Below are 211,161 nucleotides of genomic sequence, written 5' to 3'. Positions count from 1 at the left end.
TCTTGTTGAAACTTACTATATAGATCAGTCTTTGAAAAATTGGGATTTCTTTTTTTCATGACAAGTTGGGGGATGTCATCTTCAGATGACTTGTTTCTCACATTGTCCCCATTGGTAGTCAAAAGAGGCGACTAAATTATGAACGCCTGGGAATTGGTCTCCAGGAACCGATGCTGGTTGAAGCTGCAACTTAATGAGGTGGTCAGGCTCAGGCGACTTGGTGTCGTACTGAGAAACGGCGTGGATCAATGCTCATGATGTCAATCACTGATAGTCGGTTCCAGACTCGATTATTTACAGGCCGCCATCATATAGCTGGAATATTGCTGAGCGCGACGTTAAACAACAAACACACAAAAAATTTATTAAACTCATTTAATTGTGTACATTTACATTAAGGACATGACCCATATGTTTCAGGAAAGGTACAAGATTTTGACCTAATTTACATCTGGGCCAGTAGTATCATTTCTTATTACTTAGTATTCATAAACAGAAATACTTCACATACTGCCATGAAATACATGTCAACATGAAATTAGTGCAAACAAGGCAAGTGCTCCGTTGTCATATTGGAATTTGTCACATCCGGTCAACTGGAAACAATGACATGTATTACATAAAACAAGCTGCTAATGGTCTACTGTAATTTAGCAGAAGACAGTGTTGTTTGATGGAAATCATGTCACGTCTGGTCTCCGTCTAATCAGGATGTTCAAGCCTGCAGTCACCAATTGTGTATGACCATGTCTTTGTTCTTGGAATTCTTGTCAAATCTAGCCAGTCATAGCCAAACACTGCTCATCTATTTTGTGAATATTTCCTTGTCAAATCTAGCCAGTCATAGTAAAACACTGCTCATCTATTTTGTGAATATGTCCTGAACAGCAACAATACAAACATGGAGAATACCAAACAAATTTCAAAGATTGTGGTAGCACTTACAATTTTGGTGATGACTTGTTAGGAATTTAAGTCACATGTCAGTGGGAAAATTTTGAGAGAAATGAAGAAAATATTCTGTCAAACTGCCAATATCCCATACTATATCTTGGTATCCAAGTCTTGTTCTTGTCAATTGATAAAAAAGATACCGTTTCAAAAGAGCTACTCATCAATTTAATGATGCATTTTAGGTCATAACTTAACAACAGTCCCTTGAATTTTGTGATGCATTAATTCTATGATACAGTATAAGGATTATGTCTTAGAAGAAAAAGAGTAGATGATTTCACTCTTGTAATGCCTCCGAGAAGGCAATTCCTAACTGCTACTCCGGTGAAGTGATACATCTGTCAAAACAGACGGACATCTGGATCCTTTACACCAGATGTAAAAACAACAGTAATTGTTTTTGTTTATTTGAGCATTTTATTCTTGGGTTTTGTTTTATTTTCGCCTAAAATGATGTACATCTCATCACAGACTGAACTGCAAGTTACCTCTGATGCAATGAAGATGGAACAATTTCATGGTAAAATTGATCCAGATTTTAAATATTCACAGACTTAAAATACATTCCACCTTCATGCACCAAACTTCGCTGTGACAAAACATACTTTATAAGACTCATTCACAACAGACAGAAATATACAAAATTAAACCAGCTCTTCCAGCTGTCCTCTAAAAGATGACCAAATTATAGGAATGAAGTTAAATCATCATCTCCATTCACAGCCATGTGATACTTGAGAAGGATTCTTCAGGAACTGGTTAAGGAACCACCAATAGTGGACAGTGGTCATGAGAAAAGCCATGGCTTCCTTGTCCTAGATATTCATTCCTTGTTAGCTTCACATATTGCTAGGTGGTATTATGGAAAGAGTGATTCTCGAAGAAAATGATAAGGAACAATAGCACTTCTAGCATACAAAATGTTTGCTATGAACATCCTGTTCACTTCTCAATTACATCTCCTCTTTGCCATTGCATGAAATCATTATATCACTAGTTTTTTGCTGCATTTTGTGAAAGATAAAATAAAAAGTCAGTAACAACGTGATAGGTGCCCCCATGTGGGCACTGGTGAGAGTGGTCGGTCCGTGAGAGTGTGACGAGGGTCCCTGCCATGGTCACAAACTCCCAGTCTGACGGCACGCGACCTCGAGGTTGGATCAGCAACAGACGAGCAGATGGCACAACGATATGACCGCTGGAGGATCATGCAAGATGATGATGACGACCAGGTGGGGAAAGGCGTCATCAGTTGTGGATCTTGATCGCCTTTTCCAGGTAGTTGTAGCGTGATCTCTTTGGCGTCTTGTTCACATGATCCAGTCCAAGCCATGGTCGGGCTTGCACACCACCTCCTGCAAAACAAACAGGACAGCTACATCTTGGGCTCTACAGGAAAACATTTATTATGCCTAACTGGCTAGTCCTACAACTAAGTCTAAACTAAGAATAAGAAGTGCTCATTGTCCCACAGCTCAATGTTACTTTTTGTTTCAGCGACTGACACACAAAAAAGAATATTTCAGCATCTGTGTTCATATGCTGTCCAATTTTGTAGAATTTTCCTATTCGGAATATTCTATAAGTAATACGTTACCACTGTTATACCGAGGCTGTTGTCTCCCACAACTGCTGCTATAGCGAAATCTACCACAGAGATCTCAATTACCTTATGCAGCACGTGCGTAGCCACCTAGCTGCCATGTGACACCCTTCACTCTAGTCTCCTGCGAGAGCAAGTGCTCGGGGGACGGACGGGCGGGCAGCAGCCCAGTGGTAACGTATTACTTATAGAATATTCCGAATAGGAAAATTCTACAAATTACATTAAGTAATACGTTACCACTGTTATACCGAGGCTGACTACCACAGTAGGCGGTGGGGAGCACCTACAACCCGAATCCTGACTGCTAGCGTTCCTTCCGACCAGCGGAAGTAAACACCAAGGCGTTACCCTATAGGAATACCAAAGCACTGTCAAGCGCATACCGTAAGGCTCAATCGTCATTGCCAAAACGATTGGTGACTCCAAACGGCCCCACTGGATAGGTATTTCATCGCCGCAGCGGATGAGAACACTGTATCCGCGTGAGCTTAATCTTAGATCAGGTTAAACAGTCGAAAAGAGGGAAATTAATTTCCTTCAGACCGTATATCCCAGAGCAAGCCTACTTAAAGTATGCATTAGGCGCGTGACCTAATTCCAGTATTTGTAAGCATGCATCACAAGGTTGGGATACACGACAGACAATTAAAGACATAATTGTCAAAATACAAATAAGGACAAAGCACACAAAAAGCCGCCCTCACCTGTGGTGTGAGTGCGCTGGTTTGCGGGACCCCAACTCCTGTACCCATGGCAGTGGGAACATTGGAGTCGACCCAGATTGACCACCGTGCAAGGTCAGACGCCTGAGGAGTTCGGAATTGCGCTGGGCACACCCCTTAGGTGCCCGCTTGCGCCGCGATTCGCGGGTCAAGACGGTGCACACTCTCCACGACGGCATCAGCGACCTGTTTGAGGTAATGATTGGCAAAAACCGAGTCAGAACGCCAGTAACAACCTCGTAATATTCTGCGAACAGAGATATTCGAGTGTAGGACAAATGTTGCCGCTAGCGCCCTGACCTCGTGCGGGTTTGACCCCGCTACCGGTAACCCCCGAAACCGGTACGCCAGATTGATGACAGAACGAAGCCACAACGCAATCGAGTTGCGAGTTATGTCAACCGTGTGATTAGGGTTACACGATATGAACAGACGGTCACGCCCTTGTCTACGTTCATTCGAAGCCTTAAGATAATACTTAAGGGCCCTAACCGGACACAGCGCTCTGTCCTCAGTATCAGCAGGATGTAAGATTTCTTTGAGTTATCTTACAGTGAATTCTCTCTCCGTATGCCCGACTCTCTGATTCTTGGCGACGAAGCCCATGAGCAGGCCCAGGCGGACCGCTCCTTCGTCACCCCTATCGAATCGTACCTTGGCGACATCGAGTGCATGAATTTCACTGGAGTGCATGAATTTCGGATACACGTGCCGCCGTGGCAAAGGAGAGGAGAAATGCTGTTTTCCATGTCACATGCCGGAACGAAGCACTATGCAAGGGTTCATACGGAGCTTCCGTAAGTGATTGCAACACTAGGGAAAGATCCCAGGCCGGTGCCCGAAGGCGGCCCTTCTTAAGATCATGCTGTTTGAAACCCTTGATAATACCCCGTATCACCGGCTCTTTGGAGAGACTGGTACCCATAGCAACGCCCCGTACCGTAGCAACGGACGAGACATAGTTGGCAATGGAACCCCCGGAGAGTTTCCGGGTCTCTCGCAAGTGAGACATGAAACGAGCAATATCCTGCACAGATACCTTATCTGGCGAATGAATGTGATGTTTACAACACCACTTCGTGAAAATAACCCAACGTGCATTATACACCTGGGTAGAATCACGATGCATACTAACGTATGCCCGAGACGCCCGGCGAGAAAAAACTTTACTCCTCAGACGCTCGGTGACAACATCCACGCGTGCAGATTGAACTGCCCTGCGTTTGGATGAAGCTGACGGGTGTGAGGGTGGATCAAGAGATCCGGTCTCACAGGCAGTGGAAGTGGCGACTGCGTGACCTGGGTCAGCAAGTCGGGGTACCACGATCTGTTCGGCCACATGGGCGCGATCAGTAACATTCGACAGCGAACTCCTCGGAGCCGGCTTAGAATGTGTGGTATCAACGCTGTCGGCGGGTAAGCATAAGCGACCAAGCCCGTCCAGTCTAACGCGAGAGCATCGTGATCGATGGCCCTCGGGTCCGGGACTGGTGATACAAACAACGGGAGTTGATTGTTGAACCGCGTTGCGAACAGGTCGACCATCGGACGACCCAAACGTTCGCACAGCCACTGAAACACTACTGGGTTCAGCATCCACTCTGTGGGGCTCGGATCCTGAGGCCTCGATAGAGCATCGGCCAGTACGTTCCGCACACCTGGGATGTGACGGGCGCGTATCTGGCACGGGACACTGTCCACCAGAGCGTAAAACTCGAACGTGAGATCGAGTAGCGAGTGACTGTGGGTTCCCCCCAGTTTGTACACATAGGACACTACCGTTGTGTTGTCGGTCGCCAGCATGAGCCGGGCGTCGACGAGACGATGCTTCCAGTGATTGACTGCGTTGATCACTGCCTTGAACTCGAGACAAGTGATGTGAAGACCTAGTTCGTCTACGCACCACAGCCCCGAGCTCACCTCCCCCTTTAGATGGGCGCCCCAGCCCACTAGAGAGGCGTCTGTATACAGGGTCAACGTGGCCCGGTAGGGCCGCATAGAGACTCCTGATAAGACAATGTAAGGGACCGTCCACCACTCCAGATGCGGTCGGAGCCGATCCGGGAGGGCGACGGTCGCACTGTTCACCTCCGTTGCTAACAACTGGATTAAAAACCGTTGCAGCGGGCGGAGTTGGAGACGACCCCGTGCGGTGCAGTCCTGGGCTGATACAAGTAGCCCTAACAGCTGTTCCCAAAAGTGAACAGTCTGTTGCACCGCTAAGACTTTGGCAATCATCGCCTGAATTTTGTGCCACCGGTCTGGGGGGACAAAGAGGCGATGGGACACCGTGTTGAACCGACCTCCGATGAACAGCAAGTTCTGAGAAGGGGTTAACTCGCTCTTGGGGAGATTGATAATCCACCCAAATTGCTCCAAGAGCCGACGTGCGAAATCGAGATGGCGTGACAGGGTGTCCGTCATTCGATTTGCTACTAGCGAGTCGTCCAGGTACGCGAAGTACTGGACACCCCTCCTGTGGAGGAACCCCACTATGGGGGTGGTTAACCGGGTGAACAGCCAGGGAGCGGACGTTTGAATCATTCTGAGTTCGGCACTGTCCTACTTGGGAACGAGAAATATCCTGGAGTAAAACCCCGGTGTTATTTCTGGTAGAGCTAACCCCCGTACTGCCCCTTCTCCACCAACCTGCCGATGGCATCGGCGAGGATGGGAAGATCGGTTTCCGAATCGAAACCTGCCAACGGGGCAACGGTGAGCGGCGGATTCGCTTTGAGATCTAGCCGATAGCCGTACCGAATCGTGTTGACCACCCACGGGTCGTCGAACACTTGTTCCCAATTCTCCCAGTAAGTCTGGAGTCTGGCTCCCACTGGGGAAGGAGAGGGGGCCCTGACAGGTTGCGGCAGGCGCAACTGTCCAGGGCCAAGTGACTCGGGTTCGCCTAAGGGCCAACCGAAGTTGGCGCTGTCGGCATACGAACCCCTCCAATGAGAGTCACCTGGAGGGGCCCTTGCCGTCCGTCGACGACTTGGGCTTCCCCCAGTTCCCCGTCTTCCCGCGAAAGGGCAGCTGATTGCCCATACCGGAGCCCTCAGGGCGGGGCTACTTCCCAGAGGAAGAAGAACCCGACCCCTTAGACCTACAGGCCGCAGCAGCCTGGGGCGCGCTCCGGTTAGGAGCGGCACCCAGGCGCCTATGCAGGGACCCAACAAGAGCAAGTGTGTGCCGAAAGTCCTCGGCAACGTACTCCAGGGAAGCATTTAAACTGAGCAGGCAGTTGTAAATGCGCTGGTCACGGTCCGTGGGAGAACCTTCGACCAGACGGGCCGCTGCAGCCAAGTAAGTGTCTCCGTGAGACATGGAGTGCCGAGCGAGGGCGTCCAGCTGGTGCAAGGTAGCTTGCGTTACCGTAGCAGCCGGTGGGGCACGGACACCCAACCGCTCAACATGGGCCTCCGCGGTAGGACCAGCCTCGGGAAAGGCAAGGGCATGTACCGGGAATAAACCCTTTCTCCACGACGTCGGAGGCAACGGGAGACCCCGACCGGAGGCCGCCGCGAAGGCGTTCTCCAAGGAAGGCTTGAAACCGCGCAGCAAGGTTGATGCGGGGAAAGCCGTGTCGGAAGACTCATCGTATACCTCGGAGGAACCCACAGTCGTGGGCATGTCCTCAAAGAGGTCATAAACCATGGCCACGCGGTCCTAAACCGATAGCGGGAGCAACGGTTCGGGGGAAGGACCGGTGACCACGGGAGCCGCCGCCGTACCGGTGGACCTCGCGTCCGACCCCGCGGCCACCGAAGTGGCCGGGGACGGAACAGCCAGCGGCCTATCCTGAGATAAGGCCGCCAGCTTGGAGTCCACAAGTTATGCAAGTAATGCAGCGACGGAATCCCCGGACAGCACACGGGCCGCCAAGAGATCCGCCGCTTTACCGGTGGACCCCGCGTCCGACCCCGCGGCCACCGAAGAGGCCGGGGACGGAACAGCCAGCGGCCTATCTTGCGATAAGGCCGCCAGCTTGGAGTCCACAAGTTTCGACAACAATGCGGCGACGGAATCCCCAGACAGCCCGAGGGCCGCAAGGGGATCCGCCGCAGCCGAGGAGGTGGTACCCGCACGGGGACCCTGTCCGGACGAACCGGCCACCACAGGGGTGGAGACGGACTGTACGTACAGCCGGTACCGCTCAAACTCCGCAGGCCCCAGACCTTCGCACAGGATGCACCGGGTGTCCCCGCAAGGAACCCTGCACCGCGGGCAACGATCGTGGGGATCCCGGGACGACAAAAACTTTCTGCACACCCCACAACTCCGAGGAGCAGGGGTAGAGGGGATGGAGACTGGGGACATATCCATGTCAGACATTGATTGTTTGCTATAAACAAAGAACAAAACATGGTTACAACGCACGCACCACAATGATTCACAAACGAACATTTTCACAAGAAAATAAACGAGCAATGTGAACATATAACATACACATATAACTTTTATTAAAGAAATAAGTGATGTTAACCCCCAAAACATACAAGAACAGGGGAAACGTAAAACACAACGTGCATACGCGAACCCCGCAAGTATATAGAAAAAAGGGCGGGAAAATTATAACCAAGTGTAGCTACCGCAACGCCCCATAAAAGCACAGTTTATTAGAGAATAAACTACAATAAATATCACCAAATCTTCAAGGAACGCTTCAGCAGGAGAAAACACGTCTTGCTAAGCAGACGAAGGAGACAAGAGTGAAGGGTGTCACATGGCAGCTAGGTGGCTACGCACGTGCTGCATAAGGTAATTGAGATCTCTGTGGTAGATTTCGCTATAGCAGCAGTTGTGGGAGACAACAGCCTCGGTATAACAGTGGTAACGTATTACTTAATGTAATTGGCTTCAAAAGAGACAACAAATAACCCTTATGCTCTACCTCGGCTAAAATTGGGACATAACAGGAAAATCACTTTTGGTGTCAAGTTGTTTATAACAATTGTGAAACAGTACTTACAACAGAATGAAGCTTATCATTGCTTATTTGGCCATTAAGTTTGGCATAGCTGTGCATCATTCAATTGTTTCAGCCTTATTGTCGATGACCCAGCCCTATTTCTATTCACGCTGTTGTACACAGACTTCTCCTTACCTGGGAGAGAGTGCGGTATGAACTGTGACAAGTTCACTTTCTCCTCGTCTTCTGAGATGTACTCCTGTCGGCCCATCACAACTACTGCAAACTTGTACTGCAAGGACATCACATACCAGTGTCATTTACATACATCCATTCATTCAGAATATAGAATAAGATAGATTAAAATGAATCAAGAAAACACTGCTTTTTTTTTGTTCATTCATACAGTAGTGAATATAGTGATATGCAAGTTAATGTTACCTAGAAAAAATAACAGTCCAATAAAGACTTAAGAAGAGAAAGGCACTAGGGTTGCTTTAGGTGTGAAAATAACACACACAAAGGGCCCCTTCTCTGGAAAAATTATTAATGGCGCCAAATCTTGAGGAGTATCATTTAGATTAGCCTGCAAAGTTTCATTCATGTAACTTTAGCAGTTTCTGAGAAAACTTGTCCCCATGGCAGACACTATGCACTAAGCAAAATAACATTGATCAAGTGCTGTAACTGTAAAAAGAATAATTTACGGCACCAATTTTCGAACTCAGTCTTGACAAGTATCTCTTAGGTAAGCAAGCAAACTTTTATCCATGTAACTTTAGTAGTTTCTTGTCCATATTTCATGCAGTAAGTGGAAAAGCATGGAGAAAGGACCACAACTCCATACAAAATCATATTAAGAGTGAGTGAATGAGTGAGTGAGTTGGGTTTAACGAGCACGGGTATGGTGCTGACAAACCTAGAAACATAATCGGGGTCAATCAGGATTCGAACCCACAATCATAGGTTTCTGGTGTGCCCAAGGGGCGCAACACTGCACAGCGAATCGGGGCTCCTTAGGTGACTAGGCCACCCGTGCCCCCATCATATTAAGAACATATTTCATTTCTCTAACTAAAATAGTTTCGTAGAAATTGTGTCCAACATTGAAAGGCGGACGGAAGGACAGACAAAGTCCGTTTCTATATCCCCATAACATATAACATATTGTTTGTTGACAAGGCACAAAGCCATATTCATATATTCAGTCTTAAAATGTATGAACTTGAAGTAGACTCAGTAAATCTTTGCATGTGTGTGCATGATGCAATAAAGTATAAATCTTAAGTCTTTTAAAGGCATTTAGAAGTGATACACATGAGGAAGAGAATTTATGGATGTCAACTTCTTTATTATGAGAAACATAAACTTTCGGAGTATATGCTTACTCCTACCTGATGAAGGAGTAAGCATATACTCCGAAACCTTGTGTTCCTCATAATAAAGAAGTTGACATCCATAAATTCTCTTCCTTAAGTATACATTTTGTCCACATAATAGTATTTACCTTCTCAAATTCTTTCTCCGAGATGTCAAGTTTCTTCCGTATCCTTTCTTTCACTGAGGAGAAAGCTTCATTCTGGATAGAAGAATTAATTATCATGAATAACTGTACTTTCTGAAAGTTATCAGCACAAAGTGCCTTGCTGTTAATACTAATTAGATGCAATAGTCACATAAATATACTGCAATCAGCAATATTCAAGTCCTATAACGGCAGCCTGTTAGCAATCAAGTTTTAGCCAGACAAACCAGAGGTCGATATTATGAGCAACATTTCATGTCGTTATTGAGGACATACGAAGAACCAGGTGCCTGATCACCGAATCCAATTTGGTCTTCTCTTACTGTTCAACAAGCAATGATGAGTGATGGGGACTTATTGTAGCCCGGGTCTTAACAGGGTTTCATACATGTATGTATCACAACAAAATTTCTTAAATGTCAAGTTCTTGTTGTCCATGATTGGCTCTTCATGCAAAAAACAGCAACCACATTATTGCAATTCATCAAATGTTAACAGTGAAATCCTCGTATCGACTCTGTCAAAGCAAAGGTTTATTTATTTCAAACATTTGTCCTATCTAAACAAATCCATTCAGTTAAAAGTTCAGTTATACTGATGGGGAAATTCCTACTGCTATTATTTCATTATTAGATTTGCATCAAACCATTTACAAAAGTGCTGCAGGAGGTATCATATCATCTAGATGTCCTTGCAGAAGGAAAGTAACTTGCATGGTACACAAAGAGATGCATGATGAATGGCAAGCATAAAGCAAGGCAGGCAAGCTGGCAAGCTGAAAACCCCATACATATTGCCTAGTATACTTTCAGAGCAGACAATTAGTGGTACAGGCCACAAAGTTAAAAAAAATTCAAAGGAGCCACTTGGCTCCTAAATTATTTTTTCAAGGAGCCAAATAGAATTTCAAGGAGCCAAGACAAAATGTAAGGAGCCAAAAGTAATGACTTGTAATTTAACTGCATAACAAAAAAAAAAAAATCCATTAGTTTGAATAATCAGTTTTAAATCATGAACAACAACTGTTGACGTGTTGTTGAAGCTTTTGAGTTTTTCAGACAAACAAGCTTTAGAACATTGTGTCAGTAACATCATCTGACAGTTTACCGGTGCCAGTTGCAGGTTTTGGTTCATCGAACGTGTCGATAGACGACGAAACTTCCGTGTCAGCTTCGCCATTCAAAGCATTCCGTATTATCTTGAGTATACTGCGCATTTATTTCCAAAAAAACACAGCTGTGTAGAAGGGGGTGCGCATTATACACGAAATAATGAGTTTTGATGTTTTTCCCCCATGGAAAGACATTACCGTGAGAACGTAACACCGGAAATACCATGTCAACAAATCCATACTGAAGTACGCAAACAAATCATGTAATTACACTGTCTGACTATAAAAAGTGTTCTTTGTATATCTGGACTTATGTTAGTAACTTATTTCATTAATTTTATTCAAAATTACTTTTAATATTGTTTTAATTTATTTCGGCGAAATCGTGTGTGAAGCGATCGGAAGATCTAACAAACGGTTATTAAGAGAAACCACGGTCAGATTACCGCTATTGATGCCTTGAAACGAACTTTCGTTGACAGAGAATGGATACATTTGTCATAAATGCCATACTTTGACTCGTTAAAGGTCATATTTGTTTTTGTTGGACGATTCTATGTCAACACGTAATTCACGCGATCACGTGCACGGGAGCCTTGACGGTGACTGGTCAGACTGTGTGTTCCATGTAAAACCATGTAATACCCGGTAATATATAGCAATCAGCTGCTTCGCTTACGCTTAGGGTTATTATTATTTCAAATATGTTTGGTAAAAGCTGCATCTAAATTAACAAGATATTGGAATATATTATTCCTGATAAAAAGAAGAAGTTTCAGATACATTTTTTGCCGATCCTTGCATTAAAACCCTGTAAAGTTATATCATTGGGTGTGACTTGACTGAATCACCGGTAAATTCCAAGAAATTGTGTGTACAGCTGATTGCTGTGTCCGGCTTAGTTTACGAGAAGATACACATGGTAATCTTAATCCCTGGATATAAAACAATGCCTAGCAGAACAAAAAAATACAATTTAAACGGTAAATCAACATGTCTGGTGATTTTTTATCTATGTGTTTATCCCTTTCAACACCGTAGGCCGGTTTTCCGGCCAAGCCGTAGTCACGTCAAAATAGTATATATTTGTATGGACCTACCTATAATATCATTCATTTATTAAATCTATCACATTTCACAATGTCTGAAATACGTATTCCATATCAATTTATCATTTTTTTATCAATAAATAAAAAAATTATTCACTATTTCCCGCGATGTTATTGAAAATATAATTCTCGGACACACATTTCAACAACGGGTCCACATCGAACATGTCAAAGAGCAAAATAAAGACGTTTTAAGCAAATCTTTGATATATTATACAAAGTAATAAATAAATTCAACAAAAATATATCTAAAAGTAATCAAACTTACATCTAAGTTATTATTTCCATCTTTTCGTGCGATCGCATGTAATGTAAGTCAAATGACATCTCAGCTTTCGTCGCCTTAAATTCTCGGCTCGGACACGATGTTTAATGCAAAAATATATGCATGAAAAATCTGTCACAGCTCGTAACCTAGCACGATAGATTCACGAAGTTCTTAGTAAAATCTAAATATTTTTTACATTTGTATACTTATCCTGCATTACTCCTTAATGCATTCACTGCTTACTTACGACAACTAGAAGGACAGCGCTGCGAAGGTCCTGGGTGAAGAAATAAAGTTGTTGTTCTCAAGTCCCAATCAGTGGCCTTCCGTCGCTGTCCTGTGACCTTGATGACACCTAAGGTCATCTTCACATCACTGCCTGTCGCCCAAGCTCTTAGAAAAACATACTTTTGAGGTTTCTGAAGCCAAAGTGGGGAGGCAAGTCTAACGACGGGTGGGCCTTAAGCGTAGTAATGCAGGATAAGTATACAAATGTAAAAAATATTTAGATTTTACTAAATTTTTTACTTATCCTGCATTACTCCTTAATGCATCTGTATCGGACGGTTTGGAGGTGGGTCAACCTTCAGAATACAGAAACCTCAATAATTCACACCCTGCAATACGACCCCATTTGGTCGATAAACCGTGAAGCGGAAAAGTTCAGACAAAAACGCCATTACGGTAGGGTTGTTCAAAAATCAAAAACATTGAACATAGGAATTAAAGAGAAATTCCCTATACACGCTTAGTAATAAAGAAAATAATAGCTATTCAGCTAATTCTTTACTTACTGCGTCATAGAGCCGTCGCTGACAAACAAGATTGTCTAATATTCTTCCACTGGTGGCGACTGAGTGACTGCACATGGAAGTTGACTGGCTCTGTATAGGGCGAGTTCATTATTTGCGTCAGTGGTTGGCAATCTGCAGGATAACAACCAGAGGGCCAAACTTCGAACGTCTTTGACATCCTCGAGAGTCACAACGCGAAGGTTATGACTAACGAAAATATGTGTCGAATCTCCAGAAATATCCTTCCGTGATTGTTCCAAAACCACAATTGCCGTGTTGAGCCCTGGTAAGGCTGACACCTTGAGATCTTGAGGGTAATTCGCTCTCGGCGAGTTCCGTTTGATGATCTCGTAGGCCTGAAGGATTACTGCGCGTAACCATATAGATATGGTGTTTGCGATTATGCGACTAACTTCTGTCGTGGACGAACCACGCCTTGTCTTGGAGCGTCGAATGAAAACTCGAACTGCTCGCACCGAGCCCAGGAGAACTTCACCATGTACGATTCCCACAATAGTCGATATCGGTGGGATGGTGAAGAACGGTCGGGTTGGCCTGGTAGTAGATTTTAGCAATAAAATCCCAGCATAACCCTAGATGTCCTGTTCCGTGCGTCCCATGCTCAAAACGGATCCGGGTTGAGTCGACCACATGTAGTTCGCTCACCCGTACCGCCATTGCTAATGCCAAGAGAAAACCATTGTTTCCTTGGTGAGGTCCAAGCTCCTCACAGCGATAGCCCGTTCGCGGAGCTCTCTATACTATACCGAGAGTGTAACGAAGGTGTCACGCGCTGGGAAGGAGCTTGAAAATGAGGATGCAATGAGGGGCTCGAAGGGGGCCCTCGCAAACCTCGAAGTACCACGTTCAAGTCCCAATCAGGTGGCTGGAACTTGGCCTTCTGATCCTCAAACCTGAATGAGCATAATATGGCCTGTAGTTCCGTGACCTTAATCACACTGTGATTTTCCGGAAACGGCCAACACTAAGATAATTGCAGCCAATTACGTAGTAATGGTGCTACCTTCCAAGTGTTTTTGGGTACGCAATGTAGGAGGTATTCCTCTAGGAATTGTGACGCAATCGTAGGGTCTTGATTCTTTTCTTCCCTGTAAAAAGTCTCAAGTGATCCCCACTTGTCATCGTCGTCTCTGGGAGAGTAACGATGAACTAAAGCTATAGCTTTGCTGCCCGTGTCGAAATAACCCTTCGCACTTAAACGCCTTTTAAAGACGAACCATGCGTGCAGACGTTGGGTTCAGGCAATTTTCTGTTGAGGGTGGATGAGTAGGTTGGACCACTGTGAGAGGGGAAGTGAATCGTTTTAGATTTTTCCGAGCTTGACGAACTACCCTCTCGCCGGTTACCATGGTGCGACCAAAGGAGAGATCGAGATACCTTGTCTCCTTGATCCCCTGTAGCACCTTGGAAGTAAAAGTGGTGGCAGAAGAGTTTTAGTTCTTTGCCCTTCCCAAGTGATACTGAACTCGTCCACCGCCCAAGTCTGCGGATCCGGCAACGGGGAGATATACGTCATGAGTTGGTGGCCTAGGCAAGTAATAAACAAGTCAATGTTTGGTTGCCTGAATTCCTGAAGCAGTAACTGGAATGCTTCTGTGAGAAATTTCCACTCAGTGGGAGCCACCCTGTCTGGACGTGATAAAGTATCGGCCAGTATGTTTCTACATCCGGGGATGTGCTGAACTATGAACCTTAGTCACAGCCGATCCACTAGATGGAAGAAATCTGAATGTCCTTAGAAGTGGAGAGTGGGAGTGTGTTGTTCCCCGATTGCACAGGCACCACACCGCAGTGCTGTTGTCTGTGGATATAGCGAGTCGGGCTAACTGTAGTTGATTCTGCCAATGTGATATAGCCAGAATTAAAGCTTCCAACTCCAAGTTGTTTATGTGCCACTTCCATTGTGCGCCGGGCCATAGCCCTGAGCTTATCTGGTCTTGTAAGTGAAGACTCCACCCCTGAAAAGGGACGTCCACAAACAGGTGTGTATTCGGGGAAAATCCGAATAAACAGACTCCGCAGACATTCAGCGCCACAAATTGAGGCTCTAGCTTAGTTGGTAGAGTGATGGCCTTGAGTGGATCCTGACTCCTGATGTAAGGGTTCAGGAAAAAAATTGAATTGGTCGCTGTTGTAAGCGGCCCATGCTAGTTAACTCCTGTGCCGAGGTGATTAACCCTAGCAACACTTGCCACTGGCGAAGTGTGTGTGGTTGGTGTAGAGTAGATGACAAAAGAAGTAGAAACTTGTGCCATCTGTCCCTCGGTACAGATAGGATATCCTGGTCTGTCTTAAACAGGTCTCCTATGAACTGAAGTCAATAGGAAGGAGAATACTCCCGACTTCGCCTCGTTGATTGTCTATCCCAGTTATTGACATGTGTTGATGATACAGTAGATCGCCCTCCATCTACGACTCGAACCAAGTGTTCGTCACGTGTAGATAGTTATTGGCTTCATTACTCCTGTAAATAGCCATAAGTGTCACTGACATGTCAAATGGGAAATACTACCATTGGTAGTGAACCCCAATGAACTGGACCTGAAAAGTCTACGGTTGGGATGGATAGTCGAGACTGATGAAGAATCAAACGTTCGTTGAACACAGAGATTGTGGATCATTCTCATCTTGTCTGGGTCCTTCATGAGTACCAGGTAGGTGTGAGGATAAAACCCCGGAGTAAAGACTGGGTTGTGAACCCACTCTACAGCTCTTCTTACCAACAGTATGTCTATGTTGGATTTTCCCAATCAAACTGTGGTCAACGGTGGGGTTAACTCTACCCTTATACGGACACCATGATATAGTGCGATAAGTACGAAATCGTCCTTGAGACTTGTCTCTGCCACTCCCTTTCTCAGTAAGGGAATGCTGGTCTTCCCTGAGAAACGCGCGTCTAGGCTTATAATTCCCTGACTTGGACTTTCCAAGCTTTTTGGGAACTTGACGTGCGTGTCTGCGATCTGTTCGTTGAACAGGGGAGTAGATGATCAAGGTTGACGTAATAGACTGCCCTTGAAACCAGCATCTCAGTTGGAAACGCTATAAAGTCTTGGGTGTAACGGTAATCACCGTCAGAACGGTCTCAAGATGAATTTTCCTGTGGTCAAACTGACGCTGTAGGAAAAACACCATAGTTTGGAAGTGATCTAATCAGATAGGGTTATCCTCTAATAGATTCTGATCCACTGCAAACATTGACGATATTGGTCGCTTAAATCACGGAGCAAATGTGAGTTTTGGAGAAGGCTTCCTCCAATGACCTCGTGGTGTCCCTCTTATTTACCCTGTTATCAGGGGAAGGCGTTACTGACACGAGATGGTCTGCTTCCCAATCGGGTACATGTGCTAAGCTGATCATGTGCCGGTTACGTAACCGGTACACTGTAAGCCTTGGGCTAACGTCATTGTAGAGACCTTGATTGATACGCAGACGCTGCGCTCAGCGCAGGTCTGGAATGTTGGAACAGCGCTAAGCTGATCGTGCGTCACTGGCGTGATAGGAGCGCTTGGGTATCAGTCAGACGCTGCGCTCGGCGCAGGTCTATGCTGGATATGTTGGAACAGCGCTAAGCTGATCGTGCGTCACTGGCGTGATAGGGGCGCTTGGGTATCAGTCAGACGCTGCGCTCGGCGCAGGTCTATGCTGGATATGTTGGAACAGCGCTAAGCTGATCGTGCGCCGATTGCGTAATAGAAGTGCTTTGGTTGTAGTCAAGTGCTGCGCTCGGCGCAGATAAATCAGACACAAAGCTCAAAAGTATTGACTGGATCAAGGCTTGTGTCTAATCTACCCCCATCATAGCATCTCGATACGCTGGTGCTGTCGCCGACGTCACAGATTATCATACATGTATCTGGAAGTGTCCGGCGGCTGAAAAAATAGGAGCAGTTACGATACTCACAAAATCCTCCGGTATTGCAAAATATGATTGTGAGTAATCTGCTTTTATATAGTAAACTCGTTGGATTAGAGATTTACATAAAAATTACATTTTGAATTTTGGCGAGCACATCTACGTGCATGCCTATGACCGTGGATAAAGAGCTTTGGGCGATTATTCCACGACAATATGTACACCGAGCAAACATAATTATGTTACGCAATTAAACCATTGAAGAAATGGTACTGGAAGAATGCCGTAGAATTGAACAGTAATCTATCGGCAAAAATACGAATTGCAAGGGTATACAATATTTTTATATACGCAATTCAATGTAAACCAAGGCTATTTACATTTAGAGATTGGAGAGCACATCCGCGCGCAAACCAACCAATCGTGGATGATAATCTTGTAAGGTTTTTTCCACGACAATTAGTAAAATGCTCAAAGGTATGTTACGCAATGAAACCCTTATTGATGAGATAATACTGGAAGAGTGCCGAAGAATTTGAACACTAATCTATCGGCAAATTTATGAGTTGCAAGGATATACAATATTTTTGTATGCGCAACCCAATGTAAACCAAGGGTATTTATATTTTCATTTAGGGTTTGGAGAGCACATCTGCGCGCAAACCAAACAACGTGGATGATAATCTTTGTAAGATTTTTCCCACGACAATTAATACCACGCTCAATCATAAGTTACACAATTACATATATATATGTATATTCAATGTCTGTACATATAGAGTAGGGAAAGGGCCACCTAAGTTGGATAACTTTTGCCCAATCCCGTTGACCATATATGTCAATAAAATATGTTTAAATTAAACACAATTACGCCATTGTTGATGAGGCGGTACTGGAAGAATGCCATAGAATTGAACAATAATCTATCGGCAAAAACTACGAGTTGCAAGAGTATACAATAGTTCATATACGCAACTCAATGTAAAACCAAAAATACCAACAAAAAACTATTTAATCGCATAAACATAGGTACGCAATAAAAGAATTGTTGATGAAGCGGGACTGGAAGAAAGCCGTAGATTTGATATTAATCTATCGGCAACCATATTTTTAACGAGTTGAAAAAGTATACAATAATTTTAGTATACGCAACTCACTGTTACGCCAAAGCTAGTAATATTTAAGAACATAAGAATATGTTATACATACGTAGCTGAGAATTGTAAACAATATGACTACCTTGGCAGGCAAACGATTGTAACACAATTCAAAATGGCGGCGAACAACAATATTTTGGCGGGAAAAAAGACAAGCGTCTTTTCACGCCTAATTAATTCACATAAAACTACACAACATGGTGAAAGTAATATGAAAAGAATACATCACCCATCGCAGATCAATTTTTAAGATTGTAGACAAACTGAAGGTCTAAAATTAATCCAAAAGGAGAGCTCCGCTTGGACACGTCCTAGCTGTGCTGCGACAAGCAGTGATGTGAAGATGACCTTAGGTGTCATCAAGGTCACAGGACAGCGACGGAAGGCCACTGATTGGGACTTGAGAACAACAACTTTATTTCTTCACCCAGGACCTTCGCAGCGCTGTCCTTCTAGTTGTCGTAAGTAAGCAGTGAATGCATTAAGGAGTAATGCAGGATAAGTAAAAAATCATATTTTTAATATATATATATCGTGATTTCCTGCCTTTTAGTTCAGAATAACATGATTTAACAAAAATCTTTCGCCAACTTCTGAAATTTATCAAACACGAGCTTGGTATAACCGTTGAAATTTGATTGGCTGCCTGCCTTACAAGTAGTTAGAAATGTAGACAGTGATAGTAATTTCCAATATTACTTGCCTCCGGACAAGTTAAAGTAAGTGATTTTGTTGCCCAACCTCGTATTTCTACTTTCCCCGAGAGTCGGGAAATGGCAAATTTCCACCCCTGTTTCCCCCCCCCCCAAAAAAAAAAAATGAATACTGAATCTGCTAGAGAGGGGTGCGCACTATACTAAAGAAAATACGGTATTCATCATTTGCCGATTGACAACGATTTGTTGTTGTTTTGACTTGCGCAAATATAGAAAAATACTTCGTGTTTTTGAACGGCGAAACGACCGCCTTAGCTGTCACCTGGGCGGATGTCGTACAGCGCATGCGTGGGTACTAAACTCTTAACATCGTTAGTGCATTACTTAATAACGGAAAGTGCTTTCTTCATTCCAGGTATGGAGCTTCATATCGAAAGCGAAAACAAAACACATGGCCAACAGTGATCTTGTCGATGTTATTATGTTCTGATATCGATTTTTTTCACCGAAGTTACGCACTTATATTAAAAACGATCTTTTTTAATATCTTATGACAAGAGATATTTAGTCGCCAAACTTAATTAAAGACAAGGAGCCAGTTGGCGACTGACATGAAAATACCAGTCGCAAAATACAAAACTAGATCGCCATGGCGACCAATTTAGTCGCAACTTTGTGGCCTGTGGTACCATTTCTATGCATACTCACATGCTTTATCTTCAATAAAAATGGTACACCAAATGTGGAGAATACTTCCTGTAAACAGATAAAAGCACAGGATTAGAATTCAGGTAATTTCATCATGGCTCAATATATTTTAGTGATATGAGATGGGTGTAGTGCTGCTTTTCAGCATTTTAGTTATGTCACAGTATTCCAGTTAACTGGGGGAGGAAAGCCTGATGCAGGTCTTGGTTTACCGCTTCGGGGAAACCCCGATCACAAGGATGGTGCCGACAAACCAAGAAATATAACCCATGATCATAGGTATGGGATTGTGTGAACTGGGACAAGTCAACTGTGTTAACTCTGCCTTGATCAGCATCTCAGACACATCACAGTATTTTAACCTTATATGGAAGGTTCAGACCTTTTCCACTTTCACTTTAGTGCTGACAGACCAAGGATCATTCTTTCAGCACATTTTGGAAACAGTGTATCCTGTAATTAACCAAGAGGAAACAACTCTGCACAGCAATCTGCAGCGTGGCTGACTCTGGCCCCCAAAGTGATCTTTAACACAATAAGGCGTTGAGCTTCACCTTGTGGAAGTGAGCAACAGGAAGGAGCAGCTCGTCCTCCGAGATGACAGCCTCCTCCTTGGGAACCTCCTCCACCCGGTACGTCTTGGTCCCTGTAGCATTGAGGCAGTCCAGGGAAATGTCCTCCTTCTGTACAGCGAAGATCTTGTAGCTGATGATCTCAAGGAGGCTGAAGATTGAAATACAGAAATTGTGGTATTCTTGATGGACGGGCGACAGTCTGCTTTGAAAATGAACATCAGATCCTGTGAATATCGAACAATAGTTTCTTTTCATTATATTACTAATATTGGTGTCTTATTGTGATTCAAATGTAAGAGAAAGCAAAGAACATTTTATGATGCAGTAGCATATTCAATTGTCAATAAATAATTACAGTTTGTAAAAGCCAATAAAAATGTCATTTACGTGACCTGGTTAAACATCTAAGCTTTCCAACTCATTTCAAGCAAATTCAAGCATTGTTTCAGAGTGCATAGAGTGATGTCCACTTTTTAGTGTACTGAAGTCAGCTTATAGGACGTACTCACCGCAGTCTACCCGATGACTGGTCAGATATTTCCACCTGTTTCCGAGCCTCCTCCAGCAGGTTACTGACCTTGCCACTCTTGTTGGGATACAGAACTAGCTCCCTCTGTAGTAAACAGACATACATGAAACCATACCCAGCTGCTCACCACTTTCACACGAGTAGGAACGAACTAACTTAAACCCAAGCCCATTTCAGTCTGGATCAAATCTCTCGGAAATTTTAACAAAACAAGAAACTTGCTACACATATATAAAATACTTTGATCCATCTCTTGATCTGCCTGTTTGTCTGTGTACTCACCTCCTCCTTGAGATCACTGCTGACCCAGATACATTTGAAGGGGCGTTTGTTCTCCAGTTCATTGATCTTGATACTCAGCTGTAGCAGAACATAACAGAACACATTTAGCCACATGACGTCATAATATAGCTTCATATTGTGAAGATGATGATGATGATGATGACAACAACAACAAAATCAATGTGTATACTTATATTGTGCTAAACCCCTTACATAAGGTGCATGCCCAAAGCGCTAGCATTACTACCCCAGTCAGTGGATCAGTGTGCACTTGATTTATTCAATATAGGCACCCTGGGAAGTATCCAACAACACAAGCCGAGGGTTAACAGCCACATTGCCATCTCATCCTACCGGGTACCCATTCACTGCTGGGTAATTTCAAAGTCACTTGCCTAAGGGACACCACATGTGTTTACATGTGCTTCAGTGTGGGGCAGGACAGAAACCCTAGATACTCTCAGGAGTCAAGCTGCCAAAGCTATCTCCCATCCAACTATTCTCTGCAACCGACGTTGCTTAACTTGCGACATGTGTGCTGTGCACTGGGTCACGTGCCCCCACATCTAATAGTTAATAAGGCAATTGTTTGTCGTTTATATTGTGAGGTTGGCCATTTCCTAAGGCATGTCATTTAGGTAGGGATTTCAAGGGCCGAGTTAGGGGGTTGGCCCACATCCAGTGTCAGACAATACCTGGAAATATATGGCAGTTGAAAAGATATAGGGAATTCAATACCTGCTGATAGTAGAGTTTCTTGGGCTGCCTGGGTTTGGCATAAATAAGCAGGTCCTTCAAGGATCCCTCATATGTACAGCGCACTGGGTTTCCTGGACCATCTCGATACCTGCAAAATACACAGGACATGGCAACTTATTAATTTCTAAGAAACACAATATCGATTGTATATCACACTCCAAGTCTGAAGTTTACATCATCAAGGAATGATAAAATGTGCTGAACCTACCCTTGGCTCTTGAAGAACTGCAACAAGTAAGGATCTGTCCCGAGGTGCTGTGAAACTGTGTGGGCCATCTGCTCATAGTTCATCCTCAGAGACAATTCCAGGGAGAAGCCAGGGTCATTGGGGATTGATTTATCACAGAAAACGACTTCCACCCGGTAATACAGATCTCTGCAAATACATCAATATCAGTCGTTTCATTCTAATTTAACAGCAATACATGTATCTAGTTCCCTGTGAAGATCAATTGGTCTTCAGCAACCCATTCTTGTTGTAAGAGGTGACAGACTCTTTATCATTTACAAATTATCTTTCCCATATTAATTCCCCTTTGTTTCTGTTGTCTACAATTATATTCAAGACAGGACTTGAACCCTTACCTGAAGTACTCCTTAACAGTGGGCAGTTCATAGTGGTCGAGGTCAGGCTCATCACGTTGAAAGACAAGAATGTCACCATCCATCAACTCTTCAAGGAGTTTATCAATTGGCTGGTTCAAGTTTTCAAGCCGCTCAAGGAGGTTTGGCTTAACTTCCTGCAAGGATGAAGCACATGGTCAGGGGAGATAACTAGGACTGGCATCTAGCATATAGTGTAATGTGTACTACTCAACATTTGCCGAGGACCAAAACTGTCATCTTCAGTCAAGATGTGGTCCTTAGCAAGTCTTGAGTACACCCTTATAGATCTATGAAGAATAGTTCAATTTCTTTAACAAATTAGTGTTAAAGATGAATGGGGTTATCTGAACCGTCTTGTATGTATGTATTCATCTCAGTGGAAGGACGTAGAGACTGTTGTCACACACTGCAGTCAGCTGTATTCCAGCTATATCACTGAAGCTTGTGAACAACCGATGGTTGATAGCATGACCACTAATGCATGTGAATGGGACGCATTAATGGCATCATAGAAGCTATGGTATCGATGAGTTGACTTGCAGATTTCAACGTCCTTATTTTTTCAATGTGACACTTAGGTACAGATGCTTGTACCTTTTATCAAGCAAGTCACTTTCAGCACAGATGCTAGTGCCTTTATCAAGCAAGTCACTTTCAGCACAGATGCTAGTGCCTTTATCAAGCAAGTCACTTTCAGCACAGATGCTAGTGCCTTTATCAAGCAAGTCACTTTCAGCACAGATGCTAGTGCCTTTATCAAGCAAGTCACTCGCTTGGATGGATGGTAATCATACTGTTTATGAGTAAGGTAATGCTGTTAGTGACATTGTGCGGAAATTCTCTGGGGTAGATGTTGCCTAAACAACAACCCTAACAACTAAGGCATTTGTAACAAGTACTCACCTCAAAGATGATCAGTGCTGTTGTTGGTAGAAACCCTGCCTTTCGGTTTAATTCTGGCACTAACTCAACTGTAGATGAATAATAAAGCAGGCATTAGAATTCTCTTCTCATTGAAATCCCCCAAACTCTTCATGTATTATTGCATTATTATCATTATCTGTGTTTTACCCCCAACCTTATACACGACATACCTCCTTTGGCTGATATTGGCACGTAGATATGACCACAGTAAGATATGGATTTGGTTCTGGGGTCATACAGCTTCAGAAACAGCAACACATCACCTGAAACAAGAATGTCAATTCAGCATTTTTTTAGATGACCTAAATCTTATCAATTTGAACTTATTGAACATGTCAAATAAATTTCTTATGTGTACTCTGAGGGGATTCCAGTTCAGGACAAATTCTCAGTGAACCATTCTTGTCTTTAGAGTCAGGCTTACAGGATCTGTTGGTTACAAAGTGTGATCTGGCTGACTGTTTCTCCTCAATCACTGGTTTACCTGGCCGGGATTCATAACACAACGCTCTGATGTAATTGTAACAGTGATGACTACCGTACAAGACAACATTCACTCTCAAGCAAGGAGACCCGCGAAGATCCAGGTTAGTATAGGTCTTCAGCAACCCATGCTTGCCGTAAACAGTGACTATGCTTGTCGTAAGAGGTGACTAACGGGATTGGGTGGTCAGGCTCTCTGACTTGGTTGATGCATGTCATCGTAATCATCCCAATTGCGTGGATCGATGCTCATGATGTCAATCACTGGATTGTCTGGTCCAGAATCGATTATTTACAGACCGCCATCATATAACTGGACTATTGCTGAGTGCAATCAAACTCAAGCAAGAATAAGAATGTTAGCTCACTGGAATATAAAAGCACAATCAAATCTGCAGTCATCACAGCCACTACATTCCCATGATATTGAGTTATGACAATCATAGGGTACTGTTGAATCCCCATGAGACAGTCATATCTGGTATTTGTAGGGTCAGCTTTCATATTGATGATAATTTGACTTGAGTACTTACTGTCCTTATCAAAGGGAGGCAACTCCTTGAGGCCACTCTCTGGGCTAAGTGTCTCAACAAACACATACCACGGATTCTCATTATCCGCAATATCATGAATCTGAAACACAAGCAGACAGTATGCCAAAATCAGTATTTTACAAATAGTTAATAGTTTAAGTTAACTAAAAGGTGCTCTTCTTTCACAGTGATATATAAGAGATAAGATTCCACACACAGATTGTTAAGAGGTAAGGTAATGGAGTCTAAAATCTGAGAATTGGAACATGCGATTTTTCAAATATTTCATACATACTGATTTGTGGATTTCTGTGTCAATGTCTAGAATGGTTGGTCTGAATGTCTGATTCTGGCGTGAATGGAATGGCCAAGGCCGTAGCTGTTTCACAGGATATTTCTGAAAACAAAATAATACAAACAAGTTTTAGTAAAATCTTAATATGTTTTACATTTGGATACTTAGCCTTCATTACTTCCTTAATGCTTCTACAGCTGCATTACTACCTTAATGCATCTTTATCAGACGGAACAGAGGAGGGGGGGGGGGCATACCTTTTCAGATGGAATTTAGAATAAACTCTCCACCAGCCTGGGTAACTAGATAGCATCCTGAGCAGAAAAAGCGGAAACCACAGAGGCACACGATGATAAAGAGTAGGGGTTGTGACATCCAGTCATGGAAAAACAGGAAAATTAGAAGGGGCGTCGGCCAAGTTCTCAATTCAGATTCCTACAGCTGGAATAAGCGGGAAACTGAAACCCCCAAGTCTGGGGTAATTACTACCAAAGAGGTTGTGGGGTCTGTTCCGAGGTGTAAGAATCAAGATCGACTGGGGTTGGTGATTTGTTGCGCTACCACCAGTGGACCAGAACTTGAACACCTTGTACATCTTCAAGAGCCACATCTCAGAGATTCAAATACGGTGCAGGGAACGAGCCGAAACCGGGAGGCATGAAAGGCGGAAGTACTGGGCGTGCCAGCAGACCCAGCACCAATGACAAAGACTTTAAGAGGTGATCATAGCTGCAAACACGCAGGCGTGCATGCAATAGATGATGGTGGTTGTGCGAGGCACTCTATAAGTGATAATTGCAGCAAAGTTGGAAAAAAAAAGCACCTCAGCGTCGACATGATCGGCTATCTCCGAAGACGGAGAAGTGTGCCTGTGGTCGGCCATCTTGGAATGCCCGCGGGCACATTGGGTGTGTCGTTTTACAAAACCCTGATATATACAGTGAAGTCACTGGGGAAGAGATCGTGGCAAAACTCACACCGCGACGCCAAGGTACAGGGGAGCATACAATCGGTGCAACAGGGGTGATGACCTTTAGCTGATTAATTGCCCTGTCACTGTGAGCAACGTGACATATAAATTCAAAGATTTAGACAAGCAAAAGGGAGGAAGGAAGCCACACTACTACTGGGGACAACAACTTCTGTAGCCAGACCCCTCACAGCTCCCATCTCCTAGGTAAAAAAAACAGCAGTAGAAGCATTAAGGAAGTAATGCAGGATAAGATTAAAAAAAACCACTTCTATTTCAAGAAGTCTTCTGCACAAGCTGCAGTCCCAGTGTTACCGAAACATCAGCACAGAAAACGGTATAATTACTTACACCGATCAAGCAGCCACAGTGAGTGACCTTGTGTCACGAACAGTATGGTAGAAATGATGTGACCCAACTTACCAGGTTGTCTCCTAATATTTCCAGGAACTCTTCTAAGGTTGCATTTTTCTTCACCTTGAAGTTCCTACGGAAAAATATGTTCAATGATTACATCACTATATGACATCAAAATGGAAAAAAATGCTGTTGATTTCATGACTTTAAGCAAAGCCGGAGAGTGAAGTTACCACCATAATTAACTGATTTCTCTACATAGTAACATCTCACTCACCGAACATTGACTTTCTCAATGTCAAAGAGATCATTTCCTTGATGTCCACAGAAGCTGTCTTCCAACAACACTTGGACGTTCATGTACAGGTGGGCCTCGGTCCGCTCCTTTCTCTTCTGAGCATCTAACCTCCTGCAACATGCCGCCTCTAACCATATACACACACTCAAGACTATATAACAAACACATACACAAGACTATCAACAAATATATATTCACATATACTGAGACACATTGAAAATTCAAATCTGATTTTGCACTGGAATAACAAAGAAGAAGAAAAAGTTAAATGTGAAAAGAATGACTGATCATCAGACAAGAACATTTCACGAATGACAGTCACAATGAGATTGGATGACAATTTGAGACCACAAAAATGACCCACCCCAAAAGAAACAGTGTCTTGCAACCACCACTGGCCTGTGTAGATGCACATAGAAAAAGAAAATATATCCACAGACGTCTCACAACCACTGTGGAAATGTTCCTCACTCTGCTGGCAAAGTTCATAATATCAATCCCTGCTAGCTGGAAAAAGTCATTCTGGAACAACAGCTGTTGACGACAAAGATTTCTTGATGGATCGTTGGGCCGTCATAGCTCCATGAACAATGAGGAGATCGATCCTGAAGTTGGCATTGATTATTGCCCAAACCATGATTCCTCTCCATCGCGCATGCAAGAGTATACTGTTCATTACGGGTTCTCCTGTATACTCGAGCTCTTCCATCAGAGAATGACACAAAAACGGGACTCGTCAGAGAAAACAATCCTCCACAAACCAGCTGGTTGAAATTATTGCTGTTTTATAAGACGCATGGCAGCTAGCTGACACTGTGTCATGATGTTCTCATTGTATTGTGTCAACACCTCAGTCGTGCTGCTCGTAGCCTTTGGTGCGCACAGCAAACTTGACGGTCCTATTGAGCTGCTGCTGGCCAGGTGTCCTGGCTTTCTATGCATCCAGATACTGGATGTACATGCACATTGTTCAGTTGTTTTCACCATGCATGCTCCGAGTTGCACACAAAAAGATGTCTTTGCGCCATTGGTATAGTCCCATGAACAGTAATGGAATTTGAAACCTAACTTTTGGTAAAGATAAAGTGTCTACCTCAACATGACATTTTCATCCAAATTTCAAACTATGAATCCTCCCCTAAAAAATCTAAAGACTTCTGTTTTGCAGTTTTAAAGTGTCTCAGCATACATGATATAACAACACATACACATGGGGACTAACCTTTCACTAGTAAGTTCAGAAACATAGCACTTGTAGTGTTGAGCAATCTCATTAAAATCAGATCTTAGTTCTCGCTACCGCTAAACAAAGATCTGAGGACATCCTATTAGGGGTCACATCAGAACGACCTTTCATCCCACCAATCATAGCGCCACTTACCAGATCATGTAAGTGACAGTCGGAATGTGATTTCTAATCATGCAACCTCTAAAACTTTAACATGGGGTTGATTTACGATAGTTATGGGCTTAACGACTGAATCCATACAATCTAGACCATCTATTAGCCATTCCAGAATGTTCTTTTGTTCAGGTTTGAATTTTTTTATCAAGAATTTGTCAAAATATGTTTCGAAACGTAGTCGCCAATTTGAAATTAGTGCCGTAAGCACGAGTAAGACGACTTCTGATTGGCTAATGTCGGCTTCTTGTCAGTCATTTCATTGGTTGGTCAAAGTTTGCACAAGGTCAGTCTGAAGTGAATAATAATGGGATGTCCTCAGATCTTTGTTTAGCAGCAGCGAGAACTAAGATCTGATTTTAATGAGATTGAGTGTTGAGTGAACACTTTTGAACCTTCAGCAGCATTTTCTGCATGAATAAATATATAAAGTAGGGATGTCGCGAAACGACTATCTCCCAATATGATACGTATCGCAATACTTTGTTGACAATACTTAATTCACAGCAAATAATATCTTTCAGCATGTCGGTCAATGTGAAGTGCCTGAGTCAACAATGGCCATTATGGGTGGTTGTGTCAATAAAAACGTCCAATACTTTATTAACTTGTGGAAATTACTTTTTGAGGTACACAAATTTCTTGAAGTTGTGATATTTAAGAAGCTGAGCATATCACACATAATTTTAATGATAAGCAAGCCCTACTTGGTAAACACTTATTGCTAGTTTCAGTTGGGGGGTGTTCGACTGTCACACACACTATTCAGCCAGTGACACAATCTATCAAATGGTTAAACAATAGCAAGGAGATCTTTAAGAACTATCGCAGGTGAATATTTGACCTCCATACCTTTCCTCTGCTAATCTGTTCTTGAGGGTTTCTGGGATGTCTACTTCAATAACTGGCTGTAATATCTCACCTGCAGAGAACAAAATATCATCAAATACTATCCCATGGGAAAACGTTGAAACTGTTTTCAGACAATGAGAAGATGAATACTTATTTTACAACCATAACGTATTCACGAAGAAAAAGAACAAATAATTTGTTTGCATCCTCTATGAAAAACCATGAAGCAGTAAAAGAATAATGCCAAGAAGTGTTACAGTGTGAGTTGAGATACAAACAAGCAGCACTTACTCATACAACTTTCTCGTATATACACCAACATATATGCATTTGTACAGTGTTTGACAGTCATGTCATCGTCCAGACCACCGAAGTTGTGATCTATGGCTTCTTGCTTTGTACACCGAGATACTACGTCATCATCAAACTTGCACCACTGAAACAAGCAGGATAAAGAAGTGCCAGAAATTTACATCAAACTTTACAAAATATCCAGATGATATACTGTGACCAATACTTTCATGAAAATATTTAACTATTTGTGTAAACATTATTTTATTGTGATCATTAGTCTGTTGATATTTGTTAATATGCCTTGATGGAATTCATTAATGATCTTGTGCATGCAGAATTCAGCCCAAACACAGCACTGAAACCCAGAACAGCCATTTCAAATGTAAATACACCATGTTTCTTTTAAAACGACATCATTATCTCCATTCGTTCTTTAAAAATCCCACAATATTGCATCCCTGTTTATCGTAATCCTGGAAATCTTTACACTGCATTCAGGCTCAACCCTGCGAAGGAGAAAGTCAAAAGTATGCTTACGATACTCACTTTGCCGTCTCCCTTTGAATTGATATATACAACATAATGCCCCCCATGGTTATCCCCGCTATGTACAAGTACTGCATGTAAGATGTAGTTGGCCGGAGTCTTCTCCTTCTTCTGTAGGTACTCATCCAGGTTCAACCGTTCCGGGAACTCAAACCTGAAACATCAACACATTCCCAAATACAACCCAGTTGACATGTCGAATAACTCCGTATGGAACCTTTCTTGAATCTATGACTTGAATTACATACAGCTCAAGAGGTCAAGTCTTGGTCATGGTGAGCTGCAAGCTAGTGGTTGTCAACTTGGTGTGGCCATTTGGGGCATTTCAGTAACCATTTAATGCCTCAGTCGGCAATATTTCAGTGATGTCACTGCAGTTTGTAATGAGTGAGTGAGTATGGTTTAACGTCGCTTTTAGCAATATTTCAGCAATATCACAGCGGGTGACACCAGAAATGGGCATCACACATTGTACCCATGTCGGGAATCGAACCCGGGTCTTCGGCGTGACGAGAGAACGCTTTTACCACTAGGCTATCCCCCCCTCCTCCCAGTTTGTAAATAATTTAGTGATCAAAAGCATTGGCAACTATCCACTTGACCAGGGTACCATCAGAAGCAATCAGTCAGGTCACTGAGCCCCACAACCTGATACCCATCCTAGTCAACCCCGACATGCATCTAGTAAAGTATCCTGCTCCACAGGCTTGGGGTGCTTTAACTACTGAAATAGCTGCAATAGTTTTAATTTTATTTTATGAAATTGATAGAAACTACTTATAATCCACATGATCAATGTCAACTGTTGATATTTGAACTCATTGGTGTATTACCATCAGGTCATGTACAGTTGTGATGCATGGAAAGAAATGCATACATAGTACAGACAGGGGAAAACTCACCTGTCATTGATTTTGATGTTGGCATCTGTGATGGGGTCATACATGAATCTCATTAGGTGTAGGTGTAGCACAGGAGGATACTGTAAGAACACAACTCCCTTCTCTGATTCCTGAAACAGTCACATCCGATTGATGTACATCCTGCATGCCGATTAGTACTTTAACACACTGGTCTTTGCGACACATGACCAAATAAATAACATGCACTAATATAAATAAATATTAAACTCAGGAATGTGAGCCAGTGAAAACTTCAACTAGCAATGTATCTAAACTGGATTGCCTCTTTTGTAGACTAGACCCACAATTCCTCTACATCAAAGTTACCCGTCAATAATCAAAACTGAAAAACAGAAAAATAAAGCAGAACCAACAATCAATGCCAAAGTCTGAAAGCTTGACCAGTCAATTCTTTTTATTTGTCTATAAGGACAACTATTCCTCCCCAGAATCACCACAGTTAGACAAGCTGCAGAGACTGGGGACCTATTTTCCCCAGAATCACCACAAGCACCAGACACTGGGGACCTATTCTACACAGGAGTCACCACAGGGAGACAAGCTGTAGACACTGGGGACCTATTCTCCACAGGAGTCACCACAGGGAGACAAGCTGTAGACACTGGGGACCTATTCTCCACAGGAGTCACCATAGGGAGACAAGCTGTAGACACTGGGGACCTTTTCTCCACAGTAGTCACCACAGGGAGACAAGCTGTAGACACTGGGGACCTATTCTCCACAGGAGTCACCACAGGGAGACAAGCTGTAGACACTGGGGACCTATTCTCCGCAGGAGTCACCACAGGAAGACAAGCTGTAGACACTGGGGACCTATTCTCCGCAGGAGTCACCACAGGAAGACAAGCTGTAGACACTGGGGACCTATTCTCCGCAGGAGTCACCACAGGAAGACAAGCTGTAGACATTGGGGACCTATTCTCCACAGGAGTCACCACAGGGAGACAAGCTGTAGACACTGGGGACCTATTCTCTGCAGGAGTCACCACAGGGAGACAAGCTGTAGACACTGGGGACCTATTCTCCGCAGGAGTCACCACAGGGAGACAAGCTGTAGACATTGGGGACCTATTCTCCACAGGAGTCACCACAGGGAGACAAGCTGTAGACACTGGGGACCTATTCTCCACAGGAGTCACCACAGGGAGACAAGCTGTAGACACTGGGGACCTATTCTCCGCAGGAGTCACCACAGGAAGACAAGCTGTAGACACTGGGGACCTATTCTACACAGGAGTCACCACAGGGAGACAAGCTGTAGACACTGGGGACCTATTCTCCGCAGGAGTCACCACAGGGAGACAAGCTGTAGACACTGGGGACCTATTCTCCACAGGAGTCACCACAGGGAGACAAGCTGTAGACACTGGGGACCTATTCTCCACAGGAGTCACCATAGGGAGACAAGCTGTAGACACTGGGGACCTATTCTCCACAGTAGTCACCACAGGGAGACAAGCTGTAGACACTGGGGACCTATTCTCCACAGGAGTCACCACAGGGAGACAAGCTGTAGACACTGGGGACCTATTCTCTGCAGGAGTCACCACAGGGAGACAAGCTGTAGACACTGGGGACCTATTCTCTGCAGGAGTCACCACAGGGAGACAAGCTGTAGACACTGGGGACCTATTCTCTGCAGGAGTCACCACAGGGAGACAAGCTGTAGACACTGGGGACCTATTCTCCACAGGAGTCACCATAGGGAGACAAGCTGTAGACACTGGGGACCTATTCTCCACAGGAGTCACCACAGGGAGACAAGCTGTAGACACTGGGGACCTATTCTCCACAGGAGTCACCACAGGGAGACAAGCTGTAGACACTGGGGACCTATTCTCTGCAGGAGTCACCACAGGGAGACAAGCTGTAGACACTGGGGACCTATTCTCTGCAGGAGTCACCACAGGGAGACAAGCTGTAGACACTGGGGACCTATTCTCCACAGGAGTCACCATAGGGAGACAAGCTGTAGACACTGGGGACCTATTCTCCACAGGAGTCACCACAGGGAGACAAGCTGTAGACACTGGGGACCTATTCTCTGCAGGAGTCACCACAGGGAGACAAGCTGTAGACACTGGGGACCTATTCTCTGCAGGAGTCACCACAGGGAGACAAGCTGTAGACATTGGGGACCTATTCTCCACAGGAGTCACCATAGGGAGACAAGCTGTAGACACTGGGGACCTATTCTCCGCAGGAGTCACCACAGGGGGACGGCTGTAGACACTGGGGACCTATTCTCCACAGGAGTCACCACACGGAGACAAGCTGTAGACACTGGGGACCTATTCTCCACAGGAGTCACCACAGGGAGACAAGCTGTAGACACTGGGGACCTATTCTCCGCAGGAGTCACCACAGGGAGACAAGCTGTAGACACTGGGGACCTATTCTCCACAGGAGTCACCACAGGGAGACAAGCTGTAGACACTGGGGACCTATTCTCCACAGGAGTCACCATAGGGAGACAAGCTGTAGACACTGGGGACCTATTCTCCACAGGAGTCACCACAGGGAGACAAGCTGTAGACACTGGGGACCTATTCTCCACAGGAGTCACCACAGGGAGACAAGCTGTAGACACTGGGGACCTATTCTCTGCAGGAGTCACCACAGGGAGACAAGCTGTAGACACTGGGGACCTATTCTCTGCAGGAGTCACCACAGGGAGACAAGCTGTAGACACTGGGGACCTATTCTCTGCAGGAGTCACCACAGGGAGACAAGCTGTAGACACTGGGGACCTATTCTCCACAGGAGTCACCATAGGGAGACAAGCTGTAGACACTGGGGACCTATTCTCCACAGGAGTCACCACAGGGAGACAAGCTGTAGACACTGGGGACCTATTCTCTGCAGGAGTCACCACAGGGAGACAAGCTGTAGACACTGGGGACCTATTCTCCACAGGAGTCACCATAGGGAGACAAGCTGTAGACACTGGGGACCTATTCTCCACAGGAGTCACCACAGGGAGACAAGCTGTAGACACTGGGGACCTATTCTCCACAGGAGTCACCACAGGGAGACAAGCTGTAGACACTGGGGACCTATTCTCCACAGGAGTCACCATAGGGAGACAAGCTGTAGACACTGGGGACCTATTCTCTGCAGGAGTCACCACAGGGAGACAAGCTGTAGACACTGGGGACCTATTCTCCACAGGAGTCACCACAGGGAGACAAGCTGTAGACACTGGGGACCTATTCTCTGCAGGAGTCACCACAGGGAGACAAGCTGTAGACATTGGGGACCTATTCTCCACAGGAGTCACCATAGGGAGACAAGCTGTAGACACTGGGGACCTATTCTCCGCAGGAGTCACCACAGGGGGACAAGCTGTAGACACTGGGGACCTATTCTCTGCAGGAGTCACCACAGGGAGACAAGCACCGGACACTGGGGACCTATTCTCCACAGGAGTCACCACAGGGAGACAAGCTGTAGACACTGGGGACCTATTCTACATAGGAGTCACCACAGGGAGACAAGCTGTAGACACTGGGGACCTATTCTCCACAGGAGTCACCACAGGGAGACAAGCACCGGACATTGGGGACCTATTCTCCACAGGAGTCACCACAGGGAGACAAGCACCGGACATTGGGGACCTGTTTTCCCCTTAATCTCCACAGGGAGACAAGCTGTAGACATTGGGGACCTATTTTTACCAGAATCTCAACAGGGTGGAAGGTAACAAAGTGAGGCGAGGTGAAATTAGGTTTAACGTCGCGTCCAAGATTAATGCACTTATATAGCGACGTGCATGCACACGTGTGTGTGTGTGTGTGTGTGTGTGTGTGTGTGTGTGCTTGTGCGTGCTTGTGCTAGTCTGGACTGATGCCGATTTATAGTGCTAGCCCACTGAGATACCATGCTGCAGTTTAACATGAATACCCCACTCAGACACAGTATACGGACTCCGAGCCGTCCTTGTTTTAGCCCCTTAATGCCGAGCGCCAGACAGGGTAACAACAAGTACCATCTTTTAACGTCTTTTGGTATGACACGGCCGGGGATCGAACCCCGGACCTTCCGCTCTCCGGGCGGACGCTCTACCACTAGACCATGGAGGCGGTGGTAACAAAGTGAAGGATGTGTACTTACCTGCAGACCATACTCCCCAGCATCATACTTGTTGTCTCCATCCAAAGTCTCCACTGTGATGTACTCCTTGAACGACTCGTGAACTGAAATATGATGTGCAATTATCAGTTTACACCAACCCAACGTAGGGAGCCAACAATATCTGCAAGTTCTCTTGGGACTTGACACATAACAATTTAAACAATCAAACTCTTTAATAAAATACTTTGTCTCACTTACCATTCTTCTTGCCCTTGACATTGAGTTGAATATCAAAGAAAGTCTCCGTCTTCTGAGAACCATACTCCACATGTTTACACTTGATGTAAGACTGAAAGACAGTGTGGGATATCACATGAAATCAAATGTCTCAGGCACTATGATAAATAAGTAGGTTGACATACAAAGTCGATTTCAATACTTCAAAAGGAAAATATCAAGAGAAGGATCATTGTCGTAAATGTGCATAGGTCATACTAATTTTCCAGGGGATAATGGCCATCCAATACATTAAGGCTATAGTGCCAATATCAGACCATTGTAAAATTATTATACCACATTGCCGATATCAGACCATAACTTCGATATCGACTCTAGTGATGATATTCAACCCTAGTGATGATATTCAACCCTAGTGATGATATTAGACCCTATTGATGATATTCAACCCTAGTGATGATATTAGACCCTATTGATGTTATTCAACCTTAGTGATGATATTAGACCCTAGTGATGATATCAGACCACAGGGCTGATATAGCAAAGTTCCAATATCAGACAATAGTGATAATGCTAGACCGAAGTGCCATTATCAGGATATTGTGACCAATATCAGATTCTGATGGCATCAAGTTACTTTGTCCTGAGTTTGAATTAAGGAGTGAGTGAGAGTGGTTTAACACTGCACTGGACAGTATTCCAGTCTTATCACCATGTAGGAATTAAGGAGTGAGTGAGAGGGGTTTAACGCTGACAGTATTCCAGTCTTTTCACCATGTAGGAATTAAGAAGTGAGTGAGAGTGGTTTAACGCTGCACTGGACAGTATTCCAGTCTTTTCACTATGTAGGAATTAAGGAGTGAGTGAGAGGGGTTTAACGCTGCACTGGACAGTATTCCAGTCTTATCACCATGTAGGAATTAAGGAGTGAGTGAGTGAGATTTAACGCTGCACTGGACAGTATTCCAGTCTTATCACTATGTAGGAATTAAGGAGTGAGTGAGAGGGGTTTAACGCTGCACTGGACAGTATTCCAGTCTTATCACTATGTAGGAATTAAGGAGTGAGTGAGTGAGATAGGGTTTAATGCTGCACTGGACCGTATTTCAGTCTTATCACCATGTAGGAATTAAGGAGTGAGTGAGTGAGAGGGGTTTAATGCTGCACTGGACTGTATTCCAGTCTTATCACCATGTAGGAATTAAGGAGTGAGTGAGTGAGATTTAACACTGCACTGGACAGTATTCCAGTCTTATCACTATGTAGGAATTAAGGAGTGAGTGAGTGAGAGTGGTTTAACGCTGCACTGGACAGTATTCCAGTCTTATCACTATGTAGGAACAAGTATTTGTCACAGAGTGACGAAATATCCCCCGCCATATACACCATAGTACCAAATATGAAGACAATCCAGCGATTAGTTCTTGAGATATTGTGGCAACACCGTTTTCCAACTCCAAAAACAGATTTGCCTGCTGTGACCTTGAAAATGGGGTCAAGGTCACCAAAACCGACTGGTGTCTGCGGTGTCTGTATATACACCATAGATCCAAATATGAAGACAATCGAGAGGTTTAGTTCTTGAGATATTGTGGCAACACCGTTTTCCAACTCTAAAAGCAGATTTGCCTGCTGTGACCTTGAAAATGGGATCAAGGTCACCAAAACCGACTGGTGTCTGCGGAGTCTGTATATACACTATAGTTCCAAATATGAAGACAATCCAGTGTTTAGTTCTTGAGATATCGCGGCAACACCGTTTTCCAACTCCAAAAGCAGATTTGCCTGCTGTGACCTTGAAAATGGGGTCAAGGTCACCAAAACCGACTGGTGTCTGCGGTGTCTGTATATACACCATAGTTCCAAATATGAAGACAATCCAGAGTTTAGTTCTTGAGATATCGCGGCAACACCGTTTTCCAACTCTAAAAGCAGATTTGTCTGCTGTGACCTTGAAAATGGGATCAAGGTCACCAAAACCGACTGGTGTCTGCGGAGTCTGTATATACACCATAGTTCCAAATATGAAGACAATCCAGTGTTTAGTTCTTGAGATATCGTGGCAACAAACAGGTGGGACGTACGGACGTACGGACAGACGGACGGACGGACGTACGGACGGTCGTGAATACTATATCCCCCGCTTCGCGCTTTCGCGCGGCGGGGGATAATTAAGGAGTGAGTGAGAGTGGTTTAACGCTGCACTGGACAGTATTCCAGTCTTATCACCATGTAGGAATTAAGGAGTGAGTGAGTGAGAGTGGTTTAACGCTGCACTGGACAGTATTCCAGTCTTCTCACTATGTAGGAATTAAGGAGTGAGTGAGTGGGAGTGGTTTAACACTGCACTGGACAGTATTCCAGTCTTATCACCATGTAGGACTTAAGGAGTGAGTGAGTGAGTGAGAGGGGATTAACGCTGCACTGGACAGTATTCCAGTCTTATCACTATGTAGGAATTAAGGAGTGAGTGAGTGAGAGGGGTTTAACGCTGCACTGGAGCGTATTCCAGTCTTATCACTATGTAGGAAATTAAGGAGTGAGTGAGTGAGGGTGGTTTAACGCTGCACTGGACAGTATTCCAGTCTTATCACTATGTAGGAATTAAGGACATTTCGCAGTATTTACTATTTTCTTGGGCTGAACCAGCAGATGAACTCACCAACATTTTCCCCTCAAACAGTTTTGGGATTGTTGCTTCTACACATGTACCCTTCATCTTGCTCTCCATATTGTCCAGCAGCTGAAACACGATGCACCATTCAATACCAGTCGGTGTCAAACACTAGCAATCAATTATCAATTTCTACAGACAACTGTTTACATAAAAAAACAACCAGTACACCAAAGTTAAATGTATCAGGTTACAGGACTCAACAATATACCATTTCAATGGACATAGTTTTATTACTGATCTGTTTAAACTGAACTGATTACAACAGGCTCTTCAGCAACCCATGCTTGCCGTAAAAGGCGACTAACAGGATTGGGTGGTCAGGCTCGCTGACTTGGTTGATGCATGTCATCGACTGTGTGGATCAATGCTCATGATGTCGATCACTGGATAGTCTGGTCCAGATTCGATTATTTACAGACCGCCGTCTTATACCTGGAATATTGCTGAGTGCGGCGAAAAACAACAAACAAACAAACAGAAACAAAGATTACAACAGAGAAGCAAATGCCCATGCCATCAGTCATGCATGGCTCATATTCTCCACATTTGCCTACATTTTGTTAACATATTATGTCACAGTAAATACAAACACAAAATAACAATTAGAGATACCACCAAAGATTCAAGGATTCAAATGGTTAAAAAAATGTAGATATGTAGATATTCAAATCCAAAAGTTTATTTTTGCATACAAGGACACAGACCAAATACATGAAATGGATACTACATAGTATAGGATCATTTTACAAATAAATGCATGTTTCATTTAAACACATTTCTGCTTTGAAAGGCATACTTGAAATATACCAGGACATATTTTTAATCTTAATAACATGTGGTTGCCATGAGGTGGTTAAATTGTTGGACTGAAATTAGCAGAGAGACCTTGGATGGGTGACTGTGTTTTGGCAGTTAGTCTCATGAGAGTTTCTAGGGCTTCGGTACTGCCCCAGTGTGAAGCACATGTAACAGAAGTGGTGTCTCCTTGAGCATGAGTACCGGGTAGGATGAGATTGTAATGTGTTTGTGAACCTTCTAGCGCCTAACAGGCAGCTTCAGTTGTATACTCCCCAGGGAGCTGAGAATGATTGTTGAGTGCACACTGATCCAGTAATGGGGAAAAGACAGCACTTTGAGCATGCCCGTGTGGTGTGGAAATATGGGCAATACAAAATGGCCTATTGTTATGAGTACAAACATCATACAATTCTAAGCCTCACAAAAGAAATTCTATTTGGAGCAGTGAAAGACGTCATTGTTTCCTCCCTGAGCTGATTATGTAAATGGCCATGACACTTCTAGTGAAATGAATAGATAATGTGCTTATTCAATGTTTGTTTTCAAGACTCACCACTCGACACAGCTCCTGAACATCATGTTGCATAAAGGAGTCTAATGTTTCCCATCTGAAAACCATGATTAATAATTAATGATTCAAACACAAACAGGATATGAATATGTTAAACTCAAACTTACTGGAGATATTGTCTAATTCAGATTCTTATTTGCTGTCGTTAATAATCAACTTAATATATTATAATGGCATTTACATTATACTTCTCTTCTTTCCAATTTAAAGTGGTGCTAATACAAAACTGCTAGATTTCAACTTGAATTTTCAAAAAGTTTAAATTACCAGACAAAAGAAGTCCATAGAAGTTGGGTATGTTAATTATTAAGAGAGACATTATGCTAAGAAGACAAATGAAACTGCAACACTCACCCAAATGATTTTGTAAGTTTCTTTGTTCCTACTGGTTTATCACTGAACTGCAGCTCATAAAAGACCCTCTGGAGAGCGAGGGGGACACTTTTCGAACCATCATCACTCTCAGTAGGCATCATGTACACAGCCTGGGGTAAAAGTAAGTATTGCAAGTCTCAAGTTATCAAGTTATCAAGTTAGTAAGCAGGGGTTTGAATCAATGGTAGCAGGTATCTGAACCGTATCTTTGAAGACTGCCAAGTGTGATCTCAATTCTTAAGTATTTTTTAGGAAAATATTTCATAGTCATAAAACACAATAGTTTTGCTTCAAAGACCAAGAGTTGAGATGTAGCAAGGCAGGTGCAGTTGTAGTTATGCATAATGTAATCTGCATTCTTTCCTAAATTTCTATGTGAGTATTTTTTGTTGCACAAATGACTTGTATAAATCAGAGCTACAGATAATCAGCGTATATGTGTAAAATATCCCCCAAATATTCAAAACCTAATTTCTTTCAATTAACATGCGTAAAGAAATGCATGAATAAAATGAAAAACTCAAATGTGTAAAAAAGCATCCAATACCCAATGAAGCTTTTTCAGCATGCGTACAAAGGAGCTTATTTCCGAAACACAGTTACGAGCTAATTTACTTTCCAAGTCAAGCCTATATATTTGGAACAGTTACATACATCTAGAGTGATGAACAGATGAGTGAAAAAAAATTACTTTCGGGACATTCAGGAATATGAAAACAAAGCATTGAGACTGACTGTGGATGTTCCACTTTGAAACATGAATTGGAATCTAACAAAGTCTCTCAATGGTTACGTTGATAACTTCCTTTTCTTCACTGATTTTAATGGTGGATATTTATGTATCAGAGATACATTCAAGAGACTGCATTCAATGACCCTTCATCACACATAACTGAAAATGTGAGATTCCTGGTACTTGCAGTCTATGCCATCAAGCTTTCAGTCTACAAGCCCAAACCTGGCTATAAGCATCACTTCCTGTAGATTATGATTTTATTATTGACTATTACTAGTGGAGTCTACTAGACCAAACAGAAGCTTACTAAATCAGGCTTTGGATTAGTGGCTGAAGTCGCAGACTGTTCTGGGCAAATAATTCCCCTACAACTATAATTCTGCAGGAATGTGCAATGATACTGCTTGAATCCAGCATCTTAGGTTTATCTCTGAGTATGATATACCGGAGACTTGTTACGCCCTTGAATTTCCAGAGATGATAAACATAAAAGCATCATTACATAAGCACACATAACTATGGTTCAGGGAGAAAACAAGGACACTTACTTTCCTGAGTTTGTTGGTAAAGAAGAGAGTTTGAAGCAGAGAGTTCATGTAGCATGTGGCCCCCTGGTTCTTTAAACCCACAAAGCCAGTGTGCTTCTTCGAGTCCCAGCTACAAGACAGAAAGCATAGAAACATACAGTCACTGAAAGAATGGGGAAATAAACGGAACATCTTAAACAGAGGAATGGGTGAAATCATTTTGACATGTGCCTCACTAACACTGAACCAGGACTTTATGAAAAAGCATAAATGTGCATCTGGTTTGGATGCATTCATTTTACAAGATGTTTATTAATTAAATTATTTTAGACCCTTGGGTCCTTTGGAAACAGAGTTTAACAGACACAGGTAAACCCTGTATTGATCAACACTGTTATAACAGCTAGTGTTATAACATGGCAAAGACTGACCTGACTCCGTGTGGGGCATCAGCTATGACATGAACTTCCAGATTGATCTTATCATCCTTCACAAAACCTTTGTCAGGGTCCAGCAGCTCCTGCAGGCACAATAAGATAATCTGTAATTCCTCGGAGCTCATTGGTTAGTTTCTAATTAGCATGCAGGAACAATATCACGCCCTTGCCAGAAGCACTCTGCCCATGTGACAGGTATCAAGGTGAAATGTCTTATATTTTTTACCGTTTGTTTTCATGTTATTATTTAGAGAAGTGCTGAAAATAGACCAAGTTATATGCCCTGAATATATAAACATTTTGACTTACCGCCCATGATATAAAATGGCTAAAGCCCCAGTCATTCTCTTTGCAATAGAATAAATGTTGAATTTCTGAAAGGCAAATTGCATTGATTATTAACTCAAATATTTCTACAGCATAAAAAGACAATAATAGAGCCTCAGGGAAGTTTCTAGGTCAAAGCTAAAGGATGAAACATATTACTGGAGCAAATGGTACTGATCAATAATATTTTACCATTAAGTATCTTAAAATGTCTAACATCAAAGTCATTATGAAGACATCAACTAAGTTAAAATCAGCCTTATTGTGTCTGATGTTTCAATTCTATCATGAAAAATGCCTGGGACCCAGTTCAGTGACATGACACTAAAAATAGGCATTCAGACAAATCATATCTCAAACAGCATTACTGTAATCTAATCTAATTCTTTATTCAGTACTTGTTTAAGCCTACGGCTTATTGTACAATTGAGGGTCGACAGAAGACAGTATGGCTAACCGGCGATTCACTGTGTGATGTACAAAGTACAAACATGGCTGTATTTCTAATTAAAGATTTTTCTCGGTTTGACATTAGAATGTTACACTAATGGGACCAGGATATCCTGAACACTTATAAACATTTAAAAAATATGTCCATCACAGCCAGCCGATTTATCCAATTTTAGACCATTAATGGAACTGATTATCTCTTGTTGAAGGATAGGAACATCAAGAATAGGGGATAGGAGCATCAATAATACTTGTCAATTATGCTATCTGAATACTCAGGAACAGATCTATTGCTGCTAAAAGTTCATTCATAAATCTTCTGATTCAATAAAATATACATAGGGAACATTCATAATCATATTGGGCAACAATTTCGAATGTATATATATACTGAACTATGAGAAGAGTCATTTTGATTTGGCTGTTGAGCTTAAACTCATGAGTGAGAGAAATTCTATGTAAGTTAGTGAGAATGAGCCGTAATTTTACATCACATCTGCATTATTTCAGCGATATAGACAGTGATGAGAGATGGAGATGGAGATGGAGACGTCACTTCCGAAATGAAGCTTAGATAACTAATGGGTCCAAGATATTTATCTAAACAGATTGGAAATGAAAAACACTTTGGATAATCAAGGATGCTAACTATATAACTTACTTCTGGTGAAAGGCTCCCCATCAGGCTTCTGTGAGAGGATCCTCAGCTCAGCCATAGCATGACATGACCAGGATCTAAGGGAAAGGAACATCATGGCTACAAGGGCTACACAAATCACTTACTTCCAGCAAATGCTTAACGCCTACCGTTAAGAGGGAAGAGGTTTGCATAACATGCAATAATGGAGGCAGTGACATGGCCCAGACCATGTAAGTGCCAACAATTGGTGATATCAAGCCCCCACTATACATGTACCATGAGCCAACTCAACTTCAGCAAATTAGGTGGCAGCCAAATTCACAAGTGCTAGACAAGTCTGTTTAAAAGTTAAAGCTTTACTGGTACACCTGAAATCCAGCTTTTCATGCAGATAGCATGTCAATTCTGGTTTTGGAAATGCATTCAAGGAAGTCCAATGCATCTGGCTAAAAACCAATAAGAGATATTTGCACTGCCAACTTTTAGAAAACATGTGCCTTTTGCAGTAGGACTTGTCAAACCAGAATGTCAAATGTCCCTTTTGCTGAAATAATGTTTTTGCTAGTGTCATCAATAGGTTTGAACTAAATACAGGACAAAGACTGAATTTCAAAGCAGTTAATCTTAACAGGAAGGCTATGATTGCCATACAAATATGTTGGATACAATTTGTTGAAGGGCAAACCAAACATGTTTCCTGAAGTAACCTAATCATGTGCTATTACTTTTCACAAATGTGAAACCCATTTCCATCCCCACCACTAAGTCTGTTCAGAATGTTCAATAAGGAAGAAAATAGAATAGTAATACTTTAGTATCTATATCAATCTCATTAAAATCAGATCTTAGTTCTCTCTACCGCTAAACAAAGATCTGAGGACATCCCATTAAGGGTCATGTCAGAATGACCTTTCATCCCACCAATCAGTGTACCGCTTACCAGATCATGAAAGGGAGTTGGAATGTGATTTCTAATCATGCAACCTCTAAAACTTTAACATGGGGTATTACCAACAATAGTTAAAGACCGAATCCATACAATCTAGGCCATATATTAGCCATTCCAGAATGTTCTTTTGTTCAGGTTTCAAATTTTTAATCGAGAATGTCAAAATGTTTCGAAAATAGTCGCCAATTTGAAATTAGTGCCGTTAGTGCATGAGAAAACTGCCTTCTGATTGGCTAATGTCGACTCCTTGTCAGTCAGTCCATTGGTCGGTCAAAGTTCGTGCAAGGTCGGTCTGACGTGACCCATAATGGGGTGTTCTCAGATCATTGTTTAGTGGTAGTGAGAACTTAGATTTGATATTAATGGGATTGGTATCTAAATGTGTGAAATTGTTGAGATTGTTCACTTCTTACAAAAACATATATTGGCAAACATGTAATTCCAATCTGAGAAATCACTTACATTTAATGCAGACTTGGTACTGAACAACATCCTTTGAGCATGTCTACATAAATCCCTGCTTATGAAAGTTATGTTTGCAGTAAATAAATGAATCTCAAATTCAGCCGATTCCGTGCTAATTGGCTTAAGTTGAAAGCAGAGATGCTAGCTTGTAAAAACATGTCATGTGAACACTGCTTGTACTGTACACAAAGAAGCAGAACAACCACATAAATGACCTATTCAAGTGACCTTGAACTTTGACAAAGGTACCTCTACACCTTACAATATGAGCCAAATTTCATCAAACAACAGCAAAACACTTCTTGGGCTAACGTGAACATAATACATAAGTTTGACCTAAGAGTGATCTTAAACTTTAATATTAGTTGCAAGTATTCAGGAATGTTCCCAAGGGCTATCTAAGCATATGAACCAAGTATGGTGTCCCCAGATGGAATACACCGTAACAACGAGAAAATAGCATATGATTGTCATCACTTGTCATACAAATGTTTCAAATCACGTAACCACTACATGCATATGACCTAAAAAACATCTGCAGGATAAGGCAGTTCACTGAAATGGCAATTGTTTTTACAAAACTTCACTGTGACCTTGACCTTCTATGTAAGTCACTCACAGCAATTTTAGATTGTAGACTGATGTACCAAGTTTCACTAACCTACAGTAAACGCTATTAATGTAAGTTATTGCTACAACATACTTTTTACCAGGCTATGAACTTGAGGATGACCTTGACCCTTGACATAACTGCTCAATATGTTAAAAAGATTTCTGAGTGCTATAAAGTAGATACATATGATAGTATAACCCTGAGATATCAAAGCACTACATGATTTCAAAAATATGTTATAAACTGAACTATACTTACGAAGATTCTGTGTCCCCATTGCACTGTAGAAAGAAACCAAGGCTTTTCTGGCGCTCTGCATTTGTGTTATTGCGAGGCATTGCCATGATCTTCCTGTTAAAAGCCAAGACAAAAATGTCATCAGATGTATTTCTTCTTGTTGTTATTAGCTTAGAAATGTTTACATATGGTATACATCACACGTTTCAGAAAAGGTATAATATATAACAACACTTAAACAGAAAACATCCATACTTTGTCCATAACCTATATCATTGATGTCTATTGAACAGATCCTTACAATCAATTAATTGATCATGGTTTCTTCCCGTTAACTATACAAGTTAGGACAAAGGTTCTCTACACTGCTGTGTTCTTTATCACAATATTTTCTGTCATCCTAGATAATAACAAGACAACAAGACTCTGATAGAATATTAGTTAATCATTGGTCAATTTGCCTCACAGTGATGAACGATCATGACTTCTCCACTGATTCCCAACACTTTAATATTAGAGACAAAACCCTCATGCACACGCACCAGCGCATACGCTGTGTACTTTCAAAGAAACGTAACCTCAAGTAAACTCCACATGGTCCAAATGTTAACACCAAAATCTGCTGAAAGATATGCCAAATGATAAGTTTGGGCAAGTAGTACTAGACTCAGAAGTGCTTTGCACAGATTGTACTTACCATGGTAAGTTTCTAACCATGCATGAAGGACTGAGGGCAGTGTCTTTCAGCTTACTGATGCTTTCAACTGTGTATCTGAATGTAGTCTCTGCTCGACTTTCATCTGAAACAAACAATGATAAATAAATTTTCATTTTGTTCATTCTAATTCCTGCATTCTGATTAGCTGAATTGGTCAAGTGTTATTGCATTAATTTCCCAATGAATGTAAAAAAAATAAGCCACGCCCATCGGAACGGACTACTTTCGCCAATACGGATTGTCAGGGAATCCAAATTACAGTTGAGGGAATTCCTTTTCTGCTCACCTGTATTGTCATGCATAGGACTTTTTAGTGAAATTAATGCATATTAATCGTCCAAACAAGCTAGCCTGTTGTATTATTTCGCTCGCCTTGTTTTCACAAATTTCATGTCTCATTTCTAACTCGCAATTTCCAACTGTGTCTTCCCGTTCCCAGAGAACTAATGTTTGAATCTGGCGGTTACTGACCATGCCATGAGAAACAGCCGCCTTTTCCCAGACATATTTGTTCCAGTTCGCTACAGTCTGAATGTTCTTCTCCCCACATGCCTTAATTGTCAGTTCCAGTGAACTTTGTTTCATGCTAGCCTCTGTTGATTAGCTGTTGACTTTGTGTGTCAAGTCATGTGCATAAACTTAACAATCACCTGATTCATGTCATGCTACAGTAGGTATTCCTATGTCTCAAATCTTTATCAATCTCGTCATTTTTGTCTGCTATGAATTATACAACTGTTTTTTTTTATTAATCTGTTGTAGATAAAACATGTTTTCGTTGTCGAGTTTAATTATAATTTAAGGATTGACCAAAAAATTGGTTCATGGAGGAATATACCGAAAAACTATTGTGCAAACTTTTGTAAGAATCCACGACGTGGATAAATACTGTATTACACTTTGCACATCGGTTTTGTGACTCATATCTCAATGAACTGCAAAAAATACCGCCAATCCTTAAATGATTGTGTATGTTTTAGCAGTGTTCATTCAAGCTGACAAATACATAGGGCCCTGTGGGCTCACTTATAACAAAAAGGTGGTGTCACTTTCAAAATGGAAAACAGAACATCAAAACACTGATGCCACCACACTCGAAATACTGATACCAGTGTTTAAAATTAGCAGGGTCCTGGGGACCTTGACATTAGCTACTTCAGTATTTGAATCTGGTGACCTAAAAAAACAACAACACAGCTTTCAACTGCATTTATTTTAAGGTTTTATGAATATTGGCATGACTTTCTGCTTTGTTAAACTAAACACAGATAATTTGATTGTTGACCTGACAGACTTATGTCACTCTAGTACAACATGAATGTTATTCTATCAAATCCTCTAAGAAATGTAACATTTCAACCTCAAATGTGTCTCAAGAGTTCAAGAAAATCTTCCGGCCGCTGCTGGCCCCTATTCCAAGTACATGGGTTGTTTACAGTATAATTTGTGTTATTATTGACAAGGCATTGCTGACTGCATTAATTTCATCAACATGTGCTTCTTTACAATGTAATAGGAACTAATTGTTTCTAAAAGTTCATAACTATTTATGCTATTGGCTATCCATACTCAACTTTATGTTGAATGCGAAACTCGTCCACAGACAGTCAAGTCCCGTTAATCTGACATGGTTCATTGCATATGATTATGTTGGATTAGCGACTATGTCGGATAAACAAAATTAAGTAGTATCAACGATTGTCATAACCATACAAACACGTAATGAAAATAAGAAATATTGTTATTGTTATTGTTATTGTTATGTAAAGCTTAACACAAAACTGCAGTCACAGGCTGTATGACTGAATAAAAATACATGTTTAAAAGCATAGTCTGGAATGGAAGTGGCCAGTTTCAAACTAGCGCAGTGGAGCTCAAGAAGGCTGCTTTCTTAGTGGCTTCTTTTGACTTTTTGTTTGTCATTTCATTGCTCGGTCAAAGTTCTCGAAAGGTCGTTCTGAAGTGACCTGTAATGGGATGTCCACAGCAGTAGCAAGATCATTTATCTGATTATAAAGAGATTGAGGTAATCTAAGCATGTGATTACAGATAAATCTGTATTGTTTACTAAAAGCATGATTTGTTTACCGGTATTGTTAAGCAAGTTTTGTAATATTCAGCTACCAGTTTACTCGTCTCGCATCAAAACATGGGTCTGTGTACTATGGGCTGATGACAATGGAGTATACTGATCACTGTATCGCATTTACAAGATTGACTAATGAGTGATTTTGGTCTTTGGGGGCTCTCGGTTGTTTACAACCTCGTTTGGGCGTCACAAGCCACTCCATACTCAGAGCATGGAAGGCTTGTGGCCCCGAAGAGCTTTACGCTAGCTACCGGCCGGTCAGCACGACCCGGGACCAGCTTATCCCTGGGGATTGTCCGGGTCACCACGACCATAGGGTGTCAAACCAGGTCACCTCGACCCCAGGGTTAAGCATAGGCAACCAAGCAGCCCCCACACAAATGCCAAATATTTGTATGTAATAAAAGTTCTTTTCATGTACTACATTTTATGTTGTTTGTGGCACAAAAGCATTATTTGTTTATTGTTAAGCAAGTTTTGTAACATGCACCTACCAGTTGACTCGTCTCGCATCAAAACAAGGGTTTGTGTACTCATGGGCAGATAACCATGGAGTACACAGATCACTGCATCGGATTTACAAGATTGCCTAATGAGTGATTTTAGTCATTCGTTGCAAATACGGTGTGTCGGAGTCGGAGTAAAAGACTGTCAGATAAGCAGGTCTGATAAATAGAACCGTTTCCCATCTTAAGTGTTGGATAAAGCTGATTGTCAGATTGACGAGACTGGACTGTATTTCAAATCTGACTTCCTGTCAAAAGAGTTTTGTATTCTAGTGCCTTAGAAGATCATAACTGACTCCTGAAAAAGAAAGCTGACTTTCACTGAAAGGCCTGAAGACTAAGAGCAAGACCAAAAATGGCATCTGAAGCATGCATACATGTAGAACACTGAGAAATTTTATTGATTTTGGTGATCTGGAGAACACTGAAGCTATGGCATCTGTAGAACACATTCTCTAATATCAAGTAAACAGAAATACAGTACAAATATATTAATGGTGAAGTTTTGTGAAGAATATCCATTAATATTCATGACTTTACAGGTGCTGAAGACATGTTTTTCAAATACCTATCAATGACTTGATTACAGGTGGCTTATCAAAATATCCTGCACAGAAACCTGGCTGCATTTTTGCACATCATCGTATATTTAGACTCATCAAGAAATGATGATCAAACTTATTCTTTACACTTGCATCCATTTCTTGTCTGCACGTTCCATAGCAGATACTGGTCGGATACAAATAACCTTAGGGCATGGTCGTCCTTGTTACCAGTACATTAATTATCGGACACTCAAGAAAAAATGTCACTCATAAACAATGGACAACGTCTGACAAAATGTCAGGTGGTCGGAAATGTTATTGGGAGCACATTATTGCCACTATTATATGAGACATGCATAACAGTAAAAGACAGCATACCAGTCCCCTATATGCCGTCGTATTCATGTTGGCAGAATAATCAATACACTCACCACAGGCTTTAATGTGCCATACAGCAATTTGTCCCTTATCATGCAAGCAAACAGCAAGGATGCAAACTCCATAGATTTTGGTTCAAAATACTCTGGAATCCATCATATTTTACAGTATTTGTCTAGCTTACATGGATCAATTTCAGACATTTTCTCTGTACTAAATGTCCAGGCAATTTATCTGAAGATACGACACCTATGTTAATTGGGCCTGGCAAGATGGTCAACAATGCCTTCTTCCTTTGTACTTTAAGCCACTATACCAATCAACATTAGACCTTATGCATCCCTCTTCAATACTAATTATTTTAACTTAAACATTGTGTGAAATGCACTTCATCATACCATGTATAGAACAATGGTTAATTAAATAAATTACAAGTACTGCTGAAATGTAACCATTCAGTCTTACTGTAGGATATGCCCCATATTTAACACTGTTTACATATGAGAATTCCTAGCCTACAACTTTATGTTACTGAAAATTTAGCATTATAAACACTAAACACATTTTATTATTTAATACCTGAGAGCAATCAATGACCACTTTGCACTGAATGTTAATATCATCTGCCAAATCCATCCACAAAGGCTGCAGACATGAGCAATTAACATTGCCATGGCCACATCATATCCTAGCAGTGCTCCAATAATGTAAGGCATTGTTACAACATTAAGATTAAGGTTATTGTCACAAAACTCTATAGGTATGTGATAAAACTGAATCGACGTTATTTGTGGCTCGAGTAGGGACATTGTATGGCATGTATCGCCATTGCCGTGACAACAGTTGCTGTCTCAAACAGATACACTGATAAAAGCTAGTATTGATTTTTGTATGGCTCATCGGTTGGTTAAATCAGCTCTGTCAAATGATGACTGTCACAACAAATTTCTGACTAAGTCTAATTATAGATCTAGTCATGTCCTTTCATATCTTCAAATTAATCTGATATTCCATGTTTGAAGAATGGTGTCAAAACAAGCTACAAATATTCTTGCCTGGTATGACTCGTGTGTGCCAGCAGCAAAAATCAAAATGGCTGAAAGGATTGTCTTGCATTAATTTACAGATACTAAGAATGAATTCAATCACAGGTCCGTTTCCATTTCACCTTAGCATATTTGAGCTAAACATTGTAGATGCCTGAATGCAGTCTGCAGCTTTAGCCAAAGTGTAAAAGACCCATTTGGGTAATATTGCTTTAGTCTAGCAAGCTCAGCTAACAATATTAACACTAAAGTAAAATTCAAAAAAACTGACCAAACAATTGGCACAGAGTGAGGGGGTTAAGATTTTACTATTACTATACACATTGGCATTCAAGGTTCATACAGGTGAAGTCAGGTGAAATTGGGTTTAATGTCGTGTTCAAGATTATTGCACTTATACAGTGATGTGCATGCATGTGTGTGTGTCTGTCTGTGTGTGTCTGCTTGTACTAGTCCGGACTGATGCCGATATTATAGTGCTAGCACATTGAGGTACCATGCCGCAGTTTAACATGAATACCACACTCAGACACAGTATACTGATTCTGAGCCGATCAGTCCTTGTTTTAGTCCCTTAATGACGAGGCGCCAGACAGGGTATCAGCAAGTACCATCTTTTAACATCTTTTGGTATGACACGTCTGGGGGATCGAACCTTGAACCTTCCGCTCTCCAGGCAGACGCTCTACCACTAGACCACGGAGGTTCAAGGTTCATACAGATATGGAACACTAAAAAGCATTTTCAAGGCTGCCAACATTCATTCTCAAGGCTTATATTTGATTAAATCCAGCATACTAGATATCAGTCGTATGACCCAAAAAGCAGTATGCAGAGATTATCCTAGAATTTTTTACCTATGAGAGAAAAGCAACCCTGGTCCAAAAGCAATGAGATTTTTTGGCGTGTGATGAGATTTTGCTAATTTTCAGAGATATTTTGTTTTCACTCAGGGGAAACCGTATCTAATTTTCGATACTTGTGACTCGAATAATGTTGCAAATAATGTTATAAGATTATATATGAATATATCCTCGGATATCCTATTTTTGAAAATAAATTATTCAACTGCGCATATTTAAAAATATTAGTATTTACGAAACATTACATTAGTACTTATACTTCTGTTGTTTGTCTACTTTAAGGGGAATTATTTGTGAGGACAATTATAGATCGTTTAGGAGGCATGTTTACCACCATCAGCTGTTCATTTCGTTGGCATGCAGGAGACAACAATCTGCAGTTATTAAATTTTGACAATGTGTGTTTAGATCACAGGAACTCGTTATTTGTCAGTAAATAAAAATATATACCACCTACTTACATAAATAGGGTATATATTTTTATCTACTGTCCAATAACGAGTTCCTGTGGTCTAGATCATAACTTCATATATTCAAAATGATGAAATGAAATAGCGACAGTTTGTTGGTAAAAAATACATTACTTACATTCCAGTGCTTTCGTCAATTTCGCCGTCTTATTTCTGCTGTCTTGTGTCTCTGACCGTATCAAATTAAATCTTTTCAATGTGGACTTTTCAATTAATTAGAAGTGACAGTTCAGTATACGACGACTATTGCTCCAGGTTCGCCCTTTTGTTTAATTAGCAACAATTAAGTCCTTTATTTCCCGCAGAAGGCAGCCTGTTTGCCAAATGCAGCAGCCAGAAATGTCACCGGAAGTTGAAAAGACTGTTGACATTCACAATGTTTATGAATTACTTTTGAAAGATTAAGTCACAGTTTTCAAGTTTTATGGACAACTCTGGAAGTAAACGTATTGTAGTATATTCTAAAAAATCTAAATCCAACTTGCTGTTTGGCCACTAGAAATAGTTCAAAATTTGTAATTCACGCTCAGTGACCATGTTTGCACGAGGGTATGTTCATGAAAACTTGAGTGCCATCTTATCTAAAGACTAGGTGAATCTCATCTGAAATACGATCGTTTGTATATCATTATGGAGAAAGAGCTGTAGGTATATTCATTTAGTTTTTGTTTTGTGGTAATTCCAAAATCGAAATTTGCTTGTGTTTTAAAACTTTACCCTTGATTGCCTTACCTGTACGTCTTTAATTTCGGCTAGGTTTTAAGTTTTTTTAAATAATTTTAATGACTTGGTGTTGTAGATCATGGAATAGGATTTTCAGGTGCTACCAAAGTGTATTTATTATAAAAACAAACACTCATTTTGCCAATCAGGGAGAAAAAAATGTTGCGCGCTCCACCATTGTCAGCTGATGCAAAGCTCCATGCACATGATGCAGTGATATAGGAATCGGTTCTGCACTGTAAGACAGAGCTCCAGATAAGCTGCGTATCTGCGTGAAATACGCATCAGAAATGCAGAAATACGCAGTAAAATATAATCCAAGCGTATCAAATACGCAACGAACATTACAGATACGCTACAAAAATAAAATTTGTGCGTATCATCAAAATATTGTGAAGTAACCCTGTGTATTCGATTAGCAAATCAGCAACTTATTTTGAAATTATAAACGGGCATTCCGTCAACCTTGCCAAACTCCACGATGACAGTTACATCATGATCATTTGTCATCACACTTTCGTGTGGAAGTATCGTGGTATTTTTGAGTCCTATAAAGCTCTCAAACCCACACGACACCAGTTTGCAGGGACTAGACGAATAGTGTTTTTAAATATTTAACTTAAATACCCACATGTGTAAAAACTAGTGGGTAACAGAAATTTGAATATGCAGATAGAATTACTGATACCCAATGATTTTAAAATGCATGGGTAAAATACCCACAACACCAAAAGCTTATCTGGAGCTCTGGTAAGAGATAGCATGCAGTGTTGCGATTATGCAAATCGCTGATAGACAACTTTTGACAACTGAATAAACTACTGTGTAAGTTTTTTCTTGACATTTTTAGGTACGGTAGATAAAATTCTTCAATACAACATTTCCGATTTTGGTAGGTGAAAATGAGAGTGTCAATGTAGTTAAAACTATTGAAAGATGTATGTGATTTTCAAGCGCGCTCATTGAATGTTGATGCAATATCTACGACAACTGTGGGAGAATATCACAGAATCATGGCCTAAGCCAATCCCTATATGACATCACACATTTTCAGACAAGATTTATTTTCCACCCAACAAAAAAATAAATTAAGTCTGTCATGAATTCTTCAGGGTCTTTGGCACACAAATCACAAATGTCACTTAAACATCTTTGGGACATATTTTTGTGTGTTTCAATAGTGTGATTAAGAAGTATATGTCAATTTGTACAAATTCTTTTCAAGCTAATTTGGTGATTTTCAAGGCTTTTCAAAGTTCACACTAAAAAATCAAGGATTTTCAAGCCTGTGAAACCTTGGGCATTAGATAATGGATTGAAAATCAAATATTGCATCCCACCTGTATTGACAGCATAAACTGGTATGTCAAATTGGAGATATGTATCATCATACAGAAAGTCAATATTTCATGGCGGAGATTCTCAACTATACCTATCATGATTATCAATTTATCTCAAAACTCAATTACTGCAATGTGTGTCATTATCAATACACTGAATCAGTTGTTATACGTCATTGAAGGTTACTGGTTTACACATGTATTAAAATAACTGGCAAAAAAGACGTTGGTTTTACTCTAAAGATAAGTAATATTTTTATCAAACCACTAAAAAATGTCATACTTTGCATTTTGCTCGATACTGCTATGATGACATGACTCTCAATGCATTCATAATAGACATCTTATATACAGGAAACGGCTGCAAACATAATTTCTTTTTTCCAACAGGAAGATGTTATACATGATTTTAAAAAAATGCAATAAGGCGAGACCAATTTCATTGCTAGGATTACGGATCCGCCGACACCATTTTTCGCCAAATCGGAAAATAATAATGAAATTCTATCATTTAAAAAAAAATATTCTACCCGACATCGATCGATAAGCCTTGTTGTGAATACATGTTAGGGGAAGTAACTCTAGTTTTAAACTAAAATTCCTTACGCAAATGTGTCTGCAAATTCCATTGGTCGTTCCACGCAAACATAGCCAATCAATGCGTACTCTCAATTACAAGTGTTTCCAGCATGCGCACAGCGTGTATTGATTATGCAGGGACCATGTGTAGGACATGGGGTGTCAGTTTGGGTGTTTTAATCTGGTGTCTTTCGACAATGTCAGCAAAGTATTTCAGCGTAAGCGTTCTGAAGGGTAGTGTGTGCTTATCAAAGCGAATCATGGATAGTCCACTGGATGACACAGTTGGTGATTTGGCGACGAAAAGCCGTATCGTCAATCGCCGATGGAGATGGACTTCAAGAGGTGCATGCAACAGAATCTAAGGCTGGTTCCTACGGGAATATTGTCGAACTTACAACACCTATGCAAGTTTTAGCAGACTTTGGACTAAATTATGTGACAGTGGTGGCAAAATTGAGAATAAAGAAGGGCTATTTAATTTAAGTGCATTCCACATGTTAGCATAACACTTCAGCAATGAGTGTTACATGATCATTTAACACGATAAAGTTATACTGGACAGAGTATTTCAAGTACTTGTATGTGCCAAATGTATATTTGTTTTGAAGCCAAGTGCTGTTTAAATTTCAGTGTATTTCACATTGTTTTTATATTTTTAAAATACAATAAAACTTTAATAAGTTAAAAGCTTGTTGTCGAAGCCTACCTGCTTGTGGGAAACTACCAAAAGATACCTGTAAACCCTGGTCATCAGTAAGGAGTGTCATTAGATAAAGGGACTATAGTGCATTGCTTGCAACATGCGTGGTGGGTAATACTGAAATACTTTTGTAGCTTCTGTGGCAAAATGAGGGATTTTAAAAAAAATAAATTATTTCCTCCTATCAGCATTCCTGCCTCTTAAAATCTGTAATACCTGCGAAAAAATTTTCTCTCAAGTACTTTTTTTTTTTTTTACATTCCCTCCTCCATTCAGCCACTTTACCCGAAAAAATCTGTAATCCTAGCAATTAAATTGGTCTGGCCTAAACTGGTATTTTTCAAATGTATTGTGGTATGTTAACAGGGGTTGATTTAACCACAAGTTTGCTCTTTTGAAAAGTTACTGGCCCTTCTCCAAACCAACTGGCCCCAAACTAAATGTTGGGAGGCTATGACAGAGTTACCCATGGGGCTCTGAAATCTTTACAACTCTTCACCCCTAAAACAATATTTCCTGCACTCTTGAGATTAAATCTTGGCTTCCATTTGCCTCATGGTGATATAATGGGCAAAAAAGGACCTTCTTCTTGTACAGAACATTACAAAATGGCCACCAGTTGTGTCATTCTACCTATATTATCTTTTAGTTAACTATTCACACGATCTCATCACCCCTAAATATTTTCTCATCAAAATTACATGATTCATGAGCAGTGTTCAATTAAAGAAAATGAAACATACAGGGGTGAAAGTTGTGAAATTTTGACAAGTCAGACAGGCAGGCCATTAACTTTGTTTCAGCAAGCTTATCGTAATTTTGACTGCCCATGGGCCAGCTGTTAAATCGACCCCTGATTGGTATTTCATATTGTGGTATACAGGTATACATACCATCACTACCTTGCACCTCTAACAAGCAGTCCTGTCAAAACTCTTTGTCTGAATTTACGAGATCACCCTCTACAAAACTGTATATTTTGGGTAAAAACTGTGCATTATACACAAGAAAGTATAGTAAAGATAACTTGTCATGATGCGATCAATATATACACAACAAAAACATGTAGTTCCTACCTTCTTCCATCTCTTCTTCTTGGTTCGTGGCCCCCATTTCCTGCACGTCGCCATTGACCACCCCACCATTGCTGTCTGTCCCACCATGCTGACTGTCGTCTGAAAACATAAACATAAGTCAAATATAAGACAAATAATATGTCACAACAATCTGACAAAATCTCTACTGATACAAGGGTAACTCTCAGCCTCATGTGTGCTTGCTGTGTGACTGCAGGCTGTAAATAATCAAGTCTGGACCAGACAATCCAGTGATTCATATTTGGAACAATGATCCACGTTGTCGGAATAGGATGATAAGCTATGAACCAAGTCACTGAGTCTGACTACCTTGTCCATTTGGTCGCCTCTCATGACCAGCATAGGTTGCTGAGTACCTATTCTAACATGGAATCTCTACAGGGTCATTCGTATGTAGTCTTAGTCGAACAAGGTTTTCTCAGCCACTGGTGGGTAGTCTGAGATCTCTGAACATTCAGGAATGTCAGGAAAGACATAGTCAGAGCTACAGATAAGCAGCATATTTGCATGAAATATGGATACAACACCACTTTGAGAGGTATTTCAATTATACCAAGGCATGTAAGTTAATGTCTGAGGAAAGTGTGAAGAGGCAGGTCTGAGACATTCACAACTTTGGTGAAAACCATCAGCACGGTTATTATACTGTCAAACCATCCGAGGAACATAATCAGAGCAAATCTGGAATTCAAACCCATTATCATAGGATCCTGGCATGCCTAAGGGATGTAACTCTGCACAGAGAATTGTGGCATCTTAGACAAGAAAGGTCACATGTGCTATCCAATCAGGTATTAAGAAAATATTGTGACGGAACTAATAATAAACCTGTAGTATGCAAGCATGGACAGGCAAAGTTGGATTCAAATGAAAGCCTCCTGAAATAGGCCTGATCGTGTTGGGACTATTAAAGTGTACTTAGCATGGTTAAGTTGTACATGAACCTTCAACAACAATACATTGTAGCAGGCAACACATTTTTGTCTGTGTTAGGTGTATCAATGCTTTTAAACATTTTTTTACCTGTACTTGTACTCATAATCTGTTGAGTACAGCTTTTAATTTGGCATGTCATGCCAAATTAGTAAGTTTAAAATATGAACAATATATAATGCAGTTTTTCTAATATCTCTGACATACACTTGTAATGGGAAAAATTTGCAAGTTTGAAAAATAGCACCTCATTGGGTTCATAAGGACATTGTTGGTTTGTTGCTTAACACTGCATTCTGCAATATTCCAGCTATATGACAGCGGTCTGTAAATAATCGAGTCCTAACCAGACAATCGTGAGCATCAATCCACGCAATTGGGGCACGATGATATTAGCGATTCACACAATGTTTCGATATGGCTTTTCTCTCAAATGCCATGTTATGAACTGCAGCAACAACATCCCATTTCATACACAATTAAGTCTCAACAACATGAGATTGGCATGTTTCTCAAAGGTACTCATTCTAGAAATTAGAATGTGGCTTTGTCATAGAATCATATTTCAGAGGATTTATCAAAAGTTGACATGTCATAGCATTTGTTTCTGAAATATGCTGCAACCATGTGTAGTGGCAAAGCCAGGTTCGTTGAAAAGCTCTCAACCTGTCCTGGTCTTCACTTTCCTGTCACTGTCAGGTGCAACATGTGAAACATTCTGTTAATTGCTAAAACGTAACTTGTGGTCAGTGATTCTGCATCAGTAACCTGTGTTTCGTGGTCATTCGAAGCAGAAACATTGTTGTCATTATCAGAAGACGACTTCGGCAGTTTTGACGATGAATAGAAATCTAAAACTGATCTATCACAGAACCTCTTCCAGCCATCTGCTCTCGGAATGTCCTGTTCGGTTATGGTTTTTTAGTTGCATAAAAAAACAATGAAAATCGTTCATATGACTGCTATTAGGTCTGTGTATGGGCACAAAAAAAAAATCAAAATGCTTCCCTTCAAAATTGATTGACAAAACGTTTTCAAAACTAAGGGGGAAACACTGAGAGATGATATAAAACGTCACACTATGCATGGGGTATTGTTAGGCTCCTTAGCGATACACACAATGTTTCGTAAGGCTTTTCTCTCAAACGTCATATTATGAACTGCAGCAACAATATGTTGTATTGTTTGATAAAGTGTATAATGGTATACAGGTAGTATTACTATTAGCAGTCCTAACATCTAAAGTTGCAAAAATGTGTAACCTAGATTCTGATTGGACCATCTTGGACTTTCAGCCAATCAAAAGTGTCGATATTTAAGTAAGACGCACCATAAAAAGGAAATTTACATTTAAAAAATCCAAACAGCTCTGCAAGTGATCATGGTGATGCAAAATATGTTTGAAACGGACCTGATGACCAACTGATAGTAAGTTTTATGTGTCAATCAATATATCATTGCTGGAATGCCACAAGCCTGCTGTCTCAACAGAACACTGCACAGCATAGAACTATTGGAAGTAAAGAGGAACAAGAAGTCATCCATATGCCCATATCCTTACGATTGTAAATTTAATAGTTTTGATTTCAGTAAAAATGAAGGGCATGACCAAACCATGCTATCCATGTGCAAAGCTTCATTGAGAAATAATAACCTGACCCTAATTTGAATTAGTTGCCTTATAAATGCAAAAGATAACAATTCCAGAGCACTAAAAAGGCACCAATTCAACACTTGCTGTGTATGTAAACAAATTTTTACAATGACATTTGAAACGGTTCATAAAATATGCTCTTGAAACAAACCCTACCTTCATTTGAGGAAATGAAAAAAATAAATTTTTTATGGTGCTTTTCAAACTTGACGACATATTTGATCACTAAATGATATATTAATAAAAATGTCATCTACAGTGGTTTCTGAGAAATTGGAAATACTCTGTGCCATTGTGCCATGTTCAAAAGACGAAATAAACGCCATAACTCGTTGATGGTTCTCAAACTCAAGATATTTATCCCATAATACAGTGCTTGTAAAAATTTGTCAGTGGTCCAATGGACTAGCTCCGAGAAATATTTTCTGGTCCTGTTGGATCTCTAATAGACACAATGGTGCTGACCCAGAAGGATTTTACATGGTATTACTCATTCTTATACTAAAACCTCAATGTTTACACAATGGCAGTAATATAAGACAAGTTAATGCTGGTTAACTTCAGAGGTTTAATTGTTTGCCACAGGTCAAGTCTTCACCTTCCCCAGATAAAGCAATACCTCAGACTGACTAGCTCCTTCCTGTGTTCCCAGATACTTTATCATGATCATACAAGTGAGCGTGCGTCATTAGAATGAGACACCAATCAAGAAGGTTACCACTATACCACGCAGGGTTGTTTAGGCTGCTGGTTTTGCTTGGAGTTTAGAGTCAATCTGTGGCTGATTTTAAGTCTTACTAACTTAAGTTACTTTGTTCATCCCCAAATAACAATAGACCAACAGACCACTATTTATATACTCTAACTGGCCCTTAAGAAAATACATTAGATTTGGATCAGTGGACCAGTGACAGTGTCAAACACTGACAATGATGTATCCTGTATGCAAAATGTCATTTTTGTATATATAGCGGTTTCATGGTAAATCTGGACGTGGGGGTACAGTGTACCATGTCACAATATCACGATCACATTATGCAAGAGCCATAACTCTTTCAAATAGAAATTTGCTATAATGGGTTTGGAACTCGATCAACATATGTATTCCATAATGATCTATGCAAAATGTCATCCTTGTATCCACGGCTGTTTCACAAACACTTATCCCCATTGACGTTGGACAGAGCCCAAACTGCTATCCCCCTCTCCACTTCATGTGGGGGATAAAAACAGGACTAGTCGAATAAGTGAGTGAACATTGAAATGTAAACAATAAGCCTGCATCACACAAATCTGTGACAGAAATCATGAGCAATGATCCACACCATCGGGGTATGATGATAGACAATCAGCTAAATAACAGCGTCTTCATAAGCTCCTACAAGACTAGTTGACATGGGATCTACCAACCTATTGGAATCAAATAACAAGAAGACATAAAATTATCTTCATCTTTATAAGAAGCATCATACTCTCCATATGTCCTAATGCCAGTGTGTTCTGGCTTAATCTTGCAGATCTGCTTTAGTTTCTTTAGATACAAGGTAGGACATGTCGGTACTTAATATGATAGGACCACCACACGGACTTTCTTTTTGTCAAGACTTGCAACATAGGGAACTAAAGTTGTTTTTAGCTTTCTAGAAACGACAGCATGATTTCTTTTGAATGCTAAATCATTCTTAATGAGGAGATAAACACTATTTTCAAATTTGTACATGTTTTCCAGGTGGAAAGAGAAGTAACATATATCAAAATTCAAACTAATCCAATGTATAATTGACTAGTGAACAAAACAATTTTCTTAACTCCTGTGATCCTTCAGCATGTTCAGATTACCATGACAATATGTACGTCAGTGATTGGTCCTCCAGCACATTGCATCCAATCGTCCCACAGGTCTCTAATGATGTGTCAGTATGTAATGGGACCATGCGTTATAACTTGACAGATCTTTTTGACAGCTTCCATTTGCTTTCAGTGGGTAAAAGTAATAGAATCAAACAACATTGATTGTTCTTGGGACGCTGACTGAATTAGACACCCTTGGGTTTCATGGGGAAAAGCAACTCATGTACTGCAAGTCAGAAAATGTCCTTTTGAGTGTAAAGCAGAAGCAGTGGCAATCAGTGAATAACTCACGACAATGTTTAATATTAATTTAAAAGCATTGAAGTCATTTAAGAAAAGATACATTTGAGATGCTAACTTCGGAAATTAGAAATATCTAGGACAATTGAGGTTTGACAAACCAAATATCCAATATCTTCTTGCTTGCAAACAAAAATATGCCCCAAGAGAATAACAACACAGTGTGTTATTACCCAATGTAGCTTTTTCATCTTGCATACCTGTATTTCTTTACAGATCTTTGTTTACTGGTCATATGCAGGCATCACATATAAACATGAACTCTGTTACAGCGAATCATGGGGAATAACACCCATAAAAACATTATGTATTGCTTATTATAACTGAAAACATGCATATCGCTGGTGAGAACTTATGCGACATGCGGCAGCTCATGATAATTACAAAAAAAACAAATTAGAATTAACATGGAACATTTCAAGCAGATTACATTTGAAAAAAACAACAATCTATGATATGAAACAAGTGGTATAAACAGTCTACATTTGTCTTTGTCTCTGTTTACACACATGCAATCTACAGTTATTTAGAATTTCAAAAACTATTAAATATGGTAGCACAATATTGTCTCTAGGGTCTCATTTGTATCACCAATTACAAAATGCAGTATATTTTCAGCCAATGACTAAACAAAACAGACTGGAAAAGGTTTGTTTGGTCCAGATATACAAAATTAAAACATTGTTCTTGTGCCTGAAGTGATTGTAAATTTACATTATTTGCTACTCCTCACACTTCCTCGTGCATTTCTCTTGACGGCTCGAAGACCTGAAGCTTTATGGACGATAACTTTTCTCGTTTCTCAATAAAATGCTACTTCTTGCATTAAGACTTCAATAAAGTATATAGGTTTAATTCAGTGTTTGACACACCTTACCGATGCAAGGGTGTTAACTGACTTTAAAATTAAGTCCAGTTTCAACCCTTGCCGAACTAGGCTGGAGTTACATTTTGGCTGGACTAACGAGTCTATACACAGTCCAATCAAAATTGTGTAACGACCTAGACATCCGGTTTGTAATCACCAGGGATTTCAACGTGCAGATTTCGGCTGACTGCAGGATTTGCAAAGCATGTGTACCGCCAAATGTGTGTCAACAGATATTTTTCAAGGTGCTCAAGTGATTTGATGTGCTTCGCGGGGTAAGACCCTTTTTTATCATAATATGAATCTTGATTATTGATCAGATCGTCTTGACTGGCTGCCGCCATTTTGTTTGGAGCAAATGCAAGTGATATGCGAGATGGAATCTGATTGGTCAATAGAAGGGACTTAGAATTGACAACTCGTAATAGCCACTGGTGACGCTACCACCCAGTCTTCAAAATTCCAGCCCAGTTCGGAAAGGATGGAAACTGGACTTTTATAGTCAGTTAATGCCCTTGCATTGTGAAGATGTGTTTTGCACTGTCCAAAATTTGTGAGTGGTCCACAAGACCAGCACATAGAAAAACCTACTGCTCCTGTTGGATCTATACTAGACACAATGGTGCTGACCAAAAAATATTCTGTCATGTTCATGCAAGCGAGCGTGTGTAACTAGAATGAGAAAACAGTCAAGAAGGTAACCACCATACTATGCAGGGTGTTTAGGTCACTGGTTCAGCTTACAGTTAATTCAATCTTATCACTGATTTCAATTGTGCCGTACAAACTTAGATTACTGTGTTCATCCCCGAAATAACACTACAACCACTGAACCAGCAGTAATTAATTTTTACTGGTCCTTAAGGAAATATACTAGACTCAGACCAGCTGACGAGTGTGAGTGTCGAATATTGAAATAGGTAAACATAAAAATGTGTGCAATGAGTCCAAAATACAAACAGGTGTGCATTTTTGACACTCACTTGGGAACTGGTGTTAATTCAAGAGTAAATATAGGTTATTTCTTAACAACTACATTTTTTTATCTGAATTGTTATGAATATATTTAGGCACACAGAAATCAAAGACTTGGGTTACACACTGCCACAAGTCTATAAGTCCCAAGACTAGTGAACAAGTGAAAATACAGCTGGGCAAGTTGTTTTCTCACAAAATCTAGATATTTTACATAAACCACTAGTCCAAAATGAGCAATCAAGTAGTTGATCATGTGAAAATGTGTTTATCTCTGTGTGCTGATAAAATTGAGTTGATTTTGGTCATACAAGTGGGAATGAAAACAGTGGAAATTTTACCAATGTACCAGCTACTGTCATGGCCTAAACAGCATGTGTCAGGTGCAGCCTCTTCATGTCTCTGGCATCACATTTACCGTATACAACGTTATAAGCGCCCCACTCTAATAAGCAACCACGGCGACATTTGCTAGATATTGGCTGGTGAAAAATCCCAAATAGCACGCTTTCCGACTGACCAATGTACACAAGACTTATTTATTCCTGTATAATACGCACCCGTGTGTTATATGCACCATGGATTATGGGCAATTAAATTCAGAAAAAATATATCTGTCGTACATAAAAATTTAGGCTGTCAGCATAAACCACAAAATATATCTTTCGACTCTCTTTTTTTCCACCAAAATAATATTCTAATAAGAGCCCCCTATTTCTTATTTTGAGAGCGCTCTGGGCGCTAATTACTTCAAATACGGTATTTTTAATTTATCTTATTTACTAAGAATCCTCTTTATTGGTCCTGTGACCAGTGAAATACAAGTTATCTCTACAATGCCATGGATATTAACTTGAATTGGAAGGTTATGAGTACACATTTGGGAATTTTTACTGCTTTTTGCTGCAGTCTTGTGTCCGAATATCGGCCTCCAAGCAGCCCTAGATAAACCTGTGTTAGCAAAAATTAACTCCATATCAAGAAAAAATTCATTCTGGAATAACAACATAATAGTGTTATGAATCATAACCTAGGCCTTGAATCTACAACTGGGACAACTGTTACAATTTATGCTCAATTGTTTATCACACGACAGCTTTATTGCTCTTGTCAAGTAGTGGTAGACCATAAATATTAAGAATATTAGCAATATTTGTATATGTCAGCAATTCTGTGGGATTTTATTTCAAAACATCACTTATGTTTCTCACTGTAAACAAAAACAGACAGTTCATGTGTCACTTTTCATTCTGGTTGCTAATTTATGCAGTTGTTGTGGGGCAGTTGCTCACTGAACCACAATATCCTACTCAGGAAAGAATCTACTTGTCTTCTCTAATGATAGTAATATTCAAAACCAATCAACAACAATTAATATAAATAAACATGTGACAATTCACTTGTAAAACCGGTCGGCATCATTTGCCGCCAGGAAAATGCATGTTGGAGTAAACATTTGGCTTCATGGGTCACGTTGTCAGCTCATGTTTCAGACATAGTCTGCCACTCGCGTTTACAGTAACATCTTTTACATATATAAAATAACCATTATCAAAAACCGACCCTCCTTTTGGTCTGTGTCCATTTCCTCATGATCGACTTGATTCTCCTCCTTGTCATTTACATGGTTCATTGTGCTGTTGTTCATATCATTAGGAGAAGTGACCGTACGTTGGCGATCTCGCCCTGTGATCGGAGGACTTCTTTGTGAGACGGTCACTTTCACGTGTTTGCTTGCGATTCGCCCAATGTCTGCAGATTTTACCCCTTCGGCGGGGAAAACTGCTATACTCCAAAAACAGTGAAAATTTTGATTAAAATCCACAGTGATGCACCCGGCTCCTAACAAAAATAAACAAGATGGCCGCCTCGTGCGGGAAGTCTGGGATCGCAGATATTTAAACGACTTGGAGCAAAATTAACTTACCGTCGGCTGGTGTTACTTTTGCAGTCATGATACAGAACAACCTCTAAACCAGCCTTAATATGCACTGTTAAGACTTATTCAAGGGCCAAGGAAGAGATTTTTGGTTCCGTGCTACTTCGGCTATTTTCGTCAAATTTGCAGTGTCACTGCGCGTGCGCGGAAATTAGTTCCGGTGTTACGAGAAGGCTGATTGTCTAGGCGGACTCGACATTTCAATCAAGTTTTGTTGAGCTTTATTTTGTCGTATTCATATTTCCATGACAAAGATCAGGTTAGGGACTTAGTTAAGTTTATAATGAATCCAGAGGAACACCAGGATTCGGAACAACCAGCCGAAAATTGGCTAAGTAACTTTGAGGACCAGTGTCTGGACGATCTTGAATCGGAACCAAACATGGAGGATAGGCTACAGGCTGAGAAAGAATACGCAGTTAAAAAATTATGGTTGACATTTCAAAATTCTGCTACTGCTATTGCTCAACTGTATAAAGGTAATTATGAAGACATATGACCCAAAAAATGAAACTCGATTCATGTCAGTTCTCCAAAAAGACCAAATAATGGGAGCTGGCCTGAAATCTCCTTATCATATTGGGTTGATTAATTTGTGCTCTTTGCAAGGCTCTAGTTGTTGGTCTCTCTAAACGTGCAGCAGTGGGTGTTCAGTGTATGATGTGGTAAAGTTTATTCCTATTAATGTACTTGTAACATGTATTAATTTTATTGTGATCTTTTTCTTGAACCAACCGGTGAACTTGAGGGATGGGCTAAATATTAACATGATTAAACATGTGTTTTGAACAAATCAGAAATAAACAAGATTTCATTAAGCATGTTAAGTTGGTGATGAGTGTTGGAGAATTAATCAACATACTTTCACAACTTTATGCATGACTAACTTGTGCCTGAATTGTTAAAACTATAACATGTCACTGGATTAAAGTGTGATACCATGCAATCTGCATGGTCTGTTAGAAAGTTGAGCTTGGGGTTTATGCCATTGCAATTGGTATTGTATTTATAATATATGCGATGTATGGACCTAAAAAATGTTGAACTTAAGATCCGCAAAGTACAATTCAATTCAGATTTTTAGGTAACTCACATATATAATTCTACCAGTTATGTCATTTGCCCCTCAGTTGGTTAACATTATTAATACTTTTGAACTGTGGTTGCAAGGCACATAGTCCATCGTTGCTAATACTTAATAGTCAATGGATTTTAAACAAATGGACATAAGTTGTTAAAACCACTAATAAACTTGACTTGACAGAATATTGAACACAATCAATACCAAATGGGACGTTAGACATGTTTATAGCTGGAGAGCTTGAAATGTGGATCAATTGACTCTTAGTATTAGGATAAACTACCAAACCAGTGCAAAAAATGCTATATTTTAGCACATACCGATAGTCATTGATTTAAAAATACCCATGAGAGTAAAAATATATATTGATAATTTAACAAAATTGAAATACCCATTGAGATCGATTACATAGTAAATACTCAATGGATCAAAAAGTTATCTGAAACAGTGAGTGAAACATGACAGTTCTGCTTTTTTATGTGACAAATATAACAAAGTGTAATGCACAGCAGGGATAAAAGACAGTCTGTACTATGTGAATTAAGTGAAAAGTTGTTTTAGAGTAAACTGTACAACACACTTTTGCCATTGGTCATTTTATGCCCGGGAATTTTTACATTTGAAACCTAGGGCTGACATTGTTGGTTCCAAATGAAATTTCAGGGAATTGAATGGTTGATAACAGATATTGTTTTCCTTCTAATTGTACTATTGTAGGCCACCAAGCCTTTTGAAGACCACAGTATGAAATCTCACTCACTAGATCATATTAATAGAAATAACTGTTTTGGGGCCGTCAATACCAATTGTATGTTTTATTGTATATGTATACCAACAAAATAAAATTGAATTGTTTGTGATTCAGTTCCATAGAAATATTGTAATGATATCATTATCACAATGACTTTTGATTTGGGTTCAAATAGAATTTCTGTTGCCATGCTATCAGTTTCATAGATTGTTATCTTTATCAGGGTAGGAACTATTCTCAAAATCTTCAGTAGCCCGAGTCAAGATAAAATATCCTTGTAATGTTAAAACAATGGGGAAATTTGTACTAGCCTGCAGAAATGGGCTTGTGTTAAATTCTAACCCAGTTTATTCTTTTAAATTTCTTTGTTTCAGATCGTCAACAAGGGCTTTCAATGTGGGTACCATTTCAGAATGCTGCAATATCTGTAACTAGTTTATATAAAGGTAAGTTCAACACTTTTGTCCTGTGGTGCTAGGTGTAGTCAATGAATTGATGAATGGTTCAAAGAAGAGCTCCAGGGTACCTTCCAGACTATTTAATCGTGCTGATGACAACTAAAAAAACTAATGTTCTATCAATATGAACCAGTTCTCAATGCTTCAATATTGCTACAAATTGGGACTGAATAAAACCGACACAAAATGTTTACATTTTGTCTCTTTTGAGCAGGACTAGCTGCAAACTCAAAGGACCAGGGAAATAAGGTTTACACAAGTCTGAAAATAAACAACCAATTTCTAAGAATGGTATCATTTGAAAATGAGTTGGTGCTTATGTGTGATCTTCTTGATTCCCAAGAACAAAGGTCATTGTTCATGCTCTCAACCACAGGTTTGCTTGTCCAGGATGGACTATTTAGTAATTTTACAGACAGTCATATGACAAGAGTTTTGCTGACTCAGGCACAAAACAGCAGATTCACTCACTTAGAACCTTCAATTTTTTCTGCTTATTTTCTCTTTATTCCTAATCCTAACATATTCTGACTACACATCATTATCATTTTGGTTGTTTATGTGGCTTGGGGATGGGGTTTGTACACACAAGACAACCCACACTGTTCCAGACATCCCATGACCCATACTACTAGAGCTCAAGATAAGCTGGGTATTTGTGTAAAATATGCATTATATCAACTGAAATACACAGACAAATCAGTTCATAATGTTTCAAATATGCAACAAAAACTATAAATACGCTATTGAAATGAAATTAATGCATATGTTATGGATGAAACATTTGGTATATTACAACTGTTAGATACAATGATTGTGTATCAGCCGATTGCCAAATACACTTACCCACAGTTACATTCGGAAAAGCTTCTGCGACAAACATACTGATGGATGCCAATTGAAAAACACATTGTGCCGAGTCAGTGTACATGTTGTATCTTAATTAGTCACTGATTGGTAATTAAAACAATAGAAGTCAAGAAACAGTTGGGTAAAAACATTTGAATACCCTCTAAAACTTGTGTGTATACCCAATCAAAATCAAACCCCTGGGTAAAATACCCAAATAGATAAAATATTATCTATAGCTCTGTGACATGTATGTATACATGTGACATTATTAAGTGTATCCATTATCTTTTTGTCTTCTCATAATTTGTGTGGACTAAATATTTGTTGTTTATCTCAAATGTCATACTTAATTTTGTCTTGATGTGTTTGCTGCCAAACATGCCAAACACATGTTTTATTTCATTTTGCAGCGAGCTATTATACCTCTTAAATATGGAATGTATACTACTCAAAAGAAGTTAAGGGTCACCTGATTCTTTCATATTACTATAGGTAATCTCTCATGTCATGACAGATTAACTTTACCATTATGAAAGAATCGGGTGATTCTTAACTTCTTTTGAGTAGTATATGTTGGGTGATACCATATTTTCTTGTGTATGGTGGGCACTTGAATATATATTTCTTGCTATTTGAGCATTGTGCAGTCAAAGACTCCATCGTCTGGCTTCAGGTGAATGAACGTGCAGGAGGTAACACTTGGTCACAGTAAATGAGAAATTTGCAATAAAATATATCGCTAGACATGATGATTTACAATTTTAATTGTATTTCTTGTTATGCTAGACATTGTTCTATATATGCAGAGATTAAGATCACTGTGTGTATTTGTCTTGATAACTAAGCCAGGAAATAGCAAATCAATCATCTGTACACACATTTTCTCCCAATCTACCGGTGATTCAGTTGATAAATACCCAATAATATAATTTGTAAGAATTTTGATGCAGTGATCGTAAGAGATAGTATCAAGGAATAATATGTTCAAGCGTCTTGTTAGTTTAGTTGGAGCATTAATTATGTGTATTTAAACTAATAATAACTATAAGCATAGCACCAACCCTTTGGGACAGCTGATAGCTGTTGCCGCTTATTTCGTTTACATATGGAACAATTTGACCAGTCATGGTTCAGGCTTCCTTCCCTTTGCTGTTTCGATTGTGAAAATGTTATGTTGACACATAATAGTATACCTACAGCAAATATAACTTTAGTGAGTCAAAGTGTGTCATTTTTAATACTGTATGTATTCGTTCTGTCAACCTAAGTTGGTTTCAAGATGTCGATAGCAGTAATCTGATTGTTGTTGCTGTAAATAATGGTGAGTTTGTACAATCTGGCCCAATCAGTTCACGAGTTCATTGAAATTTATGTAAACATGCAATATTTAATGATAATTTGAATAAAATTAATAAAATAGATTACAAACATAATTTCTGATATACAATGAACACTTATTATTTCTAGATGGTGTAACAACAGGATTAATTTGCATAATTCAGTATGGCTGTTGGTATGCTATTTCTGTTGACATGCAGATGTGTGTTTGTGGAGAAAAATATGTAGATTTATGGGAACCATTGAGTACACCTTTGTTTACGTTAATCCACGATATCATAAAGGACATCGCAAGGCATGACTACACAGTAATATTTGTTAATGAAAATTTGTTATTGTTTGAAATTCAAGATGAAAGGATAAAATGTTTTACTCAACTGCAATCCTTTCTAAGTTATGTTGAATTTATGGTCGCTTGCAGTTATCAATGGCCCATACAATTTGTAAACATGGGACTGTAGGCACATGAAGAAAATTTCCTTCTCAATAAACTGATTTTTCTCCCAATTTATTATGTTACTCTATTTTTATTGGTATTGCCTCCAATAACGGTAATATGAATTATAAAGATAATGTTTATGCTGTTGTAAAATGAAGGTCGTTTTGGCTTTTCCGATATAATGAATTCCTGTTCATTATGTCATAGAAATTGTTCATCACTTTCAAATATATGATGCTATTCTTATGATTATGCAAATATCATGTTCCCAGTCAGTCCTTTTTGTTGATAGATAATGATAAATAACACTCCCCATGAGATAAGACTTCTGTCGACTATCTACAGTGGAGCTGTGCCACCTAAAGCTCCTTCAGTTTATGAAAGCCCCCTGTGCGGTCTTCTCTGAATATCTTCTCTATCTAGCTTCATGAGTTCAAAATTGATATCCACATGGTGTCCTTATCTGCTTGTAGGTTCCTGTGCTTATAAACAACAAATATATTTTCCTACAGTACTATGCTAGACAGTGTTCATAATTATGGGGTCCTGGGATCCTTGAGGCTTGCTCCGGCCATAGTATTTATATGTAGGGACCCCACCAACCTCATTACTTTTAACATTTTCAATTATCCTTTATTGCATCGAGATAGTTCCATCCTGTCTGTACTTTTTACTGCCTCTATCTAGAAACAAGTAAACATAACATGGTAATAGTAACACACTTTGGGTTTTGTAATGGAATGTAGTATAGACAATGATATAAATATCAAAATTACTGACACTTATTCCTTAATCCTTCAAATTACTGTTCTGAAACAATGAAAATGCATAATCAACTGACTCGAAGTCTACCTCAATCATTGTGCTCCACATGTAGTATTTTATTTTTTTGTATCTGACACTTAAGGAAAGACAAATGTGTACTTGCTCAGCGTGAATTGTATGAACTTGCTCTCTGATTCCAGATAGTGTTGATACTGTGAGGAACTGTATAGATATGGGCGTCCAGTGTGGCCGCCAACATAAAACCAGAGATATTATTGCTTGGGCAAAGAAAAAACGCCGGCACATTAGAAGAGAAGAACTGTTGGCCTTCCTCTGTGGCAAGAACCCTCCCCCTCGTAATAGACTAGGTGCTTCCCAGAGTCGCCCCCCTTCTCGTGTTGGCCTTGACCTTGCTGCTCCTTGTCTGCCAGCAGATGAAAAGGCCATTGATAATGACTTAGAGGCTTTCAGGGAGGCTATTGCTTTGCAAGGTAAAGTATTTACAATTGTTTGATTGGAATGTGTGTTTGAATTTGTTTGATCGAGAATTTTGAATGTCAATTTTATTAATGAGAAGACCATATTGACCTCCTAACCAACAATTCTACTGTGCATTATATTATGATTGCATAATGGTGCTGGTCTGTGAGTACAGCCTTAATAATTCCGCCAGCTTGATACCACTAAGATGTGCTGAAGACAGCTGAACATCCAGTGATGGTAGCAGTCCTCACTGACTAGCAGCATTTGAGTGCTATAATTCTGAACCAATTCTCAATGATTCAGTTTTGCTACAAAATGAAACTGAATAAACTAACAGAAAATGTAAACACAGTAGACATTTTTATCTTGTTCAAGTTGGACATTCTGAGGACTAGTGAAATAAGGTTTGCACTAATCCCCTGGACAAGTCTGAATAAATTAAAAAATTATATGGAATCATATACCTTACTTTCCAATATCTCTACTCTGATACCATACCTGTCTGTGTGAAGATCCATAGCTCGCATCAGGTAAATTTCTAATCAACCAATCAAAGTTTGGTTTCTACTTACTTAGTGAGCAAAGCATTCAGACAAGCATATCAGATTTCTGTATTGAAAAAAGAATATAATTGGGCAGATCCTATTGCAAATAATATTGCCACACTATGATGTTGTTGTGGATATTCTATACATCCTGTCATTTCTGAGCGCCATTGCATCAACAGCCAGAAGGGTATACAATGGAGGGTATTTTTTGTGTTCTGCGTTAGTTTTCGTGTGCAGAGATCAAAACCTTCCCATCAAGGTGCTAAAGAAATGAAGCCAAATTGTTTTAGAAAGCTGCCATCTGATTTGATTTTAGAACCAACACATCAGTGTTGTTCCGTGACTCTGGCTTTACGGGATTCCCGCAATATTTCTGTGCATGACGCAATTAAAATACAACAACGCGTCCGGCTGGGCACACCAAGCTTTTCACCTTCACTTACCTCAATGTAATTTTAATCCGAAAGGTCGTGTATTATAAGTAAACATTGCAGTCAAACAGCACCATGTTTTTTAAACCAAATGTGTCCGCCATATTTGAGAATACTATAGTGATATCTTTTACCAATTGTACGCAAGCTTACAATTAACAACAGCAGGACTGCACTGAATGTTATTTTCCGACCAAGGACCCTTGGTTGATGGAGGCTAGAACAACACTGCACATCCTTCATTTTGATTGGCGGTCAAAGTTTGCTGAGGGTCACCCAGATGCGACCTTCTATGGAGGTGTCCAGAGGGATTGTATCGGAGTAAAATGAATAGATCTGATTTTAACAAGGTTGCCTTCTTTCTTGTATAAGAGTAAATAAATATGTGTTATTGTTTCATGATGTATGATATATATATTTTTTATTTCTATAGGTCTGAATGGAGCTATGTCAAACATTAGTGTTGGATACAACCTACCCCACAATGCAGGGGCACAAGCTATGAATTCACTGCCTAGAAATAACATTGAAGAACTTAACCGATTTATTCATGATGAATTCTCGAGGAACAGAAAGAGGACGTCTTCACCTGATGTAATAATGGACTCGCCGTCAAGAAAACGCTCTCGTCTGATTTGATGTGCATGATCAGTTAACTAACAAAATGAAAAACGCTTTTCTTTCCTGTGCTGCAGAAGTTGCCAAAAGATTCAAGTGCACATTTGTAAAAAGCAGCTTTCATGTTGAAAGTGTACCTTGTTCCTGTGGCACCACAATGTCACACCCTCAGCCAGTGGCACTACCGTGACTCCAATATGAACTCATGAAAAGCATTGTGTTTGGAGTGCTTCTCCTTGTTGTTTTCTTCTTCTTCTGTCCCCAGTTGCCTGCCTTGTATCTGTATGTGATGAGGAAGGACTCAGCTGTCTGTCTATATATACACCATGAATTGTGTATGATTGTGTCTAGCATTCCTGGGATGATCCAGATCCAAGGGGGATAACTACAGCTAACTAAATGGGTCTGGGTGTGGGCAGGGATAGTATTCTCTGTCTGTAAATTCCATGTCTTCTTCCTTTGTTTCATCCTAGGTTTTTATGAACAATGAAATAATGTTTGGATAATATGATTATTTTGGATTTAATCATTTTGTATGTACATTGTTGGTTGTCTTAATGTCGCTTATAACAGTGTCAAAAGGGGCTCTATGAGCTCGCCTTGAATGAACAGTGCTAAACGCTAAAGTGATAAGATCACATATTGTATGAAATTTAACACTTATTTATGTTACTTTAATTACTATATTTAATTTTGAAGTATTTCTATTTTATGACAATTTAGAAGTCACTTTATATGAAGTTTAAATCATTTGGGAAAATGTAGTTCTAGTATTTTGGTTAGTTTCCTGTTCAAGATATTGACTAAACTGTCAACAAAAACCATTTGTACAGTGTTTATTATTTACTCATTTTAAATGTTTTAATCTGTTATGTATGTTAATTATAGCCTTGTAGAATCATATAAACCATTTTATTGTTGCAATCTAGATCTTATCACTTAAAGCTTATTCATGCTCATCATGGAATATAGAAACTTTGTATGATGATGTGGTTGCATTCATGACCTAGAATATATTTATTTGTAGTGTATTGATGATTGATTCCTACATCAGTATATCAAGAGTTACACAGAATTATAGGAGGTGTCATCTGCAAGTCCAGGCTCGGTTGGTGTGTCAGTGCAGTGATCATGCACAGGTCTCATGTGAAAGTCTTATGCTTACACAAGTAATTTAAGGTAGTCGTTTAGGCACAAAAAAATACATGAGTATTTTGTTGAGTTAACTAGTATGGTTAAAGGCAGAATATAAAATCAGTTATTATGAATAAACAGCAACTATATTTTATGTTGTTTTGTGTTCTTTTGTGAAATTTGCACATTGGTGAAGACGGGACTGTGATTTGAGTTTGTGATACAGAGTTTTGATGAAAAACCTCAGGGTGTGAAATAAGAAGGATGCTTAACTGTCCTTTGACAAGTGAACTGGTGCTGAAGACTACAGATGCTTGTCTTGAATAGTATCAACACAATGTTTCAGTTAGTGTATTGCGATTTGGATTCAATCAACCAACTGCTTTACTTGTCGTCTCAAATTGTTTAAATGAAATTGCCCTCCATGAATATGAGTGATAAGTATAACCATGCATTATCCACTTCAAGAGCAGCTATCTTATAACACAGGCCAAACACTGTACTACAGTTAGATGAACAATGAGATATTCTGTCTGAATACAGGCTAAACACTGTACTACAGTTAGATGAAGGAAGGACGAGGTATTCTGTCTAAATACAGACTAAACACTGTACTACAGCTAGATGAAGGAAGGACGAGGTATTCTGTCTAAATACAGACTTAACACTACTACACTTAGATGAAGGAAGGGCGATGTATTCTGTCTAAATACAGGCTAAACACTGTACTACAGTTAGATGAAGGAATGACGAGGTATTCTGTCTGAATACAGGCTAAACACTGTACTACAGCTAGATGAAGGAAGGACGAGGTATTCTGTCTAAATACAGACTTAACACTACTACACTTAGATGAAGGAAGGACGAGGTATTCTGTCTAAATACAGACTAAACACTGTACTACACTTAGACGAAGGAAGGACGATGTATTCTGTCTAAATACAGGCTAAACACTGTACTACAGTTAGATGAAGGAAGGACGAGGTATTCTGTCTAAATACAGGCTAAACACTGTACTACAGTTAGATGAAGGAAGGACGAGGTATTCTGTCTAAATACAGGCTAAACACTGTACTACAGTTAGATGAAGGAAGGACGAGGTATTCTGTCTAAATACAGACTTAACACTACTACACTTCGATGAAGGAAGGACGAGGTATTCTGTCTAAATACAGACTAAACACTACTACACTTAGATGAAGGAAGGACGAGGTATTCTGTCTAAATACAGACTTAACACTACTACACTTAGATGAAGGAAGGACGATGTATTCTGTCTAAATACAGACTAAACACTGTACTACAGCTAGATGAAGGAAGGACAAGGTATTCTGTCTAAATACAGGCTAAATACTGTACTACAGTTAGATGACGGAAGGACGAGGTATTCTGTCTAAATACAGGCTAAACACTGTACTACACTTAGATGAAGGAAGGACGATGTATTCAGTCTAAATACAGACTTAACACTGTACTACAGTTAGATGAAGGATGAGGTATTCTGTCTAAATACAGACTAAACACTGTACTACACTTAGATGAAGGAAGGACGAGGTATTCTGTCTAAATACATACTTAACACTGTACTACAGTTAGATGAAGGAAGGACGAGGTATTCTGTCTAAATACAGACTTAACACTACTACAGTTAGACGAAGGAAGGATGAGGTATTCTGTCTAAATACAGACTTAACACTGTACTACAGTTAGATGAAGGAAGGACGAGGTATTCTGTCTAAATACAGACTTAACACTACTACAGTTAGACGAAGGAAGGATGAGGTATTCTGTCTAAATACAGACTTAACACTGTACTACAGTTAGATGAAGGAAGGACGAGGTATTCTGTCTAAATACAGACTAAACACTGTACTACAGTTAGATGAAGGAAGGACGAGGTATTCTGTCTAAATGCAGAATTAACACTGTACTACAGTTAGACGAAGGAAGGATGAGGTATTCTGTCTAAATACAGGCTAAATACTGTACTACAGTTAGGTAAAGGACGAGGTATTCTGTCTAAATACAGGCTAAACACTGTACTACACTTAGATGAAGGAAGGACGAGTTATTCTGTCTAAATACAGGCTAAACACTGTACTACACTTAGATGAAGGAAGGACGAGGTATTCTGTCTAAATACAGGCTAAACACTGTACTACACTTAGATGAAGGAAGGACGAGGTATTCTGTCTAAATACAGACTTAACACTGTACTACAGTTAGATGAAGGAAGGACGAGGTATTCTGTCAAAATACAGGCTAAATACTGTACTACAGTTAGATGAAGGAAGGACGAGGTATTCTGTCTAAATACAGGCTAAACACTGTACTACACTTAGATGAAGGAAGGACGAGGTATTCTGTCTAAATACAGGCTAAATACTGTACTACAGTTAGATGAAGGAATGACGAGGTATTCTGTCTAAATACAGGCTAAACACTGTACTACAGTTAGATGAAGGAAGGATGAGGTATTCTGTCTAAATACAGGCTAAACACTGTACTACAGTTAGATGAAGGAATGACGAGGTATTCTGTCTAAGTACAGGCAAAACACTGTACTACACTTAGATGAAGGAAGGACGAGGTATTCTGTCTAAATACAGGCTAAATAATGTACTACAGTTAGATGAAGGACGAGGTATTCTGTCTGAATACAGGCTAAACACTGTACTGCACTTAGATGAAGGAAGGACGAGGTATTCTGTCTAAATACAGGCTAAACACTGTACTACACTTAGATGAAGGAAGAACGAGGTATTCTGTCTAAATACAGACTAAACACTACTACACTTAGATGAAGGAAGGACGAGGTATTCTGTCTAAATACAGACTAAACACTGTACTACAGTTAGATGAAGGAATGACGAGGTATTCTGTCTAAATACAGACTTAACACTGTACTACAGCTAGATGAAGGAAGGACGAGGTATTCTGTCTAAGTACAGGCAAAACACTGTACGACACTTAGATGAAGGAAGGACGATGTATTCTGTCTAAATACAGACTAAACACTGTACTACAGCTAGATGAAGGAAGGACAAGGTATTCTGTCTAAATACAGGCAAAACACTGTACTACACTTAGATGAAGGAAGGACGAGGTATTCTGTCTAAATACAGGCTAAACACTGTACTACAGTTAGATGAAGGAATGACGAGGTATTCTGTCTGAATACAGGCTAAACACTGTACTACAGTTAGATGAAGGAAGGACGAGGTATTCTGTCTAAATACAGGCTAAATACTGTACTACAGTTAGATGAAGGACGAGGTATTCTGTCTGAATACAGGCTAAACACTGTACTGCACTTAGATGAAGGAAGGACGAGGTATTCTGTCTAAATACAGGCTAAACACTGTACTACACTTAGATGAAGGAAGGACGAGGTATTCTGTCTAAATACAGGCTAAATACTGTACTACACTTAGATGAAGGACGAGGTATTCTGTCTGAATACAGGCTAAACACTGTACTGCACTTAGATGAAGGAAGGACGAGGTATTCTGTCTAAATACAGGCTAAACACTGTACTTCACTTAGATGAAGGAAGGACGAGGTATTCTGTCTAAATACAGACTAAACACTACTACACTTAGATGAAGGAAGGACGAGGTATTCTGTCTAAATACAGGCAAAACACTGTACTACACTTAGATGAAGGAAGGACGATGTATTCTGTCTAAATACAGGCTAAACACTGTACTACAGTTAGATGAAGGAATGACGATGTATTCTGTCTGAATACAGGCTAAACACTGTACTACAGTTAGATGAAGGAAGGACGAGGTATTCTGTCTAAATACAGGCTAAACAATGTATTACACTTAGATGAAGGTTTCTGTCTAAATGCCAATGTATCTATTTACACTCAAGAGAATTTCAACTAAAATCCTGAAGTCAGTTTCTTGAACAGCCTCACATACTGGGTTAGGCCAGGTTCACACGCTACGACACGAAAAGTGAAAAAGTCGGATTACTATCCTCAGTGATCTGGAATGTCCTATCATTGTCTGAACGCAGTCGTATACGTTCGTCACAGAGTCCTACTGATCGGGAAAGGTCCAGACAGGTCGGCCAAGCACTCCCGACAGTATATATGGTGCGTCCCGTAACATTCGGGAAACTCATTTTGTCGGATTACAATTGTGACTATGTCGTGACAGATTCTGCTGTATCGGATCAAAATCGTAACAATGTCCTGTGTTGTCTGGACGGTGTCCTGTGGATCGGGACGTTGTCGTGATGAACGGGCATGAATTGTTCATTGCCGTTTCTTGTCGATTGAGTCGATATTCCCTCCAGATCTTGCTGAATGCGAACCGTCTTTGTCGGTTCACTGTCCCGTCACTGTCTGATCTCTGTCGGATCGCATTCGGGAGAATCGGGACGCTATCGGGACAGATTCGGTCGTTTTTTACCATGCGGGAGATACAAATCGGATAAGATTCGGATTGAGAACAGGAGAATCGGGACGAATTCGGCTACTTAACAATATCTGATTGTTTGTGAATCACAGGATCTTGATCAGACGTTTGACAAATTTTAATCGGGAATGGTCCTATCAAGGACGGAAGTAAAAAACCCGAATGTGTGAGTGATCCCTAAGAAAGCTATTTCTGAACCTCTGTGTGGTATAAATAAGTACATGTTTTGTATTAAACATAGAAAGTCTGGTAAAGTTCCTATAGTCCTGTTTAAAAGGGCGGCTATAACGCACATCAATAATAAAGATTGATGAATTGGTTCTGATTCTGTTCTGATCAAGATTCTGTTTCATTGTAATCAGTAAAGGCAGATAATTCAGTTGAAATGAATCTTTTGTGACTACACAGTTTAATCTTTCTAAAGGAAGCTTTACACTCATGATCCTCAGTCAATTAGAATTCGTCTGACATCCAGACAAGGCCAAGGTCGTTACATATCACAGTGTAGGACAAGGCTTACCTCAGGAAGACTTTGTTTTTTATTCACTTTTCAATGTTTGGTAATACATTACCTGCATTATGAAGTGAGGTGAGATTGGGTTACGTCGCGTCCAAGATTAGTGCACTTGTATGGCGATATGCATGTGCGTGTGCGCACGCGCCTGTGTGTGTGTTGACTGATGCCGATTTATAGCGTTAGCCCATGCCGCAAATTTGGCACGAATAACCCATTAGACACAGTATACTGACTCCGAGACGACCAATCCTTGTTTTAGCACCTAAATGCAGGATAACAACAATAATTATGCCTCAAAGTGAGATTGACCAATCAGAGAGCAGAACTACAGACCCCATATGAGCCCGTATACCGTCAGTAAAAATCCAAGATGGTTGTTACTGACCTAATATGAGAGCGAAAATACCGTCAGTAACAGCCACTTTGGATTTTCCAACACCAATCTCCCATATGTCAAGTGGAAATTCTGGTACAGAAATTCGTTATTCGACACTGTTTTGTGTTTTAATATCATTAATTGTGAAGAGCAAAGACATTATTTATTAAAGAAACCACGTTCGTGACTTTATTTATAACAATTATAGAGAAAAAAACTTACAACGGAGGTCACTGAATTACAAATAGCAACGTCATAGAACATACTATAGGATGACGTCACAAACAAGAAACGTGACGCCAATGACGTCACATAGCAATAGAATAGATAGCAGCCCGTCGTTAGGGGAAAGCGGACTGCTATCAAGTTACAGTGGCCCGCAGATTTCTGTTAACATGCGGGCATCTTTATGATAATTCTATCCATTTCAGCTATAAAACTTTAGACGTTCACATTAAGTGCATTATATATTCCATTGTTAACGTTTATGTTGACATTAAAGCGTTGTATCGGAAACATATGTACTGGCCCTGTCGTTTATACCGGTTGTAAGTGTCAAGTTTTCATTTTGAAAAGATACAAAGACAAAGATACCAAACAGTGTAAACTTTTCGGCAAAATAAATTGCCGTATATTTTTCTTCTTACCTAATATGACACCGTATACGGCAACTTAGACACCATAACTAATAATATGACGTCACGATAATGACGTGCGGTGCTGAACGAAACCTTTTACAAGACTCGCTTGATTTAGTCATGGTAGAAAACATTGAAAACACGTTATGTTCATCTCCATTCTACTTTGACTAAATAAACCACGAACTCACCCACCAACCCTCGCGATCTCAAATTACCCGCCCTTGATTTTCATTAACATTTTACCGACCAATCGAAGGCCGAGGTAAGGAAAAGGGAAATGGGTAAGGGGGTACTTGCTATCGCTAGCATTACGGACATGAAGACATCCTTTCCATCAAAAATAAGTTTGAGGGCTTTCTTAAGCGCGTCAAGTTTTTCAATATTGAATTTCTCGGAAACTCTGTCGTAATCAATGGGACTGGTCGCCATGTTGTTGATATTGCCAACCCAACACACTCTCCTACCCAGAGTTCCTTGCGGCCGGCAGCCAGCTAGCATAGTACCTCTGCCACAGGCCAGCGCCATGTGACGATTCGTCACATCTTTCACAGTCCATTCAAGATATTGCATATGCTTTTCATCCGTTTCATGTTTGACAAGTCTACACATTTTCATAAACAAATGTCAAAGAATGGTTAACTTTTTATTGAGAAATTATGCAAATACGTAAAAATCTACTTGTTTTTGCGTAGTTATCCTATGTTTACATTGGTTGTACGGCTCCACGTGCTGTCATCGAAGCCCAACGGAGAGCTAGCGACACGGTCACTTTGATGCATAAATATATATTGTCATGCAACTCACTGTCGCAGTTGTAGTGGCATATCTATATAGTTATGCAAAACAATATGTAAAGCGCCCCCAAATACTTGCATTAGTCCGTTCTATACTGATTTCTGAAAAAGCGCGTTTGTTTACAAACAAGAGAAAAGTCCGGTCACGTGATATGCAAATTAGCCTGTGGCAGTGGTGTTATGCTGAGTCACCACTGCGACGGAGTGTGGTACTATGCTAGCTGGCTGCCGGCCGCATGGAACTCTGGGTAGGAGAGTGAGTGGGTCAGTGACATTTGTGTTGATTGCAGTAAATGTTTCACCATATAAGCAGATATTGTTGTTTCTTTTTTAATTTGATACAAAATTCCATCCATTTTAGCTATAATAACGGTAACGCTATTTTTCAGGGCATTATCATTTGCAGAAGCCCTCGGTCTTTTCAACACATCCTTTGAATATTGTAGTTTCCAACTTTGGATTTTGTTATCTATAATTGGACATATATAACTATTGAAATATGCCTACCGACAATGACCGTAAAACAAGAGTTTTTTGTGATTTTGATACCTCTGATCGAGTATTTTCCAAATTCATGGTAGAAGGCGAGCCCTGGAGATACGGAGGATGGCACCTACAATACCTGCCATGTTTCAAGGTCACGTACACACTGAACTACTTGTGGTATGATCAGACTATGTTCTGTATACAGTTTGCTATAACCCGTTTGGATTCAGACTTGGTCCAGGGTACTCTCAGGGCTTGAAGGGTCTTGCACTTTAGATTTTGTCTTGAATAGGCCTTAAATGGGCAATTGCCTGAAACGGCCTTGAACATATACACTCTTCAAAAAAAACACCGCATAGGTGTTTTGAGAATTCCAATTAGTTTTTCTCCCCAAGCAATCGTCATAAAGACAATTCTTATGTTTGATTCCCGTTAATCATGTCATGTTTGTTGTGCATTGCGCGCAAACACATCTCAAAATGTTTTTTTGTAAACGTTTATCAGCAAAAATGCAAAGGATGCACGGAAATTGCTTTCAGAAAAAGTTTTCAGCACAATGCGCGTGCAAAATGTTGGAAACAAGAGTAGAGACTATAAAAGACCATACAACATTCATCAGTTCATCACGAATTTTCTGACGTGAACGGAGATCGATCAATGTCAATATTAACTGCAGCTGACCGAAATATCGCCATTGGACGTTTGGAAACAGGTGAGTCCCAGTCTGCCGTTGCAAGACACTTCAACGTTCACCAAAGCACCATATCTCGACTATGGGATCGATATACCGCACTAATTCGACTCAAGATCATCCCAAAAGTGGAAGACCAAGAGTGACCACCCCTGCCCAGGATCGGTACATCCGGTTGCATCACCTTCGGACTCGATTTGCTACAGCAACGACACTGCAGGACAAGTGCCTGGTATGCGAAGAATGTCCGACCAAACCATCAGAAATCGTCTGAGGGAAGTGGGAATTCGAGCGAGACGACCAAAAGTTGGACCTTTCTTGCGACGTCTACACCGTCAACGACGTGTCCGGTGGTGCAACACAGTACAGGCATGGGATCTCAGGAACTGGCGACGCGTTTGGTTCAGCGATGAGTCACGTTTTCTTCTTCAACGACGGGATGGAAGACAACGTGTATACCGACGTCGACATGAACGTTTTGCGCCGAACTGCGTTCGACAGGTGGACCGATTTGGTGGAGAGAGTGTCATGGTATGAGGAGCCATATCCTACACGGGTAGATCACAGTTAGTGGTTGTCCAGGGCAATCTTACAGCAACCGATACATAGACGAAATTCTGCGCCCTCACCTTCTCCAAACTTTGGACCGCCAGAGGGAGCTGTTCCAACATGACAACGCTCGGCCCCACACAGCACGTGCAACAGTTAATTTCCTTGTTAATGAGAACATCAATGTCCTTCCACGGCCGTCCAAATCGCCTGACCTCAACGCGATTGAACATTTGTGGGACGAACTTGATCGACGCGTCCGTCAACGTCACCAGCGTCCCCCCACACTGGCACAACTCTCCAACGCCTTACAGGGGGAATGGCGAAGAATTCCCCACGAAAAAATCCGACGACTTGTGCAATCTGTGCCAAGGAGGTGTCGAGCAGTGACGGCTGCAAGAGGTGGTGTGACCAGGTACTGACCATGACGCCCCCTTGTGGCTACACATGTGCAATGACTGAACTGAATTAATGGTGACAATGACGAAAATGCTTTTGTCGATCACTGTGTCTAATTTCATTTGATTGTGTTCACGCATATTCTGTGTAGATACTTTTACATCCGCTTAATAAATATCCTTATTTTTTAACTATGCGTTTCTTTTTTTGAAGAGTGTACAACACGCCTTGAAAAGACCTTGATTACACCCTAACTACACATCATTTTTTTTCTTCATTTAAAAATGTGCGTGTGAATGTCCTAGGAACGTATGCAGTAATGTTGCATGATAACGAGAAATTTAAACTTAGTAGCTGACTATGCATACCTCATTTGCATGATAATTGTTTGGTTTACGAGTGTTCTACCAAATAAATGTCAAAGCAATCTGGATGATATATGCTTTGAATTTGACTACACGCACATTGAAGAAGCCTTGAATTTGTTGAGGACAAATCTGTACCAATCCTGTCCTCCAGACTGGGTTTATAGTGTCAGTATACTCTCATGATGAGGATCTTTGCTCACAATACAAACCACTGGTTTGTCTGGTCCGGCACTATTATTTACCTTCATCATAAAGCCTGGCTATTGCTGAGTGTGGCATTAAACAACAAATAGTGTGCCGTAGAGACGATGGACACTGCCTCCATTTTCGCAAGCGCTATAAACACCTTTGTTTGTTGTTTAACGCAACATTCAACAATATTCTAGATGTGTGATGGTGGTCTGCAAGTAATATTCACCAGACAAACCAGTGGTTGATAATATGAGCAATGCCCCATGCCATTGGGGAACAATCATCCAAGTCACCCAATCGCCAGACCACCCAATACATTGAGTCGCCTCTTACGGCCGGCGCAGGTTACTGGGGAACTGTAACGAACATTGGGATGAATATTGAAGTGAAAGCACAACAACATTACCCCAATACACTTTAGAAAGAAAAAAACCCCAAACATTCTGGCAAACACCCAAGTCACATTAGATCAAGACTTTGACGTCACATTATATGTTTTATAATGGAAAGTAACGTGCAGACGACGTGACCTATATTTTAGGATTGATCTATCTGAAGTTAATATTCAGTTAGAAGCGGTAAGTTCGTCTTGACATATTTTTGTGTTTCTCATCTCCAAGGTTTTCCCAAAGGGAGGCGGTCGATCGGGAAAATTGTTCCTTATTGCTGAATACCTGTTCAAGGACTTGACGATCTGTACTAAATATTTGACAATTTAAACATCATGTCTTTTCGACTATTGAGAGCATGCTGGACCCGAAGACCGAAATTTAAACACATTGTAGAAAAAGATATATAAAAGAGGAAAGCACATGTAGATGAAACAGAAACCATCACTATAAAGTCGTATTGTAATTAAAACACTCTTACCATTGACCTATTTCAAGCCACAGGTTAGCATAAATTCTGAAATCCCTTTAATTTTAAAACAAATATGAATCTTCTGAAATGGAACCAGTTACTATATTGTAAATTTATGAACCTGGTGGACCTGATCCTTTATTGATCTGATCCAGGTCTACTATCTGCGATGCTACAAAGTTTTTGTCATGGACAAAGGGAGACAATTCCATCGATTTTATTCCATGCGATAAAGTTTGCCAAGCTCCTTCCCGGCGCGTTACACTCTACTATGGGCAGCGTCTAGAACGGATATCGCCGTGAGGAGATTTGATAGTTTGTTAATTAGACTGTACTCCTATCTTGCATTTCTACGTTTGGTTCACTAGGATGGGTCGTAGCGAGGATATTCGTGGGCGATCATGCAGTCAAACTCTCTGACGTTTCTCAGTGTATGGTAAAACGCTGAATTCAAGATGAAAGGGTTTAAATGATCAGAAAAAAAATGTTTTTCTATGTACGCGTGCAAGGGAATCCCCAGGGGTTTCCCCAAGAATGTGGAAGTAGTCCGTCAGTGTTTACGTCATTTCAAGAATACAGTCTCGTGAAAAACGTATGAACGTCAAACTGTGTCGTTCATCACCGTTTCGCGGTCATGTGTAAACTTCAAGTTAATATAAGGGTAATGCTATTTTTCAGGGCATTATCATTTGCAGAAGCCCGATGTCTTCCATTAACAGCCCGACGAAGGAGGCAAATGATAATGCCCTCAAAAATAGCATTACCGTTATTATTGCTAAAATGGATTGAATTTGTTATCAAATAAAAAGAAACAACAATATCGGTTTTGAAACATTTACTGCAATCAACACGAATGCCACTGACCCACTTTTACAAATATGAAATATCATAGAACAAACCAGATGACGTCACCATTGAACGTCCTATCCTATGACGTCACCTAACATGATAATGGCCCGTCGTCAAGAAATATGAGGGCATTATCAAGTTACAGTGGCCCGCTCATTTTTGATAACATGCGGGCGGTTTAATGATAATTCTATCAATTTTAGCTATAAAAAATATATATTTATTGCCTTCATTTCTCATCCAAAACTGGCTTCCACAGGAGATATCGCTTGGATTAGATCAAGCGATATCTACACTGTAGACACATGAGGATTTGGTGGTTACATTGTGTAAAATATTGTTTATCATGGTCGCGGGGGCTATTTTAAACTTAGTGGATCAATGCTTTCTTTTCCCGGTTGCGAATTTATTCGATTCCTAGTTTTCTGCATTTTAGATTTTCGACATTTTTGTCTTCAATAACATTTATCTTTCCCTTCCTGCGTGTACGCTGTACGTGTACAAGACTGTTACAGATTGGTTGTTTCCAAGTTCATGTAATGGTGATTAAAAATACTCACTCTTATTCCAGTATCTCTGGTTGTCCTCTTTCATGTGTTGTTTGGGGGGACGGGTGGCCCAGTCGTCTAATATAAGGGTAACGCTATTTTTCAGGGCATTATCATTTGCAGAAGCCCGAGGTCTTCCATTAACTGCCCGACGAAGGAGGGCAGTTGAAAAGACCGGGGGCTTCTGCAAATGATAATGCCCTGAAAAATAGCGTTACCGTTATTATAGCTAAAAAGGATGGAATTTGTTATCAAATAAAAAGAAACAACAATGTCGATTTTGAAACATTTACTGCAATCAACACGAATGTCACTGACCCACTTTTACAAATATGGAAACGTCATAGAACAAACCAGATGACGTCACTATTGAACGTTACGTCACCTATCCCTATCCTATGACGTCACCTAACAACGGGCGTGATAATGGCCCGTCGTCAAGTAATATGAGGGCATTATCAAGTTACAGTGGCCCGCTCATTTCTGATAACATGCGGGCGTTTTTATGATAATTCTATCCATTTTAGCTATAATGCACCGCAATTCATCCTGATGTTTCTAGGTTTGTCAGCACCATACCCGTGTTCTTGGGTTTAACTAAGAGCTTCGGGCTTTCACCCCACATTAAAGTGACACGGCGTTATAACAACGTTATAACAGCGTTAAACCCAACTCGCTCACTCATTCATTTGTGGTTTTGTGGTTTCCATGTTCACGAAAAAGTGGTTAAAAGGCACACAAAAGTAGCCTGGTCACCTTGCCATTTTTAAGATCTAGAATTGAGAAATATATTTTCCTTCATGCACAAAAGTAGACAACTGCGGTGGTCTTAAGATACACTTCACTTTTAATCTTACTATCGCGTATGTCATCGCCATCTTGAGAATGCGAGATTTTGTGAAGGGGACATAACTCCTACCGCCTTATTTGTGAGGGTAACCTTAAAAACCAAACATTAACGTCTGAATAGAGATTGATGGAACATGAAGCTCTTTTGTGAACAGTCCGACAAAAGGTCTCATTTATTCTCTGTTAAAATGATGATTATGTTTTATTGTTTTCCCTGATAATTCACTACTTTGGGAACTCGACAGGAATGGCGTTGACGTATTGAGTGAAAGAGTGTGGTTTTCACAACGTATCAGTAGCACTATTGTGGTTAGACGATACATGAAGGTCAAAGGTCAGTATGTTGATGAACGAAGTATTGTTTGTGTACATCAACGTATGTGGTACGTTATTATAAGTTTTAATTACACCTAGAAGATTGATCAGTCGTATGCTGTATTTTATATTTCAGAAACATCCGAGTTTATGGAGCTAAAATTATGTTGATTTATAGGTTATCCTACTTACAAGGTACATCTTCCTGCTGTAACCACTGATATAGACTGTCTCACAGTCCCTAAACCATATTATGTTCCTTTCTGCCCAGCCTTTATACAGTGTATTGCCATTGCTCTGAATGAAGCAAATCTAGATTTTCCACTGGTTCAGGTTCCGAATCACCCATCTCACTGGGGTTCCTTTTCAGTTTAAATATAGTTGATGGTTTCTATCAATAGTATATATTTTCAGAGACATAGGGTTAGTCTCCCACTGGTGTAAAGTGGGAAGTTATGTGACGTTATAATCACCATCCAGGGTATGTAACCTCTATGTCTACTGGTCTATCCAGGCCCGACTGGTGTGGGTCTACAAGTGTATATAAGTGCCCTTGCTGCTACACGGGACGCAAGGAGAGCAGCTGACTACGTGATGAGGTAATAAGATTCTTGGGGCAACTACAGAGTCAACGGGGAAAGAGCATCCGGTCACAAGGATTATCTCCCTTTGGACATTAGCTCGGACAAGAAGCTGAAGCCAGCTTCAGCGTGTGACATCATTTCTGCTACATTCTTCCTCGTGATTTGTTTGTTTGTTGTTTAACGCCGCACTCAGCAATATTCCAGCTAATCGAGTTTGGTCCAGACAATCCAGTGATTGACATTATGAGCATCGATCCACGCAATTAGGATACGATGACATGTATCAACCAAGTCAGCGAGCATGACCACCCGATCCCTCTAGTCGCCTTTTACGACAAGCATGGGTTACCACTATAAAACCGGTATTAGTCTGGACTAGTACAAGCAGCCACACACGCAGGCACGCACGTCGTATATATACTTTACACATGTACCTTCTGCATTTGATGCAGCTGCCACTCCAATGTTATCAAACCACCTGTTGCTCAGCCAGTGAATTTTTTCTTGTATCTTGTTTATGTTGATTAAACGCATGATAAGCCAAGTGATGGTAATGGCTTCCCGCTGTGTCATAGCTGACATATGCTAGGCCACAACAAACTGTTTCTTAAACACAGTCTCCTCTCTTTCAACAAATCAAAATACATTAAGGGCTAACAGACTTGTTTAACAGATTTTCTTACACAACATACCCATTCGGTGGCCACAGCACTGTAGCTCACCTGGACGTGTATTCAACATTTTATAATGTCAATAAGACAGCCAGTTAACCAAAGTTATTATCAGCATTGATAACTAAAATTAAAAATAAAGAGGGACGTTTGACGTCGACTTACTTCCGTATAAAAGGGCCTTGTGTGCGGAGTACAAAGATATTTTATTTTCTCTTGTTAGTTCGTGATTTAATACAAACATTATTTCAAAACATTTCACCATACGTGTATACTTTCACTTAATCAGACATTATATCTAAAACTTGCAATTATTACATAAACAGTTATAGGTCAGAAAATTGGACTAGTGTTCCTAGTGTTCCTAAGATGATGTAGTTTTGAAATATAATGAAAAGTCAAAATGTGATTTTTCACCCATATCTTATGGTGGGTCAGAAATTATGTCTGCATAACTAAAGACGACTAACTGATTAGTGAGTGAGTGAGTTAAGTTTTAACGCCGCTTTTATCAGTATTCCAGTTCTATCACGGCGTGTAAGCTTAATGTGGGAGGAAAGCCAGAAGTGATGCAGGTCTCAGACGTTTACCACCTCGGTGAAACTCACGAGCACGGGTATGATGCTGACAAACCTAGAAACATAATCGGGGCGAACCGGGATTCAAGGTCAAATCAACGTCAAATTTTCGCGTATTTCCCCCATCCCCGTCCTCATGGAACATGTGTATCCTCACTACTAACTATAAATTACCTGATTTCATTACATATCGAAAACAAAACTGTAACGCTTTTTTAGACGTATATTTTATATATCAGAGATGGTAATCGATTGTTCGAAATTGGCACACATCATTGTCAATGACCCAGGTTCCATATTGCACATATGGAACAGTAGATTTTCAAGGTGAAGGTCATCTCTTCTCAATACCTTGTATGGCCACCAATAGTTTCCCAAACTGACTGGCATCGTCGTCCCAGGGAAGCTATCAGATCCCAAATAGTGGCCTGGGGTATGTTTACCCATTCTGCCTGCAGTGCTCGTGCCAGCTGTAGGAGGTTCTGTGGATGTTGCTGACGTACTTGCAGTCGTTGATCAAGTGCATCCTATAAATGTTCGATTGGGTTTTAATCTGGAGACCTGGAGGACCATGGCATGACCTGGATGTTATGATTCCTTTAAAAGGCTGTCAGCCTTGCCGTGTGAGGTCCGGCGTTGTCGTGTTTGAAAATGACGTTCGCTTGTTGCATAATTGGCAGGACGTATGGCCAAAGAATCTCATCCATGTGACGTTGTGTAGTTAAATTCCCCAGAACTTGCACCAAGTCTGTTCTGTCAGTGTAGAAGATGACTGCCCACATCATAACACTACCACCACCAATCTGTGCACTTCCCGTGTGAAGTTTGGCGCATAACGTTCCCCACGACGCCTGTAAACACGACGTCTACCATCCACACGGCGAAGCATAAAACGTGACTCGTCACTGAACCAAACTCGTCTCCATCGCAGTTGTGGTCATACTCCGTGACCTTGACACCATCGACGTCGCAGCCGTTGATGCAGTTCCGTCACAATGACGTCACAGTCACCTCGAACTGGTCGTCTAGCACAAATACCATCACCGCGGTAAACGGTTCCTCACTGTCTGGGCTGATATCCTACGCAATCCTGGTATTGCTGTAGTTGTAGGGGTGACCGTGGCAGTTCTTTCACGTAAGTGACCTTGCCCCGTGGCTCCTGTGCTCTAGTAGTGCTACGTGGTCGACCAGATCTGGGAACGTCCCGTGTTGTCCCGTGTGTCTTATACACAGTCTTGTAATGGTGCTTGGTGCAACGTGGAAAATCGTGGCTACACCTGAAGATGATTCTCCTGTTTGCAATCTGCCGATGGCGTTGTTACGTTAGGCTTCCGTCAGTCGTGGCATGTTTTCGCTGTTCACTAAGATGGTAAGATAGTGATGGCATGCAAAATAAAATCAAAAGTTTTTATAGCCCAACAAGTGATGTTGCACGTGCATGTCATATTGGTGTGTGTCGGCGCGAGGCTCTTAAGTGGTTGTGTTTTTTCGATTTTTCAATCTTTTCACCAAATTTCTGCAGTACCCCATTCTTTCTACACAAGTAATAGTAAAACTACTAAGAACCCACATTGTACAAGTCTTTTCTTATGATTAGTTGTATTGGGTCCCAATATACTGCAAAACGTTTACAAAATCAGTTTTAATTTAAGGCAAATAAAAGGTCATTTTACCTGGGTCCAGTGAACATTTCCTGAAGTCAATGTTAGTTGTATTGTGGACTAAAATGATGGCTGCCTATTCCTGATGCTGTCTTAGTGCTAAGAATGATGTAAAGGCGTCGCAGCGAAAAATGATCTTAGCCAAATCTATTATTAAGCTGCCTTAGTGCTAAAGTTATCCTAAGTTTACCACAAAAATTAGACAGAGTCGGACCTGTCTGAGATGTCCATCATGACAAAGACAGATTTGTGACTAGGCCCCTGAACAATGGCAGAACCAATCATAGGCCAGGGTGAGGGGAGACTAACCGGACGGTGCTGGTGGTAGTGGAGGCTGCGCCTTTGTATTGTCTATAACATTTATTATTGATGTCATAAATAAATAAAATAATACTGTAACAAGGTCAATTATTATGAGTAAAAACAACAGTTTACATCCAGCTACATTTGTGGTCTTATGGAGTCTCCATGGTTTTTAGGAGTCTTTAGAGTGGTACAGACATTCCTCTCAAACACCCAAAGACGACCTTGAATCCCGGTTCGCCCCGATTATGTTTCTAGGTTTGTCAGCATCATACCCGTGCTCGTGTTTTGCACCGAAGTGGTAAACGTCTGAGACCTGCATCACTTCTGGCTTTTCTCCCACATTAAGCTGACACGCCGTGATATAACTGGAATACTGATAAAAGCGGCGTTAAACTTAACTCACTCACTCACTAATCAGTTAGTCGTCTTTAGTTATGCAAACATAATTTGTGACCCACCATAAGATAAGGGACCTCATGGGTGAAAAATCACATTTTGACTTTTCATTATATTTCAAAACTACATCATCTTAGGAACACTATGGAACACTAGTCCAATTTTCAGACGTATAACTGTTTATGTAATAATTGCAAGTTTTAGATATAATGTCTGATTAAGTGAAAGTATACACGTATGGTGAAATGTTTTGAAATAATGTTTGTATTAAATCACGAGCTAACAAGAGAAAATACAATATCTTTGTACGCCGCACACAAGGCCCTTTTTATATGGAAGTAAGTCGACGTCAAACGTCCCTCTTTATTTTTAATTTTAGTTATCAATGCTGATAATAACTTTGGTTAACTGGCTGTCTTATTGACATTATAAAATGTTGAATACACGTCCAGGTGAGCTACAGTGCTGTGGCCACCGAATGGGTATGTTGTGTAAGAAAATCTGTTAAACAAGTCTGTTAGCCCTTAATGTATTTTGATTCGTTGAAAGAGAGGAGACTATGTTTGGGAAACAGTTTGTTGTGGCCTAGCATATGTCAGCTATGTCACAGCGGGAAGCCATTACCATCACTTGGCTTATCATACGTTTAGGGGCGGTCGGGTAGCCTAGTGGTTAAAGCGTTCGCTCGTTCGCCGAAGACCCGGGTTCGATTCCCGACATGGGTACAATGTGTGAAGCCCATTTCTGGTGTCCCCCGCCGTGATATTGCTGGAATATTGCTAAAAGCGGCGTAAAACCATACTCACTCACTCACTATCATACGTTTAATCAACATAAACAAGATGCAAGAAAAAATGGGTGATCAGAGGAGCATCACACAAACACCTGAACTTTCTCCAGGGTGCATCTGCGTTGTTGAAAGAGTGAGTGTGTGTGTTTGGTGATATGAAAGGTAAGATTATTATATACGATAAACACAAGATATGATGAGACCTGCTTTGTGGCCAAGGTGAATATGAGTCCCAATTATTGCAGGAGTTAAGGATACTACAGATTGACAGATGGCAGATGGTGAAATATGCACCAGGACAAGCCGGTCAGAACCAAATGTATCTCACATGACTTAGATTGACAGATGACAGATGGTGAAATATGCACCAGGACAAGCCCGTCAGAACCAAATGTATCTCACATGACTTAGATTGACAGATGAGATGGTGAAATATGCACCAGGACAAGCCCTTTTAGAACAAAATGTATCTCACAAGACTTAGACTGAAGGACAACAGATGGGGAATGACGCAAGTCATGACCTCACAGTCAGGTGAGCTCAAAAATAGAACAAGCATTTCGGATTCTTTGAAAAGTAATCTTATGTGCAGAGTCAGTTAAGCTTGCCTATTATTGTAACCAACCGTCTTGCACCTCTACCCATTGTACCGACTAGTATATCATAACATTTTGTTATTTGGCAAAGGAAATGATAAAAGATAGATTAATCTTGTTTAGGGTTGACAGAATCCGGATTCCAAATTTGTGTTAGAAGTCTCACCTTAATCCTATCTGTGTTGACAGACGGATGTTATACTGCCCAGATGCTGATGTGACACTGACAGAGAGAAGCTATGTGTCACGTGGAGTTTAGGTCTCCACATAGAACAATCAATCATTCCTAACTGAGAGGAACACTGTCATCTTAATACTTGTGTGCACCAACTCCTGTCTGTTCCCCGGCATGGTGTCATGTGTGGTGTGTTTTGTGTGGTGTGCTGTTAGCGCAATAATCTAGCAGACGCCACCTCACCTTGTCAGATAAGCTAAAGATATAAGCAGTTGTCAGGGTTGATTTGATAACGAAGGTGTTGCTGTTTATTTACTGTCTAATGTGGTTTTAATGATTTCAGAAGACAATTTGATCACAGTAGCGCCAGAGTGAGTGAGTGAGTGAGTTTGGTTTTAGGCGGCTTTTAGGGATACTCCAGCAACATCACGGAGGAGGACTTAGTAAAACCATCATTGCTGTGACATCATCAAAAAAGGAAAAGTTGTGTAGATGTCACTGCTTATAATAATTATCATCTACACAAAGTTCAGCTCGATCACTGTGATATATTTACTTTTATCATCCAAAACTGGCTCCCACTGGAGATATGGTTGGGTGAGATCAAGCTTGTAGATATCTCTGCAATGAAATTGCACCACAATACTTTTCAGACCATTTTGATGTCATTAGTTACCATGACGTCACAATCAAATGACATCACTGATGGTTCTTCTACTGAAGCTGTCAGCAGTACTTTTTACACTTAAGACACTGTAATTACTGTCTACAAACTGACAAAGTTGGAAGAACGATGTTGGATGAAAAATAAAACCTCACCCTTGTGTCTTTCGATATCAAATATATCAACGCTCGCTGATAAAAGTGTTGATATATTTGATATCAAAAGACTCTGGACCAGGCAAACCAGTGAGTGAAGGCATGAGCACAGACCCATCTTAAGTCTGCTAATACAAGCGTGGCAGTGTGTGGTTGAAGCGCTCGCCTGTCGTGCTGAACACTCATGATTCCCAACATGGCCACAGTGTGTGAAACTCACTTCTGGTGACCTTGCTGGAATATTGTTGTAAGGGTGTAGAACCCAACTCACTCACTCATACACCCTGGTCCCAACAAAGTACATACAACAAACAACTAACTGATTTGATCATAATTTAATGGACACAAAAATCAACAGTGAATTTGACTTAGAGTTTCATCCGAGGATTACAATGATACAGTTGATTGGATTTCAACATACAGCCTGTCTGAGTAATAGTCATAAATACAGCTATAGTTCCAGGTTCACAAGCGCTCATCACAGCCTTGAGAGGAACACACCAAGTGCCACCTGACCAGCTGTTCCGAGCTACACCTCAAGAACTGCAACACACATAATCTGTACAGACAGACACCTGTAGCCCCCCTCAGAGAAGTGACACAATTAATGTATCCCCATAGTTTGGTGTTGATTACATTATCAGCCCTGTATCTTAAAGGGGCTCTCTGAGCAAGGTTATTCCATAAGCTTGGATCTAACATACAGGATCCAGGGTTATGGCCAAAACCGAGTGTCATGTTTGAGAAATATTAAACAGGTTTATAATTAATGTCAGAATCTTGTTGAACCTGTTTCAATAGAAATGAAAAGAATGAAACTGATAAAAGCGCTTTATTATAAAAAGGTAAAGGGACCGTCACATTGATTGATATTTGAGTCAAGTTTAGGCAAATAATGTTCCATTGTTCTTCACTTCTGCCCCTGAGATTCACCCTGCTGTCAATCGAGTCTTAACCCTAAACAAATTCTTTAAATAAAAAGGCTGCAACATTTCCTCATAAACTGTTTAGACAAGTCAGTATTTGACTTCACCCTCCAAATTAAAAAGTAGTTCTTTGAAGTCTCAATAAATAACACTACCAAAAATGCATTGACCATTTAGAAGGACTGTTGAACGGATCTGTCACATTCTTACATTCAAAACTGAAACTTACTAGTTAAAACAAATTTGATTGAAAACTGGATTGCACAAAAATTATAATAAAACAACTCTTTGTACCCCCAAAATCACATATTCCATTTCAGATATGTGTATCATGAGCAGTTTTGTGGTGAACATCTCCCCTTTAAAGCATCACCTCCAGAGGCAATAAGGATAGGTTTTGTTAAGAGAAAAATAACATGGCAGCCATATTGAATTGCATCCTAAACCCCCCAACCACCCCCAATCCCCCTACTGTTTAGACCTACATCCAGTCTCTGTCACCTCTGTGAATGAATCTCAAGAAACATTGTGAGTGTTGTGAGATACATAAGAGTAATTTTTCTAAAGTCTACACTACTATGTTTATGTTGGCCTTTCTTGAAGCTATAGATATAGGAAAAAACAGGATATAGTTTTGGCAACTGGAATAATACATTAAATGCTTCATTTAAATCATATGACACAATCATACTCATATAGTCCCTGCAGTAATATTGGGATAACAACTTATTCCAGTTCTTTTTATTAATATTTTTGTCATATATATTCAGAATTCTTGTGCACCAAGAGGCCTTACATGTATCAATAAAGTTATAACACATAAAACATTTATTTATAAATAAACATATTTCTATATCTATCATGTTAACAGTGCAGCGAGATACTGGTTCCCTAAGGAGGAACCAGAACAACCTAGAAGCTAGTATATCAGAACAGCAGGTCATAACATGACAATGAAGTTTGGCACGCTTTACCATATATACCAGGCTTAGATATTTGAGCTCAGATATTTCTTATAGCATATCAACACATTTTGGTCCTTTTTCAGCACAAATTGAGAACAAACTTGGGTATAGATCACTTGATGATAGTCCTTGTTAAATAGAATATAGATGTATCATTTCAGAGACTAAGTATCATGATACAATACTACATACCTGCATCCACTGAACAGCATCTATGCAAGACCATATGTAATCAACAATGAAACATTATCACAGCTCGACTCACTTTAAACCCTACCCTCCTTTTTATCCAATTTAAGATGTTTTGTTTCAGAAATAGGAGGTAACTTTGATAACAATTATATGTCAATAGACTTATATACCCTTTTTAATACCTTTCACTTAACTTAACAAAATGGTTGAAATCTCACAATTTAGCCCTTCCCAACACAAAGGTAGTTATATCAAATTTTCTAGGCATAATTTGAACACCTATTCTTATTGGACTTAGAAGGATTCTTTTATGCTATACTGAACTGATGTCATTATACATCTATGTGTGTGTACTGGTGAGGGTCACTGGACTGGCACATACAATTAATGGTCATTCAAGGGAGACAACTGCTACACCATACTCCATGGTCACATGTCAGGACAATACGAGGTGTATTACAGAGACAGAAGCTGTAGCATTTAGTCAGGCCCTTGACAAACTATCTTGCACTCTTTGACTTTTGTCATGAGGAAACGGTTTTATCAATAAATGTTACAAAAGACACAAAATCCAACCACACACTCTGGGGGACCAAAACATTAAATCCTTGATTAATTTTTTTTAAATGATTTCAAAGATACAATAATTCATATTCAGTCACTAATTCTGACATCCTTCCTTGTCATAGAAACTGTATGTGTAATAACACAGGAAATGCCAAACACTTTAATCAGTCTAATTACTGTCAATGCTACATGTAAGATTGGTCATTTAAATGGTTGTTAATAATAACAACTGAATTGATGTTTGATATAACAATACAAGAGAAAGCTGTATGAATGCTTAAATGCATCAAAGAACCTTATGTCATATAATATAGAGAAAGCCCATGAATTGCCTGAATAGAACTGTCAAAATGGAAATGAAAAAGAACAAAATACAGCAAAACTTCATAACTCAGCAACTGGATATTGTTTGTTGTTTAATGCTGCACTCACCAATATTTCAGCTATATGATGGCAGGCTTTAACCAATCAAGTCTGGACCAGACAATCCAGAGATCGATATTGTGAGCAACGATCCACATTGATGGGGTATGATGACACGCAACCAATGAAGACACCGAGCCTGACCCCCCAATCCATTTGGTGACCTCATACCCCTAGCATGGGTTGCTGGGGATGCAAAGGGATCCATGACATCTAACAATAGTAACTTAGTCTCCTGGCAGAGCCCTTCATCTTCATGACTTGACCTCACACGAAACAAAGTCGGATAAACAAAACATTTCTTTCATTATTGCTTGGCTTGTGAATCTGCTGATCAAATGTTTCACAAATGTGCAAACAATGCTGATGTTTTAATGTTCTCAGATTAAACAAGGCATTCTAGACATTTTGTTTTTGATACTCCCTGCCAAGACTCCTACACATGTTAGTAATAAGCTATGTGTTTAAGTGGGAAGGTGATCATGACGGGTCGTTCATTTCATCTGTTCATGAGGTCAAAAAACACATATCACCTTGTTGCAATGTTTGTTTTATGCAAATTACTCATCCAAGTTGACCCTGTTTGTGCCCAGCATATGGAAACCCTGTCTATGAAGACAGTACGTCTCCAAGTGATCCACAAATCTCCATATGTGTGATATTCATATGTATGTACACACGTGAAAAAACTTGTGCACTGCTTCCTACATATTTCCATAACAAATAGACATTTTCTTAAACTGACCCAATATGATGAAAAACATTTGGTTTTGTTTACGAAGTAACATACTCATATTCAAATACACACAAAATCTTATAATCTAACGAGATGCTCCTTGGCACAGTTACTTGGCAACCTGTCACCTGCATCCTCTGTCCCATGCACCATATGACTTAGTACTGCGACCATCTGGAGGAACATGCAGTGGTTTGTATTAACATCAGCCACTGTCACCATATCCTAGACATTTCTTTGCATGTGTTAGTGACGGCTGCCGACGGTGGAGCAGGATATGCTCACCTTTTCGCGAATACCTGGCAACACTATTTGATAGTGATTCATAAACACATGCTTATGACATAATTTGAATTGAACAATCCACTCAAGATTTTTTATGACTATGGAAAAAAAGTTGTGCCTCTTTCAATTAAAAAGAGATCTATGTCATATTTGTGTAGCGGCCATAAAATTTATGAGTCCTGTGATGGGATTTGAACCGCTGACCTTCTGATCCGAGGTCGGACGCCATGTCAACATGACCAAAGGGGTTAGCTGACAAGGTAAGGATGTCATCTGTGGGATGCCTCCATGACCTGCTACATATACATATAACTGAATAAGGCTCATGGAAGATCGGGATATATGAAAATCATAAGGGCCGGTGCCTAACTGTTTTCCAGGTGTATATTCCCAACAGTACGATGGGCCTGCTAGACTACACCATACATCTGAAAAACATGGAGTAAACAAGACTTCCTTCCTCTATGTAACGCTGTTGTTTTATATTCCAGTATGTAATATCCTACTCAAAAGAAGAAAAGGAACACCCAATTCTTTCATATTACTATAGTTAATCTGTTAGGGAATTAAAGATTAGCCATACTAAAATGAAAGAATTGGGTGCTCCTGGACTTTTTTTGAGCAGTATAGAACTTGTTCCCTTCATGTTAAATCATAACATGAAGAGTTATACAACTGTATAAACATACACATTTTAGGAGAAGAAATAAGAAAAACTTACTCCTTGTCATGTCAAAATATCAGACTGATAAATATCACATTTGCTATTTCTGGGTATCAAAAGTTGGCCAATAAAGAATTGAAAACAGCTATTCCCACACTGTACCTGCAAAGAATGCCATTTTCCATATGGTAGGTAATGGTAAGGTATTATCCTGTGTAGACATGTGGCACATTGTATAACTGATATGCAGGTGTTTTGGGGGGATGAACTTACTCTAGATGCCATGGGATATACAGGTTTGAAGCTCTGGGTTACTGTAAATGATAGCAGTGAATCATCTATGAGTTTTTCATGTTTCAATAACAAAATTCTAAATAGAAACATTCATCATCCCAACGCTTTTGACAAAAAACAGAAAGGAGGTACCACATTTGGGAATGAATATTTTACAATGTGAATAATAAATATCTCAATAACAAAAAATCCTTACTCTTTCAGTTGATCTACACAAACATATGATAATGTTTAAATCCAAACAATAAAATCACTCGAAGAATATTGTTCACCTGTATGATGTACTCCTTCTTTAAATGTACTGGTGTAATGCTGAAAGAATTACAATAACAAATATCTGCATAACATAAATTCAATACAACATAAAACAAAATTGTGTTCGAACTTTCACTAGTTCTAATTTTCACATTTCCTATAGACGAAATTAAATATTCACCACAATTTCAAGCCCAAACTATGAAGCAAGTGTCCATCCTTGTGAATAAAGGCACATATCCAACTGCCTTCAGTGAGCCACAGGGAAGCTGCCTTTCCAAAACACTCCATGTCTGCATTAATGGTCAGCACTTGTTGCTCACTGCTAGTCTTCAATCCCTTAAAAATCTTTCCTACATACAAAAATAGTGTCACATATTTGCAATCCTTACAACATATTTAGGCACCATTCACAAAATCTGTTAATTGTCTATGTGTATATTTGTATTGCTTATCAAAGTAAACATTCATATGATGCATAATTTTTAAATATTGATCTAGACTTCAACATCCTCACAAGAACGAGTCAGTCATGTCAACAGGGGTTTGAAGCACCTTTTTCCGACGCTCCATAGCTTCGAGTAACTTTTTCCTCGGCCCAAATGGCAACCCTACTTCCTTCATTTCAACGTCTGACATTTTCATCAACAAGTCCAAGTCAACCCTTTCTTTAGTAAAATGAGAAATGTAATTTGGAAGCCCAGCAGACATCAGGAACATTTCCAAGGAAGAATACTCATTTTCCTCATCGTCATCATCCAGGTTTTCAAGGTCATCTTGGTCCCAAGGAAGATCCTGCATTCTGGCAGTGATGACGTCAGCATCTCCACCCTGGCCATTTGTCAACTCCTGGTCATCAAATCCCCCATTGACACCATTCATCATCCCACTCGTTCTATCACCTCCTGTTTCGAAAGACTGTAATGTGGACATTGCAGGATTAATCTTCCTGAAGAATGACGTCTGCCCAAAGCCAGGTCGGTACAATAGTCCAGGCTGATCCTCCTCATCCTCATGGTCACTGAAGTAGCTATCTACGCCTGAGTCTACTAAGAGATCAGACTCACTTTTGTAAGATTTACTCAAATTGCTTTTGTTTGGATCAAATAATTCGTACACTGCAGGTCGCGAGCTGCTGACCTCATTTGCAGAGTGTTCGCCACGGCTCGTCATGTACATCACCTCGGCTGAAGCCCCACGGATACCCTGTACTCCATCCAGGGACTTCACAGTCCGCTTACCTGACCCATCAACCTCGCTCGTCTTGAAAGATGAATCTTCAAACAAAGGGTTTGTTATCTTCTTCTGCAGAACCTTCTTAGCTACCCCAGTTCTAGTCCCGTACGTGAGGCCCGCCATGTCCGAGTACTTCTTGCCATACGCAGGACCCGGTCTATTTTTGGCATTTGCTCCACCACGTAACTTCACTGTCAATGTTTTGAAAATGGATTTCTTTTCAGGTGCTTTGAAATCATTATTCATGCTGTTTAATTTCCGTTGTTCTTTTTCTGCTCGCTTTTCAGCCTCTTCTTGAAGTTTTTCGTATCGTTTAATGTTTCTATCAGCATTCTTCAAAGCTTCCTCTTTCAATTTGGCAACGATTTTGGGGTTTTTGATTTGTTGCTGTGAACAAGAAGTATCAAGAAGACGAACAACCTCATGTTTTTCATACAGTGATGCAAGATCCATGGCAGAGTGATGATCGTTGTCGAGTGCAAAGAGGTTGCAACCCCAGTTGATGAGGTAGCTGACGACGTCGACATGGCCCCACCTGGCGCTGTGGTGAAGAGCTGTGAAGCCCTGGTAGTCGCTCTTGTTGACATCGCCTCTGCAAAACAAACAAAGACAACTTACATTTGGAACATTATCAAATTTAACAAGATTATATATCAGTGAGTGAATGAGTTCTTAGGCAGTTTTGTTATCATGGTATGTCAAACAAAACTAATTTCTAAGGCTGCTTTATATAAAAAATAGTGTCCCATTGAAAACTATTTTGGTGATTGGAGTGAGTAAGTTGGAGTTTAACGCAGCTTTGAGCAGTATTCCACTTATATCATGGCATATTCACTTGACGTGGGAGAATATACAAAAGTGCTGCTGGCCTACCACTTCGGTCACAACCCACAAGCACGGGGATGGAGCTGACAAAACAAGAATCAATCAGGGAGAATGTGGGATTTTAAACCACAATTCTGGTGAGGTTTCGGGCACATCTAAAGGAAGCATTTCTGCATTGTGAATTACAGCACCTGAGACGAATGAGACCACCTCTTCCTTAAACGTAGATACAATCATCACAATATTCATAATATCAAAACTAACAGGCCACTCCTAGAGTGCAAGATTCTATATTATTCTGGTAGCATGTTCCTTATTAAAGTGAAGGGAGGGAGTTAACTGACTATGAAAGTCCAGTTCCCACCCTTGCCAAACTAGGCTGGAATTATGGAGTTATAGTTTCCCTGGACTAACAAGTCTATGCATAGTCCAATCAAAATCATGTAACGAAATCGACATCCGGTTCGTCAACTGCTGTGCAGATTTCGGTCGATTGCAGGATTTGTAAAGCATGTGTACTGCCAACTCAGCATCAACAGATATTTCCAAATCTGTTCATGTTTTTAATCAAGGTGCTCATGTGACTTGATGCATTTGGCTAAGTAAAACCCATTTTTTACAAATTCAGTCAAGTCCCGTTAATCCAACATGGTTGGAAGCATATGATTATGTTGGATTAACGAGTATGTTGGATAAACGAGATTAAGTTGTATCAGCGTTCGTGATCGAAAATCAGACAACTTCACAACAGATAACGATACAAACCTGTAATAAAGAAATGAATAATGAAATATTCATATTGTTATGTTACATTGTTAGCGGAATGTGTTTTCTAATCATGCAAACTCTAAAGCTTAACACACGGTTAGGGCTGTATGACTGGTTCAACATATTTTAAAAAGCATAGTCATGAATGCCACAATGCTTAAGAAAGCTGCTTTCTTAGTAGCTTATGTCTACTCCCTGTTAGTTATGTCATTGGTCCATCAAAGTTCGCGAAAGGTCGTTCTGACGTGACCTGTAATGGATGTCCTCAGCGGTAGCGAGAACTTGTATCTGATTTTAATGATATTGAGGTAATCTAAGCATGTGATTAATCCTGTTTTGTTTACTTAAAGCATTAATTGTTTATTGTTAAGCAAGTTTATATCTGCAGCAGTTGTAATATGTAGGTAACAGCCGACTTGTCTCGCATCAAAACATGGGGCTGTGTACTTGCGGGCAGATGACCACGGAGTACGCTGATCACTGTGTTGGATTAATGAGACAGATTAATGAGTGATTTTGGTAATTCGTTGCAAATTAGGTGTGTCGGAGTTTGAGTGCGAGACTGTGGGCTTAACGGGTCTAAATAGCACTGATTTAATCAGTTCCCATCATTAGTGTCGGATAAAGCAGATTGTTGGATTAACGAGTGTCGGATTAACGATACTTGACTGTAGATCTTGATTATCGATCTGATCGTCTTGACTGGGAGCCGCCATTTTGTTAGAAGCAAATGCAAGTGATATGAGAGGTGGAACCTGATTGGTCAGTAGGAGGGATATAGAAGGGACATAACCCATTATAGCCGCTGGTGGCGGTACCACAAGCCCAGAAATTCCAGTCCAGTTTGGCAAGGATGGAAACTGGACATTTATAGTCATTTAAGTCCCTTGCCTCGGGAAGATGGCAAATCAGGGGCATAAAGTTGCCATGTTCACGTCCCATCCTGGCACATTGAGTTGAACAGGATGTCACATGTAATATATTTTGTGTATTTCTATACAATCTTCGTATGTACAATGAATGATCAGTGATGTCAAACGTCTAATTATAACATCATTACATGAAGCCATGACTTTATTAAATATGGCGACTGTAAGATGAACACATGGGCAGATCCATAGCACCTAGAAACGCAAAATCAAATCTCAGGAATTTTAAAATGTTTACCCAAAATCACGAAGTGAACAAAAACACATCCTAGGTGGGCATGTTTGGGGTCTGAAACGGGAGAGGCTTTAATATCATCTTAAATGAAGACTTTGGAAGGTTAACTTTTAGACAGGGATGGCAAGTTCCAGGAGTTGCCCGCCCTTTGGTCTTCATTCCCTGGGGTAGGGATGGATGCCCACCCCTCTGGATCTATCACATCTCCCTGAAGCAAGAGAGTTAACTGACTATAGCCCAGGAATTCCAGCCTAGTTCGGCAAGGGTGGAAACTGGACTTAAAGTCAGGTAACACCCTTGCCTGGGAAAGATGGATCTATCAGGGCCGGTTATGTCTGCTATTCACACAATGTCATCACCAATCTCATTAAAATCAGATCTTAGTTCTCGCTGTCGCTGAACAAAGATCTGAAGACATCCCATTAAGGGTCAAGCAGAATGACCTTTCATCCAACCAATCAGAGCGTCGCTTACCAGATCTTGAAAGTGACAGTCGGAATGTGTTTTCTAATCATGTAACCACGAAATATTTAACACGGAGTATTCCGAATGACAGTTACGGGTTTTATGATTATATCCATACAATCTAGGCCATCTATAAGCCATTCCAGAATATTCTTCTTATCAGTTTTAATTTTTTTTAATCGAGAATACGTCAAAATATGTTTCGAAGCGTAGTCAGCAGTTTGAAACTAGTGTCGTAAAGCTCAAGAAAGCTGCCTTCTGATTGGCTAATGTCGATTTCTTGTCGGCATTTCATTGGTCGGTCAAAATTCGTGAAAGGTCGTTCTGACGTGACCCGTAATGGGATGTCCTCAGATCTTTGTTTAGCAGTAGCGAAAACTAAGGTCTGATTTTAATGAGATTGTGTCATCACAGACAACGTCTGAATGAACTGATTAGTCACCACTTGTCTAGGCCCTACTGACACACGTCGAGTCTCCAGACCACACACAAAAAGAACATGTCAACTTGAAGCATCCTCCAACTCTGTACAAGATACTTTGTTAAAGTGTGCCTGAGGAAATCTTCCACATCCTCTATCTTCAATGGATGGACTGACATCTGATCTACTCATGGTGCATTATAAGTAGTATTTAACTGTATACATTGATGAATGCAATATGCCAATCTCGGTACAAAACGGGTGCAAGGTGTAGGGAAGTGAATTTTAAAACTTTTAGAAAAGCTGTGCATACAATGGTAACTCCAACATGTACAATGACATATGCGGACCCTGGAGTTTCAACTATTCATGTTCACATATATTAAAACACATAGAACTGAATCATTTAGTAAAAAGGTTTAAAAAAGAACAGCAAATTATTACCTAAAGTATTTCCGTTCATTGTAAATGTACCTCCCTTTATTAATTTTTTTATTTATGAACCCTCCCTTTTTAAAAAGCTGTGTGCCCTGCCTTTCCAAAAGCCGAATCTGCGTTTGTAATGTTAAAGGACCAAAGGACAAGCCACTATTTTTGTATACCTGATGACAACAGCAAATGTCAAATTGTGACATTTAACGGAGCTCTGTTTTAAGACATTAAGCGCTCAGACAGATAAGTTTATTGCTTGCCATCAAATTGTTTTTAGAGACAAAATATTTCACATACGCATAGACATATTGATAGACATATTTATTATCTTAATCAAGCCAAGAAAAACAGTTTTACCTAATGAAACATACTAATTTCTCACACAAAGCTACTTGTCAACCTGTTGTATATTTCTGAATACCTGTCAGTCCGCTGTCATCCCACGGACTGAGTCGTGATGTCTGGCTCAACACAGTGATTTATCTCACTGATCAATATAATGGCAAAAGCATGTAACTCAACAATCCCTTCCTGGGCCAAAGTGATATTATTCCTGAGCACAATAAATAACTCTTTCTTTCCTAGACATGCAAATCATATGGTACCTGTATATGCACACACCCTTCACACTGACAGTGTATGCTGATTAACGGGAGATCCTTCTGCATAGGGATCGCTGGTTAACATGACATCTGTGGAACAGAACTTATGGAAGTCAACTTCTTTATTACGAGGAACTAGGTCTGGGACGGGTAACTCGGGTACCCAGGTCGGGTGGGTACTGAGTAGGACCCGGGTACCCACAGGACTACCCGGACCCGTGGTTAGTCACGTGATATATTGTTTAATGACAAAATTATCTAGAACTCTATGGTTACACTACAAGTCACTAATGTTCACATTTCTTTCTGACTATGCACCCATTCCTTCTGATTTTTCATATGGGTGAATAAAGATATAACTTAATTCAACTTCAGTGTAAGAATGACCAGATTGTTTAATACATGTATCTAAATACGTTTTGCCAGGACTATGCTAAAAATGTTCCCAATCGGACATTTTGATACATCTCTTGAGACCTACAGTGGGTACCTGGGTAGGGTCAGGTAATAGGGTGGTGGGTACCCGGGTAGTAAATGTGGACTCGTCCCAGCCCTATGAGGAACACAACGTTTCGGAGTATATGCTAACTCCTTCATCAGGTGATTGAATGAAGGAGGAACCATATACTCTGAAACATTGTGTTCCTCATAATAAAGAAGTTGACTTCCATAAATTCTCTAACTTATGTGTATAACTTCTAAATGCCTTTCAAAGACTTGAAATGTCACCTGGCTCACAGTGTATTTCTACCACAACGGCACTCTATTGTACTCCAGGTTCTCTGGGTCTAAATTGTCTCACCCCACTGAATTCTCCAATCAACTACTGGTTTTCTATGTCCGAGTGTGGCACCCTATGACACTCCGGGTTGTCTGGTCTAGATTGTGACACCCCATAGTACTTCTCCCATCATCTACTGGTTGTCTGGTCTAGATTGTGACACCCCATAGTACTTCTCCCATCATCTACTGGTTTTCTAGGTCTAGATTGTGGCATTCTATGTAGATCCTATCAATTACTGGTTTTCTGGATCCAGATTGTGGCACTATATGGTACTCCAGCCATTAACTACAGGTTTTCTCGGTCAAGATTGTGAAACTTTAGTGTGCTCTTGCTATCACCCACAGTGTTCGATATTACTGTGAGAAGTCAAGGGGTTCAGGTTAAAACCTGTTTGTCAAACATAACAGATAGATTGGGTGCTTAGAACAAACTACCATAGCAGCAACCCTCAAGGATTTCTTGACCCCCTTCATTTTTTACATTACTACAGCGTATTGAGAATAAATACTACAGAAGAATATCGCAAGGATTCCAGGACACCATCTCCCCTGTTATTTCCAGCACTGCCCTTTCAGGGCAACTGATTTATCCAATCATTGAAGAACAATAACCAGAATGCAGTCATTCATGCAATGGTGTTTACTAACAGATCATAAAAGTAAAAATGTAATAACAATGAAGGAGACACTTAATGAACTCCTCGGCACACTGTTAACGAATGCTAACAACAGTTGTGAAAACAGCAATTACTCCAGCTGTGTAGCACCACATTACTACATTGTCTTCACTCCATGGACAGCAATTCCCTCTCTGACTCAACCGGGTGCCACCATAATCAAGTAAATGCCAAAACATTTGTTTTCTCCCTGAATCAATAACGTGTACGCATGATGTCTGCCAGACTCAAGGTCTATTCAAATTTATTGATTTTCGACACTGATTACTGATTGCTCTGATTTTGTTTAAAAGAAAATTATTTCATCAATGGGTCATTTGTACACGCACTGGCTTGATAAGCTCAATGCCGTCAATAGAATCTACACAAGAATGCTCTTAGTCGTGTTCGCCAGCCTGAACTTGCCGGCTCTCAAACGATTATTTTTTTATCCGCAATCTTGCAACTGTGGGTTTCCTAGGTTTTATAGCGTGATAAATTACTCCATGCACTGAAAGGTGCAAACCAATGACACAATACACGGCTCTTATCAGGCCTCAGCAAACGACACTGGGAATCATGAAGAGGGAAAATGGTGGCAAGACCAAAACATTGCGTGTCAGAAAAGACACGGTAGATCACTTCATCATCAACCTCAGAATATCCAGTTAATACATGAATCCTTATCGATTTATTCTACATGAAGTTGATCGACTTTAAACTTTATCCCTTTTGATGTCTTGCACGATTAAACTGCAGTGCAAGTAGCTGGGTTGGATCGTTTTACAATAGTGACAACCTGTCGTGTGTTTTGGTTCACGTGACCTGGGGGTCGTGTGCACCTGGATCTTCCCCTGGAGTAGGGACTATGAAGTACTGACAGTAAATACCGCTAAAAACAAAATGTCTCTCCAACATCAACAACTGGGAGAATAAAATACTGAATATGCCATTACTAGCACCCTCCCCTGATAAATAAATTGCAAGTGATTCTGTTGCATTTGACTGGCGAGGCAAGCAATTTGTTTTGTGTTCATGTGTAGGATTCACAAAGAGAGAACACCATTTTTTATGTTGATACCTCCATCAATGCCAAAACTATTGAAGTAGATTCTTAGATAACCTTTCCAAATTACTCTCGTGCAAGGCATTCCTGTCTCCATAGTGGTCGAAATATTAATGTTGAAGTGACGGAGGGTGGGAGGGTGGGAGGATGTGAGGGTGGGAGTGGGCAAGCAAAACTGCCACTATGTCATTGCAGCCTGTAACAATTAGATCTGGACCAGACCATCTAGTGACTTGAAATAGGAGCCGCTATGTCAGCCTGACTGAATCTGACTACTGACTCCTGTTTGTTGTGTCTAACATAAAATACTAGGGACCTATTCTGATCCAGAAACATTTCAAAGAAAGTGCTCAATTTTGAACTATAGGAAGGAACGAAAGGAATAAAGGTGTTATTATGCAAAATATTTGTTGTCACTGCAACAAGAGGTCAATGTTGTTTGCGTGATGATTTTTGCATCTGTGATGAGCATTTAGACTATTTTTGTCAGTGTGTTGTTACAAATCCAGCTATATGATGATGGCGTGCGAAACAACTAGACCTGAAAAAAACAGATATTGATATTGAGGAACAATCCACTCCGTTGGACCACCCAGTCACTGACAAGCACGGGCACAATTCTACATGACAATAGACCCGTGAAGATCGGGGGTGGAATAGGTCTTCAGCAACCCATGCTTGCCGTAAAACGCGACTATGCTTGTCGAAAGAGGCGACTAACGGGATCAGGTGGTCAGACTCGCTGACTTGGTTGATGCATGTCATGTATCCTAATTGTGTGGATCGATGCTCATGATGTCAATCACTGGATTGACTGATCCAGTCTTGATTATTTACAGACCGTCATCATATAGCTGGTATATTGCTGAGTGCAGCTTTAAACAACAAACAAAACATGATAATACACAGGTATGTGGACAATGAGTAGGACGCATGTACCTACCCGTATCATATATCGATTCATATTTTATGTCTGTATGAATTTCCAAAAAGTAAGAAGTATTGCACTAATCGGTCCTAAAACATATCTTACAAATATATTAACTTCTGTCATGACAAAATGCTAAATCTGATTATATAATACAATGAGAACTAGCATAAATTCCCCAGCGTTGTGAGTTGACCCAACTGGTTGACATCAACACCCTCTGGTCACCCAGGCCACGGGGGCAGTGGGGTAGTCTAGTTGTTAAAGCGTTCTCTTATCACACTGAAGACTCGGGTTCGATTCCCCATATGAGCTCAATGTTTGAAGCCCATTTCTGGTGGCCCCTGCTGCAACATTGCTAGAATATTGCTGAAGCAGCGTAAAACCATACTCACTCACTCACTCAGGCCACATGGAACATGGAGGTCCCACAATAACGTACAATGCTAACCAAGTATTGCAATACACATCATATAGTCACTTTATAGTTATTGTGTTTATGGAGACATGAACACAAAGTGCGCACATTGTTTTTCACTATTATTACTTCCATGAACACAAACACATATGGAAGTCAATTGTTATAAATACATGCATCAACAATAATAGTGAGTGAGTGAGTTAGGTTTTACACCGCTTTTAACAGTATTCCAGTTATATCACGGCTTGTCAGCTTAATGTGGGAGGAAAGCCCGAAGTGATGCAGGTCTCAGACGTTTACCACTTCGGTAAAACCCACGAGCACGGGTATGGTGCTGACAAACCTAGAAACATAATCGGGGCGAACCGGGATTCAAACCCAAAATCATAGGTTTCTGGCGTGCCCAAGGGACGCAACTCTGCACAGCGAATCGCGGCGCCTTAGACGACTGGGCCACCCGTGCCCCCTCAACAATAATACCTTCACAGACTCCTTAAGTTATCATTAACACACAACACACTGTAGACCCAAGTACCAAGTCAGTGACATCGTTGAGCTCAATAATGCAACACAAACCCCGCCCATTCTGTTATCTTTTGGGGCGGTCGGGTAGCCTAGTGGTTAAAGCGTTCGCTCTTCACACCAAAGACCCGGGTTCCATTCCCAACATGGGTACAATGTGTGAAGCCCATTTCTGGTGTCCCCTGCCGTGATATTGCTGGAATATTGCTAATAGCGGCATAAAACCACTCACTCACTCATTCTGTTATCCATCCATCTGGAATTAGTACTGTATTAGCACAAGCCTTCGTAAGCACCAACATAGATTGAAAGCAGCAGTTTTGGGCAGTGATTTGGTGAACGCCCAGATCACTAATTACAGTACTGTCACACTGATGAAGTTGGGGACAGAGGTAAGCCATTCTGGCTGCTGATAAAAGCATCAGCTAGAGCTAGTAAGACGTTACACTTCTGGAGGCATGCTTGTACATTATCACACTTTGGCCTGGTACACTTTCCAGGTTTAATTCCGTCCCAGCAAATCCTCTACTGCTCATGGTAAATTAACATGAAAGTTCATTGTCCTTTCTTCTTCTGTTTGAAGGTTCTTATATTCACTAAGAAAAATGTTTGTTGTCCTTTGTGAAAAAGAAGATGAACTAATTCTAGAAACTACAAAATTAACTGTAATCCAAATTATCCCTTGCTAGCATTTCATAACCCCAGCAACAACATGCAACAGATTCTGTAACTGTTTCGAGATTTAATTATACATTTAGAGTTTGGTGTCAAAGGTTATGTCGGCCTTGCGTAGACAATTAAAGTGTCGTCTGCTGGAACACTACAGATTACAAACAGGTTTTGGCAGCCTGACCCAGGATTCAAAGCTCCTCCAAAAAACATTGCTGCAAATATTGTGGGAGTCAACAGTGAGTTTATCATTACAGACTTGCCAAACATTTGTTGGACCCCTATGGGGCCAGGGAGCCTTTCCCGGTAAACATTACCAGACCCTCACCAGCAAGCAGACCCCACGCATCACGATCAGGGATAATCCCAGGACTAGGACGTAATTGATGCAGTTAATCTGGGCATCGCTTGCTGTCAGACATCTTGTCAACAAGGCACACTCTAATATAAGGCCGTCATTGTGTACCACAGACAAAATGTCATGTAGTTTGTCTTGTGTAACTTTGACATACCTCATCTTTTGACACTGTTAGGTAAATGTTTTCAGAATGGTTAATATATGGAATGGTTTACTTGGTCTTTTATGAATGGGGCCACATCTGATATTAAGGCATTATCAAGAAATGTCAACAAACAAAAAGTTTTGGATTTTTTACTGATAATAAGCAAATTTACAGGTCAAATGGCATCAGATCTATCGTGCTTCATGCTTATGTCACCTTGACCTTTAAGTTTGAAACCTTCGGCTGACCATCACATCACGTTCAGAGATGGAGCTGTGTACACAATATTACTGCCACTGGTTCCGACAGACCACGAAAGACGAGGTATGACGAGGGATACATTTTTGCCCAAGGGAAATGTTATATTAAAGTTATGGGAAACGTTGAAACATAAATGCGTAAATTATCACACATGTTCAAATGGCTGACAACTAGCCTTTATCAGCTCACCTCGCTAAAAGGCAAGTAAAGTAATGTTGTGATGCGTCGTCTGTCTGCTTGTCAGTTCATTGATAACTTTTACATTTTTGACATCTCCTCTGAAACTAAAAACTTTGTATGAACGATCCCAGCCATGGTGTCTACAACAGGCACACAGAATTCCAGTCTCACATGGCTGCCATTGTTTCTTCGTGACTTACGAGAGCAGCCGAGTCTTGTGGCTCTATTTTCCTTTCTTACGCTTGCATGTGTTGTACTTTCGGTAAGATCAAGAATGGCTAAAATTCGTGAAAAGGCAGATTATTCTAGATCAATACCCCAGTTGTTTTTTTCACCATGATCTTCAACTGTCTTTACACACATCTCATAAGAAAATCAACCTGGTTCAAAGACTTGATTATGTTTTAATATTTCAAAAACACTTCCTAGGTAGCAAAAGGTACTATCTGACAACCGGGTCTCTGTGTGCGCAAAGTGTCATGAAAGAATACCTATTAGTTTTAGAGACATGGTCTGGACAAACACAGTGAAAACATAAATATTTTAATTTGTTGTGCCTTACTTCACACTGCTAACTGTAAATCGTTAGTGTGCCAGGTATTTGGCCATCCTGTCTATGAAAGAGATGGCTTACGCACAACAGATAAGAGCACATGCAAGTATCATGATACATATCGGATCCTGAGTACAGTATCGTGACATGTATCGGATTGCCCAGTTGGTGTATCGTCCTACCCCTATATATATCATGGGTATGAAACCTAAGAACTTTGAAACATAATTAAAAAAAAAAACAACCTGAAAAGCACTTTTTTATTATTAAGCAGAAGCAAAATTCTGAGTTTCCCTTTTCACACAATAAGTAGGTCAAACTGAATGACAATACAACAGCAAACATGACAACAAATTTACAAAAATAAATCTGAAATACTTTTTTAATTATATTTTTTTTCCACCTACCAAGCAGGATAATGTCTAAAAGAATTTGCAAACCATGTAGTGAAACACTTGTTAGGTTGTGCTACTATTTCAAGCATTAAAATGGCAGTGAAAAGGGAGTGGCCTGTTTGTGTACCATGTGTTTAAGAGAAAGGTATGACTTGTCACACGTTTATGTGCATGAGACAGGCGACATCGTTATCTCATCTGATCTCTCCCGATCATAATGTTTGCACAACATGAAACTCTACCTGTCCTATGATCTCATTATTATGCAGACTTCTCAGAAACAAGATAATCTTGTGTTTGCTGGCATAACATCTCCACGGAAACCTGATACCTGCCAATGACAGTGAGGGCTTGAATACTTCATTGATGTAGAGAGCTGATGTTACATTTCAAATATTGATACTCCTCCCCAAGTTTTCCTATTAGTGTCTCCCTGTTGGGATTCCAAGGATGAGGTGAGGTGAAATCGGTTAAACGTTGCATTCAAGATTATTGCACTTATATAGCTGTTTGTACTAGTCCAAACAAATGCTGATTTTTAAATGCTAGAACACTGAGACACCACGCCACAGTTTAACATGGATACCCAACAGTATACTGACTCCGAGCTGAGCTGAATACTTGCTTTATTTTTCAATTCTGAGCGTCAGGCTGGGTAACAACAAGTACCATCTTGTAAAGTCTTTTGGTATGAAGCAGTTGGGGGTTAAACCACCGACCTTCTACTCTCGGGGCGTATGCTCGAGCCACTAGACCATGGAGGCAGTCCGGGATTCCAGAGCAGAACAGAGTGCCAACCACAGAACCAACTCAAGGAGGATGGGTGTGTTGCCACGTGTCCCCCTGCTGATCGTGTATCGTAAGGACTGTGTGGAGTGTTGCTTGTTTGGTCAGCCACTGGTGTGAATGGGCCAGATTTGATAATTGACAGACCACTTCACAGCTTTCGAAACTTGTGCTAGTCTGCTAGCCTGAGACTAGTAAATAGGGCTGAGGGCAAGTAAAAATCTAATGATGGTAGTAGTCCTCATTGACTTGTAGCATTTTGTAGCAAGTTAGATAGGTGTCTAAAACCAATACCATATACATACAAATAAACTATGAAAAGATGACACTGCCACAATTTGAGGGCTATAATTATGAACCAATTCTCAATGCTTCAGTTTTGCACAAATTGGACCTGAATAAAACTAACAGAATATCAAAACATAGTAATATTTGTGTCCTGTTCAAGCAGGACAAACCTAGAAACATAATCGAGGCAAACTGGATTCGAACTCATGACCATAGGTTTCTGGTGTCCCCAAGGGACACAACTCTGCACAGCAAATCGTGGTGCATTTGATGACCTGGGCCCCGTTCCACAAAGCGATCTTAGCGCTATGATTGTCGTAAGTCAGTGACAAAGAATGGGAGTTACGATCGACTTAGCGCTAAGATCGCTTTGTGGAACGGGGCCCAGACCACTGGTGTCCCCTAGGTGATTTGGGAATTTTTGAGGCAACGTCAATGGCATCTATACAATATCAGCATCCAAACAGATTAAATCCAAAGAAGGCAAACCATTTGTTATTGCTGAGTGATAAATATTATTTTGGTTCGACATCTCACCACTTGCAGAACACAGACATTCTACTTAGCCGCTGTGACCACCATCACTTTGCTCACGCAACATCAAACCGGAGGCTCCATGTCCCACTTTACACATATTTTGAATTTTAAGAGGATGAAAAAGAAGAAAAATGTCAAACTTCATGAAATGAGATTAATTTGCTAATAACTTGTGAAACAACCATTTTAACCAAAAAAACATTATAAAAATGATGTTAAAGAGCATACTTTTTCTTTTTCTTTTTACATTTGCAAAAATGAATTAAACAATAATTTGGTCTGGCTTTATGATTAAAAACTTTAGTAGTTACAATATTCATGATAATAAGTCCAAAGAACAACAGAGCCTTGACCATGCATAACAGAGGCTGTTGAGATTGACATAGTTCTCTATCGACATGGCAGAGGCAATGCTCATTGTCCTACCATGACACCAAGTTATGGGATATCTTATCAGCCTCACCTGTCAATTCTCAAGTGTGTTGGAGAGGTAAGACCCCAAATCCCCAGCTTGCATACATCTAAATATGGCAATAAATTGACGGTGCAGCCAATCAGATCACCCTTACACATCACAAATCATGACCCTTATGATAAGAGAACAGAAGTGTAACAACTGTCAAATAGAAAAAAACATTTGTACTTCTTAAGAATATGATTATCAAACATGCAAAGTTTTCATGAACATAAATAAAAAGTTACAGAGAGTAATATGAATATTTACAACATGTCAAACTTTGGCTGAGTGCAATGAAAACAAGATGGGTAACAGAATTCATGTCACGCAGAATATGACATTCCGCTGTCTTCAAATGAAACCAGTGTGTCTGCGTACCTATTAGGCAATACCTGTGATAAAGAACAGGTGTTTTTTTGTGTAATACAATACCAGTCAGTCACAATAGCTCCACTATTACTTTTTCATTTCAAACTCTAAATGAATGATGTTATTGTACTTCGATAATGTAATTTTCACAATTCATTTTTAATTTCATACCTTTTTAAGTTTTTGGTTAAAAAAAAACACATTTATGAGATTTAAATAAAAATAATTTGAAAACGTTCATTTCTGAATTACTAAGACAAAACCTTTGTAACATTACATTCTTTGATGCCAAGTGGATTGTCAGTGCAACAATAGCATAGTGAGACTGAAAACATCAATAAGACTCAAGATACATTCAAGCTTGTAGGATCCATATTTTCCACTATTGCTGCAATTAACTCTATTAACAACATAGAGATTCGACTATTTGTTTGTAAAATTAAAAATTTAAAATTTGATCTTCAAAAAGACTTAGTTTATCAAAGATACGCATGTTTCCATTCTATCAAAGCAACTTAATACACTTTATACCTAAAAATTGTTTCCTGTAAACGAAACTAGGATAAGTACAGCCTCTCTTAATACATGCTTACCATGAACAAATTTTTAAAGGCTATCCATTATAAATTTTCTCTTCTACAAATTCTCTTATTTTGGAGGTCAAGTTCAAATGTGTTTAAACCAATGATGTTACACCATTGAGCCCTCCAACGTTTGATTGCAGCATACATTGGGTTTTGGCAGTTAAATTTGAAAAAAGAAAATCAAACATTCAGATCAAACATATTTTCAGCCACCGATATGTGATATTTTCTCTTGATTACCAACTCAATTCTTTAGAAAACCATGGACATTGAACCCATATAAGCCATGTTGATGTTCAGCCTTCATTCTTCTTATGTAATGTAAAAATACACACACATCTGGTAATATTATATACAGCAAGTGATACTGTAACCCTGTTTAGGGCTTCAGCAATCACTACAAAGCCCTCACCCTGTATATATATATTACATGTACTATAGTTAATCTGTCATGGCATATCAGATTAATTATAGTAATATGAAAGAATCAGGTGGTGCTTTTCTTTTTTAAAGTAGTATATATATTATTAACATCAAATTATCATATTTATCTTTTGTACCTTCAGTTTTTGCCTTGTTATGCTCATGACTTGTCCAAACAGGTATCGTAACTTACCACAAAGATAAAACCACTTAACAAGATTATACTGATGATTACCTTATAATAACAGAGTAATAAAATAACAGTTCATGTAATTTTTGTACCAACAGGTACACTTGATATAACTATCAACTATTACTTGTTCTAACATAAATGTTATGTAATACTTTTAAAAAATTGCCTGTTTCCCAAATCAAGAAAACTGCTTAGAATGGGGGTTACTTGATCAGATCAAAGGACAGGCCACTTGGATGATTTGTGTCACCTGTCAATTGTCCGCTAACGATTTCCACAGGTGAAAGGCAAACATAAGGACCAGGTACAATTGTTTGCTGTTTCTCCAGTGTGTCTCCTGCAAGGTGATTGTATTTGTCCATGTCTATTATTGATGCTTGGGCAACTTTAATGCTCTCTTCGTATTAGATCCTCAAAGCTTGATAATGCTGGTTTATCACATTCCACAGGCCCTCTGTAATGCATTCCATGTTATAAACACTGGTATAACACATTGAAATAAGCACTGTGGTATAAATGTTGTGTGATATAAGCACTTTGTGACATAGGTACTGTGACTGAAGTACTTTGTGATTGGTATAAGTGTTCTGTGACATATGCACTGAGGTATAAATGGTGTGTGATATAAGCACTTTGTGACATAGGTACTGTGATAGAAGTACTTTGTGATTGGTATAAGTGTTCTGTGACATAAGCACTGAGGTATAAATGGTGTGTGATATAAGCACTGAAGCATAAACACTGTATGATGACAGCACTGAGGTAAAAACGCTGTGTGATATAAGCACTGAAATCTCCATTACTGCAACACATGAAAACAATAATGCAATATATAGTTATTTGTTCTAATGCCTTAAACAATATATACCATACTGCAACACATACTGCTTCACTTTGCACTTTGGCACTTTATATGCCAACATATGGCAACATGTACTGTGACACTACATATGGCAACATGTACTGTGACACTACATATGACAACACGTACTGTGACACTACATATGGCAACATGTACTGTGACACTACATATGACAACATGTACTGTGACACTACATATGACAACATGTACTGTGACACTACATATGGCAACATGTACTGTGACACTACATATGGCAACATAAACTGTGACACTACATATGGCAACATAAACTGTGACACTACATATGGCAACACAAACTGTGACACTACATATGGCAACATGTACTGTGACACTACATATGGCAACATGTACTGTGACACTACATATGGCAACATGTACTGTGACACTACATATGGCAACATGTACTGTGACACTACATGTGGCAATGTGTACTGTGACACTACATATGGCAACATGTACTGTGACACTACATATGGCAACATGCACTGTGACATAACACAAGCCTTCTGTGATTTGGCTCGACTACTGGTAATTAGGTGTGGAGCAATAATACTAAGGCCACACAATTTTTATTTTTCGTTTCACAGGCCTGCCCCCCTACTGAAAAGCAGCGGGTCGAAAACATCTATTGAATGGAAAAACATTTATTTTTATTATGTTTCCTACTAGTAATATACCTCCTCTTATACAACATAAAATGTTATAATTCTATATAAATTCCATGTCAACTATCAGTGATTCAAGAGGGCACCTGTAGTTATAACTTGATGGCCGAATGACATAAATAAATAAATAAATAAATAAATAAATAAATAAATAAATAAATAAATAAATAAATAAATAAATAAATAAATAAATAAATAAATAAATAAATGACATTTGTTTTATTTTTTATTTTGACTGACCTTGTGTGAAACAAAATTAAAAATGTGTAGCCTAAGAGCAGTGTAAAGCCAAACTCCCTCACTCACTCACTCCTATGGCAACACTATTATGCAGCTTCCATATTGCAAACACAGGTATACAATGCCACACTCATACACCTGCAACACCTGGGTTATCTGGTACGCAGACAATCTAGCAATGAGGAAGGAGACATATTTCAGTTTCTTCCAAGAAAGAGGATACTGTCTTCTGCAGAACAGTAATTTACATGTCCAAATGTCCTTACAGAAGTAACAGAGACACACAAACTGGCACATTATATCCATCAATCACAATGAAAGTACGTCATCACTTACCGCCCCAAGTCCTGGTCATATTTCTGTGTACATGTAACATTATCTGAGGCATAATGCCAACACACAGGACTGAGTGATCGATCATGTATTCCGATAAAAATCATAAAGAGGTCAGATTAAGTTTAGTAGACTACTGGAACTACATAAAAGCTTAAACACAGCCTTATTGTTACCTAAACTGACAAAGCAAAAGGAAAACTAACACAAACATAATAGTAACGGACCAACTGAATTAGTTCAAAGTTCCGTTGCTTTTTAAAACAAATTTATAGCATTTCATATTTATTAGTTGAAAGTTTCTAAAGCCATATATTCACTTTTTGTCACTATTACTGTAGCAAAGGACTGAATATTTGATTGAACTTGAGTTGTCAACATCCCCATATTACCTAACCCTAAGTCAATAACAGTAAATCCTTCAAATCAATAATTTACAATTTCATTACAGCTCATATCATTCCCGTATCTTTAATTTCAATGACTTCATACTTCAAGGAATAATGGTTGCCTGACAAGGTGAAGGTGAAGTGTGTCACGTACAATACCCTGTAGGGTGTGTCCGCCACACTCCCCGTCTGGGAGGCACATCCATCATTACTCCTTACCGACTCCTCCACACTGTCATCCAGTCAGCGATCAAGACGACCCACTGAACAACGTTGCCGAGCATCCCGGGAATGACAGGGGCAGTGAATGTCAACAAACAGTTCTCAATAGATTCCTAGAGGTAGAAGGAATTGAGTTGACGGATGGATCAGAGAGAAGATGTCAGTTTGGCCAACAAAACAAATGTGAATCACTTGGACAGTTTCCACTAAAAGGTCATTAGGTCATTCAAGTTGTAGCCCCTTCTACACTAGCCTCTCAAGGCACCTTCTCCTCTCCCACACTAGCCTCACAAGCCACCTTCTCCTCTCCCACACTAGCCTCACAAGCCACCTTCTCCTCTCCCACACTAGTCTCACAAGCCACCTTCTCCTCTCCCACACTAGCCTCACAAGCCACCTTCTCCTGTCCCACACTAGCCTCACAAGCCATCTTCTCCTCTCTCACACTAGCCTCACAAGCCATCTTCTCCTCTCCCACACTAGCCTCACAAGCCATCTTCTCCTCTCCCACACTAGCCTCACAAGCCACCTTCTCCTCTCCCACACTAGCCTCACAAGCCACCTTCTCCTCTCCCACACTAGCCTCACAAGCCATCTTCTCCTGTCCCACACTAGCCTCACAAGCCACCTTCTCCACTCCCACACTAGCCTCACAAGCCACCTTCTCCACTCCCACACTAGCCTCACAAGCCACCTTCTCCACTCCCACACTAGCCTCACAAGCCACCTTCTCCTGTCCCACACTAGCCTCACAAGCCATCTTCTCCTCTCCCACACTAGCCTCACAAGCCATCTTCTCCTCTCCAACACTAGCCTCACAAGCCACCTTCTCCTCTCCCACACTAGCCTCACAAGCCACCTTTTCCTCTCTCCCACACTAGTCTCACAAGCCACCTTCTCCTCTCCCACACTAGCCTCACAAGCCACCTTCTCCTCTCCCACACTAGCCTCAAAAGCCACCTTCTCCTGTCCCACACTAGCCTCACAAGCCACCTTCTCCTCTCCCACACTAGCCTTGCAAGCCACCTTCTCCTCTCCAACACTAGCATCACAAGCTATCTTCTCCTCTCTTCCACACTAGCCTCACAAGCCACCTTCTCCACTCTCACACTAGCCTTGCAAGCCACCTTCTCCACTCTCACACTAGCCTCTCAAGCCATCTTCTCCTCTCCCACACTAGCCTCACAAGCCACCTTCTCCTCTCTCCCACACTAGCCTCACAAGCCACCTTCTCCTCTCCAACACTAGCATCACAAGCCACCTTCTCCTGTCCCACACTAGCCTCACAAGCCATCTTCTCCTCTCCCACACTAGCCTCACAAGCCATCTTCTCCTCTCCAACACTAGCCTCACAAGCCACCTTCTCCTCTCCCACACTAGCCTCACAAGCCACCTTTTCCTCTCTCCCACACTAGTCTCACAAGCCACCTTCTCCTCTCCCACACTAGCCTCACAAGCCACCTTCTCCTCTCCCACACTAGCCTCAAAAGCCACCTTCTCCTGTCCCACACTAGCCTCACAAGCCACCTTCTCCTCTCCCACACTAGCCTTGCAAGCCACCTTCTCCTCTCCAACACTAGCATCACAAGCTATCTTCTCCTCTCTTCCACACTAGCCTCACAAGCCACCTTCTCCACTCTCACACTAGCCTTGCAAGCCACCTTCTCCACTCTCACACTAGCCTCTCAAGCCATCTTCTCCTCTCCCACACTAGCCTCACAAGCCACCTTCTCCTCTCTCCCACACTAGCCTCACAAGCCACCTTCTCCTCTCCAACACTAGCATCACAAGCTATCTTCTCCTCTCTTCCACACTAGCCTCACAAGCCACCTTCTCCACTCTCACACTAGCCTCACAAGCCACCTTCTCCACTCTCACACTAGCCTCTCAAGCCATCTTCTCCTCTCCCACACTAGCCTCACAAGCCACCTTCTCCTCTCTCTCACACTAGCCTCACAAGCCACCTTCTCCTCTCCCACACTAGCCTTGCAAGCCACCTTCTCCTCTCCACACTAGCCTCACAAGCCACCTTCTCCACTCTCACACTAGCCTCACAAGCCACCTTCTCCACTCTCACACTAGCCTCTCAAGCCATCTTCTCCTCTCCCACACTAGCCTCACAAGCCATCTTCTCCTCTCCCACACTAGCCTCACAAGCCACCTTCTCCTCTCTCCCACACAAGCATCACAAGCCACCTTCTCCTCTCCAACACTAGCTTCACAAGCCATCTTCTCCTCTCCCACACTAGCATCACAAGCCACCTTCTCCTGTCCCACACTAGCCTCTCAAGCCACCTTCTCCTCTCCAACACTAGCCTCACAAGCCATCTTCTCCTCTCCAACACTAGCATCACAAGCCACCTTCTCCTCTCCCACACCAGCCTCACAAGCCACCTTCTCCACTCCCACACTAGCCTCACAAGCCACCTTCTCCTCTCTCCCACACTAGCCTCACAAGCCACCTTCTCCTCTCCCACACTAGCCTCACAAGCCACCTTCTCCTCTCTCCCACACCAGCCTCACAAGCCACCTTCTCCTCTCCCACACTAGCCTCACAAGCCACCTTCTCCTCTCTCCCACACTAGCCTCACAAGCCACCTTCTCCACTCCCACACTAGCCTCACAAGCCACCTTTTCCTCTCTCCCACACAAGCATCACAAGCCACCTTCTCCTCTCTCACACTAGCCTTGCAAGCCACCTTCTCCTCTCCAACACTAGCATCACAAGCCACCTTCTCCTCTCCCACACTAGCCTCTCAAGCCACCTTCTCCTCTCCAACACTAACATCACAAGCCATCTTCTCCTCTCTTCCACACTAGCCTCACAAGCCACCTTCTCCACTCTCACACTAGCCTCACAAGCCACCTTCTCCTCTCCCACACCAGCCTCACAAGCCACCTTCTCCACTCCCACACTAGCCTCACAAGCCACCTTCTCCTCTCTCCCACACGAGCATCACAAGCCACCTTCTCCTCTCTCACACTAGCCTTGCAAGCCACCTTCTCCTCTCCAACACTAGCATCACAAGCCACCTTCTCCTCTCCCACACTAGCCTCTCAAGCCACCTTCTCCTCTCCAACACTAGCATCACAAGCCATCTTCTCCTCTCTTCCACACTAGCCTCACAAGCCACCTTCTCCACTCTCACAATAGCCTCACAAGCCACCTTCTCCTCTCCCACACTAGCCTCACAAGCCACCTTCTCCTCTCTCCCATACTAGCCTCACAAGCCACCTTCTCCTCTCCCACACTAGCCTCACAAGCCACCTTCTCCTCTCTCCCACACGAGCATCACAAGGCAATTTCAACTACCCCCACAGTGGCCTCAGCATGCCTTGCAAAAACACCTTCACTTGACTATTTTCATGGTATATCAACCTTCATTAGTCATTGTCCCAGCAAATCAACCTCTGTGTAACCATGACCATAACCATAAACAAAGTACCTTCAACTGACCATTTTCAGCACATATATTTTCATGTAATCATTTCCAAAGAACACACACATTCACTTAACCATTTTCAGCACATATATTTTCATGTAATCATTTCCAAAGAACACACACATTCACTTAACCATTTTCAGCACATATATTTTCATGTAATCATTTCCAAAGAACACACACATTCACTTAACCATTTTCAGCACATATATTTTCATGTAATCATTTCTAAAGAACACACACATTCACTTAACCATTTTCAGCACATATATTTTCATGTAATCATTTCCAAAGAACACACACATTCACTTAACCATTTTCAGCACATATATTTTCATGTAATCATTTCTAAAGAACACACACATTCACTTAACCATTTTCAGCACATATATTTTCATGTAATCATTTCCAAAGAACACACACATTCACTTACCCATTTTCAGCACATATATTTTCATGTAATCATTTCCAAAGAACACACACATTCACTTAACCATTTTCAGCACATATATTTTCATGTAATCATTTCTAAAGAACACACACATTCACTTAACCATTTTCAGCACATATAATTTCATGTAATCATTTCTAAAGAACACACACATTCACTTAACCATTTTCAGCACATATATTTTCATGTAATCATTTCTAAAGAACATACACATTCACTTAACCATTTTCAGCACATATAATTTCATGTAATCATTTCTAAAGAACACACACATTCACTTAACCATTTTCAGCACATATATTTTCATGTAATCATTTCTAAAGAACACACACATTCACTTAACCATTTTCAGCACATATAATTTCATGTAATCATTTCTAAAGAACACACACATTCACTTAACCATTTTCAGCACATATATTTTCATGTAATCATTTCTAAAGAACATACACATTCACTTAACCATTTTCAGCACATATAACCTTCACCTAACAACTATATTATGGCATAATATAAGATAGTTATGCGATAAATTGCAAAGAACAATGACAAACGAGTTGTGGTTTATTTCACAATAAAACATTGTTCTATCATGACATCATTTCCGGAGATTCAAACATGCCCTTGCAACTTGCAACCTCGTATATTGGATGACATTATTTTTGAGAGGGGAGTGTCTAGTGAGTTGTTCTCCGTAGATGTAGCTGGGCAATGCAGATAAACACGATAAACAATCGCTTCCAAAAGCAGGCGACACATCCACGTACCTGAGATACATTTCATGCCAATCCGCGTATTGCACTGCCGCACCTGGAATACCTCTTAACAAGTCCCTTCCTCCGGGTTGCAAACCCCCTTCTGGTACGCCAGATCCCAGGCCATGTTTCGCGATATTCCGGATAAATAAGAAAAAACATACAACTTTATGGATAACAACTTCTAATTTATTGCATATAGCGACGTTTCCATGTAGATTCTTACACCGTTATCAAGCTCGAGGTTTAAGAATCTACATGGAAACATCACTATATGCAATAAACTTGAAGTTGTTATCTATAAAGTTGTACGTTTTTTCATACACATCTTGCCAACTTCTAGAATGACCAATCATAACGGTTTGATATTCCAGATGCTGCATGCAGTTCGCTGGATGCCATGAAATGTATCTCGGATACGAGGATGCCAACATTTCCATGTTGAAATTGATTTATTTTTTTCACTGCAATGAGTGCCGACCCCAATCCTCTATAATAAAAAAGTTGTTATCCATAATAATCATTGTCATAATATATCAGGCATATATTCAGGGATATCATTTCATGTCAGTCAATGTGGGAGGGAAAGCCCGAAAGACATAGGAAATTACCACTCTTAGATGACACATGACGGCACGTTATCTGGACCAGACACATATAAATCAATGCCTGGGTGTGAACATATTTGCCTGGTTTGCTTTTATCCATCAGGATCAAGTTGTCTAGAAGTAGATTTGATCGAAACACGTCCTTGAGGAAACAGTCATAATAATGAATCATCTCCCAAAGATAACTACAGATAATTTATTGCAATTTTTTTAATATGACCATAACATGATATGTTTGGTGGATTGATAAGCAATGTAGTTTTGTTGTTTCATGTTGTTAAACGCCGCAATCAGCAATATTCCAGCTATATGAAGTTGGAGCAGGATCACAAGGGGTACATGGGGTTTTCTGCATCCCGCGTTAGGTTTTATACCACAAGCCTTACTGATATGTCTTAATATGACACTGTGAAAGAATTAAAACAAATTCAAAACTGATTGAAAACAGCTGTACGAATGAGCTGAGGTTGGCTTGTGCTATGTCAGGTGACTTTCATTGACTCGGAAATAGTATACAGCTTTTTACTTTGAAATGGGGTACAAGGGAATTACTCTGCCTTTCAAAAATCCATCTGCAGCCTGTCTTCTTCGTGGCAGGGAATAAGGGATTTATTCCCCCATTGAGAAAGTTTATTTCCCTCCAAGGCAGGATACATAGTATTTTATCAGGATCACGTGGACCAATCAGATCTCATTATGATAATAGTGCATCAAAAACCTCTGACCCACCCACCCTGAAATAAAAGACCAGTCCCTAACCACAAATTGGACTTTTGCTTCTTCAAAGCATAACCTACAGGCCAGTATTCCTCCTGCATAGTGAACTTTAAGTACTTTATTCTTGTCATTAAACACTTCACCTTCCTGTTTCCTTTATGTCAACAGTAGGAGTGTCTGGACACTGGTCCCAGATTAGAGCTACATTTATCTCAGGTCACAATGCTCTCAGCACACAGCCAACCATAAGTCATCCACACAGAAAACTGGGAGTTACATGTGAAAAATACCATTTAGTGTTATTTTCAAGCTTTATTGGGGCGGTCAGGTAGCGCTAGCTCTCCACGCCGAAGACCCGGGTTCGATGCCTGATATGGGTACAATGTGTAAAGCCCATTTCTGGTGTCCCCCGTCATGATATTGCTGGAATGTTACTAAAAGTGGTGTAAAACCAAACTCACTCACTCACTCACTCAAGCTTCTTTTAGGATATCAACCCTTTTTCCCCGAACAAATCACTTGCCTAGGGAGACACCACATATGACATGTGCTTCAGTGTGGGGTAAGACAATAGGCATAGCCTCAGAAACCCTTGGGAGTCCCACTGCTGAACACTCACCCATCCACCTACTCTCTGCGACCAATGTTGCTTAACTTCGCTTGATTTGTGACCTTTACTGATTTATTTTGGTAGTGAGGTGGGCATCCATAAAAATTTAACAGTTAATTCATTATGGCCTAACCCCTGTTCTTTATCCACATAATAATGTCATATAAGACCAATCAATATTTCATCGTTACAAAATCCTTTGTTCGCAATATTTCTGCAACAGTCAACACAGCTAAGCATGTACTGATTCTCAAGAACATCCTGCCGATCAATCTGTCTATCTGTCAAAACCTGATATAGTGCACCCCATTATGACACTTAGAGACATTCCAAGTACCTGACTGTGCATCCACTACATGAAACCTTGCAAGTACCTCACAGTAGACTATAGACATGGTTACCTTGACCTACAAAACTAGGGGTCCAGAGGACGCAGCATTACTACTTTCAAGGGTCCTGTCAAGTTTGTTTGTTTGTTGTTTAACATGGCACTCAGCTATATTCCAGCTGTATGGCGGCGGTCTGTAAATAATCGAGTCTGGACCAGACAACCCAGTGAGTGACATCATTAGCAGCGATTCAGGCAATTGGAATACGATGACTTGCATCAACCAAGTCAGCGAGCCTGACCACCTGATCCCGTCAGTCACCTCTTAGAACAAGCATAGTCGTCTTTTACGGCTAGCATAGTTTGCTGAAGAGTAGTGAAATGGGGTCGTGTCCTGTACTGTAAGATTTAATAATGACTTTAATCACAGGAAATCTAAATTTCTTGTCAAGAATTTGGTACAATGAATATTATTGTGCATCCCTCGGGATGCATAATTTACATTTTTCTGCACCCATTCTATACATTTGTGCATAATGGGCGCACTTTTCCCTGCTATACACGTTATTGAGGTCAGGTCTATAAGACCCAACACTTTTTCTTTTGAATAAAACACAATGACTTTTCACTTTTGACTGAACATAGATTTAAAACCTGGTTAGACAGCACTCCCAAAGATCTCCAAACAAATGTCATAATCTGTTGGTGTCAAAATTATTTTTTATGACATGATTGACAATATGACAACTAAGAATATGACATAATTGATAATACAGTCCAACTTTGATTATCTTTCTAGTTGATGATGATACATACGATGCATTACATCACAAGTAATATTGGTAAAACATATGTGAATAATAGCAGAAACAGTTCAAGAACCAGGTTTTGCGGATTTTCTGGTATTTCCCAGTTGGCTATAAATAAAATACCATTCCCAGTGCCCTCTAGCCTATACATTGCTACCTACAATATCCTAGCTTTGATCTCTGAAATTTAAAAACAAAATGTTTCAGGGTTGTGATTCACCTGCTAAAAGGAACTGTCTCAGGATACGCATCAGATCACATCCACAGTATTGGGATACGTATCTAAACTATTTAGCCTCATGCAACTTTTGTAAGGTGAATCAATTTTTTTAGCGGTAGAGATTAACGAAAAATGTCTATAAACAGCTGATTAGCATAAATAAAAACCTGACCGTTTACCATAATCGTGCTTAAATCTTGCATACAAGATCAAACAAACACAACAAAACCAGTCAGTGTTTGGTATTCGCAAGATATAATTTCGTATTTTGGATTCAACTTGACAGCTTGTCCCCTATTCACATGGTTCTTCTACTGTCTGAGCCAAGGAAATAATGACTATTTATTAAAGCCCCAAATGTTGCCGGGTACTTCTTGTGACCCACCACCCTGTATTAGGCCAGGACCCACGGAACAGCTCTCACAACCAGAGCTCCTTGTAAGTAACAAGGCTGCTTAGCCCAGGTTTCCTATTATTCCTGATATACTTCAAGGTGATTAGACGCCAAGGCTCATTTAACCATGTGTTTCAGATCTCGGCACACACTTGTCCATGATACAGGCCATTATGCCAACTTGTCCTTTGTCAGACAACTGCCATGTCCTAATGAGTGGAGTGACTGTCCAGTTCTATTACTTATGACTTACTTAGCACACAACCCTATACAATTATGCTGAAACAATTACCACTTTCATTGAAAGAAAACTAAGTTTCTGTGGTAAACATCCCCATCTCATGACTTAAACCATTTCTGAAGCATAATTCTCTTTCCATACCTTCAGATTCTAAACCTGCAATAAGCGACTTTATGCATTATTTTACCTTTATTCTTATAAATAAAGATAACAATATGTATGTTTCCTAATTATTTATCTTGTGTAAACTATTGGTTGAAAGACACTGAAATATTACTTTCCTACAACTAATGCTATTTAATAAACACAACATCTGAAAAAAGAACACCTATGTATTTAGAATATTTAAAATTTAATACCCCACTTTCAAAAACTGATGAGAACCACACCCGACAATCTTGCACTGTGGCCAGGATGGTTATACCTTCATGAACACTCCACCAGAGAAATTTGACATATGGCCTATAAGGTTCTGCGAAACACAAAACCACTTGCTATCGACCACGGGCAGGTTTAATCCTCTTCAGTCCTAGCAACATTGAAATTCCACGGCCAGGTTTATCAGCCCTACTAACCTGGCTTCATATTGATTATTACAGCGCCTGGTTCACAAATACCCCGATGTTTGTCCGAGAGATCATAATCATAAATGTTTACTTTGTGGGGGGAACAAATGTTGAGACTTGATTAATACGGAACTGATACTGCCTGCAAACAACTGTCTCTATGATGGGGTAGTGTTGTTTGAATGTTGCTGGCACATCAGACGATAAGGTGTTACCACCATGTTTTCAACAAATTAACAGTGAACATTTACAAACAGCTCACTCCTGACCATGCATCAACAATCAATCAATCAATCATCACAATGTCAGGCAAATCAATCAAAATCAACTCGAAAGGAACAGGGGATACGAATAGTGAGACGTTTGTACATGATTGGTCTAAACTTAAAAACTCCAAACTTTGTAAGGTTCACCTGTTCAGTGCTCAATATATGCTACTCAAAAGAAGTTAAAGAACAACCGATTCTTTCATGTGACTGTAGTTCTGTCATAGCATAACAGATGAACTATCATCTTCCCAAGGCAAGGGAGTTAACTGACAGTAAAAGTCTAGTTTCCACCCTTGCCTAACTAGGCTCGATCGTAGTGCCACCAGTGTCTATAATGAGTTCTGTCCCTTCTATTTCCCATTTCTACTTATATATGTTCATGCCGAATTGACGGTACACATGCTTTGCAAATCCTCCAATCCAAAATCTGCTTGGTAGTTAATGAACCAAATGTCGATTTCGTTACACGATTTTGATTGGACTATGCATAGACTTGTTAGTCCAGCCAAAATATAGCTCCATAATTCCAGCCTAGTTCGGCAAGGGTGTCACCTGGACTTTTACCCTTCAATCCAATTTTCAACTGTATACTTTCTTTTGCATGCCAGTTTAGTTACATCACAAAGTAGTTTTGTATGGCAATGCAGATCTCTCAATGACTGGAAATCATTGCATAACTAACATGACTAATGCTGTTTATCTATAACATAAACAGATTCAATACCTTGTAACAATTGACTTCTAATAAATATTAGTCTGGCTCTCTGTGCCTTCTTTCTGCCTATTATACAAATTGTAATTGGATGTCGTAAATATCACGGAGAAGGTGTTTTAAGTTGGACAACTTGTACCCCATCCGCCTCACTCTTGTGCATAAAACCAAACCCTTTAACGGCATCTGAGACGTGTACAACACGACAGGTGAATCATGATGTATTATCGTGTATAAATATACCTGTATGTACCGACCATGTGAAACACTTGACAGGTAATTGGACAATAGGCAACACCTTCCTGTATGAACAATATTCAAATTAATGTCCTCTAACTACCAAGTCACGAGCCGGACATTGCTGTATCGCCATTAGGACAACTCTGAGTCTTTAAAGCCGTCTCCAGTTTCACTGTAATGGGGTAAAGCCGACTCACGTGACTCTCACAGTTGCTCACTAAATGCACAATGAATTAATTTCACTGTAACCCTGGAAACAGCCTACAACCACAGTTGCAAATGAAAATAATACATAGCGGATTATTCACTATTAGTTTGACGACATATTCGAATAGTTTATTGTTATTTGTAAGGCCAGACTAAATTATTTTCATGTTTTATTGGCACACCTACCTCTACTATAAATTGTGCAATATCAATAAAAACACATTTTAAAAACTAACATTTCTATGTTTCATTATAAATCGGATTTCTCAACATCTTTTTGTTAGTATTCTAAGAATATCATTTTAATATTATAGTTTAGAAAATTTACCCAAAATCAATATTTAGCCTCCTGTTTGGGGGTCACATACTTTTCAACTTTTACGATAATCAATATGATAATATGAATACAAAAACAATTTGCAACTACACTTTATCTCATACATTCACATATTCAACACCTCAGAAGATCTGCAAATTTAAGAAGTGATTTCAGATATACAGATATCCAATCTGCTTATCACCTTGATCTGAATAAGGGTCAGCAAGAATGATAGTGTCAGGACAGGTTCCATTGTGCCTATAATCTGGACCTTTGTGGAGCCAGTGTGTCAGCCACTGCAGACTCCCGGCCTGGTGGCAGGTGCCCTCCCTGCTGTGTGCATGATAAGGATGCAGAGATCAGACTTCTAAGGACCTGGTCTTACCATGGAGGTGATGCCCACAGCTGATTGTAAATGAAGGTCTCTGGTACATTCTGAGTCATGGTGACCTGCTCCAGTCAGTGTGCAACAATGTTACTCTGATAGCCTGTGCTCCAGTCAGTGTGTGACAATGTTACTCTGATACCTTGTGCTGCAGTCAGTGTGCAACAATGTTACTCTGATACCTTGTGCTCCAGTCAGTGTGTGTCGATGTTACTCTGATACCTTGTGCTCCAGTCAGTGTGCAACAATGTTACCCTGATACCTTGTACTCCAGTCAGTGTGTGACAATGTTACTCTGATACCTTGTGCTCCAGTCAGTGTGCAACAATGTTACTCTGATACCTTGTGCTCCAGTCAGTGTGCAACAATGTTACCCTGATACCTTGTACTCCAGTCAGTGTGTGACAATGTTACTCTGATACCTTGTGCTCCAGTCAGTGTGCGACAATGTTACCCTGATACCTTGTAATCCAGTCAGTGTGTGACAATGTTACTCTGATACCTTGTGCTCCAGTCAGTGTCCAACAATGTTGCTCTGATACCTTGTGCTACAGTCAGTGTGTGACAATGTTACTCTGATACCTTGTGCTCCAGTCAGTGTGTGACAATGTTACTCTGATACCTTGTGCTCCAGTCAGTGTGCAACGTTACTCTGATACCTTATACTACAGTCAGTGTGCAACGTTACTCTGATACCTTATACTACAGTCAGTGTGCAAAAATGTTACCCTGATACCTTGTGCTCCAGTCAGTGTGTGACAATGTTACTCTGATACCTTGTGCTGCAGTCAGTGTGCAACAACGTTACTCTGATACCTTGTGCTGCAGTCAGTGTGCAACAATGTTACCCTGATACCTTGTACTCCAGTCAGTGTCCAATAATGTTGCTCTGATACCTTGTGCTACAGTCAGTGTGTCACAATGTTACTCTGATACCTTGTGCTCCAGTCAGTGTGTGACAATGTTACTCTGATACCTTGTGCTCCAGTCAGTGTGCAACGTTACTCTGATACCTTATACTACAGTCAGTGTGCAACGTTACTCTGATACCTTATACTACAGTCAGTGTGCAAAAATGTTACTCTGATACCTTGTGCTCCAGTCAGTGTGTGACAATGTTACTCTGATAGCCTGTGCTCCAATCAGTGTAAGACAATGTTACTCTGATAGCCTGTGCTCCAGTCAGTGTGTGACAATGTTACTCTGATAGCTTGTGCTCCAATCAGTGTAAGACAATGTTACTCTGATACCTTGTGCTACAGTCAGTGTGTGACAATGTTACTCTGATACCTTGTGCTCCAGTCAGTGTGTGACAATGTTACTCTGATACCTTGTGCTCCAGTCAGTGTGCAACGTTACTCTGATACCTTATACTACAGTCAGTGTGCAACGTTACTCTGATACCTTATACTACAGTCAGTGTGCAAAAATGTTACCCTGATACCTTGTGCTCCAGTCAGTGTGTGACAATGTTACTCTGATACCTTGTGCTCCAGTCAGTGTGCAACAACGTTACTCTGATACCTTGTGCTGCAGTCAGTGTGCAACAATGTTACCCTGATACCTTGTACTCCAGTCAGTGTCCAACAATGTTGCTCTGATACCTTGTGCTACAGTCAGTGTGTCACAATGTTACTCTGATACCTTGTGCTCCAGTCAGTGTGTGACAATGTTACTCTGATACCTTGTGCTCCAGTCAGTGTGCAACGTTACTCTGATACCTTATACTACAGTCAGTGTGCAACGTTACTCTGATACCTTATACTACAGTCAGTGTGCAAAAATGTTACTCTGATACCTTGTGCTCCAGTCAGTGTGTGACAATGTTACTCTGATAGCCTGTGCTCCAATCAGTGTAAGACAATGTTACTCTGATACCCTGTGCTCCAGTCAGTGTGTGACAATGTTACTCTGATACCTTGTGCTCCAGTCAGTGTGCAACAATGTTACTCTGATAGCCTGTGCTCCAATCAGTGTGTGACAATGTTACTCTGATACCCTGTGCTACAGTCAGTGTGTGACAATGTTACTCTGATAGCCTGTGCTCCAGTCAGTGTGTGAAAATGTTACTCTGCTAACCTGTGCTCAAGTCAGTGTTTGTTGATGTTACTCTGCTAACCTGTGCTCAAGTCAGTGTTTGTTGATGTTACTCTGCTAACCTGTGCTCCAGTCAGTGTGTGACAATGTAACTCTGATACCTTGTGCTCCAGTCAGTGTGTGACAATGTTACTCTGATACCCTGTGCTACAGTCAGTGTGTGACGATGTTACTCTGATAGCCTGTGCTCCAGTCAGTGTGTGACAATGTTACTCTGATACCTTGTGCTCCAGTCAGTGTGTGTCGATGTTACTCTGATAGCTTGTGCTCCAGTCATTGTGCAACAATGTTACCCTGATAGCCTGTGCTCCAGTCAGTGTGCAACAATGTTACTCTGATACCTTGTGCTCCAGTCAGTGTGCAACAATGTTACTCTGATAGCCTGTGCTCAAGTCAGTGTGTGACAATTTTACTCTGATAGCCTGTGCTCCAGTCAGTGTGTGTCGATGTTACTTTGATAGCCTGTGCTCCAGTCAGTGTGTGACAATGTTACTCTGATAGCCTTTGCTCCAGTCAGTGTGTGACAATGTTACTCTGATACCTTGTGCTCCAGTCAGTGTATGACGATGTTACTCTGATACCCTGTGCTCCAGTCAGTGTGTGACGATGTTACTCTGATAGCCTGTGCTCCAGTCAGTGTGTGACGATGTTACTCTGATAGCCTGTGCTCCAGTCAATGTGTGACGATGTTACTCTGATAACATGTACTTCAGGGGCTCCAAGAAGATTTTTTAATAACAACAATGAGTGTGCGAGTGAGTTGATATTTAAAGTCACATTAATAACTACAAAGTATACTCTGATAAGATACGTACTTATTCTCTCAGAAAATGTACTGGTTATGAAAAAAAAAGTCTGATCAAACTCCATCCGACTGATAACATTGTCTCTATATCATAAGTAAACAAATTACTGACTGACTGACTGACTGAGATTGACTGACATACACAGCCACTGATAGAAGCCAGTACAACCTGCCAAAGCTAACTGTATACATTTGTACGCACACTACCACATGACCAAAAAAAAACCTTACATTTTTCAAGTTTATTTCTTAATTAGGCCAATGTTATGAGAAGCACAATATGACAACAGTTTACTAAACATTCCACTTAGTGATTGAAATGCCATGCAGGTTGCACGCAGTGTTGAACGTAGGGTGGAGTGGGTGAACAGTTGTGCATACACGTCTCACCCTTCTCACAAACACATCCGATGGGCTTTAGTAAACTGTCAATGACATTATAGCTTGTTCAAAATTAATTCCATTGTGACACTGATGTCAAACTATTGACAGAGTATGACTTTTCCTCATGTATTTTACTACAACCTTCTTAGTAAAATATATACGGTATGTAAAGAAACGTAGCTGCTTCTTGACCAATAATAATTTGCAATACATAGAGTCAGTTTCTGTGCCAAAGAATCTTGGTGTTCAATGTTATCCCATGCCCCATGTCCAAGAACAGGATGCTGGGAGTTGTCTCCCATGTCCAAGGACAGGATGCTGGGAGGTGTCTCCCATGTCCAAAGACAGGATGCTGGGAGTTGTCTCCCATGTCCAAAGACGAGATGCTGGGAGTTTTCTCCCATGTCTAAAGACAGGATGCTGGGAGTTGTCTCCCATGTCCAAAGACAAGATGCTGGGAGTTGTCTCCCATGTCCAAAGACAGAACGCTGGGAGTTGTCTCCCATGTCCATGGACAGAACCCTGGGAGTTGTCTCCCATGTCCATGAACAGAAAGAGGGGAGTTGTCTCCCATGTCCAAAGACAGGATGCTGGGAGTTGTCTCTGTGACACCTGATACATTACTCACACCTCAAGCAGCCTTAGAATTCTGTTTTTGTAAAGACAGGACTAGTGGAAACCTTGAACCCTGAAATGCTGAAAGTCGCTGTCATCCAGCAAGATTGTGAAGAAGTAATCAGTTTGTTGTAGCTTTATCAGATCTTCTTCTTCCTAATCAGTACAGGTTCAAACAGAAAGAACTTATCTTATCAGACTTTCCATGTGCGACAGTTAGTGTCCTAATAGCCACCTAAGACCCTTCATAAAGTACATTTCCCTTCTAAATCTGGATAGTTCATGTGTTATAGTTGTTCTAACATTTATACTTCTGAGGCACCGGATGCATAAACGAAGTTTAAAATTGACTTAGATCTGCCTTAGATAAGTATGAGAGACAAGTCTCATCTTGCACTGTCATCACTATGACACACAACCTGTATCAGTTTACATAGAAATACCTTAGATACCATACAGAAACACCTGTCCAATGTGTGCTCTATCTCATGTGACCGTCTTGATGTCCACCTCCCACTTTACATCCAACCGTGAGTGGTGCTTGATTAGCAGTAGACTATACACAGGACGGCACTCCCCACGAATACAGACCACTGACTACTGAAGCCTTGTTTGAATGGCTGAACGATAAACTAAAGTTGTGATGCAATGTATCTAACAGTAGTCCATTCCTGATCTGATAAATATCATGACACACTTTTTCAGAGTAAAACTGCATTCCATGTATCCTAGCTTTCATATAACAGGTAAAAAATATAACTTTTTATGTTTTCCATCCTAATTACCATAGTTAAGTATTATAAACTGCCGGGCACAAAAAACTTGACAATTGGATTTGACAACAAAATTAAAAATGTTATCAAAACATTACTATACTGAAATAGTAGCCAAAACACTACAAGTTTAAGGTCCAAACACAACTATGATACCCGTATCAAATACATCACCATGGAATATCCATTTATTGTTCATTTCATTTTTAGCCATCAGGGAAAATGTGTATGTATTCTTTTTCCTTGTAGTTTATCAAGGATATCTTTCTATCTTAATCAGTGTGATATCCAGTAAAGATTATTTGAAGATACTCCCTCGTAAGTACATCTTCTCTGTTTAGTGTATCCTGCTTTGGCCAGGTATTACCCTTGAGGCCTGATCAATACTGTAACAGGCAAACAACTGACTATGGAGATCTGAGTAGTCATAAGAGGTGACGAACGGGATCGGGTGGTCAGGATTGCTTACTTGGTTGATGCATGTCATCGTGTCCCAATTGCGACGTCCGATGCTCATGATATCAGTCACTGGATCGTCTGGTCCAGACTAAATTATTTACAGACAACATCATGCAGCTGGAATATTGCTGGGTGCAATGTTAAACAACAAAGTTGGGTTTTTTAAAAAACAATACAACACTATTTGGTGTCAAATGTTTTTTTGATCACTGCAGCGCATTTGTTTTCAGTCCATCCCTATAATAATGAACTGCCAGTCAAAAGAAAGTATACTCCCATGTTCAATGGTGGCTAAAATAAAACAAACAAGTGGTCATTTGATGGTAACATATTTGGTGCTGGTGTTTGGACCTTAAGTCTGCAGAGTTTTGGCAACTGTTTTAGGCCTAGCAATGTTTTGATAATGACTTTAATTTTTTGGTCAAATCCATTTTTCAAGTGTAGCCGTATACTTTCTTTTGCTCAGCAGCATATTTTATCAGAGAAATAAAACTGAGTAGCTTAAGAAAGGTTACCAAACTTGTTTAGAGTATTTCTTTTCAAATCCTTTTCCTCAATGTGCACTTTTTACAGTAAATACTGTAGTTTATCTGTGCCTGTACTCGATGATCTATACAGTAACTGCAGGCCTGGGACATGAAGAAACTTGTGGTTATCAAGCCGGCAGCGCCCCCCCCCCCCCCCCCCCCCTCCCCATCTTGACCAGGAAGTGTATGCTTTAGCAGGACTTATCACAAAGCTTCCATGGCACCCTATCTCTGAGCATACACTAGTAGTAAGGTGTTGCAGATACAAATAGGATTAAACTTGCTATATCAATCTGCCAACTCCCAAAAAGTGAAAAGTGACAAAAAATAAAAAATGAAAAACAATGGGGTTTTTAAAATTTCACTAACTATAAATACGTACAATATTAAAAGAACTGTCTCATTTACTGTTGCTTTCAATATAAATATATTATCATAAACAAAAATTAAAGTGTAGAAAGTTTATCTTAAAAAAACACAAAAAATTATGATGAATCTCTCCTGCCTCAACTGTCTTTTCCTTCAGTTTTCCCCAACCAGCTAACAATTTGAGGGAATAAAAAAAAGAGTAGAAATTGGAGTTTTTTACTTCTTTTCTGACCTACTGACCTGACTTTTGGGGCCAAAAATGTGTAAACCAACAACCCCCAAAATGTCTGCCTTAATATGAACCTAAGCCCCACCCCTATAATCTACACCTATACTACTTTATGTCCACTGAGATTGATGAAGCCAAGGTGTATGCTGACAGATGCATGCGATGCTGATCGTAGCCAGGAAGCCAATGGTGTTTCACCGATTTACATTCATATTTATACTCCAGATTTACATTCATATTTATACTTCTGATTTACATTATTATTTATTTATACTTCAGTTTTACATTCATATTTATACTTCAGATTTACATTCATATTCATACTTCAGATTTACATTCATATTTATACTTCTGATTTACATTTATATTTATTTATACTTCAGATTTACATTCATATTTATACTTCAGATTTACATTCATATTCATACTTCAGATTTACATTCATATTTATACTTCAGATTTACATTCATATTTATACTTCAGATTTACATTTATATTTATGCTTCAGATTTACATTTATATCTATGCTTCAGATTTACATTCATATTTATACTTCAGATTTACATTCATATTTATACTCCAGATTTACATTCATATTTATACTTCTGATTTACATTTATATTTATTTATACTTCAGATTTATATTCATATTTATACTTCAGATTTACATTCATATTCATACTTCAGATTTACATTCATATTTATACCTCAGATTTATATTCATATTTATTTCAAAATTTAATGTGCAAATGCACTCACTGAACATTTCAAAAACATTTTATAATAAACATTGTAAGTTGAATAATATATTTTGATAAATGTATTTATACATTCAAACATATTATGATGAAACATTTTGATCTAATTATCATAGACTGATATTAAAAATACAATAAAACATGGAAGAGTCAGGAACAGTTTGTTTTTCCTGTACATGAATCTAACAGTGCTATCTCACTAGGAGACATGAAACATGTGTTGATAACTCCATTATTACACACAATAAAGAAGTTGTTATACACACACACACACAAAATGTTTAATGTCTTCATGTGCCACCAAGTTTGTAATGCCTATCACATACTGTACTTTGTGTAAGATGACACTCGTTGACTATGACAGACTGACAATCACCCAGCCATACTGCATATTTAACAGGTTCAATATTTCACTCTGCACACAAAACTCAATTATAACTGAAAAAACACACTGTTTTTACACAATCAAATAACATGGACTTGCTGATCAAAATGTATTAATATATTTTGCCACACTTCTTTATAAACTTGTTTTACGAATCTGTCAACTTAAAAATATGAAATGTGAATAATGGAAAAAAATGAAAAGCAGTGTTTAACATGTTAAAAATCCACCTCATGTACTGTTGCTACCAAAATAAATAAATTATTTAAAATAATATAACTAAAACGTGTTGAAAATGTATCTTAAAAAACTCCCACCCCCCACTTTTTCACCCTACTTACTTAACATATTTTGGAAAAAAATAAAAACATATTTGAAAAAAGAAATTAGACCTACCAACCACCTGTGCCACCCCCACCCACCACTCTAACATGTCCATGTTGCTATGCAGCTAAAAAAACCTAGACACATGACAATTAATTCAATGAAAAAATAATGATTTAATCCAGAAGAAGGAATTAAATTCTGTTTGTTAAAAATCTGATTTAAATCTAACATTTAACAATGCCCGTCAACAAGTTAATTAAAATGACAGAAATTCTGCCCATACTGAAAGGGTTGTGTCAGTAGGCTATCACATTTTGTCTTGTATAACATTTTACATTGTCATGTATGACCCCGTCTGAGAATGCACAGACCAAGCTGGCTGTATACTTGTGAAAACGGCACTCCCTTCAATGAGATTAACACTCTCCATCTACTTGGGCTATGTCAATAAGCCTCCAGAACAGGCAGTTAATGAACTGTGAACAATAGGCTATTCTTTCCTCATGAATAAGCCCTTTCAGAGAGCTGTGCGACACCTCAGCATAACACAAGGTGCCTTTAAACCTAACAAAAGTTAGTTTTCGGTTGGTTATCTCAATTATTGTGCAAACTAATCAATAATGTCATATATAATATTTAACAGGATTATAAAACATCATAAACTAACAAACCTTAATTATTTACATAATTATACACCCAAGGAGTGGAGAATGAAAGTTGAGTGCAGTGATCACTGCCCAGCTTAATAAAGCAGAAGCATGCCTTGAAGCGTGGATTTGGCTTGTTATAAATATGCACATTATTAATATTTACATCAGACTGAATATAAACAATTTCAGATAATAATGTAATATAATGTCTATAGAATATGCATGTTATATTTCATGTGTAAAAATATCAGCTTAAGGTATAAATCCTCTCACTATAGCAAATCAAAGACACCCTATTGGGAGTGACATAATTCAAGTGTTTTCGTGCTATCTCTCCGACCTCGGCAAAATGGCAACCGTATTGACACATAACTGCTCCCATCAACCAAACAACAAGACCAAAAATATTTCGACATCAAAGAATTCCATTTTATAACAGCTCATTCCATTGTAAAACTGAGTTTAACATTGCTGTGAATAGTGCTAATATCAACACTCTACGACAGGGCCTGAACACACACACACCTCCAACCAGACAGACGTTTCTCTCACATGTACCATCGATTTTCCCCGTCAACTTCGGGTCGTCACAACGATACTAAAACCATGACATATATTATATTTAAGGGTAACAGTCAGAATATCTCATCCTTGAGATATATAATCCTTATGTTTAAACCATATATCACCTCTTCAACCTGAAAATGCGACACATCGTTTTTTTTCTAACCTGTCACTTCACAATCTGTCTTAAAATGTAGAACATTGTAACACACGATATGTGGTATATAACCTGTTATAACCCAGATATATTTCTCTCTTATATATATATCCTATAGATACGGCAATATTGTTGTCAAATACCTTGTAGCTATAATTCTCGCTGCTTGTAAATCTGAAGCTATCGTTCAAGTGACTTTTACAATACCTCGACAAGATTGAACTTCGTTTAGAAGGAAAACTTGGCGTTGTTTCGTCCTGAAGTAGTAAGCATCGCTGTTGCATATTTCTAAATGACCCAAGTGAAACTTCACCACAATCAAAGTTTTATCGACAAAACTCGTCAATGAGAGGTTAACGTTGATAAGAATACAGCTTTGGCCATGGTATCGGCATACCTGCCTAGGTAGATTTGTTGATCGAGGTTTGCTCGGCAAACTAAAGGAAACGTACACCACACAACCGAACTACTGACTCACTCAGCATCGCTTCTTGCGATTACAGAAACTTTCAGCTGCTAGACTTAAAGTTGGTAGGCGGTGAGAATTAGGTAGATTGGCACCGCCTTTCCCATACACCGACAACGATGTCGCCACAATGACCATATCGATACTCAAAATAACGCAAGCACTTTCAAAAATGTACCAATGAATGATCGATTGTACATGAGGGCGTTACATGAATTCGGTGAGATGTTATAGACCTACCCTCGTCCAACGATCATGCGAAGAGCCTCCAGCATTCCTCTACTGGCGGCCCAGTGTGTTGCCGTCATACCGTCTTCATCAATAGCGTTAAGATCCTTCCTTTGGGCCTCCCGTAGCACATCGGTAAAACCGTCCTTAGCAGCTTCAATATATCTAGAAGACATTTTCCTTGGTTTTAAAACACAAATCACAACTTTCCAAAGAACATTCCCAAACTGTCATTAAGACAGGAGAAGTATCGGCAAGGCGACCGGGTCGCGCGCTGTCGTACGGACTTTGAAGCAGTCAGTGGATACCTGCCGTGTGCCTCATGAATATTCATAATGACGTCACCGCAATAGGTGCAATGGCGCTCTCTCGTCAAGGTATGACCGCCCATTCTTATCTCGCCTTTGCACGTGTGTTTGTAAAGAAAAGTTGAATTAATGTCCAAGGTAGTTAGATTAAGTTACAGGGTGTTTTCTTGGCTATTAATACCGATTGGTTGACGTGACAGCTGATACGATGTAAGCTGGTTCAATCGGATTAGCCAAATCCCTTTATCACACAGACAGACATACTAATATGTACAGTCGGACCTTCGACTCGAATATGTCCAACTGAGTTAAATATAAATAATTCAGATATGCTACTGTAAATATATTTCACTGATCAATAATATTTTTCGCTCTTTTTTTCTTCATGCATATTCGGCCCTATACACTGAGCGAGTTTGCAGCCTTAATGGTTTTGGACGCATATAATTCGATTTTGGCCATTTGTCGATCTAAATCTTTTGTTGCACAGGGGATATGTATAAATTCGCCTTTATCCTGTTCTGGAAAGCAACAACGAAAGTCTCTTTATTTCATGAAAGCGACTGAGAGTGGAGAAAGTACCTGGCAGTAGAGCACAGGGAGTTGGGTTATGTTTCACACAGTGGAAAGGCTTTATGAAACATGCTATTGTTAGGTCGTGATGTGTCGGTGTGTTCAGGTACGCCGGATCACATTCATGATTGTAAGAAATTAAAGAAATGCCAATCAACATATCCTGAAATGTTCGCACGTCATGCATTGTGGACATTAATGGAATAGCTGTACGAGTTAACTATCACAAGTAACGCGTATCGATCCAGGGGTGTGTGTAGGGGTGGGGGTGGGGTGTGAGAGGGGCAGGGCAGTGGTGTATGTTACACACGTTTATATTATCATCAACACGAACACGTTTGTTGTTATTTTGTTCTTGATAAAAGTAAATGTAATAATGAAAAATCATTAACGAGAAACAGAAAGTGTCCCCAGAAAACCCCATATGTCAATCACAACTGACAAAATGATGGTCGAGTTGGCACTATACGGATCACATTGATGGATGTGTGTCATTGTGTACTGAGAGGGATTCACGGGTTTTCAAAAACAAACATTTTATTATTTCAACACAATTTTCTAACCGACTGTTAGTGACATAATACATTAAGAAGCCGTGATTTTAGTTGCCAATTTGTTTACTTTAACCAAAGTTGGACTTTTTAAAAATAAATAAATTCGGGTCTGATTTTTCCACATGGAAATAATCTCAAACATAAATTGTCGCTTCGTTCAAACTTTGTCTGACACCAGTCAACTATAATCACCAGCTGCAGCAATTCCACCTCTTCATCTACATCTCTGAAATCAATAAAAAAAATCGAAATTCAATCGTCTTAACCGCTAAGCGTTGCCTGTTTGACGAGCGCTAATAGCGAATATCTTTCTTAATTGAAGTAGAAGATATTCGAATCGATAGCTACAACAATTTACACACTTAGTCCCATTTTGTTTTTGCCTTGTTCAGCGCAGTTCTAATCGGTGGACAGTCAAGACTTCCTAGTACAAGGCCTTGCACTCGGACCGAATTGTGTTTCCAGACATTACGTCGTGAACAGGTTATGGTTCAACACTCACAGCGAGGTCACTTCCGGGTTAGTGAGTTGTCGGGGCAACACGTGGCACTACACATTGTGCTTGGAGGGACAAAAAAACATGCTGAAGAAGTGAAAATACTGTTTATGGAAATGACATGATGATGGTGATGATGATGATGATGATGATGATGATGATGACAATTGATGATGATGTCTAGTTTATCGAGAACAAACTGACTTGTGGACAAGGACATGCATATTTTATAAGTCTGTTGTATTCATATATTGCAAAATGCCAGATATAATACATAAACACTCTTCCTAAATCTGCACGTATGTTCTAACTGGCTTCTTATCTTATAATTTGTCATGTATGGTTTTCGCCCAAAGCGAATAAAGCTGAAAACAGGATTTGCAAACATTATCAAAACGTTTCTAGGCTGAAAACAGCCCAGAAACACTGAAAACTTCAGACCCAAAACACAACTAAGATACCCGTCCAGACTCGATTATGTACAGACCGCTGTCATATAGCAGGAATGTTGCTGAGTGCGTTAAACCAACCAACAAACAACATCATCATCGAATAACTATTTCTTGTTTGTTTCACTATAAGCCACCATCGAACATGTGAATATACTGTCTTTTGCCCCACAGTTTATATACATTTACAAATTTGATTAATAATACATAATATTGTGTACATTTGTTATACGCTTATTCCACACAAGGTGCATGCTCACAGCGCTACATTAACGAGGGGGAAACTGCCGATACTAGGTCATAGATACAGGGCCAAAGATGTGGCAGTTTGTGTTGATTCTAAATTTGATAAAGAGTCTGAACAGGAATGTCTTGCGACGGGACTGAAATATTGGCAGAGATTCTGCTTCCTTCACATGTGATGGGAGATCGTTCCATAGAACTGCAGCATTGTTAGCAAATGACCTCTGCCCAAACCTCGTCAGTGTTGTCTTTAGTATACACAGGAGAGGTTTATCACCAGAACGGAGGGCCCTGGGTGGTTCATATACCTGGCCAAGGTCAGATAAGTGAGTGAGAATACGGTTTTACGCCGCTTTTAGCAATATTCCAGCAATATCACGGCGGGGGACACCAGAATGGACTTCACACATTGTACCCACGCCATGAAAAGAAACCCGGGTCTTCGGCGTGACGAGCGAACGCTTTAACCACTGGGCTACCCGACCGCCCCGTCAGATAAATGGGAAGGTGATGACTTGAAGGAACCCATGCATGTATGTAATGGGTAAGGTTGCCCCAAATCGTGGAGGAATACATGCGTTATTATTACAAACGTTTCTCCATTTCTTATCATAAAGACAAAAAACGCTGGTAATCTTGAGATTACGAAGGGCAAATAGCAGATTAATTGGAAAACATTCCAACCCTCTGTTGACATGAAGATTTGATTACAGCAACACAACTAGCGACTGTTATTTGTTATACATGTAAACAATGTGACTAAACTGAGCCAGACATATGGCGATATTCTTTTCTCATTCACTCAGTAAGATATAAATTATATGATAGTTGACAGGGCAGTACGAATGTTCTTATTCATCGCCCATTGTGTACTCACTGAGTCGAATCTATTAATATACCTGCACTTTCGTGTGTTTAATGTTTCATCAATCGATAAGATGATCTGATCAAGCTTAATGCCAATGTGGGGAGATTTACGATTGGGGTACTGAGATACGTACTGACCTATATGTAACAGAAATATCTCTTAAGTACCATGCTAAATAACGCCAGCCAAAGCCATAGACAAGTCACGTGTACCCTCGAGCTAAAGTCCTGGCCCCGATTTTCTGAAGCTATTTTGACCCGACCACAACAGCAGATCTTTCAAGTGGCTCCTGGTTCAAATCTGACCCCTAATAGAGGATTTACGGTAAACGTTCTCCAATCTCTGAGCATGCACAGTGAATGGGGAGGGCAACTCGCACAAGCTAATCCGGATATTTATCGATCTGGTTTGATATATTGAAAATTGGTTTGTTGTGTGAGTGAGTGTGCGAGTGCACGATTACAACTGTAGCTAAATATTAGATTGATTGTTTGTTCACACATTTCACACATGCAGCTAATACAAACAGATGACAATCTTGTCCTTCATAATATGGGTTTATTCTTAGGACAAAGCTACAAATTAAGAACCACCTAATACCTTTTTGTCATGAATGAAATTGATATATATTATACATACATAGGTGTATGTATTTTACTCCAGCAAGCGTGATTTACCATGCTATGTTAATGTATTTTGTTAAAGTTTGTTGTTTAACGCTGCACTCAACAATATTCCATCTATTTGACGGCGGTCAGTAAACATTCGAATCTGAACCAGACAATCCATTGATCGACCTCTGAGCATCGATCCACGCAATTCGGATACGATGACATGCATCAACTCATGATCTGCCCTGCACGTTGTGTATATCTAATGATCTGTCCTGCACGTTGTGTATATCCCATGATCTGCTCGGCACGTTGTGTATATCTCATGATCTGTCCTGCACGTTGTGTATATCTCATGATCTGTCCTGCACGTTGTGTGTATCTCATGATCTGTCCTGCACGTTGTGAATATCTCATGATCTGCCAGGCACGTTGTGTATATCTCATGATCTGTCCTTCACGTTGTGGATATCTCATGATCTGTCCTGCACGTTGTGTATATCTAATGATCTGTCCTGCACGTTGTGTGTATCTCATGATCTGCCCTGCACGTTGTGTATATCTCATGATCTGTCCTGCACGTTGTGTATATCTCATGATCTGTCCTGCACGTTGTGTATATCTCATGATCTGTCCTGCACGTTGTGGATATCTCATGATCTGTCCTGCACGTTGTGTATATCTCATGATCTGTCCTGCACGTTGTGTATATCTAATGATCTGTCCTGCACGTTGTGTATATCTCATGATCTGTCCGCACGTTGTGTATATCTCATGATCTGCCCTGCACGTTGTGCATATCTCATGATCTGCCCTGCACGTTGTGGATATCTCATGATCTGCCCTGCACGTTGTGGATAGCTCATGATCTGTCCTGCACGTTGTGTATATCTCATGATCTGTCCTGCACGTTGTGTATATCTCATGATCTGTCCTGCACGTTGTGTATATCCTCATGATCTGTCCTGCATGTTGTGTGTATCTCATGATCTGTCCTGCACGTTGTGGATATCCCATGATCTGTCCTGCAAGTTGTGTATATCCTCATGATCTGCCCTGCACGTTGTGTATATCTCATGATCTGTCCTGCACGTTGTGTATATCTCATGATCTGTCCTGCACGTTGTGTATATCTCATGATCTGTCCTGCACGTTGTGGATATCTCATGATCTGTCCTGCACGTTGTGTATATCTCATGATCTGTCCCGCACGTTGTGTATATCTCATGATCTGTCCGCACGTTGTGTATATCTCATGATCTGCCCTGCACGTTGTGCATATCTCATGATCTGCCCTGCACGTTGTGGATATCTCATGATCTGCCCTGCACGTTGTGGATATCTCATGATCTGCCCTGCACGTTGTGTATATCTCATGATCTGCCCTGCACGTTGTGGATATCTCATGATCTGTCCTGCACGTTGTGGATATCTCATGATCTGTCCTGCACGTTGTGTATATCTCATGATCTGTCCTGCAGTGACCTGCACGTTGTGTATATCTCATGATCTGCCCGGGACGTTGTGTGTATCTCATGACCTGTCCTGCACGTTGTGTATATCTCATGATCTGTCCTGCACGTTGTGTGTATCTCATGATCTGTCCTGCACGTTGTGGATATCTCATGATCTGTCCTGCACTTTGTGTATATCTTATGATCTGTCCTGCACGTTGTGGATATCTCGTGATCTGTCCTGCACGTTGTGTATATCTCATGATCTGTCCTGCACGTTGTGTATATCCTCATGATCTGTCCTGCATGTTGTGTGTATCTCATGATCTGTCCTTCACGTTGTGGATATCTCATGATCTGTCCTGCAAGTTGTGTATATCCTCATGATCTGCCCTGCACGTTGTGTATATCTCATGATCTGTCCTGCACGTTGTGTATATCTCATGATCTGTCCTGCACGTTGTGTATATCTCATGATCTGTCCTGCACGTTGTGGATATCTCATGATCTGTCCTGCACGTTGTGTATATCTCATGATCTGTCCCGCACGTTGTGTATATCTCATGATCTGTCCGCACGTTGTGTATATCTCATGATCTGCCCTGCACGTTGTGCATATCTCATGATCTGCCCTGCACGTTGTGGATATCTCATGATCTGCCCTGCACGTTGTGGATATCTCATGATCTGCCCTGCACGTTGTGTATATCTCATGATCTGCCCTGCACGTTGTGGATATCTCATGATCTGTCCTGCACGTTGTGGATATCCCATGATCTGTCCTGCACGTTGTGTATATCTCATGATCTGTCCTGCAGTGACCTGCACGTTGTGTATATCTCATGATCTGCCCGGGACGTTGTGTGTATCTCATGACCTGTCCTGCACGTTGTGTATATCTCATGATCTGCCCTGCACGTTGTGTGTATCTCATGATCTGTCCTGCACGTTGTGGATATCTCATGATCTGTCCTGCACTTTGTGTATATCTTATGATCTGTCCTGCACGTTGTGTATATCTCATGATCTGTCCTGCACGTTGTGTGTATCTCATGATCTGTCCTGCACGTTGTGTATATCTCATGATCTGTCCTGCACGTTGTGTATATCTCATGATCTGTCCTGCTCGTTGTGTGTATCTCATGATCTGTCCTGCACGTTGTGTGTATCTCATGATCTGCCCTGCACGTTGTGTATATCTCATGATCTGTCCTGCACGTTGTGTGTATCTCATGATCTGCCCTGCACGTTGTGTGTATCTCATGATCTGTCCTGCACGTTTTGTATATCTCATGATCTGTCCTGCACGTTGTGTGTATCTCATGATCTGTCCTGCACGTTGTGTATATCTCATGATCTGTCCTGCACGTTGTGTATATCTCATGATCTGTCCTGCACATTGTGTATATCTCATGATCTGTCCTGCACGTTGTGCGTATCTCATGATCTGTCCTGCACGTTGTGTGTATCTCATGATCTGCCCTGCACGTTGTGTGTATCTCATGATCTGCCCTGCACGTTGTGTGTATCTCATGATCTGCCCTGCACGTTGTGTATATCTCATGATCTGTCCTGCATGTTGTGTGTATCTCATGATCTGCCCTGCACGTTGTGTATATCTCATGATCTGTCCTTCACGTTGTGGATATCTCATGATCTGCCCTGCACGTTGTGTATATCTCATGATCTGTCCTTCACGTTGTGGATATCTCATGATCTGCCCTGCACGTTGTGTGTATCTCATGATCTGTCCTGCACGTTGTGTATATCTCATGATCTGCCCTGCACGTTGTGTATATCTCATGATCTGTCCTGCACGTTGTGTGTATCTCATGATCTGCCCTGCACGTTGTGTATATCTCATGATCTGTCCTGCACGTTGTGTATATCTCATGATCTGTCCTGCACGTCGTGTATATCTCATGATCTACCCTGCACGTTGTGTATATCTCATGATCTGTCCTGCACGTTTTGGATATCTCATGATCTGTCCTGCACGTTGTGTGTATCTCATGATCTGCCCTGCACGTTGTGTATATCTCATGATCTGTCCTGCACGTTGTGCGTATCTCATGACCTGTCCTGCACGTTGTGTGTATCTCATGATCTGTCCTGCACGTTGTGTATATCTCATGATCTGTCCTGCACGTTGTGTATATCTCATGATCTGTCCTGCACGTTGTGTATATCTAAAGATCTGCCCTGCGCGTTGTGTATATCTCATGATCTGTCCTGCACGTTTTGGATATCTCATGATCTGTCCTGCACGTTGTGTATATCTCATGATCTGTCCTGCACGTTGTGTATATCTCATGATCTGTCCTGCACGTTGTGTATATCTCATGATCTGTCCTGCACGTCGTGTATATCTCATGATCTGCCCTGCACGTTGTGTATATCTCATGATCTGTCCTGCACGTTGTGTATATCTCATGACCTGTCCTGCACGTTGTGTATATCTCATGATCTGTCCTGCACGTTGTGTGTATCTCATGATCTGTCCTGCACGTTGTGCGTATCTCATGATCTGTCCTGCACGTTGTGTATATCTCATGATCTGTCCTGCACGTTGTGTATATCTCATGATCTGCCCTGCACGTTGTGTATATCTCATGATCTGCCCTGCACGTTGTGTATATCTCATGATCTGTCCTGCACGTTGTGTATATCTCATGATCTGCCCTGCACATTGTGTATATCATCATGATCTATCCTGCACGTTGTGTGTATCTCATGATCTGCCCTGCACGTTGTGTATATCTCATGATCTGTCCTGCACGTTGTGTGTATCTCATGATCTGCCCTGCACGTCGTGTATATCTCATGATCTGTCCTGCACGTTGTGTATATCTCATGATCTGTCCTGCACGTTGTGTATATCTCATGATCTGTCCTGCACGTTGTGTATATCTCATGATCTGCCCTGCACGTTGTGTATATCTCATGATCTGCCCTGCACGTTGTGTATATCTCATGATCTGTCCTGCACGTTGTGTGTATCTCATGATCTGTCCTGCACGTTGTGTATATCTCATGATCTGTCCTGCACGTTGTGTATATCTCATGATCTGTCCTGCAGTGACCTGCACGTTGTGTATATCTCATGATCTGTCCTGCACGTTGTGTATATCTCATGATCTGTCCTGCACGTTGTGTATATCTCATGATCTGTCCTGCACGTTGTGTATATCTCATGATCTGCCCTGCACGTTGTGTATATCTCATGATCTCTCCTGCACGTTGTGTATATCTCATGATCTGTCCTGCACGTTGTGTATATCTCATGATCTGTCCTGCACGTTGTGTATATCTCATGATCTGCCCTGCACGTTGTGTATATCTCATGATCTGCCCTGCACGTTGTGTATATCTCATGATCTGCCCTGCACGTTGTGTATATCTCATGATCTGCCCTGCACGTTGTGTGTATCTCATGATAGTTGTCGCGAGATCCCTTATCCGTCAACCACGGTTGGCTTGAAACAGACCAGAGCGAAAAGATGGAAATACCCTTTCCAGAAAGAGTTACGACCCTATTCATCCATCGTGGCCAACTCGTGTCACTCGGGGAAATAACCGGGAAATGTCTTGTGACGTGGTATGACCCAAGGGCACATATGATTTTTATGAACTACGATATGTTTTCCCTCGTATGTAATAACATTAATTTTGTAGGGCGGTGTCGATGTATTAAACTATTGTTTAACTTTACTCGATGTATGGAATCGGTCCATGGATAATCACAATGCATTGATTGTTTGATGAATCGTTAGATCCTTAAAAATCACGATGACGCGACTAAACATACGGAATAGTGTTGAACAGGGTCACAATGCATATTTTACGAACGCTTTAATTGATGTGCTCAACACTGATATTATCAGACTCGTGGGGATTCCGGGGACGAATAAAGGTCTCCAGCTACCTATGCTTGTGGTAAGAGGCTAGTGAAGAGATCGGGCGGTCAGGCCTGGTGTCTTAAGTGGTTTGCTAGTCATCGCATCCCAATCACTGGATTGTCTCGTCCAGACTAGATTATTTACAGACCACCGTCACACTCGTTGGATTTGTTTGTTTGTTTGTTTGTTGTTGTTTACAACCGCAATATTCCAGCTTTATGACGGCGGTCTGTAAATAGTCGAGTCTGGACCAGACAAACCAGTGATTTGCTTCATGAACATCGATCTACGTAATTGGGATACGATGACATGCACCAACCAAGTCAGCGAGCCTGACCACCAGATCCCGTTAGTCGCCTCTTACGACAAGTACGGGTTGCTGAAGTCCAATTGTAACCTGGATCTTCACGGGGCTACGCTCGTTGGAATATTGCAGCGTTAACAAAAGATATAACAAGCGAAACACTAGCTATGCTCTGTAGCGTTACAACTATACATGTATTACATATGCTTTTCAACAAAACTCCCGTGCACTCCCGTGCACTATGTGTTTACAGGGCTACAAGGATGTGGACTGGCGACTACAATATTCATTGTATGTATCAGGAGATGGATGACTGATCACCTGGAACATTACAATATCTCCAGAGAAAAATATGTCATTTTTTCCTGCTTTGTTATGTCAGTGTCACACACCAGTTCACACTGCACCAGGTTAAAAAGTATTCGATCAATACATGGATATGTCTGTTTAAATGGGTTAAGCATGTCTGTTTGTTGTTGTTTAACGCCGCACTCAAAAATATCACAGCTATGTGATAACGGTCTGCAAATAATCGAGTCTAGACCAGACAATCCAGTGATTGACATCACAAGCATCATCTTACAAGCTGCTATAAAATATTACATTCACCCCAAAACAGGTTATTTACAGACATCCTTGACACAGCTGGAATATCGCCAAGTGTGGCGTAAATGTTTATACAAGCAACTTGGTCAACCATGCATGGGTACCGTTAAAGATAAGTCTTGGCAATGGGGAAAAAACCCCTTCGGCATTTCTTTTTCTACACAAAAGTCGCCACATACTCTACAAAGAGAATATATTCCCGATTCACAAACTCACGCCATGACTCATTCACTCATCTGGGACTTGTATCGTGTGTCATCTCAAAGGCAAATCCAGCGGGATGTGGGTTGGGTGTGGGTTCAAGGTGGCACTCAGCATTATGAGGATAAAACAAGGACCTGTCAGCTCGGAGTCATGACAGTATGTCTGAGTGGGGTTTCCATGTTAAACTGTGGCATGGTATCTCAGGGCTCTTGCACTACATAACTCATATAAGTCTGGACTAACACGCGCACGCACCCCCCCCCCCCCCCCCCCCCCCCGCACCGCACCCACACACACACACACCCAAACACATACACCCCCCACCCCCACCCCCACACACCACACACACGCCCGCACCCACACCCACACACGCACACCCACCCCGACACAGACACGCGCGCACACACACACACACACACACACACACGCACCCCATCCCCGACACAGACCCGCGCACACGCACACGCACGCACACGCACCCCCACCCCGACACAGACACGCGCGCACACGCACGCCCACCCCGACACAGACCCGCGCACACGCACACACGCCCGCACCAACACACACACACACACACGCCCGCACCCTGACACACACACACACACACACGCACCCCCACCCCGACACAGACACGCGCGAACACGCACCCACACCCACACCCACGCACCCACACACGCACACACCCACGCGCACACACCCACACCCACACCCACACACACACACACACACACACCCAAACCCCCCCCCCACCCCAACCCCAACCCCCCCCAACCCCCAACCCACACACACGCACACGCACACGCACACGCACACGCACACACACTTTTTGTATGAGTAGTATGATGTAGGCAGTAAAACTGTCTTAAAGAGAATTTTGATATTTCGGACCCCTCCCTTAATAGGGAACGCTAGATCCGCCCTTGCATCGTACCCAAAACGTGAATGTTGTCAATGAAGAGTGGAGAACCCCGAGTTTTCCTGCAATATATACTGCGTAAATGCACTGTGTATATCGTCGTGACCAAGCTGTCTAAAAGTGTTAAAGCACAATACACTGACTCACTCATCGGAATTGTTCCGTGACAAGCCTGCATATACCTTCCTGGTACAATTATACAAAGACCCCCTCGTCCGACTTCTCAGACATCAAACGCAGGAGTGTATTAACTGAAGTGTCGCGACCCAACACCCTCTCGGAAACCCAGGCGCCAGCTGGGGAGTGTTGAGACAGACATCTATCTACAGCTAACCGAGGACTCCTCGCCTCACGTATATATCTAGTAGATCAGTACAGTAAAGTACCTAAACTGAGTGCACCTAGATATTCCTGGTGACATAACTGCCTGCGTTAAATCTGCGCAAATTTATTAGAAGTCAACACCAAATGAAGATGTAGGGAAGATATTGGTCGAAAAGTTTCAATTTAGAGGTTTTCGGCCAGTCTGTCTCTTTAGCTCAACCCTGTCACGTGAAAATATGCGTCTGTCATAAGCCCCAAACATGCACATGCAACCAAAACATGCATCTACGTCACACATTGTAACCATCCAACCTGACCCGTGAAGATCCGGGGTAGAATAGGTCTTCAGCAACCCCATTCGTCACCACTCGCCTCTTTCTGTAACCTGCTATTCGGCTTGTCCCGGAATAACACGAGTTGGTCACGAATGCAATCCATGCTTGCCGAAAGAGGCGACTACGCTTGTCGTTAGAGGCGACTAACGGAATTGGGTGGTCAGGCTCGCTGACTTGGTTGACTTAGTTGACTTGGTTATCGTATCCAAATTGCGTGGATCGATGCTCATGATGTCAATCAGTGGACTGTCTGGTCCAGACTCGATTATTAACAGACCGCCGTCATATAGCTGGAATATTGCTGAGTGCGGCGTTAAACAACAAACAAACAAACTATTCAGGTCAACTTTTACTACCACTATGCTACCACGTCCCACATTGTAATCACTAAAATCCTGTTTTAGTCTGATCTCACCACGGAACGCCTCCATGGTATAGTTCTTAGGGTTAGTGAGTTGGGTTTAACGCCGCTTTGAACAGTATTCCACTTAGATCACTGCGTGTCAGTTTACTGTGGAGGGAAAATGCGAGATGGTCCAGATCCCCAGCCGCGTCATACCAAAAGACGTTAAAAGATAGTACTTGTTGTTACCCTGCCTGTCGCTCGGCATTAAGGGGCTAAAACAAGGACTGGTTGGTTCTGAGTCGGTATACTGTGTCTGAGTGGGGTATTTAGTGTCTGAGTGGGATATTCATGTTAAACTGCGGCATGGTATCGCGTTCTCGTCTCGTGCAATCGTTTCTCGTCTCTGTTATCGCTTTACCGTAATTGAATGTGAGAAAGCTATGTTCCCTCTCGACCACCATATTAGGGCGGCATCAAACGCACGTTCCAGACGGATACCAAAGTTCAGTTTCAGTTTCAAAGTGTATTCTTTAAAGAATTTGTGTTTGAAACGTTATTCGTTGTAATTCGTTCTAAGTATTGAAGTCCGTCCTGCTCGGACTACAAAGATCCCTCCCCCCCCCCCCCTCCCCCCCCCTCTTGGAGACATGTGATGCCGAGGTGTGTCTGTGTGGTGTCTCTGTCACAAACACTCTCGGAAACGCTGGCGCCAGACTTATGTGGCTTTGAAGTTTTTGTGTATCATGTACAACTTCAAAGATGATCAACCGTTGTGTCAGATGGTGTAAATCTACGAAAGCCCATTATGACCATATTGGTATTTTGGTTTTTTCTCATTTAAAAGTCGTAATTACGAGAATAAAGTCGTAATTGCGAGAAAAAGTCGTAATTACGACTTTTCAAAACTCGTAATTACGCGAATAAAGTCGTAATTGCGAGAATCAAGTCGTAATTACGACTTTTCAAAACTCGTAGTTACGCGAATAAAGTCGTAATAACGAGAGAGAAAATAGTTTATACTAAGATTCTATTCATTGCTTTGACATTATATCACAGTGATTTTCATCATCATTTTGCCTACAATGGCGGAAGATACAGTTGGTGACTTTTGGGATTTTATAGAGGGAGCGCATGAACGGGCCTTAAATAAATGATTGCTCCTTTAGAATACGTAAAAATATTCATAGGTCAACTTTGACCGCAACTTTCTCCGTTTAAGTAATCGTGAAACGGCTAAAGCGCCAAGCACATTTGTAATCACTGACATACTTACACTTTTATAGCAATACAAAGGGGGTTTGCTGAATATCACAGACAGTTCGTATTGTATGTTTCATGCTGTAGTTATACTTTCGTCATTTGGGGTCAGATTTTCAAAGATATTTTTATATACAATAGTATTTATATTATAGAAAACTTAAACCTTTAATCTTTAAACCAAACGAATGTGAAGTAACTTTCCAAAACTCACTTCCAATTTAGTTTTTGCACATTCACTAGATGTATAAAAAGATTAATTTTGATATTTATTTGTGTATAATTTAACTATTCATGACAAATCAAACCAGGAACTTTTTGCTCTAGAAAGATATCACTATTAACATACATTTTATAATTTCCACATTACTTTGTAGCGTACCTACGACAATTAGTATCTGTGTGAATGGAAGTTCCGAATACACAACCAGGGAAATGTATTTTTCGTTAAGTTATTTAATACATCAGTATGATAATGATTGATACCAGAAGAATTTCAACACCATGAATTAATAACGTATCCTCTATATACATACAAAGTTTGTAGTAAACAGAGAGAGGTGTGGCAATTGTAAACCGATACAATGGGCAAACGAACAGAACTGTTTCGGGCGCAGTGACTCAACAAGTTACATGTGGAAGTGGAAGAATCATCCTTTTGTACTGCCTTTTATAAACACTTTTTTTCTCTCGTTAATACGACTTTTGAAACTTTCTATACTCGTAATGACGACTTTTTTCTTGTAATTACGAGTTTTGAAAGAGAAAAAACAAAATACCAATATGGTCCTAATGGGCCTTCGTATAAATCACTGGTTACATAATACGCCGTTTCACAGGATGTTATTCGCCATTGTGGTACTGGATCACACAACACTGCCCTATGAGGTGGTAAATAGTGTCTGCAGTTGTCGGTTGTGTTTGTAGGTAGTTAGTGGAGTATGTGGGGGTAACTCTCGACCAAGGGCAATACATCACTCACCCACTCACCCCTCATGGTATAAGTGTCGAGTCACAGAGTGACCGGGTGGTCCAAGACTGTGCCCGACTGTGGGCAGTCCCCACTGTGACTTGTGTGTCCCAGCAGTTTTGTAATCATCTTTTATTATCCCACAATTAGTATTTACATACAGAGCAATTAAAGGCAAAACACTACACGAATATTGTAGTATTTCCTTTTCTAAAGCAGTCCTAATGTGACGGAAGGTTAAACTGTAACCAACGATGTCAGTCTAACCATTTGTTCTAACATCTAGCCACCACGATGGTTGGTGCTAGACTCCAATAAAGATTTATTAACATGCTTTTATATCAAATATTCAGGAAACGCACGTGTATTTCAGTGTTCTCCGCGAAGCTGAATGCGTTTGAGAGTTCATTTTCCGAAAACAAATATATAACAAAGTCACTGAACATTCCTCCTGAACGTTCCTCCGATACACTGAATTCACGTGCACCGTTAACGTCAATCCGCGAAGTAAATGACATTGTTGTATTTTTAATACACCACCGACTATGCACAAACAGTTCTTCAGTCCAACACGGGTATCATAGTTGTATTTTTTACCCTACGTCTGCAGAGTTTTGGCAACTGTTTTCAGCCTAGTAACATTTTAGCAACGTTTGTAACTGTTTGGTCAAATTCAATCTTCAAGTGTATACTATCTTTGCCCGGGAGTGTAGTGTGAATATCGTTGACTCCCGCGTACTACTGCTACACAACAACAGTTTTATTGCAAAGTTTTTAAAGAAAATGTCCCGCACGGTTATATCCAACGCAAAGGCACAACAGGACCCACTTGCACAACGCGATCTTAGCTCTAAGATGATCGTAACTCCCAAACTTTAACATAGGCTTACGATAGTCTTAGCGCTAAGATTGCTTTGTGCATGTTGGCCCTAGTCTTCAGCAACCCATGCTTGTCGTAAACGACGACTATGCTTGTCGTAAGAGGCGACTAACGGATCGGGTGGTCAGGCTCGCTGACTTGGTTGGTATATGTCATCGTATTCCAATTGTGTGGATCGATGCTCATGATGTCAATCACTAACTATACTGCCTGGTCCAAACTCGATTATTTACAAACCTCTGTAATATACCTGGAATGTGTGTGGCGTTAAACAACAAACAAAAGCAAAGGCACAATATCTCTGGTTGTAACTTTAATACCCAGCGTTTACATTGTTTATATGCCTACCGCAATGAATATAAAATATTACTAAAAAATAAAACAATACTTTTTTTAATATAAATTTGTTCGCATACATGATTTCTTAACACGTTTCTATGTTAGTCCTGTTAGCTTCGTATAACAAGTCGGGCATCTGGTGTCGACAGGATCTCTCCAACATCACAGAGAAAGACAAGGGGTGTTATCTGGTGTAACTACAGTCGAGTCGGATGCTGTGGCGCCTTGGTCCTGATGTCGAGACTGCTCACGCCAGTGACTTGTGAAGGAATTGACGGAAGTGGACACTGACTTGGCCCTTTGCACTCTGAACAATGTAATGTTGTGAAACAACTGTCCTTGAGAGGTGATGGTTCGATGGGGATTGCTATCTTTCCTGATATCCACCAGCCACTTTCCCAACTTCTTGCCAATGTTATAACATTTGGCATTTATCAACCAAGTAACCTTCTGCATACCGTTTCCCCCGTGCGGATCTCGGACTGAAATGGGTCCTCAGCAACCTGTGCTGTTCGTAAGAAGGGACTCAATCACTCGGATGGTCAATCTCGGTGACTTGGTTGATTGCCATCGCAACCCCAGTGTCAATCACCAGGTTGTCTGGTCCAGACTCGATTATTTACAGGTCGCCTTAATATAGCTGGCACATTGCTGAATGAGGCGTTAAACGAAAAACCAATCGTATTCAATAAATCATCAATTTAACTTCACTCCACAAGAATCATAGAGGATGAAGATGATTGAAGCGTATATAAAATCTGTACGAATCGCTACTTTAATCACGATAAGATGCAACTGAAAATATTGAAGTAATTTACAAATACTATGAAATTTGTTTTGTATATTTGTTTGATGTTTAACGCCGCACACAGCAATATCCCAGCTATATAACGGCGGTCTGTAAATAATCGAGTCTGGATGAGACAATCCAGTGATTATCGATCCACGCAATGGAATACGATGACATGCATCAACTAAGTCAGCGAGCCTGACCACCCGATCCCGTTAGTCGCCTCTTACGACAAGCATAGTCGTCTTTTACGGCAAGCATACATGGGTATGCAGTTCACAGCAATGGTGGGTAATGGCTCTATCGGACACAGTATTTGAACTACAATATGGTTACTGTACATGTGAATCACGGGTGTCACGGGTGTCACTGCAGTTTCTAGAAGTAAAAACCTAATTATATACATGTAATGTTGTATCACACTTGGATGACACGCACACCATCATGACCCGAGATTGAACAGATGGCCATGTCCAAGGACACGCCAGGTCGACACTGCACTTTAGGAGCGAGATTTACGCCGTTTTTTGGTACTATTCCAGCCGTATCAGTGACGGGGATCCACACTGTGTACCCATACATCGCTTAGACTGGACCACGCGCCTTTGGCCTGTTAACGAACGTTTTTAGTTGGTTGGTTAGGTTGTTTAACGCCGCACTCAGCAATATTCCAGCTATATGACGGCGGTCTGTAAATAATCAAGTCTGGACCAGACAATCCAGTGACTGATATCATGAGCATCGATCAACGCAAGCGAGCCTGACCACTCGATCCCGTTAGCCGGCTCTTACGAGAAGCATAGTCGCCTTTTACGACAAGCATGGGTTGCTGAAGAGCTATTCTTTCCCGGCTCTTCACGGGCCGAACGTTTTCAGTACTCAGTCACATCACCCAACGTTGCACTCGAGCACATCCTGGTCACCGTATAAAAAGTGTTTGTTTGTTGTTTAACGCCGCACTGTTCCAGCTATATGACGCCGGTCTGTAAATCATCGAAACTAGACCAGGCTGCCCAGTAATTGACATCAGGAGCATAGATCTACGCATTTGGGATACGATGACATGCATCAACCAAGTCAGCGAGCCTGACCACCCGATCCCGTTTGGCTTCTCTTACGACAAGCATGGTTTGCTGGAAACTAATTTTAACCCGAATCTTCACGGGTCTCTAGTGGTGGCTAGGAACATGCGTTGTGTGATATCATGACTGCTTAAATACACTTTTCTACACTGTCATGACTGCTTAAATTCACAGCTCTACACTGTCATGACTACTTAATTACACAGCTCTACACTGTCATCACTGCTTAAATACACTGTTCTACACAATCATGACTACTTAATTACACAGCTCTAAACTGTCATGACTGCTTAAATACACTGTTCTACACTATCATGACTACTTAATTACACAGCTCTACACTGTCATGACTGCTTAAATACACTGTTCTACACTGTCATGACTGCTCTATTACACAGTTCTACACTGTCATGACTGCTTAAATACACTGTTCTACACTGTCATGACTGCTCTATTACACAGCTCTACACTGTCATGACTGCTTTATTACACAGTTCTACGCTGTCATGACTGTTTTATTACACAGCTCTACACTGTCATGACTGCTTAAAAACACTGTTCTACACTGTCATGACTGCTCTATTACACAGTTCTACACTGTCATGACTGCTTAAATACACTGTTCTACACTGTCATGACTGCTCTATTACACAGTTCTACACTGTCATGACTGCTTTAATACACGGCTCTACACTGTCATGACTGCTTTATTACACAGCTCTACAATGTCATGACCGCTTTTTTACACAGCTCTACACTGTAATGACTGCTTTAATACACAGCTCTACACTGTCATGACTGCTTTATTGCACAGCTCTACACTGTGATGTCTGCTTTATTACACAGCTCTAAACTGTCATGACTGCTTTATAACACAGCTCTACACTGTCATGACTGCTTTATTACACAGCTCTAAACTGTTATGACTGCTTTAATACACAGCTCTACACTGTCATGACTAGTTTATAACACAGTTCTACACTGTCATGTCTGCTTTATCACACAGCTCTACGCGGTAATGACTGCTTTATTACACAGCTCTACACTGTCATGACTGCTTTATCACACAGTTTTACACGGTAATGACTGCTTTAATACACAGCTCTACACTGTCATGACTAGTTTATAACACAGTTCTACACTGTCATGACTGCTTTATTACACAGCTCTAAACTGTGATGTCTGCTTTATTACACAGTTCTAAACTGTCATGACTGCTTTAATACACAGCTTTACACTGTCATGTCTGCTTTATTACATAGCTCTACACTGTCATGTCTGCTTTATTACACAGCTCTACACTGTCATGACTGCTTTATTACATAGCTCTACACTGTCATGACTGCTTTATCACACAGTTTTACACGGTAATGACTGCTTTAATACACGGCTCTACACTGTCATGACTAGTTTATAACACAGTTCTTCACTGTCATGACTGCTTTATTACACAGCTCTAAACTGTGATGTCTGCTTTATTACACAGTTCTAAACTGTCATGACTGCTTTAATACACAGCTCTACACTGTCATGTCTGCTTTATCACACAGCTCTACACTGTCATGACTGCTTTATTACACGGCTCTACACTGTCATGACTGCTTTATCACACAGCTCTACACTGTCATGACTGCTTTATTACACAGCTCTACACTGTCATGACTGCTTTATTACACAGCTCTACACTGTCATGACCGCTTTATTACATAGCTCTACACTGTCATGACTGCTTTATCACACAGCTCTACATTGTCATGTCTGCTTTATTACACAGCTCTACACTGTCATGACTGCTTTATTACACAGCTCTACACTGCCATGTCTGCTTTATTACATAGCTCTACACTGTGATGTCTGCTTTATTACACAGCTCTACACTGCCATGTCTGCTTTATTACATAGCTCTACACTGTCATGACTGCTTTATTACACAGCTCTACACTGTCATGTCTGCTTCATTACACAGCTCTACACTGTCATGTCTGCTTTATTACACAACTCTACACTGTCATGACTGCTTTATTACACGGCTCTACACTGTCATGACTGCTTTATTACACAGCTCTACAATGTCATGACCGCTTTTTTACACAGCTCTACACTGTAATGACTGCTTTAATACATAGCTCTACACTGTCATGACTGCTTTATTGCACAGCTCTACACTGTGATGTCTGCTTTATTACACAGCTCTAAACTGTCATGACTGCTTTATAACACAGCTCTACACTGTCATGACTGCTTTATTACACAGCTCTAAACTGTTATGACTGCTTTAATACACAGCTCTACACTGTCATGACTAGTTTATAACACAGTTCTACACTGTCATGTCTGCTTTATCACACAGCTCTACGCGGTAATGACTGCTTTATTACACAGCTCTACACTGTCATGACTGCTTTATCACACAGTTTTACACGGTAATGACTGCTTTAATACACAGCTCTACACTGTCATGACTAGTTTATAACACAGTTCTACACTGTCATGACTGCTTTAATACACAGCTCTACACTGTCATGTCTGCTTTATTACATAGCTCTACACTGTCATGTCTGCTTTATTACACAGCTCTACACTGTAATGACTGCTTTATTACATAGCTCTACACTGTCATGCCTGCTTTATTACATAGCTCTACACTGTCATGACTGCTTTATTACACAGCTCTACACTGTCATGACTGCTTTATTACATAGCTCTACACTGTCATGACTGCTTTATCACACAGTTTTACACGGTAATGACTGCTTTAATACACGGCTCTACACTGTCATGACTAGTTTATAACACAGTTCTTCACTGCCATGACTGCTTTATTACACAGCTCTAAACTGTGATGTCTGCTTTATTACACAGTTCTAAACTGTCATGACTGCTTTAATACACAGCTCTACACTGCCATGTCTGCTTTATCACACAGCTCTACACTGTCATGACTGCTTTATTACACGGCTCTACACTGTCATGACTAGTTTATAACACAGTTCTACACTGTCATGTCTGCTTTATCACACAGCTCTACGCGGTAATGACTGCTTTATTACGTAGCTCTACACTGTCATGACTGCTTTATCACACAGTTTTACACGGTAATGACTGCTTTAATACACAGCTCTACACTGTCATGACTAGTTTATAACACAGTTCTACACTGTCATGACTGCTTTATTACACAGCTCTAAACTGTGATGTCTGCTTTATTACACAGTTCTAAACTGTCATGACTGCTTTAATACACAGCTCTACACTGTCATGTCTGCTTTATTACATAGCTCTACACTGTCATGTCTGCTTTATTACACAGCTCTACACTGTAATGACTGCTTTATTACATAGCTCTACACTGTCATGCCTGCTTTATTACATAGCTTTACACGGTAATGACTGCTTTATTACACAGCTCTACACTGTCATGTCTGCTTTATTACACAGCTCTACACTGTCATGTCTGCTTTATTACACAGCTCTACACTGTCATGACTGCTTTATTACACAGCTCTACACTGTCATGACTGCTTTTTTACACAGCTCTACACTGTCATGTCTGCTTTATCACACAGCTCTACACTGTCATGACTGCTTTATTACACAGCTCTACACTGTGATGACTGCTTTATTACACAGCTCTACACTGTCATGACTGCTTTATCACACAGCTCTACACTGTCTCGACTGCTTTATTACACAGCTCTACACTGTCATGCCTGCTTTATTACACGGCTCTACACTGTCATGACTGCTTTAGCACACAGCTCTACACTGTCATGACTGCTTTATTACACAGCTCTACACTGTCATGACTGCTTAAATACACTGTTCTACACTGTCATGACTGCTCTATTACACAGTTCTACACTGTCATGACTGCTTTATTACATAGCTCTACAATGTCATGACCGCTTTATTACACAGCTCTACAATGTGATGACTGCTTTATTACACAGCTCTACACTGTCATGACTGCTTTATTACACGGCTCTACACTGTCATGACTGCTTTATTACACAGCTCTACGCTGTCATGACTGCTTTATTACACAGCTCTACACTGTAATGACTGCTTTATTACACAGCTCTACACTGTAATGACTGCTTTATTACACAGCTCTACACTGTCATGTCTGCTTTATTACACAGCTCTACACTGTCATGACTGCTTTATTACGTAGCTCTACACTGTCATGACTGCTTTATTACATAGCTCTACACTGTCATGTCTGCTTTATTACATAGCTCTACACTGTCATGACTGCTTTATTACACAGCTCTACACTGTCATGACTGCTTTATCACACAGCTCTACACTGTCATGACTGCTTTATTACATAGCTCTACACTGTCATGTCTGCTTTATTACACAGCTCTACACTGTAATGACTGCTTTATTACATAGCTCTACACTGTCATGACTGCTTTATTACACAGCTCTACACTGTCATGACCGCTTTATTACATAGCTCTATACTGTCATGACTGCTTTATTACATAGCTCTACACTGTAATGACTGCTTTATTACACAGCTCTACACTGTCATGACTGCTTTATTACATAGCTCTACACTGTCATGACCGCTTTATTACACAGCTCTACACTGTTATGACTGCTTTATTACACAGCTCTACAGTCATGACTGCTTTATTACACAGCTCTACAATGTCATGACCGCTTTATTACACAGCTCTACGCTGTAATGACTTCTTTATTACATAGCTCTATACTGTCATGACTGCTTTATTACACAGCTCTAAACTGTCATGACTGCTTTATTACATAGCTCTATACTGTCATGACTGCTTTATTACATAGCTCTATACTGTCATGACTGCTTTATTACATAGCTCTACACTGTCATGACTGCTTTATTACATAGCTCTACACTGTCATGGCCGCTTTATTACACAGCTCTACACTGTCATGTCTGCTTTATTACACAGCTCTACACTGTAATGACTGCTTTATTACATAGCTCTACACTGTCATGACTGCTTTATTACACAGCTCTAAACTGTCATGACCGCTTTATTACATAGCTCTATACTGTCATGACTGCTTTATTACATAGCTCTACACTGTAATGACTGCTTTATTACACAGCTCTACACTGTCATGACTGCTTTATTACATAGCTCTACACTGTCATGACCCCTTTATTACATAGCTCTATACTGTCATGACTGCTTTATTACATAGCTCTACACTGTAATGACTGCTTTATTACACAGCTCTACACTGTCATGACTGCTTTATTACACAGCTCTAAACTGTCATGACCGCTTTATTACATAGCTCTATACTGTCATGACTGCTTTATTACATAGCTCTATACTGTAATGACTGCTTTATTACACAGCTCTACACTGTAATGACTGCTTTATTACACAGCTCTACACTGTCATGTCTGCTTTATTACACAGCTCTATACTGTCATGACTGCTTTATTACATAGCTCTACACTGTAATGACTGCTTTATTACACAGCTCTACACTGTCATGTCTGCTTTATTACATAGCTCTACACTGTCATGACCGCTTTATTACACAGCTCTACACTGTCATGACTGCTTTATCACACAGCTCTACACTGTAATGACTGCTTTATTACATAGCTCTACACTGTCATGTCTGCTTTATTACACAGCTCTACAATGTCATGACTGCTTTATTACATAGCTCTACACTGTCATGACTGCTTTATTACACAGCTCTACACTGTAATGACTTCTTTATTACATAGCTCTATACTGTCATGACTGCTTTATTACATAGCTCTACACTGTAATGACTGCTTTATTACACAGCTCTACACTGTCATGACTGCTTTATTACATAGCTCTACACTGTCATGACCGCTTTATTACACAGCTCTACACTGTTATGACTGCTTTATTACACAGCTCTACAGTCATGACTGCTTTATTACACAGCTCTACAATGTCATGACCGCTTTATTACACAGCTCTACACTGTAATGACTTCTTTATTACATAGCTCTATACTGTCATGACTGCTTTATTACACAGCTCTAAACTGTCATGACTGCTTTATTACATAGCTCTATACTGTCATGACTGCTTTATTACATAGCTCTATACTGTCATGACTGCTTTATTACATAGCTCTACACTGTCATGACTGCTTTATTACATAGCTCTACACTGTCATGACCGCTTTATTACACAGCTCTACACTGTCATGTCTGCTTTATTACACAGCTCTACACTGTAATGACTGCTTTATTACATAGCTCTACACTGTCATGACTGCTTTATTACACAGCTCTAAACTGTCATGACCGCTTTATTACATAGCTCTATACTGTCATGACTGCTTTATTACATAGCTCTACACTGTAATGACTGCTTTATTACACAGCTCTACACTGTCATGACTGCTTTATTACATAGCTCTACACTGTCATGACCCCTTTATTACATAGCTCTATACTGTCATGACTGCTTTATTACATAGCTCTACACTGTAATGACTGCTTTATTACACAGCTCTACACTGTCATGACTGCTTTATTACACAGCTCTAAACTGTCATGACCGCTTTATTACATAGCTCTATACTGTCATGACTGCTTTATTACATAGCTCTATACTGTCATGACTGCTTTATTACATAGCTCTACACTGTCATGACTGCTTTATTACATAGCTCTAAACTGTCATGACCGCTTTATTACATAGCTCTATACTGTCATGACTGCTTTATTACATAGCTCTACACTGTAATGACTGCTTTATTACACAGCTCTACACTGTCATGACTGCTTTATTACATAGCTCTACACTGTCATGACCGCTTTATTACACAGCTCTACACTGTTATGACTGCTTTATTACACAGCTCTACACTGTTATGACTGCTTTATTACACAGCTCTACAGTCATGACTGCTTTATTACACAGCTCTACAATGTCATGACCGCTTTATTACACAGCTCTACAATGTCATGACCGCTTTATTACATAGCTCTACACTGTCATGACTGCTTTATTACACAGCTCTAAACTGTCATGACCGCTTTATTACATAGCTCTATACTGTCATGACTGCTTTATTACACAGCTCTACACTGTAATGACTGCTTTATTACACAGCTCTACACTGTCATGACTGCTTTATTACATAGCTCTACACTGTCATGACCGCTTTATTACACAGCTCTACACTGTCATGACTGCTTTATTACACAGCTCTACAATGTCATGACCGCTTTATTACACGGCTCTACACTGTAATGACTTCTTTATTACATAGCTCTACACTGTCATGACAACTCTACACTACTGTAATGACTAGTTCAGTACACTACTCTTGTTTCTCTTTCTTGTATGGACAGAAATTTATACTTTGCATTTTCTTTTCTTTTTTGAAAAGTAGCATTCATTTTAGAAGTAGCATCCATGTTAAAGAAACTGGGTTTTTTCTCATCTTCAGGGTAGAAACAGAAGAGAGTGAACGAGTGAGTTGTGTTTGCTTCTAATTGGAACAGAATTTCAGTTTCATGCACATTTCATGTATGTCACCGGAATTAGTAAGGAAAGGCTAAGTGGTGCAGATACAAGATCTTCACCTCTTTAGTAGGACGCCAGCTTGGGTATGTGCTGAAAACCAACGGAAAAAATAGGGTGGAACTGCCATTCACTTTTGTTCAATGTTGTACAATACTGAATTTGGTATTGTCCTATGCATGATTTGGTCCCACCACTGAAATCCCCAGCAACCTATTCGTCATACAAACGTATCGGTTGGTCCGTCTCAGGGACAAGGTTGATTCGAATGTCAACAAATCCCAAATCATGGAGCTTTGCTCACATTATCAATCACTGGATTGTCTGGTCCAGAATCAATTATTTACATGCTGTCTCATGCAGCTGGAACGTTGGACAGTGTGTTGTCGAACAACAATTAGATTGACTTGAGTCAAGTCCTCATCACAACATAGAAAAAACAAAAGAAGAAACAACTTTGAAAGTCAATTTTATTGGTGGCCTGACAGGTTCCTGACCAATATACGAGTCTTTCAGCACAGAATTCATTAAAAGTTGATTATGTTACATACCCTATGCTTCTCATCATGTACACAATGAGGGTACCCCCTCATACAACCAGGTCATTCAGAATCCCCCTCCCCCCACCCCCCCAACCCTGTCACAACTCCATCAGAACATCTGTCTTGCTGACCTTGGAATCGATGTCAAGGTCAATTGTCTTGCTTGCAGTCTGACAAGGATACAGTACAAATTTTCAATTTACATCTGAACATTTGATATGTTTTATAAATGAATTGTACGTAAGGCTTGTACCCTGTGACAGCATGACAGTAACACCCGTTCACACATACTGCACATAATGCCATAGCGACTACCTGCACACCCTACTCTCTGACTTAAACTGGCCCAATGCATTGTTGCGGTTGAAACCAACCAATGACGTAGGTAGGGAGACTAGAATGATGGGATGAGTATTATCAAAAGTTAAAAACACTTACAGAATATGAATGAACCTTGCTATGTGAAATGCCAAAACAAACCATGCATCAAAGATATATTTGATTCTATGCTTTAAATTTGTTTAAAATGCAAGCATTTGTAAATGGCATTTGAATTTAAAAACTCATTCTAATTTTGATTTTAAAAAGTAAACATTCTGGTGTGTGATGCTTAGTTTAGGGTCATGATGAAATTGGCCAACAAAAATAAATTACAACAAACAATACTTTGACAACAAAATGTCATGGCTAAGCCGTTTAAATAATTCACCACAAATATGTGTACAACTATTTCGTCTTCAGTAATATAAACATGCTAAAACACCACAGCGTGTGGCTAAAACCTGGCTGACCATTCTCAACTAAAGGGCTCTGCACTGCGGCCATGTTCAAACCATAGAGGGGGGTGGTAGGTTTGACAATAAAACAGAATAGAATAGCTCACATTCAATGAGCAGCCCCTGAGTCAATAAGATAATCTTCAAATATTGGACAACTATGTACATATATTACATCATAACTCATAGTTAATTAGACCTTGTGGGCCAATAGACAGTGAACAGCTCTGATCTGTACAGTGAATGCTTCAGTTTCTTCATCGGTGTTCAGATACGCCTTTCTCAACCTTGCGACGTTCTCACCCAAATCTTTGAGCACACATTCCTCTTTGCAGCCCATGGTTTCTCATAGCACTGAAAAAGTCGCCTTTCTCATGCACAATAGAAAGAAAGCATCTTCAAATCTAACCACTCCAAAATCTGTTATCTTGGGATAATAGATGCCAGTGCTAACAAAACAAATACTCTCTCTGTATCACATGATCTTTGGACATTCCAGAGTTTGTTCTGCCATTTAGTGCTTTCATTGTTCAACGAAGCATATAGCTTGCGAAATCACAGGTAGTGCATGGTCTTTGGTTGTAGTTGAAGATGTCACAGCGACGTTGAGGTCACAGCAACGATGCTAAAGAGGTCTCAGTCACATTGTGTAAAGCGTTTGCCAAGACTGTGGACCTTGATCGAAGCAGACATCACCGTCTCTTTGAGTGGTACTCTTTTAAGTAATTCCCTGAACGAAAGAATACAACTTTTTCCAAAGAAATTACGGAGATTGCTTCGTGTATGCCATTTGATAGTTTCCATGCCATGTCACTCATCATGTCCTGGCACAAGACAATATTCGAGCCCTTAGGTTAGTCAATCTTCTCCACTTTGGCCACAATCTTGTCCATCCACATTGGCAACACTGCGTTGTCGTCACCGACTTCTTCGAAAACAGCACCCTCTCCAAACTCATCACTGTCACGTTTGAAGTAGTATCTGCAAGGAAACAAATACATGACATTATAGAATCATTTATACGAACTTTTCATAAGAACAAAAATGTTTTAAAGATGTAATTTCATCAGTTTTGTTGTTTGTTTGTTGTTTAGCACTGCACTCAGCAATATTCCAGCTATATGACTGCGGTCTGTAAATAATCGAGTCTGGACCTGACAATCCAGTGATTGACATCATGAGCAACGATCCACGCAATTGGGATATGACATGCATCAACCAAGTTGGCAAGCGTGACCACCCGATCCTGTTAGTCGCCTCTTACAACAAGAATTTACGGCAAGCATGGGTTGCTGTTCTACCCCGGATCTTCACGAGTCAATTTCATCAGTACATAGAAACAGTTGAATCTTGTTCTTTCACTTTTAGTATTCCAGCACTATTGCAGTGGGACACTGGGACTACACATATTGTACCTATTTGGAGAATTAAACCTACTTCAGCATGGCAGGCAGATATCTTTAACCATGAGGCTACCCACTGCCCCCATAGATATGTTTGTGGTTCTAACATTTTGAAATGGATGTTTACTCACTTGAAATTTCCCTTCTTTGTGATGAGAGTCTTGAACTGTGCAAGCGTAATGCATCGTCCGGGGAACACGTGGCGGTACGGGATGGGCTCCTGCCCGAAGTAGATGCCCACGATGGTCTCGCTTGACGAAGCCGCGGAGGTACTTGTGTTCATACTTGTGTTTGGTGCAGGTGGGGGTTTCCTGTAGGTCTTTGGTCTCCTGGAAATAGTAGGGCTTCATTAGCATATTGCTTCAATCGATATTCAAACTAAATGGTTCAACTGGCTTTTGATACATGTTTCTTAAAACAGAATACAAAGAATGTTAGTGAACTATATATTCTGTTTATGGTTGTCCTATTTCACATTTGTCAATATCAACTTCATTACAGGCAATATTTTGAACATGATTATTGTTTATTGCGGGTTTATTCTGGCAGGAATTTGGTCATTTCTGTAAATACATACTCGAAAGTCTGGCTCCCTCCTGAAATATCCAGGTCACTGGGAACAGTTTTGGCAGAAGGCATTGTGCGCATCTGTGATGCACTCTGGGACACGACAACTTTACTCTTGTCTCGGGACGTGACACCAGCGAAAGATCTGGAAAAGATACAAGATTAGTAACAATGTTCAAAGGGCAGGTAACTCAAGGATGGTGTTCTCTCCCTTCCACTGGTGTGATGATACTGAGGAGGGGAGATACAACAGTTCCAGATACATATGTATTAAGATGCGCAAAATTTAAATAGTTTGATATTTAAATCAGATTTTTTGTGCAGGCTATGAGAATAATTCCACGTGCCGAATAATCCTAGCTGCCTCTACACTCTAAAATCCACGAACAAAGTGGGTGACTGACACTGTCAATATCATTGCTATACAGGGCCAAGCCAAAGATGAAAAGTTGCTCCTCATATTCATTAGAAACAAGCTGGTAATGACTATGAAAACTGGAAAATGGGTTTCTTGATAAATGTGACACTCACTTTGATTTAACTGGGCCTGCAGATGAAGATCGAACTGTGCCCTCGGCTCGTTTGCCACTGCCTGCCATGGCCGATGTCCGTGATTGGTCCTCTAACCGGCGACGAGCCTCTTCCAGCTGAGTAGTTGGGTTCGGGGGTGGGGGGAGTGGCATGGACGAGTCCTGCGCAAATGGTTGATTGGGCAAGATCTGTGCAGACTGACCAATAGGAGTCCATGATAGCAGAGAGCTTCTTTCAACAGAAGCAGACCGACTTGTTCCATGCCCAACCTTCTTGGAACTAGAATTGAAAATAGCAAATTCCTTTTACAAAAATGTACATTGAACTACTGAGTAACACAAAGTTTTACGTATCAAAATAACTTACTTTTGATTTATCAATTAGGAAATATACATGTACTTTATTTGCAGTAGCCTCACCTTTGTTTGTGTGTTTGCAACGAGGCACCAGCTGATTGGTTGAGACGATGACGTGCGTTCTTGTGTGACGATCCCTTGTCTGCCTCCTGGTGGCCGCTGCCTGGTTCCTGCTGACGCTCGGAGTCCATCATCCATTGCATCACCCTGGAACACAAGAGTCAATCATAAGAGCTGGGCATACAACACAGAATCACATATGACAATGTTTGACATACGACACAGAATCTCACATCACAATGCTGGACATACGGCTCGGAATCACACAGCAATTACAGCGAGCGAGTGAGTGAGTGAGTGAGTGAGTGGTATCTGCTCCAGTCTCAGCCTGACCTCATATACACCTTGGACATATTACATAACCTGTGTATACAATGCTTGAAGCATATCCGCCCCTTATCAATGTCTGGCTATTTTGTCTGCAGTGACATGATTTTAAGCTGATTTTGTAATACTCCATTAATATCATGGCAGATGGCAAGACTCAGCTGATATGGGAATAAAACCTGGTATTCAGCATGACACGTGCAATACCACTTAGCTGTCCAACACCACTGGAGTCAGAACACATGCTAACTCAGCCAGCTATAGCGAGCTGCCTTCCACAGTGGCATCACCTAGTACTACCTGTCAACTGAGATGCTCAGCTACCCAATGTAGCAAATCCTTAGCAATACAAGTAGCTAACAAGTACAAGCTTTGTGTGTCATAGTACACATAAATCTCTGGAAGTGAAGCCAAATGCATCACGTTATCTCTTTCCATGCTTTTTCCTTCCTCTCTATTTCTCAACAAGTAAACAAACAGCATAAAACAATTTTATGTGTGAACAACAAACATAAATCCTGCAGTGCCATTTGAAAAAGTAACTGAAAGATTCATGGAGGCTGCAAAAACCGCTAACATCACTCAAGCAAAGATAGGAGGTGTCAGTGCCTACTTGATATTAAGAACATTCAAGGTACATAGGTACAATTCATCCTGGCATGTTTGGATTACAAGGGAAAAGAAACTGTTATGCATATTTCAAATGAGGCCTAGAATATAACGGTTATGTTTGTCAAAACTGATTAATGACATGCCTTTGAGCCATTGTCAAGAGCAAATAAAAATTCTGAAAGTTTTATTATCGGATGTAGCCTGCATTAATGTCCTTGCTTGCAACTTTTATTGCACAATTTCAACCAACCCAACAATCCCCAAAGTAAATAATCTCTAAACATTTGGAACCAAACTAAAAGCGTTTCTGATAACCTCTTTAGTAAAAAATGAGGCATTAAGCACAATTAAAAAAACGACGCTAATTTATCTTTTTCTTCAGGTCTGCTCTTCAACGTTTTAAGTGAAAGGATCTTGTAATCTATTTGAATTTCAACTGATCCTAAACCTTTCCACTAACATGAATCAATGCTTTTAATCTGTCCCCAATTAGGGTTCTTCGTTTGATGTACACATCGTCTCTGAAAATTACTCATAACAGAAACGATCAGGAGAGCGCAACTGAACAAGACCCCGTTTTATGCTTTGAAATCAACAGATGAGATTTGTCAGTTGCCCAACAAACTAACACTTTGATATTGCTAACTATCAAAGCTGAAAAATGGATTTTTAGAGCAAAATATCCCCATTAAGTTCACAAATAAAATTAAAAAAATATAAATGGATAATAGAATCTTTGAGCAGCGAGAGACATTTCAGTCTGATATCTGTTCTGGCTTTCTTGATGTGTCTTAGATCTCTTCTCATTAGCTTTTGTGTTGAATTTCAAAAGAGGCATTCACAGAAGCCGCACTCGTCAAAGAATCAGCAATTCATCATGTTATTTGGAGCATCATTTCAACCAATAAATCTTCATTAATTATTCTTTTTCCACTCAAAACAAGTATGGCTTTGCAAGCGGTCAAAAGAGTTGCTTTGTAATCCTAGCACCGTCAAAGACAACGACAGCAGTTATATGTTTTACACAATCAAAAAAACATGAAAGTCAGCTCTTTGAAGTCTGTGGCTGCATGTCAAACAATTTGAGCTGTTTGGAAAGAAAACGGCCAATGGTTGACCCTCGTCAGCAATATCAATTACTAAAGCTGAGCGGAGCTTATCTACAAAGTACAGACGCAGACACAGTAATACCGACACCCCTTTGAAGTAGCAATTTATCCTATTTCTAACAACAAAAACAAATTATTAAAACAGAAAAACTAGGAACACATAAAAGGCTGGCCCTATAGAAGTAAATTGATAGAAACGTTTCAAGCTTTCTCTACTCTCTTTGGGATTCTATTTCAATATGCTCACTTATTTCTGTTATGAGTCAAACTGGAAAACATAATTACATGGTAATCGCTCTCTTGTAACATAATAGACGATTGAGGAGTTCTATTTCTTTATTCTAATCAAATTGGTCGTCTCATTTAGTTTTTGTTATGAGGATCATCAAAGAAGTTGGACCAGGTAATACAAGCCTACATCAGACATTACTCATACTACTGTACACACAACTACTTTCATGATGATACCACCAAACACACTACTTTCCTGACGATACAAGTCTCATTGCTTTTTTAAAATCAATTAATATTTCGGATGATGTTTATCTCTTTTTTTTTCCAAAGATCATAGGAAAGGAAAAAATGTTCCTTGGCTAAAATTACCATGACAGCAGCAGCATCATAGAATGTTGGTCAAGTTACTTTATCAAGAGTTACCTTATCACTGCTACTGCTCAAGTGATCTGAGCATTATGCCAATGTGGTGTCAAAGAAAATGAAAAAACAATATTTTGAGCCTGAATAGTTGCGTTTCCATTCAATTTGAATAAGAAGGAAATGTTTTATTATATTTTCATTGGACAAGAAACCTTTTCCACCCAAATTTCAAGGAGATGCAACAATTCAAAATGTACAAAGTTTGAAAATGAAAACCTTTTGTCATTCTTGCAGTTGACACACGTCACATGATATATTTGTTTCCTTTTTAAAAACTAAAATGCTATCATCCTACCAATCATTCAATGCTAAAGGGTTAACCCTGATTCAAAAAAGCCCAGTTTGCAGCTGCTATGTTTGTAACCTATAAGTGTCACTAGCACATTGCAGCATCATCTAACACCCTGTATTCAATAGCTTTAAGGACTGCAAGAGTATAGCACACATGTGGTTAGCTTATCTCATCCATTGTTTATGTTGTAGTTCGTAAACAGAGAGTAACCTTTCTCAAGACAAACACATGAGGCAGGGTGTGTACAATTATACATAAAACAAGCACACCGGGAATGCACCAGACATAAGAAATACTTCTCTGTAGATTCCCTCTTTCAAAGGTCCAACAATTTTTGCTTTTAACGATTGTTTTCATCTACTCTGAAAGTCTGCTAAGCTTGTTGTAGGAGCCAGAAAAAGCAGTGTAGAGCTATCATAAAAGTGATACTGTTGGGGGGTGTTCATGGGGGAGCCGCGAAGGGGGAAACAGATGTGGGGGAGACTAGGCGCAGAGAAGGTGCATACTATCAAGTCTGTAACACCAGGATCAGGCCACTTTGATGTGAGGCCGTAGCCCCCAGAGACCTCAAGCTGGGGAGGAATGGGCTAGGAAGTCTGGAAGTGTGTGGCACACTGGTGCATTCAATACCTCAAAGTTGAGGTGGGGTGTGTGGCACATTTGTACATTCAATACCTCAAAGCTGAGGTGGGGTGTGTGGCACATTTGTACATACAATACCTCAAAGCTGAGGTGGGGTGTGTGGCACATTTGTACATTCAATACCTCATGCTGGGGTGGGGTGTGTGTGGCTCACTGGTACATTCAATACCTCAAAGTTGAGGTGGGATGTGTGTGGCTCACTCGTACATTCAACACCTAAAAGTTGAGGCGGGGTGTGTGTGGCTCACTGGTACATTCAATACCTTAAAGTTGAGGTGATATGTGTGTGGCTCACTCGTACATTCAACACCTAAAATTTGAGGTGGGATGTGTGTGGCTCACTGGTACATTCAATACCTTAAAGTTGAGGTGGGATGTGTGTGGCTCACTCGTACATTCAACACCTAAAAGTTGAGGTTGGGTGTGTGTGGCACACTCGCACATTCAACACCTAAAAGTTGAGGTGGGATGTGTGTGGCTCACTCATACATTCAACACCTAAAAGTTGAGGTGGGATGTGTGTGGCACACTGGTACATTCCATACCTTAAAGTTGAGGCGGGGTGTGTGTGGCACACTGGTACATTCAATACCTCAAAGTTGAGGAGGGGTGTGTGTGTGGCACACTGTTACATTCAATACCTCAAAGTTGAGGTGGGATGTGTGTGGCACACTGGTACATTCCATACCTCAAAGTTGAGGTGGGGTGTGTGTGGCTCACTGGTACATTCAATACCTCAAAGTTGAGGTGGGGTGTGCCTGGCTCACTGGTACATTCAATACCTCAAAGTTGAGGTGGGATGTGTGTGGCACACTGGTACATTCCATACCTCAAAGTTGAGGTTATGTGTGTGTAGCTCACTGGTACATTCAATACCTCAACGGTTTGTATAGAGAAGGGTTTGTATAGAGAAGGGTTTGTATAGAGAAGGGTTTGTATAGAGAAGGGTTTGTATAGAGAAGGGTTTGTATAGAGAAGGTTTGTATAGAGAAGGGTTTGTATAGAGAAGGGTTTGTATAGAGAAGGGTTTGTATAGAGAAGGGTTTGTATAGAGAAGGGTTGGATGTGTAATGGCTAGGGGGCTACTCTACATGTTTTTCTACACCTTACCAAGTTAGTTCAGTATGCATTCTAAAACATTTAAGAGCTGGTACAACAACATCATATTAGTGCATATCACATTGAACAAAATATTACAGCTAACAGTGCACTGACACTTCTTCATGCCCTCTATGCTAGGAGAACAGCAGGGATGGGACAAGGGGATGCTGCTACACATGAAATTCAACTCATTTCCCTGCCCCTTAACATGAAATACTACCCATTCCCTTGCCCCTCCTGGGGGATGGGGGGTAGGAAGAGGAGAAGAGCCCCCTTGGAGACCCCCTGCCCCCCCAATGTGAGGGAGGTGAAGTGGGAGGCACACTTCCCATGACATCACTCTAATCTTCCATGGTGCAGACTTTATCAGCTCGCAAACATTAGCGGACAACATCAAAGGCAGAGAGCAGTTTTGTAATCTAATAGCATTAATTGGTTGGTTCAGGGCAATTAATTCTTTCTTCTAAGGTTCCACTGATCATCTTGTTCTCAGATGTTGTAAGACTGACCCCATGTGCAAAGAACTCTCACTTGCTACACAATTACAGACCTGGAAACACCAGAGAAGAGGGCTCCCCCATCATGAATCATCCCAGATCAAAGTCCCTGGGTTACCACAGGAGCCATGGGCATAGAAAAGCAAAAGGGGAAGCAACTCTGTACAAAATGCTTCCTCCTTTATTGGAGATCCCTTTGTAGAAGTCACTACGACTTCCTTGTGTTTACATCTTCTAAGGGACATGCGGGAAAGATTAACTATTATCAAGGAATCTTAACAAATGAGTTCTGTTACAAAGAGTTTTCCTGCTGGAAATTCTGTTTGATGAAACAAGATAAGGATCACTCTTTCTTTGTGAAACAAATGGCTCATCGATGCTGGGCGTTCTGAGATAGCACGATGCATACATTATCAAATATTGATCACCCGTTATAACTGTATGAAATATTACACTGCGTCTTCAGTGTCTTTATTAACGGATGTCTTTGTTATAGTTTGACAAGACCCTTGGAATTCTTCCTCTAAAGCACAAAGTAACCTCTCACTACGCTTGGGTTCAGTATTTATGAAAAATTCTTTGGATGAATGAGAAAATATTTACGACATGGTCTAAACCATTAATTATAAAACAATTCTTTGGTCATGTTTTCCTCCTCAATCAAGTTGGGCATAGACATAAATTATGTAAAACTACCTCCTTGAGAATAACACGACCCATTAACCTTGGTATATAGTAATTAATATCTTCTCACATCAAACCAATGTTATGATGGAAGCTCATGGCTAATTAACAGCTGGAATCTCATTTTCCTTTGATGTTAAACAAGCTTAGACTAACACAGAGGTGAAATGGGAGCTAATTTGGTGTTCCGAACTGATCGACCACACCATAATGATTACATCTTAACTAATTATAGGCAGGGTACATGATCACAGCTGACTTCACATGACCCACAGACAGCTTATCTGAGGCAGCCTAGACTAAACAGTGTTGGTCTGCATCTAGTGTTACTAACAAATGGGGATGTGTTTTTCGACTGGGAACTGGAAAATTTGGTTGGTTGCAACGGCATATGAGACCAAGGGATCTAATGGAAGCAGTGAGATGTGTGTGATACAAGATACCACAGCACGATCAATACTGGACAGGCAGAGGAATACAATCACAATGTTTAACTGTCTAGCACATTAGCACAACCTGCACCTGATCTCTGCCATGTTATAAAGAGGTGGGTAGGGAAAGGCTAAGTGAGCATGTAATATCTGTTGTATTTCCCTACTGATGCATGTCATCTGTTTCTATATACACATGTGCTGCTATGGCGGCGATGGTGCACCATTAGCATCATTTAAGACACAAGTCTCCATGATGTATGCCTACGCAACAGCAAATTAATGTGAACAGCAAAATGCTTTCTGGAATGTTGTACCAAGTATTTAAGGACAATAAATTAATTCTTTATCTTGTGTCAACATGCGCTTCCTTCGAGACATTAGAAGAGGTAAAGAATAAAGCATGTGACACTCCGATACCTGTTCAGTGTTCTGACATAAAGACGAACAGAGGCCTGTAGGATTGGTTCGTTAGTTTGTTGTTTAACGCCGCACTCAGCAATATTCCAGCTATATGACCGCAGTCTGCAAACAATTGAGTCTGGACCAGACAATCCAGTGATTGATATCATGATCCACACAATTGGGATCGACGACATGCATCAACCAAGTCAGCGACCCTGACCACCAGATCCTGTTAGTCGCCTCTTACACCAAGCATGGGTTGCTGAAGACCTTTTCTACCACGGATCTTCACGGGTCAGGCCTGTAGGAAATGTAAGCAGGAGTAGGGTCACCATGGTGCAAGTTTAGCCACTTGAGACAGCTAATGCTCTTTCCTAGTAGTGGCAAAACACATACAATCCATTTTCAAGAGGTAGAGTTTCCCATTAACTGCCCACATACTATTCTATTTGCCAACATCCTAAAATGAATGAATGCATGTAAATCCCACAGATCTTGGAAATGAATTCTGGAAAGAAATTATTTAAGATGAATATTAAATAACTTACTTTTCAGCATTAGGTCCAGTCACTATGGGCATACGGAGTAAGGAATCCTTGTCAAACACCATGCTTATTCCACTGTCAATATGACTACTTGCATCAGAGCCTTTCCTAGTTGCACAACTCTTTTTAGAGGACCTTCCGCGAGTCTCTATCTCACGATGATGGAACTCCGAGAAGCTCCGAGAACCGTTATTGATTAAATCACTACCTATACATGCCATACTGTATTTCTGCGCCTCGTACTCCATTTGTTGTTTACTGGTCCGTAACTCCCGATGGTGATGATGGTGATGGTGATGTATATGACGATGCGTTTCTTTGTTACAACTCTCATCGCCAACGCCACTATCACATGATGCAACAAAGTCACGATTTTCCCGTTTCCGACTACGATGACCGGACACACCACCAGCGGGGAGAGTCTTATTTAACCGAAGCCTGTCTGGCGATTTGTTCCGAGGTGAATGTCTACCTGGTGACCGGCTCGGTGTATGGTGGTTTGAGTTTGCCCAAATCCGAGAACAGTGTTGATCTAATATACTCTCTGCTGTCTCCTCTTCCACAGCAGACGTGGACATCATTGGAATGATGGAGGTGGCAGTCGTATTCTTCATCATTGAAGTGCCCGCCGTTTCATCAGCCTGCAGATGGACAAAAAGTTGTGTAAAGTTTCCTATTGACACCGCCTAACTTTTGTAATACTTGCCATTATAGGAACAATTGTGCCTTGATGTACACACACACTTGACCATACTGATCATTTGATGACAATAAAATGTAATATTATCATAACAAAAACTAACCTAACACAGTACCAACATGTCATTATCAATAGCATTGTAAAATAACAGTTGAACATCTTATAAAAAAAACAGAAGAAGAAATTAAAGCAAGAATGAGGTTAATGAATTTGGAAAATATCTACATTGCAAATCCAAGATGGCCACCAGGCTCTTACCCACCTCACTCAAACATCTCAACTTCTCATCAACCTTGGCCCCTGCCTCCCGTTCCTCGAGGACAGCCTGCATCCTCTCGATCAACATTTGTGCAAACTGTTGTGGGTCAGACTCTGCGATATTGCGATCTTTGGGAGCCCTTTCTGTCCGCTGGAAGTGAAATAACACCATATAATATCTATCGGAAGAGTCATTGGGCATAGATGGTATTATTTTTATCATATTCCATTGTTTCATTCATTTAGACACATTAATAAAAATAAATACAAATAACTTGGAGAGAGTGAGTTTTTATACCATGGCTTATTCATTCAAAGTTCGCACCTGAACAAAAACATGAACTTGTATAAGAAAGGATTATATATGTGAAGTAATTTGTATAACATTAAGTGCAGTAAGAATGACAATCCTTTTACTTACAGGGATAAATTGTGAATGAAGCATTAGGTTTGGCTCCCGGTTCTGTTGTGCCATGGTCTTCATAGCCTTACGTTGACGCTTAAGATTGTAGTGAGATGCATCACTGAAAAGATAAAAGTTGACATGTTAACACTGACTAGTGATTGAATAAGCAGTAGTTGCCTGCATTGCCGACTATGGGACACAATTGGCACTGGTTGCTTTACCACTTTGGTAAAACCCCTACTGGATTTGAACCCCAATGGCAGCCTTGCTACACAGTGGGCTGTGACCACTGGGCCAACCAACAATCATGGAACAGTAATTAATTTACTAATTAGTACTATAAAAGGTATATCAGGGTGTTTTCATGTTGATATGATCCTATGTGTCTGGTCTTAGTAAGGTCATCGCCACACAGCCTTATCGAGAAGAGCAAGTATGGTCTTACACCGCTTTCAGCAATATTTCAGCAATATCATGGCAGGTAATGGGCTTCACAAAAAATTGGGGAATCAAACCCGGACCTGCCATGTGATGAGTGAATGCTTTAACTACTAGGCTACCCCATCGCCTCCATAAAAGAAAACAATACCAGTTTTCCACAAACAAATGATAAAAGAAAAATATAACGTGCCCTAGTCATAAAATGAATGAATCTTTGCCATGACAAGCTTACAGGTCAACCCCAATTCTACCCCAAACACCCCCAGGTATTTCACGCGAAATCTCTCAGTACCCACTCGTCTCCACCGATGTAGTTGAGGTCAGCGACCTCACATGTACACACAACATTCCCCACCCTGCCTGGCACTGTATCCCATCACTACCATCAGCCATTACAGCCAACCATCAATACACCATTTAAGCTGCTGCTATAAAAAGTAAAGCTATCTTCACCATCAAAGCAGATTTTACTTTGATTGTTGCTATCCACAAAAGGTAATGGAGACAAGCCTTTGAGTAATTAGCGATAATGTCTTCCTCAATGTTTATCAATTAAGTGTCTAGCTTAATCCCCCATTGTTTACAGAGTTTTATTACAGGTGCAAAGGCATACAATAGACTGCCGGGGCGTTTTATGTTCCGTATTCCCTGTAGTGACTCCAGGCATTCTTTTGATGAAGTAAAGAGAATGGCTGGCAGCAATAAAAGTTCCTCATATTTCCATTTGGACTGTTATATAATTCTAGATGAAAGAGGAACTTGTTTAATACCTTATATATGAATGGTTGTATTGAGCACACACCAGCATAACTTGAATGTTTTCTTTTCTTTAAAATATGTTTTAATCTCTGATGTAGGTTTTGTCCTTGCCCCAACTCCTTAATCTACTTCAGAGCCCTGGCATTAATCCCATACTTTATCTTTGACAGTGGTAATGTAACTTAGTAGAACTTTGTTCTGTCTTTGTATTACAAATGAGAGGAACTTGTTTAATAACAACCAATGCTGACTTTTTCTAGCCAAGTGTTAATAACACCTAATAGACAATTGTTCTGTAAATGAGCAGATTCCAATATTAATAGTGCCTCAGTGCCAGAATCATGTGTTTTATTTGATATTGGTGCTGAAACAAAAAGTGGTACTACAACTACAAGTACCAGAGAGCTTCAATATTACTCTCTTTCTCCCCTTGGGGTGCAATAATGCTGAATTCATACAATCAAATCTTCAAACCAAAAATGTATTAGTCAGTTTCTATTTATTTTTCATATGGCCTGCAGCAAATTCTTGGGTTGGTCACCTTTCAATTGTATGACCACAACCAAGATCAGCGTTTCCTTGACTTGGGGGCCATATTCACCATATCTCCCTGACTGGGGGGCTATATTCACCGTATCTCCCGGCAGCCCTGAGTCAGAACAACTGGACAGCCAGCTAACAGTTTCAAGCTTCACTGGAGGTGCCCTTATTGTCCCTTGCTACCATTCAACCCAACTAAGACAGACCCTCTACACAAAGAAAGTCAGCCCAAGGCAAGCCTTCTTAACCTGGAGCAGTCTACCGGGCTAAGTTGGCTGCCCCATATCTTTTGTTACCAGTTTTCTCTCCCAAGCTTGCTTTGCAGGTCCTATCCAGCTCCTATGAATGAAACGAGTCCACAACTCACTGATCAGGGCCTTGTACTAACAGCCAATATGGCTTCCATTTTGAATCCTCTCTCTTCCCCAGGAGATGGGAGACCTTCAATTTGTTTTATCTATCAATCTCAGGATTCAAAACTCAGAGCAGGTGCCCTTAAGGTTGTGATAAACCATCAAAGAGTGTCTAGTGCATCAAATGAAGGGTACCAAGCAACAAAAATTCTGAGGGTTGGAACCCGTTTCTCATGAAATGTTAAATTTGTGTGAGTAACTTGCAATAATAAATACTGATAAATAATCTGGAATTTTTAATAGTTCAAAATCATTTCAAGAACATGGCAAATTATTGTTCTTAAACCACTTCCTTTTTTAGTTTTTAAAAATTATTCAGATATCAAATTGTTGAAATAATACAAGGAAAAAAAGATATATATGTTATTGTGTTCTCATTATACACTGTCTATAGAGTAACCCAATTTCCATTGCACCTTTCTAACCTAACATCATCCACACGTCATTGCAATATAGTCAGGACTAACACACAAAATGTCCCATCCTTTACTTCTCATCAAATTTACCAGACTGTCTGTGTAATGATACACTAGTACAGGACATACCTCCTGACCTCCCCACATTCCTCGGTGGACTAGTCTGTTGTGTGAAGATTGGACAGTGTCTACTCCAAAAGAGGGGTGGAAACACTTACACCAGATTTTTTACATTCTTACAGGAGCATCAAAAGGCTAAGAAGAGACAGATAAGCAAACAACTGCAAAAACACTTTATGGTAAAGCTAGTAGTTTCTTACACAGAGACCTCTCCACAACAATCTGGATGTATTCTTGAAACAGTTGATAGAAATCACCACAAAGTGCCAAGTCACGTTATCAGTTTGTGAATGTGGGCCCTCCTCCTTATTCCTCAAAACTATGTCGTAACTCACTGATCAGATGCCTGGAAGACCATGCAGACATCTCACCTCTAGCATTCACACAAGATGTAAAAAATCTACATACCTGCCATTTCACAACCTATTACACATCAAACATGTTCTGCTGACAAAGTTGAAAAAATATTTAATGATTTTAACCCTTGGTATGAGCTAATTAACAAAATTTCACAAAATATTAATCACATCAAAATCTCTTTTGACATTTGGGATAAAAAGTAATCATTTTACAAACAGTCTTTCATATTCCCCCTTCCTAAGATTCATCTCCCTTTCATTTCACCACCCTTTTTTTCAGAAGATCGTCAAAGAGACGAGGTTTTGTCATCATCTATGTGGAGTCTTTTGACTAACGCTGATTTGAACCATAATGCTCTTCATTCGATTTTTTGGAGAAAATGAACTGACAACAGAGGGAGAGCAGACACTTTAATGCCAAGATCACTCATTGTATCGTTGTTTTCAACAACATATTACAAAGAAAGATGAGGCAGGGTTGATGTTAACAAGTTAATGGAAACTCGGGTTGGATAAACCTTCGAGGCAAATTAGTCTACTACTTGAAAGCTACTGCTGAACTCCATTCTCAAGCCATGCTCTTAGACAAACTACAAGAAATCTCATAAAGAAAGCCAGCACAAAGAGACATTTACAAGCATTTGTGTTCCATGACAAGATCAAACCAAAGGAAAGTTTAGCTGAACAAGAAAAAGAAGGAGTATAGTCCGACATGATATATAGGCCTGAGTTGGAGGACCGTGTTCTCTGTACTACTATCAACACAATCTCACTGTTGTGGGCCAATCACAGGCCTGCACTGGACCAGGTAGAGCTTTTGAAGATCAAAGCACCATGCTATTCATTAGATAAAAAGCTTTCCGCTATGGAAGTGGCTAGGCCTTTTATAAACAAGGCATAAATTGCTTGATGGGGGCTGGCCTAGGCGTTTGAAGTTTGCATGTGTGTTAGGCTCGACTGATTGTCAATGGCAAATTGATCGCCAAAGAGGGTAACATAATGGGGCGCTTCCCAGTCCCTCTGCTTCAAAGACTGTCAGACAAAAGCCTGCTCACATGTGGATACGGCTCGTAATCACCCGCCATAGTAATTTAATTACTACAAAGAAACATATAACATGAGTCGTGCTCATGTTTAGGAGTGGGTTTTCGGTAAAGAACACCTTTCTGCTCCATGAACAAAAGGATACAGAGAAACAGATATGCTGGATGGCATAAAATACCACAGCAAAAGTTTTTAATTCTGTGTAAGGGAAGACAGAATATATCTGTTAGAAGTGACGTGGGTTTCTGGTTCGGGATATAGGAAACCTTTAAAAGCCTGTGTACGGACATCAAATAAGTCATGAAAATATTGGCTTACATCAATAAATGAAGTTTTGGATTTCAAAGGGACTTGTCTGTATCGAGCACATTTCTTCCTAATGAAACGACAAAACATATCTTTTTATCAAACATGAAATTCTAAGCAGATTACTTGTTAGTTTCTCTGTTCTAAAACCATGTAGAATTTTATCGAGGGTTTATGCACATCCTTTGTTCCAACTTCAAACGGAACTGTCCTCAGTGGTTATATTTCAGGGGACATAAAATTGCAAAATAAATTGTTTCCCAGCAATTGATGCCTTAGCATAATGTTATTCCCTATGTTTTGATATCATTATTTCTACACGATTCTTTGATTCAGAAATATGAATCATGGGACATGTCCGAATAGAGTGACTTTAAAAACTGATAAAAAAAAGAAAAAATGAAATTGAATAAACCTGCCCAATTTAATATTCCTTTTCCTAAAGTAAATATAAATCATCACAGTCCAGCACACATAATAACTGTCATGTAATCTCCCAATTTAATAATTCTCATGACTTATAAGTTCTTGTCAGAGAAAAAAAACACCCAACTGAGCAAAGCAGTTTTTCTCGTCAAAATTGCCTTTTCTCCTCACAAATTTACAGTCAAGATATATGTTAAACGAATTTCTATGAAGCGTCAATGCTAAATCCCTCAACTGTTGAATTGTCATTGAAGCTTCCCATAGCACATGGGAATGAATTCATCTAGTCTGTTCCGCTTGAATGATCAAACACTGGCTAGTAAACTAATATCACCCTGCCTTCCATCTCTGCTTATGATCACTCAACCGGAACATGATTACTGGGGGCCCCGACCATATTTTGTGTTCAACAATGGTTGAATGTGGACATAAAATGTTGAAGATAAACTAGCACCTCTTTGTTATTCAGGTCAGGCCATCTGTCTGATGTATTCAAAGCACCCATGCAACCACGGGCAACATTGTACCCAACCTCTTACAAGTCACCTCTGATGAATAATTTTTCATGTTTAATGGCAAAAAGCAAATCTTTGATAAATAATTCTACTCTTTATGCAAGACTCAGTGACTGTTGTACCTGACCAGGTTTGAGCTTTAGGAGAAATGTTAAAAGAGCATCTCAAATGTTTCCACGATATATTATTTATAAAGCTTTATGTACACTTCAAAGAGAAGACATTGGATCATGGCTGACAACGATTGATTCCTCGTGATCAAATATTAAACATCTTTCAGACAACTGCAGTGAAAAGATTCATTGCCTTCCAAATCACAAACATCTGTTCACATGATGGAAAAAACACTCTGCAGATGTAAGTGATGACACTCTTTTCTGTCGGAAGATAAAATGGCAGAGGTTTTGGAAACACAATAACAACGCTCTTCTTATCTTATTTTTTCAAAAGATAACTCATTTCTCGGATTTGTTTGATGTAAATAGACAGCTTATCATGTTTCTTGCCATTTGATAACAACAAAAATAAAATCTTGACATTAATATTAATCACTTTGAACTTCTGGACAAGAGAATTTGAAATGTTCCAAAACACGATCTCCAGAAAGACATCAAAGTGGCCATCTAAACAAGACAAATTGTCACTTTCACAGTGAATCTACTAAAGACACTTGACATGGAATGCTCTGTGAAATTAAGCGTGGAATGGGTGGGCGTCTGTCAAATTGTAGGCGTATATCAAGTGTCTTAAGAGCTCCTTGAAACATGCCTGGTGTACACAAAAATATATCTATTTTAATTATTGCTTTTTGTTTGTTTAACACTGCACTCAGCAAGTTCCAGCTTTATGAAAATGGCCCTCTAAATGATGAAGCCCGGACAAGACAATCCAGTAATCATCGATATGTTGGTGAATGAGTGGGTGAATGGGCGGAACGCTCTCTGATGTTGGATACAATATTCTGTATGTATCACATATCCCTTAAATACGTTCCACAAGACCTGCAGCTGTCAAACTTGTGGGTGATAGCCTGAGCATTAATCCTCAAAATCAGGAGAGATAGAGGCCCTGCATCCCGCAATTACCTGATCAGCCATTGTATCCAACCAATCCCCTTTGTAGTTACGTGTATTATCATGGGACAGTGGTCTATTTTTCATACGAGTGCCAACCATATGTATATCACGCTTAAAGAAGGCAATATTACTTACATGCTGCTGTCAGTGACGGACATGGTGTCGTCAGTAAGGGCGTCACTCGAGAGAGACTGCAGTTCGCTGTCTTGAGCCGAGGCAGGTGCGTACGACACATGGTTTGGGTAGGACGAATGGCGAGAATTACAATACAGTGGGTACCTGAAAAAAAAAGAATTAAATTTCATTTTGTATCAAACTAGCATGAACAACATGAGTTTGGAAATAAATAAAACTAATGGTAATATTAGTGTCAACAGTGTCAAGAGTATAAGTCTCAATACCTCATATATGTACACAATGTATATGTATGTTTATTTAATAAATTCCACTAATATCAAAGTTCAACTAGAAATCGTTGCAACACAAGGGTAGAACATGTCAACTTTCGATTTGCATGCAGTCTAAGTTCCTGCAGACGCAAGTTTAAAATGGCTATTGTCCCAGTGATGTTCATTCTAGTGTCACATGGCTGGCGCTCATGTTTTCTGAATACTTATATCTCAATCCATGCAGTTAATGGAATTTATAAAAAAAACGTCAAAGCTGTTGATCAACACTTTAGACCAGTCAGCATGGACGATCAAAGCAGCTCGGTTGTTTGATAATGGGGATAGCACAATAGTATCTGCTTGTGTTATTGACAAGACCCCATCAAGTGGAACTTGACAATGAGCAAGGCCTACCAGATATCCATATCATCATAAGCTACGAATTAGTTACCATTGATGAATAGCCGACATAAAAGATCAAAACCACACTTCAAAAACATTATGTATTTTGATTAAAACATAAATGTAGAAGACTGTCCTAATCAATATTCATACTGCAAGCGTGCGCTTCACTGCTTTGAAGATCAAAAGACATCGGTGGCTGTTTTGAATCAAAATTCAGATTCCAGTGACATTTTATCAGGAAGCTGCTAACATGGAAGTTGTTTATCTTAAAGCTCCACAGATCACGTTTTCCTGCCTTTACAGAGAGCACTCGTTCATATGAAACCCTCCAGCTGACTGACCCTACACCTTCAAGATGGATGAGCAATTTATACCTGAACCGTTACTGGAGATAATACGGTACTTCATTAACACTCTTAGCGTTTTATTATACAAACAACAGTGTTATCACATTAAACAATATAATTTAATGTGACCATCCAACATACTTATCTCGATACGTATGCGAGGTAAACATGTAAACAATTCAGAAAGTTTTAAGCAGTGCTCATGCTTGGAAAGATTATCACAGACACATGCATGGTCTGGTGCAGCTAGCGGTGGAAAGAACAAAGACATTTGCTTAACTTGGCTGAGATAAAAACCAAGTCCACTATGAGACAGCTGTGACAGTTCGTGGCCACAAATGGGTGCATATCAATGTACAGTGGAGATAAAAACTAATATTGTCTGGACAGAAAGCAGGGATGGGATAACGTGAAAGTAAGGCAGGGAATATGACAAAATACAATAGGGTATATATGGAATTGGTTAATATATAGCAGGTAGGAGTAGGGAATATGATTAAATATAGCATGAAACTTGTAAGAAAGGGGATATGATAAAATATAGCAGGGAGGGGATACGATAAAAAAGAATTCTGGTGTACATGGTGTAGGTGGGGCTAGTTAAAAAACAGCAGTGGGGTAGGGGAACCACAAGGCAGTGTTGAGAGAGAGGGAGGGAGGGAGGGAAATGGAATAGTGCAGATCTGGGAATGGATAGAAGGGGATATTGGGCTTGAGGATGTTTGGAAGGTTTCTGACGAGGCATAGCTACAGCTGGACAGGGGTATTGCTATATCAGGGTTAAGCAATGGAATGGTATTTGTACTTGAGTAATGAGGCATCTATGATCACCTAATTGCTCAAATTAAATCATGGTATGAAGCAATATTTCTAATGGCAATATCAACACAATTACTGAACTTCATAGAGTAGGCACACCATAATGTAAAATGAACGAACAGAACAGTATATAGAGCATGGAGGTGCTCGTGGCTTGAAAAGTGAAGCTAGCATATTGAAATGAGGAAATAAAACTTCAATCATGTGTTAGTGTTTTGCAGCCTGAGAGAAAGTAGCAAAAAGCTTTAACATTAAACTGAACAAACAGCACATGTGCGGTAAGTGCATTTTGCAAGAGACTCAAACCAAGTCTACTCACTGCTGTTTAGATGAAGGGCTACAAGAAAAATGTAGACTTATATACTTGCTGTACCCTCTGACATTAATTATGATGACAACATAACTCACTAAAGGAACTATACTAAAGACTATATACTTGCTGTACCTTCTCAGACATTAATTATGATGACAACATAACTCACTAAAGGAACTATACTAAAGACTATATACTTGCTGTACCCTCTCAGACATTAATTATGACGACAACATAACTCACTAAAGGAACTATACTAAAGACTATATACTTGCTGTACCCTCTCAGACATTAATTATGACGACAACATAACTCACTAAAGGAACTATGCTAAAGACTATATACTTGCTGTACCCTCTCAGACATTAATTATGACGACAACATAACTCACTAAAGGAACTATACTAAAGACTATATACTTGCTGTACCCTCTCAGACATTAATTATGACGACAACATAACTCACTAAAGGAACTATGCTAAAGACTATATACTTGCTGTACCCTCTCAGACATTAATTATGACGACAACATAACTCACTAAAGGAACTATGCTAAAGACTATATACTTGCTGTACCCTCTCAGACATTAATTATGACGACAACATAACTCACTAAAGGAACTATACTAAAGACTATATACTTGCTGTACCCTCTCAGACATTAATTATGATGACAACATAACTCACTAAAGGAACTATACTAAAGACTATATACTTGCTGTACCCTCTCAGACATTAATTATGATGACAACATAACTCACGAAATGAACTATATTGAACAAAAAAGGTTAGGGATCATGAATATATTTGGGATATTTCTTGTAGTGAGCAATGAGCAATTAAAAAAAATATCCCCAAAAATATTCTTTATTCCTAACTTTTTTTGTTAAGTGTAGATGGTCTTTCTAACTTCTGATCAAACATGTCAAGTTACATTTCATTACATATAAATAGCTTGAAACAAACTTGAATTCTTTTCAACTTAAAGGTCCATACATCAATTGAACTTTCTTTACTCTACACGAGTGAGGGTTTAGAGTATAAAAATGACACTGTTTGGTAACATTTCATGTGTATCACAGTGGGGAACATTGAGACTGCTGTACCCAGGCCACCTAGTCCATGCGGAGACACCAGTGAAGGATGAAAACCAGACAATTATTTCTGTGCAAAACTTTTCAATGGGGATTTATCCATCAACTCAAGTTCAGTAATAACCTGTTCAAAATGATTGCAAAAAGACAAGAATTCAAAGACTCACCCTGATATCGTTTCTGTCCTCTTAGCACCAGACGAATCACTGCGGTAGGACTTATGTGAGAGAACTTTATGAAACAAGGGTGGCCCCATAGTGGTGAATTTGCTGGACTCTGTGTCTAGTTCCTTGTCCTCTGGTAAAGATGGCAGGGGACCGGGCTGGGACATGGGTCGGGCACTGTTAGAGCCACTGGAGTGACTGGACTTTGGACTATCACCGTAGGACTGAACATATTGCACATAAAAATCAGAGTTCAAGAACGCTGGATATGTCACATTTCTCATATACAATTCAACTTCCGTAGCAGCTGTGTCATAAATATACTGATCAACTGCCATTTTCCTGTTGATTTTGTCCGAAATTTCTTGTTTTGTTTCTTTTAACAAACACCTCACGCCATCATTGCGTACGAAATGCTTGTAGATGGCCTTGACTAAAGAAGGGATATTGGTGCTCTGCGCACTCTTGCGCTTGAGTCCCTGACATGCGAACCAGAAGTCCACTTCCAGCGCACCACCACCCTCCTTATCCAGGTACTCCTTGAAGAGCTGGACGCCATCGCTGTCACTCAGGAGGTGGTTCAGATTCTCCGCCCACTTCAGGTGGGGTGGGGTGCTGTTCTCGGTAAAGGGCGGGGAATTGGCGGCACTACCTTCTGGCTCATAGCCATTCGGAGCTTCCATCTCTTCATGGTCCAGCTTTTGTGAAGAGGTACAGCTTGATTTCTCAAGATTCGATTTTCGCGGCGTTGCAGCTGGGGAATGACTTACCTCCCCTTTGTTCGAGGCGGCACTTTTGGTACTTTTAGTGGACGACTGACTCCTGTTACTCTTGTTGGACAAATGACTTTTGTGGGAGCCTGAGCTTTGTGTGGACATACCCCCATTTGACTGAAGCTCATTCTCCTCCCCGGGGACTGGCGGTCGCGGGGCAGATTCCGTGAAGTTGTTACCGCCGGAGTCATTGAGAAATTCATACACTTTGCTTGTCATCCTCGTTGGGACTCAGCATCTCCCATGAGGCCCGAGTTTGTCGTGCTGCCACAGTGTCTTAGAGCCACATCTGAAAAGACGACAAGATGAATCATTACGTTCCTGCAGTATCGTTGTCAACTTCTGACAGATTTCAAATCAAATATGACCGATCGTAAAATTGCCCGAGACTCGGTGTGACCCAAAGCATTTTTCACCAATCAGATATTCAATTGTTCAAATTAACCCACCAAATCTGATAGGAAGACATCATTCATTTCAAAAGATAATAACGACGTGAATATCAAATGAATTAAACTTCAAAATCTAATATGACACTGTCTCCAAAAAATTCTATTCTCTTATTGATCAACACATACTTTGCTCAAGTCTAAGCCAAGTCCACACTGTACATCTCCATCGAGGAAGAATGTCTATTTTGGCACAGGCAAAGCTATTTTTTATGTTAGCAAAGGATGAAGCTGACGATGGTCGTGTAGTCACCTTCTCTCAATCAATGCACAGTCCCGCTATCAAGCAAACAAGCTGATTGGTCATCGCTTACACAGTTCAAGCTTGCTTTTAGCATCAGAGAGCATGTTTGTGTGGATGATTTTGGATTTTTGACCAAAACTCGAGAGAACCATGCAAACAAAAAGAAACCTTTGAAATTCTACTTGTGATGGACTCCGTGTCAACTGACCCTGCATCTCATTGCTCCCTCCTAAATGACGAGGACACAAAGTAAACTTAGCATGCATGGCTTGGATGGAGTAACATTAATAAATAGTATCATGTCAAAGTATTTTTCTGCATCCAAAGATTTTTTGATACAAACGCTAAAACTTTTCATCCACATTTATCTTAATTTTCAACAGTTTTTTCAACTATGACTAACATGCATGATCCTCGCATGTTGCCTCAAATCCGTTTCATGTCTAATAACTGAAACCTTTTGAACTAATTTATTAGCTGACACTTGTATTGATTGATTGATTATGGCTTTATGCCACTTTTAGCAATCTCAATATATCAGAGGGGGACACCAGAAATGAGGCCGACACATACATATTTTCTTACCAAGAAACACAAGTTGATAATCACAGATTCACTATTCCCAGCGGCGACATATGATTCTCAAATAACATGCTAATGGAATTGCTGTAAATCTTTGTGAAGCACTGCACATGTGTATTCAGTAGATCTCTTAAAGCCCTGGTTTCGTGCAAGTAAACTCAACTTTTTTTAAACAATAAACTTCCAACAATACTAAAACCATTTTGACCTCAAACAAGGCAGCCTTTTTCTGATAGTACAGAGACGTGGTTCAACTCAAGGCTGTTTGAATACCACTGACTTCGTGGCTCCACAAATCATTTGATTTATGCTCTAATACTACTCGCGATCTCAACTAAGAACAGTTAAGAACCCTGAAATCTTTGAGACGAGAGGCCTAGCCTTTAAAAGAAAGTCCTACCAAAGTGAATACCATCAGTAAAAGAAGAAGTAAAAGACTTCCACCAACCCTACAAGCTTGACCCGAGAAACATTACATTAAAATCTAAGCTAAAAGGTTTAGTTCTGTAGCCATTCTCCCTTTGACGTTGTCAGTTCCCAAAGATACATGTGGAGAGAGGCTTTAGGAATATGCTTGCAGTTTGGGCTTTGATGTAAGGAAGAATGTTCTCTACTGTAATGAGAGGGCTCAGTCACCCAAAGCACTTCAAAGAATCTCCAGTATCGAGATCTGTGCTGGGGAATCCTACATACAGCCATATGTTTGCAGCCTTGCCCACATCCAACCAGAAAAAACACAGGCCAACTAAGACGAGTGAACCTCGTGACCTCGGACAAAGGGAGGGAAATCCATCTCTTTCACTGCCATAAACAAGGGCATAATTTTGGCTCCTCTTCGTAGTGGCCTTAAGTGACATGGGGGGGATCTTTGACAAAAAAGACATGTTGTATACACTCTCATGACAGGAAACTGAAAGCAAATGTTTCTCAAACACGCTCAGTCCATGGAATTGATGCAACACAGACTTTCACCACTTCACAAGATAATTTGCACTTAGGAGTGGTTCAAAGTCATCAAAGTATGCTTTAGCTTGATAAGGATTTCTTAAAACCATAAAGCTGCAATATTAATTTCCTATCCAACCATGAAACACTTTGACAAAATCTTCCTTTGGTGCAAAATAGTCCACATGAAGAGACTAACAGCTTGCTAGGAAAATTAAGACCATTTCAAACTTTAATGAATAAATTGTAGGTGTTCTTTTTCATTGATCATTACAATGATTCACACATTTTCAAACCTTTCACCATACATACTGTTTTGATCAGTTCATGAAAAATATAATCACCTCTACAACAGATTAGCATGAAAAATGTACATCAATGACAAAAATTCAGGGATAGAAATGACAACTAGTCCATTAGTCCTACTAGTGAAAATCTGAGGGATGAGTTGTTTTATCCCTAAATCTTCTTGTTTTACATACACTAGTCCAAAATAAATGGCTGGGAATGACCAATGGTGACGACCCAGGCAATTCCATGCAAGCTATGTCATTTCCTTTACACATGTTTAAACAAAAGTGCGAAACACATTAAACCTTGAAAGCAAGTATTCAGTATGACATACAATTAGCATGGAACAATATTCCAGCAAAATGTTGTGTTAATCTATTTCTGTAAGCCTGGAGAGACATCAGCTTGCCAGCAAGGTTTAAGCTCAAGAAATGGCCCGATCGATGGTGCTTGTCCCTGCGAACCTCATTCACACAGCCTATCAGTAATGCTACCCGTGTCTTCCACAGGCACACCACCTATTGTTCAATCAAGACTATTCCACTCGCTAGCTTGCAACATGCAACCTGTACTCATTAATAGCAGATTTTGTCCTATTCCACAGAATAAAATATGGCAGAGCTAATACAATCTGCTACAAAGCATAACACCACTCTCTGTCTCCTATAGGATATCGATCTTATATTCCATGGTTAGGACAATTAACTTTGTCATTGGTGACCTGTCAACTCTTCCTCAAGGATGCATGCTCCACAGCGATTAGTCTTAGCATGATGTAGTGTGTATGTCATCTCTCACTGTCACAACACAAGGAGGATATAGCAATTTATAGCATGTGTACATCTACTAGGTGATTATGGACTGTTTACAGACAATAACATTCCAGAATTCACATCTCGGATCTGCTGACCTTTCATACAATGTCTTCTGAAGGCATTTACAATTTTTCTCAAGAATTTCAGCCACAATATAAAAAAATTTCCAAGTAGAAGACAATACGTGATCAACTGACCTTTATAACCGACTGAAATAATTAATTTCTCAGTGCAAAGTCTACACAAACAATTGAATAGTGAGACAATGGATTTCACACCAAATAAGGAATATAACTTCTGCATGCCTTCCTATGACTAACGAGTGTATATGGGTGATGGAAAACAGAAACATTAACAAACCGAGCTAGATCTGTTCTCACTTGACCAGCCTTTGCATACACACAAGGAATAATACATCAAAGGGCATCATATGTCCAATGTGTTAAAATCCAATCACCAGTTCATGTTAATCAAAAGATTAGTGACACGCGAAGCTTTGATGCCTCGTTACAATTGTTAATATTCCTTTATTCCGCCAGCAGGAGCATCATGTGACAAGTTAACACATGGTCAGTGGATAACGGACGTATCAACCTACACAAAGATCAGGACTATCAAGTTCTCATTACAGACTTGCTATCTCAAATTATACGATATCTCTAACAAAGATTCACATTCATAATGGCAGTCTTTATTGTGTTCTACCTTTTTTGGTTTTAATCCATTAATTCACTACGCAGTTTGTTCTTTGATATTCAAGCTTGTAAATACTACGAACTTTGCTTATTTTGAAAAGAGAACTTGATATCTGTCTCGCTATGCATATGGCTGGTTTAATAGAAGCATGACAGATTAAGGTCATCATCTGAATTTATTTCATCTGGTCAATAAACAGGATGAAATACCATCTCACTTCAAAGGGTTCCCACACAATTACTTATACATACATAAATTTCATCTCGCTTAGTTCCTCAGATGTTTCCAAATTATGCATACATTCATCTGCAAATATAATTTTAATGACTGGCAAAGAATTAATGGAAAAGCTGTAGGATACATTGGACATTTCTCTCATTGTATGTGTAATTCATTATAAATATTACAGACCCATGGGAATAATTTGTGCAACAGTCGAATAAACCAATTTAGGTCCGCATGTATGGTGTGAGAATGTAGAATCTTTGTGACACATCTGTACAGTGTCACATGTGTTACCGCTGCACATATACATGTTGCATTAACATTCTACTGTGACACCATCTTGTGAAAACATTCAAAAATACTTCCACTATAGAAAGTTCAGGAACAATTTGACAGGAAATGAATTTATGAATATAATAATATATTCATAAATTAAATGACAAAGCCACACCTGTCCTTTTTTTAAGCATTTCTAATTAGAATCCAGGCTGTAGAGGTCCACCATTCCTCATATGAGCAGACCAACATAATATCAAACAATACATCGGACTACTCATCAAGGATGCCAAGACTTAGTTATCATTAATAATGCTGTTATGACAGTGTCTGAAAACCACAGACAACAGGAAGGGGAAGTGGGGAGGATGTGGCCACCTAATTGTTCAATGAAACACTAAAGGTGCGTCACTGTAGTAGTATGTGTGTCACACTTGTGAACAAGGAGACACGGGTGTCAAGTGGGACTGTGGTATGGCACTGTGGTATATAGTGTCTCACTATGGTAAAACATGTGTCACTGTGATATATAGGGTCTCGCAATGGTATAACATGTGTCACTGTTTTGTTTGATGTTTAACGCCGCACACAGCTAAATCTGTAAATAATAGAGTCTGGACCAGACAAACCAGTGATCGACATCATGAGCATCAATCAATGCAATTGGGATACAATTACATGCATCATCCAAGTCAGCGAGACAGACATGTGTCACTGTGGTTTATAGTGCCACACCATGGTATAACATGTCACTGTTGTATTAGTGTCTCACTAAGGTTATAGCATGTGTGACTGTAGTATTATAACCTGTGTCACTGTGGCATAACCCATGTCTCAATGTTATATCATGTTACCATGGCACTGTGGTAAATAGTGTCTCACTATGGTATAGTCCAAAGAACAATGCGTGTTGTTTCAGTGTTACAACAGCAAATGTGTGTTGTGTTGAATCTGGAATAATACTAAATGTACGGAGCGTGTCAATGCCATGCATCATTTACAAAACATCCAATGTCTGTTCCTGTCAGTGATACATGCATGTTGCATGTCAATGGTGTTCCTGTCAGTGATACATGAATGTTGTATGTCAATGGTGTTCCTGTCTGTGATACATGCATGTTGCATGTCAATGGTGTTCCTGTCAGTGATACATGCATGTTGCATGTCAATGGTGTTCCTGTCAGTGATATATGCATGTTGCATGTCAATGGTGTTCCTGTCAGTGATATATGCATGTTGCATGTCAATGGTGTTCCTGTCAGTGATACATGCATGTTGCATGTCAATGGTGTTCCTGTCTGTGATACATGCATGTTTCACGTCAATGGTGTTCCTGTCAGTGATACATGAATGTTGCATGTCAATGGTGTTCCTGTCAGTGATACATGCATGTTGCATGTCAATGGTGTTCCTGTCAGTGATACATGCATGTCAATGGTTTTCCTGTCAGTGATATATGCATGTTGCATGTCAATGGTTTTCCTGTCAGTGATACATGCATGTTGCATGTCAATGGTGTAACACCAAATGTGTTTGCATCAGTGACAAACTACTGATATGTCAGTGGTGTAACACACAGACCCATTCAATCATGAAGTGTATAGAATATCAGTTATAAAAGATTATGACAAAGTTGATATCTTTTTCAATTTAACACACACTGACTGGCACCAACAAGAACAATGATTAAATTCACAGATACAAGGACAAATTGTAAAGTATTGTCGAGACCACCAGCTGATACACTGAAATACTATCCCTCCCTACAGCCCTTCAATATGCCAAGCCCGGGATATAAATGATGTATACAATATCTACCCCAGATGCTACAATGTTTTTAATTTCATATCTACCCAGCTGGTGTCCTGTGGTGAGATGGGAGTGTGCTATTACCTTTACCAATAACATCAAAGTGATCTGCCAAACCAATGACACAGTGAAATAATTTCACAAAATTTCAGCTTTTGTTATACTGTGAACAAATGTTGCTGCACAGAGGAATAAACATGGCCATATTTCAATTATTTAGCCATATGGATTATGATGAGGTTCAGCCATTCACATCACACTGTGTTTAACCATGATTCAATTGAAAATATCCCTTTGATGATGGTCCATTTTTTATTTACACGATCCCCACTGTGCAACATCTGGGTTTCCTATTTCAATTAAATGAAGATAAAACCACATTGTAATCGTCACGGTGATTAAACTATACTTCATTTATTTTTTACATCTGGTAAATCAAAGGGGCTGTTGTACTCTATGAAACCAGTTGCACAATAATTGCATGAAATGTTTGAACCAGAATATGATTTAGCAAATGGTTTGAATATTAACACCAAGGCATCAATCCCATAACAATGTTATTTGAGCATTGATAAACATTGCACTTAGATTAGAGGGTATTTTCAAACATAAGAAGGTAGGAGGATATCAAATGTTACAGTCAATACTGGGAATGTTTTCATATCTACAATTTTATCTGGTTCAGCACCACCAGTAGATCATTAGCCATAATGGATTAATCGCCTTTCATCTATGGGAAACATCAGCTGGTATGGAACATAAATGACACTATTTATAAAGCGAAGATATATATCTAGAATTAATTGAAAAATAGATCTATATTAATTGGTATAAAAAATTGACTATTCAAAACCTTTATTCTAAATTTATTGTAATTATTTCATTATTATCCACCATAGTAAAATACTTTTATAGTTATTAAACCTCACTTTCAAAGGAAGGAATTGTACTTGTCCATAGTACTATTGACTGTCCGTCCAAATAAAATACTTCACTAGGAGACTGAGACAGGCGACCTTTTCACATCGCTTGACTTTACCACTCTATTCACCCCTGAATAGTAAATGTAACAACCAAACACCAACTGTGACATAAAGACAGTACCTAGTCTGTGTGACAAGGGTTTCACCAGCAGAACCAGGTAATATGGGTGTGTATTGCACTGGCTAGAGAAAATGTATCACATTGTGAATCAAGCTTGCCTGTGTGATCTATGTGTGTGGTCTAAGTACATGTGTTGGGAGCCCTGATAGGAGGAGGTCAGAACAGTGAAAGATTACTACTCTAACATACTGGCAACACTCTGGCAATATCAAATATCATTGCATCCATTTACAAACAACCCTGGAGCAGTTATGTCGAGATAAATTCTAAGATGTTTCTTTTCACTGGCCTGAGTTAACCAGCATGTCAATAAACAAGAAAAAAACTACAGTAGTCTCATTGGTATTGCACAGGCCATTGAGCATGGGCAATGCCTGTGTTTTCTGCCAACCATAGAACAATAGGATGCTAGCTTTAGTCTACCCAATAAAGGCCTGTGTGACCTAGTAAGGTTGTGGCAACAGTCCCGACCCCTAGGATGCAGGCCTGACCTAGCCGAGGTTTATCTCGCCTACTCCCCGTTACATTGACTCATTAATCTTTATAAACTGCACGGGCTATATCAGACTATATACTGCATTTTTCCTTCCAGTAAATCCAACAAAGCACTTCGTGTATAGGAGTGAGGTCTAGGTGATTTGGCAATGCCCTCTCGATGGTAAATCGTGCTCTTTCTAACCCGATCATAGAAACAGACACACTTTCCCCCTGGAAAAGGGGATCGTATGACGTTATACCAAACCAAAGCGAGCTATCTCCCCGTACCACAACTAGCTGGCGCTACGGCCGAGAAATTTTATGGCTACTACCTCCGTTTCTGTGCTGCTTTACGACCCCCTCCTTCTCCTTTGACTAAACTGGAGGCCACCGGCACCTCTGAGTTTCACAGCAAATCGTTTTCGCAAGCCGCTCACCCCAGCTCAAAGCTAACATGGCTTCATCACAAAATGTTTTTCATATTCACCTTTCTACCAAACATCTAAGCAAATATGCACCAAAGATTATAACCCGTCGTTACAAAATGCATACCTTGGAAGAAAGCAAGACTTATCGGCCAAAACAGATCAAAGTGGGAAGCTAAGACCGACTCCGTGTGTCCGCCATTACACTCAATGCAAATGGCGTCGCCCTGTATTCAGACAAACGCCATACACACACGAGAGACTGTTATCCAAGAAGCATTAATAAAAGTAATGAAATAAACTAAATGTACTATTAACCTACTACAACATAATTACAAAGACATGCTCATCAGCATTGCTCGGAAGGGCGTGTATCGCACGTACGGACTATTTGTATCATTATACATTGAAATTAAATGCATTGATATCCTATAACATTAATATTACCACTATTAAATACAGTTAACATTAAACAATATATAGAAATAATATAAATAAATAACAGCCATCCTTTAAATCCAATTATGATACAATATATTTACTGCAGTCAGCCCGTTATGTGATAAAAGGAAAATATACACCTAAGTATAGAAGTGTAGAAATATAAACACTGTTCCATAATATGCAGTTAGCGGAACTGTTACAATAGTGTACTATAAAGAGTTGACCAAGTGCGCCGAACACAAACACTATTAGTAATAGCTATGCTCACGCTTAGAAACTCCCCGTTTCCAAAAATATATATACAACAAGCACATGTCACCCAACCGAGATTCATAATCAATAACAGCGCTTCGTTGCGGGAATAAACTCTAATATATAAACAAGGCATGTCCAAGATTGCGATGACATGTTATTAGTCTGGTGATAACTTACCATATATACATTGTAAACAATAGAGGAATATAGCACATGTAATTGAAGCAGGTGTATCTACGGTATCCAATAGAGTCCACCTGGGCAATCACGGCACACAATCAGTGTAGATACGAGCAACACTTATTAGCTGTGGATGAGGCGATGTACTCCAAAATCCAAATCACACATGAACTATAGAACCTCTTCGAAGGGGTAATCACAGCTAGAAAATCCAGTGAACGACTTTTGCGAATAGCAAGCTTTCCACATATATGATTCCGTGGCCCCGCTAGTCCGTACTCGACGCTACATGGAGCATTAGGACCTGCATATGGCGACCGACCTAAAGCTCACCGCATGGCTTACCTTATCCACTCACATTGTAGACAAAGGGGAACCCGGCCTCAAAACATCCATGGGAAGGAACAAAAACGCTGATAGAGATTTGAAAAGTTTGAATCTATAAGATCAAAGCCACATGCCCGCCGCCGACAATCCCCATACACCGTGACGTCACAGCCTTTAGAAGAACCGCACCAATCAGCGCGGAGATAAAATCAACATTGAGAAAAATGCCCTGGGCGAGTCCAAGTGGCGAAGGGATGTCAGATTGTGAATAATATATATATTACCACTCATATTAACCAAACCACACTCCATATAACTTACATATGATATAAATAACGTATTTGGTAATTATTAACAATATTTTATCTAGCATACTTATAGCAATGGATTTTGAAACAAATGCAGCACAACCTGTCTTCCCTTGAGACGTTGTTACAATTTGATAGCTTCCGATAGCAACACGGAGTTGGGAGAGTTTGGAGTCTTACAGATTCACCGTCAATGTTTTCGCTATTTTGGTCCCCCCAAACGTACTAAAGATATATTTTTCGCCATGCCACCCATACATATAGGTTTAAAGGATATAAAAAACTCAATTTCTTCAGCGTATACCGTGTTTCATGCAAGAAAAGAGGGTAATTCGTTCGGTATTGGAGATAATACCCTTGCCCTTATAAATTACACATGTTTGCCGAAAGGTCCCTTTGATGTACGGTCACTACATTAGACACAGCTGTAAATCAAGCCTGTGGTGACGCCGCCGAAACAGACCAGGCTGGCTAGAACGCCTTCAGCACTGGTGAACTGGTTGTCACAAACATATTGAGTCGTGTTGGGTATTTACTTCAGTGGGGTGACTCCTACTCGCTCAAGATAGGACACTTTTCGAAGACTTTTTACTTTTTGGGCACCTCAATGTATTAAATCTAACAATTTTCATCGCGGCCGATTTATCACGCTGGCAATATGCCACGAAATGTTTTACTCCGCGTCCCTTTCATCTGCTGGGGACAGATGTTTGTACTATCGGCGCAGCACAAAGACAAGGTCGAGTAATTAGTGTATACACAAAGGGATCGCAACATCAAAGGAAGCCGAGGTGTGGTCTATTGTTATGGTCGGAGCGCCGCTTGATGGCTGATTGGGGGAAAGGCACGAGTTGTGGGGTGTAAAGTGGGCGTGGTCCCGCGCGGTACTCCAAGCGGCTCGGCTATAACAAGTTGGGCTTTAATCTTTCAATACCTGTCATCTCGCTGTGCTTATTTTTTACACTTTCGGTTAATTAATTAACTAATTCATCAAAACCAACCCGCGGCGGCTTTGATGTAGTCGTTGGCTCATGTGTCTCACTCCGCTTCAGAGAATTACGAACTTCCTACCTAAGAGCGGTTATAGAATATGGACGATTAGATGGCTAGAAAAATAGACGGTGACAAATTGGCGAGGATTGTCAACACAGTCAATGGCGTAATGTTGTTAGAGTGTTTAATCTCGATTTATGCTACTTTAAATTTTACTTGATCCTACAAGTCTTTTGATCTTTCATTTGAAGCTCTTGATCAGTGTTCTTAATATCGGATTAAGCTTTATGTGTTTATTTGATGTTATAAGCATAAAATCAAGTTTGTTTGGTTTTATTCAAAAAATATGTTTGATATGAAAGATCAAAACAATCCTTCTTTTCGCGTATGAATAAAAACATAATAGGATTAACTCCTGCCTCTAAAAATGAAAAAAGGAACATAACCCCTACACTTTTTTTCGCCTGAAATAAACCGATACATGAACGGATTAAGCGTACTCGAGTCATGTGTAAGAGCACATACATCAAAGAAGGTTTCGTAACGTAGGTTCATTTTCCAGAAACCACTTCAAGCGTTCATAAAATGTCTACCTTTAACTTCCTGCTTAAGTGATGTATAGCACTCGGCATGCGGATTCAGGAAAGTCGTGAGGCGGCAAACATCAAAGGAATGACGCACCTGCCGGTAGCACCTGTCCAATCGCAGGAGGTTAATGTTACCATACGCGGATCGGGAAGTGCAGTGGCATGGGGCCAATCTTCCTATCACATCATTGTAAAATGCGGCATTGTTTACATATTTGAAGAGCCGGTATATAATTTACCTTAATTTATCTTAAATTACATTGAATTTCATTACGCCAATAAATCACCTGGCACTACCCCAATTATTAGCTTAGTATTCTGATAAGATCGGTTTCAGTTTTATTTTGAGTGTTTGTAATGAAAATTTCAATAAAAGCCTATGGCAATCATTATATGAACATCAAACTAAATATTCCCACTGAGATCAGAAAAGTGATAAAATAAGCGTTAATGAACAAACTAAGAACTTTTGAACTGTGGTTTATGAATATGAATACATACATTTACAGTTTCCATATTCTCTCTATAAATCAATTTATAGTAGCATCACTGGTAATGAATATGACTAGCATAACTATCAGTAGTTTCATCAAATACATTATGTCCATCCGTTATTTATCTGACGAATTAATAGTGTCAGTCCATAAATCAAATAAAGTAAAACGAGAATGACGTTTTAAAAGATTAGGAACAATAAATTTACCTGAGAGAGCACTGCTACAGGAAAACACTCCGTATCTCCAATGATCGCTGTGCGTTTATGACGAGAAAACATTAAAGTATCTAGAGTTACGTCCCCTTATCGTGATACCGGTGACTAAAAGGCGTTTCTTTGGTCGATCATAATGCATGGCCAATTAAGCATCAAAGGCCCCCCTCAAAGGCTGCTGTCGATCGGATTTCAAAGATTAAAGCAGTAATGTAACAAGCTCGTATAGATAAAATGGAATAAATTGCACGCCACCATATATAATATTTCGTTTTAAGTTATTCTTCAGATCTGAGACCCGAGTTTCAATTTGTTAGAAAGGGATAACTTCATTAATTAGGGTTGGGAAATAAGGGGATTTCATTTCAAACAAAATGATCACAAGATCGCCCCTGTGCAGGTACAGACAGCGACAGTAATTGTGAGGCATGAGCGATTAAAAGAGCAAAAGCATTTATTTCAAAGGGGACATAACGTTGCCTAATCTACGTTATGAAATTAAGGAACTTTTCTTCTTCAAATGACATGGGACTTTGTTTCTAGCGGGTTCTTTCATTTCTCCGTCTGATTTTATGTCGGAGATGAGATGGAAGCGTGCGCTTTGAGGAAGGAGACGGGCGTGTGGAAGTCTATTGTGGATAAGCTGTAATTTAGAATGAAGAGTACGCAATTTAAGCATCTGTAATGAAACACCAGGTCTACACATGAATATTTCAACGGACTTCCAGGAATTATAGTTCGAAATAAAAGTGTCATCAGGGTATTTATATAAATGGGCATCGACCATATGTTGTATTAAAACCTTTTTAAAACTGTTTATGGGCATGAGTTCAGTAACTGAAGTTAAATTGATTTGAATTAAAAGCTAGCAAGGACATCACGTCAACAGCCAGTTGTATATAGGCGAACATGGCCTCGCATCCCCATTTAAAAAAAATAGTTATTATATATAATCTATGTTGCTAAAAAAAATCTTTTGTTTGTGGATTTTTCTGCGGGTATATACATCACTTGGTAATACGGCTATACGTGTGCTGACATGGCAATTAAACCCTACATCTATTATCTGTGTTGGACCGTAAACGGAAGAAAACGTTGCATGGAGTTTTATAAAAGCAACATAAGAGCAGTTGTTTCGCCTGATATACTCGTTTTCTCCACATTATATACTTTACTTGATGGTGCTTCCCACGCGATGACTATACGCGGCAACCCGGATGTATCTTGGGCGCCAGGGGGTCATACATATACAAGGGAGTTGTGGCGTTTTGAGTTCGACTCCCTACATAAGTTCATTTCAAATGAACAATAAAAATGTGTAGACTGACATTTAGTCTCCAAAATAAAAATATTTTATTTGAACAAATATATGAAAAAAATCAAATCAAAATGGAGCCCAGAACAATCCCTACTGGAGCTGAGACTAGACTAGACTTGCTCAATTATTCTTGGACTCCTTTGTTAATGTATTCTCTAGGGTCTGGGATACAGAGTACTTGCTGTGCTAATCAGATATGTTCATTTATATTATCGGGGCGGTCGGGTAGCCTAGTGGGTAAGCAGGTAAGCTCGTCACGCCAAAGACCCGGGTTCGATTCCCGATATGGGTACAATGTGTGAAGCCCATTTCTGGTGTCCCCCGCCGTGATATTTCTGGAATATTGCTAAAAGCGGCGTAAAACCATACTCATTCATTTATATCATCATTTGAAACAAAGCAATCATTTTAACTTGTCAAGAGGCGCATATTGTCCTGAGGTTAGACATATTATTCTATCAGAATTTGCTTTTGAAAATGTATATAATTGTCCCCAAATTTGAGATATATTTTCTGGGTTGGGGTTTGGTGTTCTGAACGGATTATTTTATTTTCCTAAGTTGTTTTGGAACGCGGCCCCTAACCCTACGCTATAGCAGCATACCATTTTGAATATTTTTTTATTTGGTATGTTATGGTACCCAGACAGCCTGGAGCGTTGCTCATATTATCAACCAATTGTTTGTCTGGCACAGATTCGATTACTAAAAGACCGCCGATATGGGTTGAATATTGCTGACTACGGCATAAAGCAACACACAAAAAGGCAAAACTGGAAGCATCACTCGTATCGGGTTCTAGTTAAATACCGATCTACGTCCTTTCTGTCAATCATTGGTTTGTCTGAACCAGTGCTGACTATTGCCGTCTACGACCTACAGCAACACTCGTTCACTGTGAGAAATACGCCCCTAACTGATCATCCCAGTAATCCATAGCGTGATTCTGTTCCCCAAAGGAGAAATATTGTTATAACAATTTATTTACAGCTAAATACGTCGTTCATTTAGAAACAAAGAAACGTTGTCAGGTCTTTAACACCTGGGGATTTAGGTACCTGCAGGTGTCTGCGTAGATGCCCTGCTTCACACCTATACTCATGTGTGAAGAGAACACGGACACCTGCGTATCGAGGATGACTCTTCTGCCTAATTGCATAATGATACGTGCGAATCACAGACTGGAAACTGGGTGAGAATAATGGCCACAGTTGGTGGTCGTAATATGCGACTAAATAGATCGGGTGAGATCAAGCGTGAAATTGCATTACCATGCTTTGCAGACAATTGTGACGTCATTATTACAATGACGTCACAATCAAATGACATCACTACTGAACCTGCAGTACTTTTTACACTAAGACACTGCTTATTACTGAAAAAGTTGGAAGAATGATGTTGGATGACAAATAGAATTTCACCCGTGTGCAAGCATCGGAGTTTTAAACTTGTATCGACTCGTGTAGATATATTTGATATCAAAAGACACGTGGGTGAGATTCTCCATTTCTACCATGAATTTGGAAATTACTCGATTCTGATTGGTTAATCAGAGGTTGTCAAATCACAATAAACCCCCTCTGATTGAAACAGCCGATTTGACGGCAGCATCACCGCGGAAGCTTATATTCATACAATAGTACCCTTTTCAGTCATTTTCAGTAGACATATTTAAATAATTATATCTACAATTACAGGTTAAAAAATGCAAAGGTGCTGTTACCCCACTATTCGAAGGGTGCGTGGCAATACATTTCGTGCAGAAAACACGATAGAAATCCACAAAGAGAAATTAATTCAGTTTTGGAGACAGAGAGCTTGAAATTTAAATCGCTTCTATATACGACTGTAACGTCATATCCTACGTCACAATGATAGAAATGACGTCATAATGGTGACGCGCCGTGTAGAACGAAAGCTTTGCAAAGCTTGTTTAGTTTTCTTTAGGGGTGCCCACCTAATGTTAGCTTACAAAGTTGCCGTGCTTATATGCCTTCAATGCCTGTCATATGTTCGAGTGAAGTATTACGGTGTAAACAAACTGCTTATACAGCGCCATATTTTGTTTTATAAAGGCTGTTGTCGACAACCCACTCAAAACACTGGACTCAACCCATGCCGCGTTACTCAATATATTTGCCAACACCAAAGCGTTCGCGTTTTATTTAGTCATGGTAGAAAGGAGATAAACATACTGTATTTTCAATGTAGAGCTAGGTTACCTGTATATCTAACTGCGCTAAATGTAACATTTAAAACCTTACGCGCAATGGGGATAAACATACTGTGTTTTCAATGTAGAGCTAGGTTACCTGCAGATTTAACTGATCTAAATTTAACATTCAAAACCTCACGCGCAATAGAGATAAACATACTGTGTTTTCAATGTAGAGCTAGGTTACCTGCAGATTTAACTGCGCTAAATGTAACATTTGAAACCTCTCGCGCAATGGAGATAAACATACTGTGTTTTCAATGTAGAGCTAGGTTACCTGTAGATATAACCGCGCAAAATCTAACAGCGTGAGGTTTCAAGTGTTAAATTTAGCGAGGTTAAATCTACAGGTAACCTAGCTCTACATTGAAAACACGATATGTTTATAATACTTTCTATCCCAAGTAGACCGCCTCCGTGGTCTAGCAGTAGAGCGTCAGCCCGGAGGGCGGAATTCCCGGCCGCGTCATACCAAAAGACGTTTAAAGATGGTACTTGTTGTTACCCTGTCTGGCGCTCGGCATCAAGGGGCTATAACAAGGACTGTTCGCTTGGAAAGAGGAAGGTACGGGGTTCGATCCCTGGCCGTGTCATACCAAAAGACGTTAAAAGATGGTACTTGTCTGGCGCTCGGCATCAAGGGGCTAAAACAAGGACTGTTCGGCTCGGAGTCAGTATACTGTGACTGAGTGGGGTATTCATGTTAAACTGCGGCATGGTATCTCAGTGAGCTAGCACTATTAATCGGCATCAGTCCGGACTCCACCTGTTTTAACCCTGACACGGACAGGTGATTACCTATGAGCCATCAATGAAATAGTAAAGGTGCTCCTACTTCAAATCGCGAGGAGAATGATTTCGTCATGAATATGTTCGTCGACCGCAAAGTCTGTGTACATATAAAACCGAACATGGACCTATTCTTTGGACCTCGCCATTGTGTGTGGCGTCGCTAAATGGACAAATGTCTGTTTTCTATAACAACTGTCCCGTGTATGTTGATGATTTTTTTTCCAATTTAAGTTTTAAAAACCCCGTCTAAACCGAGCACAAACAAGTTAAAGTGAAGTCATCAATAAAATGTTATCAATCTTCAGGACTAGAAATAGAACATTCCTGTTTTTATTTAGATCCGCTTTGAATTTTTACAAAAAGCTTCAAATGCATAAATTATTTCATTAAAAATACTTAACCCGAGAGAAGATTTCTCACGAGCTAACATCGAACTTCCCTGATTGCTTACATCAAAGGTAATAACAGTAAGGATCTACTTGAAGAGTTTCATATTGCTCCGGGATAAAATCATAAACTCAAACTTCTAAAGATAAAAGGACGTCATCAGCAAAAAACGACATAAAAGCAAGTGGCTCTCGAGGCTCGGTGATAACCATTACGGCTCTGGTGTCGGGCGAACTCGGCTGGGCGTGCTTCTCCTACCCAAGACTTGTTCCAGACTATAACCCGTAGTACTTCGCGTCCGGGGTCAACTAGTCGGGGCGAGGTCGCGGTGAAGTTTTAGGGCCCCTCGTGTTGTGGATTACTACCCGCTGTGATGGCTATAAACGTCGTGTGTGTATGTCTACTTGAAATGTAAACTATTATTTTATACACGGGATTATGACAGGGTCATGCTGACATGGGGTGACGGGATACATACCCCCATGAGGCGCTCCCCACCCCACGAGGCGCTCCCAACCCCCAATCCCTCGTTATAACACGCACTTGGGACTTCAAGCCATTATGGCGTCCCGTCAATGGAACACATCACGTGGTCGGCGTTCAGTATTTTTATCATCACTTTGTGAGTGATTGAAATAGAAGATAAAATTGAACATAGATAATATCTGTATTGTGTTGGCTCATATCTGAAACGTATTACAAATTGTTGCTGTATAGCGGTAGTATCTGAAATCACAATACTGGAACAAAACAATATCACGCTTATCTATTCAAATCAGATGCAGAACGCACAGGTGGTATACCGTTAATGGTTTCAGGACGCGGCTGTAATTCGACACGTATTGACTTCGAACATTTATGCAACCCAAAGCTGAGGTTTATAGTGTTAGAGAAAATGGATATAGTTTTACGCCGCTTTTAGAAATAATCTTTGAAACGTCGTATACCATTTAGCTATAGATAACTTAAGTTATAACTTAAGAACATACATACTTATACTACAGCGCACGTTGATGCAAATATGTACAATGTTACTGTACGTGTTGTTTAAAGATAAATAAAAATTTTTTTATGAATAATGTTTTCATATTTAACAAGCGTATAGTTGACAAAGTCATCTATATCCCCCGCCCATTTTAACACGTTATGGTCCCAAACCAGGTAACTGACCCAACATTTCTCTTAGCCCATGTCAAAATAGCTGCAATGGAAATTCTAAAATAAACATTTCTAAAACTCCTTAATATCAAATGGCACTAGTTCAGTATGCGCTTTATATAAAGACATGCAATGTTTGGCAAGGAAATATTTAACAGTTTATTTGTTATACTACTTAAGTATTAAAACGTAAATCCAACTTGTTGTAATGGAAACATAAACAATAAAATTTTCTAAAAGTGCTATATATCAAAAAGCACCAGTTCAGTATGTGCCTGGTAGACATGCAAAGTTTTGTAAGAAAGTATTTAACGGTTTTTAGGTTACACTCTGGAAACGAACACCACCCCTGTAGAACCTAAGTCCAACTTATTGCCATGGAAACGTAAAACATAAAAATTTATAAAATTCCTAAATAGAAAAAGGCACCGGTTCAGTGTGTGTCTGGTAAACATGCAAAGTTTTGTAAGAAATCATTTAACGGTTTTTGAGTTACGCTCCGGAAACGAACAGCACCCTTATGTAACCTAAGTCCAACTTGTTGCAATGGAAACGTAAAAAATAAAAATTTATAAAATTCCTAAATAGCAAAAGGCACCAGTTCAGTATGTGCCTAGTAGACATGCAAAGTTTTGTTGGAGAGTATTGAATGGGTTTTGAGTTATGCTCTGGAAACGAACACCACCCTTATAGAACCTAAGTCCAACTTGTTGCCATGGAAACGTAAAAAATAAAAAATTTATAAAATTCCTAAATAGCAAAAGGCACCAGTTCAGCATGAGTGTGATAGACATGCAAAGTTTCGTAGAGAAATATTTAACGGTTTCTGAGTTATGCTCCGGAAACGATTTCAGGACACGCGTACGCACGCACACACACACACACACACACACACACACACACACACACACACACACACACACACACACACACACACACACACGCACGCACGCACACACACACACACACACACACACGGAACCCATTTCTATATCCCCCGGGGATAATAAAAGAAACCTATCCCAAACTTCACGGTGAATAAAATCGTTCATACGAGGGCTCGTCGAACAGTTCTTAGCCTGACTAACTTTCAACTATGGGCCATAACTAATTGAACTAGTCAATGTCGTACATTGTTTGAGTCGTTCATAGCAAGTGTATTTGGTCTGTTGAGGCCGTTTGTATATTAGTAACAGCCAGTTGAACGTGATAGGGGTACAATGGACACAGAAAAGGAAAAGAACGAGTACCTAGCAGTCATCAAGTTTTTTACTTTAGAGAAAAGTACTCCCCAAGAAATTCATGACCGCATGTCACAAGTGTTTGGGATACGTGTCCCAGCTATTCCACAGTTACAACGTTGGGCAGCTAGGCTGGGAGAAGAAGCCTTGGTGATGACCCTAGGTCTGGACGTCTCTCAGCTTCCATCAATGAAGATTCCATCAATGAGCTAGAAAAACCTATTATGTCAGATAGACGTGTTACCACTGGTGAACTTTAGGAAGACACCGGTCTAAGCCATGGATCCACTGAAACTATTATTCATGAACATTTACAGATGAATACGACATCTGCTCGTGAAAAAGTTTCTAAATTTTTATCTCAAGGAAAAAAGAACTGACATTGCCAGAGAAAATTTAGAGCTAATTGAGGAGGATTTCGTCAAATTCAAAAAGAGATTCGTAATGTGATGAAACATTGGTCTACCAGTACGTGCCCGAGTTAAAACGTGAATCCACGGAATGGCACCATTCCACTTCTCCGGCACCAAAGAAATTCAAGTCTTCAAGAATAGTGAAACGTTATGGCCACTGTATTCTTGGTTGCAAAGGGTGCGATACTTGTTGATGACTTAAAAAGTCAAAAGACGATTACTGGTGCCTACGGTGCTGATTTGCTTCATCGCCTGAGGGATTCTATCAAAGAAAAGCGGCGAGGAATGCTGACTGCTGGAGTTCTACTATTTCATGACAATGCCTCTTCTCACACCTCTCGCCTTGCAAAGGCTGCTGTGCGACAATGTGGGTTCGAAGAGCTTCATCACTCTTCATACTCGCCAGACCTGCCATCAAGTGTTGCCACCTGTTTCCTAAACTGAAAGAACATCCTCGTGGAAAGCGCCATGACAACGGTGACCTCAAAGCTGGCGTGAATGGGTTTTTTAGGGTGGCTTCAGAAAACTTCTTCCTGACTGGAATTGAAAAGCTTCTCTATCGATATGAGAAGTGGATTAAAAGAAGGAAGATTATGTTCAATCATAAAATAATAAAAAAACTTCCAAAATTGTTGGTTTTATTTGTTGGGTTGGCTTAGAACCTTTTTGGCCAGTCCTCGTATTGTCATCTCGATTAAGACCATACAATGTTAGGAAGGTTTGTTACCCTGTATAGCGTTGATCAGTGATCCATAACCCTGCTTCTGACCAGACAGGCATTGGGCATTTATTGACACGGCAAAGGTTGTAGGACAATCAATCAATTTAACTTGTGCAGATATAGTTTTCTATTTATTCAGCTTCATTTGCTGAAGAGGGCTTAAGTTGGGTCCATTGGGCATAACACAAACCTATGATCGTGGGTTCGAGTCCAGGTTCGCCTGGATTAGATTTCCAGGTTTGTAAGCTACATACCCGTTCGAAGCGGCGTTAAACCCATCTCACTCACTCATTTGCTGAGCCTGCTAAAACATACTAGCATCTACGTCACCCTAACAACATGTATGCAGCAGCATTATTGGTGCTCTCATTCTCTCTGCGTTGTCCCTTTGCTGCTTGTGTGTACACGAACAATGACTAACGCATTGTAGGTTCAAATATCTTCAAGACGATGTTTACGTTTAATATAGTTGTTTTGAACTTTAATCATTCAGTAAAAACGCCACTTCACAGGTCAGTGAAAACAATACACAATTTTGGTAATAAGTTTATAATAAACTGATCACATACATGTATTGGTTGATTTCAATCACTTTAATTTGTCGAATTTGCATTCATGGAGGGTTGATCTTTCGACAAAGGTCGTAAAAAGGTTACATTTTGCTCAGGGAGGGTCGGAACATTTTGCAATATTGTTTCAGTAGATTTCATGTTATTTCAATTGTTGCAAATGAAAGTATACCCTAGGAAATTGCACTTGGCCAAGCAATTACAAAACGTTATCAAAGCGTTACTAGGCCGAAACACAACAAACGTAAGGTCCAAAACACAACTATGATACCCGTATCAAATACATCACCGTGGAATAACCATGTCTTGTTTGCTTCAGCTTACCCACCATCAAACAAGGATGCATACTTTCTTTTGCCGGTTTTATAGTGCTAGCTCACCGAGATACTCTGCCCCATTACAACATGGATACCCCACTCAGACAGAGTATACTGACACCGAGCCGACCAGTCCTTGTTTTAGCCCATCAATGCCTGGCGCCGGACAGGGTAACATGTAACACCTTTCAATGCCTTTTGGTATGACTCGGGCGGGGATCGAACCACCGACCTACAGCTCTCCGGACAGACGCAGACGGCAGACGGCTCTGCTTCATAAAAGTAGGACGTCTTGTTGCATATAAACAACAAGATCAAAAGAGCCTGTTTAGAAAAACCAGAACAACAAACAATTAATTTGCGGCCTTAGATCTACGGTGGCGGAACACAATGCCAAGATTTCATCAACAAAGCGCCAATTATCGTATCAATGCTGTTTAGTGGTGTTGAACACTGACAATGGAATAAACTCGGAAATTACAATTAATGCAGTGTTTGCCTCAGAAGCTTTTACTATAACCTATTAGTAAACGCTAGTACAATGTCCACCTTTTCAGGCGACGGTTAAACGGTGTGATCTAGCGGATAATACGCTCGGTCCGCTCATTAAATGCACGTGTGATATTAAATCATCCACACAATCGAACACCACGGCACCAGGCCGTACAGAACAGTCGAGTACAAACAGTGCAGTAAAGCCACTCTGTAGCCCGACACCCCCGAGAACAATCAGCAAGTCACCTCAGTGCAAATGGATTGCTTGTACACCTTAGGAGATGCATACACCACCAGGACAAAGACACAGATAAATATTCCCGTTTTGATTAAAAAGATCAAGAAACACGGTAGACGAGATCAAACGGCTGGATCACCTGGCCGCGGCTGTCTGATGTGTATCGTCACGAATAATCGGCCCATAGATAAAGTGTAATCGTCGCCCACATCAAAGGTAAAGCTTGTAGACACGGCGTTGCTTTATGATAAGATAAGCGCTTCGTACAGTATGGACTCTCGTGTGTACGTACCAGGGTGCGTGTACTGGCTTGAAATACGAACTGGCTGATTTAAATATACATTAAACACATTTAAAGATCGATTGCATGGCATACATGAGGACACGGCTTCTGTGGGCTTTGCGTGATCTGTGATTGGCGTCGGTATACATAGAGATTACAGGCGGGTATATATGGTGTGTGGGGTTTGTTTGTTTGTTTATTTATTTATTTGTTTGATGTTTAACCCCGTACTCAGCAATATTCCAGCAATGTGACGGCGGTCCGTAAATAATCGAGTCTGGACCACGTAATCCAGTGATTGGCATCATGAGCATCGATCTATACGCATTTGGGATACGATGACATGCGTCAACCAAGTCAGCGAGTCTGACCACCCGGTCCCTTTATTAACCCTAACGACAAGCGTAGTCGTCTTTTACGGTAAGCATGGGTTGCTGAAGACCTATTCTACCCCGGGTCTTCACGGGTCTGGTGAGGGTGGGTTGATGATACTGATTAGATGCGGGCATATATAGCCAATTTTACGCGACCGATCGGAGTTACATGATCGCCTCAGCTAAATGCTAAACAATGACCCTTAGAGATAATAGATATCAGCGGGATATACAAGGGTATAAATACCCAGTCAATTTGAACACACTTAGACAACCCACGATGAGCCCATATTACGTCATTACAGGAAGTAGCGCTCAACAATTGGCCCACAGTGGTGGCGATAACAGAAATATCGATGTTTGTTTGCGACAGATTTGTTTCGAGTCGTCTTCCAAGACACACAGTTATATCTTTGAAGGGAAGAGACAAACTCTTTTCTTTCATCCTTAGAACATCTGTCCAGTGACCGATTTGTTTACTTTGGTAAAATCTGAATATCAAATGGACGACCCCCGAGTCCTTCTCACGACGACAATAGATCTCATCTAAAAGGATAACTGGGCTTTGACAATTTGGCAGCCCCAGCAAATTTGATTACAGTCGTTGAAAAACCCCATTGTTGTTGTCTTTTAACTCAAAATTTATGATTAAGGTCAATCTGACAGTCAAGATATACCCTAGTAATACAGAGATATGGTCACAGTTTCACATAAAACACTAAATGCGTCTAGATCTAAGCTTGAAATGGACACACCACTATGGAGCCCGTCCACGATTAACTTGACTAACACTTAGTCAATGAAAACATGTCTTTAAAATATTTTTTTTACCTTTCTCTACTGCTTGTTTGTGGGATCAAGCAAACTAGACTTGGTTAGTTTGATCTAGACTTCCCTAGGCTTTTAGTAAAAAAAAACACACCTAAAAATATAAATTCCACAGTCATGGTGCAGGACTAACGACGAACCAGTATATTATATCTCCATTCTATTACGTTCATGGGGAATGGAGATAAGATAGAAAGTATAATCGAAGATGGTAGGGAATAATCTCCCTTACCCCACACACTCGCCTCACACACACACACACACACACACACACACACACTGAGGAGTGTGGGTCAGCCACGTCAGAATGTGGGCTGGGAGCGACGCCACGGGCACGACCATCTGCCAACACTGATGACCCCCCGGCCAGAGGGCGTCTTAGGTGGTCAGGAGTCTACAGGCATGCTCCGTTTGAATGCATTCGTCTTTGTTGTGAGATTTACATAACTAATCACATTTGGCTGTAAAGATTTGTGTAACTGACTTATTTGTGTATTTAATAAATTAACAAGAATTTACACGCAAAGAACGACCAGCGGTCCCCAGTACAGCGAGTATGAGATCAACGACCACCTTAAAGTTAAGGTCGCTTTATGAAACGGTGCCCTTGGACAAAGCGCTATAAGGCGGAATTCGCGTAATTGGTGTTTCGAAAGACATATGGCCAATGCCCATTATAAGGCGATCCTACTGCTAGGGTGGTCATAACAAGTACACGGGTTTTAAAATAAAAGAAGTTCTTTCTACTGACCCGTGAAGATCCGGGGTAGAATAGGTCTTCAGCAACCCATGCTTGCCGTAACTTAAAATTAAGGCGACTATGCTTGTCTTAAGAGACGACTAACGGGATCGGATGGTCAGGCTCGCTGACTTTGTTGATAATGCATGTCATCGTATCCCAACTACGAGGATCGATGTTCATGATGTCAACCACTGGATTGTCTGTTCCAAACTCTATTATTTACAGACCGCCGTCATATAGCTGGAATATTGCTGAGTGCGGCGTAAAACAACAATAACTACTTTCTACAAGAGGTTATCGTATTTTAAGGCTACATTTTATTTGTATGT

General features: G+C 40.3%; 4 protein-coding genes across 11 annotated transcripts; 1 reads left to right on the top strand and 3 right to left on the bottom strand.

Moving 5' to 3' along the window:
- Window positions 1–823: 823 nt before the first annotated feature.
- On the bottom strand, window positions 824–63,842 carry LOC124142321 (ubiquitin carboxyl-terminal hydrolase 7-like). Of its 4 annotated transcripts, none has more exons than XM_046510734.2 (33): window positions 63,704–63,842; window positions 55,175–55,273; window positions 44,836–44,938; window positions 44,160–44,252; window positions 41,896–41,969; window positions 40,767–40,831; window positions 40,452–40,540; window positions 40,042–40,150; window positions 38,737–38,867; window positions 38,365–38,419; window positions 36,999–37,079; window positions 34,358–34,448; window positions 34,139–34,221; window positions 30,005–30,114; window positions 29,094–29,256; window positions 28,554–28,698; window positions 28,263–28,332; window positions 25,988–26,119; window positions 25,777–25,840; window positions 24,384–24,485; window positions 24,089–24,188; window positions 23,243–23,335; window positions 23,052–23,119; window positions 22,128–22,282; window positions 21,751–21,918; window positions 21,522–21,630; window positions 20,784–20,861; window positions 20,482–20,585; window positions 19,952–20,120; window positions 19,398–19,445; window positions 9,699–9,770; window positions 8,387–8,483; window positions 824–2,309 (listed from the first exon to the last, which is right to left on the bottom strand). In XM_046510734.2, exons 1-33 carry the CDS (start codon window positions 63,729–63,731, stop codon window positions 2,203–2,205), a joined length of 3,255 nt encoding a protein of 1,084 aa, XP_046366690.2. In that variant the 5' UTR covers window positions 63,732–63,842; the 3' UTR covers window positions 824–2,202. The 4 variants fall into 4 exon arrangements, with proteins under 4 accessions (XP_046366690.2, XP_046366688.2, XP_046366689.2 ...); XM_046510732.2 differs by lacking the exon at window positions 63,704–63,842 and adding an exon at window positions 63,340–63,658; XM_046510733.2 differs by lacking the exon at window positions 63,704–63,842 and adding an exon at window positions 63,340–63,658 and having other exon boundaries at window positions 29,103–29,256.
- A 3-nt stretch (window positions 63,843–63,845) lies between these two features.
- On the top strand, window positions 63,846–72,767 carry LOC124142323 (telomere attrition and p53 response 1 protein-like). The gene is made up of 4 exons (XM_046510735.2): window positions 63,846–64,194; window positions 65,922–65,993; window positions 69,600–69,890; window positions 71,295–72,767. Exons 1-4 carry the CDS (start codon window positions 63,999–64,001, stop codon window positions 71,498–71,500), a joined length of 765 nt encoding a protein of 254 aa, XP_046366691.1. The 5' UTR covers window positions 63,846–63,998; the 3' UTR covers window positions 71,501–72,767.
- Window positions 72,768–92,374: 19,607 nt separating this feature from the next.
- On the bottom strand, window positions 92,375–137,957 carry LOC124142324 (Usher syndrome type-1G protein homolog). The gene is made up of 2 exons (XM_046510736.2): window positions 137,660–137,957; window positions 92,375–99,189 (listed from the first exon to the last, which is right to left on the bottom strand). Exons 1-2 carry the CDS (start codon window positions 137,821–137,823, stop codon window positions 97,875–97,877), a joined length of 1,479 nt encoding a protein of 492 aa, XP_046366692.1. The 5' UTR covers window positions 137,824–137,957; the 3' UTR covers window positions 92,375–97,874.
- A 25,477-nt stretch (window positions 137,958–163,434) lies between these two features.
- Window positions 163,435–196,331, bottom strand: LOC124142325 (axin-1-like). Of its 5 annotated transcripts, none has more exons than XM_046510739.2 (12): window positions 196,177–196,331; window positions 185,832–186,890; window positions 184,577–184,594; window positions 182,433–182,576; window positions 175,898–176,000; window positions 175,481–175,627; window positions 174,522–175,159; window positions 167,220–167,363; window positions 166,801–167,079; window positions 166,280–166,414; window positions 165,834–166,031; window positions 163,435–165,280 (listed from the first exon to the last, which is right to left on the bottom strand). In XM_046510739.2, the coding sequence occupies exons 2-12, from the start codon at window positions 186,818–186,820 to the stop codon at window positions 165,154–165,156; spliced, it is 2,922 nt and encodes a 973-aa protein (XP_046366695.1). In that variant the 5' UTR covers window positions 186,821–186,890; window positions 196,177–196,331; the 3' UTR covers window positions 163,435–165,153. The 5 variants fall into 5 exon arrangements, with proteins under 5 accessions (XP_046366695.1, XP_046366693.1, XP_046366696.1 ...); XM_046510737.2 differs by having other exon boundaries at window positions 196,164–196,322; XM_046510740.2 differs by lacking the exon at window positions 196,177–196,331 and adding an exon at window positions 195,816–196,154.
- Window positions 196,332–211,161: the final 14,830 nt, after the last annotated feature.

This window comes from Haliotis rufescens, unplaced genomic scaffold (genome assembly GCF_023055435.1).
Source record: "Haliotis rufescens isolate VD_foot unplaced genomic scaffold, xgHalRufe1.0.p SCAF_11, whole genome shotgun sequence".
NCBI classification, from domain to species: domain Eukaryota; kingdom Metazoa; phylum Mollusca; class Gastropoda; order Lepetellida; family Haliotidae; genus Haliotis; species Haliotis rufescens.
Note: the sequence above shows the minus strand (reverse complement) of the source record. Positions and strands in the feature narration are given on the sequence as shown.

Excerpts from the sequence above, each read along its gene's own strand:
- LOC124142321 (XM_046510732.2), bottom strand. The coding sequence starts at position 63,424 with ATGAACAACAGCACAATGAACCATGTAAATGACAAGGAGGAGAATCAA. Across the intron at positions 28,333-28,553 it reads TATACGAGAAAGTTGTATGA|GTGAGATATTACAGCCAGTT; the intron begins GTAAGTGCTGCT and ends TGTTCTCTGCAG. Across the intron at positions 8,484-9,698 it reads CGGAGAAAGAATTTGAGAAG|TACAAGTTTGCAGTAGTTGT; the intron begins GTAAATACTATT and ends ATGTCCTTGCAG.
- LOC124142323 (XM_046510735.2), top strand. The coding sequence starts at position 63,999 with ATGAATCCAGAGGAACACCAGGATTCGGAACAACCAGCCGAAAATTGG. Across the intron at positions 65,994-69,599 it reads TGTAACTAGTTTATATAAAG|ATAGTGTTGATACTGTGAGG; the intron begins GTAAGTTCAACA and ends CTCTGATTCCAG. Across the intron at positions 69,891-71,294 it reads GGAGGCTATTGCTTTGCAAG|GTCTGAATGGAGCTATGTCA; the intron begins GTAAAGTATTTA and ends TTATTTCTATAG.
- LOC124142324 (XM_046510736.2), bottom strand. The coding sequence starts at position 137,823 with ATGTCTTCTAGATATATTGAAGCTGCTAAGGACGGTTTTACCGATGTG. Across the intron at positions 99,190-137,659 it reads CGCATGATCGTTGGACGAGG|AGGCGATGTCAACAAGAGCG; the intron begins GTAGGTCTATAA and ends TTTGTTTTGCAG.
- LOC124142325 (XM_046510739.2), bottom strand. The coding sequence starts at position 186,820 with ATGACAAGCAAAGTGTATGAATTTCTCAATGACTCCGGCGGTAACAAC. Across the intron at positions 167,364-174,521 it reads ACTGGACCTAATGCTGAAAA|GGTGATGCAATGGATGATGG; the intron begins GTAAGTTATTTA and ends CTTGTGTTCCAG. Across the intron at positions 166,415-166,800 it reads GCAGGCCCAGTTAAATCAAA|ATCTTTCGCTGGTGTCACGT; the intron begins GTGAGTGTCACA and ends TATCTTTTCCAG.